The sequence below is a fragment of the Chroicocephalus ridibundus genome, chromosome 1 (genome assembly GCF_963924245.1).
Source record: "Chroicocephalus ridibundus chromosome 1, bChrRid1.1, whole genome shotgun sequence".
NCBI classification, from domain to species: Eukaryota; Metazoa; Chordata; class Aves; order Charadriiformes; family Laridae; genus Chroicocephalus; species Chroicocephalus ridibundus.
In genome coordinates, this window is record NC_086284.1 from 147,029,228 (window position 1) to 147,317,585 (window position 288,358).

The following is a 288,358-nucleotide window of genomic DNA, read 5'->3' on the forward strand; positions in this document are numbered from 1 at the left end:
TATATTAGAGATAATCTACTGCCACTCTGCTCCGATTTTACTGCCTTGCATTACACCGGCAAAATCGGATTGAGCCTCGTTTGTAGATGAACTGAGGCCTTCTTACATAAAAATAAGTATATCTATCCGTAGACTCTAGAATTGGTTATTCCCGTGACTGTAATCATGGAAATAACAAAGGTTTTATTGGCACTGGCTTCTCACCCGAAAGTTCACCCTCACAAGGTACACTTACTTGCACCTCCCAGAAAGAGGAACCTGCTAGGGACATCGATGGCAGTTTCAGAATCCAGAAATCCAGTTTGCCTCAGGACACCTCCAGCACGCTCATCCTCCCAAGGCGGGCAGGGGTCCGCAGCCCGGTGTTGGCAGTGCCAGCAACGGCAGGAGAACGGACCAGGACCTGGTCGGAAAGAATTAGTGAGTGCAAACGCACACACAAAAAAAGGAGAAGGCACTTTAGAAACAAGGAGTAAGGTGACCTATTACCAAAACACAGAGAGCAGGAGGTCCTGCTGCCTTCCACCATTGTCAGAATTTTAAAATGTTAAGTGTTGCTGCCGGTAGTTACAGCTAAACCTGAATATTGTAAGGGGCTTTACCTATAGCATCTAGTCTCTTCCAAGGCATCTAGAAATAGGCAAATCCCAAATCTGACAGGACATACAAGAATTCATGTTGAATTTTGCATCAAAATTAATATAATGTAAGAGGAACCACTCATAGCTGCGGTAACGTCATCGCATCTGGTTCCACTTTTCAGAGCTCTTCCCTCCATTCTTAACAACTTTTTTCCTTTTTTATAGTTTTGACTTTGCAGACAGTGGGTCATTTGGTAAAAAGCAAGATCACTAAACCCAGCCTTGCCAAGGTCAAAAACAATTTGAATGTGATGTTGCTGGCATTCTGCTTTTGACCAGGCTGGCGATGTAGGATCAGGCTTTCTGCATCCCTTCCTGCCACATTCCCTGACATTCTGCCCGGTCTGACTGCTCCACATCCCCAGGAAACCACGTCATACCATTAGCACCTTTCACAAGCAAGAATCAGAAACATAAAACAAAAGGTGACATTTTCAAAACCTTAGCTAAAAGCAAGAGCTTTAGTCTCACCGAGAGTCAATACAGAAATCATCTTCTCACACGTAGAAAGATTTTAACCTCCCCTAGAGAATTCTGTAAGTGCTAGAAAGTATTAGAGATCAAAGAGACAATTCTCTGTCCAGTTCTACAGGTTTTTAGGCTAATTTTTGTTGAACCTTGCCACATTCTACAAAATATTTCCCCAAAGTTTGAATTATTTTTGCCCTGACAAACTCTTTTCCAGATGGACTGTTGATAACTGAAACTCGCTGAGGATAATAGATGGGAAGGTGCATCTCAGTAATTATTATCTCCTGGGGTTTGATCCCTGCCAACAAATGTATCTTAAAATGCAGCATTGTTCCAGGCAGGATTCGGGACTGTTCAGTCAAAGAAGAAACAACTGAAGGGAGATGTAACAGCAGTGTTCAAATACACCAAAAACAACTGCCGCAAACAAGAGGATTATTGGTTCTCCCAGTCCGGAGCCCATCAGGCTAAGAAGCAATGAGCTTACATTACAACAAGGGGGATTTAAGGTAGTGATTATAAAAAATAACTTTCTAATCAGGAAAATAGTAAACCACCAGAATGGGTTGAGCAGAGGTGACTGTGGAGACTGCCTCCCTCAGCAGACGTTCTGAAGAAAAATTAACTAAATATTTTTTTTATATAGTTCAGGTCAGACTTGATCCGACCTTGGTGTAGGAGAAAGGACTAGATAATCTCTTCAGGTTCCTTTCCTAATATTAGCCACGCTTTTTTTAAAAGCGATTTTTGCTATCAAGCACAAGGAAGGCGATTTATGACCCTTGTGTATCCATCATCACACCCAGAAAGAAACCAGTGAACCAACGACTGACCCATGAACAAACCAAGGCACTGTGTCAGCAACACACACAGGCACAGCAGCCCAGCTTGGCTGGCAGCATAGTTGGAGGAAACCTAATGCTTATTCTGACCAGTGCTCCTTGAGTTATCTGGTGGATTAAGGTGCACCCGTATAAGCTGATCTTTTTGTGCTGGGTCCAAACAAGCACATTATTGGCACGGCAACTAGCAATAATAAGTGAATTTATGCCACTGTCAAACTCAGCCACATTAGTGCACCTGTGATGATTTGTTCCCTACCTTACACGCCTTCCCTGCTTATCTTCATTAGGGAAGTGCCTGATGGTGGGTCATTAAAGCATGTTACTTTGATGGATGCTGCAAAGAGATGCCAAACAGTTGTGTTGCTCTAGCTAAATGAGTAGCCTGTTAGCTACAACCGTCTTCCCTGGAGACTGCTACTCCAGCAAGGTTGTAAGACCTTCTTCAAGGTGAAAATAAAATTATTGCAACTTTTCAAGGGGGAGGGGGCTATTCCTAGCTTTGTCAATCCCTAGTCATTACATCCCTCGCCTCACGCCCTTCTGCTCCCCTGCTGCTGCTGGCTGTTGCCACCTTCCCTCATCCAGCTGTTACTGCTCATGACCCTCAGCAGGCTCCATACGCACCCTTGTCAATGAGCATTAGGGAAGTACACTAAAAAGCCAGCAGGATCAAAGCCCATCATCGGGACTTAGGACTAAGTGTGATAACTAAAGAGGAAGCTTTACTAGAGCAGAGGAAGTCAGTATTATGGGACTGCAGGCAGTCTGAGAAAGGCATTTTGGAGGTTTCGCTGCTTTAATTGATCCTACATCTGTGGCTTCTACTGTCTCCTGGCGAAAGGAGGTGGGGAAGGCTTGCAAGCAACACCAAGCAGAGTTATCGGTGGTACGGCCCATGGGAACAGTTATTCTCCCCTGTACTTAGCAGAGCCAAAATCTCTGCTGTAAGTGTATGCGGTAGTACTTTCCCCAGGGCTGCTCCTGCTCTTGGGAAAGTGTAGTGCCTCGGCTGGGAGCACGTCGGAGCTCTTGGGGGATTTGGAAAGAGGCAGAACACTGTATGATGAATGTGTGAAGTGACAGTAAAGACGGAGAGATGTTTTTACTGCATAGTAAGGTACCCAAGTGCTTCAGAGCTGATTAGTATGCATGCGTGAGTAGCACCAGGTATATTATCTGAGGGTAAATGGGGCCAGCACAAGTTCAGTGCAGTGATTAAATCTCTTTTTGGATCTAGCCCAAAATATGTATAGGACAAATCAATTTTCCCCATCTCAAAGCGTTCATTTTCCATTCAGCTGTTAAGAGAATTTTTATGAGGGATGATATAGATGGAAGAAATGGAGTTTTCTCCCAACACACCATTTATTTTCTTTGATTTGTGATTCGCCATCTTTATATGTATAAACCCCATCTTATCTAGTGGGAAACGGGGACCATATTTTTCTGTCTCTCCCCTCTTCTGCAAAATCACTATTCTTTCAGAGGTAATGTAATTGATAGAACTCTAATTCCCCAAGATTTCTATCAGTTGATTTTTTTTTTAATTTAAGAACTTGAGATTAAGTTTCAGATCTGCCTACAGATTTTATACATCATATTCCTGATAAGTGACAGGCTGTTTAGTATTATGAAACCAACTGGATTTTCATTTTTGATATTACAGCCCTATATAATGGAATTAAACCTTGAAGCAATCAGTGAATTTGTTTAGAACTGAATATTGGAAAAGGAGGTGGTTTTCTAGATACTGCTTTCATCTCTGACATTGCCAGATTTTTAGTCTCATTAATGCTGCTTATAAAAAGCAGAATAAGAACTGACAGCTAGAAATAAAAACCAGGAAACTTCAAATTAGAAAGAGGGCAAAACTTTGCAAATATTTTTGCTAAAGTTGACTACCAATTAGAAAGAAATCAGTGGAGAATGTAGCAAAATCATTAAAACAAATAATTTCCAAACAGTCCTGAATACTTCTTGGGAGGGTGAAAGTTACCTAAACATACGTTATTTAGCTCAGCTCAGACATCTACTAGACAAAATTTTGCCCCGTGTTACTCAGGAGACCAGATTAGGTCCTGCAAGGCCAGGACATTATTATTACCATTTGCAGATCACAGCTATTTTCATTTCAAAAAAAAGGGAAAACTCAGCAACTAGAAACTAGATCTTGGACCTGCATTGGAGTGTCTGGTGGGATGTGTGTAGAAATCATACCTATATAATTCCTGTTTCTATTATCTGTCCCTTCATCTGAAAAGAAACTTGCTTTGCAAATGCCTACACATGCATTTGCTGTTCCCGCTTATTCCTGTGACTTTATTCTTTCTCTAGCTTTGCTTTGCTCTAGTTCTGACAATATCTGTCGCGTCTAAATGAAATGCGACTTCTGTTTATTGTTACAATTGTCATCTGTTGAGACAGTTCCAGCAGTAGCATGGATATTCAATTATCCCCTTGGATATTCAATTATGTTCTCTTTCCTGGTGTCTTCAAATGCTGTATAATGAGCTGCCCAGGAAATGCCAGTGCTCGTAGGAAATGCACTTTTTTTTTTAAATATGATTCTTTACAGATTTTGGATTAATAGTTCATGAACAAGAAGTAATAGGATTAGCACAAAGCTTCCTGTAATTGAACCAATAAGAATTATAGATCACTTTGTTCCACAGCTAACAGATTATCTTCTCCCATGCGTTTGCAAAGGGCTGTACTTACTACATGTCTCTGGGCATTAAGATCCTCAGCCTTCTACATTTCGACATGAAGAGGAACATCCTTGTTGATACACTCCGCTAGTTTTCTATTAATCACTCTTAATGGATACAATTTTAGTATTGATTTCACCATTCATTTAAACGGGACCAAAAATTCATAAGACCGGGCTAATCCTCTGAACTCTTAAGCTGTGAGAAAGAAGGTAATGCTAACTGCTTTCCTTTTCTGGACACAATTCTAAACTAGGGAAAACTAGTTTTTAAATGTTTGTTGTTTTTGTTTTTTTTTCCTCTGGAAGAAGGAAATTTTTGTCAAAATCACTTACTTTGAGGGGGGAAAAAATCAAAAGGTGAAGACTACTGCAAGGAAAAACTGACATGACATTTTCTGAATTTCATTCTGAATTTCCTCATCTTGCTTTAATTCTCATTGTCTCACCTTTTAAAATTGAGTTATGTAAGTGGCCATGTATAATAAACTACTGATAAATCAAAATGGCAATGGCAGGCGCCTTAGCTAATTCATGTCTTGGACCTGTGTAGGTACAAAAGAGACTCACCTGCCTAAATATCAGCAACCCACAGTGAAACGTATGTTGATTTCTCTGGTCCCCTTCCAGCAACATAGCTTAAGGGTTAGTGTCTGCCACGCATCAGTCCAATCATTCAATTATCTGTAAAATTGTGAAGGCTGCTACTTTGCACTGACTGAAGTTTCTCTTTCTACATCAAAGCCTCCCATTTCTATCATAATTGAAAGATTCTGCTCCTGTACAACACAATGCTTTTGAGCTGTGCATCAAGTACTTTTTTGATTACAAAATGAAGGCAACATTTTGGTCCTCCAGGGATACGAAAGGCTTCATGCTCTGTTACATCCATACTAAACTCACTCCTGTAAGAAGTTCCATTTGTATCACATGCATCTCTAGTGGCTCACACATTTGAGACATACAGAAACTTTTTTTTCACCTTTTCAGCTATGAAATCACTTACAACATGATCAAATTTTAAAATAACCCGGCATAGTCATAATGTTACCTCCGTTATAAGTCTAAAGAAGGTTTCGAAAACTAACAATACATTTCTCACAGTTCTGTGGTTTCTAATCACTGTTGCTTAATAAGTGGCATAAAACAGCATGGAAGACTTTTTTTTTTTTTAAAGCAAAATAATTTGAAGTTATTCTAGCACAATAATTTCATTGTAACATTAAATGTACTTTCACACACTGAGAAGAATGATTCATCTGCTCTGTATTTTTTCTTTTCAGTAGTTTGTACTGTCACTAAATTAGACCTAGAGCTCACAGCCATTTGCACTTACAATTGATCTTCCAAATCTGGGCTGTTGAAAGCGAGATTTATATGCGTAATAATTAGATATTTCTCTCTTCTCTTGCTTTAATTTGGTTTAGTAGACAACTCATATTCTTATGTTAGAGTAATTGAATCATTACTTTTATTTTAGAAAAAGCTGGTCCTTGCAAAGGAGTACACTGATCACGAGGGTGGTGAGGTATCTAAGGGTTTATTTTTACTCGCTAATTCAACATTACAGTGCAGCTCTGGCTTTACACCAAGGACGCATTAGCAACACATGGAACCCCTACTGTTATTTCATCTGTACTTCATCAGGCTTCATCTTGCCCGTTACTTCTCTTTTGCACCCTGGGCACCAGGACCAAGCGAGATGCCAAAGCAATACTGAAAATGCACAAACCCTCTTGTTCAAAATGAATTTGTCATGCAGGTCATACCATGGCTCAGTTTCAGCTACGGCCAAACAAATAATGGCATTGCCAAAAGAAAGCAATGTGGGGATACAGTGGCAATATGGAGCTGTTGCACCCGAAAAGCGTGACAAGAAGACTCCAAATGAGGTCCTTACAGATAGGAATAGAAGATGAGGGGAAAACAAACCCGGCACTCATATTTCTATCACAGTAAATTGCCTCCAGTTTGTAGCAGAAAGAAGAAATTATCGCGTCACCTGTTGAATAACGTTAATAGAGAGAGGCCCTACTGTGCTATAATTGTCTTTTAGGAGCACAAAACATCAGAGTGATACCAAAGAGCATCAAATGTGGCTTTGAAGAGGGATGGGGCGGGGGGGGATACTTCTCAGAATGCGAAGCACTAAGGAGGTGGTGAAAGATCTCACCATGAAGAGAAAAGAAGGAAAAAAGGGTAGTACAAAACATTTAGAAGCAGCAGCACAGTCACTCTGTCATGGCTCTTTGACACCACATCATCCTCTCAAGCCCTGTTTTTGAACTAACCTAGGAATATCTTTTTCTCTTTATTATCACAGCCATCTCCAAGGGATCTATCAAAAAACTCATAAATACTAAAAATGACCCAGGTAAATAAGCAGTGCTCAGTACAAATCATTTTAGGTTTTGAGCTGAGTTTCAGCACATGTCTAGGTAGCGGAAAGCAGCACACCTTCTGTGACTCTGTTGTAAAACTACAAGAAAATTAATATATTTAGTCAGAAGTAGATTTTTTTTTCCTTTTTTTTTTTTTTTTAATCTGAAAACAATGTCACCAGACTACATTTCTATCCCCCGGCTCAGATCCCCTTTCACTTGCCTCTAGAAGCATCCTGGATTCCTTATGATTCATGCCAGCCCACTCTGGCCTACATCTGTCTTGCTGCACTACAGCATGTGTACATTTAATCTTCCCAAAATATTCAGTTCCCAGAGATTTGAAGACGACTTCTGAGAGTCAACTCTAATTTCCCCCAGACTTTTTATTTTGTTTTTAACTGTGAAATCACTCATGGTTAATTCTTTACGAACTCATGCAAGCTTGCTCATGGAAACAAAGACAGACTGGCTGGAGGTTGTCTCCTGAATCGGCAGAATTGCCACACAGCTATAATCGTCTGAACCAATAATCCAGTTTTTCTTCAGTCCTGTATGTGTTCCCCTGACGTGTAAATCCATGAAATGTTGATGCTCCACTCTCACTAAAGGAGAGCTTTCATAAGGAACTTTCTCATTTGGAAAATTTCCTACTTCAATTAGAATTACTGCTGCAAAGATTAGATCCCATGCTTGCAACCATGATTAACAAGAAAAGGAAATTGGAAGTCTTTTCATCCTACTGCCTGCTATCATCTGTGGGGGATCAAAGCATGTGATGGTGGCTCAGGGTGGAAGATGGAGGTTTCGCCATCTGATTAGCTTGTCTTCTCTTGCAGGTCTGCTAAATGACCGGCTAATCAGAACATAAAACAATGAAAAAGCTATAATGTGGGAGAAGGCAGAAAGGTAATAACAGGATGAAGAAAATATAGCAACTATATCATGTTAGACCTAGGGTATATGCAGCAGGAATAACATCGGCATGAGGGATTTCATGCCTTATTGCATGGTATTAGTTAAATATTTGATATGTTTCCCAAGTATGCTTTTCACTTGAAATGACAATTAATTTGTGCCCGTTGTTCCCATCTCCAAGTGTCTGCTTTTCACGATAGCAAAACATCTGCGTTGCTCTAGGCCAAACTAATATGTATTACCAAAAGAATTGTAATTTACCCATTTAGACATTTGCTGTCAACTGTTGGACAGTTGAAAAAGTTTTCTGTTTTTGATTATCACAGTAGTCAGTTTTGCACAGCTGACTAATTGCTCCATAAATGGTGTGTTTTACATGAGGGTTCACACTGCACGGAAAGGAGAGAGCATTCAAGAGAGCTTGATTAGCCAAAAGTAATAGCCAAATGCCCAGCACGGGGACAATTAAACAAGCCAAGTCAAAACGTATCTTTTTGCTTCATTGCTGACTCTATATGAGTCCCATAAATACTAAAAGAGTATAAAATTGCTTGTGCTGAAGCACAGCCTGCTTTCCAACCTATGATATTTGTCTATAGTAGTGCACCTGCTGTGGCTGCATGGCACAAACCAAATTGAAAAAGAAACCTGTTCATAGTAACTCTCTACATTTTTACTTAGTGTCTTGATCAGGTTTTGAAGCCTAGGCTTAGTCTGTGGAACAACGCTGCAATCTCATCATACCCATTACAGTTGATACAACATATGAAATCGATAAGAATATTAGACTATCATCGTATTAAAAAAATGTAATAAGCTGTATGAAGAAAGAAGGAAATAAAGACTTCATGAATTGATGTAATTAAAATGTAACCTTCTGTTAGGATAAAATCCAGACAACAGCAGTTCGTACTCTATTAAATCTGTACTTACTACTGATATGAATGCCTTTCGAATACTACAAGCTGCTTTGCTGCCCGCATTTCAAGAAAGCTTTTGAAAAAGTAGAAGACTGAGGAAAGCAATCTGGGAGTTGTTAAAGCATTACAACACATTCTGCAGCCAGTCTTGAGGAGCTCACATTGATATTTAGTGAGGCAGTGGGGGCACGATGTTCACAGGTCTGCAGATATTTCTGTGGGGGCAAATATGTGCAAATATAGCTTTCTTCAATCTAGCAGGCAGGCACAATAAGATCCAGTGACTTTACCATGAAGTCAGATGACTTCAGAGTAGAAATGAGGTGCACAGAATTATCACTGAAGTTATCTCATCACCAGAACTATTTCCAAGAATGTCATGGTTTGGGCCCGACTTGCCACTGAAATGAATGACGGATGGTCTACCCCACCTCTGTCTCCAAGGAGAGGGAAGAGAGAGAGACTTAGGAGTTTAGAAAGAAAATAAACTACTTTCATGAAAATATCAATAAAGTAGTAAAAAAAACCCCAAAAAAACCCAAAACCAAAATATAATGTGGCTCTCACTGACAGACCATCTTAAAAATTAATTAAACTTCTTAATACTTCTGTGCCATCAGAAACAGCATCTTTCTGCTTTGGTTCCCTTGCAGCTTATGAAAGTTTCCCCCTGTAACCATCCCTCTCTGGGTCACTTCTGTTCGGATAGCTGCAAAAGGACACAATTTCTGAGAGTACAGAGCATCCACATCTTCGCTGACACTCCCAGTAGTTGGCGAGGACTACGTGCTGCTAAGGTAAGCGTAACTCACCTGCTGGCCAGGTACCAACCAACTGGGTAAGTGTAGACATCCGTGGTTTCTTGGGAAAGGATGATCACTGAGTTGCTTCTGGTTCTGTTTTGTTTTTTTTCCTTAGGGTTTTGTACCATTTCAAGTCAGTAGTCCTCTTTTGTATCCTGTAGTTGCCAATATCACCGATGCAACAACTTTACTCCGTCATTTCACCTTTCTCATCTTGCATGGCTTTAGCCCATGTACTTTCTCACAACTCAAAAACACTTTTCTCAGTAAATATGACCACGGCCACACAGCTCTACTGAAGCAAACTGGGCCTTGGCTCACCACCAGCAAGGTTTCTAGGGGAGAGTTTATGGTTCTGCTGGGAGACCGTCTTATTCTAGATGGCTCACGGGGAGGCAGGGGAAGACCTCTGCAGGCTGAAGGCCATTAGAGACCACATTTAATCAATGGATAAAAAGCAGGACCGTTCAGCATTCATTACAAGAGTTTCCCTGGTAGAGGTCTCAGACATTCCTAGTACCTGGAAAGGCAGGGAACCATCCCAGCACAGGGTGTTGAGAACATTCAAGAGGTTAACACACAAGTGTTAGAAAAAAAAATAAATCTGTAAAGCCAGTTATCCCTTGGGTAGGCAGCAAATCAAGAATTCAAGTAGGGTATAAACTGTAGGACTGAGGGAGCAAGAGCACTGACCTGTTCTGTAAAGCCTGCTACAAAGAGCATAGCCTGTCAGTGAGAAAATTTTAATTGATCTTTTTCCTGTAGCAGAGTTGCTGTGTCACCAGCAGAGCTCGAAGCACTGCTCACGATACTTGCACACGACCTCCACCTCAGATGACACCACTAAAAACATTTGTCCTCCTATAATTACAATTTCCCAAGACTAGGTGTGAAGACCATTTCTGTGACCCTGGAGTAATTACTTAGTGAAATTACTTACTGAGACTTTTCTGCATCTACTTTACAAGGTGGCAATTTTGCACAGGAAAGCAGAAAAGCACACTCCATAACTGAGGTTTCACAGGCTGTTTCACGCTGATGAAGGTGGCATGTAAACTGATCCTGAATTTTTATTCCAGCGCTGACCTTGTTCTTACAACGGCTCAGGCAAACCGAGCACATAATTGTCCTCCTCTGGGTAATTGTCTCTTTACTAACACATTAGTAAGAGTCATCCTAATAAGGTTTGTGGGATTTAGTTCAGCCTTGTCCCTGGGAAAACTCTCAGTGAGGTAGCGTGGCTAACGCGGTATCGTACTTCCCCGTGCTGTGTTTAGACATGCCCAGGACAGAAGAGAACGCTTCCTAGTTAAGAAATGGCCGAGGCTGGGGATACAAGCACCCGTACGAAGCCTGTCTTCCACCACCCGTATGACACCCGGAGACCACTCAGCCTCGCCCAGGGCATGGCACGCGGAGGATGCAGAGGGGCACAATGAGCAGGGGTTGAGCGCAGCCCTATCCTTGCAGGCTGCCTACCCACACCATCCACCCCCAGGTGGGACTGCGGTTAAGGTGCAGGAGCGGGAGAGGGAAGGATCATGACTCTCTTGATCCTTCCTAATGAGGTCAGCGAGGATCCCGCCTAAGCCTGATGTGACCACCACTTTCTCCTCGTGCACAAGGGCTTCTTGTGATGCTCCTGATGTGATTTTTCTCCTACAGATGCTTCCTCTCCCTCAAAAGATTATGCAGACCTGCCCTGTTCTTGCTCTTTGATCATGTCAGATATTGTCAGTGCTCAGGTCAGCACTTTTGGTGCTTTTCTGTTAGCAGGCACAAAAGGAAAACGATATAGATGATGTTTCAAATGAACACAGAGACAGAGTCCCATTACTTCCATGTGTGGAGGAGGTCACCTCTAAAAGCAATACATTAAAATCAGTCAACCTTTTTCAAGACCTCTTAAAATATTTATTTCTCTATTAAAGGGAGAGTAAGGTGCCCAAGTTCTTAACTTGTCTCAAAAATGGGTTAGATTGATACACTATACTTGATTTATAGATTAATACACTGTACTTGATTTATAGTTCTGGTGATAGAGCATTTAGAAGATTTTGTTTTATTATTTTTTTTAGTAAACATCACTCCCAAGTTCATCCTATCACTACAATTATAAAAAGTAAAAATTTCTGCAAGCTTCTGTAGTTAATCTACAGTCCTGTATTTTGTACACAGGCCTAGTTTTATTAGATTTCTGATTTAATTGCAATATATTAGTTTAATCTATTTTGCAGTATTACCTTATAATACATACGGTCAGGATTTACAACCGCAACTTCTACCACTTGAGCATTCAGAAATCCTCAGAGAGGACAGAAATCTCCCTCTTCTGCTATTTACAGCTATAGGAAAGAAACCCAAGAGCTATAAAATTACTTGCTGACAGTCCAATTTCATTGCAGGTTTCCGAGTTGGAAAAATGTAATGCTTTACCAAATCAAAAATTACCTCTGTGCAGGGAGTGCGGAAGCAGGCAGGAAGACTGGGGCTGGCTGGCGCCCTCCTTGCCCACACTGGGACCTGCTGGTGTAGCCATACCAGGAGCATGCAGGATGAGGGCAGAGGCTTTCATCACCAGCGGTGGGAGAGGGGATGATCCCAACTCCCTGCAGAACAAATTCCGAGGCCTGAAAATGTCACTTCAAATGGCTACCGTAATTATTCCATTGTAAGGAGCAAAAAGGGAATGGAGACTCCACATATCCCAGCAAAACATGGCCAGTAGATGTGGCCTAGGTCTACTGGTGAAAATCCTCTATGCCAACAACCCGTATTTCAGGGGACTATCTTCCTTTACCTCAGACTTCTTTCCAAACAACGGACAATGAACCAGAAAATATTCAAGCACCTATGTAGGAGACTATCTCGATATACAAGATTAAATGCATGCGTCAGCTTCTTCCAGGAAGGAAACCCATAAAAACTCCTCTCCACCTTAGGTATGTCTAGCAACATAAAAAAAGGAGAGAGGAATGAGAGAGGGGAGGTAAAAGGAAAAGACATGAAAGGCAAGACTCCAGGGAGCTGTAAAAATTTATTCTGCTGAAAGTTGTCTCTCAGCTACAGAAGAGAGCATGTGAAAGTATGGAATCTAGCCTGCAATATATATCACTGTTTGTTAGACACTAAGAACCAGGTGCTTCTCTCATCCTACCAGCAATGCCTTGAAAACAATAACAGCTTTCCTTTCTGAATTGTTTCTACAGCCTCAAAGTACTCTGCAGCCCCCAAAATACAGCACAGGTGGGGTCCCACTGGGCCACCAGGCTTTCTGGAAGCAGCACTTTCTCCCATCGAGGTGCTAGTATGTATAAAGGCATGGTTTTTCTGAGCAGGGGGTGCCTGCAGGAGAAGAGCTCACAGAGCACTTTGGTTTGGGGCCAAAGGAACTGAGGCAGCTTTCTGGCAGGGGTGTATGTAGAGGCAGCCACAACAAGCAGCAGCGGGTTTGGGGGTAGTTTCAGGCTACCCTCCACAGCTGGATGGACGGTCAGTTTTTCCTAATCCAATTTGCTGCAGGTCATGGCCAACATGATGGTTGGCTCCATCACCTCGCCGTGACCGAACCGTTAACACCCCAGGGCTCAGCATTGGGATGGAGGGGAGGGACTGTGCTTGATCCAGGTCACCCCTATGCCTCCACCCTCAGTAAGGACAACTCTTCTTCGCCTGGATGTTACGCTTACGACGCATGTGCAACATGAGGATGGCACTGAACATCTTCATGTTCGCAGAAAGCCAACAAGACAGCCCTGGGAGCCCTAATTGCCGTTTTCTTCATGAGGCTGCTCTATAACCACTTTCACATATTCAGAACCCCCTTTTTAGAGGGGAGAGTAGAATAAATGCTGCAGAAAGTTATTGCTGTGTGGTTTCTGCTGCACTGCTCCCACGAGAGAGATAAGGTTTCAGTCTCAGCAGAATAACCTACAGTAACCAAAAGCAATTTGGATGCGGGGGTAGCTTTGATTTCACTAGGCTGTACCGAGGTTACACCAAAATAAACTCCTTTGCCGCTGTTTTCTCCACTTCTGCCAGCCCAACATAACCAAGGAAGAAAATGCAAAGGCTAAATTGCCCTTTTAAAGACTGAAACCCCGCCACTCGCATGCCTGCATTTAAGGACTCTTGCAGAGCAGGGGCAGGTTGCTCCAATTCACCTCTTTCCGCTCCTGCCACAGTCCCGCGTAAGGTCCTTCTCACTGGCAGAACATGCTGGTGTTGGCAAATGCTCCCCAGAAAGCCGTGCTCTCGCCGGCGAAGATCTCCGCCACTCTGCGTGGGAGCAGGGCTCTGGCAAGGGCACCGGCGGCTGGCACACGACGAGAGCCACAGAAGGGCTCGCCAGCTTTGAACAATGTCAGGGCGGTTTCCACCAAGTCGACGTCTGTGCTCTAAACAGCTGAGCAAAAAATGACCTGGCCGAGCACAACTGCTGAGTCTGGGTTCAGAGCAGCCAAACTCATCCTGCCTGCAGCTTCAGAGGGCAGTGTTTCCCTGGAGCATCGCGGTGAGGAGAGGCTGCAGGAAAATGAAACTGCGGGTAACCTAGAGGTGAGGAGATGTGGAGATATTTTATTTTTATGCTAAGAAACATTTGACTTTATTAAAGGTGGCAGCTAATTTAGGAACTGGAAGAAGGCAAATCGCAGTTCTGGTCACAAAATAAATCATTCCAGTACTACCCACAGCTGAATAGTCATGACACGCTGCAAATGGATGTTACGAACAGGAGAACAGGCTTAATGTAGATTGGGATATGTAAAACATAAAATGCCCATGACCCCGCAAAAAATCCACAGGCAAGTAAAATAAAATAAAACTGAAAAAGTAATTCATGTTGAAAAGCCTTAAATACGGGAAAATAAAATAAAAACCAGCGGTAGTAAAAAGAAAGCATTCTAAAAGTGAAGTGAGAGCAACAATCGCACCAGATGCTTTGGGACAGGTACAGTATCAGAAATACTCATGGATCTGCAAACCAGACGCGGTTGGAAGCATTGCAGAAGGCAACCTATCAGTGTGGGAAACCATAGAATCTACTGTTCCTAGTGCAAATCCGGATTGTGCTGGTGCACGGGTGGCCTCCTGCGCATCTGTGAACATGTGGACCTTCACAGCACCGGCTGCACATGAGACACGGAGGCTGACTGCAGCGGCAGCCTGCGAGACAGTTCTAACCAAAAGCTGTCGCTACCAGACGGGGCTTCTGGAGAGCTGCTGTGAACCGAACGGGTGGCTCCATCCAGCTCAGTTCCCAGCGAGCAGCTGTCCGCCCTGTTAGACGTCACGGGAGAGGCTGCCAACACCACGAGTTTGCACCCTCGGAAGCAAAGCCAAGGACCGGCTCTAGTCCTGCCAAGACAGTCGGGTCGTCAGAGCAGTGTACAGCCTCGCCTTTTCTGCTGCCTTTGGACCAGCACTCCAGGGCTGCTGCTGTTCTGGCATTTTCATAGAAGAGAGGGAAAAAATTATTTCAAAATATAAGCATCACCTGAAGTGTCTAAAAACAGAAAAAAGGGGGGGTGGGGGGAGGGAGGAAGAAAACAGTAAGCCAAAAATGAGAGAGACAGTATCTACATAAAAAAAAAAAAAACTGCAAAATGTCAGACTAAAACAAAGATAGATCAAGATAGATCATCTTGGCTCCACGGCAGTGTGACTTTAAGAGAGGAAACGGGTGCAGGGAGTTTTCAGTTGCACCTTCACTTCCCTTCAAAGTTAGTTAAAATCAAGCAAAAAAAAAAAAATCACTTCCACTAATTTTCCCCTGAGCTCCTCATGAGAATAGAACATTCTGCTACTCATTTTACCCTGTTTGGCAAAAAAATATTTCAGAAGCACTGAAATCTATGTGTTGCTTTCAGCGGTTTGACATTTCCGAGCCAGTCCCCAAGAAGCGATCTCCGTCGCAACTGGACCTCTCCCTTTGAGCCAGCCCCAAGCTTCAGATACTGACTGAAACTGAGAGCCTGATCTGAGATCCCAGCTAGCCACAGAGGCGGAAGTGGGAAAACACTAAGGATGGGTCCCTGCATTATTGCTTTGCTCCCGCTAGGATACCTTTGAACTTTTGCCCGAAGGCTTACCTTCCTGAGATTTCCAATCTGTTTTTCATGAAAAAAACAATGCCACTAGTTAGCCAAAAAACACTCCTTCCTCCAAATCCAGATAGCGTGCCCATCCATTGCTCTTACTTCATAAATTTCTCCCCTTACTCTAGTACACATCTGCCTCAGATAGAACCGGATTTACTAGTGGTGTTTTTCCTCTTAGGCTTTTACCCATGTCCTTTCTCGGAGGATAGTGCTCTGACTATAGTTTCCATGTCTGCAAATACATGGATCGTAGGAGCCGCTTCCTGGCTGCTACTCTGAGTGTGAACAGCACGACTGCTCTAGGAAACCCACGATATCCCCGCTACATTAAAATAGACTACAAGTTGTAGTAACAGCTACACACTCCAAGAGATTACCTTCATCTATCAGGACACGTTAGATGAATGCCTATGCAACCCTGGCATACCTAATTGCTCTGTGGAGGTCGTCTTAATTGCTGCAGAAAGAGCTTCTCTTTCGTGACAGTTCCTTTTTTAATGACTTGTTTACACACTGGAGTCAGTGACTAATGCGCATTTTGCAAACAGCTTTATGTCGTATGCTCTGCCCTGGAACCCCCTTGGCAGGGTGGAGCAGGAAAATTAAAAGATGCTAAAATCTCTTGTTCACTGGCGCAGGTAAGGCAGGGGGAGGTGGACAAGCTCTGCACCGACCCACTTCGAACTAGGCGAATAGGGTGCTGTGTTTCATGCCCCGTCTTGTGGTCCACACATCTGTCTGAGGGAGAAGCACAGGGACAGCTTCCACCTCACATCGGTAGATCTCCCCGCCTTGCTTCTAACTCCCCTGGCGCTACCAACAGGCTGATGTGCATGGGCGGCCAAAAGGGCTGCGCTTGCTGCAGCGCACCAGGACTTAGGAAGGCACCTTTCTGCATTTGGTCAGCTCTAATAGTGCTATCAAGATACCTGCCAATATAGATCATAGTAGCCATGGGTTTTTAATTTGAGTGACAAGGTATAATCATCTAGTTAGACACAGTATGTGTGATCGCACAGCCTAATCTGCTCTCAAACTCCCAGCACTACCTTACTGTGATTTAGGTCCATAAATAAAAAGCCCACAAGCTGTGAGAACCCTCTGTTTCGGGGCCTGGGCTTCAGGCCCTCATGACTGATATTGTGGCACTCCACATCATACCACAGGGATGTCGAAAGTCTGGCTTGGAAACTAAAAATAAGAAAACCCCAACCAACGAATCTACTGCTCTTTCCTCCCACACAGACCCCAAACTACTTCACCTCATTTTATAAACGACCCAGTTGACAAATCCAGATCCAGAGGAGTATGAGAGCTTTGCAGACACTTCTGGTTCACTTTTGTCTACCATAACTACCAGCCACATTTTTCTTCACATTTGCAAAGCAGAAACTACAAGCATTATCCATTTCCAAAACCTTCTTGCAACAGATAGACCCAGGGACTACACCTATACCAATAAACCATGCCCAGTGATTTCCGTGGGCCCTGTTCCATTCTTGCCTACATCCATAATTTATAAACTCCTGTCCAAAACAGGAGACTGGCATACAAAGTGATTTTGGGAATGGTCCCTGGATTGTCCTAATTCCTAAACTGTGCTTGGCAAACATTGGGAGGCCTCCAGCTGGCAAAAGAGCAGGATCATGCTGGCAGCTTACTGGTATAAATGGTTGTGTCCCTGCGCCTGGGAGGCAGGCCAGGGACCACGGAGTTGACTAGGAGAGATGCAGCCATGAAGCCTCTGGCAGTGACAAATAGCGGATCATAACTTATCTTCATTTCTGCAGCATAGGAGCCCACCGAGGACACCAGGAGCCACTCTGTTACGCTACATTTAGACCCATCTCCCCTTACTGAAATGAATGCACTTACTCCGGCATTTACTGCTACAATGAAGTCATCGTTCAGTCACCAAATAGCCTTGCATGTGTTTAGACAAAAAGCTTTCTGCATGGACCTCAAAGTGTTATACAAACTCCCCCCCCCCCCGCCCAGTATTCAGATGTCAGCCAGTGTCAATAGCTGTGGATAATGATCACATTAATCAGTTACATGGGATTTGCCCTCCTCGACCCCTGCGTTGGCTAATACACCTAGCTCTTGCAGAATAATAGGAGAGGTCTGTAAGGGATATTTACTTCTTTCAGTAAAACAAACAAACAAACAAAAAATCATCCCCACAGCAAGCTGCATTTTTAGTGATTTTGGAAGGATCAGTTTTTGCAAGTGGAAGAGCCTGTCCAAGAGCAGCATCGTTCTTAGAAAAAGTAACGCAGACAGCTACTGAAAACCAGGTCCCAGCAATGCCTCAGGCTGAATCTGGAAACTGCCCAGAATTTAGCTAAACCACCACTGGATCCTTTTGAAAATTCAGACCTTAATCTTTTGTTGTGGTAACAAGAAGTTAAGGTGAGGTATTTAGCACTGAGATTCTCACATCTGAAAAAGGACGTGCGGAGAGAGAGTATCAGTAACTTTCAACAATAAACTCTGCTGATGATTTCTATTTCACATGTGCTTCTCCAACACTGCCCGGGTAGCACTTGAGTCCAGTTTTCTCTTCCTCTGGAAGTCTGTCTTTGAAGGGGTAAATGTATACCAACCCTTCACAAACAATATCTGAGCCTGACAGCGATATCAAAGGCTTACAGGGATGTTGAAAATTCCCAACAATTTTAATAGAAACGTAAATTACTAGCAAGATTCTTCACTATATATTTCTGGGCGTTTCTGGAAATGAAACTTTCTGCTCTTTTCAAATCAAACTGAAGTACAGTTTCTAATTATTTTGCCTTCAGATTTTTGGTGAACTGCACTTGAACTCAGCTTACATTTTTATTAATCCTGTGTAATTTTCCCAGAAATCCTGCTACTCTTCTCTTTAAATCCAAACCATCTGTCCACAAGTTTCTTTTACACAGAAGTGAACTTTTCCCTTTACACATCAGACTTATATGGTTCACACTCAATCTGAAATCAGAAAAGTCTGGTTCATATTCTGTTTCATTAATTGCACGGCAAAAGGCTTATGAACTATTGACAATAGATTAAAATATGACCTCGTTTCTTCTAATTGCATTATATCTCGAGACAGACTTCGACAATCATGTTTCTTGATGAGAGGCAGGAGGGAAGAAGGAAACATTGTTCTGGCAAGTTACGAAATAGTAAACACCCTGCTCTTTAAGTAAGCTGCAAAAAGAGGTCCACATTTTCCTCCAGAAGCTTTGTTTGCTGAAACTGTTAGCTCTAACTGGGCTCAAACTCAGCATTTTCAACACAGAGACACATCTGGGAATGTACACAAAAGGCACCTTGGGGACAGGGGCTAAGTGAGAGCCTTGAAAATCCAGTCCTTTCAACACAGAAGTGATACTGAGGCAGAACGTAGTTGGGCCTGCATTAATCCATTAGTAAGGCTAAATGCACGTGCACATCCACACACAGATAGCAGGGCAATTTGATAATATAAAAGAAATCAATAAAAAATTTTAAAAGGGTAAAAAGAAAAACAAAAAGAAGACAAAAAGAACCAGAGATCTAAAGATCTTGCCCAAATCGTTTCCCTACTGCCAGAGCACTGCTGATGCGGCATCAACACAAGGCGCTCGCTGCGTGGACCGGGCCAGTGACAGGAAACTGCCCAAGCCGTGGCCATCAGTTGCTAGTTACTCAGTAATTCAACAGTTGAGAGAGAAATTATTATCTATCTGGCTTGAACTTGAACCATGCAAAAAGTATTTTAGGCCAGAAAATCAGCTAGTTGAGACCAAAAAAAAACAGATACAAAAGTCAACCAGCTTTAGTTACTGGACTCGCAGAACTCCTTTTTATTTATATCCCCTCTGACTCAGCTCTTTGCAGTGCAGACACCTTCCCAAACTTTGCCTACTAATGACATCTATTCCACTACCAATTTTATGCTGGAAATGATTGTTTATTTAACATCCTCCATAAACTTCACCTTCACTAACCTCCAGACACTGCCCTGCTGGCTCCAGAGACCATGAATTACTTCTGCTTCTTGGAGTCTACAGTATGATCCGATGATGCCCTTTTACCCGAGGGCTTCACAGCGTACTTAGCTGGATGGTGATCAAAATTAAGAGACTTTTCTTGAGGTACACAAGAGAAAAGGAAGAGATCTGCCCTACTTCTTTTCAGGTGCCCAGCCTGTATCCTTGCCCACTGAAGTTTTCCAAGCGTATTATGACATATATGATTCCCACGTGCACACAGAGAACACTCCTGTGGCCAGGAAATTCCATCTCCCATGGGATCCCCCTTTTTCTTGACCCTTTCCAGCCCTTATGGACCTGCAGTCTCTTTGCTGGAGCTGGAGCAGTAGCACCAGTGAGAGTCAGTAACAGCCTCTATTAAGAAACCTCTATTAAGTAACAGTCTGATATTAAGCAGACACAATAGAGAGATCAATCTTTTGAAGGCTAACAGTGTTATAAAAATATTACTGGTTCAACAAGGCCGGACTCAAAAACACACACTGAGATTGCTGGGTCTTATCCAAGGTTGCTTCCCAAACTATCCTTGTGTATATAGCACCTACTTGAAATGCTAAGAGCACTGGCCTTGAAATAGGGGGAACAGCAAAGAAAGATCTCTGGCTTGGTGAAGGCTGCACTGTGAATCCTGTGCTTATCACCTGCTATTAAAGCAATTTGCATTGATACTTCCAGGCTTCATACTGCAAACCTTGTGCAATGTTGTGCTCTGCACAGCCTGCTCCGATCACACCCTGCGTAATCCCACTGGTCCCACCGTGCCCTTGACCTTCCATCCCTCCCTGGGACTGCGGCAAAGCATTTGCACCGCTACACGGTGAGCATAGATCAGGGCTGGGATATACCCTTGTTTTAATTTGTACTGTTCATGGCACTCTTCCCTCTGCCCTGTTGAGTCCGGAGAAGAACTCCCTACTCATAAAAGGGAATTTTGACACCCTGTCTGCATTACGTTACTGCTGTGCCGTGTACTGCAGCACGGCGGGGCACACCGATGGGACCTGTAAACAACCCCCTGGATTTTGACGTGGTTCCCAGAGCAGCTGGGCAACAGGCAACGGCGCAGCTGTGCCAGCCAGGGCGCCTGTGACCTCTCTGTCAGATACTCTGCTTTAGGGATGTCCTAGCAGACAACAGTTCACAGACATCACTTGTAATACCAAAATAATAACAATTTTTATTTGCAAGGCTTCCTTCTGCCACTTTGCATAGAGTATTTTAGATCAGCTATCCCGCCCTGTTCAATGGGTTTGTGATGCTGGCAGTAAATAACGGAGACGGCCAGCCCGTGCCAGGCATTTGTGGAAAAGGTTGCATAATATTTGTTTCCACTTTCTAAATACATCTGTTCTGAGCTCTGCCTGGTGCCAGCAGGGTTTGCAGAATTCAGCTCAGGGGATCTATGAACTCGGGATTGCACACGCTTTTATAAATATTAAGTTTCATAACAGGCTTGTGCTGTAGATAATACCCATCTGGATTATGGATGGATAGCAGTATTTGTTAGAAGTACGACACTGGCATCATCTACAAAAGCACCCTTTTAACAGTATTGGTTTTCAGCACTCCTCTTTCTCTCCCCACGGCATGGTACACTGGTGTACGTGATTCTTGTCCCTCACTTATTCAGGTCTGCTGATATTCAACGTTACAGAGGGCTAGGATAAAGTGGAGCAATGCACAGTGCAGCACAGACATAGGGCAGTGCTAAATCAGAAACTGTCTTGCTTTTCACTGTTTTGACCATTTCTTGCGTGACTTATATGGAGGCATTAATTTGAAATTATTTTGGAGGTTTTGCAATGAGGCGTACAAATGCAGAAGAGATCTACAAAGCCATCAAGCATCAGTACTGCCATGCCTAAATGTCTGGTTTTCCCATTCATGAGCAAGAAGACACCTGAATCTTTGCGCAAGAGGCAAGGGATGGAGATCAGATGCCAGGGTTTGAGAACACCAGGCCTCCATCAGCAGCAGCCGCTTTCCCTCCCCACCCTTGCACCGCCAAGAGGATTGCAGAAAAAGAGCAGTTTAACACAAAGCTGCCTGGAGCAACACACGGCGGGGTTTCTCAGGAGGGGAACTGCTGGCTGAGGCTGTTCCCATGGTGTTCAGAGAGGCAGGACTTCAGGGGCATCCTTTGAAAAGAAGGAAGATGACACTAAGAAAACAAAATCTGTCCATTCTGTCATGATTTTGTCCTCTTTGTGTTTACTGCTTGCAGCAAAAGGGCGAGAATCTAACAGTTTCCTAAGGAAACCCTATCTCAGGAAAGATAAAGTGTGGACTGGCTCTTTTGGGGCAGGGGGAGTACAGACTTGCCAACTCGTTTGACATGCACAGGACCCAGTGTCGCCCTATGCACACCCAAGCGTCATGGGGCTCTGTTTCCAAAAGGCACGGACCAAAGTCTGTCCAGCACATCCACCAAAAGCTCAGAACAATAGTTCTCAATACGCTAGGCCTCGGGTGCTTAGAAGAGCATCACAAATAGAGAGAACAGACAAACAGAATGTCTTTGTCTTCGATCACAAAGGCCCTAACATGCCATTGAGGAGCTTCCCTACCCCAAAATGTTTCACAGTGTGATATATGGCCCTTGTCTTGGGAAAAGCAATGGTTTGTTATCAACAGTGGGGGAGTGCCTAGAATACCGGCAGAATGATGTTAGAAAAGATACTAGCTTAAAAAGACACCAAAACCCAAGTCAAGAAGGTGAAGCTAAGGTGTGACCCCCCCCCAGCCAAATGAACCTGACTACGAATGCTGAGGTGCAGCTGCCAGAGGAGCTCACAAAGCATATGCTCTCCCCTGCTCTCACAGCAACAGCTGTGGGCTTTCGGGGGGCTCCATCAGAAATCTCCAAAGCCTCTGAGAAGAACAGCATGCTGACAAGAGAAATGGAGACAGTACCCTCAAGTGACTTTCCACCCCATGTTTTTTTGGCTCTAGCACCACTTTGATAGCTTCAAAGTAGTCTACTGTAATGACCGTGATCAATAACACAATCTGTTGAATTAAAGTCAGTTCAAACCAAGGTTAGCTATCTGCTGACTTTACGTTAGGGATGGGATCACAAAAGCTAGTGGTGACACTTCATGACAACTCATACTTCAATATATTTCATTTCTACCGATAGCAATTGACTGGGAGAGATACAGCAGGACCGCAAAAATCAGCTGGAGAGTTGCTGGTCCCAGTTGGGTGCTATTAAGAGGCACCTTATCTGCCAAACGCCTGTGAAGAAGTTGAACTAAATTGTGTGCCTAAGCTCAGGATATAAAGTGCCAGACATTGTTGTAGGATAAAATTGAGAGCAATATATTCTGAAATATACAGTATATGGGTTGGGTTTCTTTCGGTGGCTACATTTTATTTTATTTGGAGGAAGAAGGGAGTAGAGTGCCTCCCTTCAAGATGTCATATCCAATTTCTGCAATTTCTGGCAATGCCAGTGCTGCTTTTCATTGGATGAGCACTCTTTTTCAATGGCATGGATATGAATCAAGTTTTAGAATATAAGGTACTATATGGGAGCACTGTAAATGCTGATTTTGGTGCACTATACTGTACAATGCTGAAAAATCTTCCTGTACTTTAAATGGATAAACTGCAGTAGAAATGTGAAAGGAAGAAAATTAAAGGGACAAGGACACCCATTATGCTATATTATGTTATGTTTTTATCATTACACAATATTATTTGTATTGCGTTTTCACCTAAAGATTCTGGATGAAGTTGTAACACTATCAGGCTAAATCTAAAGGAAGGGAAAAAAATTTACAGGTAGGAAACAGAGGCACAACGGGATTTTTTCAGCACCAGAGGTAGAAATTCAACACGGACCTTCTAAAGCCCATGGTAAGAAAGAAAGGAATAAACACATCAAGGGTGTAGCTCATCTGATCTAGTTTAGGACAGTCACCGCACCCCAGCGATGCCCATTTCTTCTCACTGACTCCAACTGGGCAACCTCAGGAGCCACAGCAGGATTGGGTAAGGTGATGAGGCTGCTCCAAACTGGGGCAAACTCACAGTGCAGCATGAGGAACAAAATCAGTCTTCTTTGCCTTCGCTTCCTTAGCAGCCTCACACGCTTGTGTCTGCCTGCTCCAGTTTGCTCCCTCGATCTTCTTTCTGTCTGAAGACCTGAGTACAGACTGTGTCAGAGCAGAGCACACCCTGGAAAAATGCTGTTAAGCTTTAATATTAACACTTAGATTAGATTCAGGACCTTCTTACAGGTGTGATCTGTAGAGGTACCTGTGAAAGTTTCTATAGAAACACTCAGTGGATTACATCAAGCCAAGCTTATGCATTTACTCCAGCTTTTTAGTTATCCTTCTTCCCTCCCCGAGAAGCATTCAAAATTACTGCTATAAACGTCAGAGGAAATGTACAGAAAAGTATATCTGAAAGAACTACATTCAAAGCACAGTAAATCATGAGCCCAAGCATTTCAAAATTAGAAATGCAAGAATTAAGTTTGTGCAACATCCAGCTCCCAGCTCCTTCCATTTCCCTTGTGCACCTGCACTGTGACTTACATACATTTTTTTCACTTTTTTCTGAACAGGAATCTCTTCTTTGTACGCTGAATAAATCGTTATTTATACTTCTTTTTCATTCAGCGCAGTTGCCCTGAGCTGTCTAGGGTTCATACCATCAAAATATGCACTGATGAAAAAGCATTTGCTTTCTCCAGGCTACTTTTGTGGCATTTTCCCTACAGCACCTGCCTCAGTCTGTCAAATATCTTTAATGCAGAGCGGCAGTTTTAGTAATGCCTGTAGGGATCCGAATGGAAACAAGTGGGAAGCTGAGACAACGTGAAGCCTGTGACCAGAGTGGGGGGAGCGGGCAGGGAGCACCGCAGTCGGCAGGACCCAGAAGGGAGGCAGAAGGTTTGAGACCAGAAAGAAGTTGGGGGAGGAAATGGGGGGAGACGAAATGGAGGAGAAGGCGGCAAAATGCGGCGTACTCAACAAAATTGGGAAAGATGAAAGGTCTGAGAAGGGCTGGGCTGGGCAGGCGGGAGTAGGAAGGGATCTGAAAGGCAAAGGGAAAACCAGCCTCACCCACCGGAGCCCAACCCCATGGAAACATGAAGGGAGGTAGACCATCCGCCCGGTCCCAGCCACCCTGGCCCTGTCCTGCCAGCCCACAGAGGAGATACACACCTGTATGCCGTCTGGTTGCCCTCCTCTGCGTCAGGCTTGAGCAAAAGAAAATTTAGACTTGCAAAAGGAAACCGTGAGGTCCTGTAGGCTGTTGAACAGCCCCACTGAAGAAATAGCAGCAGTCTCATCAGGCAATTTGTTTCCAAGTAGGCAGGCCAACAGCGTCAAAAGAAGTGCTTTTACATGAGTCCATCTGGAATGAAAAAGAGATTTAGGAGGATGTTCTTCCCTCTCTTGTAACAACACTAGTATGATGTAATTGCTCTTGTCTCCTGCAGTTCATAGAAAACAAAAGGCAGGCTCTTCTCTTGGCAGTCCCATGTCACAAACGTAAGAGAACAGAGCTTCACATCTGGGTGCTGTAGCACCCCACAACCAGACAAGTTTTAGATTTGACCCTCCAGGTCCCACTTTGTCACACAGCAGTATTAGTGGTGTCTCTGCTACTCACAGCATAATGCAGGTTGGAAGGGGTTTCTGGAGCTCAGTCCTAACTTCAGGGTTCAGGCAGGTTCCTCAAGCCTTGTCCAGTCTCATTCTGGATGGATGTCTCCAGGGGTGAAGACTCCACAGCTAGCCTGGGGGCCTGGTCCAGTGTCCGACGAATCTCATAGAAAAATGTTTTCCTTATATCTAAGAGAAGGTTCCTTTTCTGCAGCCTGTGGGTGTTGCCTCTTATCCTTTCACGGTGTACCTTTGAGAGGAGGCCGACTCTGCTGTTTCTCACCCTCCCAGCAGGAAGCTGAAGAGCGCCATGAGCCGCCCCGGCAGACTTCTTTTGTTCAAGCCGAACAAAGGGGCATCTCCCCCTCTTCTCTTTGGGTATCCTGTGCTTCCACGCCACAGCCATACCAACTTTCTCTGGACTCACTCCAGCTTTTCAGTACCTCTGTTATACTAGGGCATCCAACAACAGACATAATACTCCAGAGGCAGACTCACAATTACCTCACACAGGAAAAATCCCCTACCTCAGCCTCCTGGCTACGCAATGCGGTTGGTGTTTATCATTGCAAGCTCATGCTGTTGACTTAAGGCTCAACTCATTGTCCACTGGAGCCCAGGCCCTCTTGCTAAAAAGGCTGTACCCTGGCCTGCTGGTGTCTGTCCCATGCGAAAAGATTTGCACTTGTCATTTTCTATCAGCCATGAACTTTGCTGACGGCTGATATCTCTAACAATTATTCATCCAGGCAGCTAATAATTCCAAGAGCTGAACCACGTTTGACAGGCCACATGCAATCCAAGCCAAAAGTGCCATGTCACTCAATGAACCTAAGGCCATACTGCTGTCACTCATGATTTCCTTTCGTTGTCATGTTTTTGTCACTCTTCCACTGTCCTCAGACATGTTCAGTATGTCGCCAAGGGTGGTTTCTCTCATTGAGGATTTGTCAGTAACCAGTAAGGGTTTCAATGGCGATGAATGGTAGATTTGGAGATGGGGAGGGTGAGGAAAGCAAGCAGTTAACGCTGAATGGCAAAGCGCCTGATCTACCGTAGATGGGTTATCAGATTTTTTAAATTGCCTTTGCTTACAGTACATGTTCAAACTGTTGAAGCCTTCAAATTAAATCTTTTTATAACTTGAATGAGACAATTTTTGAGAGATCTAGGTTCTAAAAGGGACTCTGAAAAATACATTAACCCGAGATAAAAATGCCCAGTTATGGCATAGGATTGTGAAAGAGATTGTGATAGAACTATTTCGAAATTTGTGTTGTCTCTCCCATGCATATTTTCAGTCTCATCTCCTTACTGGAAAATGTTACACTCACTTGATTTTCAAGTACTTTGTTTTATTTTAAAATACCTCTTTTTAAATTTAAACACCACACGCAGAGTCTGATGATGATTTGGCATACACAGTTGTATTTTATTTTTAGTATCATGACAGATCGTTTCTAAAACAGGGATTCTGAATAGCTAGTCCTCATCATCTATAATGCTTCTCTTGTAGTAAGCTTGCATAACACAGTAAAAGAATGTTCCCTTTCTTGGGAAAGTACTCCGTGTCTTATGAAATATTTTTTGTATAATAACATGGGTATCGATTAATTTCAACAGGTACATCTGTAAGTATCACCAGTTTTAATTCTAAATAGTGAATACAAAGTTCCAAGAAATCCATGTGCATATGCTACCTGAATATTATCCGGAAACTTTTTTGCGGTATTGATTTTTCCTTTGGCAGTATATACATGTGCTTATCTATTTTTGACCATTTTGCAAGTTGTTTACATTGCTGGTACTGATTAAGAAAACCCTACTTCTTACACTCATTTATGAGTACATAATAAAGTAAAAGTACAAAGTGGATGAACAGACAGATCAAAATATTGACAATACTACAGGAAGCTTTTTGAGAACTGGATCAAATTGGGTTGACAGGGACTAAAACACATTACAGTCTTATTCCCGTTAAATGCCTGGAAAATAAAAGGAGTCTATAGCAGAGCGGACCAGAGTCAGTAATTCCATCTCACAGTATCTTTCAAGGTAATGAAATTAATTCTTTTTCTACTTTAGAAAAGAAGCCCTTACAGATCTTTCCACAGAAAGTATTTGTGCCCTAATGTTCTTTCTAAAAAATATCCAAATGGTTAGGGTTTCTATTTGGATTTTCTACTTAGACCTCTCTTTAGTCAGAAGTCTACTCCAGGTATCTTAAGAGTTCTCATCAAAACCGAGGATGTATGCAGAAATGAAATAGAACATTTACATTAAAAAAAAAACAAACCAACCAAACAAAAAAACCCATAAAGACAAAAATGTTCTAATTTTATATTTTAGTTTCAGTAGCTAAACTCAACAGAATTGGAGATCTTGAGGTTGCCTGGGAAGAGGCTAAGAGCTGGAGATGAGTAAGGCATGATCTGACAGCCACTGAAAATAGTGAAAAGACACCTGGCAACTTAATATCCGTAGGATTCTAAACCTTCCATCTCAAAAAGAAAGAAGTAGGACCAGAAAGACTGCAGGGAAGAGCAACAGGCATAAGCAAAGTTACTGGGTGGCTTTCACTAAAAAAAATGACTAACTAGGCGAGGGAGTCTTAGTCTGGAGGAGAGAAGATTCAAGGCCTTTGGTCTGATAGACGGAGAAGAAGGTGCCCTGCATGATTGGAAGTTAATTACCACACTGAATGGGCAATACAGGAAGGCGCGTTATGAAGCATCAGTTTAATCAAGATGAACATAATGCAACCTCTCATGGCTGTGGTACACTTGAAATATTCTCTAACCATCTACGGCAAAGCAAAAAGTCATGGTGACCTGTGACTAGCATTCAACTGGGTGAACTTCTATAGGCAGAGCAGCTCTTTTCTTTCAAGACTCCAATTCTCTCTGCTAGAATTTTTCAAAAAACATTAAGAGTGTTTTACTCTAACATCTGTGAGAGTGGGAAAAATTAGTCCTTGTTGACAGATCGCAGCAATTTGACATAAAGAGATTAAACAGTTTGAGGGGGTAAGCAGGCAATCTGTAGCAGAAATCACAAGCAAACTCTATTCTCTTAAGTCGCACGTGAGCGTCTTCTCCTGAAAACATCTACTTGAAGTTGTTATTTGTATTCCACATAAACCACTTTCACGGTCACTAGGAAGACAGCACATGCCGTGCATCATCTGCTACCTGATGGAGGCTAAAATCTCTTTGTTGCTGAACAGGCTTGAGCAAACATGCCTCAGCCAACTGGCAGATCCCCCCTGATACAGCAACTTCATAAAACTTCTGAACGGAGTCAGGCACAATTGCACCAGATGGGAACATGTCTGTTAAACCATACTTATTAACGTCACAATACTTAGATTGCAGTGCTCACGGACGGGTGATCTTTTCATTTAGTTGTGTATTTTCTACCAGACATCCAGATCAAGCAATGGGTGATGTGTAACACCTGCTAAAGTGCCACGAAGAGGTGAACTGGGAAAGTACGTAAAGGAAACAGATACTCAGAAGTTAATACCCTCACCAAGCCACCCAAGCTGGACAGTGGGTGAAAATCTGGGTAGAAGAGGATTTAAAATGAGATACCAAGAGACTTTCCTGCATTGGATAGGTTTCTTTTATCCCAGCAATGACCTTCCCTATGACATTCAAGGATCTCCTGTCAAAGCCAGATGGAGAGAGTCTGAGGTACTGATACTGTTGATGTTTTGCCTTTCCATGGAACATTTTCATACAATGAATGAATATTAGGTCATTAAGGCTAAAGGCCGAGGAAGAAGAGGCACAGGGCTAAAAAAATATGCCTGTGGTCAGTGGTATAGCTAAGGTATGATTCCCTTCCAGAGATAAAAACTTAACAGTAGCTGCAAGATATAGCTTTCAAGTAGCACTTGACCTGATGAAAGTGAGATGTAGCCTCAAGGACTTGAAGACTGAACTAGGTTTCCCACCGCCCAAGACAGTATCGGCAACGTGCACTATGCAAAAAACAACACAACAGAGAAACCCCGTGCAGAAGCTTCCACCCATTGACAATCCACCTGGCAAAAGTCCTCAGAGGAAGGGAGTGATCATTTTTTGAGCCCCCGTTGATACTTGTCCCTCCTCATAACAGGAAGAAATCTAGTGAGTGACCTCGAGGGAGATGGTACATTCTGAAAATAAAGAAATATTAAATGAGAAGAACAAGGAATTCTTATTTACTCACTGGGTAGGAAAATGCATTTAGGGAGAGGAAATAAACGTGCTGGAGAGCCAAGGAAAGTTAAGGCATCATCTGAGGATTTCTATCCTGGGACTTCAACCCCAACTGGCTTCAGCAATTTGTATCTGAGTGAACCGGAAGTTAAATGGTCTCTCATTCATCTTCTGTTCACAGTTGTTTGAAAAAGAACAATTGTGGCTAAAGGAAAGGGAGCTTCTGTCTTCCCTTAGCAAAAAACATCTTTGCTATGGATAATTCTTCCAATAAAATGAAGATGGAGATGCTTGCTTTTTGTATCTACCAGGCTGCGGAACCCTACTCCAACTGTCCCTGGAATGGCCAGGACCATTTCATCCTATATCTTCCATTGGTTTTAAAGGGGTGGGGGAGTCAGGGGGAAGTTTAAAGTGAGGGAGGATATTTTCATAATTTCAAAAGAAACTCTGTATGTATCAAACTCCAGCTATCTTGAAGAGGTTTGAGCACAGAAAATCTAGCTTTTCTGGCTTGAATATCTAGAGACATCTAAGATAGATCAATCTGATGTTTAGATACTAGAATCACCATTTGCTTTAGAAAATGTACTCAAGACATCTTATATGGGTATTAGATTGAGAACTGGAACATCCAGTCCAAGCAAGTGGGATTCAATTACACTGATTCAAGTGCAGAATGGGAACCTCTTTGACAAAATGCCTGTGTGTCCTTGGGATTCCTATGTGCACCCAAAGTTGTGTTTCTGGGTTATTCTGGGAAGGCAAAAATGTACACGCCCAGCCCCAGGTTAATTCTCAGACTAACATTGTAGATAAATTTGTCTCACTGACTAAGCTACAAGGGAAAGGAATTGAGTACGCAGAATAACCAGAAATATCAGATGAGGACAATGGATGCAAATCTTGACGTGACAATAGACTATATGGGACAACATAAAAAGGAAGAGGAAATGATCTTGATTGTTTGGACATACTGAGTTAGAGAATGGGGAAAAGATAAGAAAAATAAACCCCACAAATACTACTTTTATTTCTTAAAATGGAGATATTTATTTGTTAAGATAATTAAATCCAAATTATAAATAACATAATAGGTACCTTTGAAAAATTCCATCAAAATTAAACAAAACAATGAGCCTGTCCCTTCTGATCATGCTCATTAAGACTCTTCAGCTATGAAAAAAGGCATGGACTACTACAAAATTGAGATTTCTTTCTGTCCACTTGCACGAATATTATAAATAAGACTTTCCTTATAAAAATCACATGAGATGCTTGTGGCATATTTTGTAAAATGCAACTAGAAAAAGACAACAAGATACTGTTAATAAATAATACATTCAATAACAAAGCAATTTTTGCTACTGAGAGACATCTAGACATTTTGGGGTACAGTCACCATGAAAACACCTGAAAAAGAGACATTCTTCAAAGGAGCGCTGCACACTACTTTAAAATGAACAAATCTACTGACATAATAGAAAATACATTATTGCCGGGCAAAGAAAGACAAACCCTTAGTCCTTGTAACAGTGTTATCCGACAGCAAACATTTGCTACATTGGAGAGAATTAGATCGAAGCCCTAATCACAAGACTCTAAACCACAACACGCTTCGTGATGTTTAACACACTCCACACAAGTACCTTTGCCCCTGGTGTGCCAAAGTGATGGTAAGTCAAGGAGATGTTTACCCAAGGGCTCACATCATTTTGACACAACATCCAGCCTGTAGCGCTTACATACGTCATAAATGATACAATAAATATTACATGCCAGTCACTGGAGGTAAGACAAATCCATGGACTTACGCAACCTCAGAGGCATAATGGTTTCCTTAGCTACTTTAAAACCACCTCAAGACATTGAACTACCACGTTACCATCACATTTTCCAATAAACTGGGCAAGATAAGAAGGAATGCAAATCAAAGTACTAGAATTACACAAGGGCAAAATTCACCAGCTAACACTGACATCCCACATCACATTGCTCCTTTGGAAATATTGTGTGAGAGAGCAAAAAGGGCAATTACGCCCAGTCCCTAAAGAGACAGGAGACACCTTGCGTCTGTCCTGCCTGGGCTATTGTATACCAGCATTACTAGAAACCACAGACTGATCCCAAGCCAGCTTGTTTTAACAAAACGCTGAACTCCTTCCAAACATACGGTTACGGCATGGTATGTTTCACCATCGGTTCAAGCATCACTTGCTTGAGCACCCCAGGAGGAGGAAAGGCTAGCCCTCCTGCTCACAGCCAGCCTTGCAGATAGGGCCAGCTACAAAGCAGCAGGTCTGAGGCGTGCAGACGGTATGAGAGGGAAGGTGAGAGCAGGGACCTTGGAGCTACAGGTGGAGGCAAGCAGAAGCCAATCGTGATCCTCCCAGCAACGCTGCCTGGGCTGCTTGCCTTCACATAACCTATTTTGTTCCCAAAGCAAAACACGACGGAACTGGTATAACCCCAGTGACGAGCCAGCTGTGGGTTCCCTGCGTGCCTGTGGCTGGGCAGGTATTTCAGGATCGCTGCAGCTTGGGGATAAGGGAACAAATGTCAGGCCCTCCTGAAATCACTGACTTCTCATAAATACCTCAGTCAGGTAAATTCAAAATTAATAATTTTGAAAAACCTCTGCCTGGCCCATTTCTGTTCCACTGAAGCTCAAAACTCCTTCCTCAAGTTGCGCGCATGCCTGTGCCTACAAGAAACGGAAGGGAGCTCACGGCATGTTAGGCTGCACTTCAGCTTCCAGCCATAAGCAAGCAGCAAACCGCACCAAACCAGAGTCACTTTCTTCCTGGCACAGGAACAGACTATAGAATTCCATGGGCAGGAAACACACGGAATGGCATCATCAGTGAGCCCAACTGCTCTCCCTGCCAGTGCAGCCCTATGAGCCCACGCCTGGGAAGAGGTCTGATTTGCTGGAAATGCAAATAGTTTTTCCCTTACAATGCTGGAAGGAAGCGTATTTAACTTTAGGAAGAGAGCAGGTTTTTTTATTACCATCCTAACGGTAAAGCTTACGTTACCGGAATCTGAGTCTGGTTGCAAAAAGGGAGAGACAGACAAAACTGCACTGCAAAAACTGATAAACTATCTTCTTTCCATTTCACTTCTCTTTTCGGTATTTTACCACTACAGAGCTCATACTAATAATCCAGCTCATGGACACCACGACATTCAAATAAAAACACATGCAGTCTTTTACATTCATCATCATCCGCATGCTACATTTCACAGTTCGTTATCAAAGCAATGTACCACTCTATAAAAATATCGCAGCGAGGCACCTTTAATTTCCTTCACATCTGTGTTTGTTTGCTTTTCTCTTGAGCTTTCAGAAATAGCCAGATGGAACCAACACTGACCCAGGTTAAAGCAAGGTGTCTGGTATGCGTAAGAAACAGAAAGGTTTAGAAGTCCTTAAAGGACTTGGACCGTGAAGGCAGGATTGCTGCGTCACCTTGAACTGACAGAGCTGGAGAAGATGAAAATGACTCTACAAGATTTCAGTTGCTAACTTAGATACTTATAATTGCTCTTAAGTACATCTTTTAAGAAAAAAATCTGGGTTTCTAAATAAAAATAGGAGACATTTCTATCCTATGCCAGGGGTGAAAAATTAGAATTTAGAGCAAACTGTTTGCACATTCAAACTTGCTCTTGACCTGTAAGTGGCTAAAGCATGGCATGAAAACGCTTTGCACTGTCTTTCCTCCCACAACAAAGGAGGAAGAGCCTTGTTGCTGTCACTGTTGCACTTGAAGTTTCTTCTGCTTTTAAGAGGGCCCAGACACCTGCTGGCTCATCCCTCAGCAGAGGTCTCGGCTCCACTGTGGCACCGGGAGGCTGCAGTGCGGAGCCGCTCGGCCGAGGGGAGCTGCCAGCACCCAGCTCTGGTGATGAGCTGCTCAGGACCGGGAAAGGCAGGGCTGGGGACAACATAACCACGCTCCATGATTTTTCAGTTGGGAGACAACTTCTCGGATTCAAAACTGTCCTTGCCAGCAGGGTCAACGAGGCTGGCTGTGTCTGAGCACCCGGCGGCCCATGCCACATCCTGGGGAGAGAGCCCGGAGGAGGCTCCTGCTCAGCCTCCACCAAGCGAGGGCTGGGACAACACTGTGCATTTCATCCGGGGCTCCTACCACCTTCCGCTGCCCCGCTGGCTCCCCTCTTGCCCGAATGGACTGTGAGCACCCAGCAGCCTTGGGAATAGCCCAAATCCCTGTGCCAGCCTGGCACAGCCCAAAGTACAGCCCTAGCAGCGCCCCTGAGCATCTCCCAAAACCCCAAGAGGTGCTGGAGCCAGGGGTTGCCCTCTGTGCCGGGGCACAGGTATTTAGCACAAGCAAGACAAGACCCAGGCGGTGGGTTTTAATGCCTTGCTTTCTCACCCAGACAGTTCTCCCTCAAGAAGAGGATAACCCCGCTACATTTAAAATGCAGACTACCAGTAAACTCTCCAGTGGAACAGAAACCTTACTGAATGCAATTCCTGGGCATAATAATTCAGGTATTGGATGAGAATCTGAGAGATATTCACTGAGATGCCAACAAAAGAAAAAATGAAAAATAATGCAGTCAATGGAAAGAATACACGTACCAAAAACAAGAGGACAACCAGACTGATACTGATTTCAGTTGTTTATATGTTAGTCTAAGCTTGTAACTTCCATGAGACATAAAATGAAAATAAAAAATATTTTTATCACCGTGGCGGTTACACACCATTATTAAGAAGGTTTATTAAAGGCCCCTTGTTTTTCACCGAGGTTGAAAGCAATTTTGGAAATGAATTTCTATTTTATTGATGCTTGATTGACTATGAGTGCACTAAGATACTGAAAAGATTCAAGATTTGCATGCAATTTAGGCTGAAACACGAAGAATCTTACAGCCAAGACGGGATTTTATGAAAGCCAGAAGAATTTTTAGCACTCAAAGACTTTTAACGGTTAAGAAGAAGATAATTTGTTGAGACTTCATTGTTGATCATCATATGTAGAGTCATAAAAAGAAGATACTGTGCACAACACAGGAAAAAAGCATAAGACCAACATTTTTAAGTCAACCAGCATCTGAAACTAGAATTGAGTCTTAGATATAAACTGTCGTTACAAAAAAATGAGAATAAAGAAATATTTCTTCCCTGCAAAAACTATCAGAAAAGAAAAACTGCAGTTGAATAGCGGGGTGAAAAGATCATATCATTACATCAATAAAGTCTAACAAAATTATTTAACAATGAGTGGAAACGCTAGCAGGCATCAAATCCATCATGAACAATAAATTACTTGAGGATATCTAATTCCCAGATACAGCCAGTCAATGGTGAGGCTTCGCACTACAGAAAAATCCTTTTTTCATTTTCACTCGGCTCATACAATGCACTTGACAGATAGAGCAGCGCATGGATCGCTTCTACGCAACTTGCTGAAACAAGGACATGACTTAGATCATGATTTGATTTCAGACTGTGACACCTTGGCACAGCAGATGTTTCAAATGCAGCAAGATATCTGTGTTACCGAAACAGCCAAAGAATAGCACAAAGTACACATGATGTACAGTTGTGGAAAAAAAATATCAGTAGCTTACAGAATAGGAACCTTGAACTAGGTAGCATAATCTGGCATTGCTTTAAAATACCTTAATTTAAAAGTTTAGTCCGATGAATTCCCTCAGATTTGAGAACAAGCAACTGGTTAAAATCCAGGCAATTCTATTGATTTGACAGGAGTGAGAGCTGTAAAAGAGAGCAGAGAATTTGGCATATAAATTGAAGGTCAGGGCAGAGAGAAGAAAACCTTCTTCCCTCATTAAAATGCATGGCTTTTCACTTTCCTACAATCTATGTGTTATCTGAAGGTAATGTCATAGAATCATAGAATCGCTGAGGTTGGAAGGGACCTTTAAGATCATCGAGTCCAACCTTTAACCTACCCTGACAAAAGCCACTTCTAAACCATGTCCCTAAGTGCCCCATCTACCCTTTTTTTAAACACCTCCAGGGATGGTGAATCCACCACCTCCCTGGGCAGTCCTTACTATACTTACTAACAGGGAGGGTGGATTTAAACACAGAGGTATAAATTCAGTCAGAAAAAAAAGGTTGGCTTGTTTGCTTGTTCTCACTGTTCAAAACAGTGAAATCTGTATTTTATAAAATTTCTGGTTTTTTGACCTTACTTCCCAAGCATGAGTTAACTAACTCTCAGAACATCTAAGCTAAACACATTCTCCATTCACCCGACAGAGAAATCACTGTAGGAAGAAAGATTGCAAACGTTCTAGGTTAAGTTGTATTGGAAATAAGAAAGCGTTCATTTTAGTTCTGAGTTAATGCAGTAATTAGTACCAGGAAGATGTGAAATACTGCATACAAGCTCGCTTGCACTCAGTATTAATAAACCTGTAGTGTTTTATCTGTCTCTGTTATGTTTTTAGGTTTAGAGCCCAGAGGAAAGTTCACGGGAGCGCACAGGAGATTTTAAACGACTTGTGAACGCAGCAGGTTTCACCCCAGTAAAACAATAACCCAGGGAAAGAGAAGCGAAAGAACAAAGACCTAACACCTGCTAATAACTTTAGGTCACAATTCAGCCAAGCATTTAAATACATGCTTGCATCCCTTTATCTTTATGAGAAATCTTGCTTATTTATCTCCTTTCTGATCTTTGTGTAGTTCTTCAGACACCATGACTAAATGGCAGTACATAAACAATAACAGAATTCAGAAGACCTGAACCTCTGTCCCGAGTTTGTTTTTCTTTCTTTTTTGGCTACATTTGGAGTATAACATTTAATTTTTTTATCTAAGGACACCACATGGAGCAGTCTAAAATTGGAAGCTCTGCAGAAGTTCGGACTTGAACACAAAGCTAGAGGCGCAGAACAACTTGAAAACCAGGGGAAACACTCACGTATCTCTAACATAGCGTTTTTTTCAGTTATCAGTGTATTTTAGGAGAAAAGAAACGGGATCTTTTTTCACATGTAAAATTTGTGCAATTTTTTATTCATTAAATGATTTTAAAGTAATTCTAATTAGTGCTTGAGCTATAAACTTCAGGCTACCGGCTAGTTTGTTTAAAGTTATATAATTGTGTGCCGATATATTGTTTGGGTAGTCTATAGAGACCTCTAAAAAGGGCTAGTAAGGGTTCTGACTGACACTTCATTCCATTTCCAATGCATGGTGTAGAGCGCGAACAAAAGAAAAATCTACTGTTTCTGCCTGTGCACAGAACAATTCTTGGAAGTGCTTATGGGGTAGGAGTTTCAAGAGCACTGAATGCTGACCTAATGCAATATTGGCTCAATGGGGATTTCATGATTGGTATAAATAAAATCACAGTAAGTGTTTTTTGGAAGTCCTTGCCCTATGCAGCATCATGCATTCACCTTTCAGTGACCTCCTCATAGACGCAATGTCTCATACTCAGATAAAAGGGCTTTCGCATACAGAGAAGTCTGTTTTATAACAGGCCAAACAATCCAGCATGACCAAATGATAACACTTAAGGACTTATTTCAAGTTATTTCAATGCTCGTTTCAGTTTTCAGTACCTTCGAAGTCCGTTCCTTTAAAATTAGTCAATGTATGGTCTTCAGGAACAAAGCCCTCGCTTGAAGAGCCCTCACACAACTAAGAAATAGCACTCAGCATATGGGAGACATCGAGCAGGCAGAGCTGCAGCTAAAATATCTTTTGTTTTTTTTTCTTGTCAGTGCAGCACGCTCTGGATCATCTGCTGAAACGCTACGGGTCAAGAGGCAGCAATCAACGTGTGTGTTTGCAGGAGCCCTGACAGACTACTCCAAAACAGCATTCTCCTGAAAACCGGACATCTTCTGTCAGTTTTGTGCCGCATACTGAAAGCTATGGGTATCCGAAAAGAAAACTTGCGCACTTTTGAAAAGGGGCGTGTTTCTTTTCAGCGCACGTACGGACTATATAAAAAAGTGTTCAAGCATTTTCTACAAAAATTAATACACGTGGAGAAGAAAAAGAAGTTGTGATTATGGCACTCCCGCAGCACACCAAGATCCTGGTCGAAGACATCCGAGCAGGGACTCAAATCTGGGTCTCAGTGCTCCAGATTAGACTAGTCCAATCAAAATCTCTTTTCCTCTGTGCATCTGTTCTCAGTAGAAATGTTTCCTTTACTACACAGATAATCACACAATAACAAAGCTCCTCGCAGGATATGTAGATACCCTAACTTCTTGGTAAGAATTTAGCTTAAAATATACTATGCATCTGAAATTGCTCCCTTCCAATGAACAGAAAATGATGCAACTCATCTTTGCTATGGGCCCCATCTGAGCAAAACAATTCATTGACTATACAATTAGAAATCAACAGGAACTATTCAAAAGGTACTTTAGTGTTTTATTGAACACCAGGTTATTCATAAACCCAGAGAACAATTACCTGTGGCGTTGCTCTCTTATACTCACTTTAGAGTCGCTCACAATAGTTAAATCTAGTGTAAAAGAAAAAAAGGGTTTAACTTGGAAAGTGAAGACACCAAATAACACAGTAAATTCCAGGTGGTCCGAGTGCTAAAGGTTCACTTGCCTCAGAGGGACCCAAACCGGATAAACACTCAGCTCCACAGAATGCTGACCAACTCAAGAGCAGCAGGGAGTACACACAGATTATTTTAAGATGCAGTTTTAATAGGCCCTTCTGAGACTTGCCAGGGATCAAAAGTGTTTCAGGGCAAGAAGCAGGCTGGTCTCCAAAGGGATGAGCTGCCATCATTTCCAGCAAGCCCAGCACTTCTGGCTGTGAAGCAGGAGAGGGCTAACCTTGCCACAGGTAATTATCTAGGACCTGCTCTGCAACAGCACTTCCGAAATTGTACCGAATCTAAGCGGAACCACTCCGGCGACTGCCAAATCCCAGCAGCAGTCAACAGCCTTGTCCTTACCTGCTACCACCCTGAACGTACCTGCTGCCTTCACATGGGTGAGGGCTACTCGCTGTCCCCAAGCCCCAGCAGCACGCCAGGGCTGGCTGAACTCAACACACAGATGAACTCCTAAGAGAGGGCTGGCGTCATCCGCATGGACTACCAGGAGCAGGCCACCAAGCCGCATCCCCTGCCCCATGCAATGCCTGAGCACTGGTTAGGACACCATCGGCGGGCACCTGACAAAGCCACAGCAGTACGCTCACGAGCAAACTATGCACCACTAGGGGAAACGCTTGAGGTTGCGCTGGGCCCTGCACAGCTTAGCCTTACAGACACAGCTGGGGTGGTTTCAGTCTTGTGGAGACCTCCGAATGCAGCCTATATTGAGAAAAAAGCATGAATCACCATGTGGAGATGCCCATCTCTCCTGACTGTAGAGAGAACCTATGCAACCATTTTCAATTAACAACACTTTTTTTTTTTTTTTTTTTTCAGCTGAAAAGACAGAGTGAGATTCATTTTTAAGTATACGCATTAAGCTGAAGAGGCTGAATACACTAGGGCTCAACCTGCTGTAATAAAAAAATGAAGAGAATGAACAATCAGGGAGGAATAAGTAGCTGCTTAAGTTCTCATTGCTGCCAAAGAAATATCAGCTAGGGAGAACAGGTTAAGCCTCCTGTTGGGCGTTTGTGTTGCACTTAGGAAAATGAGTTTGCTAATATTTAATAAAAATGCCAGTAAGTCTTTTACTAATTGTTCTGTTCAAAAACTACCAAAAAGTCAAACATCTGATAGATTCCAAGTGATGAAATTGGGGAATTCAAGGAAAGAGAAGCTAATTTACAATAATCACTTTGAAAAGTGCAGCCGCCTTCTATCTTCTTCCTCTTCTCCAGTGACAGAATTACCAACGCGTAACTGAAGTCACGTTTTCGATTTGGAGCTAACTCTTGTTGGATTTACCAACACTTTAGAAGAAAAGATGGTTCAAAACAACAAAGTATATTAGCTACCTTATGGCTGATTTTTTTAACTCACACTTCTAACCCCAATGTGGATGGTTATCAGGAAGGACAGAACATAGAGATCCTTTAGGATGACACCTTGGGGCAGAAATACAAGTCCAGATGACCCCAGAGGGAGATCTGATGGAACCACATGACATTAGGAGCAGGTCCCATTAGGGAGGTCACAGCATACCAGGACAGCCACAGCCTCCAGAAAATTCCCCAAATAGCCATGGAGCTGGTGGATAGGCATTTCTGGACAAGGTCTCGTTAATTTTGTTTACTAGGAAGTATCAGCTACCAGAAATCCCACCATATCATTTCATAAAGGAGACAAGTGACTTAGATAAAATGGACTAACCAGCCGTTATTCTATGTGTTTCGGGGAGAGTGGCAGGAGAGAAGGGAAAGACAGATTTTTCATCACAATTCATTGTTCCATTGTATTTCCCTTTCTGTTTGATCCGAGTTTCCCCTCCTCATAGCCTTTTGCTTTGCTGCCATCCTGCAAAAAACCATTGGTAGGTCACAGGTAGTTCATTTTTTCACAGTCACTACCAGAAGAAAATGTCCTACTGTTGCTTAGAACTGCAGATCTTTATCAAGACTTGCTACGCTCCAATCTGTTACACCACCGACTTGATCTTCCTTTTTTCCAGCATCATCCAGCTCTTCAACAACTGCCTGTCCTTCACATAACCTGGACTTCTTCCAACACTTACTAATCTATCGAGCTGAAGAAAAGAACCAGAGCAGGCAGCAAACGGTGAGACAGCATTCACCTCCTTCAACGTTCTCACTCCTGTTCTCCTCATTAACCGCAGGCAAGGGCGAGACAGATATTAAACCAGCTTCCATGAAGATGGACAGAGGAAGGGTTTTACGTAACTATCACAGCTCAGCCATTCAGTTTTAAAAAAGCAGATGCTTTGCTTAGTTTCAGCTCCCATGGAGGTGCGAACTCAGCAGCGTACGCTGTGACACCATTTTTATGAAGCTAACAAAAAGGTGAAAGTAGTCAAGTCGACAAAACAGCCAGTATTTCAAAATTCTACAAAAGTCGAGCTGTAACTGAGGCTTGGACCTTTGACTTTTGTAGCTGCTTCACCCCAAACCTGTTATCTTCGTTTCAACAAAAATATAAAAATAGAACATTCATGAACAAGAGTCCTTAGTATGGTAGCAAGGTCTGTGCCAAAATTATAAGTGTTTTTATTCTCATGAGCACACACAGCCCTTTCTCTATGATTTTAGTTTGCTGGCTTCTCTTTTGCTTGTCTGTTTTAGAAGGAGCTCCAAAGGCTTTGTAATCAACAGGAAGGAGAAATTTTACATAGCTTTGGTGCAAGTTCAAAAACTGATCTTGATTTACTCAGAAGCATATACACCACCAAAGAGATTATATCTAAAGCGATTTCAGTGCTGAATATCTTCCATGTACAGCTCTTGTAAAGGAACTGAACTTACTCTACTTACAAACTTGGGGCAATGCTTCCTATGCAGAGCAGTGACTCCAGAGCTTCTGTACCTTGTCACCTCTATGATAAAATTAAGAACTAAGAACATTAATAAATCATTTGGCCAGTCCGAACTAGTTTTTATTGAAGATGAACTGCAGTATCTTTCAACCTGGCAAAGACTTGTGCAGCTTTATCTACTCTATTAAAGAAATTCAGAGAATTTCTGTGGCAGTGGAAACAGAGAATCTAGAGTAGGAAATTTCACTAACAAAATAAACATCAGGATTTCAAGTCACTTCAAGGAAAATACAGCAACGCAAGCAATGGGATGTGATTAAGGGAACTGCCATCAATGGATTGGAATCCATCAATAGGTAAATGCTGGATCGATATAATCACTCTGACCAAAGTTTGCCATGACTGAGATGCTGATTTCTCACGGTTAATACAGTTAGCCTCCTGGATTTGCCTGTGCCTGTCTTTAAGCAGAAGTACTGTCGTATCCCATGGTGTGACCCCCCTCCTGAAGAAGGGCACAGCTTCAGCCACTTGCATGCAGTGCTATATTTCACATGAATGATCCTATACGTGGATCCTCGCCCCTCCTAGATTTAGACAAGTCAATCCTCACACTGAGCAGCAGCACGGGCAGAGAGTATTTGCTCCAATGTTTCTGTCAGGCAGCTGCCATTTCCATGTTCCCAGCTGCTTTGCTTTTGCGTGTGTGTGTGTGTGTGCTCTTGCCACAAAACACGTGCAGGACTCTCCTGTGTCCCTTTTTACTCGCTGGGCAAAAGGCCGATCGTTCACCAGTGTTTGCACGGACTGACAAGTCGGCCAGCTAAAACAGGCTGTGCTCTCTCAAAAGGGGCATTTATTTCTGGTTCTCTTCTTTCCTCGGCTGCCAGTTTTCTGGAAGTTACAGAAAATTATTTACCCTTTAAGCCTTTACTTCCCCATCAAACACAGTCGTCTTTGTAAGATGCAGTTATATTCACTCCACATAAATGTGAATAGAGACAGAATTACCAACTTCTCCAGCACCAGTCAGACATCACACACAGTCTCGGTCTCTCCTACTCCCATAGTTTTTTTGGAAGCTATCTCCTTGCAAACGTCAGAACTGTAGGCATCAGAAGGGACTCACAAAGACCGCAGGCCACAGGTTCGGTCTGCCTCAGTCTTACGGAGGTGGGGAATACAAGATCTCCAGATACCCAGGGCACCAGATGAACATGAACAAGCTAGACATTACGAAACACTGCACAGAGTTTTCCTACAAAAATACATGTTTTTCTCTTGTTCTTCTAATCCGATTATTTTCCCAAGGCATGAAAAAAAGGATTACCAAAGGGTTGGACAGCCGTCAGAGAGGTTCAGAACTAAATTCCCAAGTATTGGTAAAAATACACAAAAACGACCAGCAAAGAGGCAGTTCCCCGCTACTCTCCTCATTCCCTCCTCCCCCCCAAGGAAATACTGGCATCCTGCTGAAGTGCCATTTATCACACCATATTTCAGCTGTTGTTCTCACAGATAACATCATCTTTAAAGCACTAAAAGGTGCAAAACTTGACGCATACAATAAAAACCATACAGGCACCTCTTCTTCTCCAAGAAAGGCAGCTCAGTAAAATTCTGCCATAACAAGCAGTAAAGAAAATACTTTACTTTCAAATTTTTCAAAACTTTACTCATCAAATCTATGATGAGTACCCACACCATAGATAAAACAGACATAATGAAAGGGCACGAACTATCAAGTGATGTTCCATCAGCGTGTTGACTGTACTTTTAACAAAAATATGGACAAAGATAAAATGGCTTATAGAAGCACATTCAGATTTTAACAGAACAATCTCTAGAACACTGTTCAATCCAAATCTCCACGTTACAGTTTAGCACTGCCCTGTAATCCTATGGAACAGTGCCCACTTTATGCTCAGAATATCCATATTTAGAAAGAAGATTTTATTATGAAACATAGGTTCAAAAAGCAAAACATGATTATTTTTTTCCTTCATAGATAGTTGAATTATTCATATTTTAAAGAAGAGCCACGGATTTTGCCTTTTTTTTTTTTAATTATAACTATATAACTCGCAGCTGGTAGTCTACAAAGAGAGACGTTGAGATATAAGACGTCTTATGATAGGACACACCCCCCCAAAACGCTAGCACTTCGGAGCTAAAACAGGTAGCACAGGAAATTGTTGTGGAAACCTGATGATAGTTTTGTTGTTTCAACACTTTGACTAGAATTTCAGCTACTAGTGACGGAAGGATAAGAAAGAGAACACTGGTCTGGATTTTAAAGTTAATGGTGATAACACCTTGCAGTTGAAATTGCACCATGGACCGAGCTGGTATTCTCTTCTTGTCCTACAGTGCTAAACCAAAGAAAGCAAACAAAAAGATTTCTCATTTACATGGCGATAGGACCATCTGCTGCCCAAGTAATAACCCAAAATAAAACAGTCCTTCAGGCGCTGCGCTGACCGGAGCAGCGCTCGTGCAATGCGCACGCTGACATAATTCACCCACTGCGAGGAGAGAGGCTGCCTTACGTAAGGGCCTGCTGTTTTCCTTTGGTTTTTTTTTTTTTTTTACTTTTTTCTTGCTGCCTACGCAGTTTTTCAGTGCTCCCAAAGGCTGTTTCATTTTATTTTTCAGACTATCTTTATCCAGATACAATCTTGCGAGAAAAGCACAAGTCTTTAAGGCTAACGTTACAATCCAAGCAGAAGAGCTAGTCACACAGAGAAAGGATTTTTGAAGCTTCAAACTCGTTTTAAATGACTTACATTCATTTCTGCAGTTTTTCTGCTATAAGCAAATGACGAACCTCATTCTGCGTTCCACTGAACACCTCAAATCCCCTTGAACATTCCATGAACATCTGGAGTCCAAATGAATACAGAATTAATCCCCAAGGCCAGACAGCAAAACAGGTCAGGAACCATCCCTGCTACAAAAGTCACTGTGGAAATCTTGCGGCAGGTCAACCGAAACCAGGCTGCACTTCGCTACTGGCTTTGTAACACAAGTTTTACTTCCAGACCAATTTCCCTTTACCAGCTCTTGCCCACAGTATAGCCTTAGCGTAGCTACACGTGCAATGACTTCAGCTATCCTGATAAAACCTACAGCAAGCAGGCCCACCCATACTCAGTCGCAAGGCATTCCTAGGACACTCTCCTAACCAGATTCTTAGCACCCGTCACTCTCCCAAGAGTCTTTGGAGGAGTTGATGGTATACCCAGCTCCTGGGGCTTTTAACCCTTTCCTTTTCCTTCCATTGGGGGGGGGGGGGGAGGGGGGGGAAAGTAAAAGGAAAAAAAAAGAAAGAAAAAGGAACGAAACAAAGAAAGTCAACAACACACACATGTTCTCCTACACACCCACGCGCACAGAGCGGGGGAAAAAAGGAAAAAGGGAAGTTGTACGAGGTGCCAATCTGGAATGAAATGGATTTTTGAACAGACAGTCATATTTGGCACTGTCAGCAATAGCTTGTGGGTGGCCCTGTGTCTCTCCGAGCCTTAATGCCCTTTTTACATCGGTCATTTAAAAACGTCCCTTGGAAAGTTCAGCTGTGCTGCTTCTGACATTATTTTCACAATGCTGCTGAATGGACTCGATGGAGAGATTCACTTTCCCCCAGCCCAGTTCCATAAAGCACTACACATTAAGGACGTATTCCAATTGGCCTTCAAGTTGCATTTTTACGGTCCATGCAGATCCACGATTATTTTCCCTTTAAAAAGAATCAACAGAAAACAGAACTCCCTGTTGGAGAGCGTGGAAATTAAAAACTGCTGGATCTCCCAAACTGACTCCTACAATCCTCAGGCAGAGGACTGGATTAAAGGGTCCTCACATGGTTCTAGCTGCATTCTCAGTACACCACTTTTATGAAGAAACCAGAGCTGTAGAAATTCCTCCGGCATGGCGTGGAATCCAGAATCGGGTAAGACATTGTCATAGTAATGATGGCTAATAAACTTCCCGTGCAGGTCCACCGAGAACGGCCAGAAGCCATAAATTGTTACTTCTTCACACAGACCAAGGGCGGCACTGACTAGGAAAAGTCCCGTGGAAAGCCGTTTGGCGTGGATCCCTTTGCTCTTCCAGAACTTGCCGATGTCACGCAGGAAATTGGGGTTGGCGAAAAGGACCGCCTGCTTGGCACCGAAGTCCTCCAGGGTGTAATAGACACGTAGGGAGGGTCCTGTCCCTGTCTTCATGGAGAAGGCTGGCATGTAGATGTAGCTGTGGTTATACACCTTCACACTGTCCACAAATGCTTTTCGAGACCACAGCAGATTCTGGAACCTGTAAAACGAAAGAGAAAAACAAGTTATCACACAGAGGTTTTCACAGTCGTTTCAAAACCCAGCTAAAGGCTGCTCTTCATACGCATATTTACAATTACCTGCACACCTTTCTCGAGCCCAGAGAAAGTCGAGCCAAACTTCTCACTGTCTGACACTGCCTCTCTTCCAAAAACACAAACCTGAATAGACAGTTGAAAACTCTCTGGTACCCTGCTAGCTCTGGAAACCAAAACGTTTCTGATTTCATCTTTTCAAAAAACCCTGAATGAATACTGAAAGTTTTCCTGAAAATCAATCATTTTTAGTGACATTTTTGGTTTTGTCCAAAACCCAACTTACTTTTTTTCAGGCACGGGAATCTTTAAAAGAAATTTTAAAGCCTGTGTTGTTCTCGTTTCTTAAAGGTATACTAAAAAAAGAATCCAAGTTACATGCTGAACAAGCAATACCAAGAAATACTTAACTAGAAATTTTGGACTTATAAAACTTGTAAGACTTGTAAGAACTGCTTTTGTTATGTCAGGTTGTGCTGACACAATAGTTAATTCTTGTTCTGGAACTGAGAGAAATCTCAAAGAACATACTTTGTTACAAACAATAAAACAGAAATCAATGAATTTTTAGGATAAGTGGCACCACAAAAATTTAGCAACAGGCTCCAAATACTATTCGGAGTGGGTGTTTAAGACAGCATGATATACACACTACTATACCTTTCACGGCTATAACCTTGCCTTACCACATGCTTCTGGATATGCCAAGATGAATGAGACATCTGGCAGGAAATCCTAGGCCATTCTCACACACCAAAACCTGCACTGATGTTTGACCTGTCCTGATGTCTTGACACTAAACAAATCACATTTCAGTAAGATATTAAAGTATCCCAAACATGTATCTTGCGATGTAACCGATACGGAGATCACGCAGAGCCACAGGTAAAATCCAATACCTAAACCACAAACTTGCTAAGTAACACTCGCTGTCCCAGCGTGTTGGCTGCATTGGAGGGTACCTTTGCATGAGAAAGTCACTACGATTTACACTTGATAACCTGCTTTCTTTCCGGAGTCTGCGTAATCTTCTCAGCACCAGTAAGTCCTCCCTGCCTTTACGATGTGATGGTATCCATAGACTTCATCGTGCAGGCAAAGTTCACTACCCTCACATGCACTCCTTTCAGGGCAGCTGGGCTGCTCTCCTGCGCGTGATCCCTAATTTTTTCTCAGCTCCCGAGTGCCCACCTTGCCTTTGTTGGTGCCTCCTCTCCCTGTCTCCTGCAGCTACAGCAAATGTGCCGTGACTCATTTCATGCAGCAGAATCCTCAGAACAAAAAACTTGAGACAGCAGCACTGGATTTTTTTTCCTTTCTCTGGTGCGGGCAGAGATAGGAACACGAATACCTTTTTTAAAGGGCTATGAAGAGATAAATTTTATGTATAGAACTCTTTGAAACAACAGCAAGACTCACATACACAGCAAGATAACACAGGTTTAAGCAGGATGCCAGACGACCTCATGAAGCACCAGGTAAAATTTCAGCTGAAACAATTGTTAACAAAAAAATATAGCTTCAACAGCACTGAAGTGTCTTATGAACATGTGCCAGTTTTTTTTTTTTGAAGTCTCTGCTTTGGCAGAAAACTTGAAATATTCCTAATAAGTTGAAAGCTGAAAGGTTTTGTTGACATTTTCAACATGCAATATTTGGTCTCATGATTTGCTACAAGTTTCTTTCAGAGTTTCCTTCAAGCAGGATTAGAAGAAGGCTGTTTTGAAGCAAACCCCCTGAAATCTGCCTGGGTCTTCATTCCTGTTTTGCTCTGCAGATCTGCTCCTACTGCGTGATGCTATTTGCTAATGTAGACAAAGCCACTCTCTTCCAATCAAGAAATCAATTCAACCTGAACGTACAAAACAAAACAATAAAAATCATTTCATAGCTTATTGCATTTGGCATTCTTTTCTGTTGAAACAGCCAAGATACAGCTGAATATGGAAGGCCAGCCAAGACCAAGGTGCCCTGGCAGAAATTCATTGTCTGGCTGTAACTTCTCACGTGGGCCCTCTCACTCCGTTACTATCAGACCTCAGTTAACTAAATGTTCCCCAAAACAGGCTTTACCATCCTCTCTTTCTAAGGACCAGCAGGACAATCTGTCAGATTATCAGGTACAGGAGTTGGGTTTACCCTATCAAACTTGTTCCATTTCCATCAGGACACAGTCACTGAGGGTAAAAAGAAAAATCCCTAGCTTAATACTTTCAATATTCACCTTGGTGCTCAGAGCCTCAGCATCCAAACCCGTTTTTAATAACTCTGATTGAGTTTAAAAGGTACAATAAGACCTGCAGCAGGCTTTCGGACTATTGCCCTCCCCAGAATTTGGGACATCCACTGGAAGGTGGGAGATGGGGGTTCAAACTTCCTTTCGCAGCAAGGGGAACTTGAGCACACAGCTTGACGCGATGGTGTCCCTGAACCTTGGCTGAGGGGAAGGCAGAGACAGGTCCTCTGTCACTCCTGGAAGCCGATGTCCTTTCCCACTTACAGCTAGTTAACAAATTTCCTTTCAGATGGCAAAATAGATGTGGTTATTCTAAAACTGCATTTTTTCAGCAAATTTACCATTCACAGAAAAGCACCGCGCAGCTCTAAGACAAATACACTAAAATTGCTCAGATACAGTCAGAGAGGGCCAGGAACTGGCTCTGAATATTCATTTGCTATCGTTGCCACAACGCGTTTACATTTCTTCTAGATGAACCTCCCCAGATGCCTTAAAGTAACGAGAAGTGAACGGCACTGCCATGAGAGCGGTGCATGGGACGGACTTCCCGCAGAAGGGACAGCATTTGTCATGCTACTGCAAACTGCCCTTCAGGAACATCATCACCCCCTGGAAACCCGCGCCTCATCCCAGCGATCTGGATCGCAGTGTCGGTAGGCATCACGCCCAGTTCAACAGATGGACGTTACACAGGTGGCCAGGAGCCCACGTAGAAACATAAAACATGCTGATTACGGCTGGTCTGGTGGCCTAACACAGCCAAGAAGCTGCTGCCCATCTTGTGTTCCTCGTGAGGGGAGATACTAGAAGGAAATGAAATTTTCTGTTCCCCGTTTGTAAAAATAGGAGCCCTGTCCAGCTTTGTGATGTTTCACAGGCTGAGCAATCTGGGGACAAACACTGCGCAACAGCAAGTTTCTAGAAACGGTACTGGAAGCTCAGGTGTATTTTCCTTTAACTCCCATTCCAGACAGGGAGTCCTGCAGGTAACCCCATTCCAGTGGTGGCTTTGAGGGTACCACACTGCATCCATCCTGGCAGACAGCGAGGAGGCCTGAGAGAGACCAGGAGGGCTCATCCTCTGCAGCCGACCAGCTCTGTAGCGTACACGTGAGAATGACAATCTGCTTTTTTTCCTGCTTATCCTGGCATGGACGCCGCCAGCCTGGTGCAGTCCTTGCATCTGCATGGGCACAAACGCCTTCCCTCGCGCCGATCCTCACCCAGCCTTCTTTAAACGAGGAGCCGCTGGCTCCTGGTTGCTGCTTGCCTCTACCTGACGTGCTCTGAACATTGGGCACTCTCAGTGGCACAGCCCAGAAGCTCCTCCCCACTCACCGGGCTTCAAAAGAAACGCATCAAATGATCCAGCCCCTCGTGCAAGAGTGCATCTCGGGTGACATTATCTCCCCAGCTCAGCTCTGAGCAAGAAAACAGCTGAACCGCTTTCAGGGTCATCCTCTGACCTTCTGCAGTCAAGCTCACACAAACGCAGGGCGGCTTGCCAATTTAAATAAAACTGGATCTGGAATCTCCGGAGCCCTGAGCAGCACCTGAAGCCAAGTCAAGTTGCTCAGTAATTTGCAGTGATGCGTCCCGGCAGCTTGACGGCAGCCTGAAGAGGCGCTGGTGATTGCGAACGCGGCACGTTGGGCCCAGGCGCTTTGCTTCCACTACTCTCATTAATGGACAGCGAGCAAATAAAATCATCAGCAACGCATTTTTGCTGTCAGGTCCATACGACAGATCAACTTAAAAAGGACAATTTTCAACAGGCACGTGTGGGCACAGCTGCACAGATATCAGAGAAATAATTTCCTTGGTACCAGAGGCAGGATACCCTTAAATGCTCTGCTTTTCCAGAGAGAACCACGCATCCAAGAGAAAACTGCCAGAGTACATTGTCATGACAGTACAATCAAAGACTTAAGAGCTTTAAGCGTTTTGCTTTTTGTTTTTAATACAGTTTTAATGTTCTTATTGGTGTTCTTTAGGAGATATTTGGGGACAGGACTGCTCTCTGGTACTGAGAGACGAATTCCAGTAACCACAAAGAATTTGCTGCAGTGACATTGAGCTAACCCACTTGCAGATAATAATGGCAGCATTTTCTCACATCTTGGTTTCTTTTTAATCTCCCTGGAGAGTCGCTATCTCATGCCTTCGATATCCCAGTTATTTACTGGGTTGGCATCTGCAAAGTCACAAGTTCAGCGTCTTGGATTAATTGCAAGTTGGCTTATCAAAAAAAAAAAAGATTGAGTAATGAGGGGAACAGCTTGGATGTCAAAGAATTAGTGTATTATTTTAAAATTAAGACAAATAGAGCTCAAGGGAATAGAGCAGAAGGCATATAAAGACTTATGTATTTGTCCCTATGGCAAAGGATAACCTTAGAAGAATTATTTAGATAATTTGATGTCAGCATTAGCCAAGAATGATTTAGCAATTTGCTGCAGCTGTTGGAATATGCTTACAGATGGGGTCACAACAAGTCAGCTTGCAACCACAGAGCTGAGCCTCCACTGCAGCGACAGAGGAGTTTTACTGCACTCATTTCTCAGAGCGCTTTTATGCTTTCAAATAGTGATGCCTTCCTCAATGCCCTGTGCTCTCACTCATATCATGCGCTTCTTGATTATCTGCACCTTTGGGGCTTGTGTAGCCAATGTTGCCCAAACACAGGCTGTGTCTGAACTAACAGCACACTAGTTTCCCTGTGCTCATTCTCCACACAGGCACTTTTAGCACGCATTAGGTGCAAGGTAGACTATTCTAATTGTCCACACAGGGAGCCAGAAATGAGCACTGGAAGTACTATAAATTGACGTCCTTTCTTATTTTATCCCAGCTTCCCCAACTACACAAGCCACCGTTTACTTAGCCTAAGGATAGCTACCTGACTTAAGATTCAATTAGAATCCCATTCAAGTCAATGGCAAAACCAACTCTGATCTCACTGGAACCACGCTTGGAGCTTCAGGCAAAAAAAACCCAAAAATAATCAGGCCTGCAATGCACTTCAGGGAGATTAGAAAAGGTATGAAAAAACACGATCAAGTGAAATTACAGACACCAAACGTTCCCCACCAATTGCAGGAGGCTTTTATTCCTGTTGTAGAAGCCCAGTGCTTTGCCTAATCTCGTTTCAACCAGCTTCAGCAGGAGGGTTTCACCCCTCTTCTCACTGCGGGTCCTTCCACAGGCACCATGGTCACTCAGTGGCATGGATGGGGTGATGCTATTCCCCTCTTTTCCTTTCCTTTTGCCCTCTTCCCTACCTCACCTGACTACCCTTTATGGACCCAAAGACAGCAAGTCTTCTACTCAGACTCTCAGCAGAGATGCTCCCTCCTCTCAGACTGGCTCCAAAACTCACTTCAGCTGGTCCCTCAGGCACAGCCTGCAGCCTGCTGAGACCCCACACTGCCTCCTCTTTCTTATGGACGGGGCCTTTCAACCTCTAAGAACCTGTGCCTTCCTCTTGCCTCCGGTCCCAAAGATTAAAGACAAACAAATTAGCCCGATTCTCCTGTTTATACACCTTTTCAACAGCATTTTCCAGGTCAGGGATTCTGGTTACTCCCACCATCAACTCCGAAGACCCAAAAGCAAGGAAACACACTCTTTCCACAGTGACTGCAGACCACATCTTTCTCCACCCGGCTGTTTCTTTATGACCGGCTGTCCTTAGCGCATGACCTTCAGAATAATTTGATGCACTCAAAGTCCAGTTGGGCATTGCAGAGGTAGGCTCTAATCCCCATGAAGAGGCAGGCTCCCCTTCTGACTGAATTTGGTATTAATCAGGGGATTTTTTTTTAAACCTCCACCCATTACTGCTCTTACACCGTCACCCTGGGAATACTATATATAGTGCCGAGGGAAAGCTGACTCTCTGTTTTTCAATGGAGCACAGAGCTATCCTATATAGCAAAGCAATGAAACATTAAAATCAGTGTTCACTGGTATTTTGGGACTGTGTGTGATCCTTATTCTGCCAACTCAAATTAGAATGTGCTTTTAATAGCTACTCTTTCCAAAACCAGCAGAGCTAAACATCAATCCTTTCTGTTATCTGACAGCTTGAATCTTAGCTTTCAAAAGATGAGCTGTTCATCTTAGTTTGACTCTTTGAAGATTGTGGCTGCTAAAGTCACACACAAGTGGAAATAACATAAAAGAATAGGCAGAACAGCATGGCTGTAAACTACTTGTATTGTCGAAATGAAATTGCTGCCTAGTATTTCTAAACCTTCTGAATGTTTCACAGCTCTTGGAGCCGAAAGTCTGGAGGATGAGAAAATAGAGAACCAATGAAATCAGCTAGGGGAAAAAAAAAAAAGTTACAGAACTAAGCCTGATATCTTTAGCATTTAATTTCACTGGACTGCATGCCACAGTGAGCCTGTAAGAAGAAACGTAACCAGATCACACATTTTTCTCCGGTTTTAATGGGAAAAAGAACTGCAACAAAGCCCAGATACAGTCTTCAAAAGATTTACGTTTGATTAAGACGGGTTCCCTAAGACAGTCTGATGTGTCTTTGGGACAGCAACCAAATACGAACAGAACCGTGCAGCACCTCCTGTGCTTCTAGGTCTTCTACCCGACTACTGTCCAGACACAAGTCTACCTAGATCACAGCCTGCAATCGCATCCCAGCAAACACAAAGCTAATAACATTTTGCTTTCCTGTCTCTTCATGCTGGCCTTCTATGCTTTGTAACCCAAATATAAAACATACCAAATGTTTGTAGCCATGAAAGACCTATTTATAGGAAAGAACACTTTCTGGCTGGTATACTGCTTGATAAGTCTTTTGAGTTTTCTCTTTAAGCTCCATGACCTCCTTAGCATATTAATAATTTGCAAGCGTCAGTGAAGGTGACATTCAACTGTATGCTCTCTTCAATCTCTCAGAGTTGTTTCCAAAGAGAACTGGATGTAGAGGGAAACCGCAATGTTTGAACTAAATGTGTTTTCTTGTTAAAGACACTTTGTGCTACAAAAGTGTAGACTGAAGAGAAATTATTTAGAGCAGTGGGTGCTTTGACAGTCATTATGACAACAACCGTAACTAGGATAGGCTCTTTTTTAAACTATGGTATATGTATCACTGGTGATGTCTGAGGTCACAGTACACGGCCTGCAGCTGGAGCGCAGATCCCTATTAAACAACATCGTCAACTGAAAAATCGGTAATAAAACCAGTTGTTCAGAGCCCATAGGAATATGTGGTGAATCTACAATATTTCAAACGGGGTAAAATCAATTCACACAACTCTAAAGTATGCAGAAGACAATCTCTATATTTCCTCTACTAGTGGCACCCTCTGGACAACCTCACCTGTTTTGGCATCCCTAGGGCAATGAGCGTTGCAATTAAATGATAAATTAGTGGCCAACTGAGTAGAAGCAGAAGGGGTGATAAATTGCTCTGGAGCGGTTAGATTAGCAGAAGCCAAACATGAGGCCAACAAGATGGAAAAAGAGAGAAAGAAACAAGTTTCCTCAAGTGAGGAAATACACACTAGTGTTCTTTCAGCAGTCATGGGTGAGTCCAGTCCTGCCAATACGTTCACACCCATCCTGTATCTGTACCATAAATTCTCTAACAGTTACCTCAGTGTCAGCCTGCTGAGTCTCCCTATGGGCAGAGAGAATGTCCTCAGTTTCTTCCACAGCAAACACAGATGCAAACAATTCATACTGTCTCTCTGTGCCTTCTCTGACTCCTGTTACACCTGGTCGCCCATTGCCCATACACACATTATGGCAGATGTGGGGGGGCAGGTGGGTGGGTTTTGCTCTTTTTTTTGGCTTGTGATGTTGCCTGGAAGGAGGATGTAACATTACGCTTTCATTCCTCTACTTCTTTCTGGAAACTTTTTCTGCCTGCCACATAGATAAAATATTTAATCAGCCAGAGCTTATAATAAATTCCATTTCTTTTGGAAACAACTTCGGCTTTTGGTAGGACCTTTCCCTGTCTCCATTAATCTCCCTCTTCTTTGCCCTTTAGTGATGTCAACTTCCTTTTACCTTTTCTTAAGGCTTGATGGATGCTCCTACCACTGTGCTTCCGGTATGGTACCCTTAGGAGAGTCCACTATTTTGAGTGGATCATCGAGATATATTTTCCAAGACGTATGGTGATTAATGCAAAAATGCCACTTAGGTCTTTTCAACGCTATTAAACTGCCAAGGCTTCTCCTCCACTGTAAGTACAGCTTGTACTCAATTTAAATTGCTATAGCTAGAACACTCTTGATCAAAAAAAAAAAATTAAAAAAAAAAATCCAAGTACAGATAGCTGAAACATGCTTGAGCTTTTGCTAATCTCTTCAACTGTTTTGATACCTGTGAAAGTGACGGAGTTCCTTCCTTTACCTTTTTGCCCCTCATTAACTTCACTCAAAGGAGATACAGCATAAAAGAAGTAAAACACAAACTTTTTTTTTTTCTTTTAAGGTAGCAGGAAATAAATGCTATTTGCTAGGACTAAAGTAATACTTTTGAAAGGCAGTGCATGTCACCGAGTACAGCCCTCGACGCACTGGCTGAGTAAAGCGGAGCAAAACGTTCAATTCACTCAACTTCTCTTAGTTTCCAAAGGCCAGAGAAGGGTCAGTGGCACTGATACTATATTATTTAGGAGCAGCTTTGTAGCTGTGTAGTTTGCGTTCTTCCCCCGTCACGCATCCAGAGGTGCTTTGCCTCTTGTTTTATGTAATAACACTATAACTCTGACGCGGTCCCACCTTCTCACATTCGGAAACATCCAGCAAAAAACGCTTTCTCTCTTTTGTTCCCTGTCTCAGGGCACAGTCAGTAATAACAAATTGTCAGAACAGGATGGGGTTTGGCTCCAGAAAACACCATTGCCAGGATATTCACCCGGGCAATGCAATCTCAAATTTCAGCAATGAGTGAAGAAGGGGTCTGTACTGGGTTTGCGTGGCAAGGTTTTAGTTGCAGGGGGGGATACAGGGGTGGCTTCTGTGAGAAGCTTCTAGAAGCTTCCCCTATGTCTGACAGAGTCAATGCCAGCTGGCTCCAAGACGGACCCGCTGATAGCCAGTAGCCATCAGCAACGGTGGTAGTGCCTCTGTGGTAACATATTTAAGAAGTGGGGGGAAAAAACCCTGCAGGCACAACAGCATTCAGGAGAGAGGAGGGAGAATATGTGAGGGAAACAACTCTGCAGACACCAAGGTCAGTGAAGGAGGAGGAGGAAGATGTGCTCCAGGTGCCAGAGCAGGGATTCCCCTGCAGCCCTTGGTGAAGACCACGGTGAGGCAAGCTGTCCCCCTGCAGCCCATGGAGGTCAACGGTGGAGCAGATATCCATCTGCAGCCCATGGAGGACCCCATGCTGGAGCAGATGTGCTGGCAGGACTTGTGACCTGTTAGGGGACCCACGTTGGAGCAGTCTGTTCCTGAAGGGCTGCACCCTGTGGAAAGGGCCCACACTGGAGTAGTTTATGAAGAACTGCAGCCCCTGGGAAGGACTCAGTGGAGGACCGTCTCCCGTGGGAGGGACCCCATGCTGGAGCAGGGGAAGAATGTGAGGAGGAAGAAGAGGCAGAGACAACGTGTGATGAACTGATTGCAACCCCTCTTCCCCTGGGGGTAGAGGGTAGAGAAAACTGGGAGTGAAGTTGAGCCCAGGAAGAAGGGAGGAGTGGGGGAAAGCTGTTTTAAGATTTAGGTTTTATTTCTCATTATCCTACTCTGATGCAATTTGTAATAAATTAAAGTAATTTCCCCAAGTCGAGTCTGTTGTGCCCAGGACAGTAATCGGTGATCTCTCTCCCTGTCCTTATCTCGACCCACAATCCCTTCATTATATTTTCTCTTCCCTGTCCAGCTGTGGAGGTGAGTGATGGAGTGGCTTGGTGGGCACCTGGCATCCAGCCAGGTTCAATCCACCACAGGGTCTTTCAATCCCTCCTGTTAAAGCTAATTTTACTGGGCATAAAATACTCATTAAATCAGAAAGGAAGACAAGAAGAGAGTGACCATCTAAACTGGTGGTGGAGGCACCTGGCCTTCAGGCCTCCCCTGTTTAGTCACATGGACTGGAACAATATCAGCAGATGACACTGATGACACCAGCCCAGTATGCCCCTTGCTAATGGTTAGGACTGCCTCACACTAGATGAGAAGCAGAGGTTTAAGTCTTCTCAAACAGAACTGAACTTGGACCTACCACAACTCAGTGACTGAGGGGACTACTCACCTCTCACATAAAATATGGCATTGCCCTTGGGCAGTTTCTTGAACTGAGCTCTGTGTTGTTCAGCTGAAACTACTCAGTCTGATTTTGTGAACTGCTTGAGGACAACTTCAACTATATTATCTGAAAGTTTTAGTCAGCAAAAGAACATACATCTAGCCCCAGCTTCATTTCTTTTTATATGACTCGGGTCTTTGCACCAATTCCCTTCATGACGGTACCAAAACTTGACTGCAAGAGCAGTTAGATTGAGATGACCCACTGATACCACATGGGTTGCAGAGGAGATGGTAAGCATCTTCCCAATTAGTGCTACATGTGAAACTATAGTCAACCTTTAAACTAGTTTTGTACTCCTTTGAGCCACCTTTTCTCTCTGAAACACAACGAACATCAGCTTTTGCAGATGTTCACATTCAAATGATTAAGGAAAGCAAGTTGCCATCTCCTACAAAATCAAGATTTCTTTCAGATTCAGGCAGCACAAAAAATAAGCTCCTTTTCTTTAGTGCTCAGAGTAATTAATACTGAATTATGTTAGAAATTCTATCAGAGGCCTTCTGACAATCACATTAATACTAAATAACTTCCACATGCTTTATGCGATTACAATAAACTCCAAAGATGTGAACACAGATTAAGCCATTATTTTAAAGTATTACTGAATAATCAGACAGGAACAAAAGCTATCCATTAGGGGCTTGTCTCCCTGAAGCAACAGTAGCACATTACCAGAAAAAAAACCTATAGACTTGGACCTAACAACCAGGCCAAAGGGTATTGTGGAGTGAGGAGGAAGGTATGGTCTCGGGTCTACAGCACAACTCAAAGACAGGAAAACAGAATACCTTAAGGGCGTGCATTTGATAAGGCCAGGGTATTTTTCAGATAAGGCCAAATTGTAGGTTTGAAAGTAGCTGTAAATGTCAAGGCTGTCAGCAGCTCTGAAGAACCTGAGGTTGTCCATGAATCACACCGGACAAACAACAGCCACTGCCATAAACACCCCCTTGAGGAAGGAAGGGGGGTTCCCAGAAGGTTTCCAAATGCGGAGAGGAACATTCAGTGATCAGTTGCTTTGGCTGCTAGACCTTTAAGTCCCCAGCAGCTCAGTACACATACTCCCAAAACAGCTAATCAAACAGTAACACTGGTGAAATTCAGCCTTTTGTTTCACAGAGGCCAGAATAGTTTGTACAGTGATGTGCAACACTCGGAAGCTATTGCTGAGATTTTTATCCAGAGGCTTTATCCAGATAATGATTTGGAAAACAAATACATTTTTTAACAAGCAACATAATTTTATCTGAATTTGCCTCAAGGCCAAAATTTGCCTTCCCTAATCTGCTGCTCTAATAAGCCACAGTGCACAACGCTACTGTGCTTTACCAAGCTGGAGCCAGGAACCTTACATGCTCCAGCAAATCTAGCACTTTGCTTGTAATACCAAGTCCTCTTCAGACTGGTCTTGCTTGTTCTAAAAATTAGACCATTTCCTCTATCTCCTCCCATATCTGCATTTTTTATGTTAAAAAGAACAACCTGATGAATGTCGCATTTTAAAGGACTCTGCTATTTTGAATATACCTTGAAATGGAGTAGAAATATAATCATTAAGGTCCTGTCTTGATGCTTGAAATCGGCACAGTTCCCCTGACATCAACGGATTTACACTAACTTTTCACTAAATGCGTATATAGGTCAGTCTTTATGATCTCATCCGCCAGGTATTTAAAGTTTCAGAAACACCAGTACACTGCATCATTCAGGAAGCACACTGTGAACATACAACTAAAGACAATGATATTATCTGGATGCACAAGGCTATGGAGATGATTCATTCAGCATGATCATTTGCATTCCTGAACCTTGGATGTTTAATGTACCAGGAGGAATGAGGGATGGCAGCAACTGCGCTGGAGCATGAAGTGAGGAAAAAAAAACTTAGCGCTCTGCTCTGGCAGAAAAGTCCCGTGTGCTCTATTCCAGCAGCCGTACCCAGTTCCATTTCCAGCTTAATGGACCTAGGAGCGTGGCGTCAAAAGCATAAACAATTTGCACGAGGCCATACTAGTGTGCCTAATGAATTCCCTTTCAGAAAGCCAGTTGGCAAAAATAGTTCAGTCAATACACGCCAGCTAGTTGTCTGGTTTCTTTTTCTCAATGCCGTTCTCTGCAGTCCCACGTGCTGGAGTACTAGGTACGCAGAGGGCAGATGCACGACCTAGTTCAGCTACAGTATACCAGCCACCACGTCTCTTGGGATAGCCCAGCAGCGGTCTCTTTTGCAGGGCAATCTAACTTCAATCGTTCGTGATCAACTCATTTGTATGTAGCAGCATGTACAAATTTCCCCAACAGCCAAGGGAAACAAAGGCGCCGGTACAAAGGACCGGAGGGATCACCTGGGTTTACGGTGGCTGCCTCAGGGCCACGCTGCAGATGTTCTGGCAGAGCTGAGATGCCAGAAAGGAACCCGAGGAGGAACGGAGAAGAGGCAGAGCAAAGAGCTTGTTGGAAATCCTGCCGTGTCAGCACTGTAAGAGATGCTGACTTCAGAGAAGGCTCTTTAGGAGCTTCCAGCGGCCCTGTAATGCTTCCTAATGTCCTGCGACTAACATAAAACCTGTAATAAAGAATCAAATACTACAACTGACAGATGTTCAAAAAAAAGCAGAAGAAATCAGGGGCATCACCAGCATCCTCTTGCCTCTAAACTATGATGATACTTGCTATAAAAAAAAAAGGTCAGATGATCTTAAAAAGCCGCCCGTGGCTTGTACTGCAAAATCTCTGAGCAGACCCACAGTTCCCACCAGTGACATGGAGAAAAAAAACCTTCTTGCTCAGCCCAGACGCAGTGATCGGTTTTCTCCCAACACTTTCTCTAAACTTTTTCTCCTTTCCAGATCAGGATGCCCAAGCTCCAGCTCTCAAATCCCACCCAACATGGTTCCAAACTCGGTGGTCTCAGTTTCTAAGACTGGATGGTTCAGACCCGCACAAATTGAGACATACAAAGCTAAACATACAGGCAACTGAGTGCAGCCATACCATCTTCACTGTCTAACCCTTGTTCTAAAAATTCTCCTGCCCAAGAGAACACTAAGAACTTGTGCAGGTATCTGTTTTCAGGACAACAGTTTTGTACAGCCACACCTTATAACTGCTGGGGACACAGTGCTGTAATAGTGCTGAGAAATTTATTGTCCCTGTTAAATTAAAAAGGACCTCAAAGCCAGCGGCAGTGCTGGACATTGCTCACATAGCTTAATGATGTTAGCTCACCCTTTGGCTCTGGTCCAGGTGCTCCAGCTAGTTCTCTCCAAGACAAATACGCTACAGGGGCCTCAGTCAATGCCCTCATAAGCCAGCCTGCACTGCCTGGCTTCGGAGTCATGGATTGGTCCCTAGCCCTCTCTCTTTACTGGTATAGCTATGCCTCCACTGCACATCAGGTAAGGCAAGTGCACCAGTTCAGTGCAAGAGAGAGAAGGAACAAGCCACATTTTGCCATTGTGACAAGCTAACCCTGGGACTACAACTGGGAGCCCAGGGCCGCACGGGGAGGCAGACAGTGGACCTGTCTTGAGGCTGTGTAACTTTACTAGCCAGCAACAACCAGTGAGGGTCTTAGTGATGTCCCTACAAGTCAGGTCTGGGATCTTACAAGAGAATTAGAAGCAAAGCCCTGAACACTTTGCTGCTGGTAAAAGGTTTGTGATCACGCTCGGGTAGAGGTCACACATGGGCTTACTGAGCCGAGCCCGCCAAGGGCAGTGCTTTGCTTTCCTGCCAGGTTCACATCTGAAACTAGGAGTAAACTTCATGCTCCAGATATTTCCTGCAGAAAAAAAAAAAAAAAACAAAACCAAAAAAAAAACAGGGCAAGGCCACCAAAGGCTGGGGAAGGGCAGAGCACTCGCTTCAGGCTATACCAAGCTGGTATCTCAGGGAGGAAGGACCCAAGGAAGGACAGTAAGTAAGTGCCTCCCTTTGAAGGATCACAGCAATACACTCCCCACTCTAACAGGAGGGGACAGAGTATTGCATAATACCCTTTACAGCACAATCTGTGCACTGTCAACAGTTTTTAACATTATTTTTACATTTATGCTGAGTATGTCGCTATATGCTTTTACATTCTTTCAGCTTCCATATGCGTGCAATCTTGCACTTAAAATATCCTGCTTGTCATCTTCCCGAATTTCATTTCCTTTGTGAAAGTTCCTGCAAGGTTCAAGTAGCCACATTCTAATTTGCTGCCCTGCGTGATGAAAACATCCTCAACTTTCTTCCACGACAACATTCTGAAACTTCACAGCATGATATGTTTTCTGAAATAAATGTGATAGATTAGCAGCCCATACCCTCCACATAGAAACCTCATTAAAAAAAAAAAAAATCTTTGTTGTGTTTGAAAAAACAGTGATGATAAAGAATAAAATTCTAGGATCACAACATTCAAACTCACAAACTCACAATTTAAAGAGTTATGTTACCAGTTTTACACTTGAAATATACAACAATATTTTAAATAAAGCTCCCAAATAACTTAAAACCATTAAATTTGTATTAGAAAGCTCCCTATTTACATTTCTTTAACATTAGCCTTGGCATTCACAGCTAAACTGTAAATTAACAAGAAATCTAGTCCATAAGAATAGCTTATTACAACCATAATGGACAAAGTTACTTTCTCATTTTCGTTCCACAAATCCTCAGATTTCAGTGGCCCGAAACTTTTAAGCATCTGCACTGCAATTGGTGTGTTTGATGGAAGATTAGGGGCTGTCGTCAGTGAAGTACATATTAGCTAAGAAATCTATTACAGCTGAAGAGAGAATTTTGCTAGGGGTTTTTCAGCTAGTATACTAGAAAAATTCTCCCTGCGCCCCACGTGCCATGAATTAGCTACATAGGTAAATAAAAACTGTTTAATCTATTTTTCTATAAACTATTTTTCTAAAAACTGTTTAATCTATTCTAAAATAACTACTGTTATTTTTTCATTGCTACTGAAACAAAACGCGTAGATTCAAATTCTACTTTTAATTCATTCTGGGGAAATTTCTCCCTCGTGAGAACCGCATTATTCTCTGCCCTATTAAATTGCACTATACATACTGACAGCCTGATTTTCTCCATCCTGCTTTATCTTTCAGAAGTACCATTTGGTTCTCTCTCAGCAAAATGACAGCTTTTGGCAGGTTTCCGTTTCCTCTTCCAACAAACCAGCTATTGTGGAAAAACGATGAAACCGAGATGAAAAATTCCAGCGGATCAGCTTTAACCTACCAAACTGCTCCATGTATCTTGAAAGCCACTGTGCTTTCACTATTTACTTTTTCAAATCAGAAATTAAAAAAGCATGACTGCTAGAGAAAAAGAAAAAAAAAAAAGAGAGGAGGCAGGGAATAGAAATTAAGTATTAGGGTGGCACATCTCTCATTTAACTAATTCTGTAGAAGTTCTTGCCTGTAATACATTCCAGACCAGATGGCAGAAAACTGCCATGAAAAACTGATTAAAACAAACTTCCCTAAAAAGAGTGACCCAACTTAGGATGAAAGCGGTTTGTGCCGTTTGCTGTGTTATCCAAATAAAGCAGTCAGACTAATTTCAGCCATTCAGCTTTTCCCCAAAAGCTACACAAGATAGAGAAACTCAGTCTTTAAGTTTGAATGCGTCTAACTTAGCTGGTGAGATTCATTATGGGAAGGAATACTATTCCTTTTACAGACAAGTGCATTTGTTGGTATAAAAGATAAAGACAGAAATCCACAGAGGATTTACTGGCTTAAAAATAGAAATTTTACCCCCAAAAAAAGCATGTACAGAAATCATAATTCATTATTTTTGTAAGTATAGCTACTCTCTTTAAAAAAAAAAAAAAGTAACTTTTTACTGCTTTTTCTTCCTGTTCGTTTTGCGAATCCAAGAAACACCGAAATTAGGCTGACTTTTCTTATGTCTTACACATCATCAGCTCAGTTTCTTAGTAAGGGTTGCACCCACCTCCCATTTGGCTTTTTCTGGGCAATGGATCTGAGCTCAGCTGAAATCTATTATACTTCTTGCAGAGCACCAGAAGAGGATAAAACAAGATTGCCAACATTTTTAAATCATTCTCCATGTGCTGGAGATTGCAGGATCCTTTCCTCAAAGGATTTTTCAATTTCCTACTGTAATGAAGCAGTGAAAGAATCTAATGGGCGAAGACAGGAGACATGATCTGAAAGACAGGATTAAGCACATATGAATGCCACCTGCACGAAGTACTAAATCCAGATGGGTTCATCAAGGCAGAGAAAAAACAGAGCATCCTGGAGGCTTGTTTGAGTGGCAAATAGAAAAGAAACAATTCGTCATGAACTTTGTGTTCAGAGGTACAACAAGAGATTTTTGCTCTTGGTAGAACCACTTATTTCCAGCACACGCTTCCCCTAACATTCTTTCCCCTTGTGTTAGTCTTTAGGATGTTTCTGCCTAGACCTTTGTTTATCTTGGTCAGTATAAAATGTTATTTCCTCTTTCTACTCCAATCTACTATTTTCATCTGTTACCTCTTTTTTTCTGGTGTTGCTGGAACAATTGCTTAAAACTTTCTATGCTGCCTGTGCTCCTCTCTCCCTTAACGTACATCCATCTGGTTCTTACATACTGCTTCACTAAATACTTCAACAACCAATTTTATAAAAGCTCTCTCTTTAAAGTTTATATAAAGAAAAGATACTATGTGGTATTATTTCTTTTTAAAATTGCTTTTTAGTTCCTAAAGAAATTGGGCAGGGGGAGGCGGGGGGAAAGGTAAGGGTACGTGGAAAGAGACCGTCTGCTTCTTTAAGGCTATCTGGTCAAGGACCTCTTCAATAAATAAATATTTTTGTGGGGTTGTTGGTTTTTTTTTTTTTGAAAGGGATAGTAAGCAAAGGAGAAATCCATAAACAAGAACATACAGGGACACAAACCTGACCAACAAATGACAAGGAAAGTAGCGAGGAGAAGCAAGCCTGGTCAGTCACACTAACCAATAAAGGTATGAAGGAGTGTGCGAACGTTTATTCCAGCAAGGTTGTCTGATCAAGGAAGTCCCAAATTGGGATGATAAGAAAAGGAGATGATAAAAAAACCCAAACATACAGAGAAACAGACCTGACAGAACAGACATAGAGACAACAAGAAATAAAGCTCACCATTCATAGTCATTGATGGGCTTTCAAGAAACTGCAGGTGCTACTACCAGGAAGATCAACCTGGGCCTTGCAGCTCGAAACCAGAGGAGGTCCTGGACACCGGCCTGGGAGGGATGAGGGGGACCGGTACAACTACAGAAATCAATGAAAAGATGGATGAAAGGACATGCAGGGCAAGGGGAGCAGGGAGGAACAAAGCGAGGGTAGACAGAAAAGGCTATAAAAGGGGCTGGTCATGTGTAAAACACTTGTAAACTACACTTGTCTGGCTGAGCCCTGTGCCTTGCCACCACAGCCTATCCTACCTTCTTATTAAATCTTTTCTTAACTATCTCTCTGCGTAATCTCACTCTCTATCCCATCTGTGTGCATGCTGCAAGGGAACAGGCTCCAGCTTTTGAGGCAACCAGCATGATTGCACTGGGGGCCAGCTGCTGGAGTCAGACCAGGGCTGTAGGTATCCCTGGGTCCGTGCTGCCAGCTGCTGAAGCAAGGGGAGGTCTCTGCCCCCAGCCACTGGGGCAGCGGCGGTGTATTTCCCAAAAAACAGCTACTGGGAGGACTGGGACAAGTCAGGTGCCAGCGGCTGGAGTTGGACTGTGGATCACAGCCCATATGCCTCGTTGGTGCTGGCTGCTGGAGGCGGGCGAGTGTCTGTACCTTCCCCAAACCTGGCGAGGGCCAGCTGGACAAGGTGGTAGTATGAGGCTCTGGTTGAATCTGCAACTGGGAAAGCAGCAGCCATGTCCCTCAGCATGGGGAGAGACCCTGGGACTCCTTGTCCCCAGGGCACTGGGCTGGGCAGGAGGGTCCTGGTCAGGGCTGCCGGAAAAGGTGGCTAGTCCTAATGCCCCTTAACAGGAAAAATATTTTTCTTTCCTTGGAAAGAAAAGGATAAAATGTTTCATTTTATGCTCTGATTTTTACTCATGCCAATAGAAAATGCTCAGTTTGAATTTGTTACCCTGCACGTCATGCTTACTTATAGATGCATCTTCAGTACATTTCGGAGAGGGATCTTACCACCTTCTGCAATATAAAATCATTTCCTGACCTGAGATCTCCTGACTGCCAACCTTTTCTGTGTTTATACTTGGACCTTTTCTTTTTTTGTGTTCGCTTCTGGACTTTCAGTTATCCTTCTTGCAGACCGTTTGGAAAATCTCAAAATGAACTAAGATTTTTATTGAATAAACTACTACTGTCTTGAGAAGAACTTGTAAACCATTTTTGTGTCTTCCAAAATGTAGTGAATTGTATTTTTCAATGAATAAATTATTCTTCTGGAAAACGTACCCCAGAGCTATCCAGCAATTGCAGCCCCACCACCAAGGCATGGGAGCTGTTTGTAATAAATAAGTTATGGATCCCAAACCTACCTCCTATACTGTGAAGGGTGATAATAATCAAGGTTCTGGAAATCCTTTCAAGACAGCTACATTCGAAATTATGCTCATGATATATTAATGCTTTATAACCACAAGCATCAGAAAGACATAGATGCCCTGATGAACGGCGAACACAACTTTAGAGCTCAGATCTAAAATCTCAGCTTTTGTCACTCAGCTTTTGTCCTTTCCCACCCACCCTCCCCAATTCATAAACATTATATTAAAAGAAAACACTAAGAAAAAAAAAAGTGGCTTAAACTCCAAGGGCACTGGGCAGGGACAACCCCAGAAGAGCACTGGACTAAGAAAATCAGAGCTTTAAGGAGCCAAGATTGGTCAGTGATTAGGAGACAGCCGTCCGACTCCATGCAAAGACACACCAGGAGGAAAGCACGCCCTGAAACAAAACACTTCTGCCCGAAATAACAGATGCTGTGATAGCCAGGGACAAGCTGCTCAGCATGCACATGGTGGCTGTTGATGAAGAAAAGTAATGAGGAGGAAGGCCAGAAAGACATGTTCAGATTACTTGAAAGGCAACAGGCTTCCTTGCACACTCTTGCAGTTCTCCACAAACCAGAGGCAGAAACTGTGTGCAAACTTAAAACATCTTTAAAAGTGTATTTTGCTGGATTAAGGCTGTCACTGGTGCAAATTGTATGCACATTTCTGATGAAGAGGGTATAAAAAGGGAATGCCAGTGAGCAAGCGGCCCTCATAACACTTGAATCGCCAGTCCTAGATGGAAGCTCAACACATGCTGGATGTATGGCAGGGAGTGGTCCTCCTAAGTATGCCGTATCTTCAATGTGACCGAGCAAAAAAGCACAGTATAAAAACCATGCCTCATCAGCTCAATGAGGTGCATAGAAAGCTATAATGAGACCAAGGGAAAAAGGCCAGAAGCAGACATTAAAATGCATGTAGAAACAAACAGCTCAGAGATGGTGAAACACAGAAAACCCTGGCACGCTCTAGAAACAGATGCCATCGAAGAAAAGAGACAACAACAACTTTCAAACAGGAGTGTCTGATCCCACTCCCAGAGAGCTTAAAAAGAAATTCCTGTTGCCTTCAGCATCCAGGAACACACTGCATAAATCAAATGTGGTAAGAATTGTCTGGAAAGTGAAGCTGTCATCACTTGACGAAAGTGGACTTATTATCCAGCTGCATCATTGTCACACCAAGAAATTCACTGGGATGAAGTTATCTAAACCTAACAAAGATTAATTCAATATCACCCTGATATATATACCAGGCGAATGCACTTTTGAGATGATATATATCAGCTTAGCTTGAGAGATTGCATTTATCCTTGTAAATTATGGGGATGATGGATCAGTATGTTATGCACCAGCAGTGCACCCTGAACATGTTGTGAGAAGTAATCTGCTTGCCAGCAAAGAATAACGCCTTATCTAATGTCGGGATGTTACACCGAACATGCTGGTCAGACAACGAAATTATTGAAAACGACAAAAAGTCTGCCAGTGCAAACACTGACCACGTCCAAATCCCCGCGCTGCGCCTGAAGTGCTGAGGCTGCACCTCCTGTTGAAAGACGTTATGCATTTGACGTAGTTCCAGCGCCCCGATTCGGGACTAGGGAAGTGTGCTGTGGGACAGGAAAAATGGACCCAATGCTCGCTGCCTGCGCGACGCTGCTGATGTCGTGTCTGACCTTGGTGGAGTCGCTCCAGGATTGTTCTCAATTAGGGCACAATTAGTCCCGCAGTAGCATTTTGAAAGACGGTCAGGGGAAGGAGCAAAGGAAGAGAGGAGGAATCTCTGGGGCCTTATCCAGGCCTTTTGGAGTCAACAACGGTCCGTCGGCCTCACTAGGCCCTGTGCGAGAAATGGGCCATGACCCTGAAGCATGGCGACTTAAAAAAGCCTCCTTCGCCTTTAACTACTTAAGACACATACACAAATATTGAAAGGAGGTGTGCGGATATGCCTATCAGGCAGAAAACGACAGGAGTGATGAAAACAAACAATTTCACCAGGCGCACAGCGAAAACACTGCAGCTGCGATCATGAATAAAAACAGAGCCCCATCAGCACCACCTGAAAGCCTGCTTGTACAGCACAAGTGCAGGTGGTCAAAGATCAGGCATAATAGCGTCATACCGGTTTTTAACTCCCCAAGGCAATGTCTTGCCCAGCAGACAGCCCATCCTCCTGCTTTTTCATTGTTAACACCTCGCTTGATCTGTTTAACGCACCCCGTCCTCGCCCTGCTAAAAAAAAAAAAAAATTGCACCGTGCGAAATTATCTCTGCCTTGGAGCACTTCGAGCGTGTTAGGAAATGAGGTAGCTCCACAGACTAACACCAGCTAGCAGATGCAGACTATTTAAACGGCTAATCGTGCCTTTGTTGCAAGGCTGGGGCTGTAATATAATGACACAAGCAAAAGGCGGAGCCGAAAAAGAGGAAAAGGTTAGACAGACCACCCAGGAACAGGCGGAGGTCAGAGCCAGCGAAGAGATGCTTTGAGGGCTGCAGCGTAAAAGCCGAGTGAGCCAATTCCCAATAACACATCAAAAAGCCATGAAGTGGAAATAATTTTTTTAAAAAACTGGCAATGTGCAAGCCACAAGAGAGCCACAGGTTGAGTTCATTTTATGAGAGGGTGAGAAAGGCAAAGACACCACCTTATATGGAAGTATAAACACCTTTCAAAAAATCTCTCCATTGCCTTCTCCAGGCTATGGTTCGTGCCCAAAGGCTCCAAACGTGGCAGGGCTTCTCTGAACCCTTTCATGCTTTGCTAACATCTGTCAGCAAAATCTTTTCTCTCTCCCCTAGCACCAATTAACGTTAATTTAGATCCTGGGGGCCACCACCGTCCCTACAAACTATATGCTGACCCAACACTGAAGAGTTAGCTCCATCATCCAGCCGCCTCCTATTTCATTAAGCAGAATCACAGGGCCAGGCAGCCGATCGCTTAAGAAAAGGCTATGCTGGTGCTTCTAATTCTATAAATATTGTTCATGATGAAGTATGACATTTCCCCCCCTTTTTTTTCCAGTTTTATCACTATTATCGCACTCAATAAGCAGTATCTGAAATGGTTAGTATGGTATGTCTCCAACGCAGGCTCTGCAATGAAAAAGTTACGGTTTAGGAAGGAAAACAAAGCAGACTTACAGACGCTGTCAAGACATCAAATAATATAGAAGAAACTTACACAGCTATAACTAAAGCCTCACAGAATATCATAGAACCATAGAATGGTTCAGGTTGGAAGGGACCTTAAAGATCATCTAGTTCCAACCCCCCTGGCCTGGGCAGGGACACCTCCCACTAGACCAGGCTGCTCAAAGCCCCATCCAGCCTGGCCTTGAACACTTCCACGGATGGGGCATCCAATATGAGGCACGTCAGATGTTTTTATACTCTTTTACTGACCAAGCGAAAACAAAAGCTAAAGCAGCGGCTACACTAAGGAATAAAACCCTCCAAAATATTGCAACTAGAGAGACATGAAAAAAAATATTATTTTTAAGGAGACTTTGCAAAGAGTTCTTCATACCAGAGTTTCTCCAGCAGCTCAAGTGACACGACGGCACGACACGTTTACCCCAGATGTGGATCTGCTGTTTGTGCGTGCACATGTTTGCGTATGTGCAGTGATAATGTGGCTTAATGATTACAAATAGGGGCCTGGCCCAGCCTGTGCTGTCACATGCTCTCTGCTCCCATTAATCTTTTTGAAATTGTTGGGGGCATGGCGGGAAGAGAAAAGGCAGATGAGGAGGCAGGAAATACACGGCACGTGCTCAGCTCCTCAGAGTAGGGGCCCATACAGCCACAACGAAGAGAAGCCAAGAGAAATACACACAGGGAACAAACCCTCTCAAGGAAGGGCAGTGTATTTTAAACACTGCACAATATGGAAGGAAAGGAAGAGGGTACACAGGCGAATTCCTTCAGGAAGCTACTTGAAAATAGAATGAGGTAACAAGTAACTGACAGGTTATCACCGAAGACAAGGACAGGGCAAGTGGAATGGTAAACTAAAGGAGAAGCAGAGCCGGTGGCCTCACTGCATCGTTTTTAAATACTGATTTAAAGGGCAGAAGCAAGGAAGAAAAGGGAAAAAAAAAATCAGACTGCATGCAACTGCTTCTGGTGTGAAATGAATGGGACCCACCTGCAATTTTTAACTCATTTTCTCACCCAAGGAGAGCTGCTCTTCACTGGAACCAGGCGGTTCCTGCTAAAGGCAGAGTTTAGCAAGGAGTAAAAATGCTCATCAGAGCTGCTCCTGAGGATCCTGGAAGTCCCTTTGCCACATCTGTGAGAGAAGCCTTATCCGCAAGTGGCGAGAGCGGTTTGCCTGACCTGCCTCTCTCACGCCAGAGGGAAACCGAGCAAACCAAAAACCAGAGAGAGAATCTGCCCCCTGGTCAGTACTGCAGAGCTTTTCTGCACAGTAACAACTAATCACCCCTTTGATCTAACCACTATTTCCCTGCATCTCAAAACCTCTCAATACCTTCATCATGACTGACCGCGAGGGATTTTCCTCATCAAAGGCCAGTCTCTATCGTTAGGCTGATCAGGAGACATCTTTGCAAATTATTTTGTAGCTAGGCTGATAAGGGCAGACTGATTTTTGGTGGTTTGTTAGAGGTTTCACATTTTGATGAGCAAACGGCAGAGAGAAGAGCTCTGGGGAAGAAAAAGCAAACCTAACCATTGCCTCAAATGTCTAAGTCCGCAGGACTTGGATTTATAAATATGTAAATAAATACTCTGATTTTATTTCTCACATTTCATTCTGTTGGAAATGGGAGCTGCAATCATGACAGCGAAAGCATTTATTTTGCTTATAGGAACACTAGCAAAGTAATAATCAAACTGAGATGGTTCAGTAACATGCTCCCCATCCCACTAAACTCTCTGGAGGACCTTTGTCAATTGACTTATAGCACAAAGTAAAATCTCATAATGCTTCCTGATAAATGATTTTTGTAGCAAGTACCTACACTGCACAATATTTCTCACCGCCTCCCTCCCTGTTTCTCCTATATCTGCCTTTCCTCCTCGCCTCCCAAGAGCATCTCATGAACTCTCAGATGTCACCACAAGCCCGATTCCTAGTGCTTCCTCTTCCTATCCCTGCTCTTCATTAATCTTTTCACATCCTCCACAGTACAGTAACACACAGGTGGCTCTTACCACAAAAATAATACACAGCAACATACACAGCATTTGCATCAACTGATGGCGTTGACTGCCTTGAAACAAGGCCTCCAACAACAACAAGAAACTGCCTTATTAGCTGTGGACCCAAGGGTATTTTTGCCTTTGCTTCCCAGGAAGCGACATCCAAGAGGAACCAAAGTCTAATGTTGTAATTGAGTCAAAGATCAGGGAGGAAATAAGCTTTAATCATCTTTGGGATTTCAAACAACAGCTTTCACTCTCAGATCTCTTGAGCACATATTTATAGAACTTTCATTTAATTTGTACTGAGATAAAGGAAAAGTGAGTGCAGAACAACATGTAAAGGCCAAGTAGTTTTACCGCTTTCCCCTTCATCATTGAACCATTGCTCAAAATATTTCTTTCCTGGGGGTAGATCTACCGCCAGAAGCAAGGCAGACACACTGTCCCTTTCTTTGTGACTCTGCTAAATGTGCCAGACGTATTTCGGGTTGGGAGAAGAAAGGGCTGCTTGTAACAAAGAAGGAAATAATCAAGGACCTCTATTCCTCTTTCAGTCATGCACTCTGAATTACATGTTTGTCGCAGCTTATCAGTGCAAGAAATAAAGAAAATTAAAAAAAATATTTTCATTTTTGTGAGGAGAACATTTTTGAGTTTCTGGGGAGAAAACCCTTGATATTGAAAACAGCTGCCTCCTATCCATTTTTAGCTAGCATGGCTGTTGTGTAATTCAGGGATCAACTTCCCACTTTTGCTGATTTAAAAAAGCTTTACTCTAAGCTCTCCCTCTCATTCTACAACAGGGAACTCTTAGCAAGAGCGTCTAAGCTTCTGCTGTGCTGAGGCAAACAGGCTGATGCCACTTACTGAAAAAAAAAAGACGCTCCCTGTGGAGCATTCAAAATTGTGGACTATAATGTTCCCTCCAGATATCTCAGTATGGCTTACTCCAACTGTCCTTCTATCATACACTGAACAAATATAAATTCCCCGTACCTCTGGCTTTTTTTTCCTAAGAAGTATATAGCCATCACAAATCAATTCTTACTTCTCACTTTTAAATGCACTTCAGGCATGATTTTTTTTAAATTATGTTGGTGAAATTACGACATCAAGAGACACTGATGCTGGCAGATGTAAATGACGGTCGGCCACACAAAAGCAACACTCCTAGGTTTGATGTCCTATATAGCAAGGACAAGAAAAAAGGATGCCTATTTAAAAGGGGTTACAATACACAGTCGAAAGCTAAACAGAAACAGTTGGATGGATTTGCAGAATTGCTTCAGGCTTTGACTCACATTCATTGTGATGATTTCAAATGTAATGACCTGTTCACCCAACTGTTTGTTCCTGCCTCCTGCTAGGGGTTACTACCTCCAAGGAAAGTCAGTAAAATGAAACTTATGAGGGCTGCTTCAACGCAAAGCTCTGCAACTTCACTAATGCCGCACTCAGAGGCGCGTTGAGCTCCAGCCACGGAACACGCACTAGAATCATAGAATGTGTTGGGTTGGAAGGGACATTTAAAGGTCATCTAGTCCAACCCCCCTGCAGTAAGCAGGGACATCTTTAACTAGATCAGATTGCTCAGAGCCTCATCAAGCCTGGCCTTGAATGTCTCCAGGGATGGGGTCTCCACCCCCTCTCTGGGCAACCTGTGCCAGTGTCTCACCACCCTCATTGTAAAGAACTTCATCCTCATGTCTAACCTAAACCTACCCTGCTCTAGTTTAAAACCATTGCCTCTCATCCTATCACTACATGTCCTTGCAAATAGCCCCTCCCCAGCTTTCTTGTAGGCCCCTTTCAGGTACTGGAAGGCCGCTAGAAGGTCTCCCCAGAGCCTTCTCCAGGCTGAACAACCCCAACTCCCTCATAGCAGAGGTGCTCCAGCCCTCTGATCATCTTTGTGGCCCTCCGCTGGACCCGCTCGAAGAGGTCCATGTTCCTCTTGTGCTGAGAGTTCCAGAGCTGGACACAGTACTCCAGGTGGGGTCTCACGAGAGCAGAGTAGAGGGGGAGAATCACCTCTTTGGTGATTCTCAAATTCCGCCTTGAATCAGTAGCAAGCAGCGAGGGATGGGGGACAGGTAGCACTTAAATCCGCCTCCAGTGTTGGCTAAGTAAATACCTAATGCATAAGGCCCTTGTGTCTAAGCCTGTGAGCCTATGGAAAAGGGCCAGAAATTTAAAGCTTACCTGAAGAATAGCCACTTGGAGGGATTTCACCAGCTGGTGTTGATATGCTTTTATCTGAGGGAATGATTCATCGTCCATAAATTAGCTGATTATCCTTTAATCAGCATTTTTTTGAAACATCAAAAGTTAAAGATGTAACACTTTGCACTCGTTAGCTTATTTTTAATTCATTACAATGGTAAGTAAATGGGGAAAAACTGATTTTCTTAGTTCACAGCAGAACTCCATAACCAGCTAGTGGGGATTAGGATCTCCTCATCTCCCACAGGGAGGATATAAATTCACGTTTCACTGCTGCTAAAAGAGGGTGAAGCAGTAGGCATGGCTGTCACATGGGAGCAGTCTGTCCAACTCGGCCACCGACTCCAGGGCTTCACACGTGTGTCTGGTCTCAGACTACGATTGCCAGGTGCAACTTTCTGCTCTCGGTGCTCAGCTAAAAGATCCGTATCTTTTCCACTCACTTTATAATCAGTTAAACTGTTCTCACTGCCATTGAAGCTGTGAAACTGCAGCCACTCTGGCCATTTAAATGCAAGGAAAGGCAAAGGAGCTTTTCCTCATGTTCAGACTGCTCAAAGCGTCCCCTGGCAAAAGCAAAATCAAGCAGCAGCGCTGTGCAAAAATGCAGAGGAAACCAGTCATGGAGCTGGCTGCAGCGAGGTGCGGAATAGATGGTACCTGTATCTACACTAGAGACTGGCTCTGAAGGTGACAAATACGTTAGCAATTAAATTCAGTTGCAGGAAAAATTCATAAATCATAATGGACAAGACCTACTATGTTGTCGTTAGAGTCACAGGGCTGCTTCTTGGTTTTATCGGTCCAATATCGTAACTGTTGCATGTACAACACTTAGAAATATTAGCCCAAAATAGGAGGTACTCCTCTGTCTGGAATACTGCAAAGTCGTACTTAAAAATGAAGACTACTTTACTAGAGTCTATCTATCTCCTTAGTTATAGCATTAGCCTATTAGAAGAACGTACACTGTGACTCAATGCTTTTATGTACGTGCATTACAGTAAATTAAAAATGGGATATCATAGCCTCTTTTTATAAATAATACACTGCTGCTGCCACACGTATTACAGGCTGTCTGATTCCTAGAAAAATGAATGTTAGCATTCTGGTGGCCAAAAGCAGACTGCTGTTTTATGGGTAGTCATTAAAATGTCGTTTCAAAATATTAGACAGCCCTCCCTGCTATACACAATAAAAATATCCAATTACACTTTCTAAAGAAATCACATGAATTTAAAGGTATAGGCACCAGAAAATATATAGGAACTGAGAGTGACAGCCTTTTGGAAGCACTAAGACATCTATTAATATTAATCATGGCTAGAAGGGCTCTCTTAGTCACTTTGAAGTTCATCATTGAATAAAAACAATGTGAAATTACAATTTCAGCTAATAATCAGTAGCTTCTTGTTCTTAATACCTTTGGGTTCTCTACAGAACAAACCCAAATTCTGCTTTTAATTATGTAACTGCAAACCCAGAGTAACTGATTTGGGAGATAAAATGCTACTATGAGAAGCCTATTAAGAGTTTGATTCAGAGTTTTTCTGCTTGCTGACCTTAACTGATGGGAATTAGGCAATGTTTTTGATGGAGCCTTTTATCCGAAATGCTCAGATGCAAATCATCTCACAGTAAGAGCTGGAGGGGAAAAGTATCAGGACATTTCAATATATTCTAAACAAAATAAAGTCAGGGCTTGCTCTAAGTTGTAGTTCAGATTTCATTTTTCTCAAATATAAATACTTCTAGCACTTCAAAACAACATTAAACACTCCAGTCTGATCCCTCAAAAACATTTCTTAAAACTCAAAACAATTATTTTACTTTCTTTGGACCTTCCAGCTAACAAAATAGCTATTTGCACTGTTCTTAGATTAGACTGTCAGAAGTGAATCTTGATAGTTTATATATATATGCACATGTATATGTACATATATAAGAGAGGGAGAGAGAGTTGGGTACATTTTACTGTTTCCTTGAATGGTACACACAGTCTGTTTCAGTCTATTTGCAGTAACGCTCATTAGCAAACAATTTTTGGTTTGTGTGGGGTTATCAAACTGACAAAAAGAGCCATGTCAAGTCTACTGCACAACAGTAACAAATCAAAATTTCTTATATGGAACATCTTCCTAAATCGAAAGCTGCTGCTAGTTATCAAAGACACTTTCTAAAGTGCGACCCAGCAGCTGCAAACATTGCTCATCAGGAACGGCTTCTCTCTTTGAGAGATGGGAGAGGATTAGTTTTGGAGAAGGGCTAAGGCACGTTTCAATCTAAGCAGGTCATTTTAACCACCCCTGTCGCCAGCTCAGAGCAATAAACACCTTCCAAAGGCAATTCATCTTCACAAGGCACTCCCCCCTCTCTCCGTTAACCACAGAAGCCCAGAGGAAACCCTAGACTTCGTGATACCCACCGTTAGGTGAGATGACTTACAGCGGGGTTGGATCTGAAGCTCTGTAGCTGTTGCGAGTGAACAACTGCACTTACAATAGCAAATTCTGTATTTTGTGACATGGAAATGCAAGGGTATTAAATTTCATCCAAAACAGTGCTTCATTTGTCCACGTTACTCCAGTCTTACTCTTTTCAATACATTTGGCCAAAACCAGAAATAATGCTGGAGTGTTGTTTTCTGTACTGAAAATTTTCCCAAGGACTAAGGAAAATGCCATTTGAAAAATATTCAAAAATTATCGGCCTGTGTCTTTAAGAACTATAGGGTTTCTGTAATAGTTTGTATTTCTTTGTGTTTCATTGTGGACGGCTCGAGAGCACATACAAAAGTGGAAACGGGGAATCTCTCTCTGATTAATTAAGGGTTACAATATGAAATGGGCTTGTGAATTGCTAATTTAAATGACGAGCCTTAGTTCAGTGCTACCTTCATTACAAATGAAAAGTAGAGTAAAAAGCACAAGTACCTCACGAGAAACCTAGATCTGGTCCTCCAGAAGCGCTGAGTACACCTCAATTTCGGGGAAAGGCAAAAGCACCTCCCAGCTTTAACGCTCAGCCATTCGAAAGAAAAGCCATTGTTTATAGGGCACTCTGCCCTACTCAAACACAAGGGATATCATTAAGTTCTGCTGGAGAAGCACAAAGGCCCAAACATAAGCTTTGGCAGCTGAGAGAAAGAGAGCAATTGCAGAACTATAGCTGTTCAGATGGTGAGAATTAGTGTAGCTCCCTTGACTTCACTAGAATTATAGGGATATAATACACCAGCTGAGGATGTTATCCATTATCTGCAACTCCAGCTGTGCCTGCATCGCTAATCCAGCCAGATCTTTGAGTCAAGACTTATATGGCATGAAGCAGACTGCTTAAGATAATTTAAATACAAAGAAAAGGCTCGGAGATAATTTCTGCCTCAACTCACAATGACTCGGAGCAAAGTTAATATGGCAGAGCAAATAAACCAACACCACGGGTTTTGACAGGGTTACTGGAGAGTCCACTGAGCAGTCCATGCACACACACAAAAAGGCATTGAAAATTATCGATATGTTGAAATGACTTGTGTTGTGCGATTTGTGAGCAGTTTGTTGTGAGCATTGAACACTCCAAGTCGTCACTCGGCATAGAGTCCAAAGCTGCTGCAAGATGGGACATAACCAAAGGGTTCCTACCTTATAAACAGTTTGCTCTTAAAATTCTTTGCTTACCCACCCTTCTTTTTTCTTCCCCTTAATATCACATAGAATTCAGGACAAATTTACAGATTCAGCAAATACTTTAAGAAGAAATGTGCTTATCTGTTGTAAGCAAATGTAAAAAGGGAAGAAAAATCTAGATCTGAACAAATTTTCTCAGCAAGTGAAAGGATATGCACAGAAAAACAGTGACAACATATGCCCGGCTCTATTAGTGAGCCACCATCCTGAAAGCAGTCAGTTCATCGTGTACTGGGATGTCTTCCTTCCTCAGGCTGCTGCTGTCAGAGCTGCCTGAACAGCTTGCACTTCTTGATTACAGTCTATGCACGCAACCGCTCAGTCACTTTGCACGACTCAAAACTTCTGGCAGAACTGCGTAAAAGGAAGTTGCAAAGAACCCTCTGAGCAATTCACAGAGGAGTCCTTGCCAGGCGGCCGCTGAAGGACGTTCATGACTAGTCAGTACGCAATAGAGAGGAGCAGAAGGAACACAGGTCTCGTTAGGGGCGCATGTTGCCCCTACATCCGTCAGACACATTAGCGTTGCTAACTCTCTCCTATGGCACCGGCATAGTTTTGCTTCCAATCATGCGGAGCTGGCGTTACACGTGTAGTGGGTTCCATGCTCAGTGAGGAAAGGGGGAAAAAAATAACACAAGAAAGATGAGAAGCGGATCTAGGGTTCAGCTCTTTCTATCTGCCAACCACCTGCGCACCACTCTCTTCCTCCACCTTGTCTTCCAACTCTCTGTCCCATGCAGCAGCTGCCAGTCCCCCCATACCTGCCGGGTTTCAGCAGCAGCAGCAATTTTCTCTTTATCAGGCTGTGAGCAGGCCCTGAAAGAGCCACTTGGCTAGCCAGGCTGCGTTTGCCGCTTGACCAGCTATTCCCCATCTCCTCCACAGAAAGGGAGATAGACTGGACAGAAGCTTTCCAAAGACTAGATTCAGCGCGCCACCCCCCAGTTAAACAACGCTGCTTTACATATAAAGCCCGATTAAAGAGAAGAATAAAGGATAAAATAGAAAAGGGGAATGAGATTACCTAATATGCCAGCTCAACTCACTTAAAAGAACTTCACCCTGCTCAAAGGCAAAACCAGTCCACTCCAGTTTTAAGGAGAGGATGTTATTTGAATTCTAACGGAACTCCACAAACGGCTGCTCCAAAAATCAACCCCTTCTTTGCCAATGAGTATCATGACAGCCAATTTTTCAAACAAGTGATCCGAAGCAAAAATGATCTTTCCTGGCATCAGAAAGCTAGCACACAACAGAAATCTTGCTTCCCAGTTCTTGCCCTGACCACTACAATGTCCCTGCCACTATGAGCAACAAGTGTCCTTCAGGGAACGAGAAGTCTTTCTGAATAGTGCAAAACAAGCAAAATTCAAACGGAAAACTCGGGGTCAGGGCTTCAGCTGCCGTACCTCTGTTGTGTTAACAGAGCCAGCAGATCCTTAGTAGCGCCACCCGAAGACAACAAAACAGAATTTGAAGATTGTCACGCGTGCATGCCTTCCTCCATGTGAAGATGGAATCAGTTCCTTAAAAGACAGTTCACTGCGTAGGACAGAATTATCCTTCACAACTAATAACCACACAAAAAGAAAAAAAAAAAAGGCATTAATATCTCACACCCACTTTATTTCAAGTAAGAAATTAACATTCACCACCACTGATGATTTTTTTTTTTTCCTTGGGTTTCCTGGACCATTGCTAACGGTGGTTATTTAAGGCACAGAGACACATTTTCAGGCAAGGTTGCAAGTGGCAAAATGAGAGGGAAGGGCAAATATTACTCCAGTACCGGACTGACCCAGCAACATCCAGGAATGCTAATGAAAATAAAAGGAGGATGTTGAAGGTCCTTCCATGCTGTGGCCGCTCAGTGACTGTGGAAAACTAATGGGAAGGGACACATCCCTGAACAACTCACAGATATCATCTGCTCTGTAGGAAAGTGGGATGCTCAGGTTCCTGCCAGTCTGTGCCAGAGGAAAATTCCTTGGACAGTAAGTTTGCACTTGATATACACCTCTGTATCTGAGGAAGAAGCATCAGAGATGAGAACCAAACCCTGCAATATTCTGACAACGTGTGAACAGCAATTAGCAACTCTGTAGACAGAAACAGCTTCTCTGGCAGGTCCCATTAATCTCTTTATGCAGATTTAATACTCACGAAAGAGACTGCATGAGTAGCCAAGAATGTGAGTCTGCTCTTCACACCGGGTACCTCATCAAACACCTATGATTGAAGACTGGGCACAGAGCCAGGAACACGCTGCTCTGGACTTCGCTCTGACTCAGTGTTGGTCTGTGATGGCTCCCTCGTGTTTCTGTTATCCTACCTGAAAATGAGGGACGATGGTACTTCACCTGCCTTGCTAAATGCTTCAGCTCCACAACAGCCTGTAAACAGCAGCTTGGCTTAAACTCACTCCATTTCCAAAAAAAACCCACCTTCTGAAGTGGGATGGAGATCAAATCTTTTATATCACACCTCACAAACAAGCCTTTTGTTTCCTGCTCTCCGTTTTACAGTTCCTGATCAGCAGTCAGAAACCTTTCCTAAAGGCCAACTGCAAACCTTGCAGCTGGCTGTCAAACGGGCTTTAGTACCACCCACACTCTGCAGCTTTTCCGAAGGCTCCTTCCTGCCTGACACAGAAGGACGAGAACAGCTAAAGTGGTCATTCACTGGGAGACTGACTGGGACAAGGCATGAGTGCACTCCAGCCAACAGACAACCCGCGAAGGAACTGCGGTTCCGCGCTGCCTCCCATTTTACTGGTTAGCGGAATCCAGATGCCTTCGTGCCAATACGAACAATCGTTTTTATTTTCGTTCTGCCTCCAAGCAGCTTGCGCTCGGTGATCCAAGCCTGTTCTGTGCTTACGTTAACTTCTACCGGCCTAGACCAGAGTCCAGTGAAAATCGGCACGACCAAGTGATGTACCGCTGGACAGAACGTGGAGCGTGACCTGAGGACAGAGCGCGACTAGGACTCCTGGGATATCCATCCATTTGGCGTGTCCTTACTGAAGCCCCGGCTGCATCACCCGGGAGTAAACAGAACTTACCTGACCCTTTTAGGGCTGATGGGAAGAGCATGAGTAGATCATGAGCTGCCTATCTCCTGTAATGAATCATTTAGAGAATGAGAGCTTTACCGGCTCACGCAGCTGTGCTTTACATCCATGAAAAGGCCTGGATCCGTACATGCAGTGTGATCATTTTCTTATCGGTAAACAAGCTCAGTATTACTCCGCCTTAGCCCCTAACCTGATTCAGATTTACAAGGTTACTCCCCTGGCTATTCATCCTTCCTATTTTGCACAAATAACGGGAGCCTACAACAAACCTGGCGCTGATGCAGGGTCTTCACTGTATTTTAGTTAGCAGCCTCCGATATGCATCGACTAAATCCGATTCTTCCGTTTTAAGGCCCAGGTCTCTCAAAATCGAACACTGCAGCTGCTGTTAAAAAACGGTGTGCTTGGTTTTGTTTGTTTTTCCTTTTGGTTTATAAATCACTTGCTTTCTTAAAAAATGAGGCTTAACTCTTACTGTTTTTCTTGTCCTGACTATCGCTCAAGCAGTCTACTGTCAGGATACAAATTCAGCTACTTCTTGGAGTGTTGTTTCTGCCAAAGGTTAGTCTGGCATAAAAACAGTGCTAGGTAGGATGCAGATTGGTCAGAAATATCTGAAAAGCAATCCTTCACCATCTCAAAAGCAAGTCAAATAGTTCAATTAGTCTAATGAATCTAAGAAACACCCCCTTTTACCTTGTACAGTGTAAGTGGATCTTCCAGTCACTGAACTGACCTTTATAAAAAGAAAAAATAACTGTCATGTTTCATTCTTTTACCCTGCTTACTACATTTTTTCTTTCATCCGTTTTGGCAGTTATTCTTTCCAGTCGGTTTTTATTTACTTCCAGTTAGGACACAGCAGAGTAGTGCCACCCAACTCGCTGCTCCATGGGCTGGCTAGCACACAAAATAGAAGAGAAGCACAAAGAGCAAGCTACTAGATAGTAATAGGGGGAGAGGAAAAAAAAGGAGATTAAAATCACATTATACAGAAGATGTGGTTATATCACAGAGCTTCAGCTGAAGTTCTAGCAACTACTGATGGCATTCTCAGTTACACACATCTAAGCAGATCTATCAAATCAGATACCTCAAGTGACACAGGAACCTCATGTGTGAAACCAGGAAATTCTGTTCAAACACAGAGAAAAGCTTTTTTTCTGTCAGGGTGGTCAAACACTGGAACAGGCAGCCTGGAAAGGTGGTGGTGTCTCCATTCCTGGAGATAATCAAAACCCAACTGGACATGGTCCTGGGCTGCCAGCTCCAAGTGGCCTTGCTTGAGCAGAGGATTGGAGCAGATGACCTCCCTTGCAACCTCAGTGGTTGTAAGGGGTTCCTTGCAACCTCAACCATTCTGTGATCCTGTGAATACTTACCAAGCTTAGCTGTCCAAAAGGTTTCAACTCCATCCTGCCAAAATGGTGGCTGTTTTGATTGTGTGTTTGCAGCACCGCAAAGACTTGGGCAAGTAACCTTAGCTATGAAAAAATCTGCATCCATTCAGTCTCTCCAGAGAGTACGGAGAATTTTAACAAATGACATGCTTAGACTTGGGAATGTAAAAATCTACCCACAGGATTTAGCCAAGTCTCTGCCTGAAGTGAAGTTGGAAAAGGTAATATTAAATTAGTGTCTCTCTTAGTTGGATAGTACATACAACTATCTGTCATAAGTCTACATTACTGTATTATAGTACTTCATTACTAGATAGTGCAAGATAGCAGAGAATGAAGCTGACAGAGTTTGACCAGAATCAGGAAGGAATTTTTGATCGAAGTTATAAACGAGCCACAATCTTTTAAGCCGCAGGATGACCTCTTGCCATAGAAACGGTGATGGACTCAGCTCTCTATTCTACACTGTGCTTCCTGGCGGCGTTACTCACTAACACCAGCCTGCTGTATGAAACGGGCATGGCACTGAAAAATTGAGCCAAGACTATTTCTGAGACCAGTCCATACTCACCACTGCTATTGATTTGAAACATTGCTCTGGGCATAAACCCAGGCAGAAACACTGCCTTATTTGTAAGTAAACCCTGCCAACAGTAGCAGAAGTAATAATTCTCATACAAGAATCAACACCCTCCCAGGATATAATGAAATAAATCAATTAGAAATTCAAGAATACGTGTATTTTGCACATTGTTTGCTATCCTTTCGGACAGAGTAAAGCAAAAAAGGTAGGAAAGTCACAGTGGAACATTCTAGTCTGAAAAATGCATTTCCTTTTCTTTTTAAAGCACAAAGAATCCATACCCCTATAGATAAGCCAATTAGAAGGGGTGGCGCAGATGAAGTTAAAAAGAATTGTAAGATTTCATGTACAAAAAGTTCATACAGTGGCTAAAATTTCTTCTTCTAAGACACTCGAGAAATCTCTTGTGTGTTGTTTTAAAACTCATGTGAAATGAACACTTAATTTCAGTGTGCAATTTGACTCAAAGAGTCAGAACCTTAAGGGTCTGATTTTAGCAGCCTGCCTGCTTCAGTGAGAAGTACATAAGTTATTCAAAATGCATAAACAACATGCCAGAATCAGCAACGCCAAATCTTACAATTGTATATTCACGTACTCAAGGGAGAGTTTTAAAATTACTCTGCTGGAGTTCTTTAATACTCGTACTTTACAGCTCCATCTTTTATTACCTGATAATAATACATTTGAACATTACAAGCTGTCTACACACTCTGATCTAGCTTTCTATTCTAATTGATCAAATTTAACCGCATGCAAGCCTGAGCTTATTTTATGATTATTCCCCAGGTAGTCAAGGCCTAATTTTTTACTGTGATGTCATACTTTTCTTTGCAGCTCTCAGCGTAACTGGGTGTTTGCTATTTAAGTGCAATCTCCAACAAGAAAAAGTGAATGCTGTGTACAGACCAGCCAGATTGCAAGAAACCATGGTATCTAGGGACTTTGGTGGAAGTTGCTCCGAAGCACTCGAGATAAGGCTTCTGTTAAGGTAAATCTAAGGTTTTTGCTTTAGAAATGGCATCAAATTCAAGGAGGCCACTCTTATGTCTTGCTTTATGACCAAAGAGAAGCAGATTTTGTTTACAAGAGCAGCATAGTAAAAGGTTAAGAAACTGAATCCAGCCTATGCATTGGCCAAGTGGCTTTATGAAAAAACAGAGCCCTCAGGCAATGCAGAGGCTGCTGCTAGTCATGCCAAACTGTATGGCTTTGTTGAACTCATCCGTGTCTCTGGACCGTTATTCCTTGTCCTTCACTTCCACCACAAGTTCTCTGGAGCTGTCCTGCTCCATCTTTCTGTCTTTTGTTCAGACAACATCTAGCACTGTGGGGGCAGAGATCCCCAACTAATGCACGTAAACGCCCTGAAAACTTTCAGTCTTACAGGGATGACAAAACTGCTGGGACGTAATCTCAAATTGCCACAGTATCCCTTGGTATGTCCTATGTGCTGATGGAAATCAGGGGAAGTCTCTGTGGTTTAGTTCAAGCAGGCAGGTACATTCCCCAGCCCAGCTCACCACCGCATGGGAAAGGACAAGGTGTCAGATGGAGCACACGAGGGGGATCCCTGTCAGATGGCTGATGCCACACGTTCAGAGCATCTCCCAGCTGACGCTGCAGCTTTTGGTCCTAATCATCTTCTTGCTCTCCTGTAGCCCAATCTTTCCGATTGGTCCAAAATAAATGCAACTCCCATTCACTTTGAGCCCACGCAGAGAAACAATAAACATGTTCTCCCTGTAAGGTATTTCTAGCTTAGTCAGAAAACAAAACCATAAACCGATAAAACAGTCTGAACGGTCTTTCATGTTTACAAATAATCATGACAGCCTCTCGCGCCACATCCCAAAATGCAGACACCTCTGCTGTGTGTTTTCTGCGTTTACATTTGGACAATCAAGACCACATCAGGAGCTCCACAGATACTAAGACTTCTTTCATCACTAGACTGTCTCCCCTGTCACTATCATCCACCTTTTGAGGTCCTTTTACCCTCTTGCGAAGAACATCCTGCTGCTAAGCAATCTGGTGGAAGATGCGGAGGAACGGATGCCACTATAGGCCACACATTACACTTTCTTTGAGTCCCTCTGCACCGCAGAATCCCTTCCCCAAGACCCAGGGAAACCCTTAAAGGAACTCTCTGCAACCGTGACTCGCTGTCTCTCGTTGGCTACTCCAGGACCGCCTTCAAAACCAGGCTTGTCTGTCTTCTATGGTATGAATCTGTGAGTCCAACTTCAGGTGCCGCCAAAACGTGGTCTCTGGACCAAATCAGGCTTTCATTACTAAAAACACTCATGAAGGGAAAGCCCCAGGCTGCCATTAGAACAGAGGCAATACCCTGGCTTCTATCTGCTTTGGAAGCAGCTCTTTCACTGCAATGTAGGCATGGCTTCTGTGGGTCTGAGGTCAACACTTGAGAGGATTACTGGGGCTACACTGCCTACAGATGGAGCAGAAGAGAACTGGAAGAAGACCTATGCCTTTACCTCCCCAGCAGATAAACAAGGCAAGATCTATAGGGAGAGGTAGTGTCTTAGATCAACTGATTCATCATAAAAACCAGAAATAGTTCTCAGAACTGTTGCTGTTTAATTTGGTACTTTTTCTTGCTTGTGTTTTGTGGAAGGGCTCTTGTGTGCTTAAATGCTTGGCTATATTTTTGTCAAATATCCTCTCTCACTACAGGCCTTATCTTTGGTATCCCTAAACTAATATAGCTACAAGAAAATTATTGTTGCTTTCCAGAAGATGCTGGACTTGTTCCTGCATCAACAAAGGAAGCAAAACTCTTTCCATGCATGATGAATAAAGAGGAATCTACCTGCTGTATCCCCTTGTTTTCCATATTGCTCCTCCTGGAAGGTCTCCAAATAGTTTTCCGGAAATAGACCATGACTCGGTCATATATTAACTGAATCCTTCAGTTTTGAGTTTAAGTTTCTTCACAAATTTAACTAACTTGTAAAAAAAATACAAAGACAGGGCCATTCTGGTAAAAAAACTTATCTGTCTTTTTATCCCTGCTATGTCATTTTGAAATGCTGGCTTCCATAAATATTCTACCCATTTTACATATACACAGTTCCCTAATCGTTCGTTCTGTCAGCCTGCATACAATATGTCTACACGACATGTCTACAATGAAATCAGAACATTTCTTCCAAACACCTCTTAATGAACAGTAATGAGTCTGTGGGTAGAGCTGCTTGACGCTTTCTTCTCCCTCTCCCCCTTGCCTCCAAGTTTCAAAACACAATCCAGAGTTGCCAGAATTAAGCTATTTACAATTTTCAAGACATCTTCTGGAACATAAATCAATCGGTATGAGAAGAAGCTCACAAACTTCTGAGACAGACTTGAAAAATTGACTTTTATACCTTGCACATCTTGGCTTTGAAAATAGGCTTTAATCCCTGATGATACTTTTTCCTCAATGATGATGCCATTTAACTTCTTTGTTACCTCCTGTGAAAGGCCTTCTGAACATCTAGATTCTTCCTTCAATGTTTAACCATTTCCACTCTCTTTCTGTGGACTAAACTAAGTCAGAATAACTAATTCCTTCTGTCCTTTATTTTTCCCCACTCTTTTAATACAGGTACTACTTTTCCTTTTTTACCATTTGCTGAGAACCTGTGGAAAAATAGTCCCAAAGATCTTCCCTTGGTGGTTCTGAAACCACTCTAGCTATTTACTTTTAAACTCCTGGAAAAAATTTCTCCAGATGCCTCTAACTTCTGGTTTACCTAAAAATCCCTTAACCTGTTTGTTCTCCATTTTCATTTCTGTTCTGACTCCTTTGTTAAGACTAAATGTTTATTTTTGCTTCACTATCATACACCAGACTTTCTCTAGCCTACGTCCTCCTCTTTCTTTCAGCATATTACAGCCTCTCAAATGCTAGTTTCCTCAATGATATTAGAGTATTGCCTTGTAAGTGTTGTATTATTCCACTTTTAATACATTTCTAGCGATTTCTCAAAATTTTACTGCAAAATCCTTGTTTGGAATTTCACGAATCACAATTTTAACTTTATCGTGTAATGATCAGATTTGTTTGCCCTCTGGTCATCCCACAGAGAAACTAACAAAAATAACGAACTATAAAAGATAAAAGATTCAATTTTGCACGCAGGTACTTTTAAAAGGTTGTTTCTTCCCCTCTACTGTTCATGCTCTGTTTCTCCTACCTCTTCAAATCACGTTTTAACATTTCACATACATTTCCTTCAAAGTCAGTTCTTGTACTTAGAGCAGAAAATACAAGGAATAGTAAGGGGAAACAGCAAACAAATAATAAAATAGAGTGGGTCAACATCCAGCTCCTGAGACGGAGCATTAAAATAGAAAGGGGATGAGGCTGTATTAAGTAGCGCCAGCGCTGCAGAAAAAAAACCACATGCAACCAGCTGTACCTCACAGGAAACTGCTGATATAAAGCAAGACAAGGAGTGTCTGAGTTTCTGAGTTAGTAAGATAAACACACGATAGTCCCTCCCTCCTCCTTTGTCAGTGGCACCTCACTGGAAAAAATATCAGATCTTGGAGCCAGTCTCCAAGATAGCAGTTCCTGAGTTGACAACGGATCCTGCTGTACCTCTAGCTCAACACAGCCACCAAATTCAATACTCCCACATGATGATTTTGATACATCTAATAATGAGGAGCACTGCTGGAGATGTGTCCATCTAGACTTGAGTTTGTCCCCTTCTTCCCTCATAAGCCTCTACCAGCAACAGGCATGAAGCTATTGGGAAGGCATATGCTCTTGAGTAGTTTATTTCTCAATCCGTACAGGTTCATCAGAAAAATCTTTCTTCCAGTTGCTCTTTGCCAGCAGACAGGATGGTCACAACGATGGACATCAGCATGGGAGAAGAGGGCAGTCACCCCGGTGACTGCTGATGCTTCTCACAGCACATTACCTTAATTCACAGGCTCCTTCTGTGTTCTGCTCTGTGCAGAGGAAACAGACAGGAATAAACTTGGTATCATAAAATCTAAAACTGGTCTTCTTTCCTGAAGGAGGAAAACTCTGACGTCCGTAAGTGGAAGGCACCTTTTCCCATTGCCTCCTCTTTCTAATCCTCTCTTCATCCCTTTACAGTCAACTTTTTACAGCAGTTCCTCTTCAAAAAGACTGTTTTTGAGAAAGGTTTCCTGACTATACTGTCCCTTCCCTTAGAACCAATAACGTATTTCCTCATGGTTTTAGAGATGTACTCAGCATCAGAACTTCATAAAATCTGAGGGACAGGGTTAGCTGCTAGTATTCATCTGACCCCAAATGACACCAAAACTCTCATACAGAGAGCAACAGGCATCCTTTTATAGCTGACTTCAGTTTTACAGCAGCTGATTTTTTTTTTTTCTGCTCTGAGAAACCATGAAATATTCGCAGGAACCAGCACCAGGAAGACGACCTGAAGAGCAACCCAACCCAAACCCCTGTGTCTGCCTATCTAACCAGAGCAACCAACCGTTACTGATCACCCTACGCCTTCTCACGCCGTATGAACCAGCCTTCCTACGCACAAAATGATCCAGTAGTTTAGTCACATCTGAAGCAAGTGTATCATTTACTCTCCAAGGATCTTTATAGCTAAATATTTAGCTAAACAAATACATGGAAAACACTAATTTGACAGCTGTCAACTTCCCAAATCTTCTACAGAAGTAAACTATAGGCAATAAAGTGTAAATGCCAATTTTTACAACTGGATTTGTTCTGCTCAGAAAAATAGCAGTTTCACTATAAAATAAAACAAACCTGCCTCTACTTGGAGGTGTATTTTCACTGAAAATTATTCTATTTCTATTATCGTACATAAAAGGCTGATCATGAAAAATGTTCTCTCACACTTACAGTGAGTGACTCATTTCCAGCAATTTAACAGCATCCTCTTATAAGAAAGATACAGAAGTTTTTTAACATTCTGATTCAAGACAATTGTCCTTTTAATCAGCTCCAGTTTTGCTTATAAAAAACTTTTCATGAGTCACAACCTCTTACTCCTAGATTTTAAAACTGCACATCCAGCATTTGGGGGAGCGTAATAGTTTGAGAAACAACAAATGTCAACAAATCTTTATATTTCCCAGGGATGTAACAGGAATTTCTTTAGCTGGGGACTGTTTAGGAGTAATTTAGGGGTTTCTGTGAGACTATCTTCATGATGGACTATCTCCATGGCCCCACGTTGGTCATGAAAGAGGATTGTCATGGTTTAACCCCAGACAGCAACTAGGACCACACAGCCACTCACTTCCCCCTTCCTCCCCAGTAGGGTTGGGAGAAGAGGGAGAAAAAGAGGTGAAAGGGAAAAAACACTCGTGGCTTGAGATAAAGGCAGTTTAATAGAACAGTAATGGAAGAGGAATAATAATAATAATTAATAGTAATAATGGTAAAAGAATATACAAAATAAAGTGATACAACACAAGGCACTCTCACTACCTGGTGATTGGTTGCCCAGCCCATTCCGAGCAGTGAGTGAGGATTCCTGCCGCCCACCCAACCCCCATTTATATACTGAGCATGACGTCTATGGTATGGAATATTATTCCTTTGGCCGGCTTGTCCTGTCTATGCTCCCTCTCAGCTTCTATGGGAAGCTGAAGAAGTCCATTACTAATATATTAGCAACAGCTAAACCAATATGTGCTATTGACATTCTGGTCATATTAAATCCGAAACACAGCAGCAGCTGCTAGAAAGAAAATTAACCCTATCCCAGATGAAACCAGGACACTAGTGAAGTGCACTTTGGCTGCTCACTAAGTCTACACAGTAAACATTGGTAAGATGGTGGTGCTGAGATACCTACACGTGCTGGTACTAACCCAGTTACAAGAAATAACCAATCTTGGGTCAAAAAGGTGTTCTGATTTCCACACTGGCTAGCATCTAGGGTGCCAGCTGGCTAGAACAGAACTAGCACTGGTACCTACAGCTGAAAAGTCTCCAGTTAAAGACTACACCAAATGCTTTTGCTATGAAGCATCAACTTCTTCCTTGCCTCTACTAGCGGCCTCTTAGTATTGATGCTTTCCAACAAATCAACCGGCCTACATTTCTCTCAGAGAACAGGTTATACTTCCAGCGCTGAGGGTGGGCAGAGGAGGCTGTCTGGACTCCAGAGCAGACTGGGAAAAAGAGATTGTCTCATCCACACCCTGTGGGATTTTTCATCTTGGAAAGTCCAGCCAAAGGCTACGTGAGCGCGAGAGCCAACCCTCCCTGATGAGAAAAAAAATCCCAGTTGGGTTTTTGGTGGGTGTCAAGTACTGCGGTGGGAGCTACACCAGGAAAGAATCTGTTCCCCTAACGGACTGCACATTGGCGTGTCTCTCTCCATTCGTCCTTTCCTTCAGTGTCTATTTTAAGTCCTACTGATCTAGTCTTCTCACTGAAATTCACATTGAAATAATGTCCTACAATGTTTATTGAGAAAAACATTGCTTTTGGTAATAAACAAGAAAATCTTTCTGGATATTACATCAATGGAAGTATTAGTAGCCTATGAAAACTAAAATTTCAGCAAAAAAAAAGCATTTCAGATACTTTTGTATTCGTGATAACAAATTGAGAGCGTAAAAATAAAAATGGGGAGGAGGCTTCTAAGGCACAAGCTCTTGCTGACCAACCCAGCAACGGGTTTCCCAACCTACCTTGGTGCCCAGACTGAAGCCTCCTGTATAACCTAGAGCACAGCCCATCAGCCTCTGCCCGAGATCAGCAGCGCTGGGATCTCACAGATCTGCACAAATCGGCAGAGATTAGCAGAGGAAGAAAACCCACCAGTCTTCTCAGCTAGATTATCTCACTCCCAGCAATGTCCTCCACTGTTTAATGAGAAAATAGATACTAATTAACCTCTCTGCCTCTTTGACACCTATGCTTAACCTAAAGCTTTTGGCCTGTGGCTAAGTCCATAAGCATAATTCTTACACTCCCGTGACTGTCTCCTGAATTTGGAGGCTTTCTTTGAAGGATCACATGACTGCAGATGCTACTAAAAGTGAACGTTATTTTTTAGAGATGGGAACAAAAGAAAAAGTGGGAATGTCACTATCGGACAGACTGCAGAGAAGTTGTAGTTTTCTGTGTTCTCATTATTGCGTTCTCTTTCGAATTGCAGGATGCCTTGTATCTTCATTTTTTAAAAAAAAAGAGATATATTTGCTTTCCAATCAATATCTGAAAAAAATCCAAGAGATGGGGCAGCGATAGAAAAATCTGGGTTAAAGCAAAGACTGCAAAGAAAGATTAGTTACGTAAACATGGGTCAGGCACTTAAAAATCGTTGGGGATGTTACTCAGAAAAAAAACTGGGTCGCTCATACAAGACACTAAATTGCCTGATCTAGCAAAACACGTATAAATTATTCCACTGACTTTGAAAATATTACTCACATACTTAGGCGTGAGGTACTTGGGTATGCTATTCCACATACTGGCAGTAGGATTTAGAAGCTCTCACATCAAGTCCTACTGCAGCAATATAAGGATAAAAAAAAAATAAAAAAATCACCTTAATTAAAAGCATTATTTGCTCAAGGACATATATAGCTTTCCCATTTCACAAACCTAATAATGGAAAATCAGACAGATGGTCGTCTTTCTGTTTGATACCGCTGGCAGGCTCTTCAATACAGTGGTCTTAAGAAAACACCAGGAGGCGTGGGGGGGGACAGGGGGAACACCAAAAGCAACAGTCTTCCTGCAATGGCTTGCCAAGGAAATGAAAATGTGTGAGACAATGTGTTAATGAATATCAGCACATATGGGCAAGCACTGGTGATTTTGGTAAGGCAAAGATTTGCAATTAAAATGCCGTTCACAATAGAGATAACTATGATTATCATCAAAATCCCAGTTTAAGGTAGGAGACATCCAAATGCAGGTGTAATATAATGCATTCTATTCCTCTCCAATTCTACAATAAAAAAACATTAGAACTGAAATGTGAGGACATTTCAATCAGAAATCCAAGTGGATTGTTTAAACCTGGTATCTTCTGTCTCTGCTTTGTGATAATTACTAATAAAACATTTATTTTTGTTTAAGAGAAAGCATCAAACTATGACATCATGACACTTCATTTATCATTTCCCATTTCATCCCCTTATCAATTGGCCCTTTAAATTACTTTTACATGGAGACTTTTATAGAAGTCCTCTGGGATGTTTTTCCTAATATCTAGCAATTGCTTTTGCTGATGAGGTATCATCCTCACCTCCACCACCTTGGCTAACCCTGGGAAACTGTTACAGCTCTCCTCAGTCTTTCCTTCTCCTTTTTTTTCTCCTACCAGATTAAACAGCTTTTCCCCTCAGTTCTCAGTTTCCTAACCCAAAATTTCAGCCCATTGTTTCTCATCTCGTCAACAAGAAGTGACATTTCTCTTTGAAGCCACCGGTACCTTTCGAGACTCCTCTAGATCCAACTGTCCTTTCCGTGAGGCTTAGGCTTCATAGTTCACTTTCTTCCTGCTCTTCACTGCGCTTTGCAGTTGGTAGTCCAAGTTTGGAATTTGGGACTTTTTGGAACACATGGTGCCAAAACCGAGTACGGTACCCCAGCTGAGGCCATAGTTGAGCTTAAACGTATCTCTTCATGCATTACGCTTATTTAGATAACCCAGCACAGCATTTGCTGTTACCTAAATAGTAGGACATTGCCTATTCATGCTCAGCCACTGACCTAACACCACATGCTGCTTCTCAGGAGAAACGCCACCTAACCAATCACTCCCCAATTTCTCGGATATTCCTCCCCACGTGGAGGACTCTCCATTTGCTCTTTCTGGGTAGCATTCTGCTTTATTTAAATTTTCATTACACCTCTGAATTCTAACACTAATTCTTGCAGCGCCACTTTAGTTGGCATTGCCCGCACATCTGTAGTGGGAAGACAGATGCTTTTCAGTGTGACTGATCTACTGCTATGATTTCAAAAGCTGACTTTAAAACTGGAGCTGTACATGTGGGGTTTAATTCAAACAAATTATTTGGGAATGTTTGATTCGACTGCAAAAGACTGTTCCACGTAAGTCTCCCTACATAGGTTAGGATTTCTAGGTCACTGAGAAGTATGACTTTGCAGCCAACCGCCGCCACTTTTCAAAAGAAAAAAATCATCTAAATCTCATCTGTAAAAAGCAGAGGAAAATACAAAACAGATTAACATTTTTAAAAAGTATTCCATACACTTTTCGTACTTCAAAAATAGACTATAAACCTGTCCACACAGGAAATTAAGGAGAGACGGGGCAGATAAAAGGGTAAAAGCCATTGATTTAAATGGGATCAATGCATGGCTGCAATAGCATCAAACTGTCCTAATCACAGCATGGCTTTGCTACAACTCCACGTATTTCTGTTCACCAGCTAATAAATCACAAAAGCCCAGCAGAAATTCTGGATTTTTTTCCTGGCTCTGCCTTTGGCCTGTTTGTAACACTGGCAAGTCCCCTCCATCACCACACTATCACTTCCTTTGCTGTTCAAATGAGGACAAAAATAGGTGTTCCTCGCAGAGAGAAACTAAGGCTTCAGTTTTTAATAAATGTAAAGCTTTGAAAAGAATTTTGTATTAGAGGAGAGGAAAGACTGATTACCAACAAATGGGGCTCCGTGCAAACCCTGCATACAGAAAGGTTTGTTACTGTCTTGCCCGTAAAGAAGTGCTTCCCAGAAATTTTATCCCCTTGCTGTTGGTAGAGATGTTCACAGACCCTTGCAGAAGAACATGAAAGATAGTTTTGCAATGTGAATGAACACAATGATTCTTATCACTTTGGCGTGCTCCTCAGTGAAATAATCTGAGGTATATTCAGATACCAGGAATGAAAAAAGAATCTCTATGTGAGTTATTTAAAATTTGGTGGTTAAATGACTTCAGAAGGAAGGATCTTCTCATCACCTGACTCCTAAAGAAAGAACAAGATGAACAAGAGGGGTTTTCCTCCAATAACTTCTTTTATGGGTGGGTTGGGTTTTTTTCATTTTCTGATCTTTTTCAATTACCAAATTAAAATGTAACTAGCTAGGAATGGAATATTGTCGTTTTTACATGGAGACACAGTCAAAAGGAATTCTGATGTTTCTGATTTTTGAAATTTTGAAATTTTGAAAATGCTTACGTACCATTTTCATGAGTGTCGGCAATGAGCTTAATATTGTACATTGGTATAATCAAAAATGAAGGAAGTTTTCATCAAATTAAATAATTGCCTTGGTTCTGTCTTTTTATTCTTAACGGCTTAAGCCAGTTGGACTCAAAGATGTCTTCAGGACTGAATCCAGGAAAGATTATCAGCTGGCTCTATCATGCAGGGAGAACGGGAAAGCAAATTTAATCCCACTCAAATTTCATGGGAACCTAATAAACAGCAGCAATATTTAACTGACATTTCAAAGCTCAGAGGCAGAATCATTGCATTTGTTAGCCTTTAGTCTCATTCCTTCACCTTGCTTTAGTGAAGGAAACTGGATGCAGCAAAAACTTGTCAAACATCAGGGAGATCAAAAAAGTGAATTAATTTACTGAAAAAAAAAATGTTCACATTCAGCGATGGAAGTTCATACTGCGCTGCAAAGTGTAATGGCTGATCCTAAATCTGGTTATCCACGTTTCAGTCTGACTATTTCCATTAGCAATGTTAAAGAAGCGTTGAGAAACTCCACTACAATGACTTAAATAAAAATATTCACCTTTCAAAGAATGAAGATTGATACCACCTCAACTAACCCTTCACTTATTTCTGTATTCAAAGCAACAAGGCACGCTCTGGTAGAACCACTGCAGTAGCAGCAACACGGATCACCTACACCCTCACCCCACCTCTGACAGCGCAGGTATTTCATAGAAATGTTCATAATGAATTTAATTACAGTAACCTCCAAAGCCCTAAACGCATACAGGAATGACCCAGTCGTCATCCAATGGGATTTCCGTGATGAGGGGAGAGGGTATCAAACAGGGGTGGCAGAGCTCTGCCTCAGAGCCCGGCTCTGCAGCGCACAAAGCTCCTGCTCTCGGGGACCTGCGCGGTGCCAAAGCAGCCGCAGAGGAAAGAAAGCTGGAGGTGGGGAAGGTCACCTTGGCTCTTCCCTCCAGCAGACGGGCTCTCCTCTCCTGCTAGACCAGCAGCATCAGTCCATGCTCTGCCCCGGCCATGGACTGATGTGCTTTCCAACACGGAGGGCTCAGGCAGCAGCAGAGTCCGAGCTCTCCCTTCAGCGGCGAGAAGGAGGCATGGAGGGGTTTCTCCAGGGAAAGGAGCAGATCTCGTTACTCATCATACAGCAGGGGTTGCGAGGACAGAGACCCCGAGTTCCCCTTTGCCATCCGCTCCTCGAGCAGCAGCCGCAGCCCCCAGAGCAGCCACAGGGCTGCCTGCTCTCCCCCAGCTGCAACACGTCTTCCTTCCAGCACCACCAGTGCTCAGGAAAATACAGCACCCTGAAAGGAGAAGCGGGAAAAGCTTCACGCAGTTCAACCGATGATCGGATTACGTCTCAAAGACAGTGTTGGGAGGTGGTGTGTTACATACCTCTGGGGCTTCTGTCGGTTATACCGATGCTGAATTATGGCGAATAAAGAATGCTACTGTAGTCGTTGTGCCATTTTCTAATGAGATTATTTCTGCGCAGGTCAGAAACACACAGCTTGTGGACAAAATACTCACCAACAAACATCAGTTGATCTGAAACTTACGGAATGCTGGGAAACCATCTATTTGGACTACTATATCCACACCAGTGATGATCTATGTGTGCATGAGTTAGACAAGAATAAGCAGACGTGGTGACTAGAAAGGAAGACTGCTGCAAACAGCACTTGTTTGCAGACTGAATTAAAAGTTTAGACAAAAGGTAAGAGTATTATTATATGACATTTCCAAGAGTTGCTGAAGATGGAAAGAAATTGCTAGAATTTGCTTCTCTTAAATAGCCCAGATTCAGTGACTTCAGAAACATATCCATATCCCAAATCGTATCTCTTTGTATGTCATACTCAAAATCTGTTGCCATTGATCAAGAATCATCACTACCTATTAAAGCATTTTTGTGTTCACGTGTGATCCACTGACTAGTCCCTCTCCGCAGCTGTAGACAAGTGTTCAGAATATCAGCCTTGCTGTTTTTTTCACTAAGGCTAAGAACAGCAATAGGCACACCACAGGTCTTGCTACTGCACTGCCTCTTTCCTAGCAGTGACTTATAGCAGCTACTCATAGAAAGAAAATAAAGCTCAGGATAAATAGAGAATAAACTTCTGCCTACAAAGCGTCTCCCTACAGTGCCACCCCTGACTAGGGTGGCAGGGGAATGAACTGGAAACATCAAAGACACCAACCTTTTTGCAGTCCCTCAACCGTATTGTGGGATAGAGGGAGGGAGAGGTCGCAGTGGCCCCAGGAGTAGCTTTATGAAACTTTTTAATCCCTATTGCAACCTCAACCCAGAGTTTGACAGAGAAGTGAGGTTTGAATGCAAAGGGGAAGAAGTTTTACACAGGCTCAGAGGACCATGAGTTCCAGTATTAGTTGAAGGGAGACGCCCGTGAAATATTTTAGACCAAAAAAAAGAAACTGGGGCAGTCATCACAAGACCTCTTAGTCAGCTGGGCAAATTTCTATTGTAATACCTCTATTGTCAGTACTCCTGTATTATGTGAAGCAAAGTTAGGGTAGGAAATTCCTCATCATTTTTCAAACCCAAATGAGAACTGAGCACAATATGTTACAAGTCAAAACTGTACTGCCTGCACAGTCATATTTCCTGCTGAGAACGGAGTAGGAACTTGATCTCTAATTCTTTCATTATTATTTGCCTACTCAAAGTTTTGCAGAGGGCAATGCTGAGAAAATATCTCTAAAGTCAGCGTACTCCCAGATTAAAATCTTGACTCTCCCATCCTAAGGCTTTAAATCTACAGGGAAACTAGATGGTAGCTCAGGTATCACCCCGCAATAATTACTGCCAACAATTTCGTTTTCTAAAGGCAATCATGCTGGTTTTAAAACTACACAGAAAATTGCGTCTACATCCCTGGTATGAAAACTTTGGCCTATCCAACATGCCTCATCATAAATTATCTGGTAAGGATGAATCTTTTAGAAGCCATGAATGGTGTTGCAGGACCAATTCACTAAATCTGCCATAACACACTTGAGAGATAATTGAGATGTCAAGCCTCATCAATATCAACCTACTTAAAGTAAGGACAAGAGGAGAGGGGAAGAATGATAATGAATAATACCATTATGTGAAGCTTATAGCTTAGAAACAGATACATATCAGTCACCAATCTGAATGTCCTTGAATTTCATGAAAGTCTGGACTTATAAGCGGTCTTAATTCCTTTAAAAGCTTCTTTCCATAGAAATGGATTATTTGTTGACAGAGCAGTAGTCTTTTTTCTATTTTACCTTCCAAGCTTTCACTTTTTGTTTCCAACTCTAACTTAAAACACAGGAGGTAAAATAATGAGTTTGATTAGCATACAGGAAACATCAGTAAAATATTATTTAAAAAAAAAATATCTCCTCCTGACCAGGCAGAGGAAGCAAAGTGTCAGATCCCTCAAGAGCTCCAAACCTCAGAGGAGGTTTCTGCCAATTTTCAGCACTATGAAATTGTTCTCTTTGTCATTCTCAGTTACTGGTTGTATATCTCCTCCTAATCAATACACAGGCATATACATAGCACATTACTTTCTCATCAAAGGTCTTGCATCGCAGTTATCATCCACTCACTTTGAAAACTGACATTGAACACAATCCCATTTCCTGTGGCTCATCTATTCCTTCCTCCCTTTCTCTTTTCCCCCTTCCCTCCCCCTCCACTCCTCCTTGTGATACCCCCTGTCACAAATTAGCATCTCACTCTCTCCATCTGCATCTTCAACCATCTGCTCACCCCTTCCTTCTTGCTGGATAACTCCACAGACTCTTTAGTGGAGCTCCATAGTCTCCCTGTAGCAGCACTAAAACTCCTTTTCCTTTTCCTATTCTGTTCAAAAATAGTAAGTACAGCGAGCTTTCCACTCTAGGCATTGACGGAGGGGAGGGTGCAAAATAAATATGCACGAGTTTAATAATTCTCTGCCTTGACAGCTGTAAAATCTTTTGTAAGCTTCACATTTCACATTGCTCCTCTTCATTTTATCCAAAATGCCATGGCCAAACCGATCTTCTTAAATTAACCTCATTAGCCATTTACGTCCCACCGGATTTTCAGATTCCCCGTCTTCAGGTCCACTGCCCTGAGCAGCTCCCTCTTCTCGCCTGGCACCATCCTCTGCCAGTTCTGCCTGGTTTGCTTTGATCTCATCCCACAAGCACTTCTGTGCCTTCTCCTGTTCAGACACTCTCTGCCTGGAATGAGCTCTTGAAGCTGATTACTACTCCATTTCCCTCTTTCTCGCCCTCTTTTCTACTCTGTCAAAGGCTGTCATCTTTTCCGCACACAAAACTAGAGAACCCTTCAATTCCTGATAGAGAGGAAAAATACTACATTTAAATACCATCAAACATCCATTTCCAAGTCTGTGCCTTTCTTCTTTCTAAAACACCTGGCTTTCTATTATTCATTTTATTTCCCCGCTTTGCTTCCTTTCACAATCCTTCATCTCCCAGTACCCGCATTATACATTTCTTTATGCCTAATAATTTCCTGTTCATCCCCTTGATTTATGCCTTTTCTCTGCATTTTTCAGAGAACGTGGCAGGTTACTACAAGATCTTGTTCTGCCTAAGAACATTCTGGGTGATAAACAAATAACATAGCAATTAAAATTCAGGAAGGCAAAAATCAGAGAGATGGCGTTGACTTTCTTTTTTCCCCTCCCTCTTCCCCTCTATCATCAGCTACTGACATTTGGAAAATTTCAACCAACTCTCATAAACAAGAAAAATTTGTACCGGTTTCCTAAGAAAGTGAGGCTTGTATGATCACAACCTGCCAGTCAGTTCCGTCCTAACCGCTTTTGTACCCGTAAGTCAATATCAAACAAATAATACGAAGACAGTAAGGACCCAGAGGTGATCAGTAGTGAGGCAAAGAGAAACCAAAATTAGCTTCTTTGTTAACTGTGGAATGCAGCAGCCAGCTGGCCTGGCCACCATAGTAGTTTGGGCCACCCATCAGTACATTCCTGGATTGGGAGCAGCCAAAGCACCTCTGGCACGTGCCCAGCACATCGTAAGGGGAGGGAGCTGGAAGCACTGAGGGGAACATGGTAGAAGAAATAACTCTGTAAAAGCCAGACCCCTTTAGTTTTCCTGCTTACAGTGAAAGGATTAGGGGTTTAGTCTTGAATTATTTCACCTAACACCAAACCATTGCCTATTTCATCTTTTCCAGATCTTTTTCCAGGATCAGAAGATTGTTAAGAACATAACTCTGATGCACTAATATCTATAATACAGATGAAGCATTTTTCTTTTTGTTTCCCCCGGAGAAGGAACAATATGCTCTCTACCTTTTCTGAATGATACTGGGATTTGCAGTCACCAGCTGGGTTTTCAATCCAACGTCCTTGCTGTATTCACTGGATAGAGGAGGAAGGTTGCACCTGTGCACAGAAAGACAGCAAGATTTTAAATGACATTCAGGATTGACAGGCTTCAACCTCAGTCTTCTTTAATCTGCAAGTTTGCAGGCATTTTATTTTTTTTTTTTTAAAAAAAAAAAGGAAGCTGTCAGAAAATGTACAAGTGCTGTATAAATCCTAGACCAAGCTACAAATATTCTCTACTGTACCACACCTACAAGCACAACAGGACATTTTTGTACCAGATTGTGGGGAAATGTAGAAATAAAACTTTTTGCAGAGATGATCTTATGTAACTACTAAGCAAAAACAAAGACACAGACTTGGAATTTCTCACAGGCTGAAAGGCTGTGGAAGAGGCCTAGGCACTACCTACAGGAAAGACATTTTTTTCTCAAACTCTTTTAAAGTTCCGCTTTTCACTCTGTTCTGTCTTGTTACCAGTATCAGGCTCCAGACTGTTACCACTCTGTGGTATTGCAAGCGTTACAGGGCTTACAAACAACGGGCGACTGGCATTTTTAATATTACACTGCGGGGTATCTTCAGCATAGAGAATTTACCAAGAAAACATAGAGAAAAATTGTGAGTGGCTTTATTAAATTAAATAGGCGCATCTCAGTTCTGCTCAGTCTTGTTCTGGTGGGCAGGGTGATAAATATAATAAAGAGAAAGTGACTGAGCAAATTTACTTTGGAAAGCAGAGAGTCGAGACTCAAAAAAAAAAACCAAACCGAAGTAGAGACAAACTTCCAGACAATCAACAGCCCTAAATGCTCCATAGTAAAGACACAGGAGAAGGCAGCAGGCGCAGCAAATAAAGAGGAAAATACATTCAAGCAGTTATGCAGTGCTCCAAAAATTACAGTCAGGAGAAATCTACTCAGTATATAGAAATAGCAACAAAAATTGGTGACAACACATTTTTCATTTCAAATTTGTCCATCTCTCAAAATCAAACATATGAACAATAGTTTTAATGCTTAAAAGGCAAAAATGAAAGCAGGATTCTCAGAGACAAGTAGAATTTGGAATTTTTTCAGAAAAAGACTTTTAGGTTTTTATGCTGTTGGTTTTTTCTTGGGGGGGGCGTTAAAAAAAAAAGTTTTGAGCTCCACCATAACCAGATTTGCCCTCCAATTTTTAAGTTCAACCATCAAATCAAGACATCCGCATTTGCAAGTGCTGGTTTCATTGTTCTTCTGCAGCACACTGGAGAAGCGCAGCTCAGAGAAGGAGCACACGAGGTAAGGAAAGGTGAGGGGCACGCTCAGGCACCAGATCCTGCCTCTTCGTGCTCCCACCGAGAGCATGTGCTGAGCAAACGCTGACCCTAAAGAAGAGGGTGAAGCAGCCTCTGGTTGCTTTAAGCTCTGCAGACAACCACCCCCACAGAGGATGAGGCCCCAGCACTGAAGAGGGCAAGCGGCGGGGCAGAGAGTTGTTGTTTCATATTCATGACTTCTCCTCCCAGTACCAGGGAGACACGGGTTCCGTTGCTGCACACACCTTACTCCTGTGAAGATGTACGTGTTCAAGGCGAAGATGAAGTGTTCAAGGCCAGGCTGGATGGGGCTTTGAGTAACCCGATCTAGCGGAAGATGTCCCAGCCCATGGCAGGGGGGTTGGAACTAGATGATCTTTAAGGTCCCTTCCAACCCAAGCCATTCTATGATTCTATTATACATCGTTTTTCTCACTCTCTTCTCCATTAAACTCTCTGTAGCACTCCGCTGCTTCTGTGTGCGTCCTCCAGGCAGCTGGCATCAGTCATGAAACCCTTGAGTCCAAAAACAGCAAGGTGCTTACCCAATCTTTTTTTATCTTAATAATTCAGAGGCCCATTTCCTACACATGTGTGAGGCAGGATCTAGGGAAGCGAGCCACGGTTTGTTTTTTTACAGCAGTTTCCAGGGGCTACGGCAGAAACGGTTGGGTTTTTGCACTATGGGTTGCCATACCCTTCCTCCACGCTGGGAAAATCAGTCTGTCACGAGGAAAGCCCTGGCTTCCACCGCAGTCACTGCCTCCGTTAGCATTTTCCCTGACCTCTGCAGCATTCAGAGAAGGGATCCAGGCGCTTGGGACAGCGGAGTGCAGCAAAAGAGGCTGCACAAATTCCTGGCGGCACCTCCCTGTGTTACGGTTTTGTGCAATGTCGGTGCCCGGAGAGGGCACTAGTGTGCACACGGTATACTCCCTGCAATGTTAGTTAATGCAAAACATCCCATATTCCCTAAGGAAAAAAAGTGCTAATTTGCATATATATGCATACAAATACCAGCTCTCAAAAACATATTCTTAAATTCTCCTTAAATGCCAAGGAGAAGGACAGCAAAATCCTTCTTTGGAACATAAGGTGAATTCAACTACATTCACCAAGAAAAATAAAATTTCCAGGAATGTTTTCTTCTTTTCACAAGAGATGTTACACATTCGTTAATATATGCGCAATGTATTGAGATCTCAGTTAGGAAACAGCCTCTAATTTGGTGTACCACAATTTTAGAGAAGCTAGACAACTTAAAAAGAAGCCAGAAAAAGAGGAATCAAAATAAGAGGTTTCAGAAAATGCAATCATTGAGAAGAAGGGAAAAAAAGACAGACTAGAAGCATAGGAGAAGTTTAATTCCCAGACATAAAGAATGACAAAACCTCAAAAATCGAGAAAGGTTTACCCAAAATTAGATAAAATAAAATAATAAATAGATAAATAAATAAAGGCAGCAATAGGTTGTTTCCTGCACCTGCACTGGATAGCATACAAATTAATCAGATTAATGCTATTTGGAGAGGGTGTAGAGACCCTCTCAGCAGCAGTTTTCAATGGCAGGTCAAACAAATATTTGTGAAGCAAGATATATAGGTGATTTGCCTCAGAGCAGAGAGATGGCATAAATGACCTCTGGCGAATCACAGTATAATGCTCTCTGATTTGAATAAACACCAACTCATAAGGCAAACTTTCAAGAAGTCATTTTTGGTTGAAGTTTGTTTAAAAGCACTATGAAGGACCTAGTTTTTATCATCTTAACATCTCAATAATGAAATTTCTTTCACAAGCCGGTCCCAGATGCATTATTTAAACACATCTAATTCCTTTCATCAGTAAGTCTCATTCCCAGCTTGTTCAGCATGAAATATTAAAAAATGGCCTGAGTATCCAGTATCCTCAGTATTCTTACTGAGGAAACTCAGTAAGAAATCAGCTGGTTGACAGAAACTTCTTGGCTTTTCAGATTATTTTCTTGAACAGGTCAGCAGAGCGCTGAGTGTTGCGCCAGTGAGGAATACATCAAGAAACAAAAGATTCATCATAAAAAAGAGCTCTTGCTCCTGGTACTGAGGAGTAAGCATGTGAATGTGCAGGAAAGAAGGAAGTACCAGGACGGCATTTCAGGACAGCATTTCTGACATGAGCCTAACTGGAAGAATGGAACATATTGGTCTATATAGAAGACCAATATGACTTAGACCCAGCCCTTAGTTGGGGAGGGGGGAATCATCAACAGGCACAGCAGTCTATGTGTGCCTTTTTCACATCTGAGACCTTCCAACTCAATAGGTAGAAACAGCAGCAAGGGTAAAATGAGAGGGATCCTTCAACCTTCACCAGGCAGAAATAGCTCTTCTGGGTTTGGCCCAGACAGAAGTCCATGTCCCGCAGCTGCAGAGAATCCAGGCAACTTGTCTGATGCACGTGCATTTGGTAGATGCTATGTGACTACCTAGCTATTTTAGAATGTGATATATGCACATATACTAAACACTAGGTACTAATATGAATTTAGTACGTAATTGCAAGCATTTATTGTTATTCCCTTGCAGCACTTTGGCCAATGTCATGACAAAATTGCCTAAGGCAGCTGAAAGCCATGTTTCTCTGGAATTGTCTAGAAACCCCAAAGTGCCACCGTATCTAACCTCCCCTGCTCCACCTGGGCTGGTATGCCTAGATGGCATGATTAAAAGATAAGAGCTTGGCCTTCCCAAACTAGAACAGTCACTAGTCGGCTTGAAATAGCGACAAGCTGCTTCTAGTTTTGGAATAAATCGACGAGCAAACAGCTCGGTGAACTCCCCACAATCCCCCTGCTACTTTGCAGAGAGAAACCCTCTCTCTGGGAGACGTGCAAACCACAGCAGAGCCACGGCAAGTGGCTGGGGGAAAGGGAGAATTGCGAGATGTAGAAATAGTTCTTCAAAATCTAATGCCAAGAAAATGTGTCTCTCCTGTCAAAATACAGACAAAGAACATTGCTTAGGGTTTAGTATCCAACACTTGCCTCTTAAAATAAGTGTTAGCAGGAAGGGAGAGAGCAAATCAAAATTTTTTCTTAGAAATAAGGATTGCAAACTTGAAAACCAGCCAGATATCAGAAGAAGAGCCTATTATAACCACACTGCCTATACAGGTAGACCATATGCCATGCACCTTTTCCAATACAGATGCAGTGTGCTATGCCTGAGGGGCTGAAATTTGCTCTTTTAACCTCTACATTGGTACAACTGTGTTTGTAGAAGATGCTCAGCAAACGAGATGAGTTTAAACTCATCAGTTAACCTTAGTGATTACAATATATCAGAGAAGATGGCTGCAGTCATATGACAGAGCTTATGGAAATACACTTAAGTGAAATCAAAAACCATATGAATGAAAGAAAAGAACAAGGGCAAAACCTGGCATGACATTACATGTAGGCTGCAAAAATATTTAAAGATATTACACAAATTTATTACAAAAAAAAAAAGAAACGTTATGCGAGTCACTATTGTGCTCTTTCTCTCTCAGCTCTTAGATGATAGAAATCAGATTTATAAAAGATCAACTAAATTCTATCTTCCACCCGCTATAACAATATTTTCTCCTAGTGGTATATTAGCTTCTAACCCAAAAGAACTGAAACATTTTCCGTAAATATGGCTGCACATCACTAATACAATACAGCCTGCAGGCAGCTACTGGGATTTTTGCAGGATTTTCCATGTCACTTATTTCCAGTTCAAAATAAGTTCTGTCCAGATAACGGTTGCTTTACCCTCCCTGGACAGAAAAGGATCTTTCTGATCGAGCTACACCAACCGCTATTTTTTTTTTAAAGTTTCTATTGTTTTTGTTACTGATTGCTCCTACAGCATTTCAATTTCCCATTGCATCTAGATAATATTACCATGGTATATACCCCGCCGTTTCTTATATTTAGTCTGTGGAACACCTAAGGAGTTTTGCAGTTACGGCAATCAGCACACTGCCTCTCTCCCCCTGTGCCTCACATCTTCTCTTCTGTGAACACTCTAAGCATACGTTTCCTTTTGCGTTTAGTTTGCTGTATTTCTTTGCTTTAACATTAAAGGCATTTCTGGTCTTTGAGATGCAAACCAGAAATTACAGTAATACTGTTTGGTTTGCAGCAAATTTGTATGGATTTGTAATAAGCCTTCAGGATCTAATAGGGAGACTTGTTAAAGTGGGTGTTCATTATGCCTCCACCTCAAAACTCAAAGAAACTTAATTTCTCATCTCTTTGGGAGCATTCCTCCAGTTTCTCCCCCACAATGTTTTTCTTGTTCATGTTTAACAGGGAGGAACTAATTTCTGTCTTTCTTCCTTAAAGAATGCAGACCTAGAAAGTGCCAAATTCAATCACGAAAGCAGTAGCTGGTTCAGCATCCCTCCTGACAGGTTCTTATAACTTCAGGAAAGCTGGAGGGAAACGTAATGTGAGGAATCCCACAAAAACTGCATCAGGGAAAGAGGTCTGGCCTTTCCTCAGACAGTGTCCTGGTTTGAGGTAAAAAAGAACGAACTTTCTGTTTGGTAATTTTACTTCTTAGCTAGGCCTCTTTGAACTCTGAAATTAACAGCATGTTGTGCAGAAAACAGTTCATTCTCAGAATGATAAGACCAATGTTTACAGTTTGTGCCAAGGAATGGTACGCAGAGAGGCTCTTGCTTACACTTATTGCTATAACAACCAGGGTCAGCTAATTTCGTTATTTGCCCCATTGGAGGGTTGGAAGGAGAGGGACACAGAGGGGTCCCACCTGCGGGGAGGAGCGGACAGGACCCAAAACTGAACAACAGGGGTATTCCATCCCATCTGCCCCACGCTCAGTATAAAAGCTGAGGGACCAAAGGGTCAGCTCTCTTCCTTCAATGGCTGACGTCTGAGGAAGACCCTGTCTGTTCATCTGCCTTTGGTCCCGATCCGTGTGTTCCTGACTCCACCTGTGGAACCCAGTTCCCACCCGCCGCTGAGTCCAGCCTGGCACTTTCCCAGTGCCTGCCAATGATGTCATCCTGGGAGCTTAATACGGTTTTGTATATACTGTATCTATTTCATTATTTTCCTTTTTTTTTGTTACTAATATTTCATTAAAGTAGTTCAGTTTCTTCTAAACTCATAAATCTCTCTTTATCTCTCCTCCTCCTCTTCGTGGTTGGCGGGGGGAGCATCTGTCGCCGGCCATTGGCCAATTTGGCCAAAACCACAACAGACAGTCAGCCAGAAATCAGTCTTGAGGGAAGAAAAACACAGGAACGTTTTAGCTTGTTCCCGCTCACTTCTTAAGCCTTGCCCCATAAGTCGGTATTTACCCAGCTTGAGTGCAGTGGGTTGCATGTGACGGCATTTAGAGTTGCAGAGGACAGAGCACACTGCAGGATGAGACCCTGCCTAAGCCTGCATGATTAATGGAAAAAGCAGCTCTTCGGTCCCTCTCCGTGACACTGCACAATCTGTCCCAACCTTAACCCATCATCTGCAGATTGCCCCCCCACAGCACACACATGTGCAGAAGCCAGTCAAAACTCTCTTTTTGCCCCTCCTCACGCTTTTACCCAAATCACTTGTGCAAAGCATCCTGCAAAGGGGTGGGATGGTGGGGGGACACAAGGCAAATTATAATTGATTAATCGCAACTGAATAGCTTTGAAAAGTCCGAGACTTAGCAGGGGAGGGGGGAAGACAATGTGTCATTGAGGTTTCTGTCTTACCGCATGACAAAATCTGCTTGATCTATTTGTTTGCCGCAGCCGCTCTTTTTCAGGATCCCACCGTTTCCCACCACGGAGCATTTCTTCAGTGGCAGCTGGAAGGGAGTAGCCTAGCAACACAAAACAAGGAGCAGTTATACAGAGGAGAACACACGCATCTTTGTAGCAGCCGCTCCTGAAGAACCCGGGGAGCCGGCAGGGCTTAAAGTGATGAAAGAAAAGCAAGAATTAGGAATGTGTGTCGGGGGGGGTGGAACATACAGAGATTAGCTGGTAAGGAGACATAGGACAGTTCTTATCCCCATTCCCCAAACCAGGATGCAACAAACGTGATACAGGAGATAACACCATCTCTGCAAATCCAAAATTGCCTGAAGTCCTGATGCACATACTGACCAAGCCAGGCAGTCAGGTCAGAACGAGCCTTCTAGCCAAGCTGCAAGGACACAAGGGAAATAAGACAACCAGGAGGAAAAAGAAAAAAAGGAAAAAAAAAATGCATGAAAGTGACCTTCCTGAGCTGATACACAAAAGGCAGCCCTGGCAAAAAAAGGAAGGAAGGAACAGCGAACAAGGCGATGGCAGAAGGGTACTGGGAATCAGGAGTCACCCTGGCTCCCTCCATGCTTGTGTCTCTGGGACGGGTCACTCCAAAGCCTTAGGCAAAAATATTTAGAGCTTGATAGCAGCTCCTTAAAACACTCAGCTGCCCAGACACAGCATAAATTAAAAGTAGAAAGGGACCATTTTAACTAAGGCGCTCTTGTGGCCGCTTAGCAGGGCATAAAAGTGCAAGGTCAAATTGTCGTGCTACCCTATGCATCAAACACAGAAATAAATTAGACCTGTGTAGTCTTTCTCATTCCAGAGGATCTCAAAACTACGGGTGGGACATCTTCCTGTCAGCCCCAAGTCATTCACCTTTAGTGAGGCTGGGACGGTCATTTAGACAGCACACACAGTGCATCAGTGCAGCCTAGCATATACATATATAAAAAAAAAAAAAAGGTGGTGAAAAGACGTGTGAATTTAAAGCAGTGAGATTTAGTCACAGAATGGAATTTGTCTACAATACAAGAGTTAACATTCTTCTCATGCAAAAAAATTGTGCAGGGATTTATTATTTATCAAACCTGTCAAAACCTGACTTTGCAGTACAGACAGAAGTTACTGCACAAGCCTCTGAAAATGCAAATGCCACGGTGACAGGATGCAGCATCACAAAACAATTCTCCTTTCCAGGAGGACAATGTAGAACGGCGGCAGCACTTGTCCTCACTTACATTGCTCTGAAGAGCAACATCTAACATTGCATCACGTATTCACCAGGCATTACGACAGCGTACATGGTCCAGAAAATAGACTCAACATAATAGCACAAACTTTGTATGTGTTCGGATTTATTTCTAATGTCTTATTTCTTTTCTTCCTTGGATTTATTTGCTTTATCTTCTTTTCTCAGAAAACTAGATTCCATTCAGCTACTATAAAGCCACAACCTGCTTTCTAATGAAAAACACTAAAGCATTTTGCTTATCCTAACTCTGGATTAAGATATGCTAAAGCAGAAAAATAATTTTTAGCTCCCCAACGCCTGGCCACCGTTAGGAACCCAGTGATAGCACGGTGGAGCAATGCTGGGTATACAGCTGCATTCTTGTCCTGCATCTGCCTTCTCAAGAACATTTTTCAATTTACACAGTTATTGAACTAGGAGCATATCTTCAAATTCAAAGGACATCTCATCTCTGAGGTGACCCTGACCAAATGAGAGCTCACATGCTCAGTTAGGGGGGGTGGATGGGTGCGAATCAGAGGAAATGTAGGAGACAGAAGTTTTATAAATAACAGTACCTTTCTCATTCAAGATAGATCAAAGCTCCTTCCAAGAGAGCTAGTTACACAAAGGCAAGGCTGTGACAAATCACAGGCAAAGGCAGCAGCCACTAAATCTTGATTTCAGGAGTTGTGGTCACACCATGACATAAATTATGTGACTTTAGTACATATCAAGTGACTTGAGACCCCCTGATGAGACTCCTAAATAAACATTTGGGAGTTACTAAATGCTTCAAAATTCTGCGCGTTGCAAACAGCTTTTGATATTGCTCGGGATGACTTGCCGTCCCTCAAGGGAGGCTTATATCCTGTTATGCTCAAAGATTATAATATTAGTTGTCATTTGCATACGTACTTTAGTTTCCAAAAGCATGTGACGCTTTGAAACTCTTGTCCTTCAGAGAGTCCAAGAAACAAAAGAACAAGATCAGGGCTGCCAGGGTGATTTGAGGGAGCCAAAGGAAAGTAGAAGGGGCAGATAAAATCGCCACGGTGGTTGTCCCTCTGACTAACCTCTGAAGAAATCCACTCGCTCCATGGGCATAGGAGAAAAACAAGGCTAACCACAGTTCCCTGTGAAAAGCCACCACGCCCACAAAAGCCCGCAGAAGCTTTTGCCTCCCCGATCAAAGTACTGAAAATTCAGGACATGGCACGGACATCAGACAGAGTCTACATCCCACCGTTTAGCTTAAAACATTCAAACGTTCCAAAAGACCATACTTACAAACTTTCTAGAGACCTAGAAGCTGCTACGCAAGAGACCTAGTTCCAGTACCATAATGGCAGCAGGGTGTCTAAAGGCCTAAGGATTAAGTGACCTTGCTGCTTGGCAGGATTACAGCCGCTTTTAGCTTAATGAAGAGCAATTGCTTAGGATGACATGGGAAAAACTTGTATTTGTTATCTTGCACACGACTTTTCTTCAAACATTTAACTCACAGCTCTGTATTACCGCTCAGACTGCGGGAGCATTTCAGGAACTCTGCCTTCAGCCTGTTTGCTCAAACAAACTGCCTGGTCATATACAAATCATACAAGTCTTCAACACAAGTGTTGCCCGTAAGAGACTATGAAACATTTGGTTTCCTTTGGCTCTCTGCAAAAGGCATTTCTCTTTTCCCTCTTCCAAAGGGAGAGGGTCCTGGGCTTCGAAATTGCTGGGAAATCACCATCCTGCAATCTAGTTAGCAGCAGCAGAGCCAAGCCGCCGCAGGGGACGTTAGCGCGGATGGCACGCTTCCCTCCGCTCCACAGCCAAAGGATGGTCATGGGACAGAGAGCACAGATAAAGGTGCTCAGAGGCTCTTCAAAGCTGAAATGCTGTGGGCTTCATTCTGTGACTTCCCATAAGCGTTCAGCGCATTCCTTCCTTTGGGCTGCCCAGCATATGAGGTGCAGACAGGTGCAGACAAGCAAAATTGCAGCATAATTAACCAAAAGGAAGCTCCAGCCCTAACAGGCAGTAGCATTACTGAGACTACTACTGGCTTCCCACATCGCTACTGGGCTTTCGAGATGCTTCCCTGCATCCTCTAGCCGTTCCTACTGCTGGTTTATCAGGATATGCACTGTGGATTTAAGGTTGAATTTAATATTTAATTAATTATCAAAAACTTGGAGTTATTTTTTTCCTCTAAGGGTAAAAAACGTGATCTGGTGATCTGCCTTCAGATTTTTTGAATGCTATGTTGGGGTTGAAGGGTGAGAAGAAATACTACAACTTGCTCCAGCATTAAATCGGTTTTACTTTTTTGTAAAATAGACTTGGGCGTTACTTGTAATTTCAGTAAGAGGTAATTTTCAAGCAAGACTGTTATATTTTTAAGGTGATGGTGCTATTTGGAGATAATACGACACGGTAAACCCAAGTTTGCTTCTAGGTTTCTATTACTGGCAAAATATGTTTCACGGGGCTTATAAAAACGTTCTCACGCTTTCCCTCTTTACCTCCCACAGTGTAACTCTTCGCTAGGCAAATTGTCAGTTCATAGTTAACAGCATATAAGTTCTCATATTGTGGGGCCCCAGCTGTCATTTATGCTAAACGCTCACAAAAAGCTCAGTTGTTTTTCTCCTTAGACTTGTAAGCTGGCCTGAAAAATACTGGCTTTGGACTGTAACGTTGTAACAAAAGCATTTCCATTAATATTAGCTTCCTGAAATTCTGTTATTTTCATTGTCAACACACTTGTTATTTTCTTCATTCATAAAATGTTAACGAACAGTCGGAGTCTTGTGGGTGGACTAGAAAAAATAGCACGGCATCAGTTCATCTACTGTAACAGAGAAAATGTGAAAATAAATTACCAACTCACCTCCATTTTTAAGCAGTCATTACCATAGGATTTGCAAATACTGTTAACTAAAAACCCCTTGCATATTGGAAATAAGCAGGATGAATTCCCTTTAAAAGTAAGTTTCAAATGATTTTAAAAAGGATTTTACAAGGTGGTTTTTAAAAGGCACCTGCAAACAAAACCAAAGATGGAAAGGCCCCGTTGTCTCGTTTTCCCTAGTTTAATACAATGAAACTCCACTGATAATCAATGAAGATGTTCTATTTCATATTCATGTAAATGAAAGAAGAACCTGCACATCCCCCTGTGAATTCAATGACAAATAAGCACACAAAGCAATAGATTAAAGACTCCCAGTTGAATATGGGACTAATTTAACAAAGCATCTATCCAGCAATTCACTGATTAGTTTCATCATTCACCTAAGTAGAAATAAATCATTGTCATCAGTTAAAAGAACACTACACAGTACTAACAAAATATAATTTATTTTAGATAATGCTACTCTAATTCACTTCCATTTCATTGTTACGTTGTTAATGCATTAATTTTTGCCCACTTCCTGCCAAAGACTTTCATCAGCAACCAAGTTCTTCCTGGGAAAACAGGAAAAATTACAGTATTCAGCCTCTGCTTTAACGCTGAAGATGTCAAAAATGTTGAAAACACTGAGAACATAAATTAGAATAAAACGTTTTCTTAAATAAGCGTTTTGAATTTGCAAGAGATGCTGTGATTTTACTGTCCCTTTTGAGAAGGCAGCATCCTGATGAGAAGGGTGTTGTTCTACTGATTTTCCCATGGAGACACCAAAACCCCAAGAGCTAACGAGAAGCCAAATTCAGCTCTTAATAAAACATCTTCTTGCACCTTTGCATAAGGAAGCAGCTGACACTTTAAAGGGTAAGTCTCTGCGTGTCAGCCACAGGTAACATGGCATTGGTTTTTTACGCTCTCAGACATGGCAGGGCGGCAAATGCTCCTTCTTCATTGTTTACAAATCATCTTCGGTCTGATGGGCCTTTTGTTCCTCCTACGAAGCTGTCGAGACGTGACAGCTTGACGGCAACCGGCTCCAAAAAACATCCATGTCAGGGACGGCATGTTCTCTATAGGGAGATGTGGAAAGTAGCTGTGGTTCCCTGCCTTTCGTTCGCTCCTCCCCACCAACCTGCTCTAGTCCTGCCCTGACCCGGCTACGGGAGCCCAGAGCAAGGAGAAAGGTAACGAACACCACAGCCGCTCCTCCTAAAAGAGAGAGGTCTCGTCACCCCACCTCCTGCACTATGCCACCACGGGCAGACAACTGACGTTCTTCTTTCTGTCCTTGAAATTGTTATTTTCTTGGGAAAATAACTGTTTTCACCAAAAAATGCTTAGGGTTAGGGTTTCTTTAGTGAAAACTGAAAATTTTGAAAAATAAAAGGTGGACTTTTTTTTTTGCAGAAGATTTCCTTTAAAATTGGGTGCACTGTTATCTAAAAGCTGTTGCACGTATTAATTCATAACTTCAGGCATTTTCTGTCATACACCTATTCTCAGCCTGGCCTTTCTGTTTGTAGTTATTGACTGAAATAACTGCACAACGTTCGAAATACCTGCACAAAGTCTGAAATGCATTTAAAATCTCAACAATAACTCACATCTCGCACACAACGTCTGTGTGTGAGTGCTGGAAAGGGAGAAAATCCTTTCCACATCATAAGTCTTGAGCGAATGTTGTGGGGCTGGAAGATGCGTGCATTTTAACATATTGATTAACCCCATTGATACTATCCTGGCAATTTACTGAATGCCATATAATTCCTAAATTGTTTTGTGTTCACACAAAGCCATATTACAAAAGCACTTTATTGAAACTGTTGAAAGCTGTATTTCGCATGTGCAAAATCTTTCAGAACCGCAATGTACGTTCCACTGAGACTTGCTAAATGTGCGTTAGATACAACTCCTACAAAACTCCCTGTATTCCACTAATATGTGAAATAACGCGTGAAATGTAAGCAAGAAGCAAGCCAAAACCCCTGCCTCTATGTGAATGCTGTCGCAAAGGAGAGGGATACCTGCACAAAGTCTGAAATGCATTTAGAATTTTAACGATAATTTACATCCCGCACACAACGTCTGCGTGTGAGTGCTGGAAAGTCCTGTAAGCACACTTACGGTCATTTTGTGGAACAGACCAGAACGGAGCCCCTGCCAGACTGATCCCAGGTCTGTAACGCACCGCCCTTTTTGTGTATGGTAATTCTGAATACCAATAAATAAGCTGAGCATGGTTTTTCAAATTCTGGACTCGGGTATTATCAAGCCCCGATATTTGATTACAAAGCAATTATTACAGGAAGAAACTGTGACAGTGACAAACTATGAAACCCCACTCGGAGATAAGAAAGAGATCACAACATGAAGCTCCAGCTACCTCCTTCGGTTTCTGTTTTTTAAGTTTCCTTGCTCCGCAGAGGCACCGCCAACTAACAGTTTTTTGAAACCCGAAGCTCACTGGTTGCACAAAAGAGAAGTGGTTCAGACAGGGCAAGCTCCTCTGTAGTACCATGCAAGCATGTCTCAGTCATGCCAGCAATGGCTTTATCAAGGATTGAAGTGGAATTAAACATTCGAGCTCATGTAAACTTTGTGCTCTTCACAAATACGTACTTCAGGTGGTATTGTTTTTGCACGAGATTAACACCTCGTGAAATATTTTACATGGGGACACAGGACTGCAAAAGATCACTTAGGAGACTGAACGCGTTCCTCTGCTGCTGCAGGAAACCCTCTTCTATCCAAAAGGATACACGGGGTATTACCTGCAGAGCAAAAACACACACAAAAAAGAGAGAAAACTTTGCAACATACCTGCATATTCACAAAAAACACGGAGTACCAGTAACTAGCTGGCAGTCACTTTTAGTTCAAGCTGTACTTTAAGTAGGAACTTCAAAACGGTACGCTCTCTAATAGCTTTCCACCCAGCATGAAGTCGCTGCAAGTGAGTACTTGCTGTGAATTAAAAGAACATTTCAAATTGCTTCTGTGGCATTTAATTCAATGGAATCAACCTTCATACAGCCAGGACAGCACAGTGTGGGGATTATGGGGGGGAAAAAAAAATCACATTTGGAGATTGTAATAGTTTATTTTAGAAAACAGACTATCGATGGTGTATCATAAACAGTATTTTAAACAATAAATACTCTGGGAATGTGAAGGGAATTCTCCTTGGTAAGACGAAGAGACATTAATGGGTGGGAAACTCCAGAGTTCTGGAAGGTTTCTGGATCCACGCTTTATGACCTGCAATGCACTAGGGCCCTAAACTTTGGATTAAAAATGATAAAAAGGAAATATTGTTTCATGATTTGGAATGTTTCCAAATTTAAAAAAAAGAAACTCAGCCTACTGGGGGTCAGGAGGGTATCTCTCATTCTGGAAGATGTCATAGCTTCCAACACTTTCACAACTGGGAGGCCTCAAGAAGGGCTTGAGCTTCCTTACAAATAGCTGCATTTAGACGTTCCTTGGAGCAAGCCGGTCCCACGTAAACTCTACAAAATGGAAAAATCATGTACAAATTCCTTGACAAGCAGCTTGACCAGAATTTGTAAATAAATGCCTCCGTTGGCTTCCCTAACCACCTTCTCATACACTTGGATAACTCACTTTTTATTTTTTTCTTTTCCAATCCTGTGTGATAAGAAGGATAAACTTTCATTCACAGGTCAGATCACTAAACTATGCCAACAGCCATAGGAAACACTCAGCAAATCCTTCCTTTTACCTGACCACCTGCCATCACCAGCTGCCACAACGAGCCGAGAGAAAAACACCAGCCATTGTGTGGGACTCTCAGCCCCTCTCTGCTTTGCCCCCGCCTCCAGAGGCAGGTACACAACACCCTCCCACTTAGATTTCAGCTGACTCAGACTTTTACGCTCACACTGTCCAGCATTTACACACCAGGCAGCAACTCCGCTCCCAGTTCACTGGCACTCAGTGGCAGAAAGACATTCAGACACACCAGGTATTCCAGTGGTTATTCAATATTGCACTGCTCTGAATGCTTAGCAGCACCCCCTTATCCTTTTGGTCTGAGAGGCCTAACTTGCAGATTCTGCTTTTGAACAGTTTGCCCATCCTCCACTTTTTCCCCGTTCCTTTCTTAATCTGCCCCAAGACTGAGCAGAAGAGAAAACACAAAGTATATCAAACTCTATACACCAGGGTTGTGTTGATACAATGCTCGAAGCTTAAGTCAAAAAAAGTGCATCGAAACATTTCTGAATTTTGACTAGATATTTCATGGAAACAAAGGTAAGCACAAATCGAGGAGGGGGGGAAACTGTTTTTAATGTCATGCGTGTCTATTAAACAACAAGAGTAGTTACGATTTTATGAGAGTTTAATGAGTTCTTCTGCAGGCCTGGGAAAATGCAGTATAAACTTTTTAATTAATCCATCTCCTGTGTTGCAGTGTACAATTTCCTACCTGAGGAAGTTACTGTATATACGCGCATGTTTTAACTTTCATGCACAAAAGTCTTTGTTAAAGTAAATAACTATTATATTCCAGTTAGAGAAACGCAGACAGAAAACCAATAATATGATTGCCCAGTGACAATGTCCTCCAGTTCTGACTGTATTCTCTTCCTCAGCGATTTTAGGATGGAAGAACAGCAACAAGCTGCAACCGAAACAGAACAGGGAAAATTGCAGGGTATCTGCTTACGTGTGCCCGGTGTTAAGAATACGTAGAAAACGAACTCTCATATCGAATTAGCCTCTTGTGAGAGCACGGGACAACACACAGTCAGCAAAGATAGGAAAATATTTGGAAATTTTGCAAGACCGGCTATTGTTCAGTAAGGGATACTACTCACTTATTTTCCCAACTGTACAAAGGATTTCTCAACACAGTGGCATATATGTGCAAGGTTATAGCCAGGACCAATCCACAATCAAACACACAGTTCCTAAGCATTTTAAGATCAATCCTAACCCTGCAGAACTGATGCAGGATGAATGTTTCTACAATGGCACGAGCACCTTACAAATAGTTGTGAAATGCAACAACAGCCTGCGCCGAACGTGGGAGGGCGTAGGATACAACTAGACGCAGGAAGACTCTGAAGATGTCAGAAGACCTATATGCATGTATGTGGTTAATTTACTAAAAAGCTCATTCAGCTAGAGAAACACAAAGTTCCGTAAAAGCTTATTGGTAGCACACAGTCTATGCAATAAATCAGGTTACTTTCAGCTCATAAAAAATATAAAGGGCTTCCAATTCTACTTGTCTAAAAGACAATAGCACTTAAACAAAGGAATGGCTCTCTGAATCCCTGAGGGCCCGCTGATCCCACTGATATGAATAAGGAGCTACAGCAAAGGAAATTAATCAACTTATACAGGCACCAAAATATGGATTTTGTTATCATGTGATAGATACCAAAGTTTAAAGCTTTGGCTTTTATTTTTCAGGCTGTCTTAAAAGCAACACACTCCCATTTAGCTAGAATATTAAACAATGAGCTTCTACAAGGAAAAGATCCCCTAATCAAAAAATATTTCTTGCCTTTGCTTTATGTTTAAATAGTTCAGAGGAATCAGTGACGTCTATTGAGAATCACTAGTTAAAAAGACATCAAAGACAACTAGCGAGGATTGATCTCTCTAGGAAATTTGCAATTAGAGTGTGAGTGGAGTTTAAACATGGAGATTGGTTTCTGGCAGCATGGAAGCACTGTTGACTTTCTTAACACTCACAGATATATGTTTTTTCTTCTCTGTTAATGAGAAAAAATAAGCCTCTTAAGAAAGCTTCACTTATCTTATAGATAAAGAGGATATATCTATTTTAAGTCATTTTAGACTTTGAAAATTCCAAAGTTTACAATACAGATGCAGATTTATTTACCAGTCTTTCTTTCAGTAAAAAACAAAACAACTCCCTCTGATTCCAGTTAGTTAAATGCAGATGAATAGCAAAGGGAACCACAACAGAGAAAGGTTACCTAGGAAACATTTTAGGGGCTCTAGTGTTTCGAGGTGTTTAGAATAGTTTGTGGGTAGTGACTGGATTGAAAAGCCTTATGATATTGGGCTGCACAGAAACCTTAAAAAAAAAATCCAACATGTAATATCATCTTACAGACACAGTGGGTTCATTTAAATGCACTAGTGAATCAGATGAAACTACGGCATGAATCCAGAGAAGTGAGCAATCACCATTTTTCCCCCTCCCATAGCACACAGTCAAACCAAATACATAAAATACACTAAGAAATAAGAAACTGTTTGAGGAATCAATAAACGTACTCAGCTCCAAAGACCCATTCTGTGTGGGCCAGGTCAGGAGCCTGCATCAATCTGTATCTTACATCTTTAGCCTGTCCTTCATCCACAAGCCTAGATGGCATGTGAGTTGGCTCATGTAACTAACAACACAAGAAGAGTTGACCCACAAAAGTTGAAAAGCAAATAGTAGTATGCAAAGAAAATAACACAAAGAATTTTAAATACTGCACTAAAGCAAGGGTATAGGTCTTCATTTAGAGTACTATCTTTCTTTAAGGCAGTCTTTCTCTAGAGAAGTAGAGCCAAGATTAAAAGACCTTTCTGAAAAGTACAAAAGGTGGTTAGCAGCATAATAGGATTTACATATAATAAGTGACAACAAAATTGTTTAAAAAGGAATGTTTATTAAACAAGGAAGTAACTAGAGAAAAGTGCAGTGTCATGTAATGTCACGTCTAAAGGTTAGGAAGACAGAAGTATAGAAGTCCAGGGAGGCAGAGGGGAAAAGCTGTTACAATTACAGAATCAATGAAGTTTTCATACATTATTTGTTTTTTCTGGTAATGAAAATAAAACTCCCTAAAATGAATAGCCTTTCACACAAAGGCGTGAGAATAATTCATGAACTTGTTTGAATAACTTATCATAAACTGATTTGAATAAACAACAATAGTTTCTGTATCAATAATAAACCACTTAGTCATATAAGATTAAAATGGGGAAGTGTCATTTCATTATATAATGGTGTATGTTCCCCAAAAAGCAAACAGAAAGTGTCATTTGTTGCAAGCCTACACAAAAGCTCATTTGGGGCTAGCTCCTCTCCTGGGAGCACAGCGAACACAGGAAGCTAGATTTCAGGGACACAACCCAACCTAAGACTGAAGTCTCAGTAATGCCGTGTACCTATCAGAAGCCGAAAATTAGAAGCCAAGTTCCATTGTGCATACGGAGGCAACTGCAAACCTATTGAAAGGCAACACAGAACAAAATTAATTTCACATAAAGGGACGCTTTTTTTCACTGACTTGGTTGTTCCCTTGGTTTTAGCATCACATGATTCAGGTAATCTAATCCAACTCCCCCGCTCCAGGCAGGGTCACCCGTTAAAAGTGGTCAATGTATGCTGTTCCTTACGTGCTTCAGTGTCTCTGCATCAGTCAGGCAGTCTTTGACTGCAACTTGCTGGCCTGTTTCGCCGACCGCAGCCGCTCGGGGCCCGGCGGGGCACAGCAGGCCCGGCCCCGCCGCCTCCGCTGCCCGCGGGTCAGCACCCTGGTCAGCTCCGGCCGCCGCCGCCGCCGCTCCCCGGCTCCCCGCGACGCCCCCCCGGGATCCCCGCGGCTCCCCGGCTCCCCCCGAGGCTCCCCAGCCCCCCCGGGACCCCCATCAGCGGCTGTCAGCCCGCAGGGATGGTCCAAGATACCCGCCGAGATTATTTCGGTTTGCATAACGGAAAATGCTAGCCTTTGGGAGCCGGTTTTCACCTGAAGAACTGCCGCAATAAGGAACGGGGTACCTCTATGAGGCAGCGCTTCACACTTCTTCATACCTTGATTATCCTGTTGCTCTGAGCAAATATTCTCGACGGCCCATTTTCAACACATCTTGTTCACGGCATTCATGTGCTACTCCCCGTTCCATTTGATCTCTCTTAAGAGACACAATTACATTTCCGTTTGATCAGGAAAAAAAAATCTCTTAGAGATATAATTACATTCACTAAGCTAAGAGGTTCAAAAAATTACGTGCTGTCCCGTGTCAGAGGTTGCAATTTGGAAACGACAATGTCGAAGTTTTAATAAGCTGCAACTCTCTTCTGCCAGCGGAAAAAAAACCCACAGAAATCAGAGTACTCAGTAAGACATCATATTCTTTTTTTTCTTTTTTTTTTTTTTTTTTAAACCTATTGTCAGACCCTGGGAATAGTTTCTCAGCTTTCTGTTAGACTAAGTTAGTTAAAACTAACTTTATTTTTCACTGAAAGCTATTCCAAAAGCAAAAGCAATTCCAGGGTAAACTAATGAACGCCAAGATGACTCACTCAGTAGGAAGCTATTAACATAACAAGAAAGCACTGGATTGATTACTCCCTCAGTGCTAAGCGCTACAGACCAGCAAACTTCTCAAGGTCTGGAAGGCTTTCCCTCCACTTAGCTTTTGGGGCCTGCTTCAGCCTCTTTCAAACGCTAGGCTGGGGAGAGAAGTTTCCTAACAGTAAACACTTGAGCCTTGTGACTTGGAAGAGGACAGTGGTAAAAGAGCAAAGGACTGGGAGTTTAGCAGTGGAGAACACCTGGGTCCCCAGTAGGGATAATAGTTCATTAATTAGCCTCATGTTGAAGCCGCTCTTCAGTGCTTGCTACCATATAACACCAACATTCAAACACAACTGACAACCGTAGCTTACATATAGCATTTTTAAATATGTATCCTTGCAAAACTTGTTTCTCTGGCTAAGAAAACCACTCCGGGCTCTGCTTCTTGAACTCCTTGTACTGCTTTATTTTTCATCCTTTTACAAAGACAGAAGTCATCCAAGAACTGCCGTGACCTTCCACCCTTTGAAAACTGACTGGTCTGATTTTGATACTCCCCAAACTTAATCTTCTAACTTTTCCTTTAGCGTTCTTTATTCACATGAGGAATTTCATGGAAAAAGACAGCACAGGCTGGTTGTTGGCTTTTGATAAGACATGTAACTGTCCTCTAGTTTCATCTTCCCACGGTATCTCTAAGTTTATTTTTAGAGCTCTCTCAGACAGTCAATTAAAGACAGATATTCAAGTGGTGTTGCTCTCCACTCATGTCTGGATAGCCTTTAAAGGGCAGACTTAGAAAAAAATGATTGTAAAATGACATTGTGAATGTTGTACATTATATTCCTTCTCAATTGTATCCAGCTAAAAAATGTCACACTTAAAATACAAAAGATGCTTTTCCCCCTAGGGATATAATCTCTCAAAATATGACCTGTGATTAGAATGTCAGATTAGGGTCTTTTCTCTTTTTGTATTTTTTATGATCATTAGTAAAGATTCTGCAGAAGTGACTACTTAGATCTTCCATTCTTGTGCTGGTCTCCTGACAATGCCATTTGTGATACCTGGAAACAAAAGGCTATTAGACCATTCCACTGTAACAATCAATTTAACAACAATACTGTGCTTTTTTTCCAGTAAATGAGGGTGTAATAATTTCAGACTACGCAGAGGACAAGTAGATTAAATAGATTTACAGCCTCTCTCTTCTAATTACATTTTCATGCCTCTCAATGTATATATGTACTCCTTTTGCTGTGAACAAATGTGACTCCGCTTGCCTCGGACGGCCAGGGCCTACATTTTCTCATGCTTTAACAAGGCATGGAACGTTTCAGGTATTTACTTTCATTGTTTCTACCACCAACACAGACAAGTTGGCCTAATATATGTAAAATATCCATAATAAAGCTTATCTGCCTAGTACATCTCCAAGGTATATAGTCAAAAGCCATGGTTGCTTTAACTGTACAAGTCATCCTTTGCATACCCACTTGCAGAAGGAAGCTATTTGCCAAAACATAACAGGCCAATGCAGAAGTGCACCTTTACATAGAGGCATATGTGGTGGCACTAGCATCCTGCGACCACATACAGAACGACAGTTGTAATGGTCATAATGCATCCCATGGGCTAGCGCTGGAAGCCACATTTCTGACCTGTCTCATTCTGTCACACTGAGAAGAGTACTTTCTGAGAAGCAGCTTCACCAAAGACAAATTGCACTTGTTTTGAGGGCAGGAGGCTAAGAGCAAGCAAAAGAGGAGGTGAACAGAGGGGGTCTTGTGCTATCCCCTGTCAAAAACATTGCTGATATCACCAAACTTTACCTCTGTTATCAACTATGCTTGCTCCCTGGATTAACAACACTTGTTTGGTATGAAATAAGATCAGTTGGGCTGTCATCTTTATTGAAGGTTAGCGTAGAGATAACCTGGATGCCCGTGACAGGTTTACTAAACCAGAGGCCTCTTGTGAGAAGGATGGTAACAACCTAGGAAAGGTAATGGTCCTTCTTGAGCTGGACTGAAAGACCTGCAGGCTTCGACGACAGAAAAGGCAACCTGGAAATAAAGATAACCCGCCAGCACAAGATTGGAAGTCCCTCAGCCCCTTGGAAGCCTAGCAGAGCAACAGCACTATATAAAACTGCCTGAAGAGTCTGATAATAGGGATCAACTTTACTGTATAGAAGTTCACACGTGTAATACCTTCTTTTCTGTCCCTTCAGAAATCAGATTGGTTCGTTTCAGTGTTAAATCCCAAAGTGAAACCTTACCAGAACTACTGAGTCTCATGGAGTTTTTGCATTAAAATCTTGGAACCCTGTGAAATTCATAATCTTTCCAAATTAAATCAGGATTCAGCTGAAAAATTTATGGATGTTAATGAACTAATGGCCTGCATTTTTTGTTGACAACAAAGTCTAGTTGCAAAGCTTCCATTTAAGCAGTGAAAATTTTCACCGAGGTTTCATTAAGCCTGAAGAGGATACTTGTAGATACAACTGACTGGCAGATACTGCACTCCAAATTTGCAGTGAAGTGAAGAGGAGGTTGTTTTACAACACCGTGCTAAAGATAAATTAGCAATGCTTCTACATTAGAATTCAAAATGGGCAAGTCTTTCACATCGAGCTTGGCAAAGCTGTGGGTCACAGGCTACAGTATTTTGTTTAAATCACTTCTCCCACTCCTACTTAAAATTCAAACATCCAAATTCACTACATCAAGGAAATGCCACAGCTCCATTGAACTTGCAGTAATTAATATGTAACGGGACTCTCCACAGCTCACTGCATACCCAGAGATCTCATCCCACAACAAAGCAAGAATAAAACTCATGTGCTTCAGAGTAGGTGCCATAATCTGTCAGGTCATCCAGGGGCTGAGAGAAAATACCTCCTCAGACCTCTCAAGCCTCAGATATTATGAATGAGACTCATTCCCAGCATCATATTCCCCCATTATGGTGCCATTGACAAACAAGTTAGCCATCCTCTCCTGCTTTAGGAGTTTTTATCCCGAGTGTACTTGCCTGATTGATAAGCACACAAGTTGTTAAAGAGAGAGAGAAGCTGCAGTGTAACTCCTGCCACAGCCTCATGCCCAGAGAAACCTCATGAAATGCCGTTCCACCCAGGGTTGCAGCTTTGCCTCACAGAAACCTCCCATGAATATCGCATACAGTCACATCCACTATCTCATGGTACAGTTAACTTCTCCACATACGCCTCTCTGCCTCTTCCTACTGAGTGGCCCAGGGAATAGCATTTCATACATTGTGTCAGTAAAAGGTGAAGAGATACCTTTTCCAAGACCATCGCATAGCGGGTTGCAAGATTTTGGGCAGCCAGCACTCAGCATTTGTCCCTTTCTCTCTGCTGCCATGCACAAGAAAGTATTCCAAAATGAAGACACCGAGGCAGACAGACAGAAAGACAGGTTTTTAGCTGAGGCCTGTAGATATGGTTGACATGAAGGACAGACCTCTAATGCAAAAGCTCACACCTTAGTCAGGTAAAAAAAAAGCTGTTAGTCCTAACCACAAGCACGTGTACATATGGAGAAATATCAAGCCGTAACAGGAAGGGTATTATACTGGGTCACCTTTTTCCTTGGTCACTTATTTTTTTTGGTCGTTTACTGCCAAAGTGCCAAATGATGTAAATTTATATCCATATATATCACACACATATACCTATAAAGTGAGAGTACCATGACAAAAATGCAATTGTAGACTGTAATGGCTGGGAATAAGCATTAAATAGGGAAAATTACAATGAATCAAGCTAAAACAACAAGCTTCATAAATGAATAAAAAGAAATACTGCAACGATTTTGCAATAAACATAACAGAAGAGCAAATTCTCATTGTTGACCCAGCAGATGAGGTAATATCCTGCACAGCTGATCGGACACCCAAGAGATCCCGACTTTCATTGTCTCTAAACGCTGATGTAATCTATATCCATTTGCACAGACGGAGCAATGCTTTAAATAACCTGAAGCACAGAAGTAAAGAAGCTCAGTCATTCAATTAACAGTCCAAGCAGCCATGAGCATAGAAACAGAAATTAAAATATTTTCTCCATGGAATCTATATTTTTCTACACTGAATTGGACATTTAGGATAATGGCTAGCATTTCTCAGCATTCTGATTGCAATCATTTGTGCTTAATTGTTCATGCGTTTCAATGATTTGGTAAGGTAATATATTTTATATGTCTTGTCTGCGTGGCAGACCCACGTAGCAAACTTTCTAAAAATCAATGTTTTAAGCCACAGTGATCTATTTTGGTATTGGATAGTTCGATGGGCAAAGTCAGCAGTTCTATTCCAACATTTATACTTCTGGGGATGGTGGAAATAAGATGTATTTTGGATGCAATAATGAGTTACTGGAACTCATTATACCGGGGTAGGGTGAACGCTCCATCAAAAGGAGCCTTTTGTATTCACATGCAGCAACCGAGCCGTGGCACAGTAACTGCAGCCTTGTAGCACTACCATGCTGCAGGTGAAGCACGGCTACTGTCCTAGACTGAGAAATTGCCAGGTGGAGCCCTACTGCTTGAGTTACGGGGGAGGTCAGGCTGGGTCATAAGAGTTCCTGCTGCCTTTAAGCCTGCTGCACTGGAGGTAATGACACAGGGCACCGTGCGCCTGTAGGTGCCAAACTATCTGAAAAAAAACGTTAAGTGCGGCTGATAGAATAATAATCCTCAGCATACGTATGCTGGGGATCAGACCTGCAAGCAGCCTTTCCATGGCACTCCAAGCACAGGCAATGGGGAATCCAAACCCCAGAGAACCTATGGGCTGCAATATAGCCTCTACTGTAACTGATTTATTTTCTGTTTTTCCCTCTCAAATTAAAGATCCTGTTCTCCATTCAAATGAAACGATCACAAATGATTCCTGACAAGTCCCAGGAGAGTGGGAAGAATATCAATGCACAGTGTAAATTGCTCTTAACACACCGCCAAAGTAAAAAAATCATTCTGACTGAGCTCCGTTTTTGCAGAGACAGCGTTTTTCCTCCCTCGACTAAGTAGCTAGACATCTGTTGAAGGTAAAACATAAAGATATGGCAATCACAAGGCAAATTTTAAAGTACAAAACCGTGTTTTTTAAATTTACTCCTTCTGACAGAGATTTGGAGTACGCTGCCAGGAAATGGTAGTTAGGCATATGTTAGTGAAATGAAAGGCTCTGAACGGATAATTTCCGAGAAGATGCTTTTTGAGAGAGAACTTCCATGAATTCCGCGGGAAGGCTACTCATCAAAGCCACACACATACCTGTCACGTTTTTGCAAGTTATACTGTATTTACTTTCCTTTAAAGTACAACAGTATATGGGATGTTGACCTATTTGCCAGAGGATGGAAGAAGCTTCTTAAATTTACAGGTAAAAGGGCTGTTAAGTGACTGATTTGGATTGCTGTCAAATTAGGAATGCTGCACATCTTAGATTTTCTGCATTTACTCAAGTTTCAAGGATATTTCAAACAAAATAATTTTATACAGTTTCCAAAAAAACTGACCTATAGAGCATTAAAATCATATCAAATTCAATTTAAAATGCCACAGACAAATATCATCACAAAATGTTAACTGAGAATGGAATCCGGGTAGTTTTGTGATCTAAAAAGATCAAAAAAACCCACATAGAAACAAACGGAGAGAGCAAAAGAAAGAAACTGATAACTTGCCTATGGTCTTAAATCATGGGTTGGGGAGGGGGCTAACAGGAGGGGATACTGCATGTTCAGAAATGCAAGAAAAACATCATTACAAAAATAGCGCAATGCCATAACGGAGAACTTCCCGCTGCAGAAACATTCAGAAAATAAGTATCAGCAACAAGATTCTAATTATGGAGGATTAAAGAAAAGATAATTCAGCTGAAGGTAGGTAAACCCGAACTAATCAAAACTCCCTGAGTGCATGTCTAGTCCTTATGAAGAATCATCATTTCGCCTGGTATTGCCTGTGATTAGTAAGTACCCTGCCTGTTTCGACTTTACGTTTCCTCATGAAATTTAGCAACTAACCAGTTACATTTCATAAGTTGGTGCATCAAGCATAGGATATGAGCTTAAAGTCCACCAATCTGAAAGGAAAAAAGACCTTTTCAGGCCAGTGAACCTTGTGAAGTCCTCTTTCACCACTGAGTTATACTGGACAAGACTGGAAGCTTATTGACTTAGATCAAGCAAATACAGAATGTACCAAAACCTCACCTGAGCATTAAAAACCTCTAAGAATTGTGCACTGTTTCCTTCAGACATTGCAAACCAAACTTACAACCTATATCATACATGTTCATTAAACTGGAGCTCTGCTCTAGCTTCTGCTCATCACCTAATCACCTCAGGTAACTGTTTCCCCACCCATAACACGGAGAACAACAGTAAAATCTGTACTGTGGGGTCTGCAGAGAAACAGTGCCCTACAACAGCTAAGCTTATCTTGCTTTAATAAAAAAAAATATTACCTCTCCTGACAAAGTTTGTTTTATCTGTGTTCTTATACCGTCAAAGCCACAACAAAGCGATCAGATTAACAGGAGAACATTATTACTATGAGGGAAAAAAGACATCTAGACAACAAAGGAATAGGCAACAGCAAAGCAACCGCAACCCCTATCTGACACCAATCACGAGCAAATCATTTTACAGTTGCAAAAATGACCATGAAAACCTGTAATTCATTTCTAGAACATTTTGAATTTCACTCCAGCTGTGCAAATTACCCCAGTATCGGACTAATGGAGCAGCACTTAGGTGGAAGGGGGTTGTCTCATCTTTATGTAGGATTCAGATCCCCGCAGCAGGATAAAACAGAGAAGGCAGGAGAGTTACGCTGCTGTGGAACAGGTGCAAAATGAGATTCTCTGCAATGACTCTCTGTCTCTAAGGTCTATGATAAGCTGCATGAACTCCACGTAATGTGACAGCAGCCCAGAAAGCTCTAGTGGGGGAGTCAGCTGACCCCCTAACTGTGATTAAAAGGCCACCAAAGAGATGCTGGTAAAAACTGAAGAATAGCAGCAGCAGGTGGGGAGGGCTGGAGACTACCGAGGAGAGATGTCAGAGCCACGTGAGGAAAGCAGGGTAAAGAACTGATGCGGCAGACCAGGAGCTGTCAGCAGTGGCTCGGTGCAGGATGCTTGGGCTGGAACCCAGGACAGGCTGAGTTACTGGAACATTAAGAAGCCACGAACTAGGCTCCCTCTGAACAGAGCCAAACCAAAGGCTGCTCAGCTTCTGGTGTCTGGGGGTAACTTTCTTTGTGCCATGTATCAGGGAAGACAACAAAGGTTTTCTCTATCAGAGAAGGGAACACTGACCCAAAGGGACGCTGTAGACAGCAGATGTCTTCGACAAGAGACAACACAAAATTACATGGGAATGAGTGAGTTATGAAAAATATTGATTTACTCTCACCCTCTTACCTGTAATAGGATTAACCACAAATACATCTATAGTATAGTGTTCATACTAGTTCATCTTACTTCTATATTATTAAAATTTCCCCTGCAATCAGACAAAAAGGTATATTTACTGCGGTTTTACGTTTTTTTCACCTTCTCAGTCAGACACCAGCTCGAATTCCAGCTTAGGCATGGACGGATCCTGTCTCAACTGACAAGCCAGAGTTTTGCTCTTATAGACTTAAAGAGAAAGTGCCTATTATGAGAACATGTAATTTCTGAAATCAAGACCTCTGTTAGGTCTCTTAGTAAATCAGGTTTGATTCTGACCTGCCTTGTACATTGTCAGCTCCATGGAGAAGCAAGGATAACAGAGACCTGTAAAATTTTAGCACTTGACAAATATATGATAAAAAACCTTATTAAGCTGGCAACGCTAGTTAGGAGCAAGGCAACATACAATTCAGCTTGCTCTTCTGTAGCTCATTCTGTAGAATGTGCTCTGAAGGAAAGTCAAGAATGAAAACTTGCTTTCGTCAGTGAGAAGATAAACCTTGTGGGTATGAAGGAAGGGGCTCTGTTGAGTAAAAAGGTGCCACTTTTACAAGCTCACATTTCTGTAAATATATGCAAGTTAAATGATTTGATAGACCTACACGCACAGAGAGCATGTTACGCTAAATGCCCTTCACTCCAGCTTCCCTCAAGAACTTTGCTGGAACCACCAAATCTGAGTCAATAACAGCCACTACATTAAGGTCCCTGCCAGGTCAAGCTGGCCTTCCAGGTTACCTTGCCCTAAACAAATATTACCCTCAACTAAAGCTGGCAAAGAGAATAAAGCGCAAAGTTACATGAAGTGCAGACCCAGCAGTACTCAGAAGCAGGGGGAAGAAAAGAGGAAGGATAACAGGGACATAGTTATTAACATGCATTGTACAAACCAAATCAGCGTGAAAATCAGGTTTACATGGTTAAGAAGAGCAATATTGGATGGAGGTAACTGGCATATCAAACTTCGGAGTGCTTGGAAAAACAGAAAGAAGGGCAGAAAGCTTATATTTTAAAGGTATTAAAACAGATATTATCTCTTGCATACCTAATTACTATGAATGAGGAGTTCTACAGCTATGCATCATGCAGGATCAAAATGCTAGCAATGAAACCAGCAGGAAAAATCTAATTTACATTGGAGTCGAACCACCACAAACACTTTCTAACTTTGCCTCCACATTTTTCATCTCTGATACAGACAACCCTTTGAAATCACAAAAAGCAAGTTTCTCATCTTCACTGAAAAAGTTATTTATTTTGTAGGCTTCATGCAACAGCAGGTTACAGAAAAGTATTCAGCCTTACAAGTGCCCAGTGGGACCAGATATTACACTTTAAAGAAAAACCACTATTGCTAATTATCACTACATAGGTTTTCTTTACAACTTCTTCATCTCTTAGACGGTCTGTTCTCAAGTAACCAGATACCCAATTTGAAAATCCCCAAGCACACGGACTGTCCAGGCATCCTGGTGACAATATGGGGTAATTTCATACTTGAAGAGGATACTATCTGATCCTCTCTCAAGAAAATGCTGCAGAAAATAACATTCCCACTACTGCATGAGGAAACCAGGACTCCAGTAATTTCACTTCTTTTGTTGGGTCACATGTCAAGGATCTCTGTACCACTTAAGAACAAAATAAAAAATAAAAGTCACAGAATCACAGAATGGTAGGGGTTGAAAGGGACCTCTGGAGATCATCTAGTCCAACCCTCCTGCCACAGCAGGGTCACCTAGAGCAGGTTGCACAGGAACGCATCCAGGCGGGTTTGGAATGTCTCCAGAGCCGGAGACCCCACCACCTCTCTGGGCAGCCTGTTCCAGTGCTCTGCCACCCTCAAAGGAAAGAAGTTCCTCCTCATGTTTAGGTGGAACTTCCTATGTTCAAGTTTGTGCCCATTACCTCTTGTCCTGTCACTGGGCACCACTGAAAAGATCCTGTCCCCATCCTCCTGACACCCACCCTTTAAGTATTTATAAGTGTTGATAAGGTCCCCCCTCAGTCGTCTTTTTTCCAGACTGAAGAGACCCAAATCCCTCAGCCTTTCTTCATAAGAGAGGTGTTCCAGTCCCCTGATCATCTTGGTAGCCCTTTGCTGCACCCTCTCTAGCAGTTCCCTGTCCTTCTTGAACCGGGGAGCCCAGAACTGGACACAGTACTCCAGGTGCGGCCTCACCAAGGCAGAGTAGAGGGGGAGGATGACCTCCCTCCACCTGCTGGCCACATTCTTCTTGATTCACCCCAAGCCAACAAAACTACGGATGACCTCACTTTTATATGGTGATGTTGACCATTGTGGCATGCCATTGCAGGCACCTTCCTCATACACAGACTTGGACAGGCATACAAAAAAAGGCTGCCTCTGCCCGGCAAAAGTAACAGTCTTAGCATAAGACCTGCTCATTGAGAGAGACGGAGAAGCAGAAAAGTGTGTCCAGATTCTGCAAGACTTACACATAGCCTGTTTGCAAGGACTCTGTGAAGCATTGTCAGGGATGATTCCCTGCTTACTGGCATAAGCAACAGAAAGGACGTTATCAGTTGGGATGGGGGCAAGGAAAGGCAGTGACAAAAAGCTCTGTTTTATCTTGTCTGAGTGGCTGTGTCAAATCTGCCTGGCCTTTTCACTCAGGGACTGTCTTGCGGGGTACAAAAAAGCATTTTTCAGTCAGACTAGACGAAGAAGAAAAATAACTCGTTCACCTCATTCACTACATGAAAACAAAGGCTAAGAAAGGCTAAGAAATGGGCGGGGGGGGGGAGGGGGCGAAGTCATTCTTTGTTACCCAGGGAGAAGCCACAAAACCAAATTCACGAGTCCCTAGCAGAACTGTACTCAGTGAGAGGGCACTGTTGGCTAAATCCTGTCCATGCTGAAGTCAACTGGAACATTGCCATTGACTTTGGTGTAAGCAGGCTTCATTTGACCTATTTTGCGACGTAGCTCATTTCCCCACCATGGTTCTTTTGGTGATTAATAATGCATCACACACATTTCCCTGCTTAGTGACCGCCTTGAAAAGACGAATGCAACCACCGCGCCGACCACAGCCACAGCTGTGCTAGGATGGGCGGGTGCCAACCCTGGGTACAACTGGGAGGACAGACCCTAAACTGGGGAACTGGAACTGCAAAAAGTCTGCCATGACCAGAGCCAGGAAAGCAGCGCTGGTGAGCTTAAATGAGGTAGTCCCACTTTTCAAAGGCCTTGCTTAATGCCATAGGGCGGAGAAGAGCTTCTGTCTCCTATATTCATATACTGCCCAGAATATCACAGGGGCTCTCTAGGTCTCTCCTAATTTTTTGTCTGTGAAGCAAAAGGAATAGTGGCTCAGCATCTATATCTGTTTATTGTAAGTAAAAAGGGGTTTTGCAGTACTTCTTCCCCATATACTCCCCATGCAGAAACACGCATTTTAATCATCTCCAGAGATTTCTAGGCATAGATTTAGCTGTGCACTAACACCATACACTGAATTTGAATGACTGTAAAGTGCTTAAGGGAAATGTTATAAAGAGCATCATACTCGTACCAATGATTATTTATCGTTGGCTTTCTCCTTTCTTCTTCTGGCACAATAGTGGATCATGGAATATATCTGTGTAGCCTTCGCATTTATTGCCTCTTTTCACCTAAACTGTCTCCTATTGAGCCTACTCCCATCACTTAAATTTGCAGCATTGCTCCTGACTAAAAAGCTACACTGCGCATACGCCAAGCCCTGCTGCAAGGGAAGGGAAGTGAGACAAGCCAGTGGGTTTTAGATTTAGGAAAAGGCTGGAGATGGTCTGGATAGAGGAATGTCTATTAATGAATTCGCCTAAAAATAGGTTAGCCAGCCTAAAAACCAGAATACACTACACATTGCCATTCTACATTCTTGTCATATTCACAACCTTGTTAATAATCGTCAACAGAGAGAAAGTGTTGCTTGGTATTATTTCATGCCCTGAAGGCAGGTCTAATTCAGCTTGGCTCTATACACTGAGAAATAAAGGCGTACAATAGTAGCTCCATGCCATCTTCACTGTGACCCCTGGAGAAGGGGCTCACCACTGTCTGTCTCCAGCTACAGAAAGTACCTTCAGTTTAGTGAGGCAGAGAGATGGGCGAGAGTAGCTAACACAGACCGTCAGAGCTGTGACTGCAGCACACAGAGATCTTACCCTGGAAAGAAGATACCCGAGGTCCATTCCCTGTGCTGTCCTCCATACACATGATCAAGGAGAAAAGATGAGCGTGTGTTGGGACACTGGGTTTGCCTCATTAGCAATGACATCCAGTGATCTTCTGGCTACAGGAATAACCAGCAACACTAAATGCAAGCTTGTTCAAGCAGAAAGGTGCCTTTAAGCTCCACCGTTCAGAGGATATGGCACCGATGTTTTGTACCGTCTCCAAAGGGAACGTCTGAGGATACACTCTGAGGGCACCAGATGGTTAATTTTCACACATCTTCCTTACAGACCATCAGAAAAAACAAAAACATTCAGAGGTTTAGAAAAAATGATCTGACAAAAAGAGTTGCAGTTGTTTAGCCTAGAGAAAAAGACTGTGGGGAGACTTGATGGCAGTCATATGTGGAGAAGAAGATAAGAAAAAAATGTTCTTAAATTATAGCCAAGGGGGAATTTTAAGTTAGACATCAGGAAATACACCCTACACATACGGACAGCAAAGTACTGGAATGGACTGGCTAGTGGGCTGTGGAATTTCCATTACTGGAAGCTTTAAAAAATTACTGGATAAATACCTGTTGGGTACAGCCCAGGCAGGGCTGCCTGCCATGGTGCAGAGGCAAGAGGGCAGTGGTCACTGAGCATTCCCTCCAGACAATGACTTTGCACGGGTTTCAATATGATACGATCAGAACGAACTGTCAGTGCCCCTGTACTTCCGTGTATCACTGCCTAGTGAACCCCTGTGTGAAGATGCAAGGCTTTTTCCCCTAAAAGCCTGACTTTGTAAAAGTAAAATCATAAATAGTGCTGCACCTCTAGATTATGTGCCGTGATTGAATGTGGGGGTTTTTGTGCAGTTTTCTGAGTGCCAAGGCAACTACGTGAAAATAGGCTTGGTCTTGTTGATCTTGGTTTGGTGTCATTCAGTTGAGGAGCTACAACCGAAGCCCTTGCTCTCTGATAACTGGTGCTTCTTGCCCAAGGACAGCAGGTAGACGACGGAGCTAACAAGCACACTCCACAATCCCCACCTGTGGCTGCTAGGCATCCCCCAGCATACATCTGCAGCTCACTATGACACATACGTACGTAACTAGAGACAACAAAATCAGGGAGATGGTACAGTAAAGGTGAGTGAGGAGGGATCTCTTGAGGGATCTCTCCTGCCCATGCATAGCACCGATGGTTGCAGTAACGTTAATGTCACCACTGTCACCTTCACCACACTGTCTTCTATCCTTCGGTCGCTGTAGGAAAGCCTCATTACCACGGGACTTAATAGGTTGCAGAGACTTTGGTCACACCCCATAAAACCGTAAGTAAGGAGATGCTATACACATGAGAAATTGGCCTATTGGCATTACATAGTACATTTATCCCTATCTGACTGAATGGCTGACTAGACAGCCCCATCAGCGTGAGACAGCAACACACTCACATTTCAGTGTAATAAACCTGTGCTTAAATTGTTCTGTGACTATAGACCTTGTCTTAAAATAAAACCTTTAGCCCACACTTTTCAAGCTCAGGATGCGAGGAATTAGGCACTTCATGCGTTCACGCTTAGCCATACAGCTCTTCTGCTAGGAAGACTAGTTAGGGCAGTAGTAAGTGGACAAGGGTGCTACACTGTCATTAAGACAATTGACTTCCAAGAGCTGTTTCATATCAGGTTTATTCAGATCACAAACTTTACTCCTTCATGCTAAGGATAATTTACTCATAAAAAAAAAAGCCCTCTCTGTCCCCTTCCTAATAAAAGCACACTCTCGGAGCAAAAGGAAAAAGCCAGCCTCCCCGTCACATACAATTTTTCTTCTTCACCTATCGTGCAATTCCCATGCCCGAGAATGAAGGTACTCAAATGCACCTGCATGACTTGGGGTTCCTAGAAAACATTACAGGTCTCACTAAGCTAGTATTTGGGATATAACTCAGGCAATTTCCTCCTCACCAAATGATCATCTGGAACCAGTGCCTTTCATCTGAAGTTTCTGAAATTGGAGACGATTAGTCAAGTACGTTTTACATGGAGACAAACATAGCCATTGGAGACCAAGTGTCCATGAGACAATATTCAGGTAGCTCTGCTGCAGACACCATGCCGCCATGCAGGAACCTCAAACCTCCACCCTAACGCCGCTCGCAGGATTTTATAACTGACTTTCAACTTATAGATCAAGGGCTCACCTAGGAAAGCGTGCAGTAACGCTGTCAATAACGTACCTCACATGAAAATATCCTGCAAATGCCTGCAGCAGTCTTCCTGGGACTGATGGACAGGGTTAAAGCCAATGAGCCTAAGCCATGGTCTTGGGCTTAAGTTATTTCTCCTTCAAATCACCTGCAAAGTTGCTCGTCTCCACAACATGCCTAGACTAGCACTGCGAACTGTCACCAGCCCCAAATGCCCATGGTTTGCAGAAGTGCCTAAGACAGTCTTTAAAAACTAAATTAAAAAAAAAAAAACACCAAGAAAAAAAAGACACCATCTCCACACTGGAAAGAGCTATTTCTTTCTGCATTTGGGATTCACAGTTACATTACAGAAGTCCAAAATCACAAGGCTGTTAAATGTCATATCCTGACTCATTTCATATGGAAAGACACCAGTAACCTTGCCTTTGCCTCCCACTACAGACTACCCCTTTAGCCACCACACACAAAACAGTCACCTCAGATTGGTAGTTACTGGCCAGCAGACGACCTGCAGCACAGATTTAATTGTCAAATTTCTCCTTAAAAACTCTGAAATAGCATAAGCTCTGTTGATCAAGAAGGAAAAGGCAGCCTGAATTCTTGATCTGAGCATCAGCAAGTTAAACGGTACTTGACCTGCCCGTCCAGCATCACAGGATTCATCCGGTGCATCCTGATGTAAGAAAACCACTATTGTGTTATTTTCCCAATATCCAAAACATCATTTGGAAGCCAATGCCTGCCTCATGGGAGCCATTGAGATGATAAAAGTTGTTCCAGAAGAGAACCACAGCCCTTCCCCTCCACACCATATCAGGTTATAAGGACTCTAAATCAACCATGCCTGGCTACATAAGTCAATTCCTGAACTGTAATGCAGCAGATTTCTCATTAAATGTAAAGCTGGGCTTACACTCCCCTCTAAGCAAGAAGACATAAAGGATCTTTTGAAAGTCACTATATAATCCTCCTACAAGATTTGTAACCGTGCTACCCCTTCTTAATAGCTTCTGCAGTGGTGTAACCTTCCCTGACTGTCTCCAAGCCTGCAGGCTCTGCTAAGCCATGCTTCCACCCGTATTTAGGAACACCTGGGAGAAGAGGGGGCTACACCTTTACTGCAGGTAAAATACTTGCTGAACATAATCGGATGCCCTGCCCCACTCCAGCAAAATTTACATGAGCCATATCAAGAAACCAAACAACTGCATGAAAAATAGAAGTCTGTAATATTTCATCAATTTATACTTGTTATTCCGCCAGGTGGTAAAAGTGCCAGGCATGAAATGCAACCAAACCTAAGCCTCAAATAAGCCAGTACTGGTACTAAGCCTGTCTTAGAAGTATCTCTTCAGAAAAGCTAACTACTGAATACAGCAAATTAATGTAATGCAATCTTATCACTGAATAATTCAAATATACAGTCACATATACAGTAAAAAGTCTAGTAACTGAACAAGATGACTCTTAAAATTCATAAATAATAAGAAAGGCTAACAGGTGGTCAGGATATAAAGTATAAAGCTTTCTCAAGATTTAGACATTGACTTTCAAAGAAGCAAAGGTCTCCTTGCACCTGTAGGTGGAAGCCTTGGTATATAAACGAGTTCATTGCCAGAAAAAACCCTGCATGGAGAAAGAACCTCCTTTTAGCATCTTATCAGTTATATAAAGCTACAATAAAACAAACAAATCTATCTGTGTTGCCTTTGGGCAGCTGAGAACCAACTCTTATTTCTATTTTTATACCCTCAGACAGGCAGCTCGTATGCCCCGTAGTGGCTCCTAGCCATTAGAATTTCGCTCTTCCTATAGCTTAGCATCTGTGACCACTTCCTTTAATTATTCTTCTGCTTGCAGCATTTCTTGCTTACAAAGCAGCAACTTTATGTCCCTGTAAAGCAGATGAATAATGACTAAAAAGCCCATAAAATTCCCAAGGCACCTGTACAGCCTCTCTGGCCGTCTTTGCCCACACTGTCCACTTCCTCTTTGGGTTCAGAACAGCCTTTTTTGCTCCGTGCTTTACAACCCCACAGCGTAACATCTCTTTATCTGTAACTGTGACTTCCAGATATCATCAAAAACGCTACTTGAGGTCGAAAATTTCCGTGATGCAGCTAATAAGTAGAAACATGCACTAATGTGCAGTGCTGCGAGACCCTCCCTGCCTCTGCTAGCAGATGCCTTTGACAGTGTCCCCCAGCTCCCTGGGACAGCACACCACTGCCCCATCGCTCAGCCGTGCCCGTGTTTCCAGCCCTGCCGCGGCCTCTTCAGGCTCAGCAGATGCTCCACGTGCAGGCTCGCGTTTTGCTAGTCTGTAACTGTACAGCCCTGGGTACCAACAGAAATTTAATAAGAGTGCTCTTTGAAGCACTTTCCAGATATAAGAATCATTCCAAGTTGCAACACCCTCATGGCTGAGTTATCGTCTTGAAAATACCCCATGTCTCAATGTCCCTGCTGTCTTAGGTGGCTCCACAACAATCCCACAGGGTTTTATACCTTTTTTTAGTACTGCTTAACAGCCAGAACAACACAGAAGCTGGACTATGTCTTCCACACCCTCATCTCCCCAAAATCCCAAACACGGGTGGGATTGATCTGTGGGGTTTTTTTAATGCCCAAGGGCATGAGGGTCTGTCTGGCAAAAGCACTGGTGTGTGCTGAGATCAGCTCTTGCGTTACCTAGGAAAGAGAGTGACTGATGCTCAGTCACTTTAGATTTGAAATAGAAATGTTGAGTTAGGGCAGCCATTCCTCTTCCTTTGCCGGAGGGCCAAACTGACACTTCACAGCCAGATCTACTCCGTCCCTTCCTCTCTGTTACATTCGGAAAGGTCAGCGTCTATTTATGTATTTGCACTGACTGAGATAAAGCCAATTTGGCGTGTGCATTATTGCAGATAAACTCCAGACAGTCAGGCTCACCAAAGGCAACCTGGCTAAGCAGCTTGGCTGAAGACATTTTAGCAAGCCCAGAGAGACCAAAGCACACATCCAACGATCAGCGGGGACAGAAGGCTGCTTGGTCTACTTTAACTTGTCTCAACGAAAGCACGTTCCCCATCCTCTAGTTCATTACTTCAAACTATACACATTGCATCTCAGTCGTTTTAGCGTAAGTTTGATTTTCATGTTTGCATCTCGTCTATATGGAGTAGTTTCGGATGGACTATGGCTTTTGCTTAACTGACCAGATAGAACAGATGACGCCCTATTCCAGCTTTGCTAACAAGCTGCACAAAATGGCCCAATTACACGGTTCTTAATCAGTCGGTATGCAATCAAAGTGAAGGTAGGGGTTTCACTTAACTAAATATTAAGACAGATTTTTGATCTCAAAGTAGCCAATGGCTAGAGATTATCCAGGACTGAAGGGAGGACTCGGGCTCCTGACCAATTTGTCAGGTCTTTACAGATGGTATTTCATATCCCAGTTTACGAAAGGCGCTGTATGATACAATTGCTTGAATAATTTAGAAGATGTCTTTTTAATTGCATTCCTAACATGCAGATGTCACTTCACAAGATATACCTACCTCTCCGCCTTTTAGTATACAATGTTTTCCATATTTGCAATAATTAATGTTTATTATATTTTTATTTTTAATATATATATGTAGCCCCAATCAAGAACATATTTTGCATGGGAGGGGGAGAAAAAAAAAGCGAGGAAAAAAAGGAAGAGAAGAAAAGGGACAGCACCAAGAAATTCCCCCAAATCCTAATTAAATACCACTCAAAAGTAGTCAGGGATGTACTATTTAGACAGTAGAATTAATGGAAGTAAATACAAGAATCGCTCAGTAAATGTTAGGTCTGCAGGCATTTCATGCTTCTACACAAAACCTCAAGAACAAAAATCAGGACGCACATGACACCAAGTATTTAAATGTATTTCTCCAAGCAGCTATTAATCACAGAACTTTACTGAAAACGGAGTACTTCAGTAAGTTAGATTGGTAGCAAAAATTAACAGAGTGCTTCCAAATTCAACACCAAAGGCAATAATTTCATGCCTCCTGGCAACACTGCAGTCCACCAAATAAATCCCACCCCCCTTCACTTCAGGTGGTTTCCCCTATTATACACAATTTTTGGATCACCTGCGTCTAAAATCGGTTCAAACAACACACAGCATTTGCCCTAAGCAAGTTAACATTCTCCTCTTAACGGGGTTCACATTCCTTAGACAGCTGTGGCTTCACGTTCCACCCCGCGTCTGCGCAGCAGCCGCGCTCCCACCTAACCCTTCCTGGCACTCGCTGCTCCTAGACCTCACCTTTCACTTGCCTCAAACTGCCATTTTCTTCCTCAGGGTGAGTAGGTTTTTCCTGTAACCCTCGTCATGCAAAAAGGGGAAAAGCCCGCAGACTCTACACCGAACTCCCTTTCCAAATCTGAATTATCTCCCTGAAATACTTGCAAATTATTCTATTAGCTGTGGGCTGTAACTGTAAGACCAGGGAATTCGCTTTGACACAGCACGAGTACCTGCATCAGAGGAGGACATGATGAAAGCTCTGGCCAAATGCGGAATGTTGTGAGCAACCAAGAAAAATTAAACGAGCTCCCAGAATCTAACGAGCACCCTGAATAAAAACCACAAATCGCATAGTACAATCGTAAAACCATTCACTGTTACCCAATACAAAAAATCAACTATTTGCCTAACAGCTAAATACTGGGGTGAGCAGGTTTTTTCCTCTAATGGTAAAGCAAGCCTGAAATTTGCTTTTGAAACATTGAGGAAGGAAAAGACAGGAAGGAGTGCAAAACTACTTCAGAAAACGTTTGAAACTGGGGCTTGATTTATTCCCTAACTCGAAGGCAGATGAGTGTCAGTTCACGTTTCTCTCACATGGTTTTGAGTTACATCCCAGCCACTCTGTGGTTACATCACATTTACTCATGGCGTCTAAAAATTACTGCAGCAACATATGGAAGAAACCAGGCTTCCACATTAGTCAGACAGTAAAGGGTGGAAAATGCTAGTCATGCCTTCTGTCATGCCTCAACACAACACAACAGGACCAGAGCTGCACGGCTAAACCTCCAGGCTGAAAAGCAAGGAGGAGGGAGAAGTCCCCTGTCAGGAACAGGACTCCTGAACGCTCACCAACACAAGGTTCCATTTTCTCTACGATAGTTGGACCACAGTGGAGAGGCAATACATTTCCAAGTCACCCATGGCCTTTAGCGGCCAACCTGAAACATGGCAGCCTGGCTGTTCAGAGGTTTATCCAACCATGCCGCTCATCTCGACTGCAGTAGGGTCTCCTCCATCTCTGAACTCTCGGTGCCCCCAGTCACGTATCAAAGTTACTGGCTAACACTGAAACTTCAAGTCTACATGAAAAGCTTTAGAAAAGTGGTAGGTACACAGTAGGAATAACCTCTCGTTGTTAATGCTAAACCACACCTACAGTTATACGCAGACTCTACCCTTTTTGTCTCCGAAGAGTGGGAAATAAAGCTGCAGATCACAGCAAGTAATACAACAAAGCTGCTGTCAAGAAATGCCTGGTTTTAATTGAAATGACGCTCTCTTATCCGACAGCCCCAGGCAATGCCACCATAGTACGTGCTGGGAGATGAGACGTAAGTGGGGTGCCCGCCCTCACTGCACGCTAGGCCGTCTTCTGTGACGAGCCACCTCCTGCCCCGCGTCTTCTCCCGACTGCTAGCTATTGACAATGAGCCACTAGCAGTTCTTCTCCAGGACGGGAGAGATGGTGCAGTCTGTGTAATATTTAATCTCTGTTTCAAAAAAAAATTAATTCTAGAAATCAGGGGGGAAATGACACTGAGAGAGGCGGAGTGTAAGAGGAGCCACTTCCAGCTGCTGGAATTGTTAGTTCACGCAAAAGTCTGCGACTTCCAATTTTGTTCTCATAAACTGAAATGAAACACTGAATGACTATTTCCACATAAAAGCTTTTTTTCTTTGGCAAATTTCTGCCTTGGCCAATCAAAAACTTAAAAAGGAAGAAAAAAGGAGGAGGAATATAATCAAGCAAAATCTGAGAAAAAAAATAAAGCTAGCAACAGAGCTGATAAAAAAAAACCACAGTTGAAATATTACATTCAAAAAATGGTAAAATGAAATGTCGTAACACCACCAAAACCTTTTAACCTCTTCATTTCACAGAAAAATTGAAAAACCAATGAACTGGTACTAAATTTATGTTTTGATGAAATAGCATTTTTATTGGAAAAGCACTCCATCAGAATATGTTGAACCAGCTGTAAAAACTTTATCTACAGATTACTCAGAAGAAAAAATACTCTATTTAGTATTGTTCCCATTCGAAAATAAGTGACATTTTAAATATTAAGTTCTGGCATACTTACATTATTTCTGTATCTCTCCATTGATGCATAGCCAGCTTATTCTATGCCATAAAATATAGCAAGTTTCCTATTTAGTTCTGAGTTACTTTATCCTGTAAGTTAATAACTGGTTCAGGACTGAGAAATACTCTGCAAGCACAAAATGTCTTAAACCCATCAGATTGATGTGGATGATGCCTTTTATATTTATGACAGAGGAAATATTTTTTTTTATTATATCAACATAGCTGCGGCCCTTTACATTCCAGTTACGTCCTCTGAGCATTTCTGAGTATTACCCATATTTTATGAGCGGTTTTAAGCTTCTGGATACTTTTGAAAGGAATATTCATCTTCACAAAAATCACTTGCCGGTTGCTAGCAAGCTAATAGACACCATTCTTCAAAGTAGAAGCCTGAAAAATTTAGGCAAGTATTTTTCTTGAAACAAAGAGAGGTAAAAAAATACTTAGTTTAAGAATTTACTGCAAATAAATCTTCCGAAGCTTTTACGCCTAGCAGGATTTCATCTGATAAAGGTTTACGAAATTCCTCTGGGCAAAATACATAGGAATAACACACCAAGTTAAAGGCAGTGGTCCTTGCAAGAAAAGAGGGAGCAGCAGTGAGCAGCACTTGTTAGAAGTGAACTGCCCATCAGTTCATTAAAGGAACAGCATTTCTGGCACCGGTCCTAGAGCTGCTTTCTAGCACTATTCTGGAGTTGGGACGTCATTAAAAAAAAATAATCAGCTTTTCCACCACCACCCTAGCCATCCTCTTTGCAGCCTGCTTGGCAAGCTTAAGGGACCCCAGGGACACTGAAGTCCCAACTCCTTAGCTCATGTTGTCCCTCAGCAGTTTGTCTCTTCAGGGTTCCCCAGACCCTTGCTCCCGATCCAGCCATCTGATAAACTTTAGGGACAGGCTTGAGATCTTGGGAACCACCTGAGTTTCCAAGACCATGGCTCCTCTCTAACCAGCGTTTACCTCTCTGAAGGAGTCCATGCAGTTACTCTGCTCTCTTCTGTGAGACGAGACAAGACACTGCTGTGGCCAGGGAGAGTGCTAGGTTTCAATCCAAAGAAAACCAAATCAGAAATCCCAAATCCACCACAAAATAGTCACCTCCCTGTGCCAGCCCAGGTGGGGCTTTTCTGAAATATTGGAAAGGATGTATATATTTTGAGCAGTTGCTGCCAATATCGTTGCATGGTATGAAGTTCACAGCTCTGCCAAGGATTTCAGTTTTCTCCAATAAATGGTGCGATATTGTAGCAACAAATCACACTAATCATCATAAAAAAGATTTACAGCTGCTACTCTGCCACGCGCCATAAACTTTCTACCAGTCTCGAAGGCGGGGAAAGAAATTCACTCCAGCTGGACAGCCCCTTCCCAGCTCTACTGCAGGAAAAAAAACACTCGCCGTGCACGTTTCAGCATCTACTTGTTTGCTGAGCTTGCAGGGACACAGCGGCTGGGGAGCAGAGGGAGGCAGAGGTCCATCAACCGGTTCATTGGAACAGGGGCAGCCGAGTGACAAGACAGCGGACCCGCAGCTTGAGCAAGACAGAGCTGTAACACCGCTCCTCCGGACCATGTCTTAACACACAAAGTGGCTCTTCCCATCTCCTCTCCCCTACACTTCAGTTTCCCCTCACTCCTTCTCCACTAAAAGAAACTCATTCGAAGTCGTAACTCTGTTGTTGAGATCTGGAAACTACTTTTTTAAAAAAAAAATAATAATGTTTTTGATGTTTTATTTGCAGGATGAGTTTAAGAAGTAAGAACTCTGCTACATGTTTAACTGAAACAGCAACAAATGAAAAGCCCAGTGTGAATGACTCAACGCTGAGAAGCTTAATAAATACCTATGCCTTTAATTTGAGAAATTAAAGTAACATGTAAACCAATCAATACGTCCAGACGTTTGGCTTTCTTTAAATGTATAGCCACATAAAATATCTCTCCTTCCACATACAAAATTCAATATAATAAACTCATTATTTAACATCAGTTCGTATATTAACTAAAAATACAAGGAGCCTAGATAAGTATTACAAATTCCCAGTGCTCTGAAACCATGCACTTAACCCAAAACACCCTTGCTGAACAACAACAAACCATTTCTAATATTCAAAAGACAGCAAACCATTTCTAATATTCAAAACACAGCAAGAATTGACAAAGTCAAGTTGTCGGCTTCTGTTATTGGGCTCACACTGGTTACCATCAATAAACTTAATTAATTTGGAAGTAATTTGGATACCTTCACGCAACACGCTGTCACATTTTAGCTAAACAGAACGGAAGGGAAGCAACCCTAGATGAGGGAAGATGCTCCTAGTGAGCACAATCACTGACTGAAATGTAGAAACCACCTTCTTAAAACAGCCAGCACTTATTTTAAAAATCAAGACAGGTGAGACAATCTCATCCCTTGTGCACATCCATACACCTGAAAAGTGGCCAAGGAAATATTAACATGCATACAAACGCTTTATAATTTTCAGAACATAGAAGGAAAAAAGCAGAGGAGATTGTTTTGTGCTGAGAAATGAAGATACAATTTCTTGACGAGCTTTTAGCCAATTTATACTCACTGGTACACCATGTTACCATTTAGTGTATTAACATATTAATACTTAAAGTGAAAAGAAAAAAAAGGTTACTAACCTGTGGGAAGAGAGAGTAAGTTGCATTGTCAATAGTGAAAGAATATAAAAATTCCCCATCAAACCAGAGGTTCTTTCCCATCGGGGAGTTCAGCTTTGTCATAGCAAAGAGCTGCCCGGGGTCACAGCATTCTTCCAGCAGTTTCCTAGTGAAGGCAACCAAAAGAGAAAGAGACGCATTAATTAGAGCCTTGGCACGCCTTCTCTAAAGACCACCCCTCATCGCCGCTCTCAGATGCTCCAAAGCAGGCCGTTCATCTTCCCAGCCAGCAGATGAACCGTGGGTGACTCTTTTTTAACTTACGGAAGGGCCAGAAAGCCTGATTTTATTCCAGAAAATCTTAGAAACAGACAGTAAAAAAATTAAACCCCCATTCACTTTTGAGAAATAGAAATAAAACCAAGACTCAGCAAGAGAAAGTCCGTCCTCTACAGCCAGTTCTAATAAATAAAAAAACCTGTTCTCCAACACATACAGAAATCAGAGAGGCCCTTTTGAAAATTAAATCTGAGGAATACGAAAATTCAGTAGGAAACCTTATTTGTGAAGAGTAGGCCTCCTAAAGCCCCACAGTTACATAACTTAAATATGGAAAAAAATTGACGTCTCTCTCCAGTAACTAAATATCCTTGTGCCACATACACAGCAGTATTAGAGCCTGCCTTCAACTGAAGTCCAGCTTGAGTCATTCCAGTATGAGAGAGATATATGTATATATGTAGTGGGTATTATACTTCTTGTTTCCTCGCTGAAACTGCCTAGCCTCTTCTACCTTCATTTCCCCAAAACAGTTATTACTCAGCTTGAGTAGAAATTTGAGAGCTGGCGAGGTGGTTGAAGGTTGCACTGAGCAAAAGAAAAAAAAAAAAAACAAAAACACAGCAAATTCAGCAATTAATATCCTAAAATACAGAATGATGAAAAGCTCCAGACGTCTGTAGGCCAGGAATATCCTGTCTTTCTGAAGCCCGCACAGGAGTAGCTCTTTATAGGAAGGGCGATGCTTATATCAGTTTTTATATATAATAGATGTATGTAAAATATAGGTTGCAGAATTATGTCATTACAGTATATTAATATATTTATATTATTCTATACATTTCTTATTTATTTTAAAAGGAATCCTAAAGAGATTGACGCCATTTCCACTGGCTGCATAACAGTTGCAAATGGCAGGCAGAAAAACATCAGTTATTAGTGACCACTTAAATGTTTGATATAGCCGTTCTCCTTGGTGAAAGAGAAGATTTTATCCAAAAACCATCATGCCATTCACAGAAATACTTAAATTTTTTTAGCATCTTCCAAAGTTTTACAGCTACTTTTCTTCGCTAAAAATTGAAATTTAAAAAAAAAAAACAACAATATTTTCCCCTATCAAAAATGGATTTTGCCATAAGTTAATAGTTTTCTGCAACCGTGTGAATACTATTTTCCATACATACTTCAACTGAAAATTTGATGAAAGCCGTAGAGTGGATTTGTTGCAATCTTAGCAGAAGAGGAAAGAGCTTGAAAATGTTGCAAGGCAAAGAGAAAACCTAGGGGTGTCAGTGCTATTTGTTAGCTTTCCCCACTGGAGAAGTTCAGTGATTTGCTCTGGTTCAGCTCCAGGACAGCGTTGCCCCCACCGATGGCCTGTGTCCCTGGGACACTTCCTTGGTGGAGGAAGGCTTTAAAGGACAGCGAGGACGTGAGCATGGGGAAGTTGGACTGAGGGCAGGAGGTCCACCCCTCTCCTAAAACAGGTACCTGAGAGTAGCCTTTGCACATGACATGCAGGCAGATTAAACTGTTAAAAGGAAGGAAATTACACAAGGTAACTGGATATCACATTTTGTTGGAAGTCAAGAGTCAGCTTCCAGAAAGGGCCGCAAGGTAAGCTCTCCCCTTGTAATAGGCTGAGCAGCCCCTGTGTCCCCACAGCCAGCCAAAGAGGTGAGTGATTTTTATGAAGACTCAATCAGAAGCTTATGACAGGGCACTCCATGACTTACGATTTCAATATTTTGTCCATTTGACCCCGCAGCACTGCACAGCGTGATGCTCCACCACATACCCAGGCCTTACATTGTGAGGCTACTGGGCTCACAACCCCAAAGCATGCTGCTGCTCAGGCTGAAGTGCTCCGAGAACTAACTTGTTTCCGTGTGTTTTCCCCATGCACACCTGAACTCCTCCATTGGTATCCATACGTATTTCAGAAAAGATGTAAATCACTGTGCTCGGGTGCATGAGTCAACCCCGAATTAACAAAGGCTAGGACAAATCTGTGTCCAGTTCTAGACCCCACAATTCAAGAACGCCACAAACAGATTGGAGAGGGTCCAAAGGGAGGCCACGACAATGATCAAAGGGCTGGAAAACCTGCCCTGTGAGGAAGGACTTAAGAAGTTAGGTCTTCCTGAAGAAGACAAGACTTAGGGGGGACCTCATCACAGTTTTCCAATACTTGAAGGGCAGTTACAAAGAGGGTGGAGGTTCTCTCTCCACAAGGAGCCACATGGCAATGGGTACAAGTTGCACTGGGAGAGGTTTCATCCTGATATAAAAAAGACATTTTTTACAGTGAGAACAATCATTCCCTAGAACAACTTCCCCAGGGATGCAGTGGAGTCCCCATTGCTGGAGGTTTTCAAGACACAATTGGACAAGGTGCTAGATAATCTCATCTAGGCCCCATTTCCTACAAATGGTTGGACCAGGTGATTGTTCAAGGTCCCTTTCCCACCTTGTCAGTTCTGTGATTCTGGAACCGTGTTCCCTCAGACTGCCCATTGCAGAACTGGTTTGTCTCCCTCAGCAATGTGCTAGCCAGAGTGGCAATTTCCATTCCTAGAAACACCAATGGGTCTACCTATACCCACCACAGAAAGGCTTCACATCATCCTCCTACTGATGCCCAAATAAGCCTTCATCACAAAACTGTGAAAATCAAACTAGAGGAAATTTTAAATCTCTTACCAAATAACCTTTGCAAAACAGTTTAAGACAGACATGGAATATTGTTCCAAGTAAAAGATTTGAGAGTGGAGATTTTTCTGGCTGTCCACAAACTCCAGTTTGCAGCCTTTGGAAAATTATTTCCCTCTCTGTCAAGTGGAAAGAAAAGAATTTTTGCCTATCTTTCCCCTCCTTTTCTTTGTATTTTCTATCCCCATGGCAATTTTTTCAAGAAAGCATAAGGTAATCCAAAATCAGCTGGAGCCTCAACTCTATGTACAGTTGTTTCCTATACAACTGTATAACAAAATTAAAATTTCCAAGTGAAATCCTGCAACTCAGATCTTCTCTGGAAGTTTGGTCTGAGCAATATGCACAAAAATAACAGATAACTCAGTGGAAAAGTATCTAGGGAATGTTTTATGTTAATGAATCTTTCCTTAGCCAGGGTAAACTGATGAGCTAAGGAACCACTCTTTGTACGATTCCCCCCTCCCTCTCCCATCTATTAGACTAGACACATATACCTACTCTCTCCCCTCCCCAAAATGGCATTCTTCCAGTTCCCATTGAATCCTTCGCTAATAAACCTATCATGAAAAGCAATAGGTGCCTCCTGGAAGATCCACAGATAGACAGGTCACTAGTTTAAGTATGCATCTGTATGTATTAGCACAAAAATCTTGTGCGCTCACATGCGCTTTCTGTCAGAAAAGAATAATTATTAGAAGTCTCACATTATTCAATCTCTCTTTCTGAACCAAATCCCAAAATCACAAAGTGAGAAAAGCTCCGTAAGAAAACGTGCATTAAAAAGCAGAACGGATTCAAAGGCGAACCTAAAGCAGGGTACTTTGCAGGATCAAGGAGTCTGAACTGATTTGCTGAGCTTGATTAAAATATATAGCAAAAATGTTATGATAGAATTTGCAAAACTGCAGCAGCTTTTAGCCAAGGATTTCAATTCACTGCAAGCATTTCTTCGCCCACAGGACATAAATAATATGCCTTTGCCTCAAAGTTATCTCCAATTCAGAGGAGACCCGTGTATGAGAGGAATTAAACAACTTGAATATTGGTATAGAACTGAAATTCAATTGGTATTGAAAAGGCACTACGGGCCCTCAGATCTGGGAGCACTTAAGGGACAAATCCCTATTTGTGAGAGAAGCTGGAGAAAAGTTACTTTGAGAATCTCACTTCGGGCCTCTCGGATTTCATCTGGAATTGGGCACCAAGCAGGTCATTAACTACAGGGCAGCATTAGCACCGAAGTGGCCCTGCACGTTAACTCAAGCAGCGACCTGTGCAGGAGGCGGGAGCTGAGCAGCAGTTTTGAGGCGTTGGCTGTATCCCCACGCTGTACTTTGCTGAGGTTCTACCAGCAGACATTGCACATTGAAAGAAGGAGAGTGAAACGGTTGGTGCCAAGGAGCCTACATCCGCATTTCATGGGATTTACTGCAGACTAACTCTGGTCTCATTCCACAAAGAGCCTGTGAGTGGCTGTAGCACATTGGGTGCACTGCTGAAGCGCAGTAACTGGGGACAATCTTTCTTATGGAAGAGAGATAACTGGAGTAACTGGAACATCTCTCTTATGAAGAAAGGCTGAGGGATTTGGGTCTCTTTGGTCTGGAAAAAAGATGACTGAGGGGGAACTTTATCAACACTTACAAACACTTAAAGGGTGGGTGTCAGGGGGATGGGGTCAGGCTCTTTTCAGTAGTGCCTGGGGACAGGACAAGAGGTGATGGGCACGACCTTAAGCACAGGAAGTTCCATCTAAACATAAGGAAGAATTTCTTTCCTTTGAGGGTGGCAGAGCACTGGCACAGGCTGCCCAGAGAGGTGGTGGAGTCTCCATCTCTAGAGACATGCCAAACCCGCCTGGACACATTCCTGTGCAACCTGCTCTAGGTGACCCTGCTCTGGCAGGGGGGTTGGACTAGATCATCTCCAGAGGTCCCTTCCAACCCTATGATTCTATGATTCTGTGACAATCAGATTTGCCTCAGAAGCCCACTTCTGATCACAGATGCACCCTCCTCCACCTAAAAGCAGAGAGGAAGCCAGAGCTCCTTGCAAAGTCTAAACCTAAATTCATACACAAAGTCAGTGAAAGAGCTTGCATAAAAATCCCAAACTACTTATTCTTCATCTTCAGTTAATGACCTTTGCAGTTTGATTTCAGTTTGCAGCCAGTTAATGCCTAATCTCACCCGGGTTTGACTTGAGTCCCAGGCAATAGTGACTCAGTACCTAGTTCAAACATCCCAAATTGCTTAAAACCAGCAAATAAAACACCTACAAGCAGAAATGGGCAATTCCACAGCATGGGTTGTCAGCCTGGTGGTTACAGCCCTTTACTATCTCTTCTCCACAGGTGGAGCAGGTCCTGCCTCCCCAGCACACCACCACTCCTCCAGCTCTCTTTGCCACGCCTGCCCTGTGATGCTGCGCTACATGAAGCGCATCAGCCCTACCAGCACTGTGCAAGGGAGGGGGAGCAAAATCCTTCCTCCCAAATTTTTCCTTTTAAACCTATGCAAGGGGGATGTAATATATCTGTGAGGAAAAGCTCAGGTTGATGGGGAGCCACTTGTCAGGGAGCAGCAACAGAAGAACAACTTCACGGAGGAAGACTGAAGGCTTAAGAGATGGGCAGAAGGTGCGTGGCATGGCACAGCATATGGGGTGAGGGGCTAAGGGTCCCTGGTGAGCCTGGTCAGGGTTATTATGACCACCTGGTACGCTGACACGGGAAACACTGCCGAGACCCCTTTTTCTGCCCTAAGAGGACAGCAGTTTTACAGCAAATCCCTTACGCACATTTGCTGAACCTTGCACTGAACGGGACCCCATCCAGGTCTGCAGAGCAGTGCCCCGTGAAGGATGATGCTGCACGCACGGGACGGGGAGAGGACGGGAGGGGCTACAACTTGATGCTGCTCTGCAAGTGGCAGCAGTCCCCGGGCTCAACAAGGGCATTGCTTCAACCATTGCTCAAAAATGGTAACGCGAAACTTACTATTGCTGTCTCATTGCAGTTTGGCTTTAATGGCAGCATTAAAATAATGACTGAGGTTCAGGTTCAAGTCTGAGATAAAAATAACTGGTCAAACCAATTGCTTTAGTGGGACTGCTCAGCTGCCTGGATTTAGCTGGTATCATGCTAGCCCACGTCCAGTGACTACGAAATGGAGCCAGGAGCTGACAGCACAAGACTGCAGCATTCGGTCTGACATAAACCTCCTTTTCTTTACATTGCAGTTCACGTTCGCCTCAACTTCCCATGTTTTGCTTTGGGATCAAATGAATCTGAACCCTCAGATAAAAAAAAAAATGAATCTGCCTCTGGAGTTTCAGCTGGTGTCAACCCAAAACCAACAGATCTTTGCTCACAACCAGTGATTTGTGAAACTGATGAAATCCAGAGTATGGGTGGTCGCTTGGGTTCATTAGGGAAGATTTCAACAGCTCCATTTCAGTGCAATTGCTTAATTGCTTCCATCTACATATCCCCCAGTAGAGGCAGGAGGACCTAACAACAGTCTCATGGACTCCTCAACTAAATCAACACCTGTTTCCCAGAACATGCACGCTTAAGGGACCCTGGGTTATAATATCGATCATGGCTCTGAAACACAACTGGTCTGACCACCTCCAACACTATGAGTCTCAAAATCTAATCCTGAAATTCTCTGAATTAGGTCTTCAGCATAATGGTTCCATAAGATTAATACATCCACATGTCCTTGCAGGAAGTTTTGGTGGCAAAGGAGAAACGCAATTGTTGCTTAACGGTTAAAATCTTGTCTTTAACAAATTTACACCCCATGTAGAGTTTGAATTTTTGGCACTTCAGGTTTTTTCTGACTTTTTTAATTACTTCCCCCCCCTCCAACTACAGGGACAAAATGACGTCTCTGTTATTACCCATGCGTCCCATGTCCAAGGACAAAGCACATTTAACTGATTAACTATTTAGCACTCTTTTTGCTGCCAGTGCTTCCCAGGATGGGGACATCCATCTGTAACTGCAACTTGCACTCTGGTTTGCTAAATGTGAGATTTCACATATGGCTCTATTGAAAATTAGGAAGCTTAGCAGGAAACCCAGGCTGCTTTGTCTCCTGGGCTTGTCCCCTGGATCAGTTGCTGCCCTGCTCCTTTTCTCATCTGAAAAATTTATCAACGATATTTTAATGTTGTCTTGCAGATCACCGATTAAAAGAGATGCAGAGGATCAAGAATTAATCTGAGCGAGTTCACACCTGGACGCATCCTGAACTCATCCATCCAAAGACCATCACCATGCAGGAACATACAAAAAAATCTAGCCCCGTATCCAATCTCCAACAGCAGGCAGCAGCTCATGCTTATAGCTATAAGAGAGTCCTCTCATGTAGCCACATAATGGCTATACTTGTGGCCATTTTTTGCTCCAAGCTGGCAGCCTGAGAATTTTATGGCTCTACAGAAGGCTAGAGAAGCCATTCAATAACAGTAAAATCACTGATTAAATTACAATCAGCATGGTCAGATAAGCTTGTAGCTGCAGTTGGCATTTGGCTTCTGAACATTCTGTGAAAACATCGTTAGTTGGGTTTGGTCACACACATTGAATTTTTCTTTCCCAAAGAGCTAAATACAGTATTTGTAACTGGGGGTTGGCTGGAAGAAGTCACTGAGGCTTTACGGTTTTCGTGGTGTTTAAAGTACCTTACTATTCAAGGGGTTCAAGGCATGCTAGCCTGCACTTTGGCAGGGCACAGGACAGCGAGCATAAGGAAACTTCTCTTACCAGGGCAGATATCACACACATCAAACTCTTGCTTCAAACACCTGAGTGCCCCAGTACCAAGGCTGTGGACAGAGCAGGAGTAACCACCATGAATTTACAAGGGAGATGGAGGGAAGAGGCTGTCGCCTTTCTGCTACCACCAAATGCTAAGGGATGCACTGGATGAACTGCAAGTCACGCAACACGGAGCCACGCGGTCTTTCTCCTTCACATCAAAACCAAAACCAGCTTCAGCCTTGTCAAGTATTTTGGCACCACTTTTCTCTATAGCCAACTCCGCCCCACCCGAGAGGAAATTTAAAACTACCCTCAGCACAACTATTCAGGAATACGATCTTAAAATCGCCCTCCTCCTAAGAACGTCATGGGCAAGTACCAAAAGAATAAGAGAACAGCCAATGCAAATGCTCTTGATATTCACAAAAGCATACCACATTGGGTTTTGGGGAAAGCAGTGCTAGTTTAAGCTCTAAGTAAAATTAAGACCTTTGCCAAAAACAACATCTAAATACATTGCTCTGCACAGGTTCGTTTCCGAAAATCCCCCAGTTACCTAAGCTTGAAGAATAGGTCTAAATGCAACAAAAAAGAAATATGAACAAGAGCGGACACCGCAGAGCAGAACAGAGAGATAATCTGATCTACTTCCCAGGCAAGCTTTCTGCAATATGATAAGATTTTATGAAGACTAAAGTCATGACAGTTTTTCTCCTCACATTTAATATTATATTGTTTCATGTTAGGAAATTTTCAGCCTATTTCGGTGCCCCCTGCAGCAATTCCTGGTACCTGGACTTTACAAGGATCATGTAATATTTCCCCCACCTTCCTCAAGAGAGGAAAGATATCAGGATAATAAAAAGGTCACAGGCAGAAGCAAATCAGGTACTAAACTGCCTGGTGCTGCGACCTGCATGAAAGGAAAGAAGCTGCAGAGACCACAGATACTTCTCAGAATAAGGACAGTTCATGAAAACCACCTTCATTAGCTTAGCAGTAGAGCTGTATGTGACTTTATACAGTGAGTAAGAAGTTTTAACTATAAACCATTGGATAATTTGCTACAAATTGCCAGATTAATAGTTTGGGAGGAAAATTATGAAATCAAGCACTTCTACCTTTTCTGCATCATCAGTATCTTTTCCTTTAGGACTTTCTTCCAGGTCTTTCTGAGGTACCCAAAAGGGAAACAAAATATTTTATTTAACCTGAGAGTATTGAATCTTTGGGTTTTCACTATTTACTTTAAAAATCACAGAACAAATCATTTGGTGCCACGCATGTAGTATAAGAGTTTGCAGTTCTGTCTTCCAGTCTGCAACAGAAATATAAAACTGTTTTTTCCTCCTGTGGGTTGGGCTACCCTACCCTTGCTATGGGGGCCCAGTACAAACCAACCCTGCTGCCTTGCAGTAGGCAAAATCTGAGCTGTCAGACAGAAATGTTCAGAGTTATCATGGAAAATATTTTGGTTTTTTTTTCCTCTACCCTCCTTTCAAACAAACAAAAATAGACTTAGTGCTTCAAATTTCAATGATCTTAAGTCTTTTACTCATTTCCAGAAGACGGCAGTAGCAACGGTACTACATGGCACACCTTGTAATTCCCCAAACTTGCCTACATTCTATTCTCTTAAAATTGAACTGTGGCTCAGACGAATCTCTGAATCTTAAAACGATTTTGGATTAGTTAATCTCTATCAGATTGTCCTTTGGATTTAATCTCAACTTTCAGATAGTGTGATAAAGATATGCAGTTACTTTAGTTGATTATGCATTCTCTCTTTGATCAAAACCCTGAATTTTAAGGGAAGTAATTGAAAGGATATACTTTTCTACCACTGTAAACAGACATGATTCTTATAATAGCATCATATAAATTTATTCCATACCTTCATTAATATTGCAAGCACAAAGGAGGACTGAACTGTGCAACATTTAGATTGTAGAAGTACAGATGAGGCCAAAATTTGCCAGGGACTATCTTTGTTACTGAACAACATTCATCAACTAGAAGAAACCAGGATATTTCTCAGCGAATAGAAGTCTACCTGAACATCTGACAAGCCTGAAGTCTACCTTTCCTCCTACCATTTTTTTTTACTTACAAACTGAGCAGATTTGATCTGGAAAGCTATTGAAACACAGTATTGTTAGCCTCATTTCAGAGAAAATACATTTTGATTCATGCAAACTTGCTTCAAACTGCTATGCACAAAGCCTGCTTATAAGCTCTGAAACACAAATTAGAACGCATGAGCTATAATGTGTGAATTATAGAGTATGAATTCTAGTACTCGGTCAGATGAAGTTTTTCTAAGACTCTCATACCAGGTGTATAAAGAGCTATGTATAAGGAAACCACCACAAGCTGTGACTTGCAATAGCAAAAACAGCACCGTAGAGCTGCTCTATTACTCACGCGGTAAAATCTGCTGGCATGCAGGATGCCTCCGAGTTGTCTATATTGTTCCCAATGAAGCCTCAACCTCATCCAGGAGAGACAGCAGCGGCAACACGTCATCTCACCTAGGAACTGTGACGACTAGCCACATTCCCTTGAGAAGTGATGAATTTGAGCATGAGCTGACGGTTTGCGGGCAGCAGCCAGCAGCTCAAGAGAAATGACCTCATGTGACGCTGGAATTCACTGGCACTGCACCAGACTGCTCCTCTGCTCCGATAATTGCCACCACCACCAGCCCCTAAATACGACAACAGTCTTTGAGGGCCCATCCCAGGGAAGACACAGCGTTCATCTTGTTTCATTTACAGTATTTGAAATGTAAACACCTCTATCCAAGTCACTCCAAGAGTAGCAGGGATAGCTTCTTTTAAGATGTGAGTCATCTCAAACTAAACAGACACCCCTTTCCTCCCTAACGACCATAAACAGGCCGACCACCTTAGATGGAGACATGTAGGTTTGGCAGTTTAATTCCAATCCACGAAGCCAGACGGGCCGCTCCAAACCCTAGAAAGCCTATCAAGGCTTCTGCAGTTAATGTGAGCTTGTGAGGGAGGGACTGTAGGTCTTCTGCCTGTCTGCCACATCTCACAGAAGGCTGCTATTTGCCAGCAGCCTCATCTGATGGCCTTCCAGCTCTGTTCATACAGCCCTCACAGTGGGCTGTCGGAAAGATGAGATGGCGCAACTGCATGAGCTGGTAGTTTCGTCAGAGAGAATTCAGAGGCAAAGGGAAGTGGGGCAGGAGGAACAGATTAATTGCTTTGCACGCTATTCTTCTTTTTTTTTAATCTTTATAAACCTGGCAGGAGGGGAGCAGCTTTCACAGAGATGAGGCTGAATTAATGAATCACTGCCTTGCAAAACAGCAGAACCATCAACTGAGAGAGGAAGTTACAACACACGACAGTGCTGCTGCAGGGGGGGGAAAAATCAGTTGTTCTTAACACTTCCCTCGTTCCTTTCAGCAAAATTGCTGCTTGCTTTGCAGCGCTACAAGCACAAAGAAATATTCGGCTTCTACAAGGGCACAGGATGGCTGTATTCTTCCAGGAGAAGGAGATTCACTAAAAATAAATTGAGCGGCTCTAATCTTACATTTGAGCTTGTAATATCTAGAGTGATGATACATACCACCTAGATCTAAGCAGTCAATTATCACACTACAGTGACTTCTCCACCTGCTTCTGCAACCCAGATAAAAGCCCTGGAAGTATTACATAAAGCCCCTCACAAAAGCGCCCCCACGCTCCGGTCCAAGAAAGTCCATCGGGAACTTTTTAGTAATCTGGTCAGTTAAAGTCATGCCCCTCCACAGACGGTGAACCGGACAGCAAAAAAAAAAAAAAAAAAAAAAAAAAAATATATATTTTTTTCCCTCATTTCACAGATTTAAACATCATGAAATGCCTAAAAACTCAGACCACAGAAACGAAGAGAGGAATAATCCTCCACTGGTCAGTCTGAGCGCTTTTTGATGCAAAAACCGTAGGTAACCAGCCAGGCGTTGCCTATACACGTGATAGAGACAAGAATATGTGAAAGTATCACATGAACAGGCATGAAAGAGCAATACATTTTCAAAGGCATATGAAGCTTCACGTTTTGCGGGGGGGGAAGCTTTAACCCATCGAAGACATACGAATAGATCTACAACTCAAGGAAAAGAAACTTGTCCCTCTCACTTCTCAGAAACTGTTTCCCACATCTCATAACTGTCAGTTGTTGAGGAGACAGAGCGAGTTTTGCCTGATCGGGACACATCCATCTGATGCCCTGACAGCCCACAGGAAGAGCTGATCGGCCAAAACAGGAAACCTCGGTTTTGACGTCTCTCTTCGATCCAGCCGCTGTTTTTCATGAAACTTGTAGGAACTGACTACCCTTAAGACTTCTATTGTTCCGTCTGATTTGGATGAAATTAGCTAGCGAGACAAATTTCATAAAGGGGGTGGAATTATGATTGAGATTCCAGTCATATATATCACATTTCCTACTGACCGAGAGTGAAAAAAAAAAATCCAATAAATGCCAAATAATGCCTTGTTTTAGCTTTCTTGAAAAGGACACTGACAAAACTGTGCGTCCTTTGTTGCCCCTGTATGCCCAGAATTATACACCAGTTAAGCTGTAATGGCCCGATTTTGGACGAAAGCCATGATTTAATGCACCGTCAAGCACTGACACTGGACTTCACTTACAGTCCGAGTTGTTGCAACCGTCAACATCACTTTTGAAAACTGCTGATGATCAGTTGGCCAAGTATCCAGAGATATTTCTGAACTGAGTTCAGTGATCCTTCCGTGTGCTGACGGATGGCTTCTAACAGATGAAAATGAATGGTAAAATGATCACAGATTAAAACAGGGACATTTACCTGCAACATATCTTGAACTTGCATTTCCGCTGTTTGTGGTTACAAGTTTCATTTTTGAAGCAGTTTTGCTAACGAGTTTTAAATCTTGCCTGAGTACTACGTGCTATAAAATCAGTTTCACTGATGCAAATACTTTGCTAAATGCAGTAAGTGGATTAAAATAAAGGAAAGGCACATCCAATTTGGAACATCTTTTCATTAGAAGCTCCAATTCCAAGTCTTTTTAAGTCTCTTTTCCTCTGGTGAAGTCACAGAAAAAAGTTAAATGGCAATCAACTTGCACTCATCTTTAACTCCATCATATCTGAATTCTGGCTAAGTCGGTTTTACAGACTTACTGAAATCGTAAAGGATCTCACTAGCTCTGAGTTGAAATGAGTCTGCTCTTACAGGGAAGGCCAGCTGACGTGCTTTCACCGGTCACCTCCAAACACCTTTCCCAGGGACAAGAGGCAACATAACCCCCCTCTGTCTTCACAGCTTGCTCTCCTGTAGGCCCAGCAAAAAAAAAAATTTTAAAAAATCAAGTTTATTGTTGATCATCAGGGTATACTCCCGAACTGGGACTCTGGTATGATAAAGCAAAAGCAGAAGCAAACGCTAAGCCTGTTGCTGGACCATAGGAGTTCTTTTTGCAGCTCTCCTATTTCCAATCTCAGTGGCTGAGTGACAGCTATATGTTGTATTAATTGATTCACGATGCAGGAGCACTTAGTGGTTGAAGCCCCATCTTGCACTCACGTAACAGTCTACTGGCATGCTTCAGGTCCCAATGTTCTTCCTAAGACACGCCACCAAAGCCCAGCCACCATGCAGCTAGGCATCCATTTTATGTTGGTCCTCTAGACTTTCCGTGGTCAACAGAAGGACATTTACCCTTCCCTAACACAGTTATCTAAGGCAGAAGAGAGCTGTCAGTAGCTGCAAGTACCTCTGCCTGTTCATTATTTATAGTGGGAGGAAACTATACTAGGAGTCCTAGCAGAGAAATTTAACTTTTAGAAAGTTAAAGGAAGTGTGATGAACCTCAATCTGCTATATCCGTAGGTGACTATACATCATTAAAATCTGTTGCTTACCCCCTGGCCTAAACAATAGGAACACAATCGCAGGAAAGTGACTTTTTTTTTTTTCTTTCTGAACATATCTCAGTAACAAAAACTGCCGTATACCGCACTCCCTCTAGCACCTCATTAGAAAGGATAAAATGCTGATGCAGAAGTAAACTTTTGCCATTTGCTCTCAACAGTGCTGCCAGCTTACTGACAACTCTATGTAAAATGTCTCTCGCAATTACTTAAAATGTGCTTAGACCTCCACTCCGACCAATGCGCACTACTGCAAAGTAACCTAGATACTATCTAGCAGGAGTTATGGAAGAGTCCAGCAGACATTTTCCCACTTTCCACCCTCATCACCTCATTTCTGAGTCACGCCACTCCTTCACTGGCAACCTAAGCTGAGCCAAGTCCCTTTGGCTAGAGTCATAGCATCAATTCGCTGTTCACCACCACAACTACGCACTCTGACTCCAGGGTGTATAAAACATCAGGAATTTCCTGGGCCAGCCTTAAGTCACCAGGACCTAAGCACTCCATGTTTCCTCTAAACATGTACTCTGCATTGCTATTAGTCAACTGCTGCTTTCAAAGGACACCCAGAAGCTTATCATCTGAGCTACTCCAGACCATAAGAGGAGCTGGCAGGATTCCCCTGACCACTTCCCCCAACCAGCTACAGAGAATTTGCCAGTGTAATCAGGGAACACCAACCTGGCCTTTCAGGACAAATATTCCCATGCTGCTGAAAGCACAGTTTCCAAAACTCACAATTCCAAAGCTCCCAGAATTTCACAGGCACATCACTACATCTTGCCAGGCCTCTGAAACAGTCCTTAGCAGAATCCAAACAGCTTCGGCCATCAAGGTCATCACATATTTAGAACTCCAGCTTCCAACTCATTGCACGCTATTTTTCCATTACCATTAAACAACTGATATTTGGCAGCACTCACTGCGAACACAGAGTTCCACGGCACACCACAATTTTTTAGTCGTTTGGGTTTGGTTTTGAGGGTTTGGGGGTGGGGAGGATGCCTCATCAGGCATAGAAGCAGCCGCAGAAGCAGAAACCAGGCAGCTGCTTAGCAGTGAAAACAAGAGGTGGGGAGGAAACAGGAACCACATTCGAGTCTACCCTAACCTAACTCGTATGCTGCGCCTTGCTCTGTGCTGCTGGGAATAGGTCAGGAATGCAAAACCCCCATTACCCAGAGCAATCAAAGAGCTTCTCTGGGGATAAACGTGATTTACGTACTAAGCTCTTGTAGGCCTGAAATCCTGGGGGGGGGGGGGGGTGGAAGCAACATATCCAACTTCACCCCCCTGTCAAGTCTAGTGGCCTTTAACAAGTTAACACTAAATGTGAGAGAAGAATTCCTAAAAGCCTGTCAAACACAAAACGGTAGCGACTACTACATGCTATGACTCCTACCTAAGTTTGCCAAGATGTTTATTTTCCATCTACCTCTCCTGCCTCTGCCATCTGCCGGACCTGCTCCCAGCTATACAATCACACCTCCTCTGCACAGGCACACACGCCGAGCGGGTGGTTTTGGGAAACCCTAGGGTTCCAGCGCTGCAAAACAGCCTCCCTACAGCTACGGGAAACATTCCTGTCAGAATTCAGTTCCAGGGTTTTACTTCCCCCCGGCTTTCTGCTCCACTGGTTGAGAGCTTTCCATCCTTCTTAGACTTCTTTATTCCCAAAAGCCCAGTTACAGGATCCATTAGAGTTCAGGTAGCAAACAGGTGAACTGCTGCTGTTTAGATAGCTGTCTGGCGTACTACAGCAATGCAAAACATGCTATCTTGTAATGCCTGCAAGAACTATATATAGTGCAACATTATGAAATTCTAAATAAAAGCGAAACATCAAGCGTTTGACATATACAGCCACACATATCACAGGAAACTATTTTTGCTTGAAGGACTGCTGAAATCCTACATTTAATTAGCTGCTGTGCTCTAGTTTTCACAGACTACCCATAATCCAAACAAATCTAAACAATAAAAAAATACTGGAACTAGGTTCTGAAAAGGGAGTTTATAAACTGGCAGTTGCAAACAAGACGTAAAACTCACAGCCGTGTAAAGTCTCTCAGGCTAGCATGTCCAAGCAATCCCACTGAACAGGAAAGGGGGAGAGGATTATGCAAACTCTACACAGCCGGAGCTCCAACAACCAGAGCCCCTCTCCATAGCAAACAGGCAGCAAGCTGGAGCGTAGTGCATCTACTCAGACCTTCTGCCGTCATCTCACACTGGGTAACCACCACCATGGGAAACAATTTCAAGACAGCAGTCTTGAAATAGTTTAAGCACTGTCACGTAGCACTCTTCTGCCCAAGGGAGGGAACGTCTTCCCGTTTCCCATCCACCTTCTGCCTCTCATACTCACCTCCAGCTGCTGGTGGTCTTGAACAACTCCCCGTGTCTCCTACATACAAATCAGTAACCCGAGTTTGCTTTCACTGAGGCGTCCACGTTGCCAGTGCCAGAAGAGTGAGGCACAGTGCTGGTAACAGAAACCTCCTTTAAACAACTCTAGATGACAAACTCTTGGTCTACTAAGAGACTTAACGTCTCCCTGGCATCTACACGAAGGGCAACACAGAGTGATGCAAGCAACTTGGGAGATTTCTGGAGTGTGCCAAGGATAATTTTTGATACAGGTATCGATGGGCCAACTTACGTCTGGACCTACTATTCACCAACAAGGAAACACTGTTTGGGGATGTGGTAATCAATAGCAACCTTGGCCCATGAAACAGTGGCATTCCAGATCCTGAGGGGAGTGAGGAAGGAGAGTGGCAGATTCTATAATGTATTGATTGATATTGAACTCATCAGTTTGGACTGGAAGTAGCTCATAATCATTTATGAGTATTGTGGAAACTACATGTCAAAACCAAGGGTCCCATAGCAGTCACACGGAGCTGAGACAGTCCGTGGCCCAAACAGATGGTCACCCAGGACACTCTCTCTTTCTGACCCCTTCCTCCCCAGCGTGCCAGGGCAGCACTGGATTGATTTCATCATGAACCTACCATAGACTCTGGTACAGGAGTTTGTGGTTTTTCTTCCTGCTGCTGAGTGAACATGAGAAATGTATCCTGTCAGGCAGATAAATGTTAGTCTCCGTGACCAGCATCAGAAAACTTTCACGCTCACACCCATCAGATGTTTACTGCACAAAGTTAACCCAGCATTTGCCTTCTAGGATGCTTCATGACATTCGGAGCTCCCCAGCCTGGAACTAGCTGATGAAAATTCATATAGCATTTGAAAGCATCCAGCAAATGGGCAGTCCAACTGGCAGCTTTTTAGGTCTCAAACTCATCTTGAAAATTCACCTTGCAGCTCAAGAATGCATGACAAGTTATAGAGCTATATTTAATCATGGGATTGTCCTTCAGTTGGTCTATCTACTCATCTCAAGAAAGTCAAGCAGATAATTATTTAGAAAGAATAATCATATTTTAGAAAGAATAATCATATTTCAGAAATAATAACTGAAGAATTTTAAAGAGCAATAATTCAGTTTTCACAGTAATTAAACAGTTTACTACAGGGCTAAAGATGAGCGATTTAGTTTTCAGCAGCATGATGACATTTTGTTTTCTGGTACAATGTTACAGTTTAAAAATAAACCAGATAAATAAGCAAATTAGTACAAAAAGAGTATACCAGACGAAGAGGAAATATATTTTTTAAGTGATTAAGCAGCAATCTAAGAATGAGACATATATATTTAAGAACTAACCATTCTGAGAACACCTGCATTTCCTAAATTAAACATAATGAAGGTTAAGAAGGGACTGATTGTTTATGTATGCACCAAGAATATGAGAGGTTGTTATAATTAATAACAGTAATTTTGAATGAGGTATTAAATTAAGTTACTGAAGGGTGAGCCTCATAACTATAAGAATCTGAGACACGGATTCATTTGGGAGATTATACTACATATCCCTATCTATTGCATGACTTTCTCTGCAACATTTGGTGCCAGCCCTTGACAGAGGTAGGGAACTAAACTAAATGGACCTGATCTAGTAATCTGTCCTACTAAAGACGTTTCTGTGTTCTTATTCACTGTAATCGAAGTCTGTTATCAATTGATTTATGCTGCACACTTCTCACAAATCTGCCCTGCAGAACCCCACAGGGTGTATTTTCACAGCACTGGAAAGCAGGTATAATTTGGGGCAGAAGCTAGATGATGAAAACGTTGCAAAATGAGAGAGAGAGAGAGAGAGAGAGAGAGAGAGAATACCTAAGACACAGAATTCCACCGCTTTCCACTCTGCCTCCTGCTAGGTGAGATCAGTTTGGAGAAGGTGCTGGCATTTGACAGCCAGAAGTGTAGAAGCCCCCACAAATCCCTCGTCTTCCCAGAGCTGTTCCACAGTTTGAAACCAAAACTAGCCAAGTGCAGGTGGCCAAGGAATTCTGAAGTATCTCAATATCCTCAGCACAATGCAGTTTTGAGACCCACATTATCCAGGCATCAATGTAATGCCAACCATGCATACAACACTAGTAGAACACCAAGTGAGAGGTCATCTCAGCAGAAATTTTACGGGTGGCATCTGAAGAGAATAGAGAGTGCCTCAGTTTTAAAGTCTCACCTCAAAACCGTAGTAACCAACCCCAGTTTTAGATATGAGAAGTCAAAGAATTGCCCGTTGTAATTCATTATCCCTAAGCATGAGCTGCTGGTGTCCCAGGGGACAGTCTAAACCTCAGCAAACATAAAGTTCACTAGATGCCAAGTCTGTGGATTGTCTAGTTGGCAACATGCAATCACAGAATGAAAAAAACCGAGCAACAAATGTTGTTTTCCTGTCTTATTGCTAACCATATGGACATTTTCCCTACCACAGCTCTTAAGTAGGACAGGTACCAGAGATAGCTGCAGTGAGTGGGCTGTACTCCACATATTTCATCATCTACTTCCAAATCTCACCACTTTAACAGTCATCTCTAGAGCAAAATGACTCCCATTCCTCCTATCTCGTGGCATGAAAATGCCCTCTCCTATTACAGTTTCATAGCTTTATACCTCACAAAGACCGTTGAAACTGGACCCTCGATTTACTCAAGTGATCTGCTTCCATCTGATACTTGATCTTCTTAACTGAGATTATAACTTAACCCATGTTGTTTTAATTAATTGTTACCTCTTGGGGTTATCTTGCCTAACTAACTGAGCTGTTCTTAAATTGTCCACTTCACTGCATGTTTCATTCTTAATTGATTGCCCTTCTGCTTTATCCGCATATTTGCTCTCAAATTTCCTAACTACAGTCTTTCTTTCTCAGCTACACTGCTTCACATAAATGCTTCTTTACTTTATTCTCTGCTTCTAATGTTTCTTCTTCTTCAGTGCCCTTGCTATTACAAACTACTTGCCTCTGTTGTGGTAAACCCTACCAATCTTCCACCTCCCTTCCAACCTCCCAGTGCCCCTCCACCTCACCACCTTACCATCACCCCCTCCCACCCTGCCCTCCAAGCACATATATTTTCTTTCCTTCTAAAGTACCCCACTCCACAATCCCTTCCTCTCATCCGGCAAGAGGGTTCTTACGCGTTTCCCAATAGAAAACTCGGTTTTCAAGTAAGAATAACACTATATGAAGGAAGACATTCTGTCCCTGAGAACAGCCAGCAGCCAGGACAAGGCTAACGCAGGGAGGGGAGAAGGAATATTGTACGTGGTCTGTCACAGGCAGGAGAGAGCACACTCTTGTCCTTGAGAATACGTGACTTTGTCTGCTCCCGGCGCAACGGCTCGCTATAGTTTATGGTTTGCACTGAGCTGGGGAGTCCTGCTGGGAGCAGAAAAGAGGTCTGGCAGCAGTGGGAAGCTGCCTGCCCTCAGTCACAAAGAGGAGGCTGTTCCCCGCTGAGCAGGCTGGCCTGGCCCAAAAAGGCTGAAGAAGCCAGCAAGCAACTCTGAGGGCACCTCGGAGATATATTTTAAATCCGCAAACAAAGCGTAAGTGAGGGCACTGGCTGACATACCCGTCCCGTCCACCTCACAGACTTCTGAATTTGTTGGTTAACTTCAGCAACATTTGAATAGGGAGGAGGGAAAGTACCAAATATGATTAAGATCCTACAAGTTTTGTGAAAACTTGGGTAGAAAGGAGACCCAGATTTATAAGCCCCATGCCGTCAGAGCTGGGCACCCTGCCCCAGCGCAGACGGCAGCTCGGTCAGCACCCACTGCCTCTCGCTTCGCTCCATGGTCACGTCACAGGGGACAACAGGAGCTGAGGGAACTGGGACATAAACGGAGCCTAATTAGCGCTGCTATTTATAGAACAACTTACTCTTTAAAGTGGGAAGAGCCGCTGGTGACAACACAGGTAGGTTTGGAGTTGATCCAAAGCATTAAGGTAATCCGCTTCAGAAACACCGGGGCACACGTTATTCTTGAGCCGGCGCGCCTGCAATGTCACCTGTGATTAAGCTCTCCAGGGATGGCATCCACAGCCACCACCTGGCCTCCAGGCAGGGAGGGATGTGAGGGTCTGATGAGGGAAAGGAAGTAAGAAACCCTAAGAGTACCTCCCCACCGGCACAGCAGTAATATTTCTTTCCCTTCCTAACGCTGGGAGGGTCCAGGTATTATGGCTTAAGACAGCAATGGATCCCTCCAGCAAAGAGCCGCAAGAACAGCACAGGCACCGGTGTTCAGAGGAGGCTCTGGTAAGCAGAGAGGACGCTACAGCAACATCGGCTGTAGAGAGTAACTTTGAGTAGGGTCTTCAAGTATTGCTTCAGTTCAAAATAAATGGACGGGTGGACCAGTGCCGGTTTGCCATCAAGACCCTCAAGGTTATACAAACACTGATAATCAAAGAAAGAAATGTTAGTTAATACTCTTTTGAGAGGAAGCGTACCAGTTTCCTCAGGGGAAGGACAAGCCCAGAGTACCCAAAGTACTTTTCATTGTGAATCAACTTTCTTAAGTTTTATGGTCTTTTACAATACCAATATTTAAAAGATGCCGCTAAAAAGAGTGAGCAAAATTCTTAAACAAACCTTCAAGCAATTAATGCAAGAAATCTGCTAAGTATGAGGATGAAAGTAAAAATTCATTAAATAAATCATTCAACCTACTTAGTGCTTCAACTAAGCATCTTATGATAGGCCTATTGCCTGAAAGTTGGCTTAAAAGTACTTTTAAATCACGTTCATGCGCTCGATGCCTAGTCCAGAGCCAGTGTGTTTTGGGAGATTTTCCTCCTTGATACATTCAACCCAGTTACTTTAGAGCCAAAAAGTTGATAATGAAATGACAAAACCTAGCTATTTATTCATTAAACTTGTTGAAAGCTAATCTGTTCTTAATGACCGAACTGTTTAAGATATACCTGTAGACTGGGGACATTTCATGAGTGGAAACAATTTACTTCTCAGGGCTTTTAGGATTTCTTTTTAGTTTCTCTAAGGCAAAATAAGTTATCAGTCTTAAATGGCAAGGAGTCAGCGTCTCACAGGACAGGCTGCAGAGAGCCACACAAGACACCGACTGAAACCAAATGATTAAGTCAAATTTGGGAAAGAACTTATTAAACTCTACAGTCCTGAGCAAGCTCATATTCATCTAGGCTGGCCTGTGATTTCAGGTGAAAGCACACTACGCACATGTTACGCTACAGAGAAGACAGCCCGCAGCCCGCTGGAAACCCCACCAGCCCATTTGCCCTCATGCCAGCGGAGGTAACTTTGCTTTTCCCCATGATGCAAATCTCCTGTTCCACGGCAGAAGAGAAAGCAGAATTTGTACTAAACTTATAAAACCAACTGACAGTATAACTACTCAGGCCCGCCAGTACATTTTTCCACAGATTAGGTGGGGAAGAACAACAAACTCAACCCTCTTAGTACAAGACTTTCACTAGCAATGGCCTGTTTGACAAGTGAAGCACAAAACAGATTTTTTTAAAACAAAATAAGAGAAAGCACTATGTTCACTCATCAAAGACCCAAGGCAAAAATAAACATGTTATCACATGCTGGGCCCATTAGCATTTACTGAACTACACTAGATAAGTGTTTTCACTTGTTCTGTTGTCTAAACAGAACTATCAAAACACATGATTTCTCTAATGATAGGTTTACTTTTTTGTTGTTGTTACCATTTTTGGATCAGCTAGCTCAAGTTCCACACTCTGCCATTCCCTTCTGGATATGCTTAAACATTTAAAGGCAATGACTGGAGTGGGATAGAAAGAATAAATATGTCATGTGCATTTTTACTGCTTCATCCAACTGGGCATACTAAACCCTGGAGATGTTCAGCATTTGTCCATAAGGCTCAGCAAGTGTGTTTGCGCTAGATGCTTGCTGGGTGCCAAGACAAAATGTTCAATTAATAGTATGACCTACAAATGAATGCCCAGATTGGTTTTGTTTCTCCTATTCCCTTCACTGTTGCAGTTTCCTTCCTTAAAAAAAAAAATGCATCTAATTATAGGCTGATATATAATTCTCACTATAGCAATCCCTAGCATTTAAAAATCAGGAGTCAGGCCCCCAAAATTATGATTAAGGCACAGAAATTAGGCATCTGAAAAACAACAACCCACAATGGAGCTTTATTTGCCTTTTGGGCCGCCATTCATGTTTTCAAGCCCTTTACTTTAGCTATGAGGACTAAAAAAATTCCTTCTTCTTTTTTATTCCACGAAATCAAGGCTACCACACTTTCACCTGATTGCAGGAGCTGGCACGACTATCACAAGGGTGGGCAACAGCAGACTCTGTAGCATTCCCCAAGTTACGTTAACTGCCCCTAACTGCAAGCGTACATAGCTCAGCATCTGTTCCTGCTTTGCTCGGGGAGAGGAGTAACCATCGCCAAGCCAGGTGAAACTTCTCAAGCGGACATCCCCAGGACTGCTGAGCCTCGGAGCTCCGGAGCTTGAAAACAGTCAGAGGGGTCATGGCCCTTGGCAATAGGTCTCCTAATACTCCTAAATTAAGACCCTCACGGTGGTAAATTTTAAACTCCTCTCCAAGAACCAAGGAATAGCTGTGGCTGAAGTATAAGCTTTCTGAGAACTTACAGGAGAGCTATCTGGTTTACAGATAACTCTTCAGAAGTGCAGGACAGGCATCTGCAGACAGTTTCTCATCCCGTATTTCTTAATACCATAAAAATTACAGACGTCTAGTAAAAAGCAAATAAAAATTAAATCCAGAACGTATTTCTTTCAAAGTTATTTTCCACTCAAACTGGGTTGCAATCAACTGCTCCAGCACGGCCCATGATCTTTCTGTGCACTTCACAGGCCCTTCCACAGCAGTTTTTTTCCCTCCTTGCTAGAAAAGCATTTTTCCCCTCTTTTTCCTGCCCAAGACACTACTTACTTTCATCGAAGATTCTCCTTACTTGTTCACCTCCCTTTTAAAACTTTCTTTGTTCTGACTTTTCTGGAAATGTCGTTGCTCTGCAGAAACATCTGGATCCCACAGAAACACACAGCTTTCCACTGATGCAAGCTCTTTAGCTCTATATATGCCCACACAGGCTTATTCAAGCATTAGCGTGAACTTCAGGCATCTTGGTAGTTCACTCACATATTTCAGAAATTACTATCCTCGTGATATCCATCAAACATATATATACGTACTGCCCTAGACTCCCCACTCCCCGTAAACATTTGGAAAGCCTTAACCCATGTCAGGCAGTAGCACGCATCGCAAAGAATCCTACATAAACATGACACAGAAGCATCCTCCGAGCTTCGGACCTGCCCCCCACCTCACTGATCTCACTGCACTGCTCTTATCCGTTCCTGGGCTTAAGCGCTGCGGGAAGAAACAAGCCAACACTTTCCCAGCTTCACAGCCCTTTGCGCCTGCTCCCTCTTCACTTGTTTTCGGGGTCGGCAATTGCAGAAGTTGCTGTGTCACTATTTGCCCTCCTAGAGCAGCAATCTGAGGGAGGCCAGGAAAGGCAAGGGGAGCCCTGCACGCCGCTGCACGAGCACTGCTACAATCTATCTCCGAGCAAGCTGCAGTAAGAGACCTCTCCCCATCATTCCCATTCTTGTCTGATCCAACAGCACTCCTCCGCTATTGCTTCATGAATATTGCATTACCTTTCTATCCCATATTATGGCCATACTCTATACGGAAGTATTCTCATGCCTTTTACATTGCCATTAAGTAGTAAATGGCACAACGTGGGAGACTGCAAAGAGTCTGAACCTTGCTCAGACAAATAAGAACCTAATGTCGCTGGAGTGGATGGACAGTAAAATTACCCATAAACAAGCAAGGGTAATCTACAGGTTACAACCTAAACATTACACTTCCAACTACTTAGGGATGTCTACTGCAGCCCTCACTGCTGCAGTCCAGTGACAGAGCCCGCAGATCTTGCAGCTCCCACCCTTCTTGAGGCTCCCAGCTTTCTTGCTCCTACCAAGCTTTCACACAACCCAGAGACTGAACAAAGTCGATGGCTCCCCTGGGTCAGGTTCACCATGAGAGAACACGAAGGCCAACTGAAAAGATGCTTCAAGAAAAAAAAGGTAATAAATACTCACGCCCAACTCCCCAACTAGCCTCATACCTCCTTTCTCTTCTCTGCCTCCTTGCCTTTCTCCATGTCCTAATTTCGCCCCATTCCACACAAGCAGCTCTCACTGTGCTACAAGCTGCTACTCGCCAAAAACCATTTCACTCTCCGGCTCCTACAGCTGCAGCAGGAGTCTTGAGGAGCACCTGAGGATGACACGGAGGTGCGGCCATGTGTGTAGGGGACCGAAACACCCCTGTGCTGTGGGGTGAGTGGGTCCGAGACACAGGGCAATGCTGTAGGGCCCGAAGCACAACGCCACGTGAGGCACCACAGGAGGCATTAGGGAACGCCGCTGCTTGGGGGCTGCCAGCAAATGCAACGTGGCAGTATGAAGCTGGGGGGTGCGCTGCTGACCGGCAGCGTTGCTCAGTAAGTGAGAGAGATGACTGAACGCTCTAGACACATCTCGGGGGGGGAGGAAAATGCACGTACCAGGCAGCTGAGCCGGGCAATGGCAGCAAACAGCACACAAACTCTACAATGGATGTGTTTTTTCTCCCCAGATGGGACTTTGACTAAGACAAATGGAAAGAACAGGGAACAAAGAACAGCTAAAGGAGAAGGACAATGGTTAAAGCAAGCAGTCACTTAGCCCAGAGAATAAAAAGTGTGGTCGAAAGTAGAGAATTTCGTCATTAGCTGAAGATTCATTCTTTGGCTTCTTTATTAATCTTGGGCTCTGGTTAATCCTTTCCTGTGTTTTTCCCAACAAAGGCACGCATCTGACTCCACATGCGTGCTTTTAAATACTGAGCCAGGCAAAGTGTACAACCTATTACAAATGGTAAGATACCAACATTTAAATACTGGTACGGACTTGTGACAAATGTAAGAGTGAAACATAATTAAAGTATTTACCCATCAGTAAATAAGTTTATTGACATTTAGAAAAAAGAAGACCATGCAAGCATTGCTAACATTGCAACTCATCAGGGAAAACAAAGTAAAACTGTGAGTTTAAATTCAGGAACAGGGATTCATTTCTCAAGCAAAAACTATATATGGAATAAAGACCTATTCTATTCCCTTTTAAAAAGATGAATGCTCCAGTGGAAGCCACGGAAAGAACACAAAAATTTACACAAAAGCATTAGGCACTTTACAGGTAGTAAGCTGGTACCTCTATGTACCAGTAGCAGAAGGACCAGTACCCACCAAACCCTCAGCACAAGTATTTTGATCGTTCTTCCAGTGAATATTCAGGTGGCCTGCCACTAGCAAATAGCCCAGGTATTTCTTCGCATTAAAAATTGTACTAACAGAGGGAAAACCCAGTCCCTTAATCAAACTTCCTCATCTGCATAGCTGGTGTAAATCTCACTACACGCATTCTTGGACTGAACGTACTTCAGAGCGTGGAATGTCTCTCTACAGGCTTATGGCACAGCATAAATGGTAGTTTCTGTACAGACTGGTAATTATCCACAGGACTCCCTACTGACTTCAGTGGTGATCTAGAGCTGAAGCTCAGTTACAAAAGATAACCATGGCATGGAGACACCATTTTCTTAACTTCCTTTAAAACTTTATTTCCTTTTCGCTGTATAAAAGTAACTGGGGAACCAGAATCAAGTCTCCCCGACAGTCAAAAGTAAAAAGATTCAAACATAGCTGAGTAACTTGAGAGTCTCCATTCCACTTGCCATCAAGCCTAAGTCTTATCGACTCTCCCTGAGGGAGGCAGGCATCAGTGAGCCTTGGATTCGGCATCACCCCCTCGTTGCATATTTGAGTGCTTTTTGGGCTGGTTCTCAACTCTTGTGGTACTTCTGAGTACTACCTAGAGCCGTAGATACTTCATCGCCCTGCGCTGGGACATACTGTACCGCGGGACTGACAGCGCGAGTGGAACACTGGATATAGTAGAAACGCCAAACATTGCAGTAAATAAAATAGCATTACCAGAGCTGACATTTGGCCAAGACAGAGTACATCATAGGAAAACATTAAAATTTTTTCCGGGGTGGGGGGGAACGTTTTGTTTGTTTGTCTTTCATCTTTGACAGGAAATACAAAGCCGTTACTCCTCTATTACAGCAACGGCCACTCCAGGCATTCCAGAAATAGGGAGAGCAAGTTTTCCCACAGGAAAGCATGCAAGACAGATGATCTGTTTTCCTAGCACTCCTTAAAATATAGGCGAGCTACACAGCAGCTTTTAAATTAAAGCTGGCTGTGCATCCTCAGAGCAGAGGAGGCCTGATAAGTAGAGACTTTATCTTGCTACTACATTAAGCCAAAGCCTGCGGTTTACCTGGGAATCCTGATAGCCGACTACTGGCATGTCAAGGATGGAAAACGACAGATGCCCCAAGCATCAGTAGGAGCTGCAGGGCTCTGAAGAAGGTGACTGGCAACTCAGTAGGGGAGGGAGATAAAGGAGTATATAGTTTCACAAGAGTTCTTTACGTCACAGCTATGGATGCTGATTGGATAATCATAAAAGGAGCCATCTAAAGAGTCTGGGCATCCCTTGAAAGCTGAGGAGGACGTCAAGCAGCTTAAGAATGGGAATAGACTGAAGAAGAAACAGAGATGGGGGAAAAAAGAAAAAAGAAAAAAAAAAGATAAACAAAATGGTTGTTCAGGAAATTACATGATGCTTACAGCAAACATGGAAGACAAAATAAGTTAACCATTTCTATTCAGCTATTTCTAGCATTGTAGCCTCATTGTAGCCACATCTCCATTTGAAAAGAGAATCTTTAAACCAAGAAATACAGGAGGGCATTTTCAAGGCAGATGGAACAGGAGAAGTTGAAATAATTCAATCTGTTGATTTAATGCAACAACAAAAAACCCCACCACCCTGCTGGCCAGAAAATGTTTTATAACAATCTAGTTTCACAGCCTTCTTTTTTTTCCCCAAACGGAGCAGTGGGAAAGTGCCCTCCAGAATCCTGGTTAAAGCCAGGATGTTGTTCTCCACAGCATAATTCACCTTGCTAAAAATTTGAAATACCGCTAAGGTCAAGGCAACAGGCATAGCTCCTTCATGAAGCTCAGAGCTTCCGCAATAATTACTTTACAAAGACTTTGCCAGGGTTAAGTGACTCATCGGTGCCATGTCCCATCCCACCCTCTGTTTATCTGATCAGTTTAGATTCCAAGACCTGGGAGAAAAATTGTCTCTGGTCTTCTATATGTAAAAATTGTGTCGCGACAACACCTGAATCTCCACTGAGGCTTGCAAATACTACATAATATGGATTAATTAATGTCCTTCAGTATTAATTTAACTGCATGCAGCTATGTTAAAATTATTTAACATTAGGGGCAATTTTCTTGCATTTTGGGAACTACATGCAGCATACAGAAAAAGATCAATATATATACACAGATTTAAAGTTAAGTATTTTTTAGTTCTTAGAAAACTGGAACAACAGAAGACTGCAGTCCAAACAGCCTCCTCAGTTCAGTGGGGTTCATCCTCACTGGGAGAGGATAAATTCTAAAGGAGGAAAGACAATTCATTTTCCATGCATTTACCTAGTAGGAACTGGCCTCAAAAATAGGTCTTTTTATATATATTACTGAACACGCATCGAATGGGAGCAACACTCTTGGCTGCTCTGAAGATGAAAATTACGAGTAGAGGAATAAATCACCAGTTACTATGTTGTATGGATGATTCAGTGCCCACTCCATCCACTTTAAGGCAGAAAAAAGGAAAGCACAGATGTGAAAATACGTACATCCAGCAGTGCCTGCGTATGTACATACCAGACTTTCGGGGCCCTAGTTGGGTAACCTAAATTCCAGTAAAGTCTATGTTCCTCCTGTTCCCCAGTGGCTGGCTCTGGGCCTTTGGATGCTCCCGGTTAACAGGAAAAGAGCCTCAGGGAGTTGGCTACACCCTACTGTAAGTGCTGGCAGCACTGGAGTTTTTACAAATTCAAAGTAAAGCAGCAATCCAAAACTTTGCAAGAGCAGATACTAGAAACAGGGCTCTCGACTGTCTGTTTCGTGAGGGAGATGGAATCAAAGCCTGTAAGAAAACACTACTTAGGGGCAAGGAAGGAGGATACCATGAGCTGGAACTCAGGAATTTAAGTCAATTCCTATCTTGCCGCCACAGCTCTCATCTGCAAAGAAGCCATGAGCTAACTCAGATAATTCTCACTGTTTTCATGCAATTTAGGTATCCAAAGACACCTAGAGACCTCGAAGATATGGAGCCAGATCTCTCTATGGCTTGCTTTCTTCATCACAGCCTCCAAATAATAAAATAGAATACGAACATTTCTTTCCTCTCACTTTTAACCTGCTCTTCAAATTGTACCTCTTCACCAAAACAACTTCCCATCTCAGCTGGAGACACCAAGAAACTACAAATTACAAATACCCAATCATCACCAATTCAGCAAATACAACCGAAAAAAAGTCATTTGAAATGTTAAAAACTGAGTTTAAAACACAGCCGGGCAGTAGTGACATCTACTCAGGAGAGCAAAATGAGCTGGATCTGGCCACTGACAACGCACAATATTTGAGCATATCTGATGGTTTCAGAGCAGGGCTTCATGGGCCACGTAGGAAGAACTAATCTAATCCAGCATCTCCCAGCTCTAATCCTAACTCCACTCTTCACATGCCTCAGTGAAAGAAGCAGGAATAGTTCAGTATTTGATAAAGCTGTTTAAGCAGGGCAAAACTCTTATCTCATCAACCTGGACAACATGACATTTCATCTGAGATTTGCCTTGAAATACCCCAGTAAGCATTGCAACACCCATGTAATTTGCAAAGCTCACATCAAAAGAGAAGGAAAAAAAGCCACCTGGACTAAAAACTCTCGCTGACTTGGCAATGGCATTTGTCTTATGCAGATGGGGAAATGACCTGAAATTCTAGTTCTGTGTTAATACAATCTAGAATGAAACATGATTTGCACAAGGGGATGTTCTTCAGCGCCTGTTGTGATTGCATTCTAGGTACAGACTTTTAACAGCTGGCAGAGAGCGGCTGGCAGAGAAGGTTACATGGGAAGACCCCCTCCTGCACGGCGCGTAGCGGCGACAGAGCATTATTTTTGCAAGGCATGGGAAAGCTAACAGTAGAAGAGGCTTCACACAGTCTGTCCACATCCACACTTCAAGCACCAGAGTTCACCATGTCCGGGTATTCTGTCCCGTTCAGCCGCTGACCCTGTTGTGTGATTTCAGGCTAGTATCTTCTCTGTCCCTGGACAAGAGGTCAAACCTGACGAAAAAGGAGTGGGGAAGCCACCTGCCAAGATAAGCACGGCTGCTTTGGCTCTAGGGACGGAGGGGACAGCATTGGGGAGCAGAGACCCAGTTGTAGCAGATACTTTGGACTGGAGGCAGGTCACAAACAGCAAGTTCACAGGAGACATCTGCCACCAGTTCAACCAAGCCACCCCCAAAATAAACCCTGGGTGACCTTTCAACATCACACAAAACTGATGCAGCAGAAGCAAGAAGACAATCTGAATCTCCAGGGTAGCCTTTCGGTTGCCTTGCAGATGAGATTGTCCCATCTCTTTCTGAAGAACCTCTAACCTAAGTCACTGATCGCCATCGAACCCTTTTGGTGGGAGTCCTGACAGACAAAAGCCCACTGCCCCCCACAGGTGTACTCACTCCCCAGGGGAGATCCACCCCGGGAAACAAGCGGAAGCGCCAGATAAACACACAGCGCTTGGGATTTGTGGTTGTATGGAGCTTGTAAAGTGGATGAAAAGATCCAGGTCTGCCTTTAATCAACTGCAATCATATTAAATAAAATCATCCTAAAGGTGTTATTGTACGTCATTTACTTGACTAATAACAAAGAGCAATTAACAGCATTTTTTGCCTAAATAATTTAAGCAGCACTAGGCCCTTAAAAAAACCCTACGCAATCCAATCTGTAAGAACAATTAGGGCGCAATAACATTAACCACCTCAGAGGATGACAAGCCATTATACCGTAGGTAAATTAGATACGTTAGCCATTAGTGACTCTAATGACAGTCTCACTCCTATTCTGACCACTTTGTAGTTCGAGATCAAGCAGTTTACCATCTGACTGACAGACTACTATTCAGCATTTGTCAGAGAGATGTTTCCACAGCAGAGAGTTTGACTGCCCTCAGCCACTAGTGTCTTGAAATTTAAAGGATGCTAATAGCGATAGCTTGCTGGTAGGCTGCGCTCAACTCCGAATGCCCAGAATTTGGGGACTTTAAACAGTCTGTTCAACTGAGGAAAGGATTTGGACTAAGAGCTCTTTTAGTAATCTCAATTGTATCTTCGGGATTTTCAGCATCTGTCCTTCCATCCAACAACCCAGGCATCTCTTGCAGAGACACCCACTACGCTGCTGGCAGCGGGGCTCAGCGCACTCCCCATGCCAGGATTACTCAGGGAAGCCGGATATGGAGAGTCAAGGCTGAGAGCAGGCTTTAAACACGGACTCACACCGGAGTCGAAGGCTTGATCCTCCTCATTTTGTTACTCCCACAAACTGTCCTTACTCACAGCTGCAGTAAGGCAACCCACAACCCAAAAGCAGCAACCCGTGGCTATTTACAAGGATTCTTATATTTGAAAACCGATTCTGCAAATCCATATTCAAACACAAAACCCTCATGTAAACCACCCCACAAGCTCCAGGACACCCTGGGTTCTTGCATAAGCAAAAGTTTACCCGAGTCAGATCTTCACAGGATTTTTCTGGCTGTACAGAGAGGAGGAGGAAGGAGCAGCGGAGATTCAGGAGTTACTGGCACTCGGCTGCCAGGGTTCAACCCAAATCACCCCAGACATTTTTGTTACTTACTGAACTTAAGTTGTCTTTGATCCAGGTACAGAAGGCAAAGAGGGAAACAGCACTTCTGAGGTTTGAAAAGTATATTTTGATCAAGTTAATTACTCCAGGGACAATAATCTACTTCAACAATAGGCAGTCCAGTGAGTTTATAGGAGGAGAAAGATATAAAACCATCAGATGTTTTCTCTGCATAGCAAGGACTTGGTTATTCAAACACCTCTACAGTACTACAAATGCCACCATATTATACCAAGCAGTAATTTGAAAGCTTGCGTTTTCTCAAATAGATTTTTAGCACAGATAAATATAAATTTATTCATCAAAACTGAGTAAAACCAAAACCGTCTGGCAACCAGGATGTGGCAGGAGGGCTAGGGAGACTGGCGATTAACGTCGTTCTTAAAGAACAATATATTAATAATACATTAAAACTCACTTAATATTAGGCTATTATGGAAAGCTGTGTTACTTCGAAGTCCACACGCAGGATTTCTGTGATGCCTCCTTCCCAATTAAAAGAGAGACCCGCACTCATGAGCGGTAGGCACTGAAACTTGGAGCTTTTACAGCGCTCTTGCATACAGACGGCAGGACTGTGGCAAAGAGCGGGACGTTGTTTCTGTTAATCACCTCACAATATACAGCAGCTTACCTGACACAGACTTCAATTTCATAATCTTCTACCAACACGAAGAGAAGCAAATGTACGCAGCAAAAACGGAGTTCTACGTCACAATTATTTGACTATTATGGTATGCTCACTACGTATCTGCAGTGTACATTTCCGCTTAAAAACTTCACGTTTTGAAGCAGACTGATTTAAAGCTCATTGTATTTAGCGCTGCACCGACTCATCAAGAGACACAGACAAGAAACAATAGCTCCTTTTATTGCAAGAGACTCTCTTCAATAGCATCTCTGAGATAATCACTATGCTTAGGGAGTGGAAAAACATATGGGCAAGTAGAATAGTTGATGAGCTACACAGTTTTTTTGTTACTAAACCATGTGGTGGAAACGGTCTAAAAACTGTTTTTTAAACTGAAGCTGCTGCAGCATTATCCATCTTCAAGCAACACTTTGTTTACAAACGTGAAAAATAATGCATCAAATGCTTCCCTACATCACCTATCAGGGTAATTTTTTAAAAATCCGGATTCATCGACCCCCAAAAAGTGGGAATCTGTGGCACAAGAGGATTAAGATGATTTAGTATCCGAGAAGATCAACGTAGTTTCTAGTGTTAGTTAAGTGTTTTAGGAAAAGTACCTTACATCTGTACCTTATTGCTAGCTCTGTATTAAAGGGAGGACTTCTTCCAGGCCTACCCAATGAGATGATTTTAACACATGTTCGCTTATCACCTCTCGTTGCTTCTACTTCCTGCAAGCTTCAGTGATTAAAGGAAATGAAGAACTGTAAAGTTTCTGTTATCCCAGCAGACAAGATATTAAGCAATCCCATGCCGGCTCCAGTTCACGACAAACACAAGTTGAGTTGCATTCAAAAATATTGAAGAACATCAAATAAAGCTGTACGCTACTTTAAAAAAAAAAAAAAGGAAAGAAGTCCCTTGGAATTTGCATTTACTCCAGAAAAAAAAGGCCTTTTTGTGGGCAGTTTGATTACCACTCACTGATCTTTCATGTGCTACTTAAGAGGATAGGGAGAAAACCCAGCTTCTCTCCAGGAAAGAGAGGGAAATCGGCCTCTCTTTGAACTGTCTATATTTTACCCAGGCACGAGAGAAATTTTCGAGGGGATGCAAATCTCCACTGCATATGCTTTTAAGCCAGGGGTCATTCAAAAAACCTCCCCACTGCAGGGACCTGGTTCTCCACCATTACCAGATGTGGCACCCTGACTGCAACATTTCTCCTCTCCTGTGCAGCTGGAGAAGGTGAAAAGGTCTCTGAGGACTATCGCCATTACCCAGCAGCATCAAAGGAAAAGAAGATAAAAAAGGTGCCTTTTCACGTGGTTTCTATAATAAACTGCAGAGAGGCAAGGACCAGCGCGGAGCTTCCAAAGTATTCCTCGGAGCGAGGATGCTGACAGATGCTGACACGAATGAACATCCACCCAGACCTCCCCGTGCGCTTCCCAGGGAGATCCTACAAGCCCAGCTTTTCCCTGGCAGCAGGCGGGCACCCACAGTCGTTAAGCGAAGCCAGGCTCCCCAGCCCCTTGCTTTGTTATCAGCCAGAGGGGCTGCTAGTGCAGCTGTCAGCCAGGAAGCCAGAAGCATCCTATTGTGCAAGGCAACGCGGCGTGCCTCAGAAACCTCAGACCTCCTTGGAAAGGCATCCAAGATGGGTTTATTTCCCTACGAAGAAAAATAAGCCTCCATTCCCGACGCCGAGCCCCTTCTCCTCCCCGCAGCAAACAGAGTCACCCAAAAAAGTTTTGCTGGGCAAGAGGGGCCCTGCCTGCCCCTCGCCCGCTGGGGAAAAAAACAAAAACAGAAACAGAAACAACAAAAAAAGACCAACAAAAAACCAACAAAGGGTCAGGCAGGGGAAAAAAAATAAAGTTCGGGGCTTGGCGGGGTGGGGAGGGCGCCCGGCTGAGCTGCCCGGCCCCGGCTGTCCGTCCGTCCGTCCGTCCCCGGCTCCTCGTCCCCGCCTGTCCGCCCGTCCCCGGCCGCCCGTTCCCCGGCTCCCCGCCCGCCCGTCCCCGGCTGCCCTTGGGCCGCGCACGGCGCTACCTGAACAGGGCGACCGCAGTCTGGTTCCTCCTCCACGCCTTGCCCTGCTGCAGCAGCACCCCCTGCACGATCTCCTTCTCGTCGGGCAGCCGGTAGACGGGGAAGACGTAGAGCCAGCAGAGGACGAAGACGCCCAGGGCGCTGGCCCCCACGGGCAGGCGGGTGCGCGGCCACTTCCACGCCAGCCCCGCCATCCTCCTCCCGCAGCGCCGCCGCGGTGCCGGGCCGGGCTCCGGCATCAGGCCCCTGCCATGCGGCGCCGGCGGGCGGGGGGCCCGCCTCAGCCCCGCCGCCGCCCGCGCCCTAAACCCGGCGGCCCGCCCGCCTCCCGCGGCCCGCCGCCATCGCCGCCCAGCCGGCCGGGGGGCAGCCGGGCCCCGCCGACGTCGGGTCTCCTGCCGGGGCTGGTGCCGCTGCGCCGCGGCTGGCTCCTCTCTCGGCGGTGGCGGCTGCCGCCCTTCCTCACAGTCATTTGGTCCCTCGCTTTCCCCGCCAGACGATGCTCCGCCGCTCCCCGCCCTCCCTCCCTCCGCCTCCCGCCGTGCCCCCTCGCTCGCTGGCTGGCTGGCTGGCTGGCTGGCTCCCCCTCGCCCGCCGCCGCGCTGCGGACGGACCCGGTAAATTTCCACCCCGCCCCGGGGCGCGGGGTGCCCCGGCCCCCGCCGCCGGCGAAGGGAGGGAGGGAGGGGAACGGCGGCCGGAGAGCCGGCTGCTGCGGGGCTGGGCTCCGCGCCCCGGTCTCCCCCCGCTTGGCCCGCGGCCACCGGCCGAGCCGGAGCGGAGGGAGGGAGGTCGGTCGGGAGATCCCGCTCCGGGCTCGCCGCTGCGGGCAGCCCCCACCCCACCCCCCCCAGCCGGCGCCCACCCACCCGCTCTCCCGGTGTCTGGCGTTCTCCCCCGGCAGCCCCCGGCCCCGGCGGCGGCCGCGCTGCTCTCCAGCGCGCCCTGGCGGACACCGTCCCCCCGGCCCGGGGGCGGCGGCGACCCCGACCCCCTCCCTCCGTCCCCGCACCGTCCCCGCACCGCCTCTCCCTGCGGGGCGTGCGGGAGCGCTGCGCGCCCGGCTGGTCCCCGCCGCCAGCCCCGGGTTCAAGTCAGGAGCCTGGGAGCCGGGATCGCCGTGCCCGCCTTGATCAAAATGCATCCTATAAAGCTATTTTTTGGATAATTTAGCAAACTTGGGGCGGGGGGGTGGAGTACGGCAGGCTTAAAAGAAGAGCGTGCTCCAGCCAGCAGCGCCGTTGTCAAAGCAGCAGCTCTAGGTCACGTACCCACTGGTGTGGTTGGGTCTTTGAAGAAAACACGCCAGGGATTGGGATTATACCCTCGGGTGGGAGGTGGGCAGTTGATGGGGCATCGACTGGAGTTGTCGCTGGGGTGCCCCGTGCATGGGAGAGTGGGCAGAGAGGCCGCCCACAAGCCAAGAAGCAGCAGCGTGAGCCTTGCGCACCTGTGGCAATGCCCAGATCAGGCTTCCCACCCGGAACCCACCGCCTTCCCCGTAGGATGAGGGTGCCACAGGCATGGTCCTCAGCCCTCCCAAATCATCAGAGAGAGTGCGATCATTTCATGCCAACAGAGTGACTCCAGCAGTAGAAAGCACCTCTCTGCAATCATCATGTAAGCGGAAACAAGGGAGACATGTTGAACTTCTCGCAGTGAGGATCTCAGAGACAGTCCCCAATTTCAGAGCCCAATCTCTGGTTCCTGACTATTGCGTAAAGGCAAATTCAGCCTGGGTTGGTACCATCGGTTTGTGTTCAGCATTTCCAGGCACACCTTATCAGACCCATTGAGAAACGCTGGGGACTCCCACATCTACAACTACCCGAAAGGAGGTTGTAGAGAGGTGGGGGTCGGCCTCTTCTCCCAAGTAACAGGTGATAGGACAAGAGGAAATGACCTCAAGTTGCACTAGGGAAGGTTTAAATTGGAGATTAGGAAAAATTTCTTCCCCAAAAGGGTTATCAAACATTGGAACAGGCTGCCCGGGGAAGTGGTGGAATCACCATCCCTGGAGGTATTTAAAAGACAGGTAGACATGGTGCTTAGTGACATCGTTTAGTGACGGTTTTGTCAGTGTTAGGCTGATGGTTGGACTTGATGGTCTGAAAGGTCCCTTCCAACCTAGACAATTCTATGATCCTATAACCCTGGGAAGAGTTTTGTATGAGTTAGCAGCCAGCTGCTTTCCGGACTTTGAGGAGCACACAAAGGCTTGGCTACTTTGTGCACTTTCAGGGTTGAGTGGTGTAAGAGATGGCCTGTAAATTCCCTGAAACAAATAATGAGAGGTAAGAGGCAGAAGGCCCTCCAAGTCTTCAGTGGAATCCCTGAAGCATTCACAGGGAGATAAATAATGCAGGCCTGGTGTTAGCCTGATAAAGCTAACAGGCACCTGAAAAGTGGTGGGAGGACTGCCTCGTGAACACAAGGTAGTTCTGCCACTTGTGTGGTGAGCTTGCTAGTTCTCTTGTTCTCCAGGCCGTCATGTCTGATAAGTGGCCTTTGCTTCATTATCTGCAAAATGCACATAAAACTGCAGAGCCCTGCATATGCTAATGAGGATTATAGAGATCATGCTAAATATATATGACTCTGGCACTCATGTCTCCACCCAAACTCCACAGCTCTTTCTCCAGATGTCCAGAACTTCTCCCGGACTAAGGATTGAAGGAAGCTTTGAAACAAGTTTTGGGTGAGGGAAGGAAAGCAAGAAGAAAGTTTGACTGTTAGTTTAATACGTCCTGACCATAAGGTAGCAATAAAATAAGAATAAATACTGGCTTTTTATACAGCATTTTCAGCTAAAGATACCAAACAGCTACTACTTCGTTCTCAGTAAAATATAAGCTTGGAAATCTTCACGCCCTTTCAGTGCTTGAGAGGAGGAAAAACATTCTACTTTTCACAGTGCGTTGCTGTGTAGAAATATACACTGACAAAAAGAATATTAACATGATGATGTCTAACGAATAAAAAAAATGCCAGAAACTTGTAATCGCATAAGAAATATTGTTTTCATTCATAGCTGATATTCTAGAGCTGTCTAGACCATTAGAGCTGTTTTCTCTGGACAAAATGGGAAAAGAAATTGAGCAAGGCATTTTGGCTAACTTCTGGCCAAAAAAAAATATTTCGGGCAGGATAAATATTTTCATTTTGGTGAGGGAACTATTTACCAACAGTAAAATAAACCAAAACCTATTCGGTCACCTCAATTAAAACCAAACAGAACCATTCCATCTCTGGAGACTAATTCAAAACGTAGTTAGCTAGACTCATAAAAAAAATTAAAAAAAAAAAAAATTGTGCAAAACTGTATCCCAAATTAAATTCTGCCTCTTTGCTCACCTTTAGCTGAGAAGAGAGACAAACCAGAGGCTCGGTGTTGCTTGGGAAACCAGAAAGTGGAAAAGAACAAGAAAAAGTAGGAGTGACTGTTATTCTTTCACTGTCCAAACTGCTTGCAATGAAGTAAGTCGAAATAAAACTGATACAATTATTTTTTAATTTCTGCAGCAATGTAATCCCTCCCAAAGTAACATAGGGAAGGGTTATTTCTTTAATAAAGGGCTTTTGTTCTTGCCCATTAAGACATGAGATTTTGGGATATCTTTTATTTGTAAAATATTCCTAAGCCTTTCCTCTCCTTTTTTTCTGGATCTATTTCAGCATGAAGACCCCAGGCTGCCCCCTGAATTTACAACTGTCCATGGTCTCTCTAGTGCCATAGTGGTAGCTCCATCGCCATGTCCTGCCTGCCGCCCGCAAGGAGCTGGGTGGATCAAGACAGAGAGGAGGCAGAGCTTGTTATGCTGCTGCTCGCATGTCGTGGAGAACTGCCTGGCTCCATTCTGCCCTCGTGCAGGTGGCAATTACAGATCCGCCAGGACAAGCTCAAAGCCAGGTCTTTTACTCGACTGTCAAATCTGTTTCTAGGCAGCGTTATCAATTTCTGTCCTTTCCCTCAGTCAGCGATCCCTGAAGAGAAGCGCACTGATGCTTTCTGCTGAGGATAACGGTTTCAGGTGGAGAATAAACAGAAGGTAAGAATGAACTGCCTAACATGAACCTTGCTTACAAAGAAATAGTCTTAAGTATGTCAGTGGCGGTTTGCAATCATTGAGAAGATGTAGAGATGTAGTGATCAGCAACCGGTGTCTTTAAATCGAAGCAGAAAATTGAAATTCAGGCATGATTCTTCTCTGTTGCGTTCCATTTTAGTGAGAATTGAGTGGTGAGATTTAAGCTCACCTCCATTACTTTGGTCCCAAGTAAGTTCCCCAGCCAGAAAGGCTGGCTGTTCTGGGCATGGTGCATATGAAGTTCTACTTCAGGAAAAAAAAAAAAAAAAGAGTTATTGAGAGGTGCCTTAAAAAGCAGCACAGAGAAAAGCAATGAGTGAGAACGCATACAACGTGCATTTTAGACATTCAGAAGAAATAGCGTGAGTGATCAGAAAGAAAACACGGTGTTGTGGTTTTCCCGGTCTCGCTTTCTGTCTGTGTTTTCTGTCTTTTTTTTTTTGCTTTTTTTTCTGCTCTTCGGTCTGTGTTTTCTGTCGCCTGTTTGTTCACCGCAGCCACAGAAAGGCTTTCTCCTTCACAGAGGGAACCACTTTGCGGTTCCCGCTGTGCCCCTGCGGGAGGAGCTGATGCTCTGCTCCGCCGCTCGAAGCCAAGGCTCAGGAGAGCCGGGCGGAGACCTTTTCTAAGCGTTATAAAGTTTCTCTTCTTTCCCTTACCCCCAGCCTAAAACGCACACGAAGATCAGAGCTGCATCCTTCCAAAAATCCAGGGTTTTGCCTGCTTTCATGTGGACAATCTTGTACTCCTGCACGCATCCCTTGGTACCTTGCCTTTGCTCCCTTTCGAGCCCTCTCACTTCCAAAAAAACCCAGGGCTTTCCCCCTCCGCTTCAGCATCCCGCTCACTTTCCGCTCTGCAGAATTTAGCGGAGGAGTTGCATTGGAATCAGCTTTCCAGCTACAGCATCCTTCCAGTTGATGAAAACGTTATCGTGCCATATACCTACAAGGTAAAACCGTTATCTTCCGAATGCACTCAGTTACCGCCTGACTGAAATACTTTGCTTTACGCTGCGCCCTCAGTTCTGCAAGTATTTCATGCTCCATTAGTAGAGTCTATGTGAAGGGTGGATTTGTTTTCTAAGGGAGAAGGGAGCTGAAAAAAAAAAACAACCCCAATTGGTATTTAGTGTCAAATGGCAGCCCTTATTCCCCACTGCTGTAAGTACTCGGTGCTCCTTTGGTATGTGTTTTGACCAAACGTACAACAGCAAAACGTTCAGAAATCGTCGCCTGCCTGAGATATTATTGCAGGTCAGCTTTTGTGTAGTGTCACCTTTGAACAGGCTGATTTCTCTGCTTTCCTCCTATTGATACAGTTTGAAAAACTGGCGTCTGAATCTCACGCCGTTAGAATAACACACAAACGGTGTGAATGCCTTGATGAATGGACGCGCAGTTGCCCGTGCAAAGACCTGTTGGCAAATTCCCATAATGCTTCTCCCTGTCAGGAGTTACTTTGCAGCTCTGTTAAAACCACCAACAAACATGTATTCTCACTGATGAAACATTTTAAGCCCCTTGTATGAGAGACGGTTTTATATAATCCTATTGGATGGTGAGAATTACAACTATGACCAAATGCAATGTCAAATTCATATTCCTGTAAAGGCGTGGTGTCCAAAAGCTAATCTGTTTTGCCTGGCTGTATCAGTTGGCCTTTGAAAAATTGTTACAAATTTTGCTGTGTTTTTGTTCCTCAGCTGTCCTGCTGTAATAATATCATTACTGTGACGACATCTACAGTCACCTTTTCAGCTGCAGAGAGGGGTCAGAAGGCACAAGGAAAGAGCATAAAATGGGAAAAAGGATCTTACTGATCAAAGGCACAGTCCATTCTCTAAAACAGAGAGCCTGTCTTATGAGCAGTGTTGAAAGGACTTTACAAATAAATATTTTTTTATGCGACTGGTGATGTTAGCTGGTAACAAGGTGGAACAAGAATGAGTGAAAACATGCAAGCGTAAGCAACATGGAGTGTATAAAGCCATTAGCCACAGGCACCTGGCTCCTTGGTTTTGCACGGAAAGAAATTTTTTCTCATAAAACAGAGGAGCACAGGGAATTTTTGACAACTTTGCCATCGCTGCTGTACATCATTACAGTATCTCTGGGAAAGCCACAAAACTCAGACTTCTGTTCCGCAGCACTGGCTTCAGGATACATATTTAGCATGTTTTAGTATATGTAAAAGTACCTGTGAAAGACATGGATGGGCAGGAGCACCGGTAAAACGAAGATAAGGAAGCACAGTGAAATTCTGGGTGAAATTCCTGCCATATGCAGTACAAGAACCTCCCTTTCAAAATCAGCACGTATCTATTCACAGTGCACGTCCAAATCATCCTCTCACGCCCGTAACGCAGATGCTCACACAACTGGTATAGTTCTATCCAATAGAAGCAGATGCATCCATAAATCACAACCAGCTTATTACAGTCTTTAAAGGGTTTAGACCTTCAGCACAATTGGGTCCAATAGGTCTGTCCTGTTGGAACACAGGGCAAGAAATCTGCTTCCAGCCCAGATCACTGCAGCATTTATTACTAAAAAGCATCAGAGCCTAGAAGAACCTCTGATTATAAAGCACGCTTCCTCCAAACTGAGAAATCAATTACAAAGAATAGCTGTGAAGCTGTAGAGAAAAAAAAAAAAAAACACAAAAATTACAGTGCACACATGAACATACATTACTGGAGACGGATGGGTTCACGGCAGCCTCTCTGAATTCTTCCATGCTGCCATGAACCTGAACCCCTGTGCGGCTCTGTGAGTTGTCCTTACTAACGGGAGCAATCTGCGCTGAAGTCCAGGGGTGTACCCACAAAGAGGAGGGCTACTCAGAACAGTAAGGGACCTGCTGGGTTAGTATCGTATATTAGAACATCCACACCAAAAATATTGTGGCTGGAGGGGTCCTGTTTTATTATGCACCATTTAAAATGGAAGTGAAATGCATGTAAAAGTAACAAAGGAACACGCACATACACAAGCACACAGATTTCAAGCGTATCTCTTGAGCAAGCAGGCACTTCTCTTGTTAGACGAGTTCCTTTTCCCTGGGGACTCCGACAGATTCTGACCTCATGTCTGACATTTGCTGAAATTTCGATCCGAGCTGTTGCTGTCAGGAAGCCACCATTCATAATTTAGCATTGTTTAAGAAGGCCTGTGCATGAGAAGGTCGTGTCTGATATAGAGAGGGACGTAAATTTGGTCTTGCAAGACGTAATCCCTCTGTACCAGGCTGAAGTATAGGGAAGAAAAGCAGAGGAGAGGAAAAAGCTTGTTGATGTTGTTGCTGTATCTTTTCTTCTTGTAACAAATGATCCTTAGCTATCGTTAAGGAGAAACATGAATTTGTGAGGTATCAGAAGTCCCCCTCTGCTTCCGAGACTAGCTGAGAATTGGCAGTAGGTCTAGACTATGTGATCTGTTCATTTGCCCACCTCTAAGGGGAACAAAGAAACGTGTTTAAAGAGAAGTTTCAGAACAGATGGATGCAACCCTCAAAGCCTAGACAAATGAGCATCTAAGAGGAAGCCTCACAGACACTTTCACTGTCTGTGGCCTCCTCTGGCAAGCACTTGGGCCCCAAGTGTGGCTGGGTAAAACCAGATCCAGCATGCACGGTAGAAATGGAAACCTGACTTAAAACGGGGCAAGAGACAAGGCTTTAGCGATGGGAAATGAAGCAGCCTGGCTAGATGAGACTTCAGGTGCAGAAACCGTGCAGAAATTGCTGAGTTATGGTCATATGTCAGATTTCCCCGAGCTAAGTCTTCCAATAGCCCATTTATTTAGGGCAAAATTTACATGCTGGCCCCAGAAGAGTTTTCCAAAATACATTAATTGAAACATACTCATGTACAGTAACAATATACATACACTAACATTTATACACAGGAACCAGAACCAGTACCTCTCTAGCATTTTTAAGTCGGTCTCTGAAGTCAGGTTTTTTTCCACAAGAAAGGCTTATCCCCATTTAACAGGGAAACAGAGACCTGAAAAGATTTGGCTGATGACCGAGATAGATCTGTAACAAAGACTTCTTCAAGCCTAGCGCGGTGCTGTAGGACACACATTACAGAGAAATTCAGCTGTAATTCGAACTCTTGGGTGCACCGACAGCTAATATTAGCTAAGTGCTTCAAGATTATTATGGTTGTTATTATTACGCAGCATCACTTCGTTGGGACCCAGGCAGGCAGACAATGTAAGGTCTGGTTAACGGGCAAACAACAGCGAAAATTTGTTTCTCCTCAAATATGATGAAGGCAAGAACAAAGCTTGGCATGGAGATTGTCCGTCAATGGACAGAGATGAAACTAGAAAAAAAATGAAGTCTTATTTTCTGTGCTGGGTAACAGTACAAAACGCTAGTGAAGGAGGACAGAAGTATCCTGCGACTTAACAAGGTTTCCAAGGGAAGGCAGCCGCACGCAGAGATCTGCAGAATTGCCCCAAAAGAACATCAGCGTCATCGCTGGAAGATCAAGCGATCAATCACGGACTTGGGAACCATTGCTAGGGCAACCTGCATGTTCCTCTGCTGAACTTCACCTGTACTTGGCATCCCAGACCACCGCAGCTCTTGCACAGTTGCCAGTTAATAACGTGGCCCTGCCAGCGCTACCCAGGTTACGCGGGCTCTGGAGGTACAGACATCTTCAGTTCTGGAGCTTCCTCGTGCTTAGTTTTCTCAAGTTACTTATTCAAATGTGATTCCCTTTAAAAACATTTTAAGGGCCACGCTATCACTCTCTTTTGAGGTCGGTCCTGCAAAACATTTGAAAGGCAAGGAAATAAGAGTTTTCTCTCCTGAGAAGAAACATAGGAGATGGATTACTTTGTCTTACAAAATGTCATACTGTGATGTCTGCCATCTAGAAGGCAAGTTTCACAAGTCATTAATTCGACCAGATGGTGGTGCAGAGTCTAATAGATAACATAAGCTGGCTGGGAATATAAATATCAACAAAGCCTTTTTTTTTTGTTTTTTCAGACATGACATACTTTTCAACCTACCTATTCACTTTGTTAGAATTGTGACACCAAACAGTTTAACTTGTATTTTAGCATTGTCGCACAAAGACTGGTGTCTTGGAGGAGAGGATAACAGCCGGTTGCCCGTACACCAGAACCGAAGCAAAGAACAAAATCCTTGCCGTGACATTAAGCAGGCATCTGCTCACGTGTCCCCTTGCACCAAGACGACAAGTGCAGTTGTGCCATCATTGACATGATCTCTGCTGAACTGGAAGGACCAAAATATAGGTAGGCATATAAAAAATGGCCGAATGCCAAACCATTAGCACATTCAATGGCATATTGGTCATTCAGAAACCAATTATTAAAATAAACAAAATCCCCTTCTGCGTAGTACGATGTCTTTTGCAGACTTAAAGATTCAAACAGACCTGATATCCCTGAAAAGTGTTTGAAAATAATGCGTTTGAATATTATATTTGAAAATAATATGTGTTCGAAAATAAAATCTGTTCCACAAGCAAATACAGAGGGGCCCTTTCCCCTGACTGCAATACTCAGCCTGAGGTACAGACAGGCATGGAAGTGACTACCCAAAAGGCCTGTGTATTAGCACGTATCATAAGTAGCTTAGGAAAACACGACAGAAAGACAAAGTTGACTGACAAAATTAAGCAACAGAACTTCCATTTCCCCTCTTCTCCAGGTTCCTCAGTTGCAGCTGAGCAGACACGATTGCTCAACCACTGCCAGGCAGTCTGTGCTCGTGAGATTTCCAACCCAGCAGCGCTTGGGAAAGCTTTGAAATGTAGGCCGCTTAACCAAGCTGCATGAAACCACCAAGCTTTTTGATGTCAGGACACCGGGAAGCTCTAAATTGCAGTGAAGCTATTATTTATAGTTACCGTAACCACAAACTGAGGGAAAAAAAAAAAAAGAAAAAAAAAAAGATGGATCTGTCTTTCTGGAATTGTGCCTTTTCAGAGAGGGAAGTGGAAATTAAAACTTTATCTATGAATCCTTAAGTAGTAGCTACCTGTACTTTGAAGAGTATAAAAGTGAGGGAGCCTGTGACTCCAAGCAAACAGAGAGGCAAAACAAAGAAACTTCAGTGGTTTGCAAGATGGAGGGTGGATTTCTCTAAGCTGACGCTGACTTCTCAGGATACTTGCCTCCAACTTCTTCTCAGTTTGGACCAGGTTTGGATTTGACTTGTGTTTCTACGTCGTGAGTATAAAGAGGAGCTCTCACAACCCCTGTGGTGGTTATTTGGTGGTGGGTTTGGTGTTGCCTGTGCTGGACATCAGTGCAACCATCCCCGACTTTCTAGTCCCAAACCAGAGAGGAAAGGTACGTCAGAGAGGTTTTACTACAACATTCAGTTGCTGGGGTGCTCTCCCCGTCCCAGTGGTCATGATTTATAACAGCTAACGCCAGAAATGGGTGAAACCTGCCTTCGGAAAGGCCCAAGACAAGCTGAGTGCCTGAGCTGCCAGCCTCCAAGGGGACCCGAGTGACTGAAGGGGCGCGTGGGCTGCGCGCGGGCTTGAGGCTTAGAGGGGGATTTTGTCTTGCAGTCCCAGCTGTCGCAGCTCGGTGACAGCATGTCTATTGGACATTGCGGTGTCCCACTAATAGCAGAGGAAACGTTTCCAAAGGGTGCTACTACTAAGGACAAATCTGGATACCGACCACCTCCTTCCATCTGAAGGGAAGGAGAGCACGAGAAAGGATTTTTAGTAGGAAAATGTGCTCATACACTCGAGATTTGTGGCAAACGTGAAAGCCACTCTTCAGCAGCAAAAAGAAAACACAACCCTGCCCACATGTAGTTACATACTGCGGATCCAACTGTCAAAATACTTCCCACAGCTGAAACCTGGAGGAGAGGCATACACTTTATTGCTGCCGAGACCTATTATTGGAACACATAATGTGCTGTGTTTTGCGGTTACAATAATTATAAGTGTCGCACATCTTGCAAAGTCTGCATATTTTTTTTTTCTTCTGCAGCTTTTCAAAACCCATAAACGCTGAATAAGCAGATAATTCCTCAGATGGAAAGTTGGGCGTTTTGTTTGTATATGTTTGTAGTTTTACAAAGATAAGTTAGTTGTTGGAGGCTGAAGAGGGAATGAATGCGTAAGAACAGCTAAGTACATCTTCAAGAAACACTTTACATCAGCACAGAACTGCTGTGACAAAGAATCCTCTATTCATTGGGGTTAGCGTCGTTGTGATTGCCAAGTGTGGAGCACCAATAAGGGCTACAGTCTGGCAAAATTTCAGTCCTAGGATTTAACTAAAGCCTTTGGTATTCTGCCTTGGGTGCCATGCTCATCTAGATTAATTCCAGTATTGTTTATTTTCCTGCATGACACAGATCAGAGAAGCAGATACACTTCAGGTTTGAGTCATTATCTGCTCAAACAGTGACTCCAAATTTTGGGGGGATCAGTTCAAAATATTCCCAAGATATCTAATTTCAGTGACTCATTTTATGATTATTCAACACGAGACATCCTTAGGAGTCAGGTTTCCAGAGGGGTTAATTACTCACAGCTCAAATGATTCGTAGAAGCTCTAAAACCAGAAAAACTCAGCAAGACATTTATGAACTGACTACCCATCGATGCCTCTAATGAAACAAAGACCTGGTAGACCAGGGTCTACCAAGCGTGTTACCTAATTTCATAAGGAAGCAAAACGTATCTCACAGCGTGGAGAAAAACATGAGGAGCTGATGGAGTTTAAATTGATTTTCAATGTGTCTGATAGATTCTCTGAAGATTTTCTTTCTCCTGACTCCTAACTTTGAAAAATACAGTGAGAAATTCGGCTTTTTGAATGTTTACAGCCTGTCCAGTAACAAGGTTCACCCAGTTCTAGCCATTCATTTAGGAACATTCCTCCTGCTCCTTTAGGAGCACTCAAGCACTGTAAAATGGTATACTAACCTATTCATTTATCTCAGTTTTCTAATATGATAGGAATTAGTCCAAGCATAAGTTTAAGCATTTCAGAAGTAACTGCCATGATATCGGTGACTCACCATTTTATTGGCTTCTGTGTTATCTCTGTAGCAGACCAGCATTTAATTTGCAATGTCTTCCTCAAATTTTGTCATCTGGTTTTCATGAGCAGTATGTTTTGTCGCCATTGCTCTGCAAGCCATCCAGTCATGCCTCTCAGCACAATTGCTGCGTAATCTTCAAATATTAACTAGGTCAATTATTTTGTTTAACAGTTTAAAAACCATGAAGTCAGACGGATACGTTTGCGTCGCCAGGTAAGAGTTCCCACAGCAACAATATGTATGGATGCGCTCAGTTACAATTACAGGCATCCAGAAATAACGTATATGGACTTGATATCCATCGATAAACCGGAAAGCTAAGGAGGAAAATAGATTTTATGAAGATTTTCATCATCCGTCTATGACTAAGAAGGAAATTTCCAAAAGTTTCCTCATTCCCACAAATGCTAATTCTCAAATCTTTTGAGTCCTTGGATGTTTGAAAATCTACGGCTAAGATCTCACTACTCATAGAAGCTGTACCTGCGCTTGGGTATTTTCCCTCTTTATTCCAGCCATACACACTTTGTCTGTCTTCTGTGTTACTATACGTTCTACTCACTAACTAATCGGTCTGAAGACTGTTCTGAGCCTCCAGGTGTCTTCAGCCCCCACTTACCTACAAGGGCAGGATTTTTTAGTAGCTGAGGAATTTTTTTGGACGTTATGCCAGAGAATGGTCAGAAATACTTGAATTCCCTGTCATTAAGGGAGTCAGGGCTAATAAAATATGAGATTTTCTTGGAGGAAAAGTAAGCATAGCTGGTAAAATGCAATAGGAGTGAAATTTGTATTTAATTTGATGTCCTGTCATCTTCACAGATTATATTTTTCTTTTCTCTTGCTGCTTCACTCCCACTCATTCTCATAATCTGCAAATTACTTTAGTCTCAGATATTTCCTGTGCGTTCACTGTATTTCATTGGCTGCCAATTCAGTCTTCTGCTTCTGGCACTTGCATTTGTATTTAGGCAACATGATGAAAATTAATATCATAATTATACCATTCAAGCAAATCACATGAATTAAATCTGTGTCTAGCCAGACAAAAATATCTTTGGTTGTCATTGGACTGTATGGGTTTTTTCCTCCTCGAGCAGCACCATGAGAAAAATTGCTCCTGTGTGGTTACCTTCCACAGAAAACTACTCCGCAAAGGAAAAGCAACACTCAAACTGGTCCCCTTTTGAAATATCATCTTTCAACTTCCCTGTTGTGTTATTTCTCGTGAAATATTTACTCCGATTTCCTTGAAGCTCCGGCAGGAAAATGCGGCCCCGTTCATTTTGAACAAACTTCTGAGCGAAACAAGCTAGCAAACCCATGGACCCCACTCTTAACTGGCGAGACACCAGGGGCAAAGCCCCACCATCTAGCACAGGGCTAAGGAAATGCTGCAGTGAAACGGGCTGTCTTGTGCTGCAACCAAGGCAAGTAGGAACCTGGTACTTCCCTGTGCCTGGCCCCACTTCAAATAGAATATACAAATTCTTTTGTATTTGCCCCGTTATGATACCCCGTTATGAGATGGTTTTGCCCAAACCTTAATGCTCTTGTGTTCCACCACCATATGAAGGTCTCCCGTATTGCCTTAAAAGGTCTACGTTGTGCTATAGCTCTTATACTGATGTTTCGTTGACTGGGCTTGAACTTTGCTGTTAAACGCTGTCAAAACCCCTCACCTGAGGGCTTCAAAGGAAGCAAACCGATCACAATAGCGACTGATTGCTACCACTTAAAAAAGAAACACATTCTGCACTAGCTTCACTTTACAGAAGGTATTTGAGAACAATTGGCCACACGAGTTTTTAACAGAATGAGATGCAGAGAATCGAATGACACACTGTTGGTATTTTTCGCAGACTGGCTGTTTGATATCAAACAAAGCTATGGTTAACCCGCCAAAGTCATTAATCACTGAAAGCCTCTAATGTCAGACTTCCCAATGGCTTGGGCAACTGCTTTGAAAAGTCTCCTGTCTAAGAAGGTTCTCTCTTAAGTACAGCCAGGGTGCTTGAGAGGTCAGCTGCTTGTCCCACACACCTTTTTAATTGCAAGGAGTAACGACATTGTGGTTCATTAAATTAAATGAGACAATTTAACTGTTTTACTGCAGAATATCAAGTTATATTTATGCGCATGTATTTGAAATAACATTGTCACCGAGCACTGAGAGAACTTCTGTCCAGGCTATTTCCACATTTCTATTTAATATAAGTGATTTGGACACTGATTTAATTGCTGTAGTAGAAAACCCTTTTATTTCAGAGGGGTTTTTTTAAGTCTAGACTCTATCATGAGTTCAGACAAGTCATAGTAAACCTTTCTTCCTAGAAAAGGAATAGCAACTACAGTGTGTTTCGTACCACCCTAATTACATTATTAAAATAACATCAGTTTATTTGTAGGCAAGGTGACTGTAAAAAGCGATGTCTGTTTCTCCCCATAAATAATTAAGTCCATTCGTTCCTGCCAGAAAGTCACCAGAACACAGGTTAGGAGGAGTAGCTCAGGCCGGGTCTGAGTAGTGAGGAAGAAGGATCTTTTTCTCGGTTCAAAACTGAATCCATGTAAAATCTACAGCGCACAAAGTCCTAGGAATAAGAAGGATCTCAGACGGTCATCCAATTCCTCCCCTGATCAGAGGCACGCACACAAGTCCTGAAAGATGCTCGTCTAACCAGTTCTGTAAGGCGTTTGGTGGAGGATATCACTAACCTCCCCACGCCGTGCGTCAGCGCTTCCTATTCCTCACGACCGCAAGCCCGTGCCTGTGCATGTGGCCTGAACATTTTCCATTCCCCGTCAAGCCCGTTACTTCTTCTGCTGTCTGCTGCGGAGGTAGGAAGCGGCCCTTGAAGACGGTTAGCCACTTCTCTGTTTCACTCACAGCAGCTGAGTCAGCCTTTCCTTGCAGATCACACCTTCTGAACTTCTGAGCTCTCCTTCCTCTCCGTCGGGCCCAGACCTTTGTTGAAGAGCAGCAATCAAAAGCAGGCACAGCACTCCTGCTGTGTTGCGAGCAGGGCAGAGCAAAGCGGCAGCAGCAGCGTTTCAGGTGTCTTCTCCTTATACCTTCCCACGTGGCATCTTCCTTCTCAGCAGCGGCGTAGCATTGTTGGCTCACATTCTGCCTGTAACCTCTGGGTTATTTTCCAGAGGTATGTGTGCTACCTAAATCCCGTGGTGTCTGTTGCAGATGGAAATATTTGGCACAGTTATGATTTAATAGCAGTTTGAAATTTATTAATGATCCGAGGTACATCAGGAGTTAAGTTTTAGCAGCACTTCATCATTAACCGATTTAGGGATTTACAAGGTGATTTAACAAAATAATTGAACAGCGACTCAGTTACAGATTCGAAGATGGCAAGATTCACACTAACGAACTACAAGGTTATTCTAAATGAATATATATATAAGCGTGAACATACAAGCATATACCAATTAAGGGGTCACACACACCCCTACACCCTACACCCGAGTTTTAACTATTAGGAGTAAAGGTACCTTCACCACAGACACCTCTAGTGAATCGACGGGTCCCCCTTTCACACGTGCACGGACAAATATTTGGATCTAGTAAAACAGAAGAGCATCCACACTTGTAAAAGCTAATGCGTATATAGAGAGGTGGATGGGAGAGGCTAGCCTGTAGTTAAAATTTCCCTCATTGAGTTTAGAGCACATACTCAATGCCATCGGCCTTCCTCAGCGGGCAATAACTGGAACTGGGTGGGGAGTTGACTCGCCCTGGCTTTTCAGGCTTCGAGGCGTTTGCCTGAGTGGTGTCGCGGCTCAGGAGAGTCGCTGGTCACAGCCCGCTGCGACCCAGGAGAGCTCAAAGGGTCTCACTAGAATCGCTACTTACAGGATCCGAGATAATTGACTTCCGTCGGGTATTTTTCCACTTTGGCCTAACTCGGATGATGGAATGTTCCAGTACTTTCCACCAGTTGTGCGAGCCTAGGACTTGCTAGATCTGCAAGTTCTGGTATAATCTCCCTTTGGGCCACGATCCAGGTACAGATGTACCAGGTTGTCAGGGAGTGACAGTCCCAAGCAGTAGGGGAAGCAGGAGCCAGGCGCGTTACGGGAGAGCCTGAACACTCTGGCCCTTTATCTTTTGCAATTCGTGCCTGGCATCTCCTAGGTTGGTATGCGGCCCAGGGATGGGGCAGGGGGGTTGGACTAGATGATCTCCAGAGGTCCCTTCCAACCCTATGATTCTATGGGCAATAGCACCAAGCTGGGGGGGTGGGGGTTGCACCACCACAGCGCCATGCCTCTAATAGAGGTTTCTTGCTGGAAACAACACCCTGGTCACATCCCGTCAGAATACTTCTTGCATCCTGCGGGTGTAAGAGGAAAGCAGGAGCTTTCCTATGCGGACGTCACTACACACGTGTCCGTGAAGAACTAAGGTCGTCTAATGACACTGCACCTGTCGTCGGCAGAGGCTGCAACTGTCATGGCAGGTAGAGCCAAAAAGCAGCGCGGAGGGAGGCGTGAAAAGCTGCGTAAACAACCTTCTGCCTTTAAGGTGGAAACATGTGTATATGTACACACAGAGAATATATGTATGTCAAACACACGCACTGAAAGGTTTGTTCATTGACTTCCAGAAACCAAGCCTACAAACAATGCCAAGATTTATATCAGATCGGGGATTTTCTTCAGACCTAGCTGTCCAGCTGGGTAGAATAATATGGCTATTGTCCTTCAAGTAAGAGGAGTAAAAGTGAGATTATATTTGACAGTGACCTCCTCCAAGACAAAAAGGCAAAGAACTAGACACCGCTCCGTGACATTTAACTCGGAGACACCATGAATCCCAGGCGCAGAAGTGCAGCGGGGACACCTCAGGCCATCAGCCATGTCTTTTACTGCAGTAAAACATAGCAGCTCTCTAAGTAGGATTCGAGAGGTCGAGTCCTGTTGCCCCTCGCCATAAATCCGGACAGCGGTCTAAGATGTTTGCAGAGTGATTCAAGCCCTAACAATGAAAAGTTTCATATGAGAGGAAGACATTACTGTAGCGGTAGCCAAAACAAACTTTATTTTCAGTATTTCTTGTTTATCTTGGTTGGGCAATCATTACTCATCTGTCTCTCCAACCAGTTATTTTCCTTCCTGTAATTTTTTGTTGGTAGACACTCCATTTTGTGCTTTTTCATTGTTTCCCCTGGCTACTTTATCTTCTTTTATCTAGCCCATCTCTTGCCTTTCCCTGCTTTATCTCAGCCCCTCTTCTTTTGCAGCGGCAATAGGGAAATAGTCTGGGGACACCAAACTCTTTCCGAGCTGTTAGCTGGCCCGCAGATGTGCTCTGCTGTTAGTCGTGGAGACAGACAAAACCAGCAACGGCGTTAGAAACACAGGAGCATTTCACCTTCAACAAATAGTGTTCTGACATTGTCCACAGAAACAACGGTGTGAACGCATTATTGCTAAGTTTCATTCTCTTCACGTGGCCTCTGGATAGGTTTACCAGTTGATATGTGTAAAATTAAAGCGACAATTTAAAAGCCCGTTTGCAGGTTTCTGGCATGAACAAGACATCCCTCCAGACCAGCGTACTCCGATCACTCTGCACACAGAACTTCCATTGACAGGGTAAATTGGTAACGAAGCACGCGGTACGCAGCGCAAGGGCAGGATCTGAGCACCGGGGAGGACGGAGGTGGGAGATGACGGCAATTTAATAACAAGCAACTCTTCCATTTCGCCTTCTCTCAGCCATTTCCACTCAGGCAAACAGCACCAACCCTTGGACTGAGGCCAAAGTATAAATAGACCATCAATCTCAGTAAAAGCCTGAAAATTGAATTACAGCTCCGCAATGCAGATAGCTCCGCCGTCCTGCAAGAAGTGTGAACAGAATCTCCAATTTCCGAACTTAAACACGGCGGCCTCCTCTCCTCTGCGCAGAGCAAGAGCAGAGGGTAAGTGCATGTGTTGATGCCGATCCCTGGCTACCCAAACCCTCCAGAGACGGGGCAGGGAGAGAAAGAAGAGGGAAGCGCGGCCCAGGGCAGGATCCCAGGACGGGAAGGTGCCACAGGGCTACGGAGAAGGCAGAGATAGCCTGGGCAGAGGAGGGAGGGAGGGAGGAAGAGGAAGGGCTGCTGTCTGCACGCGCTTTCACTTGCTCCTCTGGCTTTTAGAGTGCATGCCAGGAGACAGCGACGCCTCTTCAAAGCTCACCAGGCTGGGCTGCACTCCCTCAAAATTTAAGAGCTCTTGGGGGGGTGAATATTCTGCTCACAAGGTTGTAATTACTCTGATGTTTCCAAAATCTCACAAGGTTTCCAGGCAAAGATTGTCTTTGATGGAAGTGTTAAGACATCTGATTTCAAGAAAATAAAACCAAAATTGGAATCACCCTAGCTCCTCTCCTCCCTACAATTTAAGGAGATATTGATGTGCATGTTAATGGAAATGCTTTTGCAACAAAAATAAATGTGCATCGTTTAATGAGAATGTGCATGTTTATGCTAAAAACCAGCAAGTCAATTGAAATGTGACTCCTGTTTCCAAAAATGAAATCGACAATTTCAAATTCCAGCTTCTACTCAGCAATTTACCCATTGACGGATATAACACAGTAAATTCTTATCCAAGACCATTAACTCCATCTATATTGGTGCAGGCTGCGGTCCATTTTTCAGGCCGCGCGTTCATCCCGTAGGTACAATGGCCACAGACCCAGCACCGCACAGATCTGCCTTCAGCCCGTTCTCGTTTGTCACGCCGTGTTGCCAAGGACAGCATTTTGACGCCTGGAGAGCGACCTGCTTCTCCCACCGGCCCCCAGCACCACCTTGGCGCTGCGCTTCGCACCTCTCCGTCTCGGTTACTTCAACCGTAAATTGGAGAAGTGACACCAGCCGGTTTTGTGAAACGCTGGAGGTATACCAAGGGCAAGTGTTACCTGTTGGGGTCATTTGTATAACAAGGAAGAGCAGCAGCCCAGCTTGCCCTCGTACCAGGCAGGGTTTATACAGCTGACTTCTCCAAAAGCCTGGGAAGAAAGCCAGCCTGCGTGCGGAAGAAAGAGCCCTAGAAAGACAAGAGTCCTTTCCTGCTCTGAAAACCTTCAGTGTGTCAAGACTTGTCATGACTAACGCAAGTTATGCAAGTTTAAAAATGAATGATGTTTCCATATTTAAGCCACTGTGTCGGCCTACGTCTTGAAACCCAGCCCTTACCCCTGCGTCACGCTGCTGCCCAGGCCCCCAGGAGCGCTGGGGGCTCCCCGGGGCGGCAGGGCAGGGAGCAGGGCAGCCGGGGGGGCACCGGGGGCTGCGGGGAGCTGGAGACCAACCCTGCTGCAGCATCGCAGGGGCAGGAGCTGGCAGCCCCAAGGGGCTGAAATGGGATCCCGGGCCGTGGGCAGGGTGGGCCGAGGCCAGGCAGGGACTGTAAGACCTGCTGGTGCTGCCAGGACCTGACACTCTTCTGCAGACAGGGCAAGTCACTTCGTCCTTTTTTGCTTCGTTTCTGCTTTGCAGAGCCGTCAAAACTGAGCTCTCTCCTATCTACCATAACTACAAATCCTGCGTGTCCAGAAAGTTTTCTTGCCACACAGCCCAAGGCTCAACAGAAGATCTGCAGCTGCTGCGGCAGCACAGTTGTTCATAAAGCGCTTGCCAAGAAAACTTTGTTACTCACTCAGATCGGTCATCAAAGCTTCTGTCTGTCCTTATCTGACCACGGAAAGGGAACTGAGAGCTCTCCAAAAACTTCGCAGTCACAATTGTTTAGTTCCTTGCATCTGTCTTCTATTTTCATGTATCTGCCTCTCAAATAAGTTGCTAGCAGGATACATGCAGAGCCGTCTTTCAGTTTGACGGAAGTGACCGAGACCCTCAGGTTTCATGTCCAACAAAATTCTAATTTCAACTTAACACCAAGAAACAACATTTGATTGCACTTGGGGGACCCACAATTAACTTCACACCATTCACTAGAGGACATTTGCTCTCCCTTAGCACCTTTCACGCACGCATACCACAGTTCACAAACCAGAAGGTGAACAAGGAAAAAAAAAAATGCAAGCTGAGGACTTTTCAACCAGTTCTGAAAACAAACTCCTAGTTGAAAAGAGAAAGAAAACAAAACAAAACAAAAACAAAAAAAAGGGAAGTTATTCCAGAAGGCATTCCTAATGCATCAAGCTGGTCAGGACTCCACCAGGAAGCCAGCATCTCCCTCCAAGTTAACGCCGGCCCACCTTCAAGCTTGAGTTGACTGACTTAGCAAGCACTACGCATCTCTTAAAATAGTGGTGGCCAGAGAAAACTGTGGCATCAGCAAGCAGCAGCATCACCTGCAGGTGCTCTTCCTCAGTCTGCTGCCATTCTCCAGAGGATGGGACAGTTGTTCAGGCCCTGAACACTGCCCAGCCACCTGAAGGCCTGACATAGCCCTAACTTCACTGCTGCAAGCGAAGCGGTCCCTGGAGAAGTGGTCTCGTACAGCAGACATTACCACTCCTTTCTAATGAAAAGGGCGATACCACACGATTTATTCACAATATTGATGCGAAGGTTTTAAACCCGAGCTTAGTGGCACTTCCCAGGGCTGCAGGAAGGAGCAGGGCTACTTTCACTCTACCCTCCGTCATTTGGATTCCTCGAGCCAAGAGAAAGCAGCGACGCTGCGGGATAACCCCGGTAGGCAGCCACACGCCACACAGCTGCTCGCTCACGCTTTCCCTCCCAGCGGGATGGGGAAGGGAACGGGAAGAGGGAAAAGCGAGAAAACTCGTGGGTTGAGGTAAGGACGTGTTTCTCGGGTAAAAAAAGACAAAACAAAAACAAGGGATGCAAAAAAAGCAGCTGTGCACCACCAGCCAATCAACGCCAGTCCCCACGCAATGGCAACCAACCCCTCGGGCTGACTACTGAGCAGGAGCCGTACGGTGCGGGACACCCCTTTGGCCAGCCTGGGCCACCTGTCCCGGCTGCCTTCCCTCCCAGCCTCTCGCCCACCCTCGGGGTACTCGCAGAAAGCCTTGACGCTGTGCAAGCACCGTTCAGTAAATTGCTAAAACATCCCCCCCTGCCGTTAACAAGGCAATTTTGGTCACAAACCCAAAACCCATATGAGCAAGTTGCATTGGCTCCTACCCCCACAGAATAAATTCCTGATGAAGCAACGTTTGTTTGAGCCACAAATATCTCAAGTGGTACCATTTGCCTCCCCACATCCATAAGTCCTATTCGAGTAAAGAGCGCAGGGTAACTTGCATTAACTGCTCCCATTTCAGCAGAAACTTCAATGATTCTCCCGCAATCCAAACTGTGTGTTATTATGTCATGACTAAAGGCACCTTTGCATCATTTCAGTCGTTCTGAACGCAGCAAGAGACATAAATCAACCTAAGTTGTAGGCACACAGCTCCTCCAAGGTGTTTTGTGCACTGATTTAGATTTTTAACTTGTATTTTAGTTTTCCTTACATATTCTAATAATTCCCTGAAGTTTGTCTTATGTTTATAGAATCATAGAATAGTTTGGGTTGGAAGGGACCTTAAAGATCATCTAGTTCTAACCCCCCTGCCATGGGCAGGGACACCTCCCACTAGACCAGGCTGCTCAAAGCCCCATCCAGCCCGGCCTTGAACACCTCCAGGGACGGGGCATCCACAGCTTCTCTGGGCAACCTGTTCCAGTGCCTCACCACCCTCACAGTAAAGAATTTCTTCCTAATGTCTAATCCAAATCTACCCTCTTTTAGTTTAAAACTGTTACCCCTCATCCTATCACTATGCTCCCTGATAAAAAGTCCCTCCCCATCTTTCCTGTAGGCCCCCTTTAGGTACTGGAAGGCCGCTATAAGGTCTCCCCAGAGCCTTCTCTTCTCCAGGCTGAACAACCCCAACTCTCTCAGCCTGTCTTCATAGGAGAGGTGCTCCAGCCCTCTCATCATCTTTGTGGCCCACCGCCGGACTCGCTCCAACAGGTCCATGTGCTTCTTGTGCTGAGGACTCTAGAGCTGGACACAATACTCCAGGTGGGGTCTCACCAGAGTGGAGTAGAGGGGCAGAATCACCTCCCTTGATCTCCTGGCCACGCTTCTTTTGATGCAGCCCAGGATGCAGTTGGCTTTCTGGGCTGCACGCATGCAAGTGCCGGCTCATGTTGAGCTTCTTGTCCACCAGCACTCCCAAGTCCTTCTCCTCAGGGCTGCTCTCAAGCCATTCTCTGCCCAGCCTGTGTTTGTGCCTGGGATTGCCATGACCCAGGTGCAGGACCTTGCACTTGGCCTGGTTGAACCTCATGAGGTTCATGAGGTTATACGATCCACTTTCGCCTCTGAGAAATGTATGAGGTTTGATGTTCCAAATGACAATGGATTTGCACACACTTAAGCCTTTTTTTACATCAGAAAGAAGAAAAAAAAATTAAAGTAATTTAAGCGTACAACTTCCTAGAGGTTAAATTTATTCGTTTGGACCAATTAAGAAAATCTAAATCCCAATTAGTAACAGTTAAAAACCATGTTTGTCATTTCTGGAATAATTAGAGAAGATTTTAAATTTCTAGATAAGAAAGCTGCTCCTCAATGTCTAATGAAACACACTATAAGAAACTGTGACCTTTTAAACAGCCAGAAATTAAAAGATGGCATTAATACTTCCAGAGAAGCTACCAAAAAAACCCAAAGCAAAACAAAGCAATCAAGAACATCTCCTTCAATGTGCTACTTCTGAATACTTCTGCTAAAAACAACTTCTTGTGCCAGATCCAAGACCTTCTTAAGTTATTAATATTCTGCCATCAGCTTCAAAGGGAACAAGATTTGCCTCACAAAATAACCAAGAGAGCTGCAACTATTTACAGGCAACTTAATTTATGGCAGCTTTGGTTGCAACAGCTACAGAATTTAGAAAGACAATTAGCTGTACGCGTAAAGTGTTCTGGTAAGCACCCAATTCAAACACTTTAAAGATAATTAACTCTCCAAATTTTAAATAATCAGGTTGTAAACATTCGGTACTAAAAAAAAAAAAAAAAATGTTCCTCTGAGGAGAACGGGGGTGGGACATCTTTAATATGTATCCAGCATACACATTTAACTATTACACATATAAAAACACATAAAATTTTATACAGAAATTTATTGTGCAAGAATGATTTTCATGCTCATTTACAATGAAATAATTAGTTTTAACAAATATTCATGCCATTGCTTAATTTCAACACTAAGCAGAGTATTTACATTCAAGTTTACACGTTTGTTCAAGTTCCACATATGGTATTGTCAGAATTAAGTAAGAATGCATCTTCAGATCAAAGTTTGCATTTTTTACACTAAAATATCATTGCCTTTCAGACATTTACTGGAAATGACAAATTTCCTTTCTTTGTGGTACCTTCATTTCCCAGCTACTGTACTGGGAAGAAAAAAAAAAAAAAAAAAAAATCAGCATCACAAATATACATCAATCTCTAATTAGCCAGGCATTTCCAACTCGTTAAACAGAAAGGAGGCTGGAGTATACCGCTGTATAACTGACTTTTGGAGGACTGTTTATGTCACCTTTGCAAGACATCGTGCCTTATGAAAATGAACCTCAGGGTAATTCTTTCACAGAATCTTGCACCAAAAAAAAAAAAAAAAAAAAAAAAAATCTGTTTTGGCAATATTGAAGTGAACCTCTTATAACAGCACCAAACACAACTTCGGAACTTTTTGTTCGTTTTTGGTTGTTTTTTTTAACCATGGGGATAACTAGGAACACAGCACCATGATCTGCCACCTTTTTAAAAACAAAAGCAAACAGCAAAAAAAACCTTGAAACATATGCCGTATAGTAGAAATTAAAAAAAAAAAAAAGTAAATCAGCAGTTCACAAACTGCTGTTGAAAAATGTTTGTACTGTGCAGAAATTCAAACTGTGACTTTTTGGTGGTGCTGCTTCTTCCTCTTCACACTCTAGGATCTAAGAGTTCAGACTTCAGCCCACATTTTCTTAGCCTGCACACAAATCTCTTGTGCCTTCGGCAAGGGTTGCTAATACAGGCTTCTCAGTTATCCCCCACCCAACCCCTTCTTGTTTTTTAAACCGAGCTGAGAATCAGCTAACACAATATGCAAACTCAGAAACAGTTCTGAATTACAACTTATCAGTCCTGTTGAACAGCTGAAAAACGCAACAGAATTTTTGTTTCCTTTCACAGTTCCATGCGATGCCTACTATTTTAATCCACACGTTCTATCAGTGCTTCGCCTGCTGACTAGATTTCACAGGGGCATGTAATTCTAACAAAGGGATCAGAGCGTACCTGCCAATATGCTGCCCTGACTATCACATAAAGTTAAAGGACGAAGTATAGCGATTGGCTTGGATTTTGGCTATTAATGTTATGGGGAGATACTGATTTTGAAGATGCAAACCTAAACATTCCCACATTTTAAATAATCTTTATATTTGGCAGACACTATTTCACTTTTTTGTCTTCACGTTGTGACATCTCCTCCAGAACTTGTGGGTTGAGAAGTAACTGTAGAAGGTTGTACTGGTAACATTTCTAACTCAGATTCACGTACGAAGATGACTGCATCGCCACTGACATTTATTAAACACTGAGCCTGAAAAAAAAAAAAAAAAAAAAAAAAGACAATACACAGTTACCGAACATGAAATAATAAAGTATTTCATGTTTACTTATATCTGCTAGATACAACTAGATAGATAATAGAAAAGTCAACGGGGATTAGAGAAGGACAAATTATTAGAATGTATTAGTGAAGCAACCTCTGCCATGTTTCCTTTCACAACCACTCAATTGTGTGATATCAAACACGTAGACAGATTCTCGTAAGACCACCGCAAATGAAGTATCTAGCTAGCTACGCTTGCTTTCACTACTGTTTTGAGCATATTTCATGTACCAAAACAACCACATTCCATTGTTATCTTTACCAATGAACTTTTGTCTCTTTATGTCCAAAATGGAGCATTTTACAGCAGGTATTTTGTTTATTTACTTATTTACTCAGGTATTTTTACATGGGGTTAGGATGAAAATCCTAACATTGCAATACCAGAAAAGCTAAGTAAGTTCAGCACTACTATTCAACTGTGTCCTGCAAATTACTTAATTCTAGTGAACTTAGTATTTTTACCCATTTGGGTATTTATGAAGCACATTCATAATTTTGTGTTAACTCAGGCGCTCAAGAATGCTCTTGGCTTCTTTAAACAAACATTATGACCAGAGATCCAGAAATGTTATGCAGACATGGCTCTACAGGGTTGCTATTTTTTAAATACATAAAATGTGGATTTGTGTCATACTAATCACAATACTGCTGGTATTTCATATCATAAATTACCTGATTTTTGTTTGGATTTTCCATGAAAACACACTGCTTCATTATGTATGAGACAACTGCATTCCCCCCTAAAGCTGCAACATGAGCTCTCACCATTGCAAATACTTCAGCAATAAAAGCATGGAGAAAACCACTGACACCACCCTCCTAAAATGGAAAAAAAAAAAAAAAATATATTTTACATTAGGTATAGCTACAAAATGCTGAATACTTTTCTTACATTTTTATCAGCTGAGTATTTCAGTAAATCCTAAATGGTATACTGTACAGAACTTAAAAGTTATTCACTGTTTAATGGGTCACAGTTAAAAATCAGACCAGTGAAACTTACTGTTTCAGGAAAAGAATCACAAGTAGGTTATTCATTCGTGACTGGAATTATTGGCAGTCAGTATATTACATACAGTCATATTTCTCAGACATTCCTATACCTCTGCAGGAACATATAATATTCCAATGACAGTTGAATAACGACTTTTTCCTTTCATCAGGAAGGATGAAAGAAGGATCATTTTTTTTTGATAACTAGAAAGCAGATAAAGAATCATTTCTCCTGAGGATTAAAAGAGATTTAGACTTCTTGGAAATTACTGGTAAGGAGTGACCACTACCTTTGGTCACTGCCACTTCATGTATGCTAATGATTGTCATTCGTTCTCAACATTCACTAAAGAAATGATCCCTCAAAATACAAAGTAAGCAAGGGACATAGCAGAGACTTGACAAACAAGCTACTCAAGCCTTTTCCCCCCCCCTTGAAGCCCAAAAGAACTTCTAGCCATCCCGTTTAGTGAAGTTTTTTTGACTTGATGGTGCTTGGGGGGCATTTTTACTTCTTTGGTTCCAAGCTAAATAATTTAAATTGCTGCAAAAGGAGGGGAAGGAAAACAATGAAGCACTTTTTTTTCCTAGGCAATCTTTATAAAGAATGTGAGCAACTACGCTGGGGGTGGGGTGGGGTGGGGAACCCAACACACAAAAACCAGGCAACCAACCAAAACAATAAAAATCCACAGAAAAAACTAAGGGACTATCCCGATGAAACAGAGCTCAATATTGGTTTAAAATATCTGTAACATTTCAAAATGAAAGTGAGAGGCAAGACCACTAGACTTCCCACATGTGTGCGCGACACTGGAGAAAATGAAAGAGGTAGGCAGAAGAGGCAGCTAACTAAGCTGAACTTCAACAAATAGGGACTGCCCTCCTATCTACTGGAAAAAGTATAATCTACCCTGAACAGACTGATAAAGATATTAGGAAACATATCTTGCGGATGAAAATTAACAAAAGGCCAGTATAATTTCACCAATCCAGGCATAAAGCATGAATCAAGTCAACTGCCACCAGAAATCAAAATTTCAATACAAGTTTGTCATTCCTCATGAAATTTTGGGTTTGTCCAAGTGTTTTAATTTACAGTAACCGATGGGGAAAAAAAAATCTGAATATTATAAACCTAGTACAGAATTTGATGACAACAGATAACAAAATATTAGAAATATACACCTGTAAACAGCAAAACCCAAGAGCAATGGATAAATTTGACTTAAAATTATCATTAATTTTTGAAGCACGGTATCTGGTATATACTTCAGCTTATGAAAGCGTTCATCGGGCTTCAATATTCTGTAAACTACCATAAGCAAACCATAAAGCAATACAAACAGAAATGCTCCTAATTATTTTTCTGTAGAATCCGAAACACATTGCTCAAGTTGGATACAATGACCACTCTGGTTTGACTCTGTTACAGCCTGAGGGCAACACTGTGCAACTAGCATTAAAACTGGTTTGCAAGTCAGCCCATGCAGCTGATAATAGATTTAAATTAACTGCTGGAAATATCACACTGACAGTACCACAGAAACTGTACAACCGTCCGAAATTCATGGAGGTGTTGTATCTAGAGAGCTCATAACTCATTTTATGAAGGTTGATAATTTTTCTTAAAATCTGCTATGTAATTTTACCAATGTGTAATTAGCAAGAAAGAGCACTGACAAACCAGGCAAGAGGTATGTTCTATTTCTGTGGCCAGAAATTGTAGAAGGATGCAGCTACTTTCCAAAAGGACATGAAAACGGTAAGTAACGTGTCTTGAAGGATTACGCTCATGCTCAGATCTGTTGTCCAGATCCAGCCTGAGGATCATTGTTTGAGTATCACTAGCTACACCCTCTAAGCTGCTTGTGTGGTTACAGGCTGTATGGCATGCTTTTTAGACATTCATCACAGAGAGCTATGTTATGAGAATGCACAGAATGTAATAGTAAAAATCAGCATAATAGTTATATGTCATATGGGAAAGCTTGTATTAACCAATGAATTCTAAAATCCAAATACACTGTGAAAGTTCATCATTGAGCTTGCTAAATGAGAGAAGAATGGATTCTTTTTTTTTTTGGCATTTAAATTAATCTCAGTTTTGGGTTCAAATGATCCCAACTACCACTGTCAGTCAAAGATTTATTTTTTCCAAATAGTTCTGTTTAAGAACTCATTGGTTTAGTGTTATATCTACATTCAACAACAGTGGCAATGGTTAAGTAACCCCTTCCTAACATTGCCAAACACAAAGCAGCTCTATATGCTCTGCGACAAGAGCAGTGCAATGTGACTTACTCCCCATTCAGCACCTACCCTCAAGTGACAAAATCTCTATTCCTTTGCTGTACCATACCTCGGCTCAAACATCTTCAGATACTTACCCTTTGATTATTATTATTATTATTATTATTAACAAAAATTGCTAAACCCTGCTATACAGCTCACCTCACGCAAAGAAGTGGTTTCTCGTATAAAAAACATGTTGATTATCCCAAGATATTTGGTTATTTTTGCCCCAGGTAGAAAAGAAAGAGGTGTCATCTTAACAACTGAGACGGTAGAATTGGCACACGATGGAACAGAACGGTGCTTTAAGTATCCCTCAGCCAATGGACTTGCTTTCTCAAGTGAAGCAGCTGAAAAGATGGGAAAAAAGAAGAGAAAGTAACTATCAAGTAAGATCTATTACAGTTTCTCAAAACACAAAAACTCTTCTTTATGGTTTCCAAATAGCTTGGTGACAACATTCAGCTGCCTGTGATGCTCAGCCATATCACGTGAGAAAGGAAACTATCATGCAATGCATGCAAAAGGAGACAAAAAGCTGAAATGGAATTTATTTGGAAGAGTGGCATTCCTGCAAAGGAAAACATTGAGGCGAGTAGCGGCACATACAACAATCAGTTATAAAGTGAAGGTAAAGAAAAAAGTGCCAACATTTTGAAATACGTATTTTGCCCGAGGAACAAATTATAGGAAGTGTGAAAGTTGTTGTGTTTCCCCAGTGCAGCATTTTCCGTTAAAACAGATATTAATCTCTGCTAATTTAAGCAAGATAGTCAGACCTGTGGCCAAAGAACTACTAAAAAATAACTCACCACTTGCTAATTTAGTGACCATTGCCTTGACTGTCACCTTGGTGATTGCTTCCTGTTTCTCACCAAAAATTTTCCAAGATCATACATACACCTACATCCATGCAGTGTATGTTATATAATTAGTAGGCGTACACATTTATTGATAACTAATTTTTACTAAGTGAACAGAAATACTATATTTTTCTTTTTATGATACTGGTACATAAACCCTATATTAGCTTACACAGACATTAACAATGTCGGCAGTTTTCACACTCAGGTATTCATTCTACATGTGATCTGCAGTACTATTGCTGGTCAGGGAACTCCACTATTCACCACTGGGAAATCAGAGATATGTCTCAGATTATCATAACGTGGTAGAAACAGCCGCCTACTTGTCTTAATTGATCCGCGCCTTATGGTCTGAGCTTTCAGTTTAATGAGCTCTATCCAGCTGTTGCATCTGTCTGCAAAGGAACTGTAATCAATTGACGTTGCTGAAAACACAGACAGAAAAACAAAAGAAAAAACAAAGAAAAAAAAATATGGATGATGTCTCTTGCTCATCTCAATGCTCCTTTTGTGGAAGAAATTATCTGTGTCTGAGAGAGAACAAACATCCCTTTCCAGGTGTGTTTAAAGAAAAAGTTACAGTATAGGTTTGGACTTGTCCAAACCAATGTACCGATTTCTGGTGATGTCCCAGCTGTGAACCAACTGCCTGACTGGGACTTCATCACTGAAAAAACATGCAAATACAGTCATTAATGACTTATGCTAGATTATTATTATTTTTTTAATCTCATTTTAGCTATTAAGTTTGGCTTCTTTAAGTTTATTTAAGCCTTGTTTAATTTTAATTTTCATTGCTATTCTTTTCCTCACGAAGAGCTGCTGATCATGATTTAAACTTCCTGACTATCTTTATCAATATCTAATGTACAGACTGAAAAAAAGGTTTGGTGGTGAGGATAAGAGTCACAAGCTGAAACAACACCTTGGTTTTAAACACAAATGAATTTTCCTCACAAAACACTGTACTTCCCCCAGCATCCCCCCTCCAATACTCCCCCGCCCCTTTATCATTACAATGAGAAGTAGAGTTGTTTCTGCTATGACTTTTGGTATTAGTTGCAGGGGTGTTTGCGTATATCCAAAAAAAAAAAAAAAAAAAGTTCTGCAAACACCGTTTCTTCATTATCCTGAAGAAACGGAAGGAACACATGCTAACTTCAAATTAAGACAAGCAAAAAAGCTCTCTCTCAGGAAACTATTTTTCTGTCAGATAAAGCGATATCAATATATCTGACAGAGACACACTGTTGCTATTAACAAATCTGACTTTCGTAATTCAAAACCACATCAAAATATTATGATATCATTAAGCCACACCAGAGCATGCATTCTCAGTTAACTAGTAAACACTTCCTGGATTAAAACACATCCAAAAAGAGTATACCAATATCCCAAGAATGCTCATTCTGTTCTGGCATATGGCTAAATGAAGTAAACTCACCTCTCTGAGTCGCAGGAATACCTGTGTGGGAACTTGCACCCTCCAGGGCTTCTAGTAAGACAAAATAAATTCCATACAGATAACACATGAGCAGAGCCGTGTAGTACAGCACAACAGCTTTCTTCTTATATAAAAAAATTTGGAGTAAAATATGAGGAAAAAATCTATATATACTATACTATGTACTTTGATAGCACATAATAAATTGGTATAAATCATTAACTTTACTAAATCTGTCTTGCAAATTACAATATGATCATTTACCAAAGATCACTACTGTATAAGGTTGTATAAAAATATTTTTAAAATAACCACCTTACAGAAAAGTATGTAAAGGAAGTATCAATATATTAAATAAGCTGCTAAGTAAACGTAACTACAATGAAGCCTCGAGTGTACTTGTGAAGAAATGACAGACGAAATAATTAGCTAGGTGAGAGCCTCTAAAGTGACGTACAGCACAATATAGAATGTGAGGCACATCAGGAAAAGCGATCTACGCGAACAGGCTACCCTCTACTGGTCATTGCCCATTAGACAAGTAGCACAGTCGAGTAACAGTGAAAAGGCACCAGCCAGAAATTTCTGGATAGCTCCTCTTTTTGGAAATTAATGTTAACAGTATAACAATGTGACCAGTTAGAAGTAACACACACACAAATGCACAAAAATAATAAAAAAACCCCTAAGCAGTAAGAATATCATTGCTGAAACTAAACTGACCTCTGAAAATACAAGTAAATGTGGTAGGCACCCTCCTTTATACAACTTATGCAATGGGCAAAAGAGGGAGCTCTTTAACATTTTAGTAAAAGACCATTTACAATAATTCACAAATACTAGATTTCCTATCACTAGGCATTTTAGCGGGTAGATAATCGAACAATGGAGAAGGAAGTAAAGACAGGTAATTTCAATGAATGACAACCTAATTGCATATACAGTCATAGAAGAACTGTGACAACCATTCTTAAAATGCAGGTGTATCTCAGGTAAAATAAATTTTTCTCAGGTAAAATTAAATTTTTCACTTAAAAAAAATTTGCATCCAATTTTGCTCAGCTGAACAACCAGCATTTCCTAGATAAAGTATTTCCCACCATGAAAACTGTGAGATTAATTATTTGAGGCTGACGATACGTGGAGTTACTTTACATGGGCCATTTACAGAAGCAACACAGTATGAGGCAAGCCTAATTATTAAGTAGTTTATAATTCTTTAAGTTAAATGACATCCAACACACAAAGGTCTGCAGCATTTTCAATACTCTAAATGCAAAGATAGAAGAACTACAGGAAATCTACAAGAGAATCTGTACAGAACGATTAGCCAACCCATCTTATGTGACCCTCAATAAATTTGACTTTAGGAGTGAACATATCCGTTATGCCTAGGTATCAAAGAGTATTTAAAGCATGTGAAAGTACAGGTATTTTAAAGCTACTGCAACAGTGAAAGAGCAGAACTCAAAATCAGTAAAAAACAATAGCTTAGCATTTGTCCATTTAACTGACCTTTCGCTGGTGAGAATGGTTGAGAAGCAAGGGGATCAGAGCAAAGTTCCAATGGAAATTGTAGCTGCTCTTCATTGTCTGTAGATGCTTCAACAAAGAAAACAGACACAATTGATAATTAACCCTCAAAATAAGATTTGCCAGTAATAATAAGCACTACAGATTCCACTTAGTCAGGTCTGACTGAAACAAATTTTTTCAGCATATGCATATAGTGATGCAGTTCTGTATGAACTGTTAGGTGTCTGACTATAAATCCAGCTGCAAAACTGAACAGAACTTGTGCTCTTTTGAACTGGATTTGATTTAGTATTTACAGGAAAAAAACATTAAGTCAAATCATGCATCTTAGATTTGATTCTGCAGTTGGATCCGAGTTAACTCTATGTTATGGCAAAAAGGAACATTTGATTTATTTCATTTAAAAGAAAACGAAGAATTTACTGTTACCATTGAAGAAGTAAGGTATAACTAACGTTTTATAAACATATGGCTCTGTTCTAATACCTAATTCCATTCTTCAGAATGGAGTATCTTCAAAGTTCTGTCTAAATTCCCATATCCAGATTGCAGACATAAATTTCTAGTGCAAGATGGTGCTTCATTAGGAAGATGACATACGCAGATTGCAGCAGTCTCTTCTATTTCTTACATAATGCTATATGCTTCACTGATCTCCAAAAATATTACTGACCTACTTAAGGTGGTTTTTAAGGTTTTTTCCAAGTATTATGAATAATTTATTTTCTGCCTTCTCGAAGTAAGGAGAAAATTTGGTACTTATAAGAACAAGTATTCTCTAATGACTTATACCACATGTTTCAAAATCAATGGAAATGTCGTCATCTGTTACACTAATTCTTTAGAGAAAAACACTCAAAGAAAGATGGTACATGGATAAGGAAACACCAAACATTTTTTCATGCTACAAGTTTGTTGATTACATAAAGGAAATACCTAGGTCTTCATAAGTAACTCATCCTGCTGGAAGTCACACATACGAACTCTAAAAAACTCCATGTTATAACTTTATCATTTTATAGAACCTCCCCTTAAAAATGTGTATATGTAACTGAAATTAAGATGTAGACTCATTAGGTACTGAGGAAAAAAATAGGAAAGAAAAATATTATCTCTTATTTTTACATGCCTCACAACTTTTACCTCTTTGCTGTGATTTTTCTGTAGGGGCTTTGTTGGCTTGCAATGCTTGGTTTTTGTCAAATGTAATTGCAACAGCTGTGACTGCAATCTGCAAATCAGAAATATATGCTGTATTAGGTAACAATCTCTCATGCAATCTGCAAAAATAACTTTGTGAAGAAGACAGCTTTTTCCATAGACAATTAATAGGGGGAAAAAAAATCGCCTAAGCAGACATATTAAAAACCCTTCACAACAGAGCATAAAAGGTAATACTTAAGTCCGTTGTTAGAACATACACCTGACAGTGTTTGTCCCACATTCACATGATTTTGTTCATCAGTTCTTTCCCTCTTTCTTGTTGAGCTGACATAAAAAAGAATCGTAAAACCTCATTATCATTGTATTTGTAAGAGAGAAAGAGATGTTTAATTGAACACAAGAATGATGCTATACTTCTAAAGAAAACATTTTTCGAAATAATGAAGTATATTGCATCATCTTGAAACAGCAAGAAAAAAAAAAATCAGTCAATTATAATGACAGCATACTTAGAAAACCAGTGTGCCATATTCCTGTAATGTATGTGGTAACACCTTTTAATGGATATCTAGTCAGGGCTTTTTGTTTCCTATCTAACTAAAAAGATACACACTATTAAGATGCACTGTACTCATGAAATGCCATGTAGTCCCGTGATTCTCAAAACCGGTGAACTCAATAGGTAATCCTTTTTCTTCACCAAACTTTATGGCCTTAAGTTTTACTTCAGAATTCACCAGACATACTAGTATATCAAATCCTTGCCTAGTTTACTCTGAGCAGCAAACGTTAAATAAAGGCCAAAACTGGCATGCCTACATACTTACCTGAACTAATTCATCCTCTGGTAGAGCAACTGTGAAATTTACATGACAAAGGCAGCAGGGAACCATAGATCGTAGTTTAAAATACAAGCTCTGTTGAATACAAGACATTATTTGTGTTACTCCAAAAAAAAAAAAGGTATGGTTTATTTCAGAGAAATTAAAGATCAAAACTCTTTTCATAGTAAAAATAATCTAATCGTATTAATCTAATCATATCAATAATCACAATAATCTAATCATATTAATTTTTTCTTGAAGAAAAATTACAGGTGTGAAAAGTCAGGATAGAACGCAATCTACTGTGTAGCAGTCTTTATATACACTGCAACAGGTTGCCCAGGGAAGTTGTGGATGCCCCATCCCTGGAAGTGTTCAAGGCCAGGCTGGATGGGGCTTTGAGCAGCCTGGTCTAGTGGGAGGTGTTCCCGCCCAGGGCAGGGGGGTTGTAACTAGATGATCTTCAAGGTCCCTTCCAACCCGAACCATTCTATGATTCTGTGATATCTCCATTTCTAGAGTACGCTACCAGTCAAATGACTCATGCGGAATCAAAAAGCTTTGGAAATCCTTACTATACTAAGAAGGCTGAATCTACACACTTTGTAGTCTAATTCCAAAAAGTAATTATGAAGAAAACAACATTTTCAGTATAGCCTGATTTTATTTTGCTTCCATTTGAACAATTCGAAAAACGTTTGAAATGGGATTCTTACCTTCAACAGATTCTCACAGAGATCGTTAAAGTTCTTATTAAGGGTTTGATTTGTTAGGTTAATGTTGCTTAATCTGGATACTCTTACTGCTGTGAACATCTGAATTAGAAACAAACACACTTTTTTTTTTTTTCAATATATGCCTGCATGTTATATTAAAAACAGAACAAATTCATAAAGAAGGGAAATAATGCAAGGAGAGGGAGGGGGGAAAGTACAGGGAGAAGCATTCAAAGAAAAGGAAAAAAACTGTAGCAACAGTAAGTCAAGTAAAGTGCTTATTACTCATGAAATGTTACAAACAAAAGGGCAAATTTTCTGTGAACTAATGTATACAAGTATATGAACAAGTGATTAAGAAAGATATGAAATATTCTGCATTCTTTTCGCTTCCTTCATAAAGAAGTCATTCTACCTGCTACATATTCTGTTAACTGCTGTTGAAAATTTTATGTTAATTGTGTACAATAATGTACACAATAATGGAATGTCACATACAAAACCACAGGCAAGCCCATCAACCTGAGAGCATGCTGCTGGTACAGTTACATTGTTTTTAGGTTTGAGCTGTGCATCTGCAAAGCAAAGTCTTGCATTGTGCAAATTAGATATAAAAACTCAATTAGATCTGTTTAAACTCTCTATGTAAGACTGAATTGTGTTGTACAAACATGACCAAAGTGTTTAAACTTAATAATAAGTGGAATTTTTCTCTACTCACTGGGTTGGCTTTATCTAATTCTTATTTATCTTAAGCTGTTAATGGTATCATATTCAGTATCTCACGCTAAGTAACAGCCAACAATTTGTTTAACAGGCTTCAAAACCTAGCCAAGCTCTTAAGAATGCCCAAAACCTTAAAGTTCATATTTACTGTAGTTATTTTCTAATTTTTGTGGGTTTTGTATCAGGTTCTCCTTTACATAACAGCATTAAAAAGAAACCCCACAAAGAAACAGGTTCTCATATCCTATTTTTCTTACCAAAATACTACTTTTGTTTCTAACACAAGAGTATCCTTTTAATTTATCTTTAAAAATTAGTTACCTCTAATATATATTTAAATTACTACAGCATAATTCAACACAACTTGGAAAATAAAGTGTTAATTTTCTTTGAATAACCTTACTTGAATTTCTGGTGTCCAGTTATTTATACCAGGCATAATTTCTGTGTTGCAACTGTAAAAACCTGTAAAGAAAATATTGGGGGAAATCTATGTTGCACACTGAAATACAAAAATACTTTAAAAAAAAAAAAAAAACATATATGACCTTACTTAATGTTTTGCAAGTATTTTCCCCTCATGTGTTTTTGAATATTCAATAATACACCAGAAATAAGACCAACATTCAAAAAACAAATGTAGCATCTGAAGAATACAGTGTAACATAGAAAAGAAACACATGCTTTCTGTTATTCATACTGCAGTGAAAAAATGCATAGGAAAGATGGAACTCTAAAATTCTAATTCACTACAGAATTCTTATTCTGAATACTTCTTCAACCCCCAAAAAGCAAGGCCAGAAACGTCATCATGCTGAGGAACATAGAATCTTCATGGTTGGAAAGGACCTTTGAGATCATCGAGTCCAACCATACACACACACACAAAAAAAAAAAAAAACCAACAAACCAAACCAAAACCAAAAAACCCAACCCCTACAATCTCCGCCACTAGAGCATGCCCTGAAGTGCCAAATCTAGACATTTCTTAAATACCTCTAGGGATGGTGACTCAACCACCTCCCTGGGCAGGCTGTTCCAGTGCCTGACCACTCTTTCAGTAAAGTAATTCTTCCTGATATCTAATCTAAACCTCCCCTGCCACAACTTCAGACCATTTCCTCTGGTCCTGTCATTATTCACCTGGGAGAAGAGGCCAACACCCACCTCTCCACAACCTCCTTTCAGGTAGTTGTAGAGGGCAATGAGGTCTCCCCTCAGCCTCCTCTCCTCCAAGCTAAACATGCCCAGCTCCCTCAGCCTCTCCTCATATGACCTGGTCTCCAGACCCCTCACCAGCCTGGTAGCTCTCCTCTGGACCTGCTCCAGCACTTCAATGTCCCTCTTGTACAGAGGGGCCCAGAACTGAACACAGTACTCGAGGTGAGGTCTCACCAGTGCTGCGTACAGAGGCACGATCACTTCCCTGCTCCTGCTGGCCACGCTATTCCTGATAAAATGAGAGAGGCTACAATAGCATGAAATGCAACAGTGACAGCTGCTCCCAATGGAGACTGGGTAGCTCATGTCATCTCATGCTAAGACATTAGTGAGACACGGTCCCTGACTGCTTCATGGAAGCACTCCTTGTGGAACCCACAAAACAAGAAAACTCTTGACTACTTGGTCCTCAGCAGGAACAACCATTCAAAGAAGTTTCTTAGCTCCGATCCAGATACACTTCAGCATTCTTGCAGAATGGGTAAACACCCAAATTCCACTACTGCTCAGCCTAGCTTCTAAGAGACAAACTACGTACGAATAATAAGGAAACTTATTAAAAAGGTGTGACAGGAAAAGCTAAAAAGCTAACCTTTGACAGACAGCTTAGAGATGCTTTAAAGATACTACCTAGAGACTGAGTGCAAATACGTAGCACTTACTAACAAAGACTTCAAAAGACAAAGAAAGAAAAAAGTATAATGACTAAACAGCAGGGTAACGAAAGTTATAAAAAGCAAATAGCACAAAGAAGACTGATACAAAGCAATGACTCACTATTCTTCCCAATATAAGAAAAAGGAAAAAGTAGCTGATCCACACCAAACAAAAGAAGCTGACTCTTCTAAGGGTACAGATCCTGATGCAAAATTCTACGAACACTGAAGATGCGCACGGACTCAAAATGCAAATAGCCAAATGCATAGAAGAGTTTGTCAAAGGCTATTGTTTACAAAGACAGTAACTTTCTTTCAGGATGCTGTTGAACTATGAACTGCTTGCATGCTATTCTGTGGGGTATTTCCCCCCCGGCGCCCCCCTCGCTCTTACATTAATGCAGTGCTTATTCTCATCTGATCCCTATCAGCAAGTAAACATTGAGGGATTCAGTACACACACCCCTATGTTGGGTTCTTAAATAATTTTTAAGCGCAGACAACTTAATGGACATCTCTATTGCAAGCAATGCAGTCCCAACATTTGTATTCATACTGCAAAGTGATTTGATGATATTCGTTTCAAGTCTCGTGACTGAATTTTGAAAATTATTCGCTTTAATCAGTTTTACATTCTCAAGTTGCAACATTTTTTAAGAATACATCTATAAAAGAAACACTGAGATAATTAGAAACTACTCTATTTCTATTATTTTACTTTACTGCCTTCTACAGAAAATGACCAATACTGACTTGGACAAAAATGCTGTGGATGATTTAAGAATTCCAAAACATTTTAGAATTTGCCTTTTTAACAGCAAAGACTACAAATGCAGTGAACACAAAGACTTAAATTGACAATACGGCAGAATCACAAAGCAAGGAAAATACAAATGCACTTGTTGGACTGGACTGCTGGAAGGGCAAATTGCTCACTTTAGATAACATTTTTGGATTATAACACCAATATATCACATTATATGGTTACAAATACTTAAAGACCATTCTGTTGTCTGCACTTCTACTTTCATTGACCCTCAAACCTACCATTCAGCCTAAAAACATTCAGAAACTGCTATAGTAGTAGAAAAGATCCGATTGCTATACCCAAACAAAGAAACAGCAAATTTTCAACAACCTTACGTATCAGTGAGCTACAAAATGCCACACAAATACTGTGTTTACCTCAGCTTTCAATAAGCAACAATCCTGATAAAAGGCTTAATGACTTCTTTTTCACGTGTATATCTGACAAGCTAAACACTTCAAACACTTCAAGAACGTCTCCAGAGGTCCCTTCCAACCCTATGATTCTATGATTCTATGATTCACTGTTACTCTTGAGCTTTTTCTTTTTTTTTTAAATAAAGCCAGTTCTATTTTGTCATTTTGCACAGCCTACAGCATAAATAGGAAAAATGTGGCTTCAACTGTACCAGAAGGTGGTGGAACATCTGTCAGTAAAGAATGTACGTCTTCCATTGCATCTGTATCATCAATCTGGAAAAAGGAATAATTGAGAAAAATCAGGTTGCTGTTCCAGTCGTAAGTCTCAGAAAGATGTAAAAGCTTTGCATCAAGAGATCTATATCTGGCAGCTAAGTTTAGATTTTAAAAAATTATTCCATCAACCAAGACCTCTGAATCTTAACTAGCAGCCTATGATATGCTTAACACTTGAAAAATAGTTCACTTAATTAAACTGTATTAAAAATAAAGCAATGTGCACAGAACACACAGAAACTGCAGTACGTAACACCAGAACGATAAAAAAGAGAATTTTTTGAACAGTTTAAAATGCTGAACAAGGTTCCAGACAACAACTTAAAATTTTTTCCAGCTAAGGACCTTTGCCTACTAGAGCTCTCATAAGGTCTGTATTATACTGATGTGATCGTTCTCTGCCTATTCCAATGACACATACAAATCTTTCCAGGACTTTAAAAACCTTGCTTAGTATTAGTTTTTCCTATCCAAATAAACTCTACTCCATCCAGTCTTCAAAGACTTTTGTTATGTTAGATCAGACTGAGAGGATAGCTGCCCTGCTAACTTCTGTAAGTATTTGTGTTGTGTCTTTAGGTTCATTCTGCCTTACTGATCAGCAAGAGATCCATGTTTAACTTCCAACATTTTCTAATCAAGTATTTTGAAAATTGTTTATATTTTCACTCCAGTATTAAGGGCTCTCTGCCAGGTATTGTTTCTCCTTCTTCCTCCCAAAGTAAGAGGAGGAGTCTTCTCCCCCTGGCCCCCAGAAAAAAATATAGACAGCCATGACTGCTTTCCCAGCATCTTTTAGCATTTCCTCACCACAGAGAATTTTTTACCACTTTTTCTTAGACATTCCCAGTGAACAATGATTTTACTCTTGAAAGGTCAGAGTCAGGAGCTTCACTAAAGCTCCTGGAATATTGTTTCTGATACCCAATTTCTCAACAAAGACAGTAGTAAGTGGTTCCACAGATTAAAAGTCCTTTTTTCTATAAATAAAGATTGAACTACCAAAACACAGGAATGCATATTCTAGGACCAACACATTCACATAATGTAAACCAGTAAAGGACAGTCCTTAAACATCACATCTTTCTTGCTAACTTTATCACCATTTATAATGTATTATATGGTACACTACAGTGTACTTACATTTCTCCCTTCCACATGGGGATCTCCTCCTATCCCCAAGTGCATATACTACAGTTAATAAACAAGGTAGAAGGAAGAATTCTCCAAAACTACAAAAACAAGAGATGAACACTGCTTGCACTATATAATGCAGTCCTCAATTATTGGATCCTTGCTTATAATGTATCAAGCTTCTTTAGGAGGCAACAGGACAGAAGTATGATGAGCTTTTATTATTCTCTCTCTCTTTTATTTGACAGCCTTTAGAAGTGAAATGGAGGCTGGGCTTATGTTTTTCTGGTATTTTTCATAACTTGGCCACAGGGTCTCTTGCAGTAGAACAGTCTTTGGGTTGGGGGTTTTTTGTGCCTTACACAACCCTCTCTTTTTTACAAAGGCATTCGACCCCTTTTTGCATTTATCAAAGTATTTTCTGATCGGCTCATGCATTTCAATACAGTGCCTCGGCATCTATCATAACTTTTGTTTTGAAGATACAATTCCAATCCCGTCAGTCTACACAGCTGATGATATTAAAACAAAAACCTGTTAAGACCAGCTGCAAAAAATACTTGATGAAAACTGACCTCATTTCTTTTTAAAGCGAGAGTTAACTAGCATCAAAGTTACTTCTAGCGACTTCCCAATTTACTTACTTTGATACTAGTATACCTGTAATGCACCGGAGAGCAAAAATGTACTCAAAGAGCAGAAGGACCAACCAATCTCAATTTATTACACCAACCCCTCCCAACCTGTTATTTTTTTCACTCTCCTTTCTTACCTCTGTTTTCAAACAAACTGCTGTTACAGCACTCTCTCACTCTCCCTATCTACAACCTTTCTTCCAGATTATTTTCTATGAAAACAGTGATTTGTGAAGAGTAACATAAAGGAAAGTCTTGAACATACCTTACGCTGCAATTACAGGCTCTAATTTAATTAAATTGTTTCCTTTTTCTTAGTCTAGGACAGGTATTTGTAATACCTGCATCTACAAGAAGATGATCAAAACTCTAGCCTTCTTTAGTACTTGTCTCCTTTCCTTCAAACTGTACAATGTTAAAAATCACATCTTTGAATTTTAGTGAATAAAGAGGTAAAAGAAATGTATGTTCTTTATCTACAGGTGTTGTACTTGTTTCTAGTTGTAGCTGTAGAAAGAATTAGAAAGTGTTCTCTGAAGTCGTAAATTCTTTAACTCTGAAAAGCATCAGCTGAAATTTAGAAAAGCAAAGTCTTCTTTTATGTGCTCTCTTGACGCTTGTGTTTTTTTGAATGCTTTGAATACTACCCGTTCTGGAAAATAATAATTCTGAATATCCAACTACAACACTAAAAGCTTTGACACAGGAAGAATATACGAGCTTTTTCTTTGCTAAATATGAAGTGTGACAACACAGAACCTTAATGTATACAAAAATTTATGTTTTGGATCAGTCATGACAGCTACTTGAAGTAGGCAGAAGGGCATCTCTTAACAGCTCTTAGTTACTATTCTAGACATTGCTACATGTTCATGAATAGCAGGGCAATCTTTTTTCAGATATGTCCCTAGGCATAATATAGCTATGCTTTAAGCAAACAGAGTAAGAAAAAGAGAAACAATGCAAAATCCAATACATTTTTTTACTGATACAAAATGGAAAAAATTATATACAATTTAAGAACTGTCTTTGGAGATAAGTAAGAAAACTTTTCTCCATTCTTTTAATCTATATTTAAGAAGAAGTATGAAAATGAGTACTGAAAATATTTATCACCTCCAAGACAAAAGCATCCTTTTTCCCATGTGAAAGGTCTAGCTCTGTAACTTCATCAGAGCTTTCCGACTGAGATCTTAATAACCTGGAACGTTGTCTTGGCTCTGGAATGGGAGACCCAATGACTTCTTCAGGTAGCTCCTAAAAAGGATATAAAAATCAACAGTTGTTCTATGTAGCTTAGAAGTAACTTCATTTACAAGCAATTTGATAACAGTTCCAAGAATCAGTGCATTCTGAAAATTTTACTGAGAAATAAATCTAAAATAAGTACAAAATGATTGATATGTGGCTTAAGAGATCTGAAAATTCCAACAGGTTCCCAAAATACAGTGAAAAGAATCTAGAATCTCTATTAAAACACAGCTTATGTTCTGAATGATTCAGTCAATAAGAATTCATGGATATACATGGTGTATATTTGTTTGACTCAGAATGCTTTATTTTTAAGAATATAAAAGCTTTACTTACTGGAGGATTAATCTCATAAAGTTCCTTGTTTTTTGCTATCGTATCATTTATTTTCTTTTGCATGTGAGATATATGCTGCTCGTAGGTGCCATCATTTGGAGTCTTCCCAGCAATCTGAATACCACCAGGTGTTGGCAAAGCTGCTAGGTACACACCTGTTGCAGACTTTTAGAAGTCATTAAGAAAAGTGACAATTACAAAAACATGTCCTCCTAATATTTTCATATCAAGTTTTCCATAATGCTTATGCTATAACAGACAGGATTGTGATGTGCACATTACAGCCTGTCCTCTTCCCATAATAAATGGATCTCACTCTGCTGTTCACTTATGGGAAAAAAACCCCACTATCCTTTTAATAAATTCTCTCCTTTTCATGGGTCTCTTCCGCATCAGAGCTCTTCACTTACCTAAAAGTTCCAAGCAAAGTATGAATTAAAACCTCTGCCCTAGTCTATTTTGCAAAGGCAAGTGATGGCTTCAAGGATTTAAAACTCGGCCAAACCATTTACAGTATCACTGTAAGTTGTGACAATCCTATTTCTATTTACAGAAAACAGATCATCAGCTCAGACAAAAAAAAAACATTCAAGCTTGTCAACATTACCCAAGCATCCTCTTATACTGATGCTGGAAGAAGGAGCATACTTCACTATTCCAACCCCACATGACAGAATGAGGTTAGAAAATATTGTTAACGAACATTTTTTTTACTATCTCTAAGACGTTTCCAAGTTATCGTCTATTTCTTCAGCACCGCCAAAGAAGAGGCAACAGACCTTTCTTTTGTTGGCAACTAACCAAAAAGATTTATTGAGAAACTTGACCTTATTTGTCATGGAACTGTAATGCAATTTGAGAAACAGGGGTCTCTTTGACAGGGCCTTTAAGAACACAATCATTTTTCTATAATTTATGCTATTAAGCCACTTAAAGTTTCTTTTCCTCCCTTTCTAATAAACTTGTCTTTTAACAGATTTTCTAGATACTTGAATCTACATTTTCTGGTGCTGAAAGATAGTCTGTCCTAATTTGTCAGCAATTAGACACCTCATTCATGCCTTTTCTCACTTCATTTATTCTTAAAATGACATTTTAATATCTCTAGTTACTCTGAATTCCACAACACTTGTATGTCTTTCTGTCCTGAAAAAATACTGTAAGAAAGCGAAAGAATCCGAGATTAAAACTGTACTTACTGCCAACCCCATTAGCATATTTTCACCCACAGTGATCTGAATTCTCAGCCCAAACAGAGCATTCATTCCTCTCAGCTTAAGTTTATTCATCAGTTGTGTGTGCACTTCATATTCCATAAATGGCAAAAGATTACTGATAGATGTCGCATTTGCTTCAGCTTGAGCTTTCTTCTTTAGACGGCACAACCTGACAATATAAAACAGTACATGACATCAGCAGATAAACAGTTTTAATGGACTGCTGAAGACTGAAAGTGATCACAGGGTATTTTGATTTTTCCCCTCATTCTATAACCTAATACAAACAGTTTCTTTTTAATGTATTTTAAAATCCTGTAAAATACTAAATTCCCATCAGGAAGATGGGAATTTAAAACAGAACAATACATAACCTTCACAAACATTCAAAAATATTCCCTATCAGAGCAGAATACAAAAATTACAAATACTGTATTTTTGTAAATCACTGAGTGAAGTCAATGAAAGAAAGCAAGCCTCCTTTCTTAAAACACGCTTAAGGACTATTATCAGACAGAAACAACATGCATCACATGGGGGTTTTATCATAATAGGCTGACAGCACCAAATAACTACACAATGTAAAGAAGTTTTCTACAGATTCCAGACAACCATCTACTAGATGTTTGGCTAAATATATTAACACTCCTATCATACAGCAGTGATCCTTAAAAATTTGCCCTGCTCACTTCTGTCAAAGCAAATACTGAAGACCAAACAGAATTTCTTTGCTATCGCAAGTTGTCTGGTATTTGTTGAACACCTCCTCACAAAAATAGATTATTTCAAAGGACAGTTACGTCAGCCCTTTTCAATTGAGCCTCAGAACTGATGAGGTGTATTCTTCTAGATTGCTGCAACTGTAAAATAAAAATGTCAGTTCTTTACAAGAACTCCTTTAGACTGCCTTACCTGAAAATTTGTGTTTTCAGCTTTTCTTCTAGTTAAGATCCCAAATGCAAACACCAATTTCTGTTGCTGCAAACCTCTTAAAAACTTCAGGCACAAGAATAGGAAACTACACTACCGGTAGAACTTTTAAAATTCCTACTAATACAAGGCACACTTTGGAATAAAGAAAAAACAGCGTGCCTTCACAGCTCAAGCATTAACCAGACCAAAAATATTTATATTAAAAGAATAAAAGAAAGAGCACAGAAATCCCATCTCTGTCTATATTATGTTAGTTATATTCCACTCTCTGGATTTAGTCCCATAAGCTGAAATTCAAACCTCATACTGGAGTGATGATTGCCAACTTTCACTCAAAAATCTTCATTCAGAAAGAACACATGAAAATGATGCGTTTTAGTGATATGAACAGACAACACTTCTTCTAAGGACCTCATTTATTACATGACCAGGAAAACACAGTAATTCACCCAATCGTAACAAGTTCACCTCAAAAATCTTTCTAACTACAGCTTCAGGTCTTCTTCTTTTTTCATTCTTTTTGGGGAGTGGGAATGCCTGAGGAATCATTTTAGATAAAATGGGACATCTGCAAGTGCTCCGGAGACAGACTGGAGACCACTGTGTGATACTAAAAGTCAATTTCCACAGTGGTACTGAACACAGAGTTGAGTAATACAGAAAATACCAAAGGAGGAGCCCAGAACACATCTCTACAGTACCTCCAGTAATTCTGCTCTAGCAGCAGTCAAAGAATGATAATGATAGAATCATAAAAAAAAAAAAAAAAAAAAAAAACCACAAACACACCAAGAACTCAGGTGAGAAGAGACTTCGGGAGGTCTCCAGTCCAACCCGGTACAGAGAAAGCAGAGCCAACTCTGGGTTCGGACCAGGATGCTCAGGGCTTTATCCAGTTGGATCTTGAAAAGTTTCCAAAGATGGAAACTGCACAACCTCCTAGGCAATCTGCTCCACTGCCTGATTGTCTTCATAGATAACTAGTTCTTCCTTGTATCAACTCTGAATCTTTCTTACTTCAACTTAGGCCCACTGTCTATCATTCTCCCACTGTACAGCACTGTGACGACCCTGGCTACATATGCTCCATAACCTTCTTATAAGTACTGGCAGGCTGCTATTAGTTCGCCCTGAATCCTTTCTCCAGTCCAAAAAAGTCTAGCACCCACAGCTTCTCTTCACAGGGCAGGTGTTATCAGCACAGATAACACAACTGACTTAAACAGTTCATTGAGTTTTCGGTACAATAGCTGTATCTGACCACATTAGCAGTCCCAAATAGCAAGTTAAAGCATGAGAACTCTTATATCCAGGCAGACAAAACACAGCAATTCCCATAGGCAGAAAAAAAAAAAAAAAAAAAAGGCAGAACATTTAGCAAACATCCATCAACATGGATAAGTTACCAGATGTCCATCAACAGACATGACACATAACACAAGGGGAGGAGATGGCTGTCCTCCTCCTCCTGTACCCCTAATACACTGTCATTAACTCCTAGCAATTCAACATAAAAATTTATGGTTTGATGACATACTGGATTTTAGCAACAGGAATTCTTTCAAAGATCTCCAAAACTTCACCAAGAAAACATTTTGATAGATACCTGGCTTGAATAAGACATCCCTTCCCAATAACTATTGCCTCTACAGGAAGATCAATTGTGGTGAAAAGGACATCAGGAACTTTTTGCTTCCTGCAGTTGTAACAGTAAGTGAGGTGAGCAGGGAATGGCATGTTCAGTTCATCATATGGTATATGGCAAAATCCACAACCTGGTGGTGAAGCTTCTTCGATCCTAAAAATACATTACGGAAAACATACTTAAAACATCTGCATCTCATTAACAATGATCAATACATGCACATGTGTAAACACCTACAGATACCTATTTAAATCATACGCTGCAGCTATACTCTGCTCCATTATAACAATGTATCAAGTATTGAATTTTATGAATTAGAACAAAATAAGGATGCACGCTATTAGCTAAAATGCTATAAATAAAACTTGCATTGAAACTTGTTATGCAGGGATCAAGAAAAAGTACATACAAATGATCAATGATTTACATAAACCTAAAACATGACTGAGCTGACTTTAGGCATTATGATTTCTAAATGTAATCCATGGTACAACAGTTGTACAGAGAATTTTGCTGTACCAAATACAACAAAAAGTCTCTTTTACATGGATTGTGTGCAAAAAAATACACAAACCTAATAAGCAGAACATAAACAACAAACCAACCATCCCATTGTAAGCAGCGCAATATATATTAACACTGTAAGAAGAATGGGAAGATTATTTCCTAAAACAAGGTATTAGGTAAAACTTGTTATTCACTTAGAACACTTAGTCCAACTCCCACAAAAGAAATATCCAGGAATGACCACTACAGAATATGAACAAGGAAAGCACAGGCTAACTGCATCACTTCAAATTTATTCTGTTTCACATAAGCAATTCTTCCCAGTGAATTCTGAAGAGATGCTTAAGCAAATCTGACAGATTTGGAACATTAGTTATCACAGACTTGGGCAAATATATTTTGTCTCAAACACGGGCTTTGTCTGTTTAGTTGTTTTACCTTCCTTTGGCACTTCTAATCTATGACAAGACTCTTAGTAGCACTGAAAGGCATATTTTGATAAAAATGCAATTTTCTTCTTATTACGAACGTGACATTTTCTTTCTCTCCATCATATAGTGAATATGGAAACAGATATTTTTGTTCTGGCTACAGTTTTCAAAAGTCTATCTACACAAGAAAATAATGGCCTCCTGCTAACAAAGTAAAAGAATAATAAATAATACTATGTTGGCAGGGTTATTATGGAAAAAGCAACGCAAGTGCTAAGGTGTAGTAAATAGCCTTACTTATGACCACATAATCCCTTGAAATATTTGATGACTATCATGACAAACACATAATAAATTACCAACATGCATTAGTTAATCTACTAATTTTTTCCCAAAAATAACTGTTTGTCAACACTCATTCTGCAGATTTTATATGCAAGAGCAGAAACAAAGGGCAACTTCATGTTTTTTCTTCAGTTTCATGATTTTGTTCATAAACGTCAAGTAAAACATACATCTTTTGTAAAAATTTGGCACCATCTTTGTTTTACAACCAAGCTACTTTACCTCCCATACAGCTCTTAAATAGTATACATAGAGCATATATATACATATTACAGCCACAGCAGGTTTTGGCTTATGTAATTTATCATACATCTGTCATTTTTTATAGTGTGATATAAAGTTAAGAAAGATACCTGAAGAGTGGCAAAGAAAAAAACTGAGTTATGATCTGTGGTTAGTAGTCAAATGTGTTACCTTAGTCAGACTGTTAGAAATAAAAACAGAATATCTAATTTGGTGCAGAGTTCCATTACTTCTGTTGTTGTTGTTGTTAGTGAAAAGCAGTAAAGTGGTTGGTCCCGCATCCTGCACTGTAACACTGTAACCTACCCTAATAGAGAAGAACTATCTTGGCTCTGAGGAAAAAAATCAACCTCTCCCTTCTCTGACCCTATGGAAAAGAAGCCAGGCTGCCAAGACAACCTTTGTTCCAAACAGCCTTCCATGGTGCCATCCTGAAGAAACCTAGGGTTCAGTACAGCTGCTGTGCCAGACGCGGACAAAATACAGACCTCTTCACTATAAGAGAAAAGAATTACAACAAAGTGAATTCCTACTACTTAGTGCTACTTTTATTTAAAACTATTAGATTAAAAGGCTGGTACAAAAGTCTCAATGAATTCAATAGAACTACTAATTTTGTGCATTTGTACCACTTTATGCATTAAATCTTACAAGCAATCCTCTTCTGATATTTAAACCACTGTATAAGTAAGAGATGCAGGAGGATTGAACAGAAAGATTAAAGAACTTTGCCCTATTTTATAAATAATACGCTATAACATCACAAGGGCTAACCAGGTTTAAGTGTGGTTTTCAAGGCAAAGAAATTCAGCAAAGCAACATTTAAAAAAAACATGTCATAATTGTTTACCAAAGTAAAATGAAAGTTGAAAGCCTCATCATCTTATGAACATTCACTCTCAAAATGGAGTTACAATACAACACTGACAAGGGTGCTTCTTGGAGGATAAAAAGCAGCAAAACAGTAAAATTTGACTATGAACAACTACAATAACAGTACATATAGCATGTAAAGTAACTGACCTTATTCATAACTTAGCAGAGTTAAAGCTCTCACAAGTGCAAACTACGATCACAGAGCTTTTAATATTTCTGAAATTGTCAAATAAACAAATCTCTAACACTCATTACTTAAAATACTATATTGGAAAAACCGTGGAGAAAAGCCTTCCCACATTTTCTAGAACCATACACATGCCTTCTTTACTTGTTGTTTCCCTTTCCAGAATATTTTTTTCATATATAACATGTCTGGCAGACCAGTACTTAGAGACAGAGCCTTGCTCTTTACGCATGGAATAAAGCCGAACTGGCAAGTAAGCATGGGAATTCAAATAAACTATTTTATCAATGATCAAATACTACCACATCAAATTCCTTACGAAAAATGAAAGCGTGAAATAACCCAATAACTGACTGCCTATTCTATACTCTGTACATTCTTTTCCCCATAGTTAAGTCAATATATTTGGTGGTGGGTTTTTTTTTACCTGCAATGAAGCAAATAATGTGAAGGAGCAACAGATGTGAAGTAATCAGCTCTGCGGATTTCAGACTGATCATTTCCAGTTATCTTACTACTTTACCAACAGATGGTGTGTACTCATGACAGCACTGTTTAACACTGTATTTCCTTCTTCAGCTTATCAATCGCAAAGTACAATGAAACTTCTTTTTCCAACTTCCCTCTTTAAAAAAGCAAATCCTTAGTGCTTTTTCTTTAAAGAATTTAGGCAAAATCAACTTGACAGAAAATAAATTCAGATGTCTGAGTTTCCTTCAGTCACTTTCCTAAAGCAATTCAAAACAACTAGTGAGCCAGAGTACTTTTCTATTTGATACCAGTTAGACACACTTGGCCCCAGGAGAAGCTCTTCGTGGATTACTTTCCAGAGCTAGAAAGAGACACAACCTTTCCTGGGCCAGAGAGAGAGAAGGATGAGTAATTAGATTAATCCCAAATTATTTCTCCTTATCTCCAAGCCTCTCACAAAGTTTGCTATTAAGCCACCAAAATACTCTTAGTCAATGGGAATTCTCTTAGTCAAAGGGAATACAGTAAGACACTGGAGTTTTGGCCTGAACAGGACGCAGGTCTGAGGAATTCAACCTCAGAAAGACTAATGCAGAGCTGCAGTTTAGTATGTTAAACATTACTGTAGGATTGAAAGATAAAAATAATTACATATATTTTCCAGAAAAAAAATATAGAACCTTTATACCTAAAGTATTCTAGATCTATCAGGCAGCATATTTTCCTTCAACTTACAATTAATACATGCCTAGTAAAGAATTTAATGCCTTAAGTTTGAAGTTTACCGTTTAAGTGCTGGTCTGCCAGTTGTTACCCAATAATGAAACTACAATACATATACTTTTAGGAAATCTTAACTATTTAGGTAGACGAGGTTTAGAAAAATTCATAAATAAATTAATATTGTTACTACAAAAGCAAATACACAGGTTTGAAAATGTTTTGAAAAATAAAAATTGTGACGTTCATTAGAAAAAACTTAAAACCAATAAAAACCCAAACCAAAACATACTAAAAAGAAAGAAAGCACAATACTGAAATCTTAGAAAGTTACTTTAACAAACTCTCCAAAGTAGTTATGCTAGACAGTATCGACAACTGTGTTGAAACAGTTCCTCATTTTTAATCCACTGAAGATGAAATAAATTTTCTGTGTCATTTTGAAAATCAAATCATCATCATGATTTACCAAATGCTAGTTGATTCACTGTAGCCCACTACAGCATGACAACCCAATGCCTTGGCATGGGATTTTATTTCTTGTCTGATTTCTGCCCACCATGCATCTCGTGTCTCTGGTTCATCTGAAAGACAAAGTATAAATCAGTTCACTATTCCGCACTATGTCAACATAAAGCTTCATGCAATTAACCTGAAAAGTCGAATTTTTCATGTTCAAGTGTTTTGTTGTATCTGGACCCTTTTTATTTCCTAGCTATCACGCTTCATGCAAACACTAATGGGGTTTTTCATTAACTTCCTTGTTTACCACCCATGTGAACAGGTGCTGACAAATTACTGCATTCTTGTTGTTGTCCACATGACAGATAACACCAAAATACTGTAGACACAGTTCCAATGTCTACCCACTTGAAGACCATGCTGTCAAATTTCCAACAACACGAGAGCAGCATGTAACTTGCAACAAAGCATCACATATAATCTGTAATATTGAAAAACTATTAGCAGTAGTAGTGATGAAACAGTATTTGTAGTAATAAAGTAATATTTTACTTCTGTATACACTTGACATCTTTGAAATAACCTCCATAATTTTTCCTACTGCAAGCAGTTCTCTCTGTTAACCAGATTTTAAAAATATTTAGGACTGTATCACTAACCAAATACACAGCTCTGTGGTCTTATTTCAGCACTTCTAACTTTGAGAAACCATAGGTATTTGAAACTACTTCTAGATTAACAATATTTAGAGGTACAAGATGTATGTTGGCTATGTATTTGTCTATGCTTTTTTGGTTCGGTATCCTGGCAACCGCACCTTTTTCCTCCCCCTCCCCCCAAATGGATTCTAATTACATTTATTGCCTTTGAGGTTATATGCTAAAATGTATCCTACCTGCTTTTCTTGAATACTACATTAAAAACACAAAAAAGCGCTGCTAGAATAAGTTTACACAATACATTTATTTTAACTGTTCAGCAATTAGTTTCCCAAAACTAAAGCTTGTCTTGCAAGTTTACATATGAAGAAATACTGTTGTTCACAATTAGAGTCTGTCAACTGTTTCTTCTTTCAAAATGGCTTACCTGTACCAATGACCTTAGTTGAAAACTATGTTAATTGTTGATTCATAAAATAAGAGGAAAAACAATAGCAAACAATAGGCACTCAGATGCTACAAAGGGTTCTGAGTAGATAGATTCTCATACAATTTTCCTGGAAACAACTGAACTTTGCACACATAGAAACTTCTAGCCATTGAGACCTCCTTGCTGAATCATAATTTAAAATATCAATGTCAAAACTTGAGATTCACACTGGGAACCAATTTTGTACTATCAGGAATATCTATAAATATAGTGTATGATAACTCCATATCATACACTAGGTTCTCTGACATGACAAACAAAAATGAAAGATGCAGATATACACATATTTTGAAATTTACTAAAACAAAAATATTGTACAGCAAGATGTATTCATTCATGAATTTACCTCAACTCTTCAATTAGAACTAGGCTTTCAACTTTCTAAAATAAACTAATGACCATTTTCTAATTAAAAACGAGCACAGAGGTATGTATATTCAACTATAGCTAACTTTAGATGCTAATGCTTATGTAAATCATAGCATTGTACTGATTAACAGCAGCCTTGTGTGTCCAGACTGAAGTTTATCCAACCTTTGCTTGAAGAAATGAACACTGAACAGAAAAAAAACCTACAGTGATAGGTCTTAGGAAGTTTCTCCACAACCAAGACAAAAATATACATGTTAAGACACAAAACAGACTAAGGATTTTCATGAACTGTTATCAATCATGTTCCATTGTATCTGAGTTCACCTTCAGCAGGTTTCAGTGAATTACTAATAGAATCTCAAGGCACTGCACTTTGCTGTCTCTTAATGTGAAAACACTGTTTAAATACTTTAACTGATTGAGAAAATCAAATGCTTGAGATGATACACAGTAATCCTGACTCAGATGGCTGAATTACCTGCTAGCAAGGTCTCACTCTTTTCAGCTTTTAAAAGCTGAGAATCAAGCAGAAATAACCCATCACATCGTAGGGTTGGAGTTCCCAAGCTCAGCTATGAGAACCATCAGCAGTACACATACAGGAAAGCAGGAGGCAAAATCTCTTTTGCATGCGCTTCTCTGTCTGAACAGAGGCTGCGATTGCTGACACCAGTTAATGGCAGTAGCAGTAGGTGAACAGAGCAACTTTGGAAATCCATTTTAAGGAAAAGGCTACAACATCTGACAAAACTCAGAGCTGTATGGGAGATGTGAGACCACCAGCATGTTCCATAAAAGTTATCACTAACTCTTCATGGTGGAAGGGACATGGATCTTGGGAGCAATTTCTCCTTCCCCATCCAATCACAGATAAGAAGACTGCTTATTAATGTGTGTTTCTCTCTACAACAGGGAAGTGTAAGCAGTAGGAAAACTAGTTCACTGACTATGCAGAACAATTCTTGCTCAGTTAGATTTGATCACAGACAGTTGGCTATAAACATTGAACAGCCACACAGATTTTCATACTTCACAGAAAAATGCCTGCAAAGGAGAAGTAATCTTTTTCTAGACATAAGCAAAGACAAAAAAGCCAATTTTACTAAATCATAACTTTTCTCTTCACACCTTTAGGTACCATTTGGCAGAAACTGCTCCTACTTGTCACCAATGACCATTCTATGACAAAAAGTGCAAGAAAATGCAAAGTCATGACAAAGGAGTTGAAAGTGAGCAACAGATGAAGCAACTGGGGATGAACAGGGAAAGTGCTGTGGAATAAAGAGTAAGATTACAAATAAGAATATGGCACTGAAAAGGTATGTAGCCACAGTAAAAACTGAAACAGAATGAAATGTTGAAAGGCAACAGATAAGCTTAAGGGGAACAGAAAAGGTAGAAATAGTGACGGGTCCCAAACTCTATGCAAACATTTAACCTTCCTCCACATAAATTTATAGTTTAAATTAAACTTTAGGAATAAGTTCCTAAGAGAGTTACCACAAATTTCTTGCCTAACTTATCTACAAGAACACCTTATCATAACAGAAAGCACATATTGTTGTACGGTTGCTCAACACTATGTCTTGCTAAAGCAACATTTAAGCCTTTACTCTGAGAATCTGTTCAACATCAAAATTAACAAAGCTATTAACTACAGTAATACACTGGATCATTTTCATTCTTAGAGATAAGAACAATTTTCCAGCCATTGTCTTCAGTGTTAACAGGATCAGGCCCAACTTCTTTCAAAAAATCCAACAAATTCTTATTGCACAAGTTTAAAAATTTCTATACAAGTCATGCATAAACAAGTGTTTGTGAAGAAGACTGGGTCCTCTGCTTAAGACATTTAATCAAGTATTTCTTCTTCCAGAAAGAGGCCAAAAGTACGAATCAGTATCTTTATATATAAATACTGTACATTCATAGTTTACATGAACTTACCTTTGCATATTAAAAACACAAAATGATTGTCTACAATTAAAATCAAACACCATGACATTGCAATAATAAATTGATACAAAACACTGAATGCAGTGCAATGTGTAGCATTCATATTCTTCTGACAAATATTTTCACAAGCAGCCTTTTTTGACACATGAGCCACACAATTTCACACGGGGATGCCATTGTAGCATTTACAAGTTTAGTAAAGCTAAGGATTTACATAAACAATTAGAGGAGTTAGGGAAGCAGGATGGCATGTGTCCAGTACACTCTGTAAGAGTGCCTGTTGTTGTTTTTTTGCTAAGGCAAAAGCTTAAGAACTAAGGGTTTGCAAAGCAGATTCAGCAGACAGTAGCCAGAAACGGTGGGTATTTTGGCGCATGCTTGGATCAGGTGACAGTACAGACTGAAAACTATGGCAGCTCACTGAAATGGTTACAGAAAGTAATGGCCCTGGATTCTAGGTGGAAGCAAAAAGGCAAGCATACATAGCACTCAATCACAAGCTTTTCTAGCAAATCTACTGAGTAGTTTATAGCAAGGATTGTCTACAACTTTAAGCAAAAAAGTTTGCAAAAATTACACTGCTATTATGCGCCCTTTATTGGAAACCAAAGACTGAATATTAAACCTACTGGTCCTAATGTTTCAAAATTGGCATGATATTTATAACGAAGTGGAAACAAAGCACACTGTTTCTAGAGTTGAAGACTTGAGAAACAATGTCAACAGTAGAGTATTCTATAAAAATCGTGCCAACTCAAACCTCCTCCAACTGAAACTTTCCGAACTTATTTCATTGAACAGCTTTAGAAGATACAAGCAGCATCGTATTTATTTTGTGCGCTAAATATTCTTTGAGTCGGTTCAATCCACCACCAATTCACCTATTTCTTTCCTTCAAAATATGAGGTTGACAACATCCTGTCCAAATATTTCACCGGGAGATAATCCTTGACACCACCACTTTCTGACTCATAAGAAGTAACACCTTTCCAAAGTTATTTGCTAGACGTTCACTTGTACAGGGCCTTTCAAGATTTAGCCAGAATCTGCATTACAATAGGACCATACAGGTTTTTAAAAATTGAAGAAAAATTAATAAGAATGGTCTCTTGATTACTACACAGATCACACTCAAGAGTTACTGTATTAAAGCTGAATCCCTAGACATCCTGAGACAATTACTCTGAAGTAGGAACTGTATGATTGACTTGAACCTATTTTAATATGCTGTAATTTCGTATTTACATTTATAACTTAACGTTCTGAAATGAGGAGGACAATAATACTATGAAAGTTTTCACAATCTACAAATGACTCATTTTTCTATTGTCTCAAAAATGGTAATGAAGGCACCAATAATATACCTTCAAATTCAATCTCTGAGTCTTTCACTAGGCAGAGACATTATCCACATCTTCCTTACTCCCTAATTCTTCTACCTTCTTCATTAAAACCTACTAATCAGCTTATACAGAAAAAAGCGTGGGATTTTTTTTTGTAGGTTTAAGAAATACCTTTGTTAGGTTTACAAGCACCCTTCCCTGGACTTCGAAGTTCAATTTAATCCTCTCTGATTATCCCATAAATATTGAAATTTCCTGTCATCTTTCTAAAATATTTAACAACTACATTAATCAAAGACAAATCCTCTTGGCTGTAAAGTTTAAACACAAAACTTGGGTAGCAAATAACTAAACTTACAACAGACTAACCCAAAACTTTCAAAAGATTTCTCAAAGCCACTCCATCCTTTTCTAAAAATTACTCCTTATATTATTCTTTAAGACTAACGTGAAAAAGAAAACTTTGCTTATGATATGGAAACTGAAGAAAATAGATTATTGGGATTTATCAAACGAAAACTAAGATACACTATAACAGTAGAAAAGAGTGCAACCACACTACCAAAGAGAACAGGTACATTTACTCCTACAAAGCTTAAACTACAGATAAAACATCCAGCCTGAAGAATAATATTGAACCAGTGCTCTTCTGCCAGATGAAGTCAGCACGTACCTCATTTCTCAAGCCCATACTGAAAGAGCAAGAAAAGCAGGTTTCATTTGGATGTTGAAGACATTCTTCAATTACTAAAGAAACAATTTTAAGATGATTTAGGATTAAAACTGCATCCAGCTTTCATGCATTTACAGGATGAGATATTTCAGCTGGATGATTGAACACAAAACCATTCATTTGCAAGGCCACTTTTCTATTGGGTCAGTCAGGCTAAATCACTACATGACCACCAGAAGACTGCAAGGGAACACGGCAGAAACCATACAGAAAAGCAGCATCATTCCTTTTAGTGGCAGCTCACTATTGAGGAGTGTTAGCTTTAAAACCAAGATATCCCAAGATGGAGAAGCACCGAAGTGTTCCTCTTAGTAACATTCCCATCAAAACTCCTGAATTCTTTTCTTACATTCTGAATTCCACGAAAAAAACTTACATCACTGCTAGGAGGCTACAGAATACGCTGTTTTTTCTTCAATAAAAAAAATAATGTTATTTTAAGTGTGAAACAGAATTAACAGAATCTCCATAGTTCCTACATCTCTGATACGGGTGAATGTATTTGTGATTTAGGCAGAAACATATGGAATTATACTTTCAATAAGGAATTTTAAAATAGATCAGGGGTTGTTTTTACCTGTCTCACCTCTAAAAAGGAATTATAAAAATCCCACTTCAAAATTTGGCTTTCGGAATCCTACCTAAACTTCCAATCACACCAACAGCAAGTCTTGAGATGTCTCCCTGCATTTGTTCCTCAAGTAAATGTTCCTTGGAATATTTTAATGCTCAGACACCCAAAGATTAGCATCTTGTAAGCCTTATGACTGACACCACTAAACACAAGTATTTTATACAGTCCACTGTGACATAACATCTGTGACCTAAACTAATTCAAGTTTGTAAATCTAAACAAAATGTCCCAGATCAAAAAAAGAGAAACTACTTGGATTTTCACACTGAAAAAAGCAAACTTCCCCTGTTCTACACTTTGTCTCAGTCACACATTGTAAGTTATAGACGTAATTGATCTTAGGAATAAACATGCAAGAACCACTTCGACAGACTACAGCATAATTTAATCTTTTCTAACTATGGAAAGCAATCTTTGAGGCAAGAGTTAAAACTCTTATAAACGAGTTATAAACTCGTTCAAAGTCTGCTGCGAATACCACCAAGCATTAACTACACAGCCATAACAGTAATACATCCTATAACTTTTGCTTCTAATTCTAGATGAAGGTCTGATAGGAACGGCACAAAAGTATCATCTTTAAAAAATAAAAAACCAACTAACGCTGCAATAATGCCAAAACTGCAGTAATAATTTATAGTTAAAGGAAATCACCATGTAACACAACTTAAATAAAACTTAAAAATAAATAAAATCAAAATCAAAAGATAGAGCATTTAAACACCAAAAAAAGATGTTCAGAGTGTTTATATATGTATATATTAAAAATTAAACCTAAAATTAAACTACTAAGATAACACTTAAAAACTAAAGGTTTAAACTTTACCATACTTCCTTAGAATTATAAAAGTTCAGAAGTACTGCCCAAACATAACAAAATGTTAAATATCGGAAATTAATTTGTTTCTGGAAAATTAGTGTGCAAGGCCTAAATACCTAACTTTGTCACTCCAGCTTTTAGTTATTATTTCGGTCATTCATCCTGTAATAGTGAAGTCCTCACAGCTGTGCATAAGGTTCCTCTAATCATGAGTGGGACACTAAAGATGTAGGAACCTGTTTTAATTCATTACAGCATTACCCTATTACAGTAACATGGGCAAGGTTTGTCACCTTGAATAGTTGCTAGGTAATAAAGAGACTACTTATTCTAGCTCTCTGTTGTTTTGTCATCTTGGCACAATAAATACAACCTATTTTAAAACATGAGCAACCTTCAAAGGACGTCTTCAAATGACAGCAACAAAGGGGCTATTACCGAAAGCTGGAGATGCTATTCTGTAACAAGGCAGGTCGTCTTAAACGACATTTTATCTATTTTATAACTAGTATCACAAAATGAACTACAAGTAGGATTTAAAGCTTTAAAAAAGCCACCCTAGATGGAACCTTAAAACAAGCAACAATAATGTTAACTTATCTAACACAGTCCTTGAAAGAAACATATAGCATTTTACACACACAAAAAAATTATCTCTCAAACACACACAGACAGATGGTCACAGACAAGACTGCCGCTTTCTTGTTGGCTGCCACGCAGACTATCTACCTCACTGCACAACTGCAGAAATGGGACGGCATTATTTGGCACAAAATGATACTGCCTCTGTATTTCCTACTCATTGTTTACACTCCACAGGCTTTTACTTGTTACGTTCACAGAACCTCTGCATTCATTATTTCTATGCTCTCACAACTGTTTGTTTTGTTTGGACACAAAGTAGCCAGCTAAGCCTCTCTAAACTTCTGGATACAAGGAACCTTTCCTACAGTGCTTTTTGGAGACCACATTAAGACAGACAGAAAATTCAAAACTTACAAAAACCACTGAAAATATTAGTGCAAAACAAACTGCACTGTCTAACAGAATCCAAAGTACAAACTGAACCATAAAAAAAAAACAAAAAAAAAAAAAACAAAAAAAAAAAAAAAAAAAAAAAAAAACAAAAAACCCCCAGACCTATAGTATTTCCTTATAAGAAACGTGGCACATTGAGGAACTTCAGTCTTAGTACTTCGAAGGAGAAGCTCTTTTGCCTAATTCAGCTCAAATAATAATCTTATCCATTAACATTTAACCAGAGTTATTCCTATAATCCTGTTATGGCCAGTTAGAACTAGTGTTATCTGCCATTTTCCTACGACACTGTCTGTAGACATTTTACAAGGACGTGTTCACCTGTAATTACGTAGTAGTTAGAAGGTGTCCTTTCAACTACAATCATTCTAGTTTTGTTCTAACAATAATAGATAATTTTGAGCCAGGTAAGGAGTTCTACAACTATATCTTTGCAACCACGCAGCGACACGTCATAAGGCTCATTCATTGTAACCCATGAAGGAAATTATATCAAGATAATAGTTTTAGTCAAGCCCTGTATTTTGAAATCAAGAAGAGTTATGTGCAAGAATAACAATTTTCTGCAAGATCAAGGTTCTCCCTTTTACGTACTATCAATTCAAAACCAAACTGCAGTGGTGCAATAAGCAACAGCTTTATTGGAACATTTGTGCAGTGAAAAGACTATGATGACTTTCACCCCTTTAGACAAATTTCAGGGAGACTTTTAAATCAATATGAACAGATGAAACAGCATTACTTACTATTAGGCAAAGAATTCTAAACCAAAGATTTTAAATCTCAAGTTCATTAATTTATGAATCTCTAACAGAACATGGGAATACTATTCCATACTCACTGACAGTGACCACCCTTTGCTCAATTACATAAATATCTACTCAGATCTCTCCAAAAGAAAATAATACATGGTCCCAAATAATATTTTTTTTTTTATTAATATAAGGGTGCATCTGCTTCAAACAAGAATATTCAAACACCACTCACATTAACCATAAAGACCATTTAGAATATTCACTCCTCTGGAAAGGCTGCAGAAAAGTAGAGTAAAATATTACTGGAAAACATCGCACCCCTCACTCTGTTCAGGAAAGCCTCTGACAACTGCCTTAACCTCCCATTGTCACATCAACACCCACTGATGTACAATAAGTTAACCCAGAAATTCTCCAAGTAAAGGCGAGAGGTCAAGCTTAAAAATGTCGGGTTTCTACTAGTTTTCTATTAGTTCTGAAGCCACATCAGACAGTAACAAAAACATTCTGACGTTTTCTACTGTGTTATAACAAGTATGCCACATTTACACCACAGACAGCAGTACGAAGTGTAATTTGTACATTCATTGTATGTTTGTATTTCTGTGAAACAAAAGCATTTAGTTACAGAACAAAAACATACTCAAGCTTTCCTCTTGCATTTCCTTACATACAAAGCTAGCATTCTGGAGAATTTCACCCTCCAACCGCCAGTCTGGATATCACACAAGGAGGTCAGGAGACCTTTAGGAATTTTATTAACAAACTTTTCTCCTTCCACGTTTCTGACTACTGGAACTGAAGAATCACTGCTGAAGCAGCTTCCTGAATGGGGAGTTTACAAAATGTAATTATGTGAGAAGACTGTATGTGTTAGTGCTATGAAACAGTCATATGTAAAAACAGTCTCTACTCAACAAGTTCCTTGCACTTCCTAAGGAACCTTTCTTCTCTGTATTGAACCTCAGGGAGAAGCTTTAAAAAAAAATCTTCTGGATCCAGGATTCCTTTCATGTTTTTGTATTCATATTACATCTTTAACACCCTTTTTCAGAGACAGCACCAGAGTATTTGTTCCACTGCATTATGTGCCCACCTTTCTATGAATTTGTGCACTTCTCTGTACTTTTATTTGCAGATTCATCTTGATCATCACCTTTTCCTAATTTTACAAGCATGTAAACAATTTTGTCATGGAACTATATGCAATTCTCCAGATGTTTAAGTAGCTCCTTTTCCATTCATCAAATAAACTCAGTCTTTACTTCCACGTTCGATTTTCAAACATCTTCAAATGTCTCATACTTCACCACCATCAGATGGCCTTATTGTATCTTACACGCTTAGTTAAACAAGCCTCCCTGCCATTGGCAAAAAAAAAAAAAAAAAAAAAAATTCTTCTATGCTACACAGGTTACCAGCAAGCTTAAATGAAGCCTGAACATTTTCAAAAAGGAAAATAATTTTAGCCTACTTATGATTGTGATTACATTTTTTCTAATGTGAATATAACGTAAAGATGTAGTATTGTTTTCCTTAAGCTGTATAAATCCCTGCTCTCCTTCAGACCATTTATTAGCCAGCAATGACAGAGCTAGCAATAAAGCCCTAAAAGGGGGAGATGAACAGAAATCTTCTCCTTTGGTTTCTCAGTGATAACAGATCTGCAGAGCATACTCATTACTCCAGTCCAAGACAGAGTTAACTTGTATGTAATCTGCAACTCTACTAGCCATCACACATCATATGTAATGACTGATCTACTCTCTTCCTCCCATCTTCTTCATTCAGCAATACACCTACCACTGCAAAAGCAGCGTACTTCCAGGAATATAAGCATAACCCGCTCAGTCCCTAACTGGTAGGATTAATCAAGACTGTTACTACAGAGCTGCTGACGCATGTCAAGGCAACAAAAGTACAGACAGTTCTCAGTGAGGTATTAACTCTAAAATTACTGTTTGGTTTAGACCTCTATTCCAAAATTTTTGTGTAACAACCACCTCCAGACATAAAATGCATATATCTATATATATCTATATGCATATATCTATATGCATTTTCCTTCTCTTTCCTGTTATCTTGAAAAAATTTAGGCTACTGTTTTGGTTATTCTGTCAAGAAATTAATTTGTCACTTCCCCTTAGCTTCCTAGGCTTACATTTCTGGATTACTTTCTAGCCTACCTCAACGCATGTATTTAGTGTCTGTACATACCTCATTTACACCATTATTCTAATACAATTCTAATTCTAATACAATTCTAATTCTAATAAAATTATTCTAACAAAATTATTCCATGGTAATATCCTACTAAACACTATCTTGAAGAAGCAACAATTAATTCAAACTTTTCAAGGTAGCATACAAGATGAAAAATTTTGACACATTTTTAACACCTTGGATCAGACTATGCTATACCAGTAATAGATCTGATAATTTCATAATATTATTTTCATATGGTAAGTAAAATTCATTTTAAAAGATCATCACTTTAGAACAAGCAAGTAAAACCATCAAAACCAGAAAACCTCATAGTTATAGTATCACAGGACACTTACTGTAGCAAGGAACAAGGATACAAAAATGAGCTAGCAGTTCTAGGCACTAGCTCTTATTGAACTATTTGTAAAATAAAAAATGTATACAGATAATTTAAACTGAGCATGACACAGCTGCACTGCAACAGTGAAGTACCAAGAAGGAAAGATTGTTTCCAGGGGAAAACAAACCCCCAGAGGTCAGCTTTATACCTTTTTACTGTGCCAGCTTTAAAAAACATCGAAGTTTGGCAAGGTCGGCTGGCTTAGATATTACATGCAGAGAAGTTCTGCCTGCCTTTCTTCCAAAGCACGCGACATTTCCAGAGAGGAAGGGGCAGAAGGAGGGAGGGGGTGGGAAGTCCTTACTTCTCTCCCTAACACAGAATCACAGAATGGTAGGGCTGGAAGGGACCTCTGGAGATCATCTAGTCCAACCCCCCTGCCAGAGCAGGGTCACCTAGAGCAGGTTGCACAGGAACGCGTCCAGGCGGGTTCTGAATGTCCCCAGAAACGGAGACCCCACCACCTCTCTGGGCAGCCTGTTCCAGTGCTCTGCCACCCTCAAAGGAAAGAAGTTCCTCCTCATGTCTAGGTGGAACTTCCTACGTTCTTCCTATGTTTTAACAGACCAGAGTACTCTGTGTAGCTTTTATCTATCAACTCATCCATTCTCTCTGCAGCTTTACAAAGGAGTTACACACTTTGATCCCTGAAGCTGCATAAAAAAATAGAATATTGGGGCTTTTTTCAAGTTAAGTGTAAAAGTGATTAAAAAGTTCAAATAATTATGCTCTAAGTCCTGAAAGCTGATTGCATTTTACAATACCAGACTTATGAACCAAGAGATCCCAGACTACATACTACCCTTCTCTTCAAAGAGATAGTCCTCTTCATCTGTTTTGCATTCTCTTGGACAACTTTTATATCTATTAGTTAGAAGAAACACATTCACCAGTCTCCTGAAATTAACAGAAGTACAGCCATCCTTGAAGAAAGTGCAAGCTCATGCAAAACAAAACTAACCAACAGCGTCGCCCCCCCCCAAAAAAAAAAAAAAAAAAAAAAATCAAACCAACCAACAAAAAAAATTACTAAAAAAAAATAAAAAAAAAAGAATTCACACCTGACTTGATCCCAACTGTATAAATAAGAATTCACTCTCTTTCCCTAAATTTCTTGCTTCAGGGACACTAAGCTGAAAGCTACTACAAATCAATCATTAGAACAGTCAGCTTTCCAGATTGATATTAAATTATCCTTAGCAAGACTATTTTATACTAAAACAATGTTTTGCAATTTTAAAGAAATCCTTTAACAACATTAAAACAAGACACTTAGGCATTTGATGATTAAATAGATTTAAATTTGAAGCATTAACCTAAATATCCTACAGCATTTCTAAGAACTTCACTGAGCTGCCATAATTTCTGTCAGCATATGTAGTACTGAATGACTAGTAAAATACCTGAATTGAAACTATTCCAGTCTAGCAGTTTGTATGATCTTGTGTTACCCATAATTCCGACAAAGGCTGAGTTCAAAACAGCAAATTAGTAGATCAGTTATAGGAGCAGAATAGTGAAAAAAAACTACCAACAAGAACACAATTGACAACACCACTCCACAGGAACTGGAAAGACACAGACAGCAGAGTTAATAAGAGGCTGAAATAGAAAGGGAAAAAAGGAGCATGCTATAGCAATCTAGCACTAGGCGTGATCAAAGTGTACAGTATATAGCAATTATTGTCTTATTGATAAGTTCTCAATACACATTCAAATGTTCTTTCCTCTTCTACATTTTCCTGTTTATTCATTTGCCAGTTCGTTTCCTTTAATCTTTTACAGAATTGACTCAAATGCTTAGTATGATCATCACTATATCAGAAAATTTTTCTCTACTTCTTCACCTTCCCTCCAATAGACATGTGCCTTCATTCCCCCTTTTGTCTTCATTGTTTTGCAATATACTGAGTTCAAAGTATCATGCATCTTACATTCACTTGTCAGGAGCAATCCACAAGTCCCATAAAAACACTGCAATGAACCACTTAGTTGTGCAAATATGCACAACTTCTCTCATATCGTATCCTGCCTTCAGTCAGTTGGTAAAAACAGAGGAGTGCATAATGCAAGAAATTACTTTTTAAAACTTCTGAGCAAAATCGATTTATTTTTTCATTTTGTCTTAACTAAATTTATCACACAGTAAATTTTGCACCTACATGACCCGTACCAGTAATCTGTTGAAAATACAGAAGCCTAAGACAGCTTTGTGACAAAGAAAGGGAGGACTCACATATAAACTACACTTATGACATTTCTCAATCTTCTTCCACTGTGTAAATAAATCTTAAAAATAGGGGGAAAAGAATAATATTGTGCACTCATATGCCTTAAAAAAAATTCCTTAAAGTCGGGGGGTGTAGTCCAAATTAAGGCTCAGATTTTATTTCATGTTGTCAATTTACTGAATCTTTAGATCAGCGACAATCTACCTGCTTGCAGAATTACTCGCCTTTAGCCACAGGAAGAAGAAAGACAAGGAAGAAAGATTATTTTTTTCTTTAAATTGCTTTTAAAGATGCATTTCCACAAACTTTGCTTTATTACTCCTGACTAGTGCATGCAAAACCAATACAGGTGCTATTTTTTACTCTCCTTTCCATTTTCAAGCGTGCTGTTAACTCCAGCTTTTTACAGAGTATTCCTCAGCTTGTCTCAGTGAATATAACAACAAAATCTCCAGAGTCAAAAGCCACTTAATTCTGATGTCAGAACTAGGACATGCAAAATACACATGTTCCAGCAGTGGGGTTCCCAGATAAATATTAAATAAAAATCTTAAAGTACTGTTCAGAATATGTTTTTAATAACAGAAAAAAAGCTGTAAAGGTTTTATCAAAAGAGGTTAAAAACATGTATTGAGCTAAATTGTAGTCATTAGTCCTTAAGGATATCAAGGAGCTGTAAATTAGAAGACATTCATAATTAAAATCAAGTATTTCATCTTATTTTTGTTTGAATGGAAAACTTGCATCAAGTTTTAATATTAAGAAGTGGTGAAGAAATAACTAAAAACTCAATAATCCAAAGACAGTTTTTAGTGCAAAGTTATTGGATTCAAAGTACTTTATTATTTCATTAACTTGCTGAAAAGTTTCTCACTAAAAACATACCCTCTGAATAGCTATTATTTCTGAAAAATATTGCTTTTAATATACATTGTTAGAATATATTTCTATCTATTCAAATACTATCTATTCAAATACTGGTATGTTGTAAAGTTATAAAGATTATAAGTACATGATCATTATGACTGGACTTGGGAAAGGAAGTTGTTCTTGTGTTAACATACCAGGATTGTGAATGCGATCCAGGAGTTTCACAGACCGTGCACTGACAACACCGCCAACGTGGACAAGAAAGCCTGGTGGAAAGGTCGTCAACGTAAAAAATGGAAATTCCTGTTATGATTAAAAACAAACATCAAATGACTGCTTACCAACCACTGCTGATTGCCAATAAACATGCAGTGAATTGCTAATTTCCCTGAAACACAAGCAAAGCAGTTACATTAGGCCAAACATGTCCTTCAAGCTTACTAAGCACTACGTAACCATACCTCTTCACGTACCCATAGTATAACAAAAGAAGAGGTGTTACACAATGTAAGAATACTTTTCCCCCATAGAGTTGTATTTCAGCACAGTATCAATAAATAATCAAAACTTTACACATTTCTGTTAACAAAGGCTCTACTGGTCCACTTTGAGGATAGCAACTAAACAACATAATTCTACTTTCATTAGGTGATAGGAAAAAATGAACATTTTTCTCCATTTTTAAGGTCGTCTTGTTACATCTGACTGCAGTTTGATCCTGAAGCACAGGGTAAAACAAACTGTAGTCTTGCAAGAATGATGAACATCTTTTACAGGAAAACATAGCTAAAAAATATTAACTGACTTGTTTGCCCGTGTCGTAAGCTCTAAACGTAACAAGCAAATATCCATCTTCTACAATACAGTACAAGTCTTTGAAATACAATTCTAAGTTCCTATACGGAAACTCAATTTCAATTCATATGCATGAATTAATTTTAATTATGAATTAGTAAAAACTAAGAATTTGTAAGTTTCAGCAACTACTCAAAAACATAGTTCATACAAGAGGCAAAGTAAGTGACAACTGTAATTTTTCATGACACACGTGATGAAATAAAATAGTCATATTCAAAGGAGGTGAGACCAAAACTGGAAGATTTTATTTTCCACAGAGACATTCTATGGAATGTCTAATATACAGGCGATAGCACACTTATGGGGGAAAGGCAACAGATTTACGTTCAGCAATTCTAAATGCAGAGAGGCAAAAAAAGAAAAGAAAAATCATGCAGTCATGGTGCATGTCTAGTCATGATGATTAAATGGAAAAAATAAACACCATAATCTTATATGAGAGAAAGTACAGTATAGATTCCTTTCTCACATACTGGAAGCACTAGCAACAGTACAGTTCAACTGAGCTTCTACCTAAACAGTGTACATGCTGCAGATTAAATGAGGATCGTGGTTCTTCCAGCAATACATGGCATGAAGAGTCCTCTTAAACTAAAGCCCAATGTAGATTTAAAAAGTAACACTTCAGAATTCTTAGCACCTTTCTTATAAGAACTCTTACAACTTTTAAAAGGTCCTACAAACTTCAAGTTTTCTGCGTTTTTGTTTAGCCTAGACTTTCAAAAGTAAGAGGCAAACTTTGAAATCAGCAACCATAGTATCAGCAACCAGAAGAAAAAACCAAAACCAACCCCCAAAACCTGCAGTTGTGCCTTATAATGCAGTTAAAAAGCAGGAAGGCTTCACCATAGGACTCTGCAAACTTGCTTGACTAACCTGTCTTCAGGAGCACCGCTGGATCCCTAGAGAGGGCTACAAAAAGATTCCCCCAGAAAGTTTTAACAGATCACAAGGTGCTCTGCAGGTTATCAAAATAGTCAGAAAGCTCTGACTACAACACAGTCTGAACTCCTTTTCTGTACGTTTCTCATGCCAAAAAAATAGAAAAAGATGTAGTACATCAATACTTTGTTATAATCCTCCTTCACTGTGGGGTTCTGCAATATCAACTGCACAGTGATGCACAAGTATACTGATAGTATTTATCCCTGTGTAATTCCATGACACTCGTTCTGCGTAATTTAAATTTGTATATATAACATACACATTTGCTCGGTCCCTTGAATGTAGTTAATGACATTAAAAATAATGAATTCCCCATAACTACAGAATCAATAAAAGAGTCTACTGCATATGCCACCTGTATGAAATTCCATTAAGCCTATACTACATTTATATTTTATACATACATATATATACTCACACTTAAATTGTGCTAAAGCAGTATGTAGTAAACAAAGTGAACAATACTCCATGCTCTAAAACATAAGCAAATGTGATGCTTTTTAATCTATGTGGAGATTCATCTTTTGTTCACTTTCATAAGGCTGTGTACTGCAAGTAATTACAACGTGTTCAGACTTGCAGTTTGCCTGATTCCCTACACCAAAAACCAGGAATAAAACTTTAGTAACATGGTTTTATCACAATCAATATATTGACACTTGCAAGCGTCTATTATGATACATGCTAAAATTAGACTTATGTCTCACCAGTTAATTTCAGCCAAAGACAAATCCGGGTAACTGACTCACTGAACCCTTCTGACATGCTCCTTCTCCATTAACAATGTCTCATTCATTCTGATGCAGATAGAATTTCATCCCTTTGTATGATGGGCTTTCCCCTCCTCCCCCCATTTTTTTTTTTCTTTTTTGAGCTCATTTAGAGGTTTGGGGGGTTTTATTACTATATTACTCAAATACAAGTTTCAGCCTCAATTACATGTGGTCATCCACAATATTTCAAAATTATAAAGCTATACTTATTGCATGGAAAACAGAGATTCCATAAGAACCAGATGCAGCATTTCCATATTACAAGTCTCCCCTATTACTGCAACTTGCAAAGGACTATCTTGACATCAAGGTGATGTAAGCACAGAGTATTCCCACGTGTGAGAAGACACGATGATCTTAAAATTTCCAAGCTACAACTGAAGACGGTCAATCATTATACCATTACTAATTCACCATGCCATTTCACAGTCATTGACTGCACAGACCATGAAAGAACCACCACTGGTTTAATCCTTGAAACTACATATGAGATTTTATAATTGGCATTTGGGGAAAGTTTGATAAGGCTACAATAAAATCCTTATAAATATTTGTTTAATACAATATTTAAAAACGTTTGTGTATACGCGTACATGTATTGCTAGTATGCTTTTCTAATTACATTTCATATAAAGACACACAAAACAATGAAAAAGCACATGGAACAAGGGTACACACACGTATCATTTGGTGTTAGTGCCAGCTGAAGCAGTTCTCAGATTCCCTTCCAGCCATTCACTCATTCCCATCATTGCACCGCTCCCTCAGCTAATACTCATAATGCTCAGGTATGTTCATAGAGCTTTTGGGATTGAATCAGAGGAGGGAACTGGTCCCCATTAAAATACTGCTAATTTCCTGGTTGAATTATTTTTATTCTAAGCACTGTTACTGTGTTACCATCTCATAAGGCGGTCAAAACATCTTACAATTTTTCTTCAACCAAACTGAGGGGAAGGGCTAGATAGTAACAAGAAGTTGCTGGAAAGAAAAGTTGCTTAAGTCAGGCAAAAGAATCACACAGAGAACTGCACTCTAACACAACAGTTATCTAGCAGTGCTCTTCAGAGATGAAGATCAACAGATCTCCACTTTGAAAAGGCAGCAGTAAAAATCTCTCAAGCACTTGCAGAATGCAAACGTGGAGGAATAAAACAGCATTTATCCAAGTTGAGGTCAGTAGAAATACAAAATACCACCAAGAGCAGCATTTGGCCATTTCTACAAAAACATAGACTAATTTTTTATGAGTAAAGTAAGCTCAAATTTTCCCACTGCTGGAAATACAGCATACACATGTATAGATAAGAGTATACACAAAGATATCCGGGCTATAGTTACACTTGCTACCAACAGGCATGCTGCGAATTGCTAAAAATGTATTAATGTAGAACATAACATGTATGTGAGTTTTCCCACAGCTGGTGTATTTTCCTGGAAGAAATCGAGTAACGTTACCCTTCCAACAAAATCTGTTCTGGTTTGCAATTAGGGTTATTTGAGTAACACATTAAACATACATTTGATTTAAAAAAAAAAAAAAAAGCTGTGGAGGCATCCAGTTAAATGAACTGGTTTTAATATGCCTTAGCATTACCATATACCCAAGTAAACTGGACTAAGACTCGAAAGAACTTACTATATATATAATAAACGTGGAAATATATTATAGATATCGAATTTGCTCTTTGTTTTCCCAAATAAGCACTACGCTAAATAATCCAGAGATTAGAGTAACTAGAGTGCACTATTTACGTGTGCAATATTAAAACAGACAAAATAACTTGTAAATGTTCATTTGAGTTAAGTAACTCAACCTTAAGGCAACCAAAAGAGATAACCACAGCAAAAACACATCCAGTATGACATTGTCAGACAGTACGAACATTTTTTTTGTATCAATTAACTGTCCACATGCTTTGCTACATCTTAACAACAAAATCAGCATGTTTTACAGACATTTTTTTCCAGTAGACAATATACAGGCCTTATCCAAACAATGTGCAAATAATTCAATCTCTAAAAATACATTAAGTGCTCTTAATTTACATTTTTAATTGTTTTTAAAAGCTTCCTAAACAAATAACAGATAGCCATGAAATGTCTGAACTGCTAGCAAAAAACAAAGGTAAACAGAGAAAAGGTTCTTTTTAAAGCACTTTTTTCAAACTGAAACATTAAAAGCAAAAAGCCATGGATTTGTATTTAAAGAGAAATTAAAATTTTAACTTATACGTATCAACATGCAAAATACTAAGGAAAATATGCCAATCTGATAAATGATTTTAAAAATAACAGAACAAATAAAAAAATCCTACATAAACAAGATTACAAAGAAATCTGCAAAATCTCACAAAAAAGAAAATGAAAATACTTCAAATAATTGTTTAGAAATCCTTAATACAAGAAAAAAGGGCTACAAAGCGTCACACAATGTTTTGGAACATACCCGCCTTCTACAGAACCTATGAGGCGATCCTCCCTTAGCAACGGATAACACAAAAAATGAGAAGAGAATCATCCACTTACTCAAAATAGCAGCTATTCACTTATATTTCACAGTTGTAGCCAATTTTGTTTTCAACAAACGTATATGGTTCTAAGCAAGTAGTTCAGGTAGACAGAAATAGTTAATTAAACTAGAATTTATTTCTAAATAGGTAAACGTTCACATTTCTTCCTTCAAGACACCTCACTGATAACATTTTGACAAAAGCAGTACATAATCTATTACAAAAAGTGGCAAGGACTCATTCCAAAATTTAAACAAAGAATTTAAAACACTGTTTTTATTATACAGCCTATTCAGCATAACAATAAACAGCATTTTGGGTCCTACAGAGGTTCTCCAAAAAGCTGTAAATCTATAAAGCCCCTTTATTGCTTGGGAAGTGAGTTAGGTTTAAGTCACCATTTTCTAAAGGCTACATGCACGCCACTTCATGTAGTGGAACGAAAGCTAAATTATGCATCAATTCCATTTTTCAAACTGAAAGTTTTGCCATTATGAATGGGATTTTCACCTTGTTTATAGCCATTCCAATGTTTCTGAATTTGCCTTCTTTAAAAACTTCACTAAACAAATGATGGTAAAGTATTAAACTTACACAGAGACTTACAGAGAATAAATAGAAGTAATTTTTGCTATAACTCTTTCTTATAACACCAACTGTAATCACTTGAGTGCTGTGCCCATTACAGTTATTTGTTCCACTTTTCTAACACTTTAGTAATACATAAAAATTTAAATAATTTGTGTATAAAAGGGCTATTAAGTGTGCAACATTTGCAGTAAGTTTTCAGACCTAAAAATTACACTTATTTTTAAACAGAAAGTAACAGGAATCATTTAACTTACTACAAGCTAAATTCACTTCAGTAGATCAGAAATATAAGCAGAAAATGCCTTACCCTTTGTTCCAGAGCTGACTGAGTCTGTTGTCTTAAGAGAGTTTTAAATGGCCCCCCTTCTTTTCCAGCACTCCCACTGCCCATTCCTGAAGAGTATCGGTACAAATGACATTCAAAGAAACATATATTATAATTTGTAATCAAGCTTTTATTTAAAAAATATATAAAATAGTCACTGAAAACAGTCAAATTATCCCCATAATTTTAATTTTCAGAAAAAAATACTGAGCATCACAGTTTAATTTGGGGTTGGGGGGGTGTGTTTTGGGGTTTGGTTTTCACCTGATTCGTAGTGGGTTTTTAGCATTTTGACAAAATGCCCCTGATCTAGGATCCCTCTCTTCTGTCAACCTGAATTAAAAAAAACCAACCTTCAAAATACAAAGACTTCAAGATCTGGGCTTGAAATTCTTTACTATAACTTTTTTTTTTTCTTGTTACTATTGGGAGTTTTGACTATGATTTCAATATAGATCTACCTTCTCTGCTTTTCATAGAAGGTTTCTACATAATCAGATTTTCAGCCCTTATCAAAAAGGGCTGCAAAGTCACCATTAATTCCACATTGTTGAACAATGCCTCTCAGCCGAATTACTCTATAGTCAAGTATCTCTCTCTCCTGTCATTATCATTAAAAAAAAAAAAGTAATAAAAAACCATCTTTCTGAGAGTTTCAGAGTAACTAAATCACCTTTCCTAATGACTGGGAGAAGACCGTACACATAATTACAGTAGTAGCTATACAATGCAAGATTGGGACCAAAAAGAAAATTGCAAAGGCAATGCACATCCTTTGATTTGAAATATAAACTCTGAAAAATATTACCAATTAATTTGATTTTCTTTAATATCTATGCAATGAAATATTCACTTATCTGATTCATTCAAATACACTAAAGACTACTGCTCAGCATTTAAAACTGCCACACTTAATTTGATTACTATATTTGCACACATAACCTGCAGATTAACTGTAAATGACAATAAGAAATAAATTCCGATTTTGCATAATATGGGTAATTCTCTCTTTCCTTCTTTCATATATTTTACTCCCTGCCCTATCACCCAGCACAGGAACTTTTCAGAAGAGACAGAAAGTTTAACAGATATACTAATATCTTTGCTATTAACTAGCTGTTATCAAGGAACTGAGTGTGTTGAGATGCAGGTTACATGTATGACAGTAAGCTATTTGCTCTACAGTTAGAAATCACAGAAGTAAAAAATAAACACATACCAAGATTGTGTTTTTCCTAAAGTAAACACAATGCTGGTGAATCAGATTTTCTTGGCAATATTTCATGCCTAAAAACATACTATCGTTGGTATTTCTTCTATCTAAAACCATCAGTGCTAACTTGACAGAGCAAAAATAAACACTTAAGTTGTATAGGAAAGCACAGGATAAAGAATAAAAAGAAGTGTCAGGAGCAGGATGAAATACAAACACCACAGTGCAAACAGTTATGAATGAAGCAAAGATTTTCTTTTACAGAATTTATAACTACTTTAACGTAACAATTCCTTGCTAGTTTCCTTTTTCTTCCGATCAGGCATCTAATAAACATGAATGAGATTGTACATATACATCAAAGTGCAGTTATTTGTTTTAAACAAAGACTGGGAGATCTGGAAATAAGATCAGAATTACTAATGTATGTTAATTAATTCCTAACATTTTCAAAAATTACTAGGCTATCGTTACCATACAATTATATATAAAAATACTATCGTTTTTAATGAATATTTTTAGCTGTTCTTGGATAAGGAAACAAAAGTATTAGTATCTGTATAGTCCCATTAAGCAAGATTAAATTGCTTTTACTATTTGGCATTGATTCTAAACATTATTGTCAGGGACTATACAATATTAAATACAGACAAACACAGTATAAATACTGAACATGAAACAAACTCAAAAAATACAAACTAATCAAAATAGTTTCTACAGAACAAAAGCAGTAATATCAATTATTTAATTTAAATCTATGAAAATAATGCATGTCAGTGAAATGGAAAAGGAGGCAGTAAAAATAAAAAGTTTGTACGGGTTTTGTTTAAAAGATTAAATTAAAAAGCAGAGTTGCTAGCCATCTGATAGTCATTATTTCAATAAATTATGAATGAATTAATGAGCAAGTGCTTGTTCCATGCAAAATATAGGAACAACAAAGTGAAGGGAATGAGGGGGATTCCAAAAAAAAAAAAAACCAAAACCCAAAACAGTAAATTATTTTAGTCCAATTACCAAAGGAAATTTTGGGAGGTAAAAGGAGAAAGTTCTGCAGCATAAACTACGTATGTTTCAAATCCTTTAAGTAGTTCTGAAGCTGTTTCAAGCTTCTGGGCAGAGGTGAGAGATGGTATGAATAGTCATGTAGCCAGCAGTTTTCAGAGGCTAATTGAACAAAAACATAGGGTTATAGAAGGCTGTGTGTTAAATGCCCCCATATCAACTAACAACAACATTTTCTTAAAAGTTTGTTTAAAAGGCCATAATAGATTGATCCTACCAGAAGCAGCCAGAAGCAGCTCTTCAGTGAAAGAAACACTTTTCCTCAGAACAACTGGGCTGACATGGCTAGAGTGTAGAGGGTTAAGGCTAGACCCCGAGAGGAGGAGACAGGACTTTTTAAGATGTGGGGAATCACAAGAGAGTGTAGGGGAGCTGGGAAACAGGAAAATCCTAGGTCCCTGCGGGGAGGGTGCTGTGGAGGAAAGTAATAGAGACAAAGAGATGTAGATTCAGAAGATGACTAAAAAAACAGACGGAAGAAATCAAAATGAAGCAATTTTTTTTTTTTCTCCAAATGAACCAGCACTTACTGCTAAGTTATTTCTCAACATACACAGAAATGGAATGACAATAAAGCTCCACAATGTGAATGAGAAGCATGTTCTCAAAAATCATGACCTGATTAACTTTATTTTGAAAATTTATTTTTTTTAAAGCCATGGTAGTCTAACATTCATTTTAAATTTTCTACATAATTTGGTAACAAACTATGGAGTAAACACTAAATATCACCATCTTCTCACATACTTAATCTGATTACTTTAATTACTTAGGTAGAAAAAGTTATTTTCCAGAGAAGTCATGGATCTGTTTTGTGATTTATGATTTTATGATCTTGTAAAATTCTAAGTTCCCACACAGAAAAGGAGTTCCTGCCTTCTCAATTTCCTCCAAACATATACTACATCACATCAAAATGTGATTAAAATTTGTCATGTTTTTGGTCAGCTTGATATTCTGTTAGTTTGCAGTGGCATAAAATATATCACTATTCACAGAAGACATCTAACTTCAAACCAAAACAAGCGCTCTCAGCACAGAATAATTTCCCCTCACATTAAGACCAGGTATAGACAAGAACGGATAACAATCACAACTGTACTTTATAGAAGACATTAAGGTAATATTCTCCTGATTTGGACCTACTGAAAACTGAAACTTGGATCTGCTGAAGTGTCTAATCCCCTCTATTTAGTTATCCATAACGTGAAATTGTGGTATCTGCACTCTTTTTCCAGGTTAGTCTCCATCTCAAACGCGTGACCACACTAGCTACCTGACTGAGACATGGAGAGGAATATAATGTACTGCAGAAACATCAGAAAATACTCCATTTTTCACATCAGCCAATCTGAGTAACGAGTATCTCAGATTTGATAGTTTAACATGTCGCGAGATGTTTGCATTTTTTTGATTTTTTTTTTTTTTTTAAACACTAACATCACCAACTTTCACACTGAAATATTCCAACATAACAACAGTCTTAGGAAATTAGAAGAGGTCTAAACATATACAGTAAATCGTTAAAAACAACATACTGAATTTAGTATGTTATGGAAGTATCTTCTGCACATCATCAAATTTTTGGTAAAAGGTAAACAAAACAACTCAAGAGATGCTGTCCTTTTAAGCTATTAAGATTCAAAATCTAGTATGTAACACCAAGATACAGAATTTTTAAATGCAATCAGCAAATCCTCTTAAGACAAGTTTCAGTAGCAGAGTTAAAAGCTGCTAAGATGACAGTGCTTGTAAGCAAAAGTGTGCTCACTGTAGCTTTAATACTAAAAAGATGGCTAAAAAATATCTTCATACACTTGAAAAATACCTAAAAATAAGAGGTACCAATTACACAATCTGTTTCCGTTCTGAATTAACTGACTAAAGATAAGACGGGCCATCCACCTACATAACGACACCAGGAACGATAAAAGGTTGCTGCTTTAAAAAACTTGACAAATTCACAGTGAGTTGCCACCCGCACAAATTCAGAACATTTACATCCATAAAGATGACCAGCTATGTTATATTTTAATCCTTTACACAGCACAATTCTTACCATGGAAAATTTGATCAAAAGAAACAGGTTTTCAAATATTCAGTAAAGCAAACATGAATTTGTGGTTCTCCTACATAATAAGTATCCAGTTACATTTGCGGGTCCTTTAAACAAGTGACTACCACAGCTATCCACAAAACAGTCATCATTTACATAAAAGGACAAAAAAAAAAAAGGGTGCTTTTGGTTTTTTTGTTTAAAAACAGGACAGAGAAGATAGTACTAAGAAAGACAGCTTCCTACTTGGGAACATTTTTTAACAGATATATAGGGTATAAACTGGGTAAAATATTTAATATAACTGCATTTGAACGCAACATTTAACTTATCTACTTGGAAAAATTCTTGAAAGGGGTGCTATCAAGTAAAGCTGAATCAACTACTTTAATATGCTTAAAAATTGTCTAGATTAGATGGAGACAAGAACATTCTGAGCTTCAAATACCACAATTTAAAACACCATTTCAAAAGCAACCAAACTGTTAGAAACAATTCTGCAAAATATTTTGTCCTATGGTAGCAAAACTAAGAGCATTGGTCAAATAATGGAGAATAAACAAAAAAATAATTCTTTGAGTTGTGCTGACAGTATTACTGACATGATTCTAACCACAGACTGAAAAATAAGGAAGGAGGAAACAAAGTGTTGAAGAAATTATGACAGACCAATGGAGAAAGAAAAATGGTTTTTGAAGATTGCTGGAGTATAATTTAAGTTACTTTCAAAATGTACGTAAAGCCATTTCCATATACTAAGGAGAATAAAAAGACAGCAGCTGCTACATTTCTAGTACTGCATTTGCACAAAGGAGTTAAAGATCACAGAGAAATGTATGCAAAATACTTATAGCACAAAGCATTAGGTTTGAAGACTACATAGGTTTAGTAACACTGTCCTTAACATACTGTGGTGAGAAATGTACTCCCATGATTTGTAATATGAAATGGAGGAAATATGAAAAAGGCAATTACTTAGGACTCCCTTAATGCTCTAAAATGTTTTATTTTGACTTGAATACAGTTGTGTTACAAATGCCATTTTAATGTTATCCAGAATAGCGTAAATATAAGCAGGATTTAAATTTTCACCCTTTCAAGCCTGAGGTGTGCTATCTGAAGTCTCCAATTTCCACATCATTTTGATAACTTAAATGCCAAAAAGCAAAAAGGGGTTGAATGAAAATATAAAAAGAGAAACACAAATTAAACAAAAAGTGGGTGGAAGCGCCTTACCAGTTTTGGGTGTCAAACTCAAATCTGTGTCAGAAGAAGAGGACTGTCGACTGTAGGACTTGGAAGGTGAAAAGGAATAGGTTTGGTTTTTCAGAGGGGTGGAGGGTCCTGATGAATGAGTATTGGGATTGGGATCTTCATTGAAGGGAATCCTGCCAGAAGAAGGTGGAAACATATTCAGTAATCCTGTGCCAAAGGACCTGGCTGACAGCAGCATGATCCAAACACCAGGATGGGACTGGGGCAGGGCCAGCAGCTATTCCTTAGGTGCGAGACTGGGGATGAGGCCAGAGGCAAAGAAATGCTGGTTTTACCCATTCAGCATTCTACGGATAGATGCTGATAATCTACAATGAAACAATTAAGCCAAATGAGAGGCATGAGATGTGACAAAAAAATTATATATATGCAAAAGAAAAAATTGAAAACAGTTTATGGCTTAAAATCTGGTCAAATACACAATGCTTTGAGTTAGTTTAGTAAAGAAAAAATGATTTCAAATTATATTTGTGTTTATACATATTCATACATTTATGTATATACACACATATGCATTTTAAGGAAAAAAAAAATGTTTCCTTATCCTATAGCATCAGCAGCATGCCACAGCTAAAAACAGAGCAAAGAGGAGAATCTTTATGGGAACAACTATATTGACAAACAGTTCGCTTATGCACAGATTGACTTACCTGCTCTCTAAAACCATCTCTTCCACAAATGGCACATACCCTTCCTATAACCATTTTAAAACCTAAATATCATACCGAAATTATGCTTGTAAGCAATTATGAACTCCAATCAAAATGTGATTTCCTCCAATGAATGTAAAATAGCGAATGTTCCCCAGATAAGCCAACTTATTTTTACTTAATTTCTTAGCAAGTAAGCACGTTAAAAAGAAATGAAGAGTGTGGCTTTGTGGAAGAGACTCTGAGGCATTTTCAAGAAACTATTGCCTTTGTTTCAGCAGCTGCACACAGAGTAGTTCTTCACTGACAACAGGTGTCTCCATGAGAAAATGAGGGAGGAAAAGATGGGTGGTACCTGCCTACACTGCCTGCCTGCCTGCACTCTGCGACCACTGTGCCTGTGGCCTGCCTCTCCCCAGCTCTTGAGTCTGAGCAGTCTCGTACCAGTGTAGATGAGAGTGGGAACAGACACAGAGAAGTTCTGAGTAAGTCGTGAGCCAGTAGCAGTGTGAATTGGGCTGTTGTGAGTCGAGCGGCATCCATGGCTTGGCGGATGAACCAGCGGAGACCTGAGAGAATTTGCAGCCAAGGTGGAAGAAAAGAAAACAATACATACAAACAGGTTGCAAAGTTATGTTATAAATGATTTCAGGGAAGTTTAGCTAGAGGAGATCTCTTACTTTAAGCAGACTCTAAGAATTTAAATTCCTAGCATGCAAGAGTCCAGATGAAATAAAAAGAGAAAAAGGAACTGCTTAAGCACTAGCTTGTGAATGCGTAATTAATTCTTTGGCAACAGGGCATCAAGTTAGTAAAGCCAAAAATAAGAAGTATTAGTTGATTTTGCTGGCTTTGAGAAACATTCCTATTTTTTGGACTGAGGGACAATGATTCTGACAACATCCACCACCAAGCTGAATACAGATTCTTTAGGGGGTGGAATTTCCACATTTTGCTCCATAGCGAAAGCTAATGATTTATTTAAGAATGCTTTTTAAGTTCGTAGTTACCCGGTCCTTTTTTTTTTTTAAAAAAATCACCACTGTTATTTTATGCTGCATTGTATCCAGAAGCTCTTTTGATGGCAAATTTTTAAAATTAAGACAAGTTAAACAAGCTATGGTTTGCAATAGAAACCAGTAATTTTGAGAAGTCAGAGCATACTGACGCCTGCACAACAAAAATGCCTAATTACTATTGTAATGACAGAACAGTTCAAGTTAATGAAAATGGCAAATTCAATTAATACCTCTGGAAACACAGCATAAGTAGTACACTTTTTGGTGATGTTTTTTCCTTCCAGAAATTGGATTGCTCTATCAAACACAAAATAATTAACGTATCCAAGCAACAAAGTAGTAACAATTTGAAGACGACTGCAAGTACTTTTCTATTAATTTGTATGCACGTTAAAAAATTGCATTCGAACTGTGTTTGGTGCTGCAATAGATACAATAGATACCAAGAAATTCTACCTCTCATCATAAAAAGTTTTCTTTGCAAGTACACTGTTTAACTCTACCTGTTTTGCAATAGCCCTACTTGTTTTGCAACAGTAAAAGCAAAGCGCACACAAAAAAGACGAGACTACTCCAGGATCATTCTCTAAATCACCGACAGAACTGTCTGAATTTAAATTTATCTTTTCTTATATGTTCAGCATAAATGCCCAAACCTGACTGTACTGAACTTGGAAAATCTTGAACAGAAGGTATATCATAAGAAGCCCTCACAAAAAAGTTTATCATACAAACACAGAGTCAAGGCAGACCTAATTATTAGTTAGGAAATTGGTGGATCACAACACAAGGATACATAATACCACTGCTATATAGATTCAAAAAAGTCATATTAAGTAAGGAATACCACTCCAGCTTCTAAAGAAATAACATAAGTAATCCAACCTAAAACATTTCAAATTTGCGGAATATAAACTGAGTTGCAGACAAATAAAACTACAGAAGAAAAACAAATTCTGGGGGAAAAAGAGAAATCACACCGGTTATGTAAAACTGAATGAGTATGAAAAGAAGAGAGATGAAACTTGTTTCCCTACAAACTATTAATTCATACTTACTCCTTCATTTCTTTGGATGGGGAGTTACATGCAGGTAAAAATGCTGATGTGTTACTTAATTTATCCAACGTGCAGGCTGTTCCTATGGCTCGCACTACTAGTCCAGACTCTCCCTCCAAATCAAAACACTGCAAATAACCAACAACAGCATTTCCTCTCATTTCAAGCACCTTCAAGCCAATCTTCCTTTGCAATTCACCTACAAAACAAAAGGTAAAGAGCTCATAATTGCAGCAAACTTCCCCTATGCTCTTTTGTGGTCTTTGGCCTCTGCTTTTGGAATTGCCAACCAAGTCAGTAAAAGAGGTAATAGATGCAATCTTCCATAATTATGCCAAGCAGCCGGTCACAATCTCTGCCTCCTACAACATATAATGATATTTATGATTTGCACAGCTTTTTCCCTTTTTTCTCCCAATCTTTTCTGAAAACAACACGTTATTTCAGAAATATATTTCTCTGGGGTTTATTTTCATTTGTTTTTCCCTTTTTTACTTACTTAGAGAGAGAGAGCGATGGTGAAGATGCGCGCTGGAACACACTTAAGTTTCAAAATACTCCTTCATAGGGTTCAGAGCAATGCAACATCTTTGAAATCCCTGTGGATAGTCATCTCTAATTTTTTTATTTACAAACTTATTTAAGCATATTTCAAGCCAATTCATAATTTTTGCTCTTTTTAAATTAGTAGTGTTTACTATGGCAGCCTCAACTACAAAATGTTAACACCAAATAAGCAAAACAAGATTACCAGATATGTCATTCTCTCACTGCAAACAAAAGACTGCCACTTCTCCTCTATTAGCTGCACATAAAGCCTGAAAGACTGTAACTACAAGACAATGGTCTGACATAGATTCTCACTTAGCATGATGTTTTAAAAAAAGAAAAAAAAAAAAAAAAGGTCATTGATCTATATAGCTAGATAGCCTTGGTAATACTAGGTGGAAAATATCTCTCTGATGAAAATGAAAGGTTTCCAAAATCCTCTGTTAAACTGAAAAAGCCTCACTGTCCCAGAGGATCCCCATGTCAATGCTGTTAAGAAATCAAGTGGAATGAAATTATCACTACTGCTTTCTAGAAGCTTGGTTTTAAAGTTACCAGAACAGGTTCCTATTGTAAACTTCTGAAGAGGCTGAAATTATGCCTATCCTAGTCTTGGAAAAATCTCTAAGACTGAGTTAGAGTATGGAAGTTTCTAGCCAAGTGAAAATTGCTACAAATTCCATTCAAGCTAAGGTTGAGACTGAATTCTTTTTTACACATACAACACATAATATGACAGAGATCTATGGAACAGGCTGGTTCATTCATAGCACCATAGAATGGTTTAGGTTGGAAGGGACCTTAAAGATCATCTAGTTCCAGCCCCCCTGCCATGGGCAGGGACACGTCCCACTAGACCAGGTTGCTCAAACACCCATCCAGCCTGGTCTTGAACACTTCCAGGGAAAGGGCCTACACAACTTCCCTGGGCAACCTGTTCCAGTGCCTCACCACCCTTATAGTCGAAAACTTCTTGCTGATATCTAATCCAAATTTACCCTCTTCCAGTTTGAAGCCATTACCCTTCATCCTATCGCTACATGCCCTTATCCAGGCTTCCCTCTCCAGCTTCCTTGTAGGCCCCCTTCAGATACCTTGCACTTGGCCTGGTTGAACTTCCTGGGATTGGCATGGGCCCACCTCTCAAGACTGTGCAGGTCCCTCTGGATGGCATCCCCTCCCTCCAGCGTGTTGACCACTCCACACAGACTGGTGGTCTCAGCAAAACTGCTGAGGGTGCACTCAATCCCACAAACCCATAGCCTCGTAAATTAACAGATATCTTCAGGATTCTTTAGGCGTGGCCATCAGTATCAGTCATTGCAATGTGAAGCATTATATTACAAGAAATGAAATAGTATTCCTATGAGGTCTTTTGGGTTTTTTCCCCCTCTTAACCACCACCATGAATAAAAATATTAATAAGATCTAGCAGAATACTTCTACATGTGCTACTTTATCCATTTTCACTATTTATGCAAGGCAAGATCTATGCTATATATATATAATATGTTATATATATTAATCCTGTAAACTGACATACCAGGGGACCTATAGTAAAAATCTCATAAAAACTGAATTCATATCAATCATGGCAATATTGTTTTTTCACATTTTTCCTCAAAACATACTGGCTTTCCTAACGAAAATACTGAGTAACATCTCCAGGATCTCTTTTATGTTGCCCCACTTACTAAAGATCTCCACACATGCTTGCAAAACACAACTCACTTTTTCTTGTAGTATCTTCCTTAAGACATAGCTGTATCTACAAGAAACCTGACATTAAGAGCCCATTACAGAACTGAAACCACTCTATTTGTCATCATTTCTATGTATTCCTTGCACCTTCAATATTGTTCACCTCTATCAATCGATTGCCTCTTGTCTTAGTGCGCAAGCACTCTAGAGTAGGGGTGTTTTATTCTGTTCTACTGGCACTGAAACAAAAGGATCTTGGTTCACAATTGCTGTAAACACCAGTAATAAAAAAAAAATTGTAAAAATCTGTGAAGACACTTGATACTGTGGAGAGATCAACTGACTTTAATCACCGGTCTCTCCAGAAATTGCAGGTATGTCCGGCAGAATAGATGCAAGGCAATACGGAAGTATGCTTGAGAAACAGTGAACCAATCTTGACGTCGAAAAGATGGGATGAGTAAGATAAGTATTAATACACACTGTATCTGGGATGGTGTATATTTGTTCACATACTTCAAAGTAGTTCAAAGATGGTGGAGTAGTTTGTTATTTTAATTGTTTGAGTCAAAATTCTAGTAATACTCCTCATATGGTTAAGAACATCTTCAAGAACGTTCCACGGGTTTCTTTGACATTGCTAAAAACAATGAACAGATCAGACAGCAGCATGCCCTCACCAAGAAGGAAAAAATAAAAAAGAAGGAAAAAAAAAAAATCAGCCATACCGGCCATCAGTTAGGACAATAGAACCTTCAGAAACAGAAGACAATGTAAACTGAAAAAAATAAGCATAATTAATAGCAAATATCATATACAATCTTGTCTTAAGCCAATCAATTTATTTAAATGGTGAATATTTTTAAAAGCAGCAATAACCATTTCGGCCTACATGTTTAATACCTGACATGAGTGAAATAAGTCTTTGTCTAGCCTCATTTGACGCCCTTGGTGTACGAATTCGGTCTATCCACTGGTATTCTGGGTCTTCATTAACTACAAGTTCTTCCACAAATCCATGAATTATTACTGCTCTGTAACACTTAGGAATAGATGTAGCTGTTCAAAAAAAAGAAAAAAATATATATATAAAAGATGTAAGACATGAGTCCATGAGTCAAGAATTCCAAGAAAAACATAAAATTATACATAAAAAGTGATGTGAATGATTCCAGAAGGTAAACCACATGATCTTCTAAAATGTGGACATACCCAAGCAGTTTTGTTCTGGGAGACCCTGGAACACCGATAAGATAACTGTCTCGTATATCAGTTACAACATGTACCATTATGAAACCTTTTCACTTTGTGCCTCTAACAGGATATGCACCCAAAATAACACAATGTGCGCAGGCACATGCACTGAAATGCAACTTAAGAAAGATAAGGCGGGGGGAATCAGTTATTTACATTGCTCAGAAACATGAAGAGTAAAAAATTATTAAAAAAAAATAAAAGCAAACTAAACAGCTTTCTACATTTGCCACTGGCTTCAATGTAATCTCCACTGGGCTGGTGAAAGAAGGGAAATTGACTGTAAATGTAAAGAAAGATGGGGCCGGGGGGGCAGTTTTCTGTTCAAATAGACTTTTTTCCTCTACTTACTGCAAAAAAACTTGACTCCACACGATGATTGCCTAAATCTGTTTAAATCATTGAAGAGATCTACTTTCACCACCACATTGATCTCCCCACGTATACCTATCAATAAAAAAAAAACATGAAAAATGACATGCTGTACCAGAAATGAATAAAAAACTAGTCCTATTAATTATTCCCTACTATTAGTAATCAATGCACTTTCTATTACCAATCAGCTTTTCCGCAAAGAATGTACTAGGACCTTGCCAGAATACTTCAGTTTAACTAGCAGTTCATGTGCCAATTCTAGCCTGGACCAGAGGAGCAGGAAGACATTTCCTTGCCTCTCAGGTCTGCTCCAAAGACATCTGAGGGGAAGTCTCTAGTTCTGCCCAGCCTTTGAGGGTGAAGCTATCCAAACAACAGTCCTCAAATACCTGCTGCACTGAACAGGAATTTAGAAGAATGATGGGATTGGGAAAAGAGAAGCCTTCAGCCTCCTGACAGTGGCCTCTGCTGCAGTGTGCAAGTGCTCTCTCTGTACCACCATTGCAGGAAGGGTATAAAATCAGTATCTGAGTACCATGACTGTCCCAAGATGGGACAAGGCATTCGACATGGTCTCCCACAGCATCCTCATAGGGAAGCTTAGGAAGAGTGGGTTAGATAAATGGACAGTAAGGTGGATAGAGAACTGGTTGAAAGACAGAGCTCAGAGGGTAGTGATTAGGGACACAGAGTCCAGTTGGAGGTCAGTGACGAGTAGTGTTCCCCAGGGGTCAGTACTGGGTCCAGTCCTCTTCAATATATTCATCAATGACCTGGATGAGGGGACAGAGTGCACCCTCAGCAAGTTTGCCCATGACACAAAGCTGGGGGGGGGGTGGCTGACACACCAGAAGGCTGTGCCGCCATACAGAGGGACCTAGACAGGCTGGAGATTTGGGCAGAGAGGAACCCTATGAAATTCAACAAGGGCAAGTGTAGGGTGCTGCACCTGGGGAGGAATAACCCCACACATCAGTACAGGTTGGGGGCTGACCTGCTGGAGAGCAGCTCAGCTGAAAGAGACCTGGGAGTCCTGGTGGACAACAGGATGACCATCAGCCAACAATGTGCCCTTGTGGCCAAGAAGACCAATGGCATCCTGGGGTGCAGAGTGTGGCCAGCAGGTCAAGGAAGGTCATCCTCCCCCTCTACTCTGCCTTGGTGAGGCCACATCTGGAGTACCGTGTCCAGTTCTGGGCTCCCCAGTTCAAGAAGGACAGGGACCTGCTGGAGAGGGTGCAGCAAAGGGCTACCAAGATGATTAGGGGTCTGGAACACCTCTCTTATGAAGAAAGGCTGAGGGATTTGGGTCTCTTCAGTCTGGAAAAAAGACAACTGAGGGAGGACCATAACAACACTTATAAATACTTAAAGGGTGGGTGTCAGGGGGATGGGGGATGTCAGGGGCCAGGCTCTTTTCAGTGGTCCCTGGCGACAGGACAAGAGGTAACGGGCACAAACTTGAGCACAGGAAGTTCCACCTAAACATAAGAAGGAACTTCTCTCCTTTGAGGGTGGCAGAGCACTGGAACAGGCTGCCCAGAGAGGTGGTGGAGTCTCCATCTCTAGAGACATTCCAAACCCGCCTGGACGCGTTCCTGTGCAACCTGCTCTAGGTGACCCTGCTGTGGCAGGGGGGTTGGACTAGATCATCTCCAGAGGTCCCTTCCAACCCTATGATTCTATGATTCTAAGATATCCTTAGCAAAAAAGGTCGGAAGTACTAACTTTGAGTATAGATGCCTTGAAACTGGAGTTCTGTCCACATCAAAAAGCTCTGACCAACGCCAAAAAGCTTTTACATTTTCTCCCTGAAATGGTTTCAAAATAGCAGTAAAGCTGCTCTCTGAAGTTCAATCCAGTAAGAAAATTTACGATTCTTTCTAGAACCACAAGGTGGCACAGTAAATGTTTGTAAAATACTTTGACCATGAGAAGAAATGTATTTTAAAAAGTAAGGTATTACAGACTTTTTAGATAAAGCCTAATTTTTGGCCAGAATTAACCCTTATTAATAATGGAATTATAGCCTCAACACACAGCTATTCTATTTTCGTTTTGCTCTTTTCCTATTCTGAGCTTTTCTTCTTTTTCCCCACCCAGTAACAAAATCATTTCATGTTACAGGTTCTGACAGATTGGGGACTAAGTTTCTTGACAAGTCTGATCTCTAGTGTCTTCAGAAGCCTTTATCACATAAGTATATGACATAAACAAAAGCATTAGATTCATAGTTTGACTCTGACATTATTGCAATAAAGTCACCAAGATCTATCTTCCAAAATGGCAACAGAACAAAGCCTTCAGTTACTATAAAGGGAAGGTGCCTCAGGTTCATATATTTTCACAAATAATCACATTGAGGTGCAAAAAAGCTTTCTTTAATAAAAATTTAGAAACATTGATTTTTTTTTTTAAAGGAAACATCACTTACTGTTCGCCAAGGATCAAGATAATCAGAATCTACTGCTATGCGCATGAAACTATAAAAATTCTCATTTTACTTAAATAGAAAAAGATATGAAATGCTAACAGATCCAGAAAAACATTGAGAAATCGAATTCCCTCTGACATGCAAGCTGTGCACATCCTGAGACAAGTGTTCATCTAATTTAATTTCAAAAGAAAATGTGCAATAGGAAAATGTGAGTAAAAGGGTAAATAAGCAAAATACATGCAATATTTCTCAAAAAACCCTCTTCAATATAACTTTTAAATGTAAAAAATACTTTGCATCAGTTATGATGATCATCTAGTAAATACCATTAATTATTTCCCAACAATGACTTATAATTAGCTTTTAACATAGTTAGGTCATTTAATTCACACTGGAAAATGAACAAGGGTGGAAATGGCAAGCACACAGATGTTCTGCAATACGGTATTCAAGCAACAAGCTAACTGCTATAAACCTTCACTTTCTGTGTACTTTATGCTGAAGATATATCCTGTCCCTCCATCTGTAGTGAAGTTTATCCAACATGCCAGGAAGGCACACCCCAAGTGACTTCAGAAAAAGTATATTCTTTTAGTAAACACATGATAATTGGAAAAGTATGTTTGGGTCTTTTTCTTTTAGTATGCATTTTACAGTACTATTTTAAATACCATGTGAAGATTTTTTTCCACTTGTCACAAGTTCTATGGAAGGCGTTCTGCCAAACACTAGGCTAAACTACTATGCCAGAAATTTCCTCATGCCAGAAATAAGGTAAAAACTGCCAGAAGAATAGCTTTCCAGCTCCCAAGGCTAAAATTATTACAAATTTCTGAACACAGCTTACAGAAATGAAGATTGTAAGAAGCAGATTACATCTCAAGCAATATTGTTTTACTTTTAAATTAGCAAATCTTACCATGAATGGTATCATAAATTGGAAACCATCCTGAAATAACTGTAGCTGCTTCACTGTAGAGCAAAGGATCAATATCTATGTACACTTTGCCAATGGCATCATTAGCACTGTAGGTATCATGATCAAGAACTGTGATCTGGAGAGGCTCATCTTGCAGCTCTTCATCATCTACCTAGAAACAAACGTTAACATGGAAACTGAGTAATTTTAAAAAAATACAGGGAAACACTGCTGAAAAACAAATGCAAGAAAGAGGAGAGTTAGTTATGTACAGTGACCTGACACGGATAAATCTGTAATTTCAATTTCCAGCATCTAAACAACATATTCACTTATTTTCATTCTACCCTTCACTGACTGGTGAGATCCTGGAACCAGAGTTATCACGGGGAGAAGAACAGAAAAGCAGTGATTACCCATTTTAAAATTCCACATGATTTGTTTTAAGTCACATTCCTTAGATTGTCTACCCATCTCCACAATACAAACTTTTCATTAAAAAAATGAAAATTTAAGATAAAGCATCTCAGAGGAATATTATGCTCTGAAGTTATGATTATTGGTGCGCTCGCCCTTCCAAACTGGTCAGTGGCTTAAAAGACAACAAGACATTTTATGTATCTCACTGTATAAATTCAATAATTTCAAACATGTACTCTCCTAAATAAATGCTATAATCCATCTGCAGATGCCTCAACTGTTTTTTATGACATACAAAGACGGACATTCTGCAACTTTTTGTGATGAATGTCACAAACCAAGAATCAGGTTTGCTAAACGTAATGGGATGACTCATGGAAGCGTCTGCAAAATTGTAACACGTAGTCTTGCAAGAAGATCAAACTACACACACACGCTTATGATGTCTTAAGCAGTTAGTGTTTTTCCACTCTTTGAAATGTGGAATGCTACCCCCACCCCCCACCCCGCCCCAATGCTCCTGCTTGGCTCTTTTCTTTCCCAAATCCATTTTGCCATGCAAAAAGATAGAATTTTGAGAGTTCTGTTATTGTCAAAAAAACTATTTCTGTATGAACACAGTTAACCATCCACACAGATCAGCTCTTTCCCCTCCCCCAAAACAATGACGCCAGAAACTGAAAGATAAAAAAAGAAAACTGACTGAATTTCAACACCACAGTACTTTCTTAGTCAACACGCATTGATGATTAAGAGATGCTCTTAATCAAGTATTCTGTGTTGATTAATAAACTGCCTAACCGATTTTGCATTTGCTCTAAAATTTTTCTAACATTACCAGCTATTACATCACTCACTACATGTACATATATTTACAACCACATTTACATTGTGATATTATCTTAGAACACTATAAATTAACCAGTGACATATACTGAAGTGTTTTAACAATTATTTTATTCTGAATACCATTACATATTTTTTTTAAAGCAATAAAAAATGCAGTAACAAATAAAATCAGTAAACACTTGGTTCAGGGCATAATGTCAAAGGACATCAATGAATTAGATCCTGGAAAGCAAAAAGCAACTACAGGAAAATGCTGAGTGCCCTCATTAGTATTTAAAAAAAATGGGAAAAGAAAGTGGCTGATAATTCTTGACCAAGCTCTTTATTTTGAAATTTTCTTAGGGGAATTCTCCATTTTCTTCTTTGTCAAACACATTATTTTTGCAACCGAAAGTAACAGTTCAAATACCAATTAACTTCCTTTACTCAAAATTACCCCTTTAAAAAAATACAAGAATATCCATACTGGTATCTGAAAGCCTAATCTATAGTGCTATTTTCCCCCCACTTTCACCTCTGTCTTGGTTTTTTTAATATTACCCAGAATAACATTTGAGTTGGATCCAATCTGGCAAGCTTTTATCTTTACAAACAGTCCTAATAAGCCAACGAGACATCTTTAGCAAACAAGATCTAACTGTAGATAGGTTTGCTGAAAAGGCTTCATGTGTATTTAAACAGAAATACACTTCACTCCTCAAAACTCATTTTCTGCCCAAAATAAAATTATTTTTATTAAGGGCATCTAAACCAGAGCGTCTATATAGATACAGGCAAACTCTTAAAAAATACTTACTTCAAATTTGAACCACTCAGAATTCCACTGAGGATTAAGAGATTTCGGATACACATCTGTCTTAAATGTTGTATTTCCAAATTTTACCTAAAAATACAAGCATTCAATTATTATTAATAAGTATTAATAAATACATTTAGAAACTTATTAAATCTACAGATGAAAATAACTTCACATACGTATTTCAATAATATCAACAAATAATTTTCTTTTCAGTGAGTGGCTTTTTTTTTTTTTTTTTTTTTTTAAATCGATCCACGTGTATTAGTAACTTTCCATGTATCACAACAATTCCAATAAATCTCTCTCCCACTATTAAAATTGTTTCTTTTCCTCCTCAATCAATTGACAGGTAAAAATATTACTTATATCGGCTATTCAAAGTCACTTGGTATACTCTCTTTGCCTTCTGTTTAGAAAAGGCTGTAAGCACAATTGATCTAAATATTGCTAGTTCATGCCCTATTATTGTTCTCTCTAGGGTTTCTTAATCATCTTTATTGACAATTTATACATGAAATATGGAAATAAAATGGTAGCATTGGTAAAGTTATTTCTTAAATTTAAGAAATCTCCCCAGATACACACCAGGAAATAACTGAAATCATCTCCATGAACTGCAATCTTGATATGCTGGACACATACCATTAAATGCAGAGCAGCAAGGGGGAAGCACCTTATCGGTTTCAAATCTATTCTTAAAATATAGAAAATTCCAGAATGCACACAGGCAAAAAGGTTACAGGGACTACATATCTATATACATACCACTGTATACATCACTGTAACCTCTAGTTTTTGAAAATTAAATATTCTCCATGCTTCTATTGATTAATGCACCTTCAACCACTTAATAGCCTATTTCAGGAATCTCCATTTGGTCTCCACAGAAGTCTATTTCAGGATGACTCCATTTGCTTTTGTTTGGGTTTTGTGTGTGTGTGTTTGTTTTAAAAAGTGAAACTGAAATTCTGTGATGCTCTGTACATCAAGAAACCATGCTGCACAATGCAGGAGACTTTATTTTACTGCAGCTTTCATTCCAATCCATTTACAAACACTTGAAGTTCTCTGAATATTGCCTCTCAAAATAATTAGTACTTCAACTCATACCAAGTATCTGATGGTACTTACAAACACACAGAGTTACGTCTTTCAATTAATTCAATATTCTTAAGAAAATAACGAATGTGCAGATGTAAGATAAATACTGTAGTTAAAGACAGTTGTGGTCTTTGAACACTGTTTTCTTTTAAAAAGTCAAAATGGATTTTGGAGACTAAACTTAGGCTTAGCTTTTGAAAACCGTATAGCAATTTTTTAGACACTTTTGATCAAGAAAATATTTAATAAACACTTTATACGTTTCAGTAATATGGTGATTATTTTGCATAGGTGCATACCACAGCTCTGAAGAGATTCTGCACTTGCTTAAGTACACCCAGTTAATTTGAAAAGCCTTAAACGCTGTAGATCTGGACTGTAAGTTCACACTGAGCTCTGTATATATAAATGTACTTACCTCAGTCAACAGAACTCCCTACAGTATTTGTGACCAAAGAAACAAATTAAAAAAACAAACAACCCAAAAAATGGTGGGGCCCACTATTTGATTCAATGAAAAGTAATTATTTTTTGAAAATAAACTACTGCAAAGCAAGCTTTGAAGTTAAAAATCCAGAGTGGTACGAAAACACAGGACTACACAACCTTAGCGTAAAAAAAAAATCAAAAGGTGGATGCAGCCTAAGCACACACAGAAAACTAACAGCACTGCCACTTAGAATGTGTATTCATTACACGAAGCAATATAATAAAGCGATACTGACACTACTTTTAACTGAGCTACTTTATATGCCAGAAGCTGCCAAGACGCAACAGCCCAGAGCTCCACCCAACCTATTTTCACATGTTATCTAGGGAGTAAATTAGTTCCCTTGGAGCCCCAGGCAGCTATAACTGAATTTCTCCAGTAGTCAAGCTAGTTCATTAAAGCTAGTAGAGATAATCAAGCAATACACTGCTGTCCGCTGTACAAATTTAGAAACACAATTACAGAAGAAATTGTGCTAATTTGCTGCAGATCATACTTGCTGGCAAGGTCCAAGTTATGCATAACCTGAGCCAAGTAAGAGCTTTTATGATTTTCTTTTGTAATTCTAGATTTATATTACAAAATGTAACAAAGAAGTTAAAGGCTAGAATCAACTAGTGCATTAACATTACTTCAGCTTCTCATTTTTATTTAAGTTAAAATGTTTTGTAAAGGTTTTCAGCAAGCTTACGCTGAAGAATAAAACAACGGTTTCAAGCTCAATTTATTTTGACACGGCTCACCTGCTGTTTTGCCTACTCCACATGTGGAAAGGGTAGTTCCCACAGTCTTGCTAAGTAACAGTTCTAAAACCAAGGCCTCATCGACGTATTCCTTTAGCCTTATTTATGCCAAGACATTTATGAAACTGCACCTTAACCCAACTGAGCAAACTGATCTTTCTGAAAAATTTTATTTTCCTTTTTTGCTAAAGTAGTCTTTAACCAGGTGAATTTCTAAATCTATTTTGCTACACAGCTACTCAGACAGTGGGGTTGGCACACATGGAGCAGGGTTGGGAACAAGTGACAAACAGGAGAGAAGAGCCGTTTCTCCTCAAGGCAGCATAAAAACAGGCCAAATGAAACTCATTAGAGAACTGTATTTCCTATTCCTGTTTCCCCTGTCTCCTAGTAGCACGCATCACATAGCTGTAGGCTACCTATTAATCAAATTTAAAATTACAAGAGAAATGTTTATAAATTAAAAACTGACTGATGAAACATCTGAAAGCAAACACTGAAATATTAAGTTAATATTTCATTATAATAATGTCATTCATGTACTAAGATAGAACTGTGTACTATTTCAGCTCCATTGAAAAGCACATGAGAAATATATTTTCCCTTTATTTCCAATTTACTACCCCACTAAGCAACGTACTTAAGCGTCTAATGTCAATCAAATTGTTAAGCACCAAGCCAAACCAGGCCTTATACACCCAAAATCTATTTTGATATTAATATCATGAGACTTTTCAATTTATATAGTTCTAGAAAGACATTCTGTCTTTGCACCTTACTTCCAGTATTGCTCCAACCTCAGTTACTGTTTGCAGTAAAAGCATGCATACATACATAGCATTCCATTTTAAACACCTCTTCGCTTTTTCCAAGAGTGTGATTTCTGAACCTATGGAATGTTACTGAAACGTTCTAAGTTATTCATATTGGAAATAACGAATCATCAAACAGAAGGATCACATCAACTTATTTTACAATCCCTTCCTTGGAAACGCCCTATATATTACCTGTTAACTACATGACTGCAAAGAAGGCAGAGGTTACACACTTTTGGAAAAATTGAGTGATTTAAACGTGTAAGCAGTATTTAATAATCGTCTAATAAAAATCCTCTTCAAAAATACTTCATATATTCAGAGATACTAGTGACCTAAACATGCTTTTGCAACCTCTCCATCCTGCTTCCAACCCATCTATCGAATCCTGAAATGGATTCCATTTGGCTGCCTTATCAACAAGGGCCGTTCACTAACAACCTTCAGCCAAGAGAGGCTGAAAAAGAACGGAATATTTCCAAAACGCCATCCAAATACCGCACGGCCGTCAGCTAAAAATCACAACCAAGGGTAAACCAGACACTGCTTCAGAAACACCCCCGCCAACACGGGCTCAGGCTGCTCCTCGCCATCTCTGCAGCCCCTCTGGGGGGCACGCTCGCCCCCCTGGCCCCGGCCGGGGCTGGCCCACTCTCCGCCTCTCCGGACGAGCCCAGAGGCACGAAACGCGTCCCGGGGCGGGGCTGCCGAGGGGAGCGCCGGACGGCAGCGGCCCGGGTAGCCCTCCGCGACAGCATACCCGACCGCGCCGGCACCTGCCACCCCAGCGCGGCCGCGGTAGGTCCGTCTCCCCCCTTCCCACCCTCGCCCGCCCGGGAGGGTCCGCGGTGGGGCCCAGCAGGTGCCTCAGCCCCCACCCACCAGGTGCCTCAGCCCCCGCCCTCCCCCCCTTCCCCGGGGCGCAGCGCTCCTCCTCTCCCGCAAACCTCCACAAAGGCGTCGGTCAGGTCGCTGGCACGGTCCATCACCGGCAAATGGCGCCCTGCCACGATTTTGACCTTCAGCTTCCCCGGCATCTTCCTCCACCTCCCCCCGCCTGCAGGGAGAAAACAACAGCGCGCGGCCCATGAAGCGGCACGGCACGGCACGGCACGGCACGGCACGGCACGGCACGCGGGGGGGGGAGGGGGCGGTGCGCCGCGGCGGGGGAGCCGCCGCGCATGCGCCGCGGCAAGCAACGGTCTGCGGCTGCCCGCCTATCCCTGCGGCCGTTGCGGCGGCGGGCCCGGGCAGCGGCGGTAGGGAACGGTAGCTGGGCGCATGTGCTACTGACCGGGTCACCGCGGTAAGCGGCCGGCGAAGCGGGCGTAGGCAGCGGGGACGGGGAGCCGGCGGTCATCCGACACACCACCCCCCCACACCCCACCCCCGGCTCTGAGCGGCGCTGCCCCGGGGCGTCCCGCCCCACCGCCAAGATGGCGCTGCGGGCACGGAGACCCTGCTGGAAGTCGAACGCCGACTCGTCGATGGGTTCGGCGCTAGCGCTGTGGCGGCGCTTCTAAGGGAAGTCAGGGCGCTGGACCGCCGAGTCATCGATGCCCGGGACTGCGGTTCCGGCCGCGGGCGGCCCGGGGCACCGGTGGGACGGGACGCGACGGGACGGGGCTGGCTCCATCCCGCTGGCAGCCGGGATGGGGCAGCGTCGCGCCTCGACACACATCCGGCCTTGTGTCTGCGGCGGCCGAGCCCAGTGTCGTGCTAGGCGCGCCCAGCCCTCGGGCTGAACCGCAGACTGCCGGCGGGTGGCTCGGGCCTGCTCTGCCTCGGGCCTTTCCTGGGGAACGAGCTGATGCAGCCTCGGGCTTGAGGGCCCGTCGAAGGGGCGGTGTGGATCATGAGTGCATCTCCAGGCACTCGAGGGGAGAGTCCTGGAAAGGATTTAAACCAAACCCCGTGGGTTTGGGGGGTTTTTTCTTAATCAAAGACAAATATTTGCAGTACTTGAGGGATTATGAATAGATTAAATGGAATTTAGTTATCAGAAATAGGATTTGATATGGTTCTTGTAGCCAGGTTTTGACTTTTTGATGCCTGAAAAGCTCTTTGTTTAGGAAATAGCGCTGTGGAAGCTCGGGGCGAGCCAAAGGAGCGGGGCTGGCCGGGAGTTGCATCAAGTGTGTGCCCACGGGAGCGTGGAACCAGGCTGTGTGAGAATCTGTGGGTCATGGGTTGTACCGCTGGCGTGCTTGGGAACAGGACTACAAAAGAACCCTTGTGTTTTGATTAAGCAGTCCCCAGGTGTTGAGCCAAATAGTAGATCTGGTTGGATTATTTTCCCTTCCTTCTAATCTTACAAAAAGACTAAATAATGTTATGGGCTGGAATGTGATACTGCAAACACAAACCATATGAACAAAATACAGTAGTGTGTGGCACAGCAAATTAATGTGTAGAAGGTCGTTGGCTATCTGTCTTCCAGTTAGCTGCGTTTAGTCTCATTAATACAGCACTTCCTCTCTTTAGCTTCCTGTAACGTTATCTTTGGAACAGTTCATACTGTTGCTAGTATTCATCATATCCGAGTAAATGATAAACAGGCTGGATGCATTTTTCTTCCTCATCCATCCTTGTTTGAGTGGCATGAAACTGCTCCCAAGGCAGGATAGCAGTGAAGAGCAAAGACCCAGGAAGGGAATCAAAATCAGAAAACACGCTACTAATGTTAGGGTTTTAGTTTAGACCACAAACATGCTTTTTGAGTGGAGTCTCCTGATCTCACCTGCTTAAATGCTCATTTGGCTCACATAATCGAGCAGTTACAGAGAATATGAACAGAATATTTCATTTGGATAAGACTAAACTGAAAAGTGTAAGCTAGCAACACACCGAATACGTTCTAGCTGTTTAAGGGCGTTTGGGCTGTCACGGCAAATTAAAGCTAGTATGAAATTAAACCCCCTGAATTGCATATGGTGTGGGTGCTAGGTCCTCAGCACTGTTTCACCCTAAAGATAGGCCATTGATCCACTACATTACTTGTTAACATAGCCATTCCTGTGTCTTAACATCCCTATTAGAGTAGAAAACTACTAGCAGAAGATGGGACTACAAAAAAAAAAAAAAAAAAACATTGTGTTGCCCATGTTAGATACAGCATTGTTTAGCCTTCACTAATTGATGGGGTACTGCTTTATAGCCCAAGATTTAGGGCATGTAAAAGAAGTTCTCGACTACAAACAAGTAAAAACAATGTAAACTTTGTCATACATTCTTTTTTTTTTTCTTTGCTTCTTTTGCTAGCTAAATTACTATGCAACGATAATTAGGAAATGCTGTGTGGTTGCTGCAATTTTACAGCATATTTTGTGACACACAGAAAATTTTTTTTAACTTCCAAGGACATGAATCCTTGAAAAAAAAATTCTTTAATTTGGAAGAGGGATTTCTAGCCCATTGAACAAAAGATTGAAACTGCCTTATACATTATAAGTAAAAGGATACAAATGTAGTTTAGTTCTGTCTCTTTAGAGATGGGTAGGTGGCTCTACCAAACATGTTTGCTATGCCAGGGTCTTCCTAAATGCCTCTTTAGCCACTGAACACACCAAACAAAACTCTGGAGCTCTTATTGTTCACTGAAGATTGGACGATTTTCCTGACTAATGACCAGTTAATACATACAGCAAATACCTGGCTAAATGTACATGCAGTAGCTACAATTTGCGACAATCCTTGAACAGTTTGAGCATTATTGTACCAGATGCTTGCTCATAGGGAAATGTTTCAGAGAACATTTAACACGGTAAGCTCTTCCGTAAGCTCTTCCGGGCAGGTTCCAGGCAGCAGTCCTGACTCTTAAAGACCTCTCTACCCAGACAATCCGCCTCAGTGCTTCTTATTCTCAAACTTTTTAAAAAAGATTTTTTTCTGAAGTTAAAACTGGGGAGGGGGGGTGGCGTGATGAAATACAAATCTGTTCTTGTCTTATCCACTGAACCTAGAGAACAGATGATCCCTTTAGAAATATTAAAAGTCTTTTACTGGATTAGCCTGGTAATAACTGGTACATATTCTTTTAGGTAAACTTTTTGTTTAATGTATGGCATCTGTGCCAAGAGGGTCCATGGGTTAACTACCTACCTGCTTTGGAAAATTTATCTCCTTTTTATTTTGAATTTACATATCGATTTCACTTGTGGACTTCCATCTCTTACGTTATGAGAGAAGGAAGAATTGTTCCCTTTATTCATGCAAAGTTTGTTATGGATTTTTTTTTTAATGAACTTACCATCTAACTTTTTTTTTTTTAATTGACATGTTTGAAGTAAGTAACTTTAATTTTTCCATTCTTCCATCATAGGTATTTTTTCATTCCTCTGAACATTCTTTTTAATTCCGCCTGAAGACTCCCTGAACAGGCCATGTTTTTTCTTCAAGTGTAGTATTTCCAACAGGAAATAAAGTTCCAGAGAAGTTTTACCAGTGTTGCCTAGTGAACATCTCCCTCTCTGTGGGATTATGAAATACAGGGATTAACGCAATGCCTATTTCTTTCTCAAAAAATTTCTGTCTAAGGATACAGCTTTTCAATGGCAGTTTTTAGTAGTCAAAGGACTGGAAAAGAAAAACACCTGTTTTGGAGAACCACTTCAAATCTGTTTCTTAGATTCTTGGAAAGATCAGTTAGATATGATTTACTGCATTAAGAAACCTGTTTGTGTATTGTATCTGTTTTAGGACTGAGGACTTTCTATACTGGCAAAATGAGACTTGTGACTTGTCTTTCCACAAATTAGCATGTTGCTTAAGACATTTCATGGCAATAGTATTCCAGTGCGGTAGGGCCAGCAGGGGTTTACGGGAAGTGAAAGGTAGGAGGGACTCAGCTGAAAGTTTAGGCAAAGCACTAGAATATATAAACTATTTGAGGCATATAAAATAGTATTAATTTCCCTCTGTTTTAGGCAAACTATGTTCAATATAATGGATATATGTGAAACTAAATCTATAGTATGTATTTTCTCAGTAATATGCATGCCAGCAGTCTACAGAAAATACTGAGGTCTGTTTTCATCATTAAAAAAAAAAGAGATAGGACATCTGACTTTGCAGTTTAGTATCCACTTTGTTTCTTGCCCGTTTTTTTCCCTTCTGCTTAAAATTGATGTTTTTAGCAGGTTGTGACAACAGAAGTCATGTTTCAGCAAGATAACAAGTGTGATATGCTTAAAGAACAGTGTTCTCTTATTTTGAGCAGGTATTGACGTGTATTAAATGGCATTCTAACACAATTATACAAGCAAGAATATTGCTAATTACAATATTAAAGACATCTTGTGTGGAACAATGAGTGTCATAAAAATAGGAGAGTTTTGTGTGGGGAAGCTGGGAGACTTTGCCGTCTAAATGTAAAGATCCCTTCTTTTCCAGTTTTAAGTATGATAGGATTTTGTGTTGTATTTTGTTTTATGCTTAACCATGTGGAAAAGTGCTTTTTGATTATATTGCATTGAGATGATTTGAACGAAAATGAATGAAAAAGGGTTTTTTGGTTTTTTTAGTTTGTTGAAACACACCAAAGAGACTTGATATCTGCTTTTACTTATTAGCATTCACAGAAGATTGTAACTGCAGTTACTGTGATAAGTAGTCTTTGAAACAGGAGTCTTTGTCAGCTGTTACCAACAAAGAAAACTCTGCAGCGTGAGTTTTTGGTTTCTGGAAAAATCCTGGTATTTCTTTGTAAAACTACATTTTTCAAAACAATCTGGCTGAAATCTACAGGAAACCAACCCAAAAATATTTTTAATAATGCTCAGAGAGACCCTATATCCATAGACATATATGTACATACATCCATATAGATATATATATATACACGTCCTTAGTAAAGGACCACTATATCCCGGGAAAAAAAAACCCAACAACTTCCTCTCTGACTATGTGTGCTGTGCTGTGTGCCCGCTACAAGGATTTAGACAAGGGCAAAATCCTGATCACTACTATTTATTATGGCCTGCGTGTATTTGATTTGGCATTGCAACCCCCAGTACCTCTCGTTAGATTAAAAGATGTGGAGTGAAATCCTGTCTCAATAAAATCAGTAAGGTGAAACTCTCTCACTGAAATGAAGAGATGGGTTTTATTATGAACTCCTGGGGGGTACAAGGCTTCATTACTGAGGTTTCTGATTTACGCTGAAGGAGCTCAATGTAGTTAGCCTGTTTAAATAGGAGGTTAAGAGCAGTATTAATGTCCATTACTATCTACATGAGCAAATTCCTGCTACCATAAGGGTCTCTAATATAGCAGGCATGATAAGGAGAGGATGGAAGTTTGAGCAGGACAAATTAAAACTCAAAATATGTAGACATGACTAAAGGAAATGTGAGTTATCATTGAGCAAGTTGTCAAAGATAGGCATTTTTTTAATTGCCTGTAATCTTGAATCACTGGGGGCACTTAGAATCTCTGGTTCCATCACCAAGACTGCATTTTTTTGCTGGCCTGTGATTGAGAAGAAAAAAAGAAAAGGCCCATGGCCTTGCCAAGATACGCACTACATGAAGCAGGAAGGTGACTGTGGGCAGGCTTTGGTCCTCCATGACTGTCACCCTGTGACATCACTGTATGTGATATGAGTAATGGTAAACATGGGTGGTTTACTTCTGTCCTGAATCTATTCAAAGTCGTTCCCAGGCTAACGGAACTAATTGAGCTGACGCTGGTGATAGATGGTAATATAGTCTATTCTTTTATATTATATAGGAACCAAGTACGGAACTTATTTGGAGACAGCATCTTGGAATCAATTGTTGAAGTAAAACATTGTCAGGGAATTCAAATACTGTACTGGTGATACAACAGATAGTCAGATACAGATAAATGTGCTAATATCTTACAATATGTATGAAAAAAAGCTTATCCAATGAAAACTCTGTAATTCCGATGATGTTCTAAAATATTATTCCCATGCAGGTCTAGTCAATTGAATAAAACCTGGCTGTCCTTTGAGGAAAAACAGAAGCCAAGAATTATTCTCAAGGCTTACGTTAAGAGGGTAAAAATAAGGCCCAATACGTCTTAGACCTAAAATTATATTTTTTAATTGTTTTTGTATACTTGTTTTCTGGATATCAAATGAAGTATTTTCTTTGGAAACGAGATCCCAACACTTCATATTCTTTTGAATGTGACATCTTTCCAATGGTCTACTCAAATCAATCTTCTGTTGACATCAGCAATTCGGGATTCGTAAGCAGTTCATCAGAACAGAGCACCATCAGAATATTCCGTTTCATGCTATTATTGCTGTATGAAGGTCTCAATTTCCATATAGACTTAAAAGAAATTGGAGAAAATAAATGTTCGCTAACACGGGAATGTACGCAATTACCTGCTAGGGGAATCAAACAACTGGATCTGATGTCATGTTCTCAGCTAGTAATTGGATATCATTTATCTTTCTTACAGTTCTGTGAGGGAAATAACATTGCGTATGACTTTGTGCGTTTTATGAGCAATGAGTGGCAATGGCGTAATTGGGATATCAGTTCACAGATTGCAGCAGAATCCTGTGTACAAGTGCTCTAGCAAAGATATTTAGTTACAAGCAGTACAATAATAATAGCTATTCAGAGTGCTTCACGCTTACAAAGCCCTAGTTAATTAGTCAACACCTAGTTAATAATTTAATTAAATGTAATTGTCAGCAGAAGTATTTATATCATTAGAAGATAATTAGCCCTTCAGTGACACTTTAAACGTTTCTGCCCTTCTTCCTTTTAAGGGCTGAGACAAAGAAAGGAAATATTTAACTGTGATTGTAATATGTATTAGACTTACACAGTTATTAAAATGGTTGTATTTGCTGGGGTTTTTTTATTCTGCTTAACATTGTTGATATTTTCTCTTCCTTTTTCCTGTATGAATGTAATAAGTAAATCATTTTTTTCAGGTCCCATCCCAACACATGGAAATATTAATGAATGTGTATGTTTATATATTGAAATTGCTGTCAGGATCAAAGATCAGCATCCTGAAATTTGGAAGTTGATTAATGCTTATTAAAGCTGTGGGCCTTATAGTTTGTCTCATCAACAGCTATGGCACAGGCAGTACATACAGACTGCTCAGCAAGTCAGTCTGCGTCTCGAAGGAGACTATTTTAAGTATAGTAACTGCATAAACTATCTATAGAGTAGTCTTCAAGATCCTTCACAAGATATGCGAGTTATTTCCTGGTGCATTAGAGAGATTAAATTGGATTACAATCAAAACAGTAAATCTTTGTATTCTAAAACATGGAGTGAATGCAGTTCTTAATAGCCATGTGATACTTTTGCTTCTTGTGTTCCATTTGGAATAGACGTGATGATGTGAGTTATTAAACATTAAAGTCTTTAATGTATAGACAATAAAAACACATTAATGAAGCAAACCACTGAGTTTTGTTTTTCATCAGCATGTAATGCCTTATGTTCAGCTTCTTACAAAAGCGGAATGCAGGCTTATGTCTACACAGTGATACTCATTTGCTGTCAACACGTGATACAGAGGGGTTCCCGTTGTTTTATTTTAAGAGTTTAACTCTCTTGCCGAGCCAGAGGTGACAGAAGAGACTCATGATCTGAGTTCTGTCTCCTCCCTGAGCAGATAGGAAGCAGAAAAACTAGGATCCTCAGTCCGGCTGGTAAAATTAGAAGCTTAAGCTACAAAGCAAAAGTAATATCCTTATAATGCACTTTCCATCACCATTCAATTTGTTGTGAAAAGTATGTGCTACTGCTGCAGAAAATGTCAGTCAAGCTCAGCTTAGCAAAGTGGTCATGGCATATCACGTGAATAAAGTAGGGGGAGCTGTGATTGCTGTGAGATGAAGGACTTCACAAACTAGATTAGAAAAACTCTCCCTCCAGGCGCACGGTGATGGGGAAAAAGGTGAACAAATAGAAGAAACTGTCCTCCTCTTATCAGAGCTCTCAGGGAAGGGGGGTGGGCAGGGAGTCCAGAATTGAAGTCCCAAGTTCATTTTCTGTTTTCTACTGACAATGCGCTCTTGCCGTGGTGCAGCAAGAGAATGGTGCTGTTGTTGCTACAGGATTTGAGGCTCTGCACTAGGGAGCTCTAGTGATAAAATCTTGTGCTATATAAGAAGCTACACAGAAGTCTAAAGTAGAAAAGAGTATTCTTATCCATGGCTGATGGGTTATTGGAGCCATCAAGATGACTGCTTCTAACAAAGAAAATCTTTTTTTAGTCCTATCAGGATTCTTGAACGCATTCCTGAGTCCCACCTGAGGTCAGAAGGAAGCATCCATTCACAGAGAAAGCACAGAAGTTCAAGACCCGCAGGCTAACTGAAGCCCCACAAAGCACACTTTAAAAAAAAAAAAAAAAAATCCTCGTTTATATATAGCCATAAATTCCTATAACTGAATTATGTACGGTGGAAAGAAGATGGATGGTCTCCATATTGACCCATTCTTTATTATCCAACTGGAATTAATCCAGTTCACTCTCTTGATTACCAGCCATTGAAACAAACTTCATATTCACTACTTACCACCTTGCTTCTTAACTAAAAACTTGTAGAATAAAATCTGGCTAACTAAAGTAGAATCCTGTCATCTGTGCTTGTTTGAGTACTGTCTTAATTTATTCCTGACAGCATTGTGTTCAATGCTGCATTTGACCCTGTTAATGGCAATTTATAGGGCTTTTGAAATATGAGGACAGTGTCTTCAAACCACCTTCAAAGTACAAAAATTCTCATTCATCAGGCTTGTTCTGCCCTTCTCTGCTTTTATGTACAGGAGAATTACGATCATCACCTTGGACTGTCTTGACAGCAGCTGAGGGAGGTACTGCTTTGATGTTATTAGCAAAGATTATTATGAACAGCACAACTTGAGAAATATATGCTAAATACATTGCTTAATCGTACATGATAATTCTGTAAAATGACTGAGCATCTTTCCAGTGCATGAAAGTGAAATACAGACCTTAATTAGGCAAGCCAGGAGCTAAAGGTGACATGAGGCAGGGGCAATGACATCACCTACCACCGTGCCATCCCACAGCACCCAAACAAGAAGAGCTGACTGGGTCCAGAGTTCAGTTGACGGCCCAGTAATTAGCCATCGGGCCTGTGCTAAGGAGGCAGGTTGAAAGTCAAGAGAAGGCAGTAAGGTAAGGCTGTGATCTGCAAGGCTGGGACGCAGACAACCCACCAAAGCTCCTGGGCAAGGACTAAGGAAGGAGCAAGGTCAGGGACCTGAGCCTGTGCCCAGCTCCTTGTCCGGGGTGGGGGCCAGAAGCCGCGGAGGCCACGGGTGAGAATTTTCTCACCACTTACGTGTTTTCGGAAAATCTATACAGCTGTGGCATATTAGTGCTCGTCTTGGATGCTGACAGCTAAAGACTGAGGAGAGAGGTGGAAAGGATTGTATGGGAGAATTATGGAGGAAGGCTGGTGGGAGCAATTGGAGCTGGTGTGACTGTGTTGGTGTGGTCAGTGTCACAAGGAGGGTACGCTGTTGAAGTTGGAAGTTAAGTAGGCTGCTAGCTAGCACCAAAAGATCTAGTAGCTGGGAAAATTCTGCTAAAATGAAAAATCAGTTCATGTTTAATACAAAATAAGGAGACACGCTACTGTATTTTAAAGGAGTAACAAAAAATTCCTCTCTACAGTAGCTGAGAAGAGTTTTCATGTACACAAGTACATGATTGCCATCCCATAAGAGCTGTATCCTACAGTTTAGGCTCTTGGAATAAGGACGGACTATATAAGTCCTTAATATCAGGACTAAGGACAGACCTGCCTTAGCTAATTTTAATGGTCTGAAAGCGGTAAGGAGAAATAAGACTATTCCAGTACTTCCATCCTCCTTTTTAGATATATTCACAAATTTTCTGTCTTAATTTCACACTGCTAGTCTTGCAACGTCTCACAAATGGCTTTCAATAGTACAAAATCCTGCTGTTTTTCCTGATTTTATTGCTGTGACTCCTGAACCCTCTAGCAAAGAAAGGCAAGCAAGATTGATATGATGGGTTTGCAAAGACAAGCCCCCATCTAATTTTTGCAAAAGTCAACCGATTCAAGAATTTGTTGCAGTGCATAGCTGTGATCTGTGTGAAGACAAGGCCTTGAATTTTTGAAGGCCCAGTTCTCACACAGCTTCTGAACACAGCAGAGTTAACTGCTATCACCTGTAGTATCATATTTTATCCGTGGCCTTCCTTGCCAGTGATTTTCCATTTATGCCAGAGATTATCTCAATGCACTATCTAAGTTTCAGTGCTTTAAGTCAGCAGATTAATCACTTCATCAGCCTTCACTTCATTTTGGAGGATTGTTTTGAAATTAAGACAGACCTAATATTATTTTAACCTTGTTATTGTTTGCATGTGTGGAGAAACAGCTTGATAGCATTCATCTTCAAGTTTAAAAAAGCACGAACCGTCTCGGATAACATTTGGAACATTTTTCTTGTGATATCTGCTGTGTAAGATCTTGCGTTATAAAAACATGCACATAGCGCTTGGTTTTGGTTTTTAGGTGTCACCGCGATAAGACAAGGCGTGCACTATCACAATAGATGAGCTATACTGTGCATCAGCTCTTCGAACTAACCTATAGCCACTGATACGGGGTTGGTAGTTGGTGTGGCCAGACTACTCGTAGTCTAAAAGCAGGGTTGGTGGCCGAGGGACAAACTTTGCTGGAAGCGTACTGCTTATTCCCCACGGGCAGTTATGCCCACGCATGGGTTATTAAGTGTTTGAGATGCGCACCTATTATCTGTTTGATCGTCATGTACTCTGATATTCCTCTGAGCCAGGAACTGGTGCCTTAGATGAGAGTGTGGATGAGAATTAAAAGGCTGAGGCAAAATCTCTTTTGGGAGTGATGCTGCCAAGCTAGGGGAACTAATAGGAAAGCGTGGAAAGGATGATGACTCCCCCTGTAATTTTAGAGATTTGCCTGTCCTTTGTAATTAACATCTTGCAAGTTTTTTGCTCATCGGTGATAGAAAATTGTGCCCGTAGACGCTTTTTGTTATCTGCGTGCAGCAAAAAAGTAACGTCTCGGTCTTTCAGACGCAACCTTTGCAGCTGTGATTTTTTTACAGTCTCAAGCGGAGGCTTCGTTATCAGAGCATGCCGTTACAGAAGTTATATTTCAAATCCATCTGTGATATTGAATGGCTCCCAGAGGAAGGGGAACCATCAGCTCATAAACCAGACATGCCTCACGATTTCATTTTCTGTGCTTGGCGGCTGTATACATTTCACGCAGTCGCTGAAAAGGACTTTGGTATGTGGTAAAATGCAGTCCTCACTCACAGCTTTGTTAACCGGCGGTACCTAAATTGCGATGAACCGGTAGTTGAAGTTAATGCAGCTGAAAAGTAATCTGGGAAAAGAGTAATTCTGTTTTAGACAAACTACATCAGATAACCACATGGTCAGATATGGAGAAGTATCAAAACTCTTAACTAGGGGTGGGCTGGATGTAGACTGAGTTATGCTTCTATGCATAACCCTTCTCATTCCAAATGGCCACAACTGAAAACACTAGGAGGCTGAATTTAAAGTAGACCTAACTGGCTCTTGTTCTCCACTTCCCTCTCTGATGAGAATAAACACATGGGAATGTCTGGTATTTCTTACAGACAATGTACTACCCTACATTAAGAAGCCCATTATTTTTGATTCAGTATCAAAGAGGACAGAGTTATCAAGTTGCTTGTGACTTAACTAGGTTTTTGGTTGTTGTTTTTTTGGGGTTTGTTTGTTTGTTTGTTTGTTTTAAATTAAAAGACACTTCTCGTCCCTGTTAATTCATATTTGAAGGCTGTTTCAGAACCTTCATGCAAGATTAGAAATTTCCAACTGGAACTCCAGTAGCAGTTTATGCCTGTTTTGTGCACACCGATATTGTTTTTTAGCCTAAGTGGATCTTTTAGTTTTAGGATGCATCTGTCCAGAGACTTTTGCGATGGGCGGTTCTGTCCACACACAGCTTTTCTTGTACTAGATGGAAGTAGCCAAGCTCCAGACTTCTCTAAGAAGAGAACGGGAATCTCCATTTACCTAATCATGTTGTAATCCTTTATCCATACCTGTTTCATTTTTTAATATACAGGACCAGAATTGTACATAGTACTTCAGATGAGGCCTCAACAGTGCTTTGTATTATAATCCCCCTACTTCTGTATCCCATGTACCTCTGTATTTGTAGGTAGTCCCTGCTGGGACCATCTTGCCTGATACATCATAGGATTCCTTTTGCCTTTTCGACAGGCATATCATATTTGTACAACAGGCAGGTTTATAAAAGCAGAATAATGCCCTATCAGGGTGCAATTATGAAAATGGAGGTATAGAAACGAAAGGGTAATCTATGTGTGTTCTACATGTGCCGCACCAGTCGATGCACAGCTGGGCTTGCGTACGAAAAAAACCAGCGAGAATTATGCAGAGCCCTCCAAGGACCTGGATTCCCGCAGGAGTCCGTGAAGGGCTGGGGAGCTCATTAAGGGAGCAGAAAGGCTCAGTGGTGGCAGAACTCCCTCCTTCTCTCAGATCTCCGCACCGACATGCAGCAGCATGGGTTCTAAATACTCGCGTAGAAATAGGTTCCGATTCTTATGGAGCACCAAATCAAGAAATTACAAATGTACTGAAGATGGCTACATGAATGCTTTAACGTACTTTTAAATGTACATACAATGCAATACATTGTTCTCGCTATGAATTTCTGTGTGCATTTGCAGGCCTTGTAGATTTCCACCGAGGACACCAAAAATAATCTGATGACAGATGATGTCAGTGATCTATCAGTGAATCTCTTCTATTATCGGCAGCATCCAACAACCAGAGGGTTCCAAAAACAGGTGAACATATTCTAATATTCCCTAAAAATACACACAGTGCAATAATAAATAAAGTTTGGAAGAAAAAAAATCCCTCCTGACTTTTGCCAATTTAGTTTATACCCTAAAAGTATAAGATTTAATTAGCCTTATCTTAATTATCTTTAACTTGGTACGTGAAGTAACTGCAGGCATTATTATCAGCTATAAAATTATTCAGCCACAAAATTTACCTAAACTGCCCAAAGCACTATTTCCCATATGCCTATCTCGGTTAAAAATGCTTTTCTTTAATTTATTCTAAGTTCATTGGACATACGTTTCATTGGAGTAAATTCCATGTTTTGCTGATAAGGCACATAAATGTAGTGATTAGTTTTTGAAAAAGATTTCTATAGGTAATGTGTATGGAAACAGCTTATCTTATTTCTGAAATGCCTGTGCTGCTTTCACTCACCTTGTGTCCATGCAGAAACACCTTTTTCTCATGTAAAAGTGGAATTAACTGAGGGGTTTGTAAAATTGGGTCAAAGACATAAGAAGTGCATCTCCACAGCTACTTCTGGGCCTGTTTTGACTGCTTCTTGAACTTTTAGCCTAAGCTTCTCTATCATGCAGTTTTTCACAGAATCACACAATTTCTCTATTTATTTTTTTTTCTCCTAAGATTAAGACTGCATTTCCTGATACAATACTCAAGAAAAACAAACCCTGTATTAATTACATTTCATTTTCTAACATTTTTCTGATCTTGTTTACACTTTCAGCAACTACATTAAAAGCATGCTTTGTTCTTGTATTTGTGTTCTGGTCTATGATCCTTCCCATATGACATTTAAATGTTTCCAGAGTCTTTTGGCCACATAAACCCTCTTATTGGTTGGCTTTTCTTTCTAAAAGAAGCCTCACTCTTTTTATGGAAACATCTAGTGAGTTAGGAGGATGAGATTTGAACTGCTAGCTGAGGAAAGAATGCTGAAAAACACCACAAAAAATGAAAAAGGGAAAGTTGAAGTACACCAGAGAAGAGCAGAAACCCAGAATATTTCTGGAAGCAATTAAAGAATTTGCTTTATAGAAGAGTAAGCAAGGGAGATGTTATTGCAGGAAAAAATATTGTTTGCCAGAGGTTTGGTTTCTGGCATGAACTTTCATGTACACACATGATTAAGGAGAACTTTTCTTGGTGGAAAAATTTTCCTCCTTGGTGGAGGAAAAGTAAATCTCTCACTGGCAGAAAGTGAAGTACAAATAAGGTGTGACCTTAAATTCATCAAAGGGGTTCTAAAGGTGATTTTTTTTTTATTTATTTTTTCTTATGAGTTATGAAGGTTCAGACATCTGGGTTTATTCTACTTTCTTCATCATCGTTCCTCGTGTGGTACTGGCTTGTAAGACAGGATCTGGTTGAGGCTGTGGCAGAGCTGGTTTGGGGACACTGTAGGGTTCACATAGAAGTTGACCTTGAGCCAATGACTTTATGCCGCTTAGCGAAGCAAAGTAAGACAATGATTTATTGAACTAGAAGTGACCGTCACAGAAGAGCTATCTTATGAGTTCCACATGTGCACCGCTAAGGATCAATGAATGGTACCACAGGTGTTTTTATAAATACATAATTCTGAGCAATTAATCCATGTGATTGTGGGATCAGCCAATCTACCTTTCAAACATTGCTTCAGTCTTTCTGCTTTTGTATACTTGAGTTTTTCTACCACTTAAAGCTTCCTGTTCCCAAAGACAGTGGGGAACAAATACTTGTAAACAGGGAATTCAGTGTTCAATGAATAAGGTTTTGGAAATGTTTTTGTTGTTTACTCATCTTAAAAAGACCAGTGGACAGTTTTTAGCATGGCTCTTACTAATACCTTTGATTACATGATCAATGGCTGCATAGTAATGGCTTCCCACTGTTTCTTTCCAGTGTAGGTGGTTGCTGTTAGTGCCAGAAAGATTATTTCTGGTTAAAAAGAGAAGGAAAGATGGTTATCAGGAAAACCTATTAGAATGTAAACGACTTCAGGAGAAACTCAAAAAATCTCTCAAGTCACCTACTTTTTTGCATTACAATATTACTTGTAACAGACATTCAGAAAAGCTGCTGACTGGCTGCTTTGCTTACTCTAAGCATTCCTTTAATTCTGTAGATTAAATAAATACATTGTTGCAAAGCATGAGAAACTGATTTTCTTTATTATTATTCATGTTCCAGAAGAGGGAGTTGGATTAGAAAAAGTTACTCCCCTGAGAAGTAACACCTCCAAAACAACCTTGCAATGCAATGCAATGCAAAGAAAAAGAAAAAAAAAAAAAAACAAAAAAAACAAACAAAAAACCCCCAAAACCCCCAAACAAAACAAACCAACAGAAAAAACCAACCCAACCAACCAACGAACCCCAAAATGAGTGATAATTAACAGAGCTAGTTGACATGCTGTTCTTTAAAAGTTAAAGACGTACATCAGTTGGAGACAGGATATCAAATATCAGTAGGGAGAGCAGCAGGAAACTTTTTCCACTGGATGAAAGGGATAAAAAGAAGAAAAACAAGTCTCGGTTGCACTAACAGCTGACTGAGCTCCTGACATACCCGAAGCACAGCCAATTGTAACGAATACCAGGGCAAGCAGTATCTTCTAAAACAACATAATGCTGTTCACTTAGAAACTTAAAGTCGAGATAAAACTGTAAATCTCAGAGTAACGTTGAGGCAGAAGATACACGGATCACGGTGAAACAAAAGGCTGCAGTTGCGACCTGCTCGCAAAAGATTTTTCTGCCGTGCTCTGGGTGGACCTCAGCCTTTAGGGATTGTGGGCAGGGAGGCCCAGCTGACATAGAAATGCAAAATTCCAGCGTGTGAGAAAGAGCCAGAGGCAGAGGCATTACTCCGCGCTTCTGGTGCTTTGGGGGTGGGGAGCGTGTGTGTGTGGGGGGGGGGGGTGGTGAAGCCGGAATGAATTTCTTTTCACATGTTAAAAGCTTTGCGGATTCAAACAGGCGAAGACCGTTGTCACACCTTCACGTGTAAAGGCTGCAGAGCCGCATCTGCTGCACAGACCGAAATATTTTAAGGGAAGATGAGAAAGAACCAGAATTTAGGAAAGCTGGTAAGGATTAAGAATATGTGTTTGCTTACGCTCCAGTGAGGCTTCCAGTTCTCTTTCAAGGTGTTTTGATAAAACTTCAACTCTGAATTCCACTTGCATTGGGAGCTCCTAGTAAGACACGATGTTCTTGTAGCAGCAACTTTGTAGTAACAACTCTTGCAACCTTTCTCCTTGATTACCCTCCTGCTTGCTTGCGGCCCGTTGTCCAAGCTGGCAGGAGTCGGGAAAGCAGCTCTCCTCCCCTGCAGTCCTCTCTGCTTCTGTGGTCCTTGAGCTCTACAACCCTTCCGAGGGGAAGACAGAGACTTTGGCCAATTTTTGTCCCTTTACCCTTGGTATATTTGCAAGGGATTTATTATATTGTATTTATTTTTTATCGTATTATCGGTTTACTTTTCCAATGGGAACACATAGCTTTATTATCCTGAAACTTGAAATGTAATTTAATTACTGTTCCAAGCTCTCCCTTAACAAAAATACAGATGAAGCTGACTAATTCAGTAATTTCCCATGCTTAGCAACAGTTGCAAACAGAGGAGTCTGTAAAAGATATTTACAGCCTATGATTAAATATCAGGCTGTTCTGAGCCGTTCTTCTCTTATGCCTACTGTACTTCTTTGGCAAGCCCCCTGAAATTCGATGTCTCGGGAGTAAGTAAAATCTGTAGGATAAATAATGAAATAAACAATATTGAAAACAATAAAATCTGTAGGACTCTCAAAAGCAGCCTGAGACAGTGAGCTACAACTTGTAGGTTCAGAATGGACGCATGAGTCTGCCCCTCTGAAAGTCAGCTTTGCTTTTCCCCTACCCTCCTGAGAGCAGGTTGTTTTGCTCTGGGGTGAAACCAGGGGGGCTGCTGCCAGGCCCTGGGTCACTCGTGGGTTTTGATGGCCCTGCCCAGCCTCCCCAGGACCCCATCGCAGCCCAGCCTGCCCTGCTTCTTGGCTGGGGCAGTGGGATGAGCCCTGCCTTGCCGCCCCGGCAGGAGCCCCCACAGCCCCAGTAGCCCCCAGGGCACCTCTTGCCAGGCTGTGCCCCGAGGGATGGGTGGAATGGGGTGATGGTAGCGGGTGAGCAGCACTCTGCTCTGAACTTTAATCCAAACTCATGTGACTGCAGAGACGTGCGCAGCCTGTTTCACTTCATTTGGCTCCTAATGAAGTAAACGGTGGTTTTCCTGGTGACGGCAATGGAAACTGAACGGGCTGCTCAAAGGTCTGCTCCTCCGGCGTAACTGATTTTAACCAGGCTGGTATTCAACAAAAGAAGATGGTTACAAGGAAACGGGAATTGGCTAAAAACAAAAAACACCAAAAGACAGTGAAAGAAAAAAAAAAAAAGAGCAAAAAGACGACTGTCTATTATAGAACAAAAAGAAGACCTCTGGAAAAGGAAAATGACTGCAGAGCCATGGACTAATTTGGAGTGCCGTTATTTGTTCTTTGGATGCAGTGGAAGTCCTTCATTAAGGACCCACGTAATTCAACTCCACCAGCAGGAGAGAACCAAAGCAAGAGAGCACTGCATGAGAAACAAGGCAGGGGGATCAAAATAAAGAAAAAAGAGGCAAAGTCTGAGCAGGAGATACTAAACAATGTTATACTAGTCAATTTTAAGCCAGAGAAACTGGTATTATGCACCTTTCAAAAGTGAAGGGACCTCTCCCTTCCACCCAGCTGAGAAGTAGCAAGTATAAAGACATAAAGCAAACAAGTTACTTCATTGGCAGCAAGAAAAGGGATAAAAGCTGAGCTCAACTATCCTTTCTTTCAGTGAGAAACAATAGTGATCCTTTCCGCTTGTTCAGTAATTCCCAGTTACAGGATTTACAACTATCTTTGGGATTGAAAGTCCCAGTGAAATTCTAAAGTAGCTCCTCCTCAAGTTATTAAGGGAGGACAGACACAAAGTCTGGTCACGTTAACCTTAATTCTGTAGGAAATATATTATAAACCAGGGTGGAAGTAAGGCTTAGAAAAAAGAAGCACACAGGGATACCAAAAGAAAGCATCCAGCTTGGAGTCTTCTGGGCACGCATGCCTTGGGTACGCAAGCTCCAACACTTACGGAAAGAATAGAAGGACCAGAGTTGTCGAGATTATCTATGAACTTGGTGTAAAGGAATTAGATACAAACATGATAAAGCAGCATAACTTCTATGTTTTTTTTCAGTCCTAGACTTCTTGAAACTACCAAGAAGGTTGCTGGGAATGGTTCCTTGTGAGGAAGATACTTAGACCAGTTTACTAATTTCTTCTCTCATTGACACAGAATGAGGACGTTTTCCTGCTCTTTCCTTCACCTTCTCCCTCTCATCTCCCCTCTTTGCCAACCTTCTTTGCCTTTCCTTCTTCTTTATTATTGATTCAGGTCGAATGTGAATGGCAGTCATTTATATGTGATAACACATATAACATCTCTCAAGATAATTCTGTACACATTTTTTAATTGTTTTAATTTAGTTCAGCTAACTCCCCCTATGCTTTTTACGCTCTAAAATTGATTAGAGATTTCACTGGAGAATACAGAATGGCATTCTGAAAGTACCTTAAAAATGAGGAAAAGTATTCTAGGCTTATTTTACAAGCTTACATAGCATTTAAATGCACATTTGATATTGTCTTTGTTCACAGAGAATATTTCACATTGCTGAGGTTTATAACTTTCCTTCATAGGAAGATGTTTGATTAGTCAATAAAATTTTAGAAAAGCTTGAATTTCTATAAGATATAAAAGCCATTAAAATCCTCCTCTTATATTGCTGCAGGTGAATTTGTTCTTGCATGCAAGGCATCCTAAATCTGCTTAAGTAGACTCTTTTGGGGTACTTATACAGTATGTGTATTTGTTGCCCTTGAGAAAAACAGGAGGATATGGTAAACCATTGGACGCGTGTACAGTTCAACTTTAGCCAAGGATCAGTCAACCTATAATTACTCTTCGTATTTTAAAATACAGTTGTGTCTATTAAAATAAATGCAGACACTGACCTTAATTATGATTTTGTACGGCTTTATTTAACCTGTATTTTGAGTAGTTTAATTAGTACAACGATTTTCTCTTCTTTCTTTATACCCATTAGCTATAATGTTTTATAAATAGCCCTAAACAAATGTACAGCTTAGCCCTACCTGCATGGAGACATTGCAGAATTCCTTGCTAAGATGCACATTTTGGTTTAGCACCTGCTTAAGCATAAGCCTGATTTAAGCAGGTTTTGTCAGGCTTTGTCTCTTCACTGAAACTGAGATTAATTAACATGCATGTTTAATTGTTTTGCTTAGTTCTCCCACAGAACATGTGGTAAGTACTCACAGTGGTTCAGCCTACAGTTCACGGACACGGAGCCAGGAACGGGACGTAGGGAAGACACCTGTGCGTTCATTCATCTGAAGGGGCCTTGGGGGTAACCAAGCCCATTGTCATGGATGGCCAGACCTCCACTAGAAATTTCTGAGGTTTCCAGGTGAAACCCTGAAAAGCTGAAAGAGCTGGAAACCACCGAGCTATTTCACATGTAATCACATTGTTATCAGATTACATTATGCTCCGCACCACTCCCAGGTTGGAAAAAATAGGGGTTAGGGAGCCAGGAACTAGGTTATCACATGGAATGTGTCAAATAAGTGTCACTGATTGGTAACCTGCTAGAAAATTAAGCCATAAAACTGCAATGAGCATTGAGGCTTTTACACTGCTATCTTACGTAGCTTTCAAAATATACTTGAAAAAGCTATAACCTATTATTCTGTCAAGCAACTTGCACAAGAGAAGAGTTTTTACCATTCCAACAGCATACCAGGTAGTATCCATCTTAAGGAAATTTGTAAACTGTCAAGATTTTTATAAAATAATCTATTTCAAGCTAGTCTTCACCAAGATTAAAACTAAATCTGTTTATAGAGTACAATAAACATGTGACAGAACTATCAACTTTGTGTGTCGAGAATTGTTGCTGGTAAATCAATATGGATGCTAGGGCACCAGGCACTTTAAAAATCGATATAATAAATAAATAAATAAAGGAGTTGAATTACAGTTTAACACTGTGTGTGTAGAGATGTGATTCATCTTGACACAAATAATACATGCTGGATAATCAACAGAGATGACATTCTTTAAAGCACTGAAGAAAGTCTGCGATCAAAGGAGTGGACTGGAAGTCAAAAATTATTTCCAGGCCCACTGACTGACCGGTCTAATGGCAGCTTTAACCTTCTGGTGACTCAACGTTTGCATTTGTGAGATTAGGACAAACAAATGTCTTTTGAGACTCTCTGCTATGCAAAATGTTATTAAAATTAATTACGGCTAGAAGGGGTACATTTTCCCTTCCCAGTCACATTTGTGCACTGAGTTCTTCTGAAGCAATTACTGAATTACTGGGTTTGGAAAGCAGCCAGGAGAACTGCACCTAGGAAGTTAAAACTGCTTCTCAGCCTGATGTTGCTCTTTCCTTTGCGCTACTTTTTTTTCTTAAGAGCTTATAAAGCATCCAGCACCGACCTAAAGGCAAGGTGAAAAATCTAAGAGCAAATGAAATGTCACAACCTGGTTTCTGATTAGCAGAAGAAGGAAAAGAGAATGGCAGAACAGTGAGGATAAGCAGGTCAGACAGGCTGCGCGTAGACAGTACCCAGAACCACCTGGCAGAGCACAGGCCTGGAAGAGAACTAAAGCACCCTGTTTTCTTCAATTCCATGTTGACCATGTGTATGGTCAGCCTTAGGATGACTTTAATTTAGTATGGTGTACCTACAAAGATATCAGACATTAAGACAAAACCCATTCTCTTTATTCCTGAGCCTTTAGGTCATGTCATACCAGGTCTTTTTAAGAAGTCTTCTACAGCAGGCCTGCAAACTTTTTAGCCTGTGAGGAACCCGCTAGAGTTCTTATTAATGAATTTCACAGTTTTGTAGGGTACAGGTGTCCGGAGGGTGGAAAGAAAAAGGAAAATGAATTTTTCAGGAAGGAAAAAAAAATACTATTCTTGGAAGCTTAAGAAAGAGTCCTGATCTTCAAAAGATGTTTTCTGTGGTTTGATTGGAACACAGCAAATATTTGCAGGAAACAACAGGTAAAAAGGAAAGGAAACAGTGTGAGTAGCTAGCTATATCTTTTATTGAACTGTTTTAAACCAGGAATTGAGAATTCCCAGTGCACCATGAGGGCAAGCAAAAAGTATGTGTCTCCATACCATGAAAGATGAAGGTGCTACTGCCTAAGTGTTCTTGGTTCTTTCATCTATTTGATAAATATTTAGTAGGCAGAAGTTCGGTTCCCTTAATTCCCAAATAATCTAAGCACGATGACTGCTCAAACTTCCCCCCATTTAAAACGTAGTCCCAGCCAACTTCTGGAAATTTAGTCAGACTCAGTTAAGCTAGCAAGGCTTCTCAGAGTTAACAACTGAAAGCTTCTGGTAGGAGTATTATGTTTGGCATTAGCAAGATTGAATCTCTGTTTAGACCAGTTCTTGTTGGCTTTAACATACAGAAGCTGGAGCGTTCAACCTTTGACATTTTATTTCAACCAAAACGTTACTTTGTCCTTAATCCATAAATAAGTCTTAGTTTATCATCTACCAAACTGCCAGAGCAGAAGCAGAGGGCACCATGTATGACATGCTTGACCAGATAGAGTGATATCATGCTACTATGGTAACAGAAACTTACAGGACTGAACGATGTATAAAGGTGAGTGTGCTTAAAGGAATCTTTTTTCAAATAAAAAAATGGGTTTAACTTTCAAAATGTCCTTATATTTAAAGAAGGAAAAGTGGAGTGGGATAGTGGAAGAAATGGGTAGGTCCAATCAGGTGAGATGGAGAAAGATTTTAAGAAAGTGGTGAGTTGGTGTATATATACGACAGACGCAAAATCACAGGAAAGAGGGTTATAAAACTTGAAACAGTTTCTTCTAGTGAACAGATTTAAATGACGGCAAGACAAAAGCATATTACAACTAGAAATGTACTCAAGCTATAACATTTAGATCTGGAAATTTTATGACACTTGAAATTTGGTTTGGTCCTCCATATTCTTACTTGATAGCAAAAGGCTATTAATACAGAAAAACGTTTACCCTAATAACACCAACCCATAAACATTAAATTTTCATTTAAATACAATAGAAGAAAATTTTGTTTTTTGAACTCTCATAGATTCCTATCTCTAAAGATTTTAAACACTTGGTCATAACCAAAGTTTAGATGGAAGAGAATACCAAGATTAGTGATCATGAGGAATGAGAGAAGAAAGATTTAGGAAGGAAATTACTTGAAAAATTGTTGACAGACTATTCCAAACGTTTAATGCTGTCTGAGGGGAAAGGTATACAGGTGAGTGAACAAAGATGAAAAATTGGGATAAGGTATGGTGTTCAACAGAAATAATAGGAATAGAAGTGATGATGCACTTACATAGTGAGGTCATACAAACCCCTTTAGTGAAAGACAAGACACATTCACAAGCAGATGGTGGTGGATGACAAAGTGGAAAGGTTATTAATACACTGCACTTTTAGAAAGGAACGTACATGAAAATCAAGGAGAACTAAACCTGTAGAACT

At 41.3% G+C, this 288,358-nt stretch overlaps 2 protein-coding genes and 1 long non-coding RNA gene across 27 annotated transcripts; 1 reads left to right on the forward strand and 2 right to left on the reverse strand.

Annotated features, from left to right (window-relative positions):
• Positions 1-44,355: 44,355 nt before the first annotated feature.
• ST8SIA1 (ST8 alpha-N-acetyl-neuraminide alpha-2,8-sialyltransferase 1) lies at positions 44,356-173,866 on the reverse strand. Its single transcript, XM_063357760.1, has 5 exons — positions 173,356-173,866; positions 139,612-139,756; positions 104,235-104,344; positions 97,166-97,258; positions 44,356-45,379 (listed from the first exon to the last, which is right to left on the reverse strand). The coding sequence occupies exons 1-5, from the start codon at positions 173,592-173,594 to the stop codon at positions 44,893-44,895; spliced, it is 1,074 nt and encodes a 357-aa protein (XP_063213830.1). The 5' UTR covers positions 173,595-173,866; the 3' UTR covers positions 44,356-44,892.
• A 22,687-nt stretch (positions 173,867-196,553) lies between these two features.
• C2CD5 (C2 calcium dependent domain containing 5) lies at positions 196,554-273,213 on the reverse strand. 25 transcript variants are annotated; one of them, XM_063357782.1, is made up of 30 exons: positions 266,122-273,213; positions 265,775-265,884; positions 261,676-261,762; positions 259,611-259,782; positions 256,231-256,326; positions 255,529-255,684; positions 252,376-252,574; positions 249,610-249,761; positions 246,535-246,729; positions 244,022-244,107; positions 243,060-243,092; positions 238,229-238,337; positions 236,337-236,402; positions 223,536-223,650; positions 221,119-221,307; positions 219,248-219,439; positions 216,691-216,877; positions 215,492-215,656; positions 215,021-215,161; positions 212,069-212,132; positions 209,159-209,220; positions 208,030-208,128; positions 207,317-207,406; positions 206,469-206,556; positions 205,305-205,391; positions 203,790-203,840; positions 202,669-202,770; positions 201,639-201,829; positions 198,864-199,010; positions 196,554-198,116 (listed from the first exon to the last, which is right to left on the reverse strand). In XM_063357782.1, the coding sequence occupies exons 2-30, from the start codon at positions 265,862-265,864 to the stop codon at positions 197,985-197,987; spliced, it is 3,543 nt and encodes a 1,180-aa protein (XP_063213852.1). In that variant the 5' UTR covers positions 265,865-265,884; positions 266,122-273,213; the 3' UTR covers positions 196,554-197,984. The 25 variants fall into 25 exon arrangements, with proteins under 25 accessions (XP_063213852.1, XP_063213860.1, XP_063213843.1 ...); XM_063357790.1 differs by lacking the exon at positions 266,122-273,213 and having other exon boundaries at positions 202,669-202,740; positions 265,775-265,996; XM_063357773.1 differs by lacking the exon at positions 266,122-273,213 and having other exon boundaries at positions 265,775-265,995.
• A 1,706-nt stretch (positions 273,214-274,919) lies between these two features.
• Positions 274,920-285,644, forward strand: LOC134510174 (uncharacterized). Its single transcript, XR_010069518.1, has 4 exons — positions 274,920-274,979; positions 278,573-278,692; positions 281,672-281,781; positions 282,905-285,644. It is a non-coding gene; the product is annotated as an uncharacterized LOC134510174 (long non-coding RNA).
• The last annotated feature ends 2,714 nt before the right edge of the window (positions 285,645-288,358 follow it).

What these genes read in the sequence shown, in the direction of transcription:
- C2CD5 (XM_063357782.1), bottom strand. Translation starts at nt 265,864, where the DNA reads ATGCCGGGGAAGCTGAAGGTCAAAATCGTGGCAGGGCGCCATTTGCCG. An exon ending in TTTATGAGATTAATCCTCCA is followed by an intron (nt 215,162 to 215,491) that starts GTAAGTAAAGCT and finishes TATCCTTTTTAG; the next exon opens with GAGCTACCTGAAGAAGTCAT. An exon ending in AAAATCCAAACAAAAATCAG is followed by an intron (nt 198,117 to 198,863) that starts GTAATTTATGAT and finishes TTTTTTTTTCAG; the next exon opens with GCTCAGTGTTTAATAAATGT.
- ST8SIA1 (XM_063357760.1), bottom strand. Translation starts at nt 173,594, where the DNA reads ATGCCGGAGCCCGGCCCGGCACCGCGGCGGCGCTGCGGGAGGAGGATG. An exon ending in ACTGCGGTCGCCCTGTTCAG is followed by an intron (nt 139,757 to 173,355) that starts GTAGCGCCGTGC and finishes TGCCTTCACTAG; the next exon opens with GAAACTGCTGGAAGAATGCT. An exon ending in CTTACTCTCTCTTCCCACAG is followed by an intron (nt 104,345 to 139,611) that starts GTTAGTAACCTT and finishes TTGTGTTGCTAG; the next exon opens with GCTACTCCCTTCCAGCTGCC.